Source organism: Crassostrea angulata, chromosome 2, assembly GCF_025612915.1.
Source record: "Crassostrea angulata isolate pt1a10 chromosome 2, ASM2561291v2, whole genome shotgun sequence".
NCBI lineage: Eukaryota > Metazoa > Mollusca > Bivalvia > Ostreida > Ostreidae > Magallana > Magallana angulata.
In genome coordinates, this window is record NC_069112.1 from 68,366,125 (window position 1) to 68,652,419 (window position 286,295).

The following is a 286,295-nucleotide window of genomic DNA, read 5'->3' on the forward strand; positions in this document are numbered from 1 at the left end:
TCAAACTAGTACTGCTAATAGTAACGAAAGTCTACTACACAATTAACGTTTTCCCTTGTCATCAAGATAGTTGTAATTAACACGTGATGTCAATCACTTACAACAATTAGTATATACTTACATCCACCAAGCATGATTCCTTCTATTTCTTATAATAAATTCATAGGTCTATAGAAACAACAGTACTACAATCTACACGCCCCGTTCATTGATTGGTCGAAACCTACATGTACAGCGACCTTCATAATACATTGTACAACGTACTGCAAAAAACAATCATGATGATGTCAGACTCAAATTCCAATAGCAGACGATCTGGCTGTTACTTTTAGCTGACGTACTGTTGTACATAATGTACATTGACGTCACTTTAGTGGATTTTACCTACTTTTTTGCAACGAATTTATAAATATGTTTAAAGATAGATGTAAATATGTATTTGTTCTAATATAAAATAGTTTTCTGATGATTCATGCGGGTTATAAAGAGAGCCATCACTGCAGAAAAAAATCACATAACCCGCTAAAGAAAATGAATTAGCATACTTATTCCTGCCTCATTTTACAATTTAGGTGCTTAACATATGTCAACTTTCTACAAATTTATTTGTCAAGATTAGGCACAGTCATTGTAATTTTGACCCGGTACAATATTATAATCGCCAAAGCAAGATCTCATCAAACTTTAATCATTCTTATTGATCACATTTTTCGTAAAGAAATATCACTGTAAATGTTCTTTTTTTTCTTTTTACGTTATAAACAAAATAATCATACTTTGTAAATGTGTACCCTTTTTGGATTAAAAAAAAATAAAACAAATACAGGGAAGTGTAATTTGGGGGAAACACTCCGGTTAGGCTTTTCCTGTGTTATATTTATATATAATTATATTGTGCATTTTTTTTATAACCATTAGGCCTTCAAGACAAAAGCTAACAGCATCTAGTTTACACCTGTTATTTGACTTTTATTCAGATTTGTCGTTTCGGCTGCGTGATGTTACCGTCACTGTAGGGCTGACAGAATCTGATGTCAACACTCCCTGTGGTTTCTTTGCTGGTCCCGGTACCGCGTCACAGCTGGTCGTCATCGATTGTACGACATTACCACGGGGAAGATTTGTAAACATCTCCAAGACAACTGAGCATCTCACTCTTTGTGAGGTTGATGTGTTTGGCGTCGTTGTCTAATATTCATTAAAGCCGATGACTTAGCTGAAATGTTGCCGACTTCAGATACATGTATATGTTTGCGCATCCTAAAGAATTGATTATCTGTTCCTATTTAATGTGACTTTTGACATCGCTTCAAGTTAAAGTTCTACAGCTGTTGCCCTATTCATACCTATATATCTTTTACATGTCTGACTTTTTTTTATAATGCTACTTACTTTGGATATAACTGTGAACATTGTTAATGTACCTATATATTTAATTCAACGCATTTTTAATAACTTTGATCAGTACGTATTGGTTTTATTTCTGTTTAATTACTGTGGTGTCAATAAATAACATTTATGGTACATTTTGTTTTCTTTTAATAGAACATTAATTAGGGCATGGGAATTATTTACACAACTTCTCTGTGCAGAAAATATAGCATTTAAAATTGTGTAAACTAAAATATAAACAAATTAGAATTCAGTACAACCCGTCGCTAACCCGAAGCTTTTTAAAGCTGAACACCGCTCGTAAATAGGCACTGTCCGCCATATTTCTTTTTCATCACTGCTGTCCCTACAACCCCTATATAAGGCACACACCTCTAAACAGTTCAAAGTACTTTGCTGTAGACGTCTCACCTGTGTGGACATGCATCCTCGCCGTGCTACTCGGTCGCAATGAAATTACCTAATTTTACACACAGGAGAATACTTACATCAAATTAATCGGTCAATTTATTATTTACAAACAGAATATGCACATGAATAAGAAAAAAACGCATTAAATATAAAGACTACGAAAGGAATACCACTGCTCGGCCACGAGTTTCAGGTGTGCAGTCGGGTGTAACGAAATCGAAGGATCTATATACAAGGTACCTATTTATGAGCCGCGTTCAGTTTTAAAGTAAATTCGGGTAAAGAAATGGTACACTTACTTTGCAATATATTTTCTTTTTGATTTTGCAAATAGCCATACAAGATAGAACTATCGGACGATATCATAGCATCATACTCTATCATTTCATTGGAAACATTAACTCATTATTCTTTGAAGAATAAGGAATGTATTATTTTACTTCATTCCCGTATAGAATCGTAATTACTTTGATTTATTTCTCTAAGCAAAATCATAAGCAAGTATAAGATTCGGTATCAGATGAACTATGGTCACTAAATTCAACAGGATTTTGCACGTATGCCGTTAAAATCCCCTTTTCTTATATTTCATTCCATTTTGAACTTCATAATTCAAAATTTATGAAGAATAAATAAGCAAAACCAAAAAAAAAAAAACTTAAAAAATTGACGCAATTAAAAAGGACACATTTCTTCTATGTTCGCAAAAAGTTTTACACCCGAAAATAATTAAATATTGGATATGTTCCAAATCTCAGACTTTTTAAGAGTCTTAAACCGAACTTAATTATAAAATGAAATATATTTCAAACAATGTTGCATCAACTGATTTCAGTTAGTTATAATACGAATGTTTTAAAATAACAAAGGATGAGGCTGATCTATTGTTATTTTAAATTCTGAGTTCGTTCAAACCTAGGAAAATAGTCAGTGTGCATTAAAAATTAAACAATATCAAACTGGTTCACATTATTACATGATTTAAAGCTATGAGGTATGTTTCAAAGACACTTTCTTAAAGGGTGTCGTAATCGAAAGTGGTATCTCCTTCAAATATATATAGTCCGGCTGATTGGTGCAAAATTGCTCACTTAATGAAGCTAGCATCAACTTTTGCATGGTGGTACATGCATATTTAACTGTCCTAAGCATAATTAACAATGGACCAACTCTCAAAAATCAATATGGTCGCCGTTTTCAGGATGGCCGCAACAAAGCTTATCGTTTTGTAACTTTGTTCGAAAGAACAAATTTTTTGATCCTACGAGTTCAAATTTAACACAGTTGATAGGTTGTGGATGCTTTAGACGTTTTAACATTCAAAATGAAAAAAAATATTAATATGACCGCCATATTAAAAATGGCTGCCAAGTAAATTATCTGTTACATTACGGTTTTCATACCCCCGCTCCGAAGAAGAGGGGGTATACTGTTTTACCCTTGTGTGTCTGTCTGTCCGTCCGTAACTCAAATTTCTGTCGCATTTATCTCAGCAACTATTTATCGCAGATGCTTGAAATTTTTACAAAGAGTTTGTTAAGGCATGCCATATCGTGGGATATATTTTTGTGCCAATCGGACGTCAACTTCCTGTTAAATGACGACTTTGCTTATTCTATTACCACAATTTTCAAACAAATTTTCGTCAAAGATTTCTCAGCAACTATTAATCGCAGATGCTTGAACTTTTACACAACTTTTGTATAGGTTTGCCATATTGTGGGATCAATTCAACAGGATTCACCATAAAATGTTTCTCTGTAGGGGTCAAATCACGTGCCCCACTCTCACACTTGTCGGCACAGAGATCACAGCTTAAATGTGATATTGTCTCACTCTTTTCCTTTAAAAGTTGGCCCTCTGAAAGAAAGGGCTCCAACATAGACTAACGTCTGCAGTCTTTGAGGTGAAAACGTCCTTTTCCTCAGTGTCAACTACCCTCAGGTGGTAGGAATTAAAGAGCAGAAGGGCTTTGTAAAACTACATCTAACCATCGAAATTGAGTTGTTGGGTGAAGGTTGCGTCTTTGTAATCATTACAACAGGATGTGGCATCTTCTGCAATTTCTTCACTAAACATACCAGAATCAATTTCTTCTCCAAAAAAAGTCATTAAGGTATTCCCTGATCGTAATTTTCTTCTGTTTACAGAAATTCTCCTCTGCATAGAAAGCACAAACATTGCTAATATATGTAGAATTCTGAAAAAGTACACCATTTTCTATGATGGCTTCAGTTTCACTCTTTCTTTGTGTTTTTAACCATCGTTTTCAAACACAACAAAATCCTTCCCTTTGGAGTAGGTGCCGTGCTCCTTCTAGCTGCACTGCTTTCTTCTGGGTGGCATTTATCACCTATTTTAAAGTTATATGCATAAATTATTAATTTCTATCTTACCTACTCTCTCTCTCTCTCACACACACATACACAAACACTCTCACTTTTTTAAGAGAACGTTGATAGTGTCTTTCATTTGTACAAACCCATTTTGAAATGGAACTAGAATTAAAAAGTATTAAAATTTCACTATATTTTACCAATAAACCACAAAATGAAATATAAAATTTGTATTTTTTTTAAATAAATGTTAGAATATTAGGAAAAGACGTTGAATGTGTCATGTATTTGTACAAAACGTATTTATAGAATTAACTGTTTATCTTTGTAATGCGTGTCTGCGGCAATTTTATGCAGCAAGTGAATTATCAGGATATCTTATTGAAAACAAGCACACACTGAACGACTTGCTTTATGAGACGATGCGAACTTTTATCCGAAACTGCTTTTAATTGGATGATCAAAAAGTAACATGCTTCCGGTATAAATGTCGATGAGTTAAGCGGTCCGTCAAACAGAATGTTCCGTACAGAGAAGTTTGTGACGGTAAAATAACTATTATCTCGCTAAAAGAGCATTACAATGTCATGAAACTGAACAAGGTGATTAATCTGGTAAATATAAATATGTTGAGAACAGATATTTTGTATTTAATCGATCTTATTACGGGTTAAAACATATAAATTGATCTCGTAAAAATGTAAACAAAGTATGGGGGTAGTGTCAAAACACGAACGATAATTCAGGACATGTAAACAATAATATTTTGGTGAATCATGCCTATTACAGGTTTTTGACAGGTAAACAATAATAACTGAACATGATACCAGGCATTTTAACGAAAACTGCATGTCTGATGTGATACACAATGAAATATTTATAGATAACTTAATTGATCATAGATGATCATATTACACCACCCCCACTTAAAAAAATGAAATTCTCCTGAATTGAGGGCAGTCTAAGTGGAACATTTTTAGCATTGATAATATCAATGACAGAGTCCATGGTCTGTTTCCTCTGCAGGAAAGCAGCATCGAGCATCATTGTCGTCCATGAAGTGAACTCCTTTTCTCGCAAGAGAACACAGCTTTTTGTAGTTATAAAATCTAAGCTTCCTGTCTGTCTCTTCTTATTTGATCATTATAGGCTTGGCTGACCCAGGAAGACAAAGGAGGTTGTATTTACAGAGAAGGGCAGATCTGGATGAGGTCAGGTATGAAGAATTGATGACACCACCCGTCTCAAGGGAGAGGACCGTGAACTCCCACGCCTGCAGCTTCTGATCCGGAGTCATGGTTTCTCAGCCTGAGAGTGACCAAGTGAGTTTGGGTCTATCTGGTGAAATGAGAAATGGTGCAACTTCCGACAAGTTTCTCCTTGCTGGGGGCAGCAATGGCATGCTTGCAGTAGTGTTGGGAACAGCTGGAGCAATCGCATCGGCATGGAAAAAACTGGCTGGCTCGCTTCGCTGGCTGTCTCGTCCCGTGCAAATGGCTGGTACGTTGAGGGAGGCCAGGGTTTCTGGATCTGCCAATTCTACCAGAATGGTTTTACTTGAAATGCTGGCTGGCTCGTCGGCAGGAGTGTCCTTGGAAATTTAAGGTGACGCTTGGAAATCAACAGGAATGGCAAAAATTGGCTGGTCTGAGAGTATAACCAGATGTTCATTGGCGGGGTGTGTGTGTGTGTGGGGGAGGGGGGGGGGGGGGGTCTGGCTGGCTGTCAATAGCAGGGGGCGTCTGGCTTGCTATCAATGATAGGGGGCCCTCTGGCTGGCTGTCAATGGCAGAGGGCCTTCTGGCTGGCTGTCGATGGAGAAGGAATCCTCGGGTTTGCACGGAATGGCGGAGCTCTCTGGTTGACCTTGGATGGGAGGAGGATCCTGAGGATGGCATGCACTGGACATCTTAGATGATACATAGGCTGGGGGCAATTTCCCTTCCTGATGCCCTGAAAGTGCTCTGGACCAACAGCAAAGACAATGGACAGCGCTTTCTTTACGGATGGAGAGGCCACAAGAGTCATGGAGGACGGTGTCTGGGAAATCTACAGGACTTGATATCATAGTAACGTTTCTGGCGCTCTGCACTGGTCTTGAGATTCTGCCTGGCTAATTCATGAATAGAATGGAGCTTGGTTTGGTAATACATGTAATAACATCTGGTTCCGTTTCATTTTCTGTAGATGGGGAGCAAACTACAGCTTCTAGAGGTATATCTTTAGGAGTCCATTAGGGGTCAATTTTAGGACCATTATTTTTTATTCTATATATAAATGACTATTCAAAATGTCTCAAACATTCTTCGGTTACAATGTATTCAGACGACACATCACAGGACGTAAGTGACAAATCTATAGATACGATAGAAAAAAAACTCCAAGAGAACCTCGAGCTAGGTACGGAATGGATGATTAAAAATAAACTTAGTATAGATCTTCAAAAGACGCAGTGTGTGCTTATTGGCTCATCCAAAAGGTTGCAAAAATGTAGAAATTTGAACATAAATTTTAGTGGTGTGCCAATTGAATTTGTGAAACAGGCTAAATTTTGGGGGGTTTATATAGATCATACCTTATCCTGGAATGCCCACATCGATTTTATTTCAAAGAAAATTTTAGGAAAACTTGGTGTGTTAAGCAGAGTGAGCTTTTTTATGCCACCAAATGCATTACAGAAGGTTTTAAATAGCATTGTGTTTCCACATTTTACTTATTGTTGTACTGTCTGGTGTAATGTAAACAACCAACTGTATTTAGATAGAAAAAAAGCCGCAAGAATATTGTTAAATGTACGTAATATTTTAACTTCTACTAGTTTTTTATTTTCTTGTTTATCATGGACGCTAATTAAGGATTATTTTATGTTTAGATAAGTGATCGTTTTGTACAAGGTTTTACACAACCAAATGTCCGATTATCTTAGTGTGTGTCGATATACGAGATGTTAATTGTCGCCAAACCAGATCAAATGATTTTATGTCAAACCTTTTATATTTACCACGTCCAAAAACAGAAAATTACAGACGTTCCAATAGTTACTCGTCGATATTTCTTTGGAACAAACTTTCTCAATATATCCGAAACTCTACTTCAGTAAGTAATTTTTAATATGTGTATCTTCAGGAGTATTTTCACAGAGCTAATATTTAGCTATAATAGTCCTTTTATAACTCACTTTTTAATATATGTATATTGTAACAGTAATATGTATATTACCATGTACTAAGACAGTAATGTGCTTGTATTTTTGATATATATGTGAGTTTATATTTAGATGCTTATTGTATCATTATAATGTGTATGATTGTAAATATGTTTTAATGCAGGACCACGATGAAAACTAGCTACAGCTAATCGTGTTATCCTGGATAAATAAAGGTTATTATTATTATAATATTATTATTATTATTATAGTGTTGTTTCTATCCAAGACCATCATGTTTGGAGTGAAACGAGTACTATTGTGGACTGCAGAACGGTCTGTCATCATGACCTGGGGCAGAAATTCATCCCATTTGTTCTGTTCTGTTTCACAATACATGGTAAGCATAGCAGCTAAAGTGCGGTTAAAACGTTCTATTTTTCCATTACTCTGAGGTCTCTGGGACTCACAGTTGCGCCCTTGATCAGTGTGAATCTGAAGAGGTGTACCGAATCGACAAGTGGACTCATTTACAAATATTCTGCATACTGTGTCTGCTTCATGGTTTGGTATAGCATATGCATCAGTCAACTTTTGATTATGCTTGATTTTATAAAACCACAAGCATGCTGATACAAAAATTTTCTTTAAAATAATGGCATGAGAACCAAGTGACTTATTATTCATGGCCTTAGTTTGTAATTTTACTGATTTTTCAAAAGTAAAAATTTATTAATTTTGATATAAAATGTCATGGAATATTTACCTCTATTTGAGTGGACATGGTGCTGTTAACTGATGTCCCGTTATTGTAATGTTCCAAAGTCACGGATTTTACCACAACTGATAAACCTTCTTGGGGGATTTTGTTCACCATGTCGTCACCCCATAACTTCAGTCCAACTGATCCTGTTTGATCCGCAATTGTGATAACTCTCCTCTTAGAGTTATTGCGAAACAGGATATTTGTCATCTGTGATGGAAATATATTTAACAAATAAAAGTTCTTAAATGAAAAATCGGCCAAATGATGAGAGGTGCTATACTTTCAACTTCACTTGCGCAGTATAGGCAGCTTCCATAGACATTGACAATTTTGAAGGACGTTTCATGCCCATTGTTTTCAATAAATAGGAATATTGTTAAATGTTACATATTGTTGGAATTCATTAAAAAGGTGTAAAACTGGGAGCAGTAAATCTTATCTATGCCTCTGGTGTTACACAATCAGGTGGTTTTGTTATTGCACTATTGCATGCTACACGAATCCAGCATGCTCAAACAGAAAGACAAAAAAATAAGGGGTTTGAGCTATGAGTGTTAGAGACACTTGTGAATAAACAATATAAAAAACCTTGTCGATTAAATCAAAGATGTCTTGCATTGTCTGATCAGTTGAACGTTTTGATTTAACCCTAATCAAAATCTTGGAAAAAATCTCGACTTTAAATAGCACGATTTCGCGAGGGGCGGTATGGATCAGACACCCTTGGCTACTGATGATGTATTTTCGGGAAATTACAAAAAGGAAAATTTGTGATAAGGTTCAGATCATCAGTTAATGTATTTTAAACATGAACGATCTCTGATATTTAATCCCTTCAAAAAAACTTTCATAGATGTTTAAATTTCTGTGATTTGGAGGAATCCTTCAGTATGTGTTATTGCCATTCCTGAAAGCTCTCTGTCGAAATCCATGAAAAGCTGCTCACATTTGTTTACTTGTGCTGACTGTGTCCTGTTTTTGATCTTCCAACTGTTTTCTCTGCTCTTAGGATTTTCACTTTTTTTTGGTCTAGTACTTTTGCCTCTTTTTGGCATGATTTAATGTATCCAAGTTTCATTTTGTTTCCGCATTGTAGACACTTATGCTGTCCACAAATCAAAATGGTTGCCGCAACGGAAACTTACTAAAACTTGAAGTTTCTGCATAGTTTTAACATCCATAAATATTCTGGATACATATGGTTTACAAAGGGTTTCCGCAATTAAAACCTACTGAAACTCTATTTTTTTTTAAACCACGGAACACTGCTGACTATATGAGCTAAGGTTTGGATGTAATATTTGAAAGGGCAGCTTGGTATCTAAATTCCTTTCACCCCTCTTGAAAAAATTGACATCCAAGAACATAATACAAGAACTCTAAAAGCAATGGGCAATCAACAATCTTTATGTTGTGACCAACTAAAATGACATTGGTGTACGTGTCAAGAAATTTCAGAAAAGATTCCAAATTACAATTTAAAGTGAATATCAACATTTCATTAAATACTTGATTTCTTTCTCAAAAGCTTCCTGCTGTAAGTGATTTTCTCTGTCACACCATCATTAAGTTCGGCGTCTGATAGAACGTTGAACCCATTCTGCGAACACCAACTTTGTACGTAGTCTGAAATAACAATTTCAAACAGGTCCAAATCTATTCTGTTCACATAACTTTGTTTTCAATAATAAATAAAATACAGCTAAGATAAAATAAAAGAGACATTCATATGGCAATTCCCTTATCAGGGACTTTTATGTGAAATATAATAAAACTGTACAACAAAGGTTTTAACATCGAGAATGAGGTTGAAAAGTATGATTGAGACTAAACATATCCCCGTTTGCCACCAAGGGGATACAAATAAGTAAAAGTGATGCCATGTTTACAAAGAAGATAGCAAAACATCGTGCGCATGTTGAACGGGCCATTGAGAGAATCAAACAATTCACATTACTGCATTAAATTCACAACATATTTCTTAGGGGAGTGAAGATATAATATATATCATGTTTTATCGGTAAATGATAAAAATATATTTATATGTTAATTTACACCTGTAACTGCTAGTAGTAATTGTATATGTTTACAATTTACATGCAATGCATACATCCTGATAAGTAGATTGTATTTTACCTAGTATATTATAATTTACTAGATAAGCTACTGTAGGATTTCCCAGATCCACGCTTTGCCAGGATCCATCAAACGATGCAGATTCTCTGAAATACAAAATGTATAATAAATATATAATCTTGTGTGGACAGTGGACAATTCATACCATGCTGCCAATGAATTACATATACATCTTATTTTGTGCAACATTTACCTCAGTTATGTATCAAAACACTTTTCAATATATAGAGGATTTTTTAAAGAATATTTAATTTTCTAATTACTTTTTTTTTATTATACAAAATTTATAAAGCGCCATATATAATTTATATTAAATTACTCTAAAGCGCTGTACATATAAAACCTATTGGTAAAAAAAGCTAAGAACATAAATAATATACCTAAATAAACTAAATAAAAAAAACCTACATACTTATATAACACTAAAGTTTGTTTACATGTAAAAAATCAATGCTGTGCTGTCTCTGTACACAATAAAATAAGGTTTAAATGCGTAAATACTTATTTTGACGTCTTCGAGAAAGACTTATTCTGATTGGACCATCAGGAATATTAACCAATGAAACTGAGTTTAACATTAGCTATCACAATGGCCGGTCTGGTCAGATGTTGATGTGGCTGCAGAATAAAAGTTAAGTTTGGAGATTATTTAATGAGTTTTATCGGAATTTAAGGATGCAAGAGGCATACGTTTGATGTGAGATTTTAAAAGAATAGTGCGAATGTTTCTTGACTTGTTGCAATACTGCTGTTGTCATAAGCAAAATCCCATCCTGAGCCTTGGACTGGTAAATGTCCGAGTAAAAATAAACTGCCGAATACGAGTGAATAAAGACGTATATCTCCGCAAATTTAAGACCCATCAACTTGAAATTTGCAATGAGTGTATCTCAGACATTACTTTTTAACAAAATCTATGCATATTGCGAGAGTTTTAAAATTTGATTGATTTATTAGGCTTTTGGGCCGAGCTGATAGTTTTTTTTATCTGGGTCAGAGCTCGACCCCTTTCTTTATTTATGGTTACATTGAAATTTATCTTAAAACGGGCTTGGCCCCTGTGGGTCGGGAACAACAAATGGCGAGGAATGGTTCGACATCTCGAATTTTCTCAACAACATAAGTTGACAGTTATTGATGAGGTATATACAATTTATCAATGGTAGTGTATATTTAAATTAATACCTAGTTTATCAATGGTAGTGTATATTTAAATTAATGCCTAACAGTAAAACACAGCTTATTTTATGATAGTACAATGTACAATACCCTTTTACATGTAGGAATATTCATGACTAACATTTCATAATTCATTTCTCAAAGCTTGGCGACTTAAGTTTGAATTCTACACTTCTCTCTCGAACAGCAACAGCAAGTCCATCAAATACGAAACGAATCCTGAAAAGTTTATGTTCCGTGATAATCACATTGTAAAAATTGACGGTCCTGACAGACCAAACATCAATATAATGTTTTTTGTTGATTTAATTTGATACAAAAATCAAAAGGGATATTTAAAATTTTTTAGAGAACTATGTCCTTTAAGGTGGCTCTATACACCACTTTTTGATGACGCAGTACGCAAGAAAAGGAAATCTGGAAGTATGCAATTCCGGTACTGGCTGATTTAAACTGAGGCGAATTGTATGGGAACCGCTCTTTTGAAAAATTTGTTAAATGAATAGATTTAATTTGAAAAATTGGAAAATTCATAAACTAGTAATGTGGTATGTGACACCTACACGTTGTGTGGTATTATATATCAAAATAAACAATAAAATCAAGTATGATTTTTTAAGAGTGTTTTTACCATCAGCGATATGTTGCACCGGAGCGCAGTGGGTTAGTGGGTTCACTACAAACCGGTAGGTCATGAGTTCGATTCCCGCTAAGAACAATATTTTATTTTTTATTTTCCAAAAATTTTAAAACGTATTTTTTTATTTAATACCGTGAAAGAAAATTCTAAACCGGTGAAAATATTTCAATTATAATATACTTTAATGCACAGTAATATCGACGCCTAACGGGGATGAGAGGGTTGCTTTAAGTTTCTCTCAGGTTGGGATACATAAATCCTATTAGCCTAGTCAATGTTCCCCTTTATTTATTAGTCCCCTACCGGTTTCACCGGAGGGGACTATAGCTTTCCTCTGCGTCCGTCAGTCCGTCTGTCTGTCCCACTTCAGTTTTCCACACTTTTTTTCTTTATGCATTTGAGGAATAATATGAAACTTGCTGAACAGCTTCAAAATGTCAAACTACAGATCAGGTTTACACGTTTGTAGCGTCTGATTGACATATTTTCGAGAAAATAAATTTTTTATATTCCAATTTTTTAATGTTCGGGTTCGTTATCGGGTTCGGTGTGTACCTGAATAAACGAGGTCAGTATGTAGTCAGTAATAATGTGCGTTACTTGTACCATTCCTTTTCCTGCATAGGCGTCGGAAAGTTATACCAAACCATTAGAAACATAGTATGATAGAGGGTTCAGCCCCCCACTTTTTCTCGCAGGAAAGATTATTGTTCCTAAATTTACCTTGAAAGATTGAGAAGTTGGATCCAGAAGCATACTAGCCCCCCCCCCCCCCCACGGATTAGGAATTTCGTGATGTTGGAAAAGAAAATTTGGGAAAGTATATTTTTTTTTCTTTTGGAAGTATAGGTAAACTCCTGCCCCCCCCCCCCCCCCCCCCACACACACACACACACGGATTAGGATTTTCATGAATCATTTCTAACAAACAAATAAATTCTATAAAATAGTGTCAAGCATTGTGTTGTAAATTTAATCGGCAGGGTTTTTTTGTAGTATTATTACAATCGGGTTAGTCGTCGGGTTGGGCTGTTTAACTGTTTCGTTTGATTCGGGGTACAGAAGACGGTAAGAAATGATATTGTGCATAACAGTGCATTGTTTTCACAAATTTTTACCAGCGAATACAGAATAGACTTGGCGAAATAACAGGAGATGAAATAAAGAGTATTATTTTACCTATTTCCTATTTAATTTCTATATCAACTATATAGTTTTAATTTCCTCTGTTCTTTTATCTCTGATTAAAGCATGACATCTCGTTTACAATAGCTCTGAAATAGTTGTGTGCTTGGAACCTTTCATAGAATAATACAAACCGGTAGGGGACGTGTATTGCTTATGCAATAATCTCAGAATGCTTGTTTGACTTAGTTTTGCATTAAAGCGAATATATTTACTTATACAGGGCAAAGTCTATAATGAAATATGTATGTATTTATCATTCCAACATTATATTTAGCAAATAAAATTTAAAATATTTTTTTCGTTTATTTGCAATGGTTTTCATTCAATTTTTTACGTCACATTTATTAAAATACATTTTCTTATAACATCAAGCAACTTTTTCAGATGATTTGTCAACAGAGTTAAGAAAATATGAAAAATTATGTTTTGGGGAAATACTAAAAAAAAAATTGCAATAATAACATTTTTGAATGTTAAGAAGTGAAGTAATTTTTTTTATGTGTCCAAAGGAAATATAAGGAATACAAGTTATATGCAATAAAAAAGCAGAAAATTTCCTCACGAATTATTCGACACGAAACAGTATTATAACAGCCATTTTACACCTGTATTCGTTCACGAATCAGCTGCACGTGCCGAGTTTCTAATCGAATACGTGAACCGTCCCTCAAAGTGGAAAACGTTTATTCATGTGTTCTCTTCAATGTCAACTTCAACACGCCTTGCGCATGTGCAATATTTACGCTGTAAGTGAAATTTCTCGTTGATGAGGGAGAGTACTATTTCTATGCAAATAAAACACAGACAACCTAACCAAAGCAAGGGACCTATAAACAGTTTCTGACGTGTACAATTTGTCAAGGCAAGCGTTATAATGTAAGCACGGCAATTGAGAAAGAGAGAGAAGTTTCAACCAAAAGAAAACATGTAAGCTTTGGTGTACAGGAGAAAAAGAATGAATCCACAAAAACATGTTGAAGATATTGGGGAAATGCCTTAAAAATAACATTATATGTAAAAGCAGTGATGTCTCTCAGAGAGAGAGAGGAGAGAGAGAGAGAGAGAGAGAGAGAGAGAATAAGTACCGTATATCAACAAAAGAGTCGACATGTAAGCTTTGATGTTCATGAGAGAAAAAGAAAGAGATGTAGGGTTATATACAGAAAGACTTTCTCGTTGTATTTTGAATTTAGATCTTTACTTTTGTTACTAAACAGTCATTGAATTGGAAATGAATGAAGAGGGGGATGGAGATTTTGATCATGACTGTAATACAGAGGTAAGTAATATTGTAACAACTGCTTGGATTTGAAAACATGACACAACATCAAAACTTTGTGAAAATAAGATATCATTCATGCGTATACATGTACGTATTTAAAAGTTCCACACGTATTTATGTGCTGTTACATATTTAACTGTGTTATATATATTAAAAAATTTAAAAAAGGCAACCACTGATTATTTTATTTGATTAAATATATTCCCAACAGACAGAGGAAGAGGTGGACAATTTATTTAGAGACATATTTGGAGAACATGCAGATTGCAGGTATTGTACAGGATGATGCGGAAATAGATGAATTAATAAAATCTGAGAGTGACATTGATCCCAATATTTGGAGTAATATTCATTAAGAGCATGTAGAAAGGCATATATATGTGTGTGTGTGTTGTGTTTTGCTATAAAGTAACACAATTAGTATCCATAATTGTTTACACATGTAAAATAGTAATAATGTTATTATATTTTGCATATTTAATAATATGCTCCAGATTTAAATTTAATATTCAAGCCACAATTTACACTATAAACAAAATTATTTTTTAGTTATAATTGTTTTCAATATTGAAGAAGCAGAACCCTTTTCCACTTTGTTTCTATCATTACTTCTTGTTTCAATGGATGTAATTTTTTTTTATAGAAGTGACTTCAACTATGTACCGGCAGAATATATATGTCAGTGCGACAGGGCAAGAGGCTGTCCTTTCGTTGTATGATTTTTTTGATAAAATGAAATATATTGCATAGGACAATACAATGTACCAATTAGAGATTTGAGAGTAACAGCAAACACTGTAGCAGAGATCGACGGTGAAGCTATCGCGGGAGAAGATTTTGAAGAGTAAAAGTAAGAGTAAAGGGGCAGGCTGAAGAAAAAGTTAGTAAGGAAAAGCAAAATTTGATGGATAAGTGGGCCAAGCACCTTTAAAGGGCAGGGGACACAATCACAAAATCATTAACCAACAAGTTGAATTGCGAGTGGGACACAATTTCTGCAAAATTGTCCTTACTACTCCCATCTGTTTCACAGCTATTGCTGAATTACTGAGGTGATAAGACGCGTGACCTCAATATGCATATCTGAAGCCTCTGAGATCGGAAACCTTCAGTGCGACGTCATAGCCGACACACTGCCCATTCGCTGTATCTTTCAACCATAGGGATTTCTAATCCTACTTAGCTAAAATCTGAAGTCATTAACTTTTGCTCATTGCTATTAAAGGTTTGAGAACCAAGTACATAAACAGAGTTATTCTTAGCTTAGAAACCCCATTTCTGTTTCCTCAGCAATAATGAATAGGAGTAAAAATTGTGACCTGTTCTTTCAACTTTTCATTGATCTATGTGCTTCGTGCTGGAAAAAATATGTCAGATGTTGATTTTTAAAAGATAAAAATCATCAAAAACATGGAATCATTGTTGCTAAAGAAAGGATTTTGTTTTGTCAACACATAGTAAATGATAATGTAGAGAGACGTTTCGTAACCAGGAATTTCACCGGATCTTAAACTCTAAATAAACTCTAATTAAGTTAATTGGACTAAAAAAAGGATTTTTATGTTTAAGAATTATTACCAGAAATCCTGGTACCTGTAAGCAAATATGTTTGTAAATTTATTTAGTTCCACAAAATCAGGGGTCTACCTTAATCTCAATACTAGTAACCCAAACTTCTTTTAATTTCATTTTTTAGTACGGTATTTTATTATGTTTGTTTAAATAAAAGAACTACCAATTTTCATAATCGGTTAAGACTGACACAGTACTTTTAACATAGTATTCAGGTTTTAAAAATGTACTAATCTCAGACTCCTTTAATATTATCCGAATGTAATTTGACCTTTCTTTTAATAGTTTATGAAGATCATTTTTGGTAGTACTTCTTGTTGTGTATAATTTATTCTCTGTTGATCAAACCTTTAAAAAAACGAGCTGTTATGCACACTGATTACTTCTTATATACTGACATTAGATTCAGGTGGACAATGAATTATTATTTTTACAGCAACACCAATTGTTACAAAAAGTACACAAAAAAAGATTTATTTGTGATATAATAAAAATCTAACTCATCGTGCTCCCAGTTGAGTTTTTTTAAAGAAAAAAATTATTTAGATTGATATCAACTTATTCAAGTGATTGTTTTGAATCTGCAAGATTGGATTAATACGCATATTCAAACAATATATTTCAAACTTTACTGAATACCGAGAATCTGAACAAGTTGTTGCTAAATGATTATCAATCACAGAATCTTCTGATTCATTCTAATTTAATTACTATTTTTCAATTTCTATTACCACTATCTTATGTACAAAGAAATTCTCAAAAACTCCATTAACCAATAATAAAACATGTAATCGTGTACATTCTATAATCTTACGACTTTGTTTTCAGGAGAGGGTTCATACACTAAGCTATTCAATAAAATATGCTTTTAAAGGGACTTGGACACGATTTGAGATCAGAAATTTTATTTGTTATGTAAAAAATGGTTTACTGGTGCAATTTAAATGATTGACAAACATATTGAATGTTAAAGTCGAGTTACAAGCGAGATACAGAGGTAAGAATTAATTGTTATGTACACAAAGCTCGAGTCTTATAGTTGTTTACAAAAATGTAATGTACAGATTTACCATGTCTAGGACAAAATGACATGTAAAAAACAGTTTAAACTCAAACAACATCTTCATAAATAATATTTTTAACAAAAGAAAGATACATTTGAGTGAAATTTACACCAATACAACACAAATGTAAAAAAACCACAATATTCGAGCTTTGTTTACAAAACAACGAATTATGAACTCTGTATCTTGCTTAGAAGTTGATATTTGACTTTCCAATTTTGGCATAACATTTTAAACTTCTATATTTATCAGTATAAACATTGAAAATGTAAAAATAAAATTTAAAAATGTTTAAGTCAAATCGTGTCCAAGTCCCTTTAATAAATTCAGTTTAATCTGATAGTGCTTTATTTCAAAATCATCATTGGAACACAAATACACTATCCTGTACGTGTAAATAAATCCTCGTCCATTGCTCTGTTTACTATGTAGCCGATTGCTGACTATGTCTTCTTTGACGAATAACACACAGAGGTTTCTTATCTCAATAAAAATCGGCAAAACTCGGAGATCTGTTGCAGCTGGGATTTTCGGCACACTTAATTGAGCTGTGTGTTCTTATCTGATGCTAGTCAAATGGAAAAATTGTTATAAACTGATTTTTATTCATCAAAGAAAATGTTTTTAGAAGGAAATGATTTTGTGTCACCTGTCCTTTAAGAAAAGCAGGCTGGAAGATGTGGATTCCTGTCCTTACTTCAGCATAAACCCTCCAAGGCTAGAGGAGTCCTTGAACAATGAACTTCATTTTTTATCTGATCCTGTTTTAAAGAATGGGGAATACAAGTCGTTTGAAGCAGTTTATGGTATTGAAACGGATGACTGAACGAGGATTTGCGTAACTTTTGTCAAGTAAGTTGGGGTTTTTTTTACATTGTTTACAAATCGTTTTGTTTACAAATCGTGTCCTACTTTCAATTTTCCTTGTGTATTATTTATACATATGTAATAGAGTGTAGAGCTGATACGATGCCCCTGTGCTTCATGACAGAAAACACGATCATGGGAAGAAATTGGCCAAAACTTCGACTATCGAACTGAAAGGGAGTTGAAGAAAACAATGCTGAAGTTCGAGCATGACGTAGAAAAGTTTCTCCAGAGAATTAGTTTTTAATGTTTTTTTGTAGAGAAAAAGTTGGACTCACAGTTTCCAGTTGGAACAATTTCTTTCAAGGTATTTCTCCGCCATAGATTTGGAGATTTGACGCTTCAAATTTCCCAGCCTTGTTAATTGTATTAGAACTGCAGGTTTTTTGGCGTCACTTTTTCACCTATGTAAATTTCTCCACTAGATAATCTTCCTCTCATTTTTTCTTTTCAACTTAAAGCTTGTGATATTTATTGCATTCTCTGTCCCCAATTTAATGAAAATTTGCCAATGATTCCCAAGTGGTATTTCTTTGCTTTTTCTGTCTACTTGACCATTTATCCTTCAGGGGATTCTCCTATTTCTTTCAAAAATTTCTCTGCCTGAAATTCGTAACGGAAAAAGAAGCCATGGTGTTGTTTAGATTGTACTTTTCCAGTCTTTTCTCTTAAGTTTCGCCTTTCTTGATTTTTTTTTTAATTCTTCTTTAGACAGAACATTGGTTTTAATTCCCTCATTATCGTGTTTTTGGAAGGAACTTCCAGACGACAGAAAATGTCTTAGATCATTCTCTTGAATCGAAGAAAGGAGATTTGTGTTTGCTTCTCTTGTTGCATAAATTCTAGCTTTCTTTTTGTCTGATGGAGATGGCTTGTCAATAAGACTCAATTTTTTTGGACAATCTTGTTTTTACTATGGGATCTAATGTCAGAACTATTTAGTAGCTGCCTTTTAATCTGATTGACTAAATGACAAAGCTTGCTTTGACAATACATATGCTGATTTTTCTAGATCCTGATCAGATTGTGTAGCTTTAAAGACATGGAGAGACGAGATAAAACGGAAGTAAATGTTGGGAGGTTGTACAGTTTAACAGTCTGTGAGTATGTTTTATTCCTTGTGGAAGGTAATACCATGTCAAAAGATTTTTTCATTTTTTTTTGGCCGTCTCTTTTTAAATGAAAGATATATGTTTGTTAAAAAGTATATCAATTCATGAACATACATACCCAGCATTTTTTTTCTCTCTCTCTCTCTATGACTCTCACTCTCTCTGTTTAACACACCACCCTTTTTCGCAGAGGATAATGGGAGACAGGAAGAAGGGTTGTGCATGACCCAGTATATTTCCTTGATATGGGTTTATCATGCAATGTGAAATCAGATAATTCCATCAATCTCTGTCCTATATTTCTTCTCTTTCTTTCTCTCTCTCCCTCGTTATTTCAGGTCTTGTTTGCTGCTTTTAAATAGACAAACTAAAATTTCCAGGGACAAATGACATCTTGTGTTCTTCACGTCAACCTCATACACATGTTTTGAAAAACCTCAAGTTGCTTTGAGTGGTTTTAAAACAATGTAATGGCTATTTTATAAAATTTCTATGTTAGGCCATGTTAATGCTTCAAAGTGACAAAGGTAATTATGGTAGTGAGCCTCCAGGTGTACATAATCATGACGTGTGGGAAATTATTTTATATTGTATGCATAAACACTATATGACTATTTTGGGCTCACCTTAAAGCCTCCCAAACCCTTTTGACATGAAATTTATAATTTTGGTAGACTGGGCTTCTTTTAAATATATTATACATTTTTTACACTATTTGACAAGTTAAGCCCTAAAGTCTAAAACCATACCTCGGGGGACATGGAATTTACTATTTTGGTAATTCATGGTGTACTTAGTTATAGTTTGGTCTTTTTCGTAAGAATTGTGGTAGTCAAGAAGATTTTGAAAAACGGTTAAGTTTTTAAGATACAACCATGGTTTTTTTTCAATCAGGCAACACACTCAATTATAGTAATAGTCATTGAAATAGCAATTAATATTGATTCATAATCAATATGACTTACTTTCCTCAATATCCCCTTCACGGAGATCATAGTTTTGGGTTGCATTAAGTATGTGGGCCATGTGCACCGGAGGATTCAATATGGAATCTACTTTTTCTTTGTCTACCAGGAAATTTGCACACTGGACACCTGTTAAAATGCATAGTATTGTGTTATGCTTTTAAAAGGTATTGACTACAAACGTGGAATTAAAATATGAAGTCCCTTTAAACATTATAGTAGTTTGATAATTCGATAATTTAAAGTTGTGATACTTTTACTATATGATGCTCATCAATTTAGATTACATGCCAATGAATGTATTGAAATTATTGACCTGAGAAACAAGAGATCAATTATTCATGGCCTTCGTTAGTAATTTTACTGAACCTTTTAACTTTGAAATATTATTTACTGTGATATAATAGGTCATGGCATATTCACCTTTACTTGAATGGACATAGTGCTGTTTCCACTGTTACGCATTCCACCACAACAGAAACACCTTCTTGGTTATTCTTGTTAATCATGTCATCTCCCCATAATTTAACTTCGTTTGATCTGTTATGGTGATTACTCTTCTGTACGAATTATTGCCGAACAGGATAATCATGGATTGATTTGGCACGCGGTATTGCGATTTAATGTGTGTTTTAGTGTACAGTGCACGTGTGTGAAATTCCTGCTTGTGTTCTTTCGAAGATGAGCGGTTCAGAAAGCAGTGTTTCGAATACTGTTTTACTCGTTATAAAAGAAATAGGCATGTCTTTTGTAACAATTGACGTTCGTTACAAAGTTTAGAACATTCCATTAAAAGGAAAACTTTTTACCACTCCAATGCGCTTCATTGTAAAGTAAAATTAGTAGGCAACAAGTAAAAGTTGCCAAAGAGAGTTTTTTTGAGTCCACACATACGGACTTTATGGAATGCAACCCCTTCTATGGAAGAGTCCATTTATGGTTTAAAGTCGTTGGACAATTCCAATCTGAATAAAACGAGCCACAGAAATTCTTCTCCGCGCCATATTGTCAAAATCTTAGGAGCAGTCCATAATTTTTCGCGCCACTATAGCTGAATAATCCATGATGGAAGGCTAAGTAGTATTCAAACAATGTGTCCGTAATTAAGTTTTAATCACTATATTTTTTTCTTGCTGGCAAATATAGTTTTAGGAGAACATTACATGTTCATAAAATATTTCAGGTTTAAAATAAATATTATGTAATATTCATTTACAGTAACCCCACTCTAGTAAGGATAATTTGAAACAGTCTTTCTTGAGAGACGCGCATTTGGAAGAGTGCGAGAAGAACGAACTAAAAGTCGAAAACAGATAAGAATAAGCCTTTTCGCGATAAATCTTGCACATGCGCAGAAACGCTTTCGGGCGGCAACTATTTATATCCGCATTCCATAGCTGTTTTTTACATAGTAACACAGCTTAGTATGGCAGAGCGGGAGAGTTTGAAGAAACTGAAAATCAGTTCGTTGAGAAATTTACACACAGAGCACGGAATCCACATATGTAAGAAGAAAAAAGATCTCATACAAGAATTACTTTTATGTCAAACGCCAACTTCTGTTTTGACGTCGATCATCCAACAATCTTCGGCTGAAGTATCATTGAACCTACCCTTTGAGGAGAGTTTGCCACCTTTTCATGCCGTATCCTATGACTGTTTGGACCAGAGTCATATTCCAACATTAACGTTCAGTGATATTTACAGTTTTATCATTGAAAGACCTACTTCACATGGTATTGCTGTGAAAAATTTCAAGGCTTTAAACAAATCCATTAAACACTTCGAAGCTGGTGACGTCCAAGATATTAGAGTGTCAGAGGTAGAATTTTTAATTACATTTTGTATTTTGTAAAAAACACACATTATAATTATTTTAAAAAAAATGATAAGATTAAAAGCATGATCAGATTAATGCATGTAAAAAAAATCTGATATCGGAGACATACATGTCTCTGCTGATATTATTTTGTTTTAATTGTTCATAATAAATAATATTTTTTACATTTTTATTTAGGTCAATTCGTCTATAATATATGTGAGGGCAACATGCCAGGTTTCTATAAAGAAGCAGCAATATCAAGTGTATACCTGCATGTCAAAACCAAACACTAGCACACCACATATACGGCATGCATATTGCCAGTGTCCTATTGGGTAATAGTTTATAAATATACTTATATATTTGAATTGATAAACATTTTCAACAAGTTTTTTTTATAATCTTATGAAAATCCACATCCCAGTGAAATTTTAATCATGCATTGCTATTGCTATTGTTTAAATTACAATTTCATTTTTTTCAATGGATCAACACAAGAACTTAGTTTTCAACTGCACTATTCTATCCTTTTGATTCGTAGGTTAGCACAGGCATGCATGTAGTCACATAGGTGCCTTACTCCTTGCATTAAGTCATGCAAAACCCAGCAAGTCCTCTCCAGAAAGCTGTACATTTCAGCCATGTAAATGGATAATTCCTGGGCGCCAGGTGAAGCCTACTGGACCAATTACTTCTTTGCCTAATAAGTGTAAGGGCCAATAGAAAGAGTCTGAAGATTTTACAGAAAATCTTGATCCTCTTGCCGCTTATGACCCTCGTAATTCAGACGACAGACATTTGGATCTTAATCGCACACTGCAGCATTTACAGGATCTATTTTTTTTAAAATTATAATTCATGCTTTAGTTACTATTTAGTTACTATTTGGCAGTGGAATTTGATAATTAGAATTTTTGAAATAATAATTAGGTCTGTAGAATCTGTCGGTCTGACAAATCTGTGCATTTATTATCATAAGGAATGTCGCACTTGTGGAATATACCTGACCATGCTCCAGAGGCTGTCCAAGAGATGGAGGTGCAGGATGTGGAAGATGTTATGTTCGCAAGGATGAAAAGTCTCATATTTTGTTAGGGGAATGGTATGAATATAAATTTGATAAATATGTTGATTAAAGATTAAGTAACGTTAACTTTACTATGAAAAGTTAAATTTAAACATTTTTTTTTCGAAATGAAAATTATTTTTGAATTATATTTTCTTATGTTTATCTTATTTTTATTTATAAACAAAAGTTTCAAAAAATCTTTAAATCCTTGAGTTTCATAATTGTTATGATATCCTAATTAATTTCAAAATTTTAGAGCCCCAACTGTCGATAACCCAGGGCTTAGTTGAGTTTATTGAGAGCTGCACAAGAGACAAGAGAACATCAGAGATGTGGCAGAAACTCCATATTGGTCGTCTCACCAGTTCTCTTTTTGGTGATGTCTTGAAAGCTGGATCCAATCCGAAATCTTTGATAAAGCAAATTATTGAGGGTTCCAGTCTTAATAAGTAAGCTGAACAAATTATGACTAATTCTTATCTTATTCCATAGAAACTATCATATATAGGATTTTTTATTTCTTAAATGGAAGAAAATACATCCACTGTGTGTGTGTGTGTGTGTATTTATATATATATATATATATATATATATATATATATATATATATATATATATATATATATATATATATATACACCATCGTCGACATCGGATACTTAATAATGTTGACAATGTGTCGACTTTACCCATTTTATGACAAATTAAGTTGACGACTTTGATTATTTTATCTCATTTCTGCAAAACACTTTGTACAACTAAATATGTGTGCACGAACGATGCATTGATGAAATTGAATTCAAGAAACATTTATGATCTAATGTTTGAATAAAAACAACACTAAACACTTATTTTATTATGTAAACTCGATATTTAGGAAGTAGATCGAGTTCCCAATAATGTTGTATTTTACTTGAAAGTTAATCACGTGAAAGGTCATGTACAATAAACATCAAAATGTTCACTTTACAAATCTACTTTCTGGTTTGGAAGGCTTTTGACAACTTCAAGTTTCATCTTCTCAGTTAGGGGGGGGGGGGGGGGGCATTTTTTGAGTTGCTGATGAATTATTCCTCGTTGTCTTTAATATCTTTACCCATTCTACTGAGGGAATTTGTCGTCTGAATAATGTATTCCAGAGGCATATCTTTGGTTGATTGCTTGATGAATGTAAAAATCAATCGCCCCCCCCCCCCTCCCCCCCTTGTGGTTTTTCATGTTTGGTTTCTCCTAGACCGAAAAGGCACAATGATCTCATTTCATTTTTAAATGCTCTGCAGTATTGCTTTTAGCAATTGCATTGTAAGGGAAAATAGGACCGGGGTATAAAAGGGTTTCCTTTGAAACTGCGGGATTTGAAGACTGGTATGTTGAAGAACACCTCCTGGTGTGAATCCGGATAGGTATTTCTTATACTGCGTAAGGTAGTTTGCATGTCAGATTGATTTCTCTGTACTGTGCAAGTTCACGTAGCATTTAGTTTCATCGTCTGCGGATTTAGTTAAAGCGTTTTTAACTTTACGTGGGAACTCCTGAGATAACAGAATAAGCAAACATTCTCCAATCAATTCTAAAAAAATTTCGCATTAAAGGCCGCTTGTATTATCATGGTCAGACACTAGATGTGTCCCTTTAATTTCCCTAGTATACCTGAAAGATAGTGTTTATGTAAGATAAGATTTTGATTGATTATAAAAAATGTAATGGAAATCAAATTAAGTCTCAGATTAACCAATATTGTTTATGTGCATGATCATTAAAAAGCTAGATAATGTGAAAATTTTAATTATTTTTCCAATAGTTGAATTATATAAACCAAATTATTATTTTAATATACTAAAGTGGCAACCAAGTGGAAAGAACAAAGTTATATAATTTACAACCTTTTGTGATACACAAGAACAATACAAGATCTATAATTTAATCAATCACTATGTGGGAATTTATTTCTTCATACATAGGATGTACTAAAGAGGTCTTTCTACCTCATTAGATACCTGTATCTATGTAGATAGTAGCATATCACCTATACACAAACTTGTCGAGGAGTCTCATATATGCATTTGAATTAATTAGGTTTCATTCTGGAATAGAAAAATTATAAATTTGTAATGACGACCACCTCCCTGCCTGAGATTGTTCAAAAAGAAACTATCAAACCTATAATTTTGGCGAAAAACTTTACACAATCTAGATTCCTCTTACCATAGAGATGCCTCACACCAAAAATGGTAACAATCGGCCTTGTAGTTTTAAAAAGGAGTTAAAAATGTTAATTGTTAACGCACGTCGCACAACGACGGACGAAAACGGGTTGCAATAACTCAGGTGACCTATAAATGTCAATAATTTTTTGTACACAATTCTCTAATCTTCCTCACCTAAGAATAGTTTGTACCAAATCTGACTGATAATGAAGCAGCTGTTCCTGAGATTCAATACAAATTTGAAAAGTTAAAGGTACATAAATATATGGCATATTTAACTTTTATGTAAATTATAGAATTGAAGTCACATTACAAAGATATCAAAAATATAAACCAAATACTGATTTAATATCTGACTCCACCAAAATACTCTTGGACCCGTCCAAAAGTTGATCATGTAATACGATATTGGATAATCGATAATCAATATCAACGACAATGACAGAAAAATATTTAGGATAGAGCTCACGAGATTTCATAGAGGTGAATTTTGAAGCTACGAGAGCATGTTTGAAACATGGCCCAGGCCTGGAATTGTATACTTTTCCATTTCCTTTTATTCAGATCATCTGTTTTACTTTAAGCGTTCACGACTACTTGCTTTTGGGTGGGTTTTTTTTACATGTGGAATGAGGTATTTTAAAATGGCCAATTTTTCTTTGGTGGACCTAACTGTTCTCTTTTTTGATGCCTCTTTTATTTTTCTTCTTGTGTTCAAAAATCAGAAGAAAGAAAACACCTTTGAGTATTTCAACCAATGAATCTTAGACTGATTTGATTGAAACATTATGAAAAATGCATCATGATACAAGGAATTTCTGCAAAATATACGTTTTCACTAGTAATATTTTTCATAATTCAAATTTGGTTAAATACATACCCCCCTCCCCCCTCCCCCCCCCCAAAAAAAAATAAAAACCACATAAAAAAACAGGAAGAACAAATACTGACATTTGTCTCATAAAAAAACCCATCTAAGTTTAAGCAGATCTGCTTCGGTTTTAATGCTTTCTTTTGATAGATAGTACTTTAACAGGTGGTTCAAAATATTTCTTTGGCACTGAGAATCTGGTATGTCTCATCTGATGTCCTGCCTTTTCCGCATATTTTACTGGATATGGGGTCTTTAAAGGAACAGGGGAGATCCATACTTCTAAGTATTCTAGAGAAAAAAAAAGAATAAAAAAGAAAATATGCCCAGGATAAGAAAAAGGTAAAGATAACGAACTGAATGATCAATCACCAAAAAATGCATAACATAACAATGAAATAAATTGAAACATAATTTAAAAATAGTGATACTGAAATTTATATAATTTAAAAACTGAAACATAAAGTAACATTTTTTTCGATTTCTAAAGCTTATCCAATAAGAAATCTTTTATCTAGTATTTATTTTATTTATTTATACCTTTTATGAAAAAAAATGTGTCTTAACTGCTTAATAATAAACATGAACTATAATAATTCTATTTAAAATAACAATGATATTTTTCGTTTTGAGGGTTATCACATGTAGTCCTACCCTTTTACAAAATTACAACTGTTTTGCGGAGGAACTTTCAATTTTTGAACTGTAGATTTAGGGCTTCATGATTATTTAAGCAGTTAATCGGCACAGTTATTTACAAAATACAAGTTACCAATTAATTTCAGTATCAGCGGTAAACAGCTAAAAGCAATAAACATCGGTTAAAATTTTCAATGCAGAGTATAATGATCATCCGTATAATCCTATTTATTACCCTATGTAAACTGACAGTGGGTATCCGATTATGTTTATTTTTCTCAACAGGGTTAACTCCTGCAGTCAAACCACCTTTTGAAATAGATAATTATCATTTGGGGCTAATTCAATAGATCGTTAATTCAAAACAAAGGGCGTCTTCTACTTTTCTTCCTGAGGAAATTCTGGTGAAGTTACCGTTCACAAAGCAAGTTTGCCCTGATTGGTTCATTATATATGCTCATTAATGAAAAAGAGTGAGCAAAATGAGCTGGTAACTTGCATCTTAATTATCAATACATTATGATTACAAACTATGGACACTTGATTGAGAAAAACATGAGCTAAATTGGGAAAATATCGATAATTATTTGATTTGGGAATGGGTCCATTAAACTGACCAAAATAAGCCAGTAAAATCACTGAAATAAAAACAGATTGGGAACTATAGATTATAAAAACATTTTATTAAAGATGGCGATCATCAATATAATCACAAAGTTTCTTTTACCTGTGTTGTCACTCTGATATCGATGATCGTCTAGAACTGGTGCATCATTATCTTCCTCTAATTTTAGAGAGCTCGTTCATCTTTCCCTTGTAAGTGTGTATTTTGTGTTATCTGGTATTTAGTGTGACCAGAGGTCACGTGTGAGTTTTGACTGGTTCTTGAAATTGCTAAGGAAAGCCGCGTGTGATAAACGTTAGTCGTTTGAGCCAAGTCACCCCTGCGAATGTGTTCGGAATGTTTCCTTTATCATAGCTAAGTATGTAATAAATCCAGAGATGCTCGAATGAAAGTTCACGAGACTTCACCTAGATTTGTTCAGTTCCTGTGAAATTTTGAGCGGAAGTATAAGTGTTCGTATAATATTCTCAAAATACGTAAGTTCTGGTCATTTTTCATATCATATCCTACTTTGATTTATGTTCAAACATGAAAATCTGTTAAGATATATGTTTTATTTCATCCTCTAGAGGTTATTTAAACTAAACGATAATATTTAGAACAGAGTTATCGTTCGTGTTCAACCACTCTACATGTGGTTGAAAGTATAAACATTGGTTGCCTTATAAAATCATAGCCATGTTTGATGCCTTTGGCGTGCAATTCCATGCTTTTTAAAAAAAGAATGGGTGTTTGGTTTGCATAAAAACTTAGTATATCGAGCTATGTTCAAGGAATATTCTGCATAAATATTATAGTCTGTTTTACAATTGATGCTATTACTAGGTCAGGCGCGGATCAGACATTAACCCTAAAAGGGGAACCGTTACTAAGCATGTTAATTGTTGCAATAGCAGAAAAAAAATATAATTTCTATTTACATATTTATTTCTAGAACTCGTTTTATCCTGTAATTAATGAAGATAAGGTTTAAAATCAATAAATGCCTAGATTTTACATTTGACTACAAGTACCTATAAATTCTAAGAAATAGACTATCATCATGAGGCACAATTTTTACTGCGAAACTAAAAGGGTCAAATAAAACCACGTGGTCTAAATTTAAATGACAAAAACATTCGCAGGGGTGCAAGTGTGTCCGTCTGTCGGATATATCATCTTTGTCATACTTTGTATTTTCATCATTATTTTCATTTAATACATATTTTAATACACATCTGGAGTTATTCTTGGATCTCAAGTCTTACAGAGGATATTGGTTAACTTGTTGCCCATTATTGGACCACTAGAGGACCAATTTCAAGGATTTTCAACACGACATTATTCAACAGCAGTTTTCTGCATTTAAGCATTACTTGTTCCTTTCAAGGTTTTTTGCATGCACTGTTTCAAAATTTTGAATTATGTTTCTGATTATGTTATAGTATATTAATGTTATCATTTACTTTGTTTCTGTTATCATTTATCAAATTGTGTTTTGTTTTACTCTTGAGGAAACCTTATCTTTTCTTTTTGTTCAGTTTTGTTTCTGCTAACAAATAGTTACATTTTTTTACAGTTACCTGTTGAATATCATATTATTATATGATGGACCATGTCATTTGTGTTGTTTTCATTTGACTAAGACAGGGTATGAAATAAACTTCTTATGTAAGAAAAAAACCTATTTAAGTTTGATATTTAGGCTAGCTGTGTTGAGATATTTTTATGAATAGGTTTTTAATTATCAACAATCAAAAACAGTAACACAGATTGCTTTCATAAAATCTTTATTAGTTTTGAAAGCTTTACTTGTATATCTCATTTAACAACATTTACAGGCAAAGAGCATCTCAAGAAGAACTGGCAGATCCTCTACTTCTCTTGAGGACTTCACATGCTGACCCACTTTTGCAGATGACATATCCCGCTATTGTTTACCCGGTGTCTTTGGCAGCTCTCATCGCAACCTCTACAGCTGGTGTCGAACTAATATTTTCATTTATGAACTATCTGTGCTGGTCAACTTAGGGCAGTGGAATTTTAAGTAATAAATGGCTTTCATGATCAAATGTGTTCTGTTGTTTTGTTGGAGAGAATAATAATCATTATGTGTATTAAATTTTTCCAAATTTAACAAAAATGTCGATGATTTTTCCCAATTAAGAAGGACCCTGTCCTTGTACCATATAGTGATGTGACGGCCCTGGCAACATGCAAGTGTGAGGAGAAAAAACCGTTGGTAAAATTAAAAACTTCTACATCAAAGGACTGCTCTTATTTGTATTTATCAACACTGATTGTCAATAACATGCAAAGGGGTTCTAAGCTTATTGTAACTGTGTTTCATAAAAAAAATATGTGTTGTTACTGTGATTATTGTTTTATTAAATAAAATTGTAAACAAAAAATGCTTTCTGTATTTTAAAAAAAATTGGATCTAAAAATAATATTATTTCTTTAAAAAAAACTAAAAGGAAAAAGAAACAAGAGGTCAATTGGCCTTAACGGTCACCCATACACAAACTTGTCGAGGAGTCTCATATATGCATTTAAAGGGATATTAAAGCTCAAATCAATACAATTTTTAGTGCCCAAAAGCATTACATACGTTTTTCCTTACGTATAACAATAACAAAAATTGACAATTTTAAGGTTAAAACACATAACTTATTTCGATATATTATAGTTTTAAGTGTAAATAAAACCAATCTGGTTTACGTAATTAACTACCGTCGTTAGTTCCGAAGATGCTTCGTCGCGCGCGCGCTGCTGACAACGAAGATTACCGAATGTCTGCAAGCATGGACACCGATGACGAAAATGTGAGTTTTAAAAAGTTTTTTGAATGAAACATTGTATAAAAACATCTGTAATGTAAGTAGGCAATATATGTGATACAATAAACATTCAGTGAAGCGGTAAATAAAATTTAATTGCTTAGAAAACGGGTCTTGTGTTTCTCACCCTTCAAAGGGGCCCAAAACGGGGAAACTGTAATATAAAACAATACGATAATTTGACCACAAGTACCTGAATTTTTATCAATCAGTCGCTCAATAAGCCAAACATAAAAAAATCGTACCTCCTCTATAAATATATAAATACATAAAAATAAATATATATATATGAGGTAGAGTTTTATTTATATTGGGCTTATTGTTGAGCAACTGATCGATATAAATTCAGGTGCCTGTGATTTGACATGTCATTTATGCATTACCTGACTCATTGGTTATGGCGAAATATTTGAATACATATTGTATCAGTCTGTATGAAAAAAGTGAATTGATAAATTGAAGCATATTAAAACAACTTGTATATTTTTGTAGATTTGACTTGACACAAGGCCTAATTTTTTTTTATAACTAACATTTTAGTTTTGATATCCCATAAAAAGAATATTGTAATCCCGTTGACTGATTATTAGGCCTATATCATATAAAAATTAAAATAAACAATGGCATGGATGCTGCAGACATCTGAAGAGGAACATATAAGATGTGATGTAGATAGAGTGGTACGGGGGCAGGGAGGCAGAGGTCAAAGAAGAGTAAGGAGAGCAGGACGCATGACCAGAGGTAGAGGGTTGACAACGCGTCGAAGTCGTGGACGTGGTGGACAAGATCAGACCCCCAACAGAGCTGAAATAGCAGCAACTGCCAGAGTAGAAAGATCCACAGAATTGAAGGCAAGGTATTTATAATAATGACACCAGTGTAAGTAAATCAACAAATTATTGGAATCATACATAGACATGATTGTGGGTTCATTTGCAGGAGCGCATTAATAACCTTCCAGAAGAAAACGTGCGAGAGCTGCTCTTTGATGTCACCAAAAAGTATCCAGCTTTAGTGTTTGATATTCTTGAGGCAGGAAGCAGGACTAGGGTGCAGCAAGGATGTCACCCATCGCCCGACCAGGGAAGCCCAAACTGGTGTTCCTGCAGGAATTGCAGAGAAATGCCAACCGAAGCAGAACGGCTATGCTGTGGACAATTGCCAGAGAACTGCTTTTCCAGGATCCGAGTAATTTGCTTCTCAATACTACATGTGTAATGTATTGTGCACAAGATACTTAATTTTTCAGTCAAATTTTAGCCTCAAAATTTAATCATCCTTGATATTTACCACACTCTATAACATGGTACCCTATTTAAATTTTTAAGCTGATCAGTTTTAATTGTGCTTTGTAGGATTTTGACCTTGTAGTTCTAGATGAGTTGATCCTTCATGTTGCCAGAACATATAGGCAAGATGTCCTGGCAGTTCCAAATGACAACGATTGGAACAGGGGTAACCGTCATACTGCCTACAGGCAATACATTCTCTGGCAGCATGGCCGACTTGGTGCTGGGAATCGTCGAGTGATTCCAAGCTGTTGCGTGTGGAGGATTAGAGATACTTTTCCTGATCCTTTTGGACAATATTCAGGGATTGTGCATGGCAGACTAGCATAGCAGTCCCTACCAACTCCAGACTTTTAAAATCTCATTGCACTGATGTTTGTATATGAAATATGTGTAACAGTATATCAATTAGAGATTAAAACTCATACATCTTTTAAAATTTAACAGTCTGTTATTTAATTCTTCTTTTTTCTGCTTTTGTTCAAACATACATGTACATGGATTCATTTATGTTTCAAGTGACATATAAAGTACATACTCAGCATAGAATGATAATATTGTTTTGTAAGAATTTGTATCCAGTCCTTTAGCATGCATTGTATTATACAACAAGATATCTGTGAGCTAATGCTCACTATCAATACCCCCGCTCTAATGTGAATATGCAAAATAAACAAAGTTGTCATTTAACAGGAAGTTGACGTCTGATTGGTACAAAAAAATATCCCACCATATGGCATGCCTAAACAAACAATAAGTTAAAATTTCAAGCATCTGTGATAAATGCTTGCTGAGAAAAATGCGACAGAAATTTTTGTTACGGACACAGATTGAAGGAAAGACGGACAGACTGACGGACACAGGTAAAACAGTATACCCCTTTCTCCTTCAGAGCAGGGGTATAATAAAATAACTTCAAGAGTCCCATGAATAGTCTAATGTTTTGTCTGGATCTTCAAATCGTGACTTCCTCTCCTTCACAAGTTGTGCAGTTGGGGGAGGAGGAATGCGGGCCAGAGTCTTCGATATTCTTCTTGGATCATCTGCTTCCAAAGCAACATTTCCACTCATTCCTTCTTCATCATCTAATCTTCTTCGGACAATCTTTTCAACCAGAGATTGGATGTAATTATAAGTTTTATCCTCCTTCAATTCGTGGACGGACCATATTCCACTTTTCTTGTTGAAGGATCTCTGATACCTGTAATAGTTTAACGATTCTCAACTACATTATAATATATTATGGTATTTAATCTAAATTGTCGAAAAAGCTTGTTAATATAGAGTTCTCAGTACATGTACTATGTAAATATTACAAATGTCCTAAGACCAATGATTGGATACAGACCTAACACTTCCATCCTTGTTAATCTTTGTCTCCCTTTCCAAATGCCCGTTGTGATCCAAGGCTGCAAGTCTATTTCGTGCCCTGTACGTGGGTGGACCGTACGAGTATCTTTTAGAGGCATACACCAAAATTAAATTTTGAAAGTTTTCAAGCTCAGCAGTACTCCTAAAGAAGAGAAAAATAGAACAAAGATGTATCATGTAAGTTGAACATTGCATTCATAAAAGTTTGAACACTATACATTTACATACATGTAAATCTAACATGCTTAACATTAAACATGTTTTACCTGCAGTTTAAATAGTAGTGTATCTGATTTAAGCGTCTCTTATCCATGACAACATGGCGTAAAGCAATGTGAGCAGGGGAATCCTTTTTCAGCCATCCCTTCGTTCTTTCCTCAGTCAGGGGACCATGCTGACAGGCATTTATGCCATTGTCACTGTAGGAGAGAATCCACTCATGCTCATCAGTGACATGGTGAAGCAATCCAAACCATATGCCCTGAAAAACATTGACAAAAAAAATAATATATTTATACATAAACTTGTAGCAGTGGATAGTTGACCAAGTAAAGAAGAAACTTACTATGAACGTCACATATGTATCGCTAACTTGCGCTGCATGCCAAAAATGGTTCATGATATCCTTTGTCCATGGCAGTAATTCTTTTTTATTTGACTCTTGTCCAATCTAAAAAAAAAAACCAGGAGATCAATTTTCTTCATGAATAATCAATAGAGATGAATGAAATGCTTTTATTTAGTTTTGGTGATCATACTTACTGACATTATTTTCTTTCCCAAATTTTTAGTACCATGCCAGATGTCAAATGAATGGCAAATATTTGGGTAATCTTTTTCTGAGAAATGAAAACAAAAACAATATATAAAGAGAACACTGATTAAAATTAAATCAATTCAAAATTTAAAAGTTCAATTTTTATGAAAAATGAATTTAATATAGACAAGAATTATTTGAGTGAAACTTACTCATGATAGAAGCAACTTGTACGTGAGCATCAGTTACAACTTCAACAACTTTCAAACCCCTGTTCAGAAGAAACTGCAGTCCTTTTACAAAGCAAGATTTCTCTAAGTTTGTACTTTTTAGGTCTGTCATTCTTTTATCCATAGTAATTATGCAAAGGATCTTCTTTGTGGTATATTCCATGAATGTGTAGGAACAGTATTGCACCGAGTGCCCAGGGCTGTCCATTCTACCATCACCTGCAAAAAGCAGAAATATTCTTAAACCTTTTCAGCAAACATAAACATAATACCTGGTACTTTTAAAGATTTGAAAATAAATATTCTAACTTGAAGTACAAGTATATGTACACACATAATATAATAGTAGTTTATTTACCAAGAATGACCAATTCCTGACCACGAAAAAGATTGATGGTTTCTTCCTGCTTTTCTAACCAAAAGTCATCAATTGATGGTATGAGGTATGTTCTTTGAATCTTGTGAAATGTTGTGCTGCTAATTGCGGGCAAGTTCAGAAACTTTGCAAATAAAGAAATTTTTTGAAAGTTGTTCCCTGAAAGCAGGACAGCAGATGCAAACATCAGATCCCCACTGTGCATCCTCCTATTCAATATCGGCTGCGAGCACCATTTCTTGATAACATGTCCTTTTCTACATGTCTGAAATCAAATTGAATTCTTCTAAATAATGTTATAATATTTTCATCTTCCTTTTAAAATGCAAAGAAAATAATTATGGCCATGATATATTTTAATTACAATTTTGAATTTAACCTCCAAATAAAACCAATACATGTAATTATCAAAATCCACAAAATATTTGCATTCAACTTAATCATCAAAACTTGTGATAAATGAGCTCACCCATTTCAAATGTAATGCTGACCCAATGATGTTCTTTGTCAGGTCTACATCTGATCCACATTCCTTACATTTTCCCTGGATGCATATATCTATCAATTGCATTAAACACTGGTAATAAACAAGAAATGGTTGATCTGAGGTCAACTTCTCAGGGTTGATACTTGTTATTTTAATCAAATCAGGGCCTGGATCCACACACCCCTCTTCCATAATATCATCATCATCATCATCATCATCATCATCAGAACCATCATCATTCACACCACTGCAAATCTTTAGAGAATCTAAAATCATCATTGTTTGGTCTGGAAAAAATTACATGTATAAGTTAACAAAATATCATATTTAATGTACTTATGAGGTTAACAAGAAGGACAAAGTAAAAAAGCACAAAAGGTATATGTACCTTATAGTGATATTAAAACTTGGGTCATAATCCTCATCAGACCTGTGGCTTTCATTTTGGCTTTCTGATTCAGATATACCGGTATCTATAATTGACAACCTAAAAAAAAAAAAATGCATTAAATGTATCGAGTATGCTTAATAGCCTAATAAAATGAACGAAATTGGGTATCTAACACTTACTCAAATGGATCAAGAAAACTGCTTGATAGCTTTGATTTTTCCTTTCTAGGCCTTTTTGTTGGTAATGCCTGTATTCCTGATATTGCCCCATCACTGAAAATAAGAAGAAAATTTAATCAAAGTACTGAAGTACTGATGGGAGTTGATTTTGTCGATTATCATTTATTTTAAAATCAACTTATCTTGCATGGCAATTAGTTTCTAGTCTGTATTTGAATTACCCACTTTTTTATTATATGAATTTTAGATTTTTACAACAAGAATATCGAGAAACTCCATATGAATCATTTTGTGTAATATTTAAAGATAGATTTCAAACTTGTAATATGTATAACGGTGCGACCGTTGGGGCGAGCGCAGCATGTGATAAAATAATGAATTATGATAAAACAAAAAAAATAAAAGTAGCGACGTAAAGTAAATGAATTTGAATGCAGAATAAAATAAACATGCCTATTTTTTCCAGTAAATGTTCATTATTCATAATTCATAAGATTTTGTTATCTATTTATATATAGAATTTATCTCGGATAAATTTAAATGTTGTTGAATAATAAAGATTTTAACATAATGTACAAATCTATAAAAAAAAAAATTGCTGATCATTGAAGGAAAATGGATCCCCCGGGAGCATGTAATAAATGGAAGTGAAAAAAAAGACACTATTGACCAGCTAAAGAGCTATAGGCATACTACGCACTCCCAATTCTTCACCCGGATTAGAATTTTCCTGATTTTGAGAATTTTTTTCTTTTTGCTTGCGAAGAATTTTTGAATGATGTTGCCACACCCCCTTTAAAAAAACATTCCTGGAAATTACCGTAAATATAGTGAATAAAATAAATGTGAGCATTCATTCAAATAAGAGCAAGTTACAGCTGTTTCCTATCTTTGAAGAAATGTCCCCATTCGTTAGCTCTGTAAGATTTTGAGAAGATTTTGGTATTTATATTTCTGCAGATTTACAATAACTACTTAGAGTAATTTCCCCTTATTGTGACGTCATAGTTCACATCGGTCAAGTGTCGTCTGTCTCTTTGAAAACACCCTAAAAAAAATAACTCCGCGAAATATACTGTTTTGTTTACTTAAAAGCATTATGTTCTTGAAATTACATAATTTATCTGTTTCTCAAAAGTTTTACTTTGATTCTCGCGAGATGGTATCCAGTCTAGAGAGATCGTCCAACATTGAGGAATTGCATTGTGGGTCGAAATTTACTGACGCCGAAAAATTCTGTCGGATCAATGTGTAAGAAATCCATTGTGACGTCACTCGAAAGGACGATAACTCTGTTATTCTTATGTAATGGAATTTGCGTTGTGTCGGCAGTTTATTTACAATATGCATGTACACAGTCTTTTATCTTGTTCTCGTGAGAGTGTGAAATGGGAAACCATAATTACAGGGAACTACTGGGACGATTAAAACAATGCATTACTGGTCCGATTTACTGACACCAAAAAAATCCGTTGAATGAATGTGCAACTAGTCCGAATTTTCTATTCACACACGCCTTGCCGGTAGAGCTCGCTTCGAGCCGGCGCTGCACACCAGTGAGCTGCGCTCGCTATAAGTAATCGAAGCAATTCTAAAAATTTTATGGATCCAAGCACTATTGATATCGAATTCTAGTCCCATTCAACCAGACGCTCGGCCGTCTCCATTAATCTTTGACAAGCAAAAGAGCCTTTCTGCTTCTCAGAGATTTATGGAGACAGCCGAGCGTTTGGTTGAACGAGGCCATATTAAAATCTGGCGTAGGAATACATGAGACTATAAAAATATATCTTATTTGTTCGTATTACCGGGTATATAAAATCTGACTATTTTCAAAGTGTTTATTGATAAGTTTCCTGAAAAACAATGCTTCAGCATACATCACTTTAAATTTTTCTATTAATTTCAAGAACTAAGTCTTGTCAGCGGTGATGATTTGTGCTTAGGTCCAAACACTGTTTCACTTCTGGTTTGCCAGAGTAACTGCATAGGAGAGTTGATTAAAATCAACTCCCCAAAAAGAAATATATATATATATATATATATATATATATATATATATATATATATATATATATATATATATATATATATAATTAACATGGTTTAAGAAATTGTAGAAATTTTTGTCTCTGACTTGCACATGAATTAATTTTTGCTCAATTTGATTAAAATCAGCTGTTCTGATACACTATCGCTCTCAAAAGCGGTAGCATATCACAACGACTGATTTTAATCATATTGAATTTTTGCTGCATATGTATAAAGTACATACTACTTACCTATCTGTATCTGTGTTGGAGATCTCTGAAACATCTATTGGAATTTGAACACTATGTTGATGACTAGGTCCTGGTGTTGATGTCAGACCATGTTTTGCTGTCAAATCAGGAGTTGCCACAACAGCATTGCTTTTCTGTTTAACTGGCAGTTCGGTATCTTTTTCACTCTGATCATACCTTATGAATTAAAGATAATCATTTATATTTCAATAGAACAATAATTTTGTTTCGGACAGATTTTTTTTTTCAGAAGAGAGAAGTGTGAAATTATTACAATAATAAGGAAAAGATATGCCAATGAATAGCATAACAATTATTCATAGTAAATTCTAAATTATAGTAAATAGATCGTTTGAACAGAGATAGAGGATATCTATATTGTGTGATTTTATATTTGCTTTATTCAACAAGTTGAAATGCTGTATATATTCGCGAGGCTTATTTATGGTTTGAACAATCAACATGTACTATAGTAAGTTTTGTAAACTATTAACACGAGTCTGACATTTTATTAATTATAGAGCTAAAATAAAACATGTCCTTTTTTTATTTTACATCTTTTGTAAAAAATAATGGTAAATGTACTAATTAAACTTTAGCTGCCGCTGAAAGCATTTGGACACAGGAGTTTGAATTTTTATCAATAAAGCCAAAAAACTTACTTTATTGACTGACCCATGAGCTATGCGTAAGCATTCGCTATGTTTACGCATAGCTCATGGGTCAGTCAATAAAGTAAGTTTTTTGGCTTTATTGATAAAAATTCAAACTCCTGTGATTTGGATAACGTTAGACTACCATCCGAATTTTCTCAGACCGGGAGCTACAGATCTCCAACCTCAGACAAATTAGTTATCATATTCTACAACAAAATATTACCTTCCATATCTAACTAATGATTTATCATTTTATTTTCAACGAGTTAACTTCGTAAATGCTGAATTTCCAATTTCTTATTTAGTTTTTAGGATTACCCCTTGGGAGGCCCCAACGAAGTAAACAGCATCCGTGAAAAATCTTCCCAATCTCTCTGAAGGTTATTTTTACAAATATATTGGTATAACGACGGACAAATCCATGCCAAATCAAATCGAGAATAATGAAACATTATTTAGGCTAGAACTAATATATTTTATACAATTTCTGACAAGGACTACACCATGTACATACCGATCGAGAAGAACTTTGGCAACTTCACTATGCGTTTGTAGCCGGAGGGTCGTCTTTTATTCATTCCAACGGTTGTACTGTTCACCAACATATACCCTCGACCGGTTTATCAAAGCGTTAGTTTCCTTTTTCTTTCTTTTCCGCCCAGAGTCAGTTAACGTGGGTTTTCTTCCACGACTGGACTTCGGTTTGGCGTCCGCCATCATCATCCGAAATGGCCGAAGTAGGGTCAAACAAAAGGTCATCAGAATATGCAAATGACCAATTGAATTTTTGTCCAGGAAGCATAAATTCAGCGCACATTATTCGAAGCTTATATAATGGGTTTAAACGGAGGAATAAATGAAGATTGTAATATAATATCATTAAATTTAAGAAAAATGGATATATGCGAGTCATTTGGAACGTGATTGAATTTTTAACAAAATTACCAACAAAATGACGTTTATTATCCGTTTAAATAATAATGTTTTATTCTTGAGTAGAAAAATTATAAATTTATTTTATATTTATTGATTTATCATAATTCATTGTTTGATCACATGCTGAGCTCGCCCAAAGGGTCGCACCGTAAAACATATTAAACACAAAATAGGCAATTTAAATATAATTTACTTACTTTGTTTTCTGGATGTCCTTCAGAACAGAATTGTAATCTTGTACAAAACATATAAGATCGATGTATTTATCCTCCTGAAATATTGTGTTAAAGTAGTTGTTGTTATTTCTAGACACTTTCATTGGAGAGACGTTGTGAACGTAATCCTCTACTTCTATTGATTGCTCGTCTAACTTGGTTTTTTTAGGCGCAGCCATTTTGACGATTCTGACAATTTGGCGGGAAAGAAAAATCACGTGTCAAAACATGACGCCTACCTTGTATGATCAATCGGGTTCAAGTCTCGAATTGACGGAAAAGGCCGAACGATGTTCCGATTGCTTATATGGTATATCTCATTTATATTATATTTTTATTGTGACGTTTTAAATCAGAGTGCTTGACACATGTCAGAAAATAGGATTTGTAGAAAAAATATCATTTGAAAGAGAGAATTGAAGAAAACAGTCTCGCTTACCCCAGACTCTCGTTCTCGAGAGCGAGAGTCTGGAGTAAGCGAGACTAAAGAAAACATTCCCTACTTTTACTTTCATTTTCAGGTCGGCATGTTGTCGGGAAATTAATCTGACTCTACATGACACCACCAAATTTTAACAGGGGAAAGGCGGTTTAATATGATAGATAGGACTATTATTGAGTTATTGATTTCTAGACTGGCAATATCTGTCTGATATGCGAGAATAGGAAAAGAGGGGCAGTTGATTGCGAGGACATTCTGAAAAAAAAATTATGTTTTCCTTGCTCTACCGGAGAGGCCCGGGATGTTGCGATTGTTTCGGGAAATGAAAATCAGATGCCAAAAGGTCACATACTATAGTATTTTTTATTCCGTGCTCATTTTTTTTTAAAATACCAAGGCAGATAAATGGGCTAATTTGGTTCCTTTTAAGGCATGAAAGGAGAGAAGAAGGTAATTAAGCCTGATCTCTCTCTCTCTCTCTCTCTCTCTCTCTCTCTCTTAGATTACATAATTATGTATATATTACATGTACATGAAAAAGAATAAATATGAAGTTAGAAATTATTTTGATTAAAATTATAATGAGGGAAATGGGCATACATATAGCTATTATACATAAATTTCTATATAAAATATATTTATCATGCCATATATCAATGCAGCTGCCCCCCCCCCCCCCCCCCATTTCTTACATACCCTTCTGACAGAAAGATGAAGAAAACAACAAAAGGTGTGTCTGTCTGTCCGTCAGTAACAAACATTTTTGTCGCATTTATCTCAGCAACTATTTATCGCAGATGCTTGAAATTTTTACACAATATTTGTATAGGCATGCCATATCGTGGGGTATATTTTTGTACCAATCAGACGTCAACTTCCTGTTAAATGACGACTTTGTATATTTTAAGCAAAAATGTTTAAACAAATTTTTGTCAAAGAATTCTCAGCAACTGTTTATCGCAGATGCTTGAAATTTTTACACAGTATTTGTATAGGCATGCTATATCGTGGGATATATTTTGTACCAATCGGACGTCAACTTCCTTTTTAATGAGTACTTTGTTTATTTTTAGCCAAAATTGTCAAACAAATTTTCGTCAAAGATTTCTCAGCAGTTATTTATCGCAGATGCTTGAAATTTTAACACACTATTTGTTTAGGCATGCCATATTGTGGGATATATTTCTGTACCAATCGGATGCCAGCTTTCTGTTAAATGTCTTTTTTTGCATATTCACATCAGAGCGGGGTAACACGAGTAAGCATTAGCTCACAGATATCTTGCTGTTACACTTTAACACTTGATAATGGATAGGCATGACAATATATATTTTTTTCTATATCTGTTAAGTTATATTAGAATACGTGTAGATATAGATTGATTATACAACTGGTTAGAAATAGTCATTTTAGCATTTAAATTATTGATGCATTGCAAAGTTTTATTTCCATAATTTCTGATAATCTCTTATTATGTCAGTTGTCTCTTTTTGTGGCCTATAGAAATATAACTATAACTACAAATGTATTATGTGTATGAGTTTGGTTGCTGGCATTGAACCCTGATTGTCCAATATGTATGAGGTCTGCTAGAAGGTTAACTATTTGTAATACTGTATATAGTAATATCTTTTTGGCACTCTCATCATTATTTTGAGTCTTGGGCGTCATTGTTCATGGTAATATACCAGACATTTTCATATGTAGATGCACAATGTATGTAGAAGGTGATGTAGGTTAATTTGTATGACCAAAGGTATGATCTTCTCAAGATTAATTATATGAGATTTTTCACAATTACGTCACATTCAGTGGAACTAATATTTTCTATTTTATTTTAAATTTTATAAAATTATATTATAATAAATAAACATCCAATGGCGCAATATCTCCTTGTTCGATGCCACTTTTCAATGTTGCTTGTAGGGCTATTTTGCCATAACTTAAAAGATGTTTACATTTTTAACAGACCCTTTAGGTTTTGATATAGGGAAATATAAAAAAGGCTATTGAAACACTTTACAAATAAACAAACATATGACAAAATGTTTGATTGTGAGAAAAAATAAAACAGTGAAAATAGTTATGTCAAAACATGTAAACATAGGATTTCAATTGAAATATTCATAGGATTAGATCTTTTAAAACGATTTTTGGAACAGTACAAAATGTTATTAATCTTAAAAATAGTGTATATTAGCACCTAGTGCGATTAATATTGCCTAAACTGCAAGTTAACTTGTGTTACCTGCGTTCAGTAACATTTACATATATTATTAATCGAATGCAGATTTTGACCAAAAGGTTTTTTGTCATACATTTTCTTACGACGAATTTATTTTTCAACAAAATTTTTAATGAATGTCTTTATAAAATGTATTCTTAAATAACGTTTTTCCCTATTTTCAGTCAAATTCGTTATCTCGAACTAGGTGGAACTGTTTAAAAACTTTAAGATATCAGAGTATTCGAGATATCGAGGGTAAAATGCTTTTAAAATACGTTGTTAGGACTTACAATTATTGAATTAACTTCAACATATCCATTGTATTCGAGATATCAGTGTTCGAGATATCGAAGTTCAACTGTATTCACATTTTCAACTGTGATAACATTACGAATCAATTTTGAAGCCTATTACTCATTAATTTCCTAAAAGATGAGCGACACAAATTAATATGGGTGCGTTTCATTGCAAAGCCGACAAGCAGTATTGGTTGCGCCGCGTAGCGATACATAGCATGTGCTTCAAGAAAAAATGCGGTTTTAAAATGTTGGTAAATGTTCTTAATATAAATAAAATAAATATAGAAAATAAGGAATCATTCTTTAAATGTGATGAGGTAATAATTTCCCTAAATTATAATGCTAAACAATCACATCAGAAAGTTACGCTAAAGTGCTCATGGTTCTTTTGTCAACTACAGGCCTGTTACATGTACCGTTTACAGTTAGTGTAAATTTTATTTCTAATTTTTCATAATGGACTATAAAGTGAAATCATGTTTTTTCTTCAGTAATACTATTTGCAATAAATCTGTGATTTAATTTTTGGTCATGTGTTAATATATGCTGATCAATCTCGCAGAAATACTTAGTATTTTCCGACCACGATATGACAACAGCTTTGGCAAAATCAGAAATCGTATACCCGCTATCACCTTGAATAACGTCCCTGACCTTACATTCACACTGTCTGTTATTGTCACATGTTGGACATGTTTTGCTGAATGTTTTTATGGAATCAATGCCAGTCGGAAAGTGTTTCGTTGATTATCTAAATACAATTTCTTTTAAAACCTTATCATACATCGTCACGAAATATCAGTAAAAATCTAAATTGATTAATGACCTAGTTTTGTGCTTATGTCTTAATATAGTCTCTTATTTGTACAGTATATATTTTTCAATGCCTTGAATTTGCTTGTGATATCAATTTTATACTAGAGTCCAATTAATTAAAACGACGTAAAATTTTTGGCCCAAGCGAAGTTTAATTATGTTTATTAAAATATCTAATTATACAATTACTGAAAATTCGATAGAAATAAGTAACAAAGAATCATTCTTTAAATATTTTGGGATGATAATTTCGGTCAGGGCGTTATTCAAATCTATCAGAAAGCCCTTCGGTTGTTTTTTTTTTGTTTTTTTTTTTTGGGGGGGGGGGGGGTTGATAATGCCCCGACCAAATTATTACCTCCTACATGTGATAAGAATGAATCCTTTTATTTTGAAATAACAAAATGACATCCTGCACAGGCGCGGGATTGACCACTTATCATGATACATTTTTAATTATGATGAGCCATTTTTGTGTTCATTTTTGTAGATGCAGTGTCCGAAATTTGATTAATTGCTTTTATAAAATGTTCTATAAAATTGAAATAAAAATTAAATTATTCGTATGTTTTAAAATCTTCCTTTTCTCGGACAGGTGAACACTATCTTAATTTTTACATTTTATTCCATACAAAGTAAAAACTTTAACCACATCATACGTGTAATATTGACAATCACGATCGTCAGTTGTAAACGTTTTCATTCGCGTCTCGGAAAAAGATGTATAATTTTGTTCTTAATGGTCTCTAATATCTTAGCTTATTTATCGATACAACTACGATTGTGATTTATATTATAGTTCTAATATTCAAAGAATCAAAAACAATATAGACCTAAGAAAGTTAACAATTACACCTAGTTCATCATCATATGATGAAATATAACAGTTATGAAATGCAAAACATTTACGATTCTATATCTCGATTCGAGCTAAGGAGTTTTTTTTTTTTACCAATATGTGATCTTGCAGTTTTTTAGTGATTAAATCCGCTTGACCAACTGAGTTGTCTAAACAATAATAATAATAAAATTTTGTGATTAAAACATTGATATATTTTATATACTAAAATCATACATAAACTGTCCGTGCGGACCGAACCATCCATGTAAAAATTAAATGTCTATGATGTGCGGTATCCAGTTTTAGAGACACAATTGAAATTTAGTTTCAAGAAAGAATATCTCTGTTTGAAATGCTCTGAAGAAGGAAACAGAAGATACGAAAAAGGTATCAATAGGACTTGAAGCGCGCGCGGGGGGGGGGGGGGGTGGGGGTGAGCACTAAAGTCTTGATCTCGAACACGGTCGAAGAAGTATCACCATATCATGCAGTTCTTGGTTTTTCTGTCCAAAGATTCAGTTTTGTTCTTTCACATGCATGAAAACTACCGTAAAATGTCACCAGATGGAAATTTTTTTAATGTTGATAATCTGGCTAAAAATTTGTTCTAGGATCATAGCAAAGTAATTTTTCAGTGCCCCATTCCTCCTTATTTGACATATCGCAGTTTATATTGCCGTTCATTAATTAACTCTGAATGAAAAAAAAATAAATAAAAAGTACATGCTTCCTTTGGTGCTCTGTCAATATTTTAATTCTAAGTAAAAAAAACAACACGGTCTCCTTCAAGCGATTCATATTCTCTCGATCTCCTTCATAATATACAATACCAGAGAACGATGCTGTCTGCGGTAGCTTTTTACCCGATTTATGTTTTAAATTTTAAAAAATGCAAGAATATTATTGATGTGTTTTATTTGATTTTTTAATCAGCACTAACGGCAGCATGAAAGTAAAAAGTCGCACACACTCGAATTATACTCGGCCTTTGGTTGTGGACTAAAGTATTAGCTCTCGCCATGTAAAAGTTGGACTTAAGACCTTTATTTTGACAGTTTTTAAGATTATCCTGAGATATGACAATTTTATGAGCTATGGTGAGATCTTGTGAAAAATATTTGGTCTTAAGATAGATTTTAGTCAAAAGTCAGTTATGTTAAACGAGCCCCAGGTTTATATGGCAGAGTAGGAAAAAGTAAGATCGGTTTTGCTCTTGTGGGGGAGGGACATTTCCTTTGGTCCAGGTTGTGCATTAGGACATATATTATTTTCCGGTTCTGACGGAAAATTCATGGGGATCTATTCACAAAAACCATACGCCACCTATGGTAAAACGCAGACAACGAGTTGGCGCTGTGTGACGTAGTGACGTTATTATTATGATGTCATTTTTTACGTTGTGACGTTATCAGCAGTATTTCAATAGACACATAGATCATACGATGTATATTGATACAAATTAAAAAAATCATTAATGAAAAACAGAACCTGAATATATTTAATATTTTTTTTTATTTTAATGTATATTTTTTTCAAATTGCCATAGGCCCAAATAGGCCCTGTGGCACTTAACGTAGATATTCAAATAGGCCCAAATAGGCCCTGTGGCACAGAAATGGTTAAAATCTTAAGTTTATAATTATTTACAAAGAACTACATACATGATTAATTAATCTCTCTCTCTCTCTCTCTCTCTCTCTCTCTCTCTCTCTCTCACACACACACACACATAATACAAATGTAGTTTATAGCGACCTGGTGCATTCTTCTCTATGTACTTAATGTTAATACTATAAACATCATTATAAAAATCAATATCAAGTACCTAGGATGAGTAAGAAACCCCTGTTGACCGGTTGCACCCGATGTGTATTTAAAAGTCCCAAAGGTGGAACTTTCAAATTTTCAGCGATTTACGATTTTATCTTTAAAACGATCGATTTTCTGTTTTAATTTTATGAAAATTATTAATCACAATGATAGCGCTTTTTGTCCAGTATAAATATACATGTACTGTGGTTTCATTAATATTCAAGGGTATCAATTTTTGTGGTTAAAGTGAAAATCACAGTTTCAAGGATACGTAAATTCGTGGCCAATGACACTATCAATACAAACTGTTAGTAGAAATTGCACTTCAGTGAACATTTATTTTCATGGATAAACTTAACAACGAAATCCACGAAAATTGGTATTCAACGAATATTGATGAAACCACAGTATGTCTATTTAAATTTTTTGATCGTCACTTCCGGTCCCGAGATATATGTATCAAAGATTTCATGTTTTTGTTTGATCACGATTTTTTTCAAAAAATTTCAATTAGAAAGTTAAAAATTTCACTGATGATTATTACTCTTTATCCGCAGTGCCCTTCACACTCCGAAAGTCCATCGTAACTTCCGGTCGTCATTGAAAGACACAAAATTCATTTTTTTTTTCACCTTTTCTTGTTTTAAAATATTTTTTCAGTCATGTTACCATACAGACCCTATAATGAATGGAGAATATGTATTTTTGTTCTAAAATCTATCCACGTTAGAGTGTAACACTTTTGTCCGGACGACCCAGGTTCAATCTCCGAGTGCCGACTCTTTTTTTCCCCTTAATTTTGTTTCGATTGAAAATATTATCTCTAAAATTGTGAATTTTACTAATTTCCGTTTGAATTTTATCATAAATCACAGTAATAGCGCCCTGTTGTAGAATTAAGATATGTCTGTTGAAATCTTTAGAGAGGCTTACTAGAATTTTAGAAGGTGTTGAGAAATAAAAGAAACTATCTCGACAGCCTTTTTAAGGTCCATTCAAACGGAAGACCTCTCGTTGCTCGCAACGAGATTGCATCTAGTTATGTTTTTTTTTTTTTTTTTTTTTTGTTTTTTTTTTTTGGGGGGGGGGGGTAATTCTTTTGTTATTTTTTTTAATTTAAGCAGCCTCTACCAATTAGATTGAGTGTGAGAGAGTGAGCACGCGTGAAAGAATATTTAAAAAACTGTATTGTATTTATTTATTATGTTTCTTGAGAGTAAAAAAAAAAAAAAAAAAAAATATTTCATTAGCATTGCTTCACGAGGCCAAATCAAGCATGTATTTTACTGTTTAACATGTTGTTGTTTTTTTATCTTATAAAACATACAGTCACTGTTGCTGGCAGGAAATCTTTAAAATCGAACGGGAATATAGGGATTTAATTTGTCTCTACCATGATTTGTAGTGAACCTTTGGAATTGTATTGGTTTGAGACCTTCGTTCAAAATGGAGAAAAAACAAGATATCTGTGAGCCAATGCTCACTAGTGATACCCCCGCTCTGATGTGAATATGCAAAATAAGCAAAGTCGACATTTAAAAGAAAGCTGGCATCCGATTGGTACAGAAGTATATCCCACAATATGGCATGCCTAAACAAATAGTGTGTTAAAATTTCAAGCATCTGCGATAAAAAGCTGCTGAGAAATCTTTGGGGAAAATTTGTTTAAAAATTTTGGCTAAAATAAACAAAGTACTCATTTAACAGGAAGTTGACATCCGATTGGTACAAAAATATATCCCACGATATGGCATGCCTATACAAATATTGTGTAAAAATTTCAAGCATCTGCGATTAAAAATTTCTGAGAAATCTTTGACGAAAATTTGTTTTAAAATTTTGGCTAAAAAATAAGTAAAGTCGTCATTTAACAGGAAGTTGACGTCCGATTGGTACAAAAATATATCCCACGATATGGCATGCCTTAACAAACACTGTGTAAAAATTTCAAGCATCTGCGATAAATAGTTGCTGAGATAAATGCGACAGAAATTTTTGTTACGGACGGACAGACAGACAGACACACAAGGGTAAAACAGTATACCCCCTCTCCTTCGGAGCGGGGGTATAATGATATTATGTACGGGTTAACAAATCTGCAGACCTTCGCAAAATGTTAATTTATACCTTAGAACATTATTCACGTTTATCAAAATGAATCAAACACATACGACCTAGAATCATATAAGTAATTTGACATTTTAAACACTATCCGTCTTAAATTTATGAGCTAAAAATTGAAAATTTTTCATCATAGTGGAAAAAAATACAAGCGACCTAATTAGGATAGAATTAACAATTTGTGGATGTTTAACTACTTTTCGAACTTTTCTGGCAACGTTTTTATTTCCGAATTATTTTTAGTTATTATGAATTCATTGTGTATGTTTTGTTTTCTCTATTGTTTATGATGTATATTGATCAGTAAGTTTTAAAAAAGTATCCCTGAATGCTTATATAATGTTAGAAGGTTTCATTTAAGGTGGAGTAATCCTTCTAGCGCCTCTCTCACAGGTGAATGAAACGTGACACCTGTGATTGTTATCTATAAACGTATTTGAATTCGTTATTCATTCATAAAATCATTTTTTTAAGTCTCGAAATCACTTGGTGGGCATGTTTGTTTAACAATGAATCCCAGGGTGTATATTTATAAGGGCGTTCACAATTCGTAACCGAAAAAAAATCATCTTTCTTTTTAAATTGAAAAAACGCATTTTGTACAAAAAATATCTAAGGGTTGAACTTCCGATATACTTACGTTGGGATAACTGTCTTACGGGAATGTTTGTTTTGTACATCAAAAAGCGAGTATGCTAAAATCATATTGACAAACGATTAATAGTACGATTGCCTAGTGGAGAAGTTTTGATGATGTATAACATAAATGCAATTTATTGAAAACCACTAATTTTTCATCGTCATTAGTTCTGAATTAAATTTTTCAACACATAAGCACAATTAAGGTGAAAACCCCCCAGAAAATACTATGTTTTTTTATATTTTAAAAAAAACCGTTTGGAGACAATAATGACAAAGAAGTAGTTGATTTCCGTTTTGTCCCTTATTCATTTATCTGAAGTGTTGTATCCAGCAGTACAGCGATTTGTCCCCCTTGTCTGCTTTCTACATTCATCCCGTCGCGTTTCTGCGTGTCGGGTTTGCTAGACTGGTGGAAATCCATTCTTCTGGTGGTCTACATTAAAATATCTGAAGTTTTTCTGGCTTTTTTAAAACAAGTTTGATATTTTTTGTGGAAGAAAAACGGAAGAACCAGCGCTACTGCGATAACTGTAAATTCGCCGCCTCGAACTGGAAGCGGCATTCTAGATTCATATATATATAATGTGATTAACACACACATAAAACAACAGTGTTGTTTACCTATTTCTCGCGAGATGTCTAAAATGCACCAACTTATAACAAATGTCATCAGTTCCGTAAAATGTATTCAACAGTCTGTCTGAATAAATGTTTCTGTTTGAATGGGATGAAGGAAACCATAAAATCGATATTAGTGAGCAGTAAAGTCCTCGTTTTATTAATTAGTTGTGAATGAAACATTTTATTCAACTTGTAAATATTTAAAATCGATCGGAGAATGTTGCCTCCAGTTTGAGGCGACGAATTTCCAGTTCTATAATGGCGCCTGTTCTGGCGTTTTCCTGACATCATTAATGTAAATTTATTTGCAAACCCATCAATTATGACAAGAAAAGTTTTAAGAAGTTTTTTAAAATATTGTTTAAAAACATACAATTTGAAACAATTTTTTACTAAACATAATTACATATTAATGTCAGTGAACACAAATAATCTGAGCACACTTAAGATATATTTTTTCACAATTTAATATTTAAGTCGTTTGACTTTGAAATTGAACTTGGCAAAACTCCATTTGATTCTGGTTTCTTAGGAATTCTTGCCAAACTCCATCTCTTTTATTCGTCACCAACCTTTTTGTCGACTTCAGGCACCAGTTTCCTGAGAGATTCCGAGGGTCGAACTGACATTTACAACGGTTAGTATTTTTTTTAGCGTTATACCTTTATTAGTTACGTAGTCGGTTCAATCTTTCTTTTTCTTTGTTTCATCCCGATTTTGCAATACCCTCCTAATTTTTTTTATAAAAAATATGAATAACGATTTTTCCATATGTAAAAAAAAAATGTATTATTTAAAATACCTATTTTTTCAAAGTTACAAAAAGATATTAATCAAAGGAACGACCACAAAGGCGTCAAGCTGACATTTTCTTTAATATATTTTCTTTTAAATATAGAATATCAATAATTTTAATTTCTTTACTAATAGTCGTATATCAAATAATATTAGAATAAAAAAGAAATGAATTATGTTTTGTATTGCTTTAAAAACAAAAATGAATATAGTTTCTTATAAAATAAGTAGTGATGGGTTTTTAATACAATAAATCTTCATGGTTACAAAAATCGAAGAAATTTCAAAGATCTTTAATAAATTGTCTTTCTGCTTAAACAGTCTTTTAACAATTTTCACAGGTTCATAATTTAAATACATTAACAGTGTGTTATAATAATAAATCATACTTTTATTGACATTATTGAAGAAATTACATAGAATACCGTTTATGAAAAAAATATGGGATCTAGAATATCCGAAGACGCTAATGGAAAAAATCCCCCCGTCTTTTACTAATAATATAACAATTCGATAGATGTTTGTTAAAGTAAAAAAACATTTTTTTTAAAAATAAAGTTGTAAATATTTGATATAATTATTTTTTGCGGAAACAAAAATGAAATAAATCAATCATCATATTTGATAAGAAAAAAAATCAGAAGTACCCAAGGGCGTCATCGGAAATATCGGACACAATGATAAACGGTTTTTGTACACATTGTCTTCTGTACATTTTCGTCCAAGAGATAGTTATATAAAAAAAAATGGCTCTTTTTTCCTAAACGCAAACTTTAATGTTACTTTCTGGAATATATTGAAAACTATTTTTTTTCCAATGTGATTGGAAATATGAGTCATCACCCCAAAGCTGATTTTTTTTTTAAATCAATCAATTCATTGCTCAGTCTCCAGATTTCTGGAACTATAGATACCAGGTTTTCTTTCAAGTAATTCAATTGCAATATACACAACTAACAATGCAAACACTTTTAAAAAATATTTATTAATTTTAAAACGTCCATTTTCTCCTCCTGTCTGGGGGGAAGGGGACCTCTGTTAATCTGAAATTAAATCAAACAAACTATTGCTAAATTCATAGGGAAAAAAAATACAATTTATTTATTTGTTTTTTTTTTTCATTTATGTCTTTGAAATATTTGTTTGTTTATTTAGGTTTAGAAATTTATTCAAACAAAACACTGTTAAAGTCATGACAAAAAAAAATAGATTTTTTTTTTTGAAGTTATATTTAATTTTTTTGTTTGTTAATTTTATGTAAGAAATTTAATCAAAAACATTACTGTTAAATGCATGACCAAAAAAAAAATTTGATTTAATTTTTTCTTTAATTACATTCAAAATATTCATTTGTTAATTTTATTTCAGTGCATTCATTATATTTTCAATCATCAACATAGACTTACTTTTCCAATCATTTCTCGGGCTCCTCGGGCTCCATCGCCGCGGTGGAGGTGCTGGCCGAGGCCATACTAATTTATTGTACACAAACCTCATCATTAGGTTAGAGAAATTTTTATCTAATTCATTAACATTTATATATATACATATATATATATATATATATATATATATATATATAAAAGCACTAAAAATAACCAACGACACGAACAATAAAGTAAAATTTTGTCAAATTTTCGGGACAACCCGTCCCCTCTTCAGGACAACAAAATAAAAACTACATAAGAAAAAAGAAAAACATCTACAAAACTAGCACTAAACTAAACTAAATGATATATAAAAACTAGATAATGTTTAAACACCGGATCAAAACGTGGCAGCTACATCTTTATATTTAAGAATTCGAGCCCGAGAAAGAAAAATCCCGTCCGACGCAGCGGACGGTCTGTGAAGAAGTGCTGAAAGATAACGCGAACGAATTAACTTGCTAATTGGGGGTTGCTGTTAAATAAGTTGTACTAGTAAGATAATTCGTAGTGAAAGTTTGTAGGGAAGATTGGCCCTGTAAAAGACCACATAAATAATCATGAATGTAAAAACTAATGGAAGTGAAATAAAGCAAAAGAACAAAACCGATTAAGGAAATAGCTAATAATTTGAATAAATAACATGATTAATTATTTGTACATGGACCGAAAAAGATGAAGATGGTGATATTGCTACGAAATCAATCAGTACTTAGTTGATGTTCATTTTGGTGAAGTCACTTAATTTGTTAATGCCGTCAGGGCGGAATGACTTCAGTCTATGCATCCAAAATTTTTCTTTGTTTTTTCTCTCCGCATCTGTCCAGTTAGGGTTGTGATCAATGACCAAAACCATCATATCCTCCCATTTTGGTCATTGATCACAACCCTAACTGGACAGATGCGGAGAGAAAAAACAAAGAAAAATTTTGGATGCATAGACTGAAGTCATTCCGCCCTGACGGCATTAACAAATTAAGTGACTTCACCAAAATGAACATCAACTAAGTACTGATTTGTTTTCGTAGCAATATCACCATCTTCATCTTTTTCGGTCCATGTACAAATAATTAATCATGTTATTTATTCAAATTATTAGCTATTTCCTTAATCGGTTTTGTTCTTTTGCTTTATTTCACTTCCATTAGTTTTTACATTCATGATTATTTATGTGGTCTTTTACAGGGCCAATCTTCCCTACAAACTTTCACTAAGTACAACTTATTTAACAGCAACTCCCAATTAGCAAGTTAATTCGTTCGCGTTATCTTTCAGCACTTCTTCACAGACCGTCCGCTGCGTCGGACGGGATTTTTCTTTCTCGGGCTCGAATTCTTAAATATAAAGATGTAGCTGCCACGTTTTGATCCGGTGTTTAAACATTATCTAGTTTTTATATATCATTTAGTTTAGTTTAGTGCTAGTTTTGTAGATGTTTTTCTTTTTTCTTATGTAGTTTTTATTTTGTTGTCCTGAAGAAGGGACGGGTTGTCCCGAAAATTTGACAATAGTTTACTTTATTGTTCGTGTCGTTGGTTATTTTTAGTGCTTTTTTATATCTCATCTTATAACCTTGTATCTTTTGATCCGACACTTTAGATAACGAGTGTTGTTGGTTTGCTAGTGCTTCTTATATATATATATACTAGTATATATATATATATATATATATATATATATATATATATATATATATATATTCGTGACAATAATATTCCCATTATATCTATCTTATTTTCAACCTTAAATGTAAACTTACCCAAATACAGTGTCATCCCTATGTAAAAAAAAATTAATATAAAACAAATAAATATAGAATTAATAAATAAATGAAAGAAAAAAGAATAAAAATAGACTATCTAATGAAATACTGAATAAATATTTGTTAACAAATAACTGTATTTCATAGTTCTTAATTTACATACACGTAAAAATTTATCATTAATTTTCTCTTTCTTTCTTTTCTTTTTTTTAAATGAAATCGTTATTATATAAAATAATAACTCACAGCAGTTGTCTCTCGAGACTAAAATAAAATGATTAAAAGACAGTGTAAAGAAAATGCGCAAAATTGGTTAGATAATGTTATACGTTTCTATGTACATAAAAGCATGAATAAATAACGTAAACATCCAAAACCATGACAATTAAAAATGACATAAATATCATACAGTTAGTATTTGATATAACAGATATTCTATGGTGATTAAAAAAGACATACATACCTACTGTCCAGAAGGCAGTAACTCTCCGTGGTTGAACTACGGGAAAAAGGAGGTCAAATTTGGAACTAGAAAAATCTATATATATTTAAAATTAAACCAAATGAAACATGTAAATTTGTTACGTAACTTACTCGTCGCTAATTGTGACGATTTCGATCCTTTTCCTGTTAAATAAAGAAAAATTGTGTGATTATTTGTATTCATTCGAGCAAAAAAAAAATTTTTTACATATAAAACCATTCAAAAATTTAAAAAAAACATAACTCAGTGACAAAAATATTTTAATTTAATAAAAAAGAATCATACTAACGTTGGACGAATCGGCGCATTGGGGGGTAATCTAAATGAACATGAGAATTTAGGGTCACATTATATTTACTGCATACTACAATGTATAAATTACAAATTTAATATTTAAAAGGATAAAATCAAAAGTAATTTACTAACCCAATCGGCACCGACGGAGTGGATGGACTATAGTTAAGAATATATGAAAAAAAATATATACGTATATTTCTAAGATCATTTACAAGAAATTGTGTTTCATTAAATATAAAATGTACTAACAGGTTTCCCCTCCTCTTCTTTGACATCGGCGTGCTATATATGTACGGACAGAATATGAAATGCTATTAATTTTGAGTGAAAGTAGAGTGTAGAATTTATTATTTCTGAACAATAAAACAATTGAAACTTTTAATTTTTGGGGAAAAAATACTAACCCTGACGAACATCCCGGTGAGGAGCTGTACGTCCTCTTTCTGGATGCTACTGGAGTACTTTACATATGTGGGAAAATGATGATCAATTTTATTGTTTTTAAGTGTAAATCATAAAGAAAAATTTGGTTTAAGTAAACAGAACGGAGATTAAAATCATATACACTGGAGAGTACGTTTTATTTCTAAAAACAACACAAACGACACTTACGAAGAAAGAATTGGAGTGGCACACTGCTCCATACTAAAACCAAAAAAAAAAAAAAAAGACTAATTTACAACTTCGTTCTACATTCTATTACAAAAGATATTTTCACACAAAGTTGCTTCATATTTCAAGTTATCCCTAAATTTACTTTTTTACTTTACAGTTGTCTGGCTGAAGTTCTCATTGTAATGTGTGTTTTAAAAAAATTGACTCACTTGTAGCTAACTTTTTTTTATTAAATCGTGTTATTTTTTTTTTCTATTATCAATTACTCACGGACATGGCAGGTCATCCAAGTCGCTAATCGCTTGCGCGAGATTTCTCATTACTTGACGCACTTCCCTGCAAGTACAGCGACTTAAAATTATATTTAAGAGAAATAAATAATTTTATCGCTATTTTTCTTGTGCAGAATTTACTAGTTGCATTTCTGAAATAAAAAAAAAATGAAACAAAAATCATAGGTAAAAAAAAAAACAAAAAAAAAAAAAAAACTTACATTGCCATGTTTGAATCCTAGTAAATATATTCCAAAGACAATTTTATTGAGCGTTTTCTTCGGTTTTAATACAGCTTTGAAAATTTTTGTGCTCATTATAATTTTAAAGAAATTTAGAAAAATATTATAAATCAAATTTCGAGGCAATTATGCTTTCTTATCTTTTCTGAAACTCATCCTTTCATTTTTTATGTTACTTTGATTTTTTATTCTTTTGTTCATTTTTTTTTGGGGGTAATTATATTTGGTACCCCTGCTGTCAAATTTTGTCGGAATTTGATATATATTATCACTATCTTAAAACTTCATCGTGAGAAAGGGATGAAGGAGATCGGTATGTACTTTTCTCCTTAGAAATTGTCTAAATGACTTTTTGAAAAATGACATGTTTGCAAACTTAAAACCGTCAAACACGGCCACTAAGTTAATCACGAGTTCGAACGCGTGACATTAATTCCCTTACGCACCCTCCGAACTGGTTTGGCCTACAATTATTAAAAGGGAATTTCAAATCAAATCAATTGTCGTTCAAATTAAAACAATTCATAAAACTTAAAATTATCGAAAAAGCGACTTTTTGTGTAGTCAGTATCCTCGTCAGGTACAGAATGACCAAATAAGCAAATTTTGATAGACACAAATGTATGTCATAATGGTCAGACGATATACACAATACAGTGATTGTCTGTATACAGAGTCCAAAAAAATTGGTTATCATCACTTTTTAGCCGGGCTTTGCTAAAAGCCCTGGCTGTAGGCGTCCCAATCGCCGTTCTTACTATAAATAGCAAAGTAAACAAAAAACCTAATAGCCTTCAAGAAGAAAACCTCCGATATACAAAATAGTTATCCTTATATTCTCCAAGCTATGTAATAAAAGTGCTATTTTGTTTTATTTTTGAGAAATCAAGCAAAAATCGTTTTATTTATAATTGCCAAATCTTTATCAACGCTATACACACGAGATTGAATATTTGGACACATAAACATTCTGCGCAGGGATATCGCGAACTACTTTCCGAAGCGTGGGAAGAAGAAAAACAAAACAAACAGCGGCATATTCGATTGAGAAAGAAATACTAAACATGGTAAGTATCATGTAATTAGCTATTTATGTAAATACTTGATATATTGTTTCTCCAAAGCTGATAGGAAATTTGACAGAGTGCAGAAAAATGTATGTTTTTTTACCGATTGCATGAATATATAGGCTATAGGTCAATTTAGAACCCGTCAATCCCTCATTCGTAAATTATAGTGTTTATTAGCTGAACATGATTATAACCATAATTTTCACAATTTTAATGTAACGAAGTTATGTTGTTCATATAGTGTTATTAATTTTATTCTTATTCTTTCGTTCATAACACATTGATACTCTTTCTGTGAACGAAACGACTGTGCGCTTCGACTAGTGGGCACGTACCGCCATAATGAGTTCCCGTTTATCTGTCAGTCGTGAACTGTAGTATTGATATTTGACTACCATCAGTTTCATCCAGTAAAAATTTTATGTATTAAATTTGTTTTCTGTAAGCGAAAATATTTAGAACCATTGACGCTATAAGTGAGCGCCTACCGCCATGCTGAAATGCTTGTAAATCAAAAATTGGCCATGACAATGATTGAAATTAATTATCTTAATTTGTTTCGTATTTAAAAAAAAAAATCAGAGTGAAGAAAATATCAGCATTGTGTATAGTTTATTTTGAAATGACACGGATCATAGAATGCTATAAAATTTCACAGCTATAAGAAATGGCATGTCTTCATGTGAATGTGTTCTGAGAAGTGGGGTTGGTTTGAACATTTCATAAATGAACAAGGTAATTGAATAGAGTTGGAGGTGAACAAACTTATATTGTGAGAAATATTGGAGTTTGAATTGAAATTACAACTTGAAATTGAATGTTCTTGGGAGTCAAACAATTTGAACGAGGTACAATTTCTTGGAGAATGAATATTCTTGGAGTTGAACAATTTGAAAGATGTAATATTTCTTGAAGAATGAATTTTCTTGGAGTTGAACAATTTGAAAGATGTAAAAAATCTTGGAGAATGAATATTCTTGGAGTTGAACAATTTGAAAGATGTTAGATTTCTCAGAGTGTGAATATTCTTGGAGTTGAACAATTTAAAAGATGCAAGATTTCTCAGATTGTCAGTATTCTTGGAGTTGAACATTCAAGCTTGAATATACTTGTATGTATGAGAAAACTATGTTCAAAATATTCAAAGTGTTTGAGGCTAAAGCATATCAGAAGTTCTTGTAAATTACATAAAAAACAATTTATATACTGTCCAATGTATTAGTAGAGTTAATTATTTTTTTAAAAAAATGCCATCGTAAAGAAAAATATTTTTTAATAACATCCAATGTCTGAAGATTTTCTGTAATATTGTAAGACTGGAAAAAGTGAAATGAATTTATTTAAAATTTAAAGAGAATTGTTTGAAATGTTAGTTTGAGATTGATTGAAATACAATGGAGTTTAAAATCCTGTGCAAAGGTGATTTACATCAAGGTTCCAATATTTTCCCATTGCTATCAAGAGGTAAACAATGCGTTTCCATTTGCTTGATATTTTTATTAAAAACTCGTACATTAGATGTTTATGATTGGACTAAACAGGATTTATATGATGTGTTGAAGCAAGGGGATGGACTGTATAGCAAAATACAGAAGGAAACTTTAAGTCCAAATGAATATTTGCATCCAAGTGAACTACCAGAGAAGGTCGTGTTTGAAGATCATAATTTTAATTATGAATTTCGAGTGAAAGTGTTGCAAACTTTTAGTGGTGTAATTTGCGGACAATTTGTGGGGAATATGTCAGTTTTTTCTCTTGAAAATGCCATACTCTCTTCGTATAGTGGCAGTGGCTTTGCATATTACATTTTGCTTGTTCAAGGAAGTGCAATAGGCATATTTTATAATGGGCAAAAGTTTTTTGTGTTTGATTCTCATGCCAGAGATGAAAATGGCAGAAGTTGTTCAGATGGATCATGCATTTTAGGCGAAAGTTCCTGTCTTGCAGATTTGTGTTTTCACTTACGAGATGTAGTAAAGTCTTCATGTTCTTTGCCATTTGAGGAGCTGCAGTTTGATTTGCATGTTTTTAAGTTATCACATACTTTCAAAAGAAAAAGATCTTCAGCTAATACAAACATGGATGATCACACGAAGACAAAGCAATTTAAGACAGGAATTCTGGAAAATCTTAGCACTGTCATAAATCAAAGAATGCATCTTAATGATCAAGTGTGCAATCCAAATGCTATTAGAAATAGCTTTCATGATAGTATTAAAGATGGTCCTTTATACATTTGTTCATCATGCACACAGACTTACTTCAAACACTCTGTTCAGAGAGTAGATAGGACAAAATTCAAACATAAAGATCTAATGCTAGCTTGCCTTACAGGTTACAAAAGTGTTGGTAATAAAGAATGGGTTTGTAAGACTTGTGTTGGTGCTCTTGCATCTGGGAAAATTCCAGCATGTTCAGTTGCAAATGGTTTAAAATTTCCTGAAATTCCTGATGAACTTAAGCTAACTCAATTGGAAGAGCGATTAGTTGCTCCTAGATTGGCATTTATGCAAATCAGAGAAATGCCACGTGGAGGACAGTTGAGTTTAAAAGGAAATGTTGTTAATGTTCCAGCAGATGTAAACACCACTGTTAAAATATTACCAAGGATGCAGTGTGATGAAGATACCATTCTTCTGAAATTTAAACGGAAAATGTCTTATAAACATCATATGTCATTTGAAAAGATCAGACCTAACAAGGTTTTTGAAGCAGCAAAGTGGTTGGTTAACAACAGCTTGTTGTTCAGAAATGAAGGAATACAAGTTGATGAGAATTGGATGAACAACTACCAACAATTAACTGAGGATGATAATTTGTTAAGAGTAGATGCTGGAATACAGAAAGAGGATAGTCCTGGTGAAGATGAAACAGATCAGTGGACAGAGGATGAACATTTTGATAACAGACCAACTGGAAATTTTGACACTTTGCTTCATCCAGCAGATTTTAGAGAATTTAACCAAATTCTTTCTTTAGCACCTGGAGAAGGCAAAACTCCCTTGGGACTATTTCAGGACATTTTTTCAGAATTCTTGGCTTTCCCAACAATTTACTGTGGCACATCTAGACAAGATAACACTTGTAGGACTGTACCATTGCACTACAGCACAATTTGTAAATGGGAGTTAAGAAATGTTGACAGAAGAGTTGCTATGAATCTCCCAAATATATTCTACAAGTTAAAGAAATTACAAATCAAGCAGATAAAGGACAAAGTTTCTTTGGCAATGAGAAAATGCAAAACAAATGGGAAAAGAATTACAGTTGAACAGGTCTTGTCCCCAGGTTTCATTGATGATGTTGCTATGCATGATGAAGGATTTAGAGTGTTACGAAAACTTCGAGGTTCCCCACCATACTGGGAGAGTGCAAAAAAAGATGTTTTTGCAATGATCAAACAACTTGGTGTACCAACTTGGTTCTGTTCTTTCTCAGCTGCGGAGACTAGATGGGTACCTTTACTTCAGTGTTTGGCTAAACTAGTTAAACAAAAAGAATTGACAGAACAAGAGACCATTGAAATGACATGGCAAGAGAAGTGTGAATTAATAAAGTCTGATCCTGTAACCTGTGCCAGATACTTTGACAATAGAATCCAGTGTTTCTTAAATTCTGTCTTGAAAAGCCACTCTCAACCAATTGGAGAAATTGCTGACTATTTTGGTAGAATAGAGTTTCAGCAAAGAGGATCACCTCACATCCACCTTCTCATATGGATAAAAGATGCTCCTGTATATGGTCAGTCTCATTTATCAGATGTTATCAGTTTCATTGATAAATATGTCACCTGCAAAAAAGACATAACAATTCCAAGTCTTGTTAATTATCAGACACACAGACATGCAAGAACTTGTAGGAAAAAAGGTAAAGCAATTTGCAGGTTCAATTTCCCTATCCCTCCTATGCCATCAACTGTTATTTTAGAGCCATTGAATGATGATGACAAGAAGCTTGCAGAGAAAAATTTTATGAAGGTAGCTACTTTAATGAACGAAATGAATAATGTTGATGTTATGAGTTTCTCCGACTTCTTGAAAGAATTAGAAATGGATCTTCATACTTATTTATTGGCTGTGAGGTCATCATTATGTAGTCCCAAAATTTTTCTCAAACGCTTACCTTGTGAAACAAGAGTCAACAATTATAACACTATTGCATTAAAATGTTGGGAAGCAAACATGGATATTCAATTTATTCTTGATCCATATGCATGCGTATCTTACATAGTGTCATACATCTCAAAAGGACAAAGGGGATTGTCAAATTTATTACATCAAGCATGTAAAGAGGCTAGATCAAGTGAGAGTGATATCAGGCAACAGGTTAGAAAAATAGGAAATCAGTTTCTTTCTCATGTAGAAATTGGAGCTCAAGAAGCTGTATATCTAGTCCTGCAAATGCCTTTAAGGAAATGCACAAGGTCTGTTGTATTCATAGACACAAATTCAGCAGAAAAGAGAGTTGCTTTATTAAAATCTTTCACAGACTTGCAACATTTACCAAAGAATTCAACCAACATTGAGGCAGATAGTGTTTTGAAGAAATACAAGCGAAGACCTAAAAAATTGAATGACTGTATATATGCTGATTTTGTGTCCTGGTTTGACACAATTTATTCTGCTAGACAAAATAAATATGCATCTGCAGAGAGTGAATTGCCTGAAGATGATGTTGAAAATAATGATGACACTATTAGTGAAAGTGAAAGTGAAGAAGAAAATAAAACAGAAATTATAGAATTTAAAGATGGGACATTATTAAGAAAAAGAAGTAAGCAAAAGGTTCTGCGTTACAACAAGGTATCAGAAAATGAAAACAATGAAGAACATTATAGACAGCTGTTAATGTTGTTTACATCATGGAGAAATGAGGAGTGTGACTTAATGAATAAATGCAATTCTTTTTATGAAAGTTATCATAAAATGGAAGATGTTATATTGCTAAATCAACAGAAATATGAAAAAATTGACCAACAATTGCTAGAAACAGCAATTACCGAATATTCTGAGGATTTTGAAAATTCTATAAGAGATCCTGTTTTGCCTCAAATTGATCACCAAGAACTCATTGATAATATTGAAGGCCACCATCCATCAAGGATGTATGGTTGTTTTGATCCATCTGTAAATGAGGTTTCCAATTCCTGTGAGCAACCGTGTTCATATGATCTTGGTCAAGACATTGGTATCACAAGAAAGCAATTAGATGATTCCTGTTTACCCTTGAATGAAATGAGTGATGATGCATTTAGAACACTTGCTCAAAATCTAAATCTTCAACAAAAAGAATTTTTCTACCATGTATATCATTGGTTGAAGACAGAGACTGATCCTTTGTACATTTTCCTCTCTGGAGGCGCAGGAGTAGGAAAAAGTGTAGTACTGCGAGCTTTGTATCAGGCTTTACTAAAATATTACAATCATCGCCCAGGAGAAAACCCTGACCATCTTAAAATTTTACTTTGTGCTCCAACAGGAAAAGCTGCTCATAACATTGGAGGAAACACAATACACAACACATTTAGCATTCCAGTTGGTAGGGGATTTAAATTTAAACCTTTAGATATGCAGCAATTGGACACAATGAGATGTAAATACCATTATGTCAAGGTGATTTTCATTGATGAGATTTCTATGGTTGGTAGTGGTATGTTCAATTTTATTAATTTAAGACTACAAGAAATTAGAGGATGTACAAAACCATTTGGAGGGATTAGTGTAGTAGCTGTTGGAGATCTTTTCCAACTGAAACCAGTGATGGATTCTTGGATATTTAAACAAAGGTGTGATGGACTTCAAGTTCTTGGAACAAATTTATGGAAAGACCTGTTTTCTTTCTATGAACTTGAAAAAATAATGAGACAGAGGGATGATTTAGAATTTGCACAGCTCTTGAACAGACTTAGGGAAGGAAATCATTTGATTCCAGAAGACATAGATAAACTCAAAACAAGAATTACTGTAAAAGAGAATCTCTCTGCATCTGCTCAGAAATTGCCTCATTTATATACTACCCGTGCTGCATCAACAGAACATAACATGGAAGTACTTGCAAGTGTTTCAGAAGCACAGAAAACATCAGTTGATGCCATAGACAGTATTTCTGGTGAAATTTCTACAGACCTTAGAAGAAAAATTCTAGATAAAGTGCCTGATGATCCATCAAAAACAATGGGACTAAAAAAAAATTTGCAAGTGGGTGTTGGTATACAATATGAATTATGTGTAAATATAAATGTTGAAGATGGAATGACAAACGGTTCTCCTTGTATTGTTCAATTATTAGATTTCAGAGTTGAAAACTCCACAAGATGCAGTATCATTTGGGTTAAGTTTGAAAACAAATCAACTGGAAAGCTTTGGCGTGAAAAATATGCTCATTTATTTATTGAATGCATTCCTTCACATTGGACACCTATTTTAGAAACAACAAGAAGTTTTACCTTACAGCACTATAAAACTTACTATGTTACTCGACGCCAATTTCCACTTCAAGTTGCTGCAGGGAAGACAATTCACAAATCACAAGGCTCAACTTTAAAGGGAGTTGTGATAAACTTTGAAGGCAGAAAAACAGAACATATTCATTATGTTGGTTTGAGTAGAGTGCAAAACCTGAATTCTGCATATATTCTCAACTTGAATGAAAAAAAAATCTGTGTTTCAAGCGAAGTACAAGAGGAAATGGTTCGTCTTAGACAAAAATGTGGAACAAAATTAAGCATCCCTAATGTAGAACAACTCGGAATATCAAGAAGTATTACCATCTGTTTTCAAAACTGCAGATCTCTACAGAAGCATATTGAAGACATACGAAAAGACAGATATATCACCAAGGCTGATATATTGGGATTGTGTGAAACACGAGTTTTACAAAACAAACATTTATACAATTTAGATATGTACAATTCCTTCTTTGTTTCTGAAAAATGTCCCCATGGAATGGCAGTCTACAGCAAATGCAATGTTGCAAGTCTCTCAGGTCATTGTATAGCTGGGGTTGAGTTGATTTTAATGCAAGTACAGCATATCAATATCATTTTTATTTACTTTCCCCCCAAATCTTCTACTCTCAAAGTTTGCAAAGAGCTTTTCCAAGAAATAGTAAAAAAAGTGTGTTTGAAAGACTGCACAGTTATTATGGGAGATTTCAATCAAAATGTTTTGGAAGGTAGTCAAATTGCACAATATATTTGTGAGTCCTTTGGCTTCATTCAGCTTTTCAATTCTGTTACAACAGACTATGACTCTTGTCTTGACCATATTTACATCAATTTTTCAAAGTCAGATCTTCTTGCATATGGTACATTAGAGTCTTACTTCTCTGATCACAAGCCAGTTTATGCCATAATTAATGAAAATGCAATTACATTATAAGCATAAGTTATACACTAGCAAACAAAAATATTACATCTGATGTGGTACTTACCATGTGTTGTTAATCTACCGGTATTTTAAAATAGTGAATTATAGATAGTATGTTTTATACCTTACCTTTCACATTATCAATAATATTTTTTTTATTGCAATAAGACTGAAATTATGAAACAGTATTACTAATTTATCATCTTCATTCAGTGTTAAATATTAGATATGATATTATAATATGGTAAAAAATCAACTTTCAATACTGCATGTAATATATTCAAATCATTTTTAAAAAGAAATATGTCAATACTTGTGTTTACTTAATCTTTTTATATATATTCAAAGCTAACTCATTGATATTTGTGCATATAACTTAAACTTGCATAGTACATTTTTTTTTACATCAACAGAGTTCTGACACAGACCTTGCTACAATAATGAAAGCAGTTGTGGGACACTCTCCCTATCCAAAGAAATTGACTGTGAAAGTCCTTTGTAGTGACCCAGCAACAACTTATATCAATGACAAGAAGGAAAAGAGAGAGCTGATGAACACTGTTATTGCAGACAGTTCCAAAGTGGTCAAATGTGTGGTTTATGATGCTAAAAAATTTCACAGGTTTAAAGCTGGCACCACCATTATTCTGAGAAACATCATTCGCAAGCCAGATGGGATAGCTGTAACAAGTGCGACAGTTATATTTCCTGCACCAAAAACCCTCAACCTCCCACCATATATGGAGAAGGAAGGGATGGCTATTTTGCATCCCCCCCCTGCTGATGTGAAAACTGTGGAAGAAGCTTTGGCATCTCCCACCAAAACCAAAGTGTCCGTCCGTGGGAAAATCATTCAGGTTTGTATCGAAACAGTAGTAAGAAAGACACCTGTGTTTTTTCAATAACTTTACCTTCTCGAATTATTTCCTAGTAATGGTTCAGAGTTTTATGCATAAATATTCAATGTTGCATCCATTTCTTAATAATAACCTGTATTCACACTATCATCTAACATTGCCCATGATGTACATATATAATGTGACAAATTGCTGTCATTTTAAAAAGGACTACTGTACAATACTTAAACCATATGCATGTGTAATAGCCTTAATTTTCTAACCCAACTCCGAATTTAAAGGCTTCATACTTCTGACAAACCTATGAATTATACTAATTAGGATTTCATGTACAGTATTAGCATTTTACTTTATGTGCACACATTCCACACTTCTTTGTTAATTATGCAATGACAGCTTACATGTAAATATCATATTTTGATGCATTTTCTTGAGATGTAAACTCTTATAAAAGGATATAATTATTCAATTATGTATAAAATACATTCACATAATTATTATTAAATATGCTTAAAAGCATTAAAAATTTTAAGCTTGCAATAAATTCAATTGTTCAATATCTGTTTGTAATGTATTATAGGAGGAAGCTACACGTTTGGTAACAGTCAAAAATGAAGAAAATGTAAAGGTGAAAAACATCTTCTTGGAGGATTCCACCAAAAAATGCAAGATAGCATTGTGGAGAAATCTAGCTGATCAGACCATCAGACCAGGTGACTACGTGGAGGTCTCTGACTGCATTACAAACACCTTCAGAAATGAGGTATCCTTATCTACCACGTCCAGGACAACAATCACTGTAAGTTTGCCTCTCTTTCTATACATTTATGTTACTTTTCATTATATAAATGTTGCCTGATGTCCTACAAATCTTTAAATCTGTAGTAAATAATAAAGTTCAATAAAAATTATTTCATTTTTCAAACAGAAAACAGAGTGCCCAGAAGAAAATGTTAAATGGGAGATAGAATCTGTGTGCATTGAGGACAAGAACACTGCCAACCTGTTGCTGAAAGATGACAGAGTTGTGACAGCACCGGTGAAGTCCCTCCTGGATGCCTTTCCTGAGTGTGAAGAAAAGGACCTTGAAAAGTATCTACTTTCCCTTTGTAGCCCAACTTTAGTAGTACAGTGTACATTTAAGGGCAGTGATTTGATTGCCATGAAATTTTAGGTTCATGAATATACATGGGATTTTATTTTTTTGTGTGTTCAGAATGTGCCATACATTCCCATACTATTTGCAACAATTCATGTTACTGCTTGTATCATCACAACATCCCATCTTGTTTGTTTATACAAGAGGTCTGTTTTGTATTTTGCTTTGTGTTCACTTGTTTTTCAGACACATTTTCTTTTGCATGTCTTGATGAAATGTTTTGGCACTATTTTCAAGCCTTAACTTGTTTCTCATTTTTTCAGATTATTGTCAACACCCTTTCAATGATTAACATTGTATTTTTATTCTAATGATGCTATTTTTTTTTTTACATGTTCTCTATTCAAATCATTTTTGCATAATATTAATGTGCCAAACATTGAATATTATTTTGATCTGTGTTGAAGTTTTCATTTCATTTAATTGAAATACTTAAAATTCTTGTAACAATTGCTAAAACATTAACTTTTCAATGCCCAACCTAAACTGATTGTGTAAGATTTGTACATGTGGTGTGCATTTGGAAAAAAACCAACATTTAAGTCCTTGTATTTTGAACTAAGCATTGTTTTTTCATAACAATACAATGCATGTGCCTTTTCATGATAATTATGTATTTGTTAGAATTTAGACATTCTTTGTACATTCAACAAGGATAACTTAGTAACCCTTTCTTAGATTCGAGATATTGAAACTACCATTAATGTTTCCTTGTATTGAAATGCTTTTCATCTTGCTTTTATTGGATTTTTGTTTAATGACTGTGGAATTTTGGTAAAAATTTTCAATAATTTTTTTAATTTTTTTAGATGGTAAATTTGTACAATGTGTTTTGTATGGTGCTACCGGTATTGCTAATGATGAGACCACAGTCATTATCTGTATATATTTGTTCTTGTATATGTGTTTTATTTTTTTTTTATGTCATTTTTTTGGGAGGAGGGGGTCATTGAGTAGATACATAGCTCAGATGTTGAAGAAAGACAAACATTAGTTTTGGTTTTCTAATGTCATTTTAGTGAACATTTTTAAAATTTAGTTACTTGGCTCTTTGAGTATACAGTGTCTTTTGTATGGTGCCAGATGAATTTTGCTCAGTATTGATAATGAGGAGACCAAAGATTACTATGAAGATAATTTTGTAAATAAACTGTTTAAAAAATCCTTTGTTGTAGTTTTTCTCCTTGTTGCAAGGTTAAAAGTAATAATATGGAAAACTTACCTCTCTTGGCAATTATTAAATGCAGTATGTCAAGTTGAATAATTAGTACAAGATCTACAGCTGTAGCTAAGTGTGTTCTCTACTTGAACAAAAAGTCTCTTAATATTTATTTCCCTTGTGTTGCACCAAGCACACATTATTGTTAAAAGTCTCTTTTACAACCGTTTTGATACCCTCTACAAATTAAACATTTCATTGAAGTGTAATTTGTAACCTTAAAGCCCGGCTTTCAGTACTTTCAGTACTTTGATTATTTGTTCGGGATCACCCTAACCCGCACTGTTAACGGGTGTTAATGACTGATCAAAATATCACGTGAAAGGGTAAACTTTAATTTCATGATTAAAAGTTCAGAATTAGTGCATTTCAGTTATTCAATAACACTGCTACATAAAAGATAAGATTTTATTACCTCCTTAAAATGCATTTTGTGATTCTTTTCTCTGTCTGTATACTATTTGGAGGGGCATCGGGATGTGATATGTGTAAAATTGATTTTGGCAATTTTGCAACGTGCACTGGTGAGGAGGTTTGTCCCTTTTATGCATCATACGTAGAGGTAGAATGTTTCATTCGAAATATAACCACCTTAGTTCCGATCGTACAATTAAGAATAGGGGTAAATTGCGGATCTATTGTACAGTATGTACATTTATGCAAAGAGACCCAGATCAAAGACATAGTCATGCTGGACTCGACAGAGAAAAACCACAGGTGCAGAGGTAATTATTTTTTTATTTCCTTAAACGGGTCTCTGCGCTCACACTTCTAAGGTTAGACCGTTCATAAGAAAACACCGATCGTGAGAAAACTCCGCCCCCTGTTACTTTTATCCAATGAATAAGCACAATTAATTGCCGATTGCATCACATTTCGCAATGGCTTGCCGTTTCGTTAATGGAAGGCCTTTGTGCCCTGGTAATAATTTTTTTTTACTCCAAAAAAAGGATAGCGGAAAAATCTATTTTTAATGTTATTAGCTAATGTAAATAGTTTTTTTCCCTCCCAATAGACGACGCAACCACCGCAACAATGCCGCCAATGTGTAAGTATGTGCATGATTGAAGATGTTGATTTTGTTTTATTTTTTATTTGTTGAATAATTTCTCGGGTGCAGATACACTTTAATATTGCTTTTTGCTTTTTGGATATTCAAATTTTAGCAGACACTTTCTCTGTTCAACCCTCCTTAAATCAAATATGTCGCAGACCAGTCGACCGTACAACACACAATTTCAACACGTACATACTCTCAAACTGTCACAGCGACCCCATTTTCCAACATTGATTCCACACTTACAATCCATATCAGTACCCCGCATACTTTGACATCAGACATCACTACATCACATCATACACGCACCGCAGACAGCAGTACACTGTCTACTCGACCCACCATTCTCTGGCCGCACAGTGTATAGTACACGCAAACTATCATCATTTCTACTTTAATTACTATCATTTTTAATACATCACTTTTAATACATCACATTCTATCAACATCAATACTGATAGAAACATAGAAGAAACTCCGACGACAGAGAAGGTCACGGCACAGGGACATCGGCAACGACTTACCGGGACAGTGACAGCGACACAATCCGTAAAAAAGTACACAATCTGACTAACGTTCCTTCTTGTGATTGGCATTATTATCCCCTCGCGCAACTTGCTTTAGCGTCGCTGCTGTGCATGTGTGCGCTTCATTTCTGTGAAACCAACATATTCTTATAATACTTATGTTTTTTTTTAAAAAAGGAATATATAAAAAATATTGAATATAATTTTACTTTGTTTTTTTTTCCCCTTATTTTTTTTTATTTTCTTGCTTCCTACAGTTAATTATCACAAACTTGACTAGTTAAGCATATGAAAAAACTAACCGTAGGCTGTCAAGAGAAGTCTTTCATCATCAAGTACATTAGGTGGGAAAAAACCTGTTCACCTACTGTATTTGATTAATGCTTTTCCCCCCAGTGCACACGTTTCATTGTATTAGAGACATCTTTTCGAAAAATTTGGTGGGCGTTAAAACGACCGTTGAAATATTTCAGCTTCAAAGAAGCTACTGTTCTTTTCTCTTGTCTTCTTCTTCCTTCTTCTCCTTTACTTCTTCTTTCTCTTCTTCTTTTTGGTCTTCTAGATTTTGTAAGTACTGTTCGTACTTATAATCAAACATATATACCAGTCTGCCATCAATGTCCCTTAACTCCCAGAAGGATAGGGGTCCATTGCTATTTCCCAATCCCAGTCTTCATGCTCAGGGATTGGTAAAGCAGTATCCAGCCCGTTTACCGCAGCCGAAGGAGTTGAATCGTTTGGTGTTAAAGGCATTTTGAAAAATGATAAAAAAATTGTAACTACTTTTTAAAATATACCCTAAACTTTTTTAATATACACCCTTTTTTAATGTTCAAGTGCGCATGCTACATCACCGCATTTTTTCATGTAATTTTATTTATTAAAATATCTCTCTCTGTGCACAGGTAAGTATACCTTATTTTCACTGTTTGCTCAAAATAGGTCATCTATATCGACCTATTATTTCTAAATAAAATTCACGTATTGCTTAATATTATCTATTTTACGTTATCGATACTACAGCGCATGCTCTCAAACCATAGAATCATCTTATGGTTTCGTCATATCCTAAAACCTCCTACTTTTTTTACGCATGCTCACTAAATCTGTATATTCAACCTCCCTTTCTAAAAGCAACCAATGAGAACACGACCTCTATAAATTTACTGTTCTAAAAAGTCCCCCTCTATAGGGCCTCAATAGTAACTACGTCACCACCTCTATATTCAATCCTCCAATGAAAACACGACCTCTATATTGCTACCTTTTCTAAAAATAGTGATGAAAAATCACCTCTATAATACAACCTCTCTAATACAGCCAATCAGAACCGAACTCTATAAATGCAATTACGTCATCACCTATACCTCCACCTCTATATCAGTAGTAATAGTATGCTGATACTAGCACACTTTAGATCCACCCATTCCACTCTATAAGTCTACCAAATATGTAAATATAGCAGAAGTAGTAATAGCGACCATACAGGGGGTAGAGAACAAAAGACCTTTTGTTCTGAGAACAATAGAAATGGTAATTGGATACCCTGGGGGGACTGAACCATGACCGAAATGGGGTCACCCTAGATCTATTGACCTGTGAACAATGGGGGGTATTCCCTATTGTTAGACGAGGGGGGTATTTAACAATGAGACGGGTGAAAGGATGACCTTGACTATGGTTAGACGAAGAGGGGTATTTAACAATGGGTTATGATTTTTGGTGTCAAGGTAAAAGTCTTATTGTTCATTATTGTTACGGTGATGACTTTGACGTCATGGAAATTGGTGATGCATACAGAATGTATATAAGCAAGAATCATTAAATGCATCTGAGTATATTAAATGTTGTTTTTTAAGTATATAAGATATGGTTATTCTTATACTACCAGAGGGGTATTTAACAATAGGTTATGGTAATGAGCAGGATAAAGCGCGATAATTATGGTGACCTTGACACGGTTACATTGGTGACCTTGATCTACATTTTGAGTGATATGACGTTGTGTAAAACACTGTTTATTAATCAATAAACATTAAACATTGATTGATGTTGTAATATAGGAAAACGTTCATTTATTTGGTTGTTATTTGTTGTTTGTAATTAAGTATTCAAGTATCTTTGACTTGCTCGGTATTAAAAATGTCGGTCTTAATGAGTAGAATTGATTTAATAATTTTATGTATTGACTATTGCAAAACATGGTCTTTACGGTGTAGACACAATACTTTTATAGGACTATATGAAAAAGAATATCAACTCCTGTGAATGAAATTTCAACATTTATTCAGTTTAAAAAAAAAATCATCATATTAAAATAGTTACAGGTAATTCAATTCACATTTGAGATTTTCCTTAAATATTCAAAAAGTGTTAACATTTCACTGGGGGTGTCATGTCCCAAATTCACCAGTTTTCCCATCCGTCGGGGTTACAAGCCTGACAACTCAACATTCCCAATTGATTGAAGTGGTCAGCTTGATCGTAACAGGCAACAAACTTTTCAAGTTCAGGCATGGCCTTTATTATTTCTTCCCAATGCTTTAGAAAAATGTCAAATTCCTGAGGTCGAAAACACAATCCTTTTTTTGTCGGTACGGACTCGTCGAGTTGAGGTCGTTTCCAATATTGACGAATGTCAACACAAGGGTTGTCTTTTTGAACCGAAGCGTAAACGTTCATCCCCAGATGCCACTTCAAATCCTCGTTTTTCTTTAAGCTCTCTTGAATCGACTCCATTCCGTTGTTTAAGGTTTTGACTTGATGTAGTTTTAAGCTAATTCCCTTTTTAGTAGGCTTGTTGTTCGTCTGTCCAATTTCCCATTGTCGCAAATCCAGTCTTGGCTCGTTCTGCCACATGGTGACTTTTGCAAAGCGGCCATTTTCAAGTGCAACGGATAAGCGTTCGTTCGACATGATCAGAGCAGTAGTCAGCTTGAGAATGAAGTGAAGTATCTGTAGAGTTCCTGTTTATATAGACCTGACTACGTCACGGAAATTTCATGACGTAAAAGCATGAACCGTGAAATGACAGATAATAATTTCATTGTAATTATCCTGTATCCTTAAAAAAAAACAAAACAAGTGATGACGTCAATGTTGAGATATACTTTTTGTTATTGAATTTATAGGTAAATAACACTGTAGAAATGGTTTAAACACACACAAAAAAGAATAATTCGTGACATGAAAATTTCATCATTGTCATTGTTTTCCGAGATGACTAACACTTTTAATAATTATCCTCCATTTGTAAAAAAAAACAGATGATGACGTCAAAGTATAATCAGGTCTTTTGTCATACTAACAATTGTTACAATGAGCTATAAAGAACAATTTAAGTGACGTAAAAGTCCTATCATTGTCTTTGTTGTCTTCACAATCTATTCATAAAGAAATGTAATGTAAAGATCAAACATAGGTGAGGTCACGTGTTCAGGAGTATAAAAAGGAGGCCCTGATGATTTTACTCGTTAGTTTTACGCCAATTGAAGCTAGAGACAACACGATGACTTCGAGCGTAGACAGTATGTTTAAACGCGTAGAGACGGATTCCTGCCCTGATCCTCCACGGAGTGCCAATACAAGAATTGGTACTGCTGGTTTTGCCATGGGTTATCCAACTGTTCTAACGAATAAGAACGACTCGCTATTATACCCACTGGGTGTGAGACCCATACCACCGCCACCTACAATGCCACATTTTTGGCAGTACCCAGAGTACCGAACCTTTGCCTCTCGGTATGCAACATTTCAAGACTGGCCAAAATTTTTAAGGGGACCCAACAAAAAAGACTTGGCTCGAGCAGGGTTCATCTACAATCAGACTGGAGATAAAGTAACCTGTTTTTGTTGTGGAATGACGCTGAGTGAGTGGGAACCCGTCGACGACGCCTTCCAAGAACATCAACGCTGGTCGAGATTTTGTCAGTTTGCTCAAATGGTGGGCGACGAAAAAAACTAGAGACAAGAAACTTTCAAGATGAACAAGTGACTTTTTAAACTTCTAGCATTATTGCCCATTTTAAAAGAGTCTCATCGAGAATCCGAATAAACTGATCAAGGACACTTAAGTGCTCCGAGCCGTATTGGCAACGATCGATCTTAGTAGTGAGATGAGCAACAAAATGGGATGATGTCATGTTTCGTACTTGTTTTTTTTTAAAAAAAAATATCAATAATAAAAGCTTTTAAAACTGTCATCTTTTTGTTTTGTTTTTTTTAATATTTGGTGACTAATTGGGAATATAAAAGTGAAGTAAAACATAGTAAACTCTCATTTATATATCCTCCGTCTTACCGCAAAGACATGGAAGAGTACTTGAAAAAAATATGGTATGATCCTGCTCATCCTGGGTCTTTTGCGGGACCCTCAAAGTTATATCAAGTTGTGAAACAAGAGGGTAAATTTAACGTGGGTATGAGTAAAATTAAAAAGTTTTTACAAAACCAAGATGCTTACTCCTTACAAAAGAAAGTACGCAGAAAGGGATTTAAAAGAAGAAGAGTCGTGGTACAGGGATTGGACTACCAGTGGGAAGCTGACTTAGCGGATGTTCAGAATTTGTCCGAACACAACGATGGCATCAAATTCCTTCTCGTGATTGTTGACGTGTTCTCTCGATTCCTGTGGGTTCGTCCATTGAAAGACCGAAAAGCCAAATCTGTTATTGAAGCCTTCAAAGATGTGTTGGTGGGACCGAGACGCCCCAGAACCATTCGAATGGATAAAGGATCGGAATTTTACAACCGTCTCAAAGACCAAGGAATCAAAATTTTTTATGCCTTGAATGAAACTAAGGCCAACTTTGCCGAGAGATACATTCAGACACTAAAAAAAAGATTGTATCGATATTTCACTCATCTGCAAAAATACAAATACCTCGAGATCTTGCAAGATGTAGTTCGATCGATCAACCACACACCGAATCGATCTCTAAATTGGCGCAAGCCGGCATCTGTGACCAAAGAGAACGAAGATGAGGTGAGGTTAGATGCTTACCTGGTTCGACAGAAAAAAGAAAAACGACAGCTTCCCCTGAAGAAATCCTACAAGATGAAAAAGCGTTTACCATATACCTTTAAAGTGGGAGATCAAGTTCGAATTACCCATTTACGACATCTGTTTCAGCGGGATTATGATCAAACGTACATTGAAGAAGTGTTTGTGATTCGAGAAAGATTTGTGTCTCAAGGCATTCCTATTTATAAATTAAAAGACCTAGCAGATGACCCGATTCAAGGTACATTTTATGCCAGCGAACTGCAGAAAGTCTTAAAAGACGAAAAGACAGTCTGGAGAATTGATAAGATTTTACGCAAACGCAAAGTTCGCGGGAAAGAAGAGGTATTAGTGAGGTGGCTGGGATGGCCCAAGAAATTTGACAGTTGGATTCCTCGAAAGGACATAAAAGAAACGTAATCTGTTGTCGGACAGTCAGTTGTCTTCAACATGTCGATGCGCATGGTCCTCAAGTCAACAGACAGCAGTACTGTTCATTCCGATAATAAACCGCAAGACTTTCGTGTACGCTTACCCCGACCCCTACCTTTGAAAGGGGACTGGACAGTGGAGCTGACTGAATTTAGAAATTCGAAACTGACAAAGACAACTGATCAGGAGATCTTTGTCTAGTGTTCTGTGTGTGACGACAGCATTGTGGGAGGAAGTCAAAAACCATTTTTGAGAAGAATCGTATTGAAAAACAACAACAATGTGATATTTGAGCGACCCTATAGAATTCCATTACGTATCAACGACATCGGAGACATTCACATGTATATAAAGGACAAGCAAGACGCAGACGCTTCATTCTTGGCCGGAGAGTCGACGATGACGCTCGTATTTCGCCGCCGTTAATAAATATGTCTGGACCTACGTATATATCTCATCCTTCACTGTAGGAACAGTTTCGTCATACGCAGAGAGGTGAAAATTTTGTTCCATCAATACAAAAAAAAACGCCAAAGAGGGGGTGGCATCTTGAATCGACGTAGAGCGTACATGATTCCCGTAAAACACCTGGTGACCCCTGAAACGAAACTACAACAAGTCACCCCCGTTGCCGCCGAGCGAGAAAGAGCACAATCAAATTTAAAAGAAACCATGCGCAACGACGAACCTCACATGCCTATCCAAAAACTTATAAAAAAGAAATTTCAACAGAAACGCCTCAGTCGGTCTTCGACCTCCAAAGGGAAAAGACGTGTCCAGGAAAAGAGGAAAAAAACAACTAATAAATAAAACTCTAGACAGACGCAAAAAGGAAAAGGCAGGCCTACTCATCCCGACGGAATACCTATATTTTACTCCTAAGTGTTCTTTGGATTTAACTACATGGCTTTTCTTAGTGAAATCAACACGACCACTGCAGAACCATGCGAACTCTCTCTCTCTCTCTTCAGCGATCCCCCCAATCAAGTAGCTCTTCAAAAGATTTACTTTTCGGAAACTCGACCAATTTCCTCCTTCGACGCCGACGACGCTCCGCTCGAATTTGCCATTCCAGGAAGCGGAAACGAGTACTTGGATCTGAGAAGAAGTCGTCTATATTTGAAAGCCAAGATAACAAAATCAGACGGCACAGCTCTGACCAATTTAGAAAAGACGGGAATAATCAATCTACCGCTACAGTCCTTGTTTTCTCAGATCGACGTCTACATGAACGGAAAATGCGTCACTCAGAACGCCAACAATTACCCCTGGAAAGCTTATCTAAAAGTCCTGTTGTCCAACGGCACGGAAGCGAGCGAGTCTCATCTGCAGACCCAGTTGTATTACCCCGACAGGGACGACATGGACGACGCCAATGCTGCCGCTGGAAAAAATACGGGTCTTCGGACACGTTACGTCTTTACGCAACAGTCCCGCATCTTCGATTTAGAAGGACCCCTGTACTTGGACTGTTTCGAACTGGACAAGTACCTCATTAACGGAGTGGACTTACAGATGAGATTGTTTCGTTCTCGACCCGAATTCGTCATCATGAGTACCGAGACCAGTCCCAGTTACAAGGTCACTATTTTAGACGCCGTTTTCAAGGCCTGCAAGATTAGAGTAGACAGTGCCATCTTACTAAACTACGCAGAGACCATCACCAAGACACCGGCGCGTTACAATTACGTGAAATCAGACGTAAAAATGACAACTATTTCTGATCAGACTAGCGAATTCTACTGGGACGATGTATGGAACGGAAAACGTCCATCTAAGATGTATGTTGCCTTTGTCAAGCAGTCGGGTGTCAACGGAAGTTACACGAGCAATCCTTTCAACTTACACCACTTTAATCTCTCCGAGATCGTGGTGACTGTCAACGGTGAACCCGTCCCTGTGAGACCTCTCAAGCTAGACTACGGGGAGAATAAAAACTACGTGACTGCTCTCTGTAACCTTTACCAAGCCAGTGAGAAATGGTACAAAGAGGAGGGATTAATTATCGACAGGGATTCTTTTTCCAAAGGTTACGCTATCTATGCCTTTGACCTCGTTCCCAACGATCTGGGAGAAGGGTATATAAACCTGGTTCACCAAGGAAACGTGGGAGTCTATGCTCGATTCGCTCAAGCTACGACAGAAACTGTCTGTGCCCTGGCCTACTGTGAATGTCCCGGACTCTTGATGATTGATCAAACCCGAGAAGTGAGAAACATCTGAAAATCATGGACACCATGCAACTGATGAACATTGTGAAATCTCTGAGAAGTTTAGAACCTTATTTTCGAGGAATCTATGCCTGCAACACTCTACCGGATCGCGTGCGTCGCTTTCCCTCGGCTTACATTTGTAACACGGATCCCATCGAAAAAAAGGGCACACATTGGGTCGCCTACTTGTTCGCCAGTATCGACGAGTGTGAATTTTTTGACAGTTTTGGTCAAACACCAGAAGTCTCTGACCAGCGTCTTAGAGACTTTGTGGATCGCAATTCGTTACTGTGTCTGTACAACAATGTTCAAGTGCAGCCAGATTTCACTAACACCTGTGGACTTTATGCATTGTATTTTTTAATTGCACGGGCCAGAGGAATTTCCATGTCGAACATTATAAATATGACCTCGGAGACGGAGGTACGCAATGTACTTCTAAAATAGTGAATTGTCTAATTCCGAACGAATCCGGAGAACCCAGATTTCCGGAAACCCAACGTATCCGGAGACAATACGCTTCCGGAGTCTCTGGATGTCCCGCGGCGGCGGCGGCGGTGGCGAAAATGACAGTAGAAAAGTGACTGAACTTTACAAAAAAAAAAATTGAATTGATTATAAATGTACATTGAACATATATCTATATCTTTTATATGAAACATGAAGTTTTAATTACATTGTGTACTTGGTCTATCAAATAAAAAGGTGACAATACACCAATCCTGTGTTTTTTTGGGTTTTTTTTTTTGGTTTTTTTTTTGGGGGGGGGGGTTTTGTTTTTTTTATTTATAAATTCGAGTCTCGTGTCTCAAAGGATTCATTTTATTTAAAGTCTTTGAGTGAACATGATGCAATTCAAGACCCCTACATCTTTCGCTGTGGTCGGCGGCACCATGTCGGGAAAGACCACAGGGCGAAAAACCATCTTTAAGCAAGTCCTTAAAGGTGGCTTAAAGGTGACTTAAAGGAGCTTAAAGGCTATACAACCTTTAAGCCGCCTTTAAGTCACCTTTAAGCAAGTGCTTATAGGTCCTTAATGTCCAAACTTCTTTAAGCCACCTTTAAGCCACCTTTAAGCCATCTTTAAGCATCTTTAAGTGGCATTTACGCTCTCTTTACACTGCCTTTACACTGTCTTTAAGTGGCCTTTAAGTCAATATTGATCAAGCTGAACAATAAAAACATATATTAAATGCAAAAGCTCTTTTTATAGAGATGGGAGGGGTCATCCGAGTGATAATATAATGGAGCGACGATTAAAACCGCCTGGAACACACCCCCCCCCCCTTCCTTGGAAATTAAACACAGATCGCTATCATCAGCACCGCTCCGATGGACACAGATTGCCGTTATAAAATTCTTTATAATTTTTGGGGGGTTTCAAAATTATTGTAGGGATGAGCGCAGTCTCTGTATCTTAATATGTGCATAAAACTAATTAAAGTATGTTTCCTATTATAAATTAATCGGTGAAAAAATCTCTCTCTCTCTCTCTCTCTCTCTCTCTCTCTCTCTCTCTCTCTCTCTCTCTTGTTCCTCCGGTTATTAAACAAAATAAAGATAATGAACCAAAAATGCATGATTTAATTTGATAATCGGTTTAAGGTTTGTATTTTTTTTTTCAATTTTCATTATTTCTAACTCTAGATCTGCTAGATACATGTTAAAGATGAAAAGACTCTCAACTGCCTTTGTTATATCGGGCAGGATATTACTGCTTTGTTTGTCTAGACATAGTTTTGTTCGTTTGTGTATATCTAATTAGAGTCTATTGTTTGTCCAACTTAAGAAAACCCCTGGAACTAACACAGAATATACAAGATATACACAACAGTTGTGTCGTGTGCCCAGGTGCATGTTTGTGTATATCTGATTAAAGTCTATTGTTTGTCCAACTTAAGAAAACCCCTGGAACTAACACAGAATATACAAGATATACACAACAGGTGTGTAGTGTGCCCAGGTGCACGTCAGGGTTTCTAAAGGCGTTGAATCTTAGTATGTACGAGTATACGATAAGTCTAGTGAATAAAATTTAATTTACATTTGTAATTCATTTTCAAAGTATTATTTCCTAGCTCTGGGTTTCAAAGATGTTTCGTCTACAAAATAACGATACATGTATGTAAGAGTAAAATCTTGAGGCTAATTAATTAATGTACCGGTGATCATAAATAGGGGTTGATTATTTAAATATATGTATAAGGGTAAATATGTCAAATATACCCGGCCTGGCACATCATACAATTGTATATACAAGTCATTTGCAATTGCCACACGCAGTAAATACGTCACCGGTAATTGGTAATTTTGTTTGTTATAGAATTGATAGTTTAAAAATCATGTACATACAATTACATGTAAATATTTAAACATATTGCAACGGCACCGCGATCATGAAAACCGGGAAATTGCGGGAAATTGAACAAATACCCTAATAGTATCAATGCATTTCATAAAAGAAATGATTTCATTTTCTTTCTTACATTTTTATAGCTATAAATTAGATGAACGTATATCTACTCGGTTTAAATTTATTAACTAAGAAAGCCTACTATAGTGAACCTAACGGTTTCCATTTAGGTATAATACATTTTTGTTCACTGAAGACCAAGTTCCATATTTCATTCTAAATACACGCATGCATGTAATTTATAAATTAGATATAATTGATTGTTACAAACTGAATGGTTTGTCAAAATCTTTTCAAGTAAACACATTCAATACAGTGATTCAATATCCACTGATATATAGGATATAAAAACGCTTATGTATATGTAAGTTGCCGTGGCGCAGAGGAAGTGTGGTGATGCTAGTAAACTAAGGGTCCCGGGTTCAATTCTTGCCGTGGCCGGGTTTTTTTTGTGTTTTTTTTCATTTTTCTTTCTAGAACAAAAACCGTTTTAATACCTTTTCTTTCATAAAGTTAATACATTTTGTTGGAAATTAAGCACAATATTGAAATAAAAATTTTTTAATGGCTTAAAGGTGGCTTAAAGGTAGCTTAAAGGTGGTTTAAAGAAGTTTGGACATTAAGGACCTATAAGTTGTCCTTAAAGGTGGCTTAAAGGTGGCTTAAAGATAGTCTTTAAGCTGCCTTTAAGCCATCTTTACGCTTTCTTTAAGCCATCTTTAAGCAACACATATAGCTTAAAGGTAGCTTAAAGGTGGCTTAAAGATCGTCTTTAAGCTACCTTTAAGCATCTTTAAGCTATCTTTAAGGAGAACTTAAAGATGGTCATTCATCCTGTGGACCCACTTTGTGTGGAATTTGTTGAAACACGGAAGAGAACTATTCGACGTACCTCCTAAAAAGATTGTTTATTGATATTTAGAAGATCAGGGAATGGTAGAGGACATGGAGTCAACTCTATCCAACTTTTCTACTTATCGAGGTCTACCAAGTCGAGAGGAGCTCCGAGAATGGAGCACGGATTCTCCTCACACGGTTGTCGTGTTAGACGATATGATTCACTTGGTGACCAAGAGTGCCGACGCCTTACACATGTTCCAGACCATGGTGTCTCATGCTAACGTTACGGCCTTCCTCTTGTCACAAAATCTGTATACGCCAAGAGCATCTTGCTCAATTGTCAACACGTGGTCTTGCTTAAAAACGTGAGAGACAATCGTCAGATCATTACCTTCGGAAGTCAAGTGTTTACTGGGCGATCCAAGTTTTGGATGGATGCCTACAACAAAGCCGTGCGGCGCCCCTACGGATACATTTTGGTGGATTTAACCAATCACTGTCCGGAAGACATCTTGGTGGAAGAAGGGGATACCATTATTTTCCAGCCCTTATAAATACCCTGCATTTCCTTCGAGGTTTTCATTATTTCACTATGTCGCAGAGGACTAAACAGCACGGACTTTTTCTCAAATTTCCTTACGAGGCGAATGCTCAGCAAATAAAGAACTTGTGAAAATGGCCACGGAGGAGCAATTAAAAACCTTTCGCGAAATTGCCATGAATCTATACCTGGGTCATCCAGCTGTGACGCCTTACTATCGAACAAAACTGAAAGCCCAAAAGTCTCTCCTTCAGTCTCTTGCCGACCGACGCGTTGATAACAAGGACATCAAGACTTTACTCAGGAGACATCCGGAGGCCATATCCCTAATACTCAAACCTCATTTGAAAAGAAATGGCAGAGGAATACGTTCTCGTGAAAAAAACCACCCACGATCAGATGAAACTCCGTCAGAATGATAAAAAAGAAGTGCGAGATCAAGGAACGAATACCGAAATACCAGATGAAAAAGACAGTCTCATTGAGTCTCAACCTCTCTCCACACCTGAAGAGCATCAGACCGGATCCAGGATGATTTATGACAAACCCATAAAAACAGTGTCATCTGAAGAGCATCAGACCGGATCTGGAATGATTTATGACAAACCTGTGAAAAGAAAGTCACCACCGGGCATGCGCACTCCTCCTCCAAAATAGAAAAAGACTTGGATCAAATTTTAAATGTTTTATTGAATATCATTCAGTATGATATACCATGTACTATTTTACAATCATGTAACAAACATGAGAAAAATATAATAAATTGTAATTAATATAAAAATGCCTTTGTTGTCAATAGTCACCTGATAGTTCATGATCAAAAGCCATAAGGCAAGGTGGTCAGGTCCGTCTGAACGACTCGTTTCGTATACACTGAGGAATATTTCTTGATCTCTTCTCGAATCAAAAGCCATAAGGCAAGTTGGTCAGGTCCGCCTGAACGACTCGTTTCGTATACACTGAGGAATATTTCTTGATCTCTTCTCGAGTGTACAGTTCGGAATGTACTTTCTCGCGACAGATTTTGTTCGAATTGAGGGTATGATATACTCCTGTGTGCGGATCTTCTCTATTGAACATGGCGTCACGCATACTCTCCAGGTTGATTTTTTGTGCATTGTCAAAGTTTAAGGAAAATCCCTTGACTTTACACACCCGTTTGCCCGCGTGTGTCTGATAAGCATAATCTTTTGGACCCTTGCACACAAATTCCGTGATCCAATCTCCCTTGTCTAATTCGTTTGTGAGTTCACCCAGAAAATCGCCGACGGGGGGGGGGGGGGGGGGGTCCCAATCACCTTCTTTTGAGGTAAAAATGACAGAATCTGTGTCCTAATATACAACACACGTGACTGTAATTGATCCAGTAACTCGTACAATTTCAGTCGAGCCCAGCAGGTTGTAAATGAGGCTAGAAACAGATTGGTATGTCCTGGTAAGCACAATTCCTCGGAAAGGCGTTTTGTGGACAGCATGAGGTTTTCCTCGTTAACGATTTGAAAATCTACGATCTCCACAGCGGGGTTAACCATCTGTTGATAAAGAACATGTGCCTGGCTATCGTGAACAAACTGAGTCTTTGTCAGATTCTGACGCTGTCCAAATTTTCCCCAAAAACTATTTAGAAGTTGGGCCAGACTTCGGAGACCTGCATTATGTTCAATCTTTTCTGGGTTTAGTACGATGCCTTCTCTTTGCTCGTAACTTTCCACATACCTTTTGAGGTCGTCATCGGACTCGACCCAGGAAGGTCGTCCACTGGCTTCCTGTTTAATTTTGAGAAATAAATTGATGTAAGAGGCAAAAAGTCCTCCGGTTTGCGTTTTAGGATCGTACTGCATCGTTTCGTGCCAATGATATACTTCGTAGATCTTGCTAATTTGATATCCTTTTTCGATGGCATTTTCGAGCTCGGGTGTACAGTAGGTACCAATCCAAGACCTCTGCGACTCGGTACAGGTGCATGGTTCTTGTTGTTGACACTCTACACACGTTCGACAAAGAGGAAATGTCAATTTTCCTCCTGTTCGGTAACCTAAAACTGGGTGAAAAAGTCCTCGAGGAGGTATCACTTTCACTTTAGCAAGACCGAAATAGGAAGAGAGATCAGCAAAGTCTCGAGTCACAATCTCGGAATGTCCCACTGGGTAGCGACAGGTCTTGTTGACGAAAGGATATAGGGATGTAAAATCCACATAGTGAATCTTTGTAGCTTTCACAGCTCGTTTATACAAAATGCAGCCGTTAGTACGCCCACCCATGAGACTGTCACGGGGATCCAGACGATCTTCCAAATCCAGTTGATTGAGGAAAGCTTTCAACCTGTCGTTCGATTTGATCATGGCATCAAATTCGTGCTCCCAGATTACCACTACTTTGAGACTCAATTCTCGAAGTCGACGTTCCTTCATCTGTGTCAGAGTGAACAATTCTGATGCCGTCTGGTTCGTATTTGGATTGATGAATTCTTTGCCATTTTTGTAACAAATGGGGCATCCGTGCTACCGACATCCGTGAAACTCATACACCACTCCACTAGGATTCTCTGGACAAGGAGGTGTGTACCCATCGACAAAATACCGCGTTCCAGGAACGTGATACTCGCCGTGAGCAGTAAGAGCATGTCGAATCTCCAAGTGTTTCCCCTCGATTCGTGCGCTATGACAAATCCATTCCAACCATGCAATAGATTTTTTACTGTAATTCAGGCGAGAGTGGTAGCCATTGGGAGGAGGTCGAGCGATGGGGGAGGATACAAACAACTCTTGTTTGATTACCAACCCGAGTTCTCGTTTTGGAATCCATTGTCCTTGATAGTAAACAGTTGATTTACCATCATGTCGTCGTTCAGGCGGCCATTGTTCATCTCCGTTTACCTCAACGAGCACCTTCCATTCTTCAGGTAAAAACTTGGTCTTAAAAACGTCCATGCATAACGACGCAATGGTGCAGGAACCGAAGGCGTCATCACCATGCCCGTCGTCTCCATTTGTGGCTTCCCACGTCTGAGTATGTCCACGTCACTGCGACAGTACTCTAGAATTTCTCTCTGGAAATCAAACACAGCTTTACTGTCAATTTTGGAGTCATACCAAGCATGGAATTATCTTCTACCTTCCACCGTCATGGCGTCTGGACCATATGTCTCGACGGGGGGATAAGGACCCACGTAATTCATGTTTGTCAGACTCGTAAAAAGGTGCGGAAAATATCCCTTCTTCAGAGATCCCAGTTGAAAAGCTTTTGGTAGCTTAGATAAAGCCATGGGTAGGAAGTTAAACGAATCTAAGACCCTGATGTTGAGTTCGCTAACATTAAACATCTGAATCTTACTTCCGCGATATATGATGAACGAAGGTCGAATGCTTTGTGAAAGGAGATACTGAAGGAGGAACTGACCATCATAGGAGAGGTTATGGAAGAACACGGTGAATCCCTTGTGTTGTTTGTTAAACATCCAAACTCCCAGGTCGTAGAGTGTCTTAAAAACACGTTCTCGACCCCCACATTTGTCAGGACAGGGAGGAGACACAAATTGCTTGGTCTTCTTGTCCATCTTGGAGCAGTTTGCACATCGATCACCGCATTTCGAACACGTACTATCGGGTGTTAGATTCGTTTGTTCGCAATCAGAACAGGCTGTCTGACATACGGCTAACACAAAAGTATGTCTTGCTTGACCACAATGTGACTTTTGACAGTGACGACAAAGTCGACAGTCACTACATGACTGGTCACGACATCGTCGACAGTCGACATTTGCTCGAGGTAAGTATCCATATTCGCATTGCAGACGTTCGTCTCTTTGAGATGCCTCAATATCTGCAAAAATATATTGCCGTTGGTCTTCAGACGTGGACGTGTGTGCTCTGGCAAAGCACAAGTGCTCGGGTTCTACATACTGGTGACAGGACTTGCAAGTGTAATACCCGCATCGATGATCTTCTCGCTTGCGCTCTGAACAATGAAAGGTCTGATGACAGTCTGGGCACTTGTAGGTTAGCTCACAAGGAATTCCACCACCCTCCATAGGTAGTTTATGACGTAAAAAGCAGGCGTCCGAACGACAGGTGCGGTGACAATCCGTACACGTACTGGTCTCTTTTTTAGTGCAGTTGTCGGACAGACAGAGGTTACAGTGTTTTATGCAACTGTGTTTGTAAGGCTTTTCATAAGGTTTGAGACAATGGGTGCAGAATCGCGAGCGACTGAAGAATCCCGTAATTTTCGTGATGGCATGAAAATGCTCGGCTCCCTCTTTGTCATTGTGATAGAGAAACACTTTTTTTCGTTCTTCGTCCGTATTGCGGCTAACATATGAATCTCCCATGCGAGCACTGACGACATAGATGTTGATATTCAAAAAATCTTCCAACTGTGAAAGGTAGGCATAGGTCAAGGGTTGGTCTGTGTGTATACCCAAGGTGACACAGACTCTTTCGGTTAAAGTGTCTTGTGTTTTTTTTTCTTGTTTGCGCGCAGTTCGTCATAATACCATGTGGGACATCGCGAAAAATGAACGAGAATTTCCCCAGTCGTGTAGGTCGGGTGCAGAGCTTTGAATCTTCGAAACTCGGCTGGGTGAATTTTACAGGCGCTGGCCATGGCAACAAGAGTAGCACGAACGAGACACTTGTTGTCGAGGTTTCTAATCTCGACAATCGAAAGTTTCTTTTTGATTTTCTGGGATAGGGTTGGCATCTTGACTCCTCGACCCCCCCCCCCCCCCCCCCCCGCGGATACTTGATGGCGCCAACATCTATTCGACAGGAGGAGTCAAATGGAATATCCTCGTTGCTGTTGAGAACATTTTCCAGACAATTCAGCATGGCTTCTGCATTTATGTCTTCCATGGGACGGAAGGGAACGAACACGGGTAGGTCCAACCCGTCGTTATGAATGACAGCTCTCATTACATCTCCAGGGCGAAGGTCTTTCTTTGCATGCTCTATGATGTTTTTAAAAGCATCCTTTAAAAGATCTTTTGCTTCATTCATCTTCTTAGGATGACGAAAGAGATGATCTTTAAAAGTCAACTCGAAAGTAGCTTCTTTCACTCCCATTGATTTTAATGTCTTTTCTTGTAAAAGTTGAATATCGAAATCATCTCTCCCCCCTCCAATCTGTATTGGACCATCAACGAGATCCTCCTGTATATCTCGAATGAGAGCGTCTTCCTCGTGAAAAGAGCCGTCCGCCACATCCCAAAAGTCAGAGGACACGGGGCCATTTAGATCGTCTATGTCCATATTCATCAGATCTGTATCAAAAGAGCAATCACTAATATCTTCGAAATCGTTTTCTGTCCTATCTTGAGTAAGGGTGGTGTCCTTTAGTAAATCGTCTACCGAGCTAGGAAACGAAACAGCACATTCCATATCTTGAATGTCCTGATACAAGTCCTGTTCTCTTACACTAAAACAAAAAAATAGTTCTTTCAGTTTTAATCAATTTTTGCAAAAATGGGTGGCCATAATTGTTTTTATCCTATTAATTCATTAATCATTTCAATTTCACTGTTTTAAGTATTGATACAAGTCCTGTTCTCTTACACTAAAACAAAATAAAATCTTACTTGTTATTTATTAAAAAAAAAAAAAAAAAAAAAAAAAAAAAAAAAAAACCACACACACAAAATTCTTTCAGTTTTAATCAATTTTTACAAAAATGAGTGACCATAATTGTTTTATTCTATTAATTCGTTCATCTTTTTAACTAAAATACATATATATCTACAAAGGCATCAGCATAGATCTCTAAAAAGAATAATGAAAATCTTTTTTTTAGATAAAAAAAAATCAAAACAAATTTAACAGCAAAAAAAAATAAACCCAACTCAAAACAGTCAAACAAAAAAAAATCATTTTTAATTTATCGCTTACTTTTCTGAATATCATGCCCGATAATACTGATGATGATAATTATAATAAAAAAAGCTTACAAATAGAAAAAAATCGTACCAAAGAAATAAGTGATGTATTTTTATTTAATTAAAGAAAAAATATTTTGTAACATGATGTTGTTTTTATACATGTAGCATGTAGTCTAAGTTTATGATTGAAGACTCTTTTGGCATGGGAAGATAACTACGTAGTACTTAATGCAAACAACATCATGTGTCACTCACTCGTATTTCCTCCCTTTAACCACTCTCTACCTGTTTTCTCAATAACTTATTTTCATTTTATCTTTACACTTCGATAACGTAGACGAAGTAATTCGTTTAAAAGAGAAATACAGACCAAAAAATATAATAATAATATTGATTCATAAAATAAAATATCATAAGATAAATAAAATAATAATGATTATCTGGTAAATAATTAAATAAATGAAAAATAAATAACATCTTATATCTTACTTTTCTTGGAATGATTGGCGATTATTTTCCAATTCGTGACCTTTTTCATGATTTGCCATGCTCATAAAATCCCCAAACATTAAATGACAATAACCACATTAAAACATTTTCGATTTTCACAAAAATCAACGTCCTCTCTAATCAAAACTTTCTTGTAGAATGAGATTGAGAAAACTCTGTAACTCAATTAATATAGCAACTAATGTTAAAAAAAAATTACAATCTCTTTGTATTCAATTATTGATGTGTAAAAAACATTTCGTTGTCATAGAGATTGATTATTGATGTGTAAAAAACATTTCGGTGTCATAGAGATTAATTATTGATGTGTAAAAAACATTTCGTTGTCGAAAAGATTTTTATTTCATATTTTAAAAATATCATTGGATTCATTTATTTTTTCTTTGTATTAATTCTAACACAAAAAATAATAATTATTTAAAAAAAAAAAAAAACCAAAAAAACTATGCAAATCGTTTTGCTCACACGTTTACTTTCTTCAATAGACTCTTGTCTCAAAAATATTCATAGATACAATTTGATGCCAGAGTTTTCATTGAGATCTTAAATCCGTCATTCATAAGTTCACCAAATGAAGATTAGATTTGAAAAAAAAATACATAACATTTTTTCAATGAAAAAAAATATATCAATTAAAATAGAAAAATCTTTACTCTTGTTTTAAATTGAAACTTTATCTTTAGATTTTTTTTTAAAAAGTGATCAAAATTTTTTTCGACTAATCTTCATTTCGTGTACCTAAACACACTCCTTTTGTTGTAAAATCATAACAAAAACAAATCATAAACATTTTTTCATTTAATTTCAATTAGGAGAACAAGAAACATCGGTGACTTGGTCCTGGTGTTAAGTGGCCTATGTGAAAAGGAAAAAAAAAGAAAATAATTAGTTTAATTTCTTAATCATTAAAAAATAATTAGAGAAACTGAATATTTACTGTTTTAAAACTTTTTTTTTTTTTGATTGCATCTAAATTTTTTTTTTAAAAATGTACTTACAAAGTTTTCGTCTCCTAATGGCCCCGGCTGGCTAACGCTCAGCGGCCGGGGACTTATCCTCCACGGGTGGAGAGTCCACACTGAGGAAAAAACAAGAAAACGAATAAAAAGTAGTAATATAGTCATCGTCAATTTAAAGAGTATTGTTTTACTAAATGGACAGCAGACAATGACCTCTCTACAATTGTCTTTTGTAGTTTTGGAAATAATAATACTTACACGGTGTCTGCCATGAAGGCAGAGTCCATCTCTTTTCTATGAGAAAATGGAAAAAGGACATACATTTAGTTTCTTAAATATATATATATATATATATATATATATATATATATATATATGTGTGTGTGTGTGTGTGTGTGTTTGTAAGCCCTGTGAAGTTGGCCGAATACCAAGTTTACACACCAATCAACTTATCACCTGAAAATCAAATGGACACCCGAACTCAGGTGTTCAGTTGAAATAACGTCATTTTCGTGTTCCTCTCACTAAATTCCACCAGAAAAAATAAAAAAAGTATGAGTGTTTCTTTGACACCAATTTCCTAATTTTTTTCACACAGTGTGTGTGAAATTTTATGCTCCATTTTCCCCCTTTACACAGAAAAATCTGCGCATGCGCAAATGTCATATCGAAAGTTGTTTATAATGGCGGAAGTGAAATATGTTGTGACCTATAAGTGACCTGTTCCTTGGATATTTGATGTCACAGTGATGTTTAAAGGTAAGTTTTTGAATTCTATGATTTAGTTTCGAATGATGGCTTAAAGAAATCAATTAATGATACACGTGTATCGCTTCTAAAATTGTTTTTTAACAACAAATCACGAATGCATTTCCTTTTCTAAACTACGAGCTGGATAGATTCTATCTATTAACAAAACATTTATAATAGATAATTTTTGTACTAAAATCTACATCATTTATTCCCACTTGGTTAAAACAACGACTTATATTCTAATATTGATAATGTGTTTTCATTATATCGTGTTTGTTTACTTAGACGATGTTTAAAATTGTCTACATTTAGATATATAAGCATTGAAAAAAATGTGGATTATATAAGCCCAAGGCAAAAGATAACAAAAAATATATAAATATAACACTAGATCTAGACTCATTTGTTTATATTCATATGATTAACGTCTTCCGTTTCCAATGGAAACTTTCTACGGTCTGAAAGTAAGGAGAAAAAAGTAAATTAGGAAGATAAATGCTAGGTATGTTTTAACAATGAATTACAGGATTATTCTCGTAAAACTATGCTTCAATACAATATAAAGTGTAAGTGTACGGTGGTTTTGCCTGGTCAGACGATACACCAAAACCATTCTATTGAAGTAATGTAATAATTATTCTATTTTGCATTTGTGTTTTCTTTTATGAAAACCGCTTTACTATATGTCTAGTTCTTGAAGAAAATGAGAAATGTAGCTATTTTTTTAAACAATGGATTAAAATCGACAGAGTACTTTCGATATAGGTAACGGGTGCTTTCGTCCCTTGTGAATTTGCTACTAACTTTTTTTTTTACAATGCAGTGTGCTTGTTTATTGGTCAAAAGAAGTTTTGGTGAACGTGTTCAAAGATCAGACAGTTATAGAATATGAAAAATAATCAATGATATAAACATGGACAGATACAAACAGGACAAGGTTGTTATTTAATATAATCATTTTGAAGCAATGGATTCACTCACTCTGACTCTAAGTCTCGCTGATTATAAATCATATACATGCTGTGGATACATGTAACACCAAATTTGTACATGTATTACCACGTCATTCATAACAATTCATCAGATTTATCTTTGAATAATGTAGTTCATATATTAAATGGTATTTGGAGGGGGGGTGGGGGTTGTTGTTGTTGTTGTTGTTGTTAAAACAGAAATAATGATAAGAATTTAAATTTTAGCATTTCATTAATCATATTTTTGGAGAAGGCAGAAGCTGTATTGGTTAAATATAAAAACAAAATAAATTTAAAGAAGCTTTAGAACAAAGTTATAGTAAACATGGTCAAATTGATCTGTAACCCTTTTAGATTGTGTAGGTTTATTCATAGAGATATATATACTAACACATGTACATACATTGTACATGCCAGATTTACGATGTAATTTACTACATCTGGACATGCCATACTAAGTTTTACTTTCTTGTTGTTTGACTACAAGTTTACTTTGTAAATAAAACAAAATTTAAAACGGAACAAAAAATTAAAATAGATATACACATATACATTGTACATGTATATAAATTATAAACATTAAATGCAATGTTTTGTTACAATATTCAAAGTTTTATCTCAACTTTACTTCTCAACGATACTAAAATTTCAAAATATGAGAACAGAAGCTATTTTTCCTCCTCTAGTGCTTAATTTTATGGAATAAATATCATATTCGCTCTGAACAGAGACATAAATAACATAATAGTATGCCTCTGTGTACATGTACAATTCTTCCATGCACTCTTAGAAAAGGTTAAAATTTAAAACAAAATTCTGAGCGTATATGAATAAATCACATCATGAAACTGATACCACCGCGATAATGTACAAGTAAGTATACATCAAAATAGTTAGGATAAAATGACCCGGGGCGAATCAGCCATTGGTCAAAACACCGTAAAACCTATATTTTCGAAGGAAGTCATGTGTTCGGAGATTATATATCAAATTAAGAGTCTGGGACAGTTGTTTTTTTAGTGGTGAGTACATGATTCCTATTATAAGGTGGTCGTTCGTGTTTATAAATGTACAACACGTTGAGAAAATTGCCTACAGCTGTTATTGTTATGTTAATTGTTCGAATTTTCTCTACAAGCTGTCACTTTGTTGTGGAAAGGATTTAATTCTTATGTAATCTTGACCATGATGACAAGATGCTACTTTTGTATGTTCAATATACATGTAATTCATGCTAGGCCCTATAATTCAATGTAAAGTCTTTAATTTATTCAGTTAATAGTTTGTTTATACATGTACATGCAGGTGTTCTTGAAAATCCAATCTGTGGAAAGATGCATCTTTTTTTATTATTAAAACAAGCACTGTCGCAGATACTGCTCAGTATGTTTCATCCTGATCCTATAAGTTATGATATATTTTACATGTACCTTTTAAGACATTTAGGAAATAATTTCATGCATCTTTACATATAATTGATAAATAAATAATACTTTTCACTACCTTTACAAAAATAACTTGTGAAATGTTTAAAAACTGTACTGACGTGCAACCAATTCTCGCCAGTACATTGTGATGTCATTTTTCGTATATGATTTTATATGTTGATATATGACATCACAATGTACTGGCGAGAAATGGTACTCGATGAGAACTGGTCGCACACCAGTATTCATGTATTTGCCGATATCAGAGAAATAAATCTATACATGCAGTGTCACTGACATATACCAGTATGTCGTAGCATAACAATCTCTGCCCTCTTCCAGTTAAATAAAATCAGTCAGTACTAGTAGAATAGCACTCCAAATCAGTTATGTATTGGATTAGATAATTGTATAATCATTTTAGTATTAATGTATTAATCATCAGTATATATATTAATCTCACATCTTCGCAAGTCAAGGATTTATGATAAACCATTGCCTTGTGAAGAGGAGCAGAATGGATCTTAAATCCTCGACTTGCAAAGATGTCATCTCAAGGCATTTGTTTTTTTAATAATTAATCTTTGATTGGCACGGGACAATGACATAACATGAAACAGGTCACATTTGATTTGTCTAAGGTGATATGGACAGACCTCAATTATGTGTAAGCATCAGATTAAGAAAAAGGTATAAAAAGCTATGACATTTGCTAATGAATATTTTCATAACAATAACTTTACAACTTATTTGAAATCATGCATTTGATGCAAATTATCAAAAGTTTTTAAAACTAATAATGCTTTTGAGTTTATGACATGGTGTTTCTGTATGTGACATTATTATGCCTTATGTCAGTTTGTCGCTATATATTCAATACTTATTTATTTTCGCATAATATACAAAAGATTTATGTAGCGTAAGCATATAGCCGAAATAGAGCACGGTATGGAACGCCATTGCTGCCTTATAGCATAAAACTTTAGGTGCATTCCATAGCATGGCAAATGTTTTCAATGATAAACTTCCAAGCACGACAGCGGGTTTCGAAATCACGACGCTACAATTATTCCAGTATGAAGCCCAATGCGTTACCGCTACGCTATATTAGCTGATAATGAATGGACGGTATCTATATATAAAAAACGTAGATATATATGACTGACATCAAGCAATTAAAATTATTAATCTTTTTAAAACACTTCATTATTGATGGTAATTTTAAAGTTAAAGTTTCTGATAAACTTTTGAACAAATTGATTGAACATATTTGTCAAAGAAATTCTACATGAGGATCACAAAAACGTTTTTTTAAATGACACTTGATAATGAATGTACAAGAAAAAAATTCAATGAGATTTCGTCTGCTAAACATTTCGAGTTTTCTAGGTAAGGTCAAACGTCTCTCATTTCTTGAAAAGAACATATAAACCTTTGTTGACTTTTAATTTTACAACAACTTGTTGATTAAATAAACAATCAAATCAATTAATTAATTTGAAGAAAAAAACAACAAACGCTTGCTTTTCCGGTGATTATTTTTAGGGACTAGTCAACACTCAAACGTCACAGCTACTTATAGCAAAGCATGTCAGTATATTTAACAGTCTGCATAATAATAACAATAGTATTATGTTGTGCTTTGTGCATGTATTTGCCTAAATAGTAGTCAGGGTTTGATACATAGTGCAGGAGCTGGAAGCTACTTATTATATAAGTAGCATTATTTGATTTTAAAAGAGCCCACACAGTTTCAAATAAATCAATGAGTACTTAACCATTGCTCGACTTAATGCTCCAATTAATCGACTAAGTCAACCGAGTAAAATGGACATCCCTTATACATATAAATCATCTATTACCTTGAAGTTAATGTTTCAAATATGTTTGAAATAGGAATTACACAATAAAATCTGTTTTAATTTAATTAATTTTTTAAAAATTTAATTAAATGGTAAGGGAAAAAGTTTCAATGTTGACATGCATCCATTTATTTATTTGAACAGATTTATCAGTATTTGATACTTGCTCAAAGATGGATCTTACCCACATATTTGGACAAAGAATAGAAATTTTCATGGGATTTTTCTCAAGAGGTCTAATGCAGAATAAAAATTAGGAGTCTGAACAGAAGTGAATATGTCACTTTGTGTATCAATGGACTAAACCTATCTTGAGCTGGTAAGTCATTTTCCAGAAATAGATTAAAACAAAGTTTTGATTAGAGTACGGTATTAATATACATGTATTATATATAAGTACCGGTAAAGCAATATGTAGTCTTACTCTCTCAGTTTGTCTGTCTGTCTGTCCATTGGTTCTTCTCTCTCTCTCTCTCTCTCTCTCTCTCTCTCGTTAGCTTCCAAGCAGAGAGGTTCAAATCATTTCAATTTGTATAGCAGGTTTATGTAAACACTTTGAAAGTAATTTTCAACCCGTTACCTAACTTGAATTACTTAGCATGCAACATTTAAATTAGTTTTCATATTTTTTATGCCCCCCCCCCTTCCCAAAAAAAACCCCAAACTTTAATAAAGTACTAGTTAATTTTTATCAGATCAGCTAGCCTTATTTGAGTGCATATTAATTATAGCCCATAACCCAAGTTTTGTTTGCTATGACATGTACTTTTGTAAATTTTGAAAGAACTCTAAAAGTCGAAGATTTGGTATTTATATAAAATTATAAAAAATCAAAACTAATCTTAACTGTAATTTTTTTTCAAATTCATTTAAAATGTGGTTATCTTTTGTACACGACCTGTCCCCAACATTTTTTTTCAAAATAAAACAATTTGAATTGGAAATGAGAGGAAAAAAATAGATTGATAATAAAGTAAGATAGGAAATATGCATAAATAGATAAAATAACTTTTCAGAGTAAAATAATAAACATGTCTTTTTGTTAAATTATTCTTAAAATTAATCACATTAATGCAATAAATTTAATTACAGTCAAACTTCCTATCTCAAACTAGATGGGACTGTTTAGATAGATCGAGATATCCGTGTATTTATGATATCGAGGGTGATATACTTCAAAAAGTGGTTGGGACCTAAAAATCACTTCGACACTTACTATTGTATTTGAAATCTCAGTGTTCGACATATCGAAGTATAACTGTATTAGCAAAATATACAAAGCTGGATTTTGATAAACACATGCATCTTTTTTATAATGTGATTAATTTATTGAATGGTTGATGATAAATTGATGATTTTGAGCAATCAAACTAAGCATTGCATGTATAATATAAGTATTTGACAAAAGAAAACAACCTGTTAAAATAAAAAATTGTTATCAGCTTAAATGCTCAACCAATCACAGAACAGCTCGGCTTAACATCAGTTGTATAATTATCAATGCTATGAAATACACATATTGTCCAAAATTTGAAATGCTGTTTCCTAACATAATTCCCAAGAGAGAGAAAGAGAGAGAGAGAGAGAGAGAGAGATAGAGAGAGAGAGAGAGAGTGACTGACATGTACAAAAACAGATAGGGGACTACAAATGCAGGTATGTAAAGGCTTCCCGATTTAAGGTAGCTCTCGGGTTTGCTGATGTCACAATAGAATTTAACATAAAGTGTTGACCATATAATCAATCGGTCATAGCAAACCCATACTTTTTTTTTTTAAATGACAAATGATCCCTAAAAACATAAAAGGAAATATCTCAAAAAGCTTACATGTAGTTTATATAAACATTTATAATTATCACATGCTAACCATTTAAAATCAGGTGAAATACATTGTTACATTTTGTTTAATAAGGTATGATTGTGCGTTGGAACTCTTCTATTTAAAATCATATTTAGACAAGAAAATAAATTACCGTAAATCGTATGCATAAGCTTCGCTTCTTTAATTACAGTTATAACTTCTGTATTTTCAACCACTGATCTAACTAGAGGTTCTATTAAAATTTATTTGGCTTTAGCTAATTAATGTATGCGATTACAAACTGATTATGACAAGAGTTGTATGGTAATTAATTTTGCATTTATTGACTCAGAGTATTTACATGTTCTAATGATGAGTAAATATGCTAGTCTTGTCAATCAACTCATTTTTATTTTTTGGTTCTCAGACGTAAGAAAATGATGACGTCGGGCTTACGTTATGATGATAATATAGGGTTTTGCAAAATCTTTTCAATATTTGAAGTTGTTTTGCGAAAAATTGGCCGCGAACACATATTGATTATTCTTTATGAATTGATTCAACATTATCTCTTCTGTTGTTGTGTTGAGTACAATTAAGAACGTCTAAATCATTTAAAAGTTTGAATCGTAGTTCTGAAATGTGTTTTCCGTTTAAGATATGCAATTTACTATATATATTTCATTGAAATGGCGTTGCCAATGATTTTATCATGGACACTGTGTTTGAAACATTATAACATTATAACCACACAGACAAATCTTATAAATTTTCAGGGAAGGCTTTCTCACAAGCAGTTCTCAGGGAAGGCTTTCTCACAAGCAGTAAACCTGCGAGCTATTTGAAGTCACTTGTTTGTACCTCATACAATATGATGTCATAGTTAACTTTTAAAAGTCACGATCTGCATTCCTTTCGATAGTTCTCATGGATTTAATGTATTAATAGTAATCAACTTAAAATAGAATCATACATTATTAAGTGAAATATATTGTGACAAAAATAAAACCACTGGTTTCCGTTACACAGACGCTGTTGTTAATACTGGTGATATTATCAATATTTATTATGCACGATTTTTATTGATTTCACATGTAGAAATGCACAAAAAGTGTATCATACAATTCACAGCAGTCTATTATAGCCTGTGCATTTTTATTCATTCACAACAAAATTTATGACAACCTTATGATAAATAATATTTCACAATATTTAACCAGAAAACATTTTTTTAAATTTTGGAAATGTTTAAAGTTTCAAAGCCCCAGCGGGTTTGAACTCATGACTTATCGACAGGTTCGTAGTTAATGCTCTAACTAATTGCGCTATAATGCTGTTAGGTTACAATTTCGGGGGGGGGGGGGAATCTTACTTAATTTATTGTTCATTTTGATCAGAAATATGCCAGATTAATGGAGGTGTGCCATACCACCATAAGGTGTTATTGGACATCTGTCAGTATTAAAATCATGTAATCATAATACTTTAACCGGTTTAGAATTTTCAAATTTTACCATATATTTAACCAAAATATACATGTATGTTTTAAAAAAGTTAACCATCTAACCGCCCACTACGCTACGCTGTTTGGTGGCAGTTTGGGAAAAAACTATATAAATAGTACATCACAACATGAAAGTGTCCCATACCACCTTAAGTCTTGATTTACATCGAGTGTAGAGTAAATACTACATGTACAAGTGTACAGCTTTTTTATGAAAGAGGCTGCTATACCTCTAGCTATTCTAAAACTTGGCAGTTCTGTACTGATTTGTATGCAGCTTGGTATACACATAGTCTTATATTTACTTGTATATATATTACATGTAATAAAGCAAATATAAGTGTACTGTCTTTCATGTACGTGTACCACTATAAGTACATAAAAATAACATTTTAAGAAAACTATTATATGCATGTAAATTAATGCTATGTTTGTGAAATACTGATTGTCAGTATTTATAATTATAATATTGATTTTTTGTAATTTTTTTATGTTCTAGGTACCGGTTTTCTGAGCAACAATGTGGGAAGGCAGCAGTGGTCCACCGTCTCAGTTTTGCCACAGTCCAGGGTCAGCACCAAGCTACATGTATAGGACTCCTACCTAATTACTAAAAGTATCATTATGAAGAATTTTACAAGACTTCTTGATGACTGGAAAGACATATTAATTCTGATTGAATTTACACACGTGGTTGATAATAGCTTTGTCAACACAATAGCCAAATATGAACCTAGTATACCATTTAAGCATTATTTAACAAATATAAGTCAGACAGTTTAAAATTTGATGATCCTATAAGTAAAGGAAAAATTACAGTGTTTAGATATATTCAATTCATCTCAGTTGTTTTTAATGCATATGCATGATTGTACATGTATAAATACATGTATATGACTTTTTTAATCAGGTATACATATATAGCTGATGTAGTGACATGGATATAATCAGAATTGATAATATGTGTATAGGTATTCTGTATTACTTTATCTAGGTTAGATCTTGAAAGCAGGTGTATGGTACGCTGTATCATAAAGATGATTTTTTTCACTCTTTGTTTACAGTTACTGTCATGAAGGACATATGAAGAGATTTTTTTCTTTGATTCCTTTTACTTATATATATAGTAGTCTCCTGGGGCCATAATACAATCACCTAGTAACAATATTGTTTGAATTATATACCATAGATGGGTTTCTGTGTGCACTGATTTACTTGTACTCATCCATGTTCATGTACAAATACAATTGCATTTTGTATATGTTTGTGCATTTGCTGATAATTTCAAGCACCATAAAATCTGTTGTATTAATTCATTTTGTAAACTGCAGCATATTTTGACAGATGGGGTATCGTTACATAATTATGTACTAGAAAAATGTATACGGTATATCCCATTTCATTTTCTTGAGCGGAAGGGGGGGGGGGGGGTCAGTGCCTATGCACATGAGTATTCTACGTTAATAAGTTTGCATTTTACACTTACCCTACAGACTGCCACTCCTCTGTAATTGTTTTTGTTCATGATCGAATATTAATTCATATACATGTACCAATTGATTCAATAAATGTAAATGATACTTGCTATCTTTGTTATTGCTATACATGTGTATATATAGGAGGTAGTTTGCTCTGTGGTCCTAATACAGAGCAAAGGTTGAGAGGTGTACATGGAAGCATTTGAAAAAAAGAAGGAGGCACTAATCAAATAATTTACTAATGTTTTGCAAAAAGATACTAGTGGATTAGCGATAAACTCTCTGAGTTTACATGGACTATAGTATAGGACAGATTTGATGTGAGAGATGACACGAAGCAAATTTATCTAAAATTCAAGCTTCCTTTTATCCCAACTAAAATATTTTGAAACCCTTCTCCCATAAGATTAAAAAACCAGAACGGAATAGAGGGGGTGAAAATATTTAATATCGAAGCCTCTTTTCGTTAAGAATTAAAAATCAAAGGGGATTCAACATTTTGCATTGAAAAATAGTTTGTATCTCCTCTCTTATAGGATATAAAAATCAGAAGGTTCTCGATATATCGCAAACATAATTTGTTCAAAAAACATTCTACAGCAGGAATTGATCCTACATGTAAAAGGGTCAATTTTTTTAAATCTCAAATTTCAATATTTGATTTGATGGTTCAATATTTCAAGCGATATTACTGTTGGATTCAAAATGATACACATATATGCAATGTATATGCCACTAGCATTGCGTTCCTTGTGTGTAGGTTTCAAACGTACATGTACATATCCAGTGAAGGGGGCACATGTAGTCTCTTACATATAGCGGTAAATATCACAACCTCTGAAACAAATCGGTAGTACATGTATCAAGGTTGCATATTGTTTGGAGCATTATCCTGTCTGAATATGTCCTGTTAAATATTAAGTAGGTGTATATGTTTCAGCTCTTGTATTTTGATGGAATTTCATAATGAGGACGGACTACTTTTAAAATTGAATTGAACTAGGAATTTTAATTAGCAATGAGCCCTTACATGTTTATCGGCTCCAAGAGGTATTAATGATCTTCCACATGATCTTTTTATAAAAGTTAAGATTAAATGCAATTTTTTTTTTTAGTTTTCTAGGTTTTCAAGGTATATCATACATACATGTACATGTATATACACTGTATACCTGGTGGTGTATTCTGTCAAATGACCAGACAGGACATCAAACACAACCGCATTAACACTGGTATGATTTCATCAAAAGACGGATTTAATTCCTCTGTATAACTTATCTGACCAAATTTGGAATGCGTATGCATCTTTGCGATTTTCTTTCGACGTGTTAATCTAGCCTTCAAAAGTTATTTTACGAGTGGGGATCGCATCAGCTTTTTATTTTGCTTATGCAAATTAAAGTGTGTGGTTGAGAGAATGTATAGATGTTCAGTTGAACGTGTGTAAAAGACTAGCATATGTTGAGTGTTTATGTAGCCGTTGAAGTCAAATTGAAAACAACAACAACAGGATTTAACGGGTTTTACTCTTACGATGTTTTTTAAAGGCTGAGTATCACATTTAATTGGAAAAAAATAACGATGCTTCATGATATTTCATTAGAACAAGATATCGATGATCATGATATACATGATATACATGTATCAAGTTCTTATTACACTGTGTGTTAAGTTTCCCATAACTTTCTTTTCATTTAAAAGGAGAAAATGTTTACTATAACAATAACATTTCCTTTGTAACATATCTAACTGTCTAGCTCATAGGAAGGCATAAGCGTCGGAACCGAGGGGAGCCCACCTCCACTTTTTTTGCCAAGTTTGACATAACTATCAGGCACGTAGCATCAGGGATGGGCTAAAGTATCACAAATCTGCTCGCCTCCTCCACAGTTTTGGTAGCATGTAAGGAATAGAGGTGAAAATAAGGAAATTAAGAGTGATATTGAAAATGGCTGTTATTGTTGTACAACCCCCCCCCCCCCTACCCCCCACCCCCACACACGGATTAGAAATTTAATGATTTGGGGACACATTTAAATTTAACTTTAACGTGTTAAAATATTTTTGTTTCTGATGAAAAGTCTAGCCCCCCTTTCAATTTGTTTCCGACGCCACTGGAAAATTGAAGCAAATCTAATTTATTTTGTGTTATTTCTTATAAACTTTGTTGTTCAATGCTTTACAAATTCTGCTTAATCCTTATAACACTTGTGCTTAATACATACGGAAAATATCGAAGAAATCAATTAATAAATGTATCAATGTAATTAATCAACTCCGTTTGAATTACAATCCGTAAAACGCAATTATTCTCATATGTTTGATTTAGCTCACAATTCGTTCATCGTGCGAATTATTTGCCGTGCGCTCAAGCGCGTTCAACTTCCGCATTTTGTGCTGTTTGCTTTAATCGCGCTCACATACACCTGGTGTTAAAATACATGTATATTCTAATAAGTAAAATGTCGTCAATGTACTACAAAAATAACATCGTCGTGGATTGAATACAAAAGCTGGTAGCCCGTACAAGTCATTCCCCCATGCTTTTGTAAAGGTACCGACTGTCAACCACGCCTGTGAACACAGGTACACAGAACTAGACTATCAAAAATTGGGAATTTTCTTCGTTATTACATGTTACATAAAATTGTTTCTAATATATTTACATATACTTCATTGTTTATTCTAACCTATGAAACTTGCATTGGACATAAAAAGCGATAATTGCACTGGCGGAAATTGACCCTGACCAATACATGTATTACATCTGCGGCCCTATGCTCCCCAAGGAGCGAACAGGAATAAGTCAGTAAGTCAAGTCAGTCAATACATGTATTTTGCATAATTAAGAATTACAATAAGGAAAATTATTAAGACCAGGAAAGCGTGTAATTTTATTAACTCTGTTTTAATTTTTATGCCTATAATTGCGGCTAATTTTCCCGATGCTATGGTATTTATTCTAATAATGATAGCACGTTTCTTAATCAATATAAAAAGGTTTGATATCTTAAGAAGGTATGGAAATAAGGCGAACACATTACCTACAGTGAATAAGATACTGTAAAACAAGAATATCAACGAACTGAAAATTCTTTCAAAAATTCGCATTTAAGTTTGCGCTCAGTTCGCCCTTCACCGTATTCCAACAATGTTTCAAGAGGTCTTTAACGGTATGGAAAATTATCAAATCTTTGAGTTGTTCATAAATTTCAGAGATCGTTAAAATATTTGTTATTGAAGTTTTAAGTTGTGTGTGGGTTTGAGAAATTGAATTGATGATTGTGTTAATGGTGTTTAATTGAATGTGTGTAAAAGAAGGCTCATTTGAAAGTGTAACTTTATTTTCGAAATTTGCGCAGTCAGATGGATGTTCATGTACCTGGCAATAGTATGACCGAAATTTTATTCATTAAATCTAAAGCCCATATTTTTGCTAAAATCTGTAAATGAATGAAGACAACCCCAAAAGCTTTAACATGTATTATTGTCAAAATACAAGATGGGGATAACTTCCGATTCCGAAATAGTCAGAACAAACCTGTCATCTTCAATTCAATATGCGTTCACGGTTCACTTTGCGCCTGCGATTGCGCTCCATGCACGGATCTAGAGGGGGGCCGGGGGGAGGGGTCCGGACCCCCCCCCCCCCCACCCGGGAAAAAGAAAAGTTAATAAATTTAGAATTATCGCAAATATGCCTTGGACCCCCCCCCCCCCCCCCCCCCGGAAAACACATATATGTTTTGGAAAGGCATCGGAAGCGGAAATATTAAGAGAGATATTGAGAATTGCAGTTAAAGGTGTAGTCGGCACCCCCCCCCCCTCCCCCCACGGATTAGGAATTTCATGGTTATGGGAATTTTTTTTTTTTGGAGGTATGAAATTTTATAGGTATACTACGTCCCCACCCCTCCCACGGATTAGGAGATTCATGATTTTGGGATTTAGTTTTTTTTTTTGGCTTGATGAGTAGTGTAGCTCCCAACTTTCAATTCGAACCCCCCCCCCCCCCTTGAAAAATGTTCTGGATCCGCGCATGCGCTCAGTTCAGAGTCTGCATTCAATCGCCATTCATTATCACCGCTTTTCATATTCTGTTCAGTAATCGGTCACCGTTCGCTCTGCATTCGCTCATCGATACTCACCGTTCGCTCACAGCGCAAGTTGGAACGTGGAACATTTCACGGGATGTATACAGTACATAGGCGTCAGTACACCGAGGGAGGGGCTGGGGAGAGGGCTTACCCCCCCCCCCCATCATTTTTTTGCAAAGTTATACCTAACCAGAACCAAAGACCATTTGTTTTGCTTGTCAAGATTTTTTTTATAGGTCTATCCTCCTTTCAATTTGCTTACGACGCCACTGTGGTAGATGCATTGCTCTTTGGTTCTTAACACAAAGTGGATTCAAACAATTGTTTAATCGATATTTAGCGTGAGATATTTCAAAATATGTCTTTTACTGGAATTGTGGGTTATTAGTGTTCAGTTGAACGTGTGTAAAAGAGGTGCTCATTTAGAAGTGGTAATTTGTCTCATAATTTACCCAAATCAACTTGGAATATTTAGATTTTGCATGTACCGGTAAACAATTCACAGTCTGGTATAGACAATGAAATAGATAATCCAGATTATAACTTAAATCAAAGGCTTTTAAATTAGATTGCATGCATTTAAACGATGTTTGGTTGAACGTGTGTAAACGTGGTGCTTTTTTGATAATTTACCCAAGTCAAAGTCAAAATAGAAACATTTTGTATTTGCATTATATTCATATGCCTTAGATATGCTTTTTATAACGTGAGAAAATCTGAAAACGACTCACAGTCTAAAATGAGCAATCGATTGGATAAACCTGGATATGGCCGATTTTTTTTTCATTAAAATCCCAAACCCATATTCTTGTTTAATTCCGTAAATAAAACAAAAAAAAAACAACTCAATGTTTTATCTCTTTTCTTGTTTTATTGCAGTCTTAGAATAATTCCCGAATTATTTTGAACAATTCGCTTATCTTGCATTCTGTGTGAAATAAAGGATTACTTTGCCGTGCGTTTGCGCTTAGTTCACGGTCTGCCTTCGTTACCGTTTACCAACCGCTCATTAAATTCAGTTAAGCGTTTAAACATAGTGCTCACTGTAAGTTTAAAGTTTGTTCACTACTGCTTACAGCTCAAATGGGCAAGTACAAGCTCATTAAATGTTTATTTACGGAACGGCCTTCGATATTTCGATATTTGGTTCAAAACTGAGCATCTATCGTTTCATATTTGATTGATACATTTGTTAAATAAAATATCATCGATATTTAAAATGAAATATTATAATGGTAGGGAAAAATTTTGGAACGCTAATTCGTTCAATGAAAGTAGCGAGCTTAGTTTTGCTCCCCAATATCTTCAAACTCCATGTAAATCATCTAATCAATAATTACTTCAAATTTTTTAAGGCAACAAACATCATTTGATAAAAGTAGCAAGTAGCGAAATGTTCTTATTATTTTGTTTTAAAGATATTCAATATTGGATGATACATCTATCAAATGAAAAGCAAGTGTGGCAAAAAAACAAAATTGTCAATGATTTATTGGAGAGAATATTGACGCATTCTCATATGTAATATATGTAATGAGGCAGCGATATTTATCTGTTAACATGGTTACATTTGTTTGCATATATATAAAACGAATATTTTCGGGCATCTTATGAGTTTGTGTGGAGCTTAAAGCAGTGGATTATTTAGCTATATAATTTGTGTCATGCAATTTCAATGATTTCATTGATGATGTTGAGGTGTTCATTTGTGAGCGTGTACCTGAGGACTGTGTGTGAAGTGATCGGTTGATCGTGTGTAAAAGAGGTGCTCATTTGGAAGTGTAAATTTATTTTGTCATTTTTCCAAAATTAATTGGGAACTTTGCATTATATTCACATGCATCGAGTATGCTAAGTCGACACACGATACCCAGTCTAATTTGAACAATTAAATATTTATTATTATTAAAGTCAGAAGTATTTTTATTACACTGCAAATGAATGGTGTTCAGTTGAACGTGCGTAAAAGTGATGCCCATTTGAAAGTGTAACTTTGTTCACAATTCACACAAGTCTGAGTCAAAATAGACACAGTTTGTATTAAATTTTGCAATTAAAGTAGCGAGTTTAGTATTTCTCCCCAATATCTTCAAATTCCATCTGAATCAACTAATCAAGAATTGCTTCATCTTTTTTAAGGCAACAAACATCATTTGATAAAAGTAGCGAAATGTTCTTAATGTTTTGTTTTAAAGATATTCAATATTGGATGATACATCTATCAAATGAAAAAAAAACCATACATGACAAAAACAAACATATGTCAATAATCTTTTGGAGAGGATAACTCATTCCCATATGTAATATATGTAATGATGCAGCGATATTTATCTGTTAACATGGTTACATGTGTTTGCATATAAAACGAATATTTGTGTGGAGCTTAAAGCAGTAGATTATTTAGCTATATAATTTGTGTCAATGATTTCATTGGTGATGAATAGATTTGATGTTGAGGTGTTCAGTTGTGAGCGTGTACCTGAGGACTGTGTGTGAAGTGATCAGTTGATCGTGTGTAAAAGAGGTGCTTATTTGGAAGTGTAAATTTATTTTGTCATTTTCCCAAAGTTAATTGGGAACTTTGCATTATATTCACATGCATTGAGCATGGTTAAGTCGGTACACGATTCCTAGTCTAATTTGAAAATCTGAATGGATAATCCTTATTATTATAATGGTCAGAAGCATTTTAATTACACTGCAAATGAATGATGTTCAGTTGAACGTGTGTAAAAGTGATGCCCATTTGAAAGTGTTACTTTTTTTACAATTCACTCAAGTCAAAGTCAACATAGGGATATTTTGTATTTGCATTACATCAATATATCACTTACTGTAATGAAAAAACCCTGAGACTTAAAAAAAACCATGAGGAAACCCTGAGTGACACTGAGAAAACCCTGAGAGACCCTGAGGTCGGCACTGAAAATACTGATGTAACCCTGAGAGACCCTGAGGTTTGCACTGAGGGTACTGAGAAAACCCTGAGAGACCCTGAGGTCGGCACTTAATACGAAAATTAAAAAAAAACCTTTATTATTCAACAATTGGCGTAATCATATTTAAAAATAAATATAAACATAAGTAACATTGCATTCATTTGGTATAATTTTTTTTAATGATGCAATTGTATATGATCACACTTTCTCATTTAAAAAGCATCCTTAATTAATTGTTAAGGGAAAATACAGAAACACAAAGGATGAGTATGTATTCTGTACTTATTGTATGTACAATGTATACTGGTTTAACATGCCAAAAGCAAGGGACCTCATATGTTTTAATTAAATAAATTTATCATTCAAAAATCTAAAAAAGTCGCTTACATTTAAAGTATTCTTCCGAAATGAAATAGTAGTCGGCCGTAAAATGTAATGTTTTTAAAATAAAAAAACATGTTCATTTTTATTCATTTAATTAATCATTTTAGTCGCCCTATCAGAACATAATTGACTAAAGAGCATTCAAAGGTTCAATTACCGGTATTTCTAATTTGAAACAAGACAGTGTATATATCATATCGCATATTCTTGTACAGTATGGGAAAAAAAATAGATCGGTAAACTATTCTAATGCTTACACAGTAAAATGCTGTGAGGTTTTAAAAATAACTCCATGTATTAGTACTCTCTCTCTCCCTCTCTCTCTCTCTCTCTCTCTCTCTCTCTCTCTCTCTCTCTCGTAGGTAGAGTAAACGAAATAGAACTTCATTTACAAACTCGAATAAAATATGGAATAAACTGATCATGCTGATTTTGATCGCTATTACAATACATATTTCTAATTCCCGATTTTGAGCGATCACTTTATAAATGTAGTCCTTGTTCAAAATTCATATCCTTTACTATGATTTGATTTCAATGTAGACCCGGGCGAAATCACTTTTTATAGTAACATAAAATCTCAAACTCCTTTATTTTACGGTGTAATTCCGGTGAACCGTAATTCCCCGTCGTTTGCAGCTGTTTATTCTGATACTTCAAGACATATACATAGGTGGCCAATATTCAATCCTCGCCGCGGTCACTCTGTCGCGTGTATAGTCTGAGCCTTGTCTGTTATTTCCGAGGTTTTTCTTGATCCCAGATAAACAAAAGAATGTGTTCTGTACTGATACACAAAGGAGACAATACAAGGTATATCACACACAGTACTTTTTATCATGGACTTCGAATCAGAGACGAGACAATCAATGATCAGTAAAAATTGAAATACACGATTTTAAACACTGGCAATATTACCGCATGCTACATTTAGAAGTACTAAACATATATAAAGTATTTGTACATGAGAGAGAGAGAGAGAGAGAGAGAGAGAGAGAGAGAGAGAGCTTTGGAAGGTACTTCGTATTGGGGCGGCGAATTATTTAGTCGAAAACCGGGGGGGGGGGGGGGGGGGGGGGGGTGAACCGGATTTGACTTGAAATGAAGAATTTTTACGATGTGTCTAATTTTTTAATTTAATGTTACATTGTATTATTGACACTTATTTGTATTGATGGTACTATAAGAAACAAAAGCAAAATCATTGCACTTCAGGTTTGTTTTAATGACACACACATTTCATTAGAGGATTTTTTTAAATATATATAGACATCAATTTTGATTCAACTTATCAATCTCTTTTGTGCATCGTAAACATTCAAAATTGGATATCTGTGATTCCCGTGCTATGTTAAGATTGAATTATTTAACTGGTCCCTTAATTAAAATTATTAATACAAGACAGACAGACCTCGGAATTTCCTTTCCCTGCCTCGGCATTTCCGGTAACAAGAAATATCAAAATTCAATCGGCTGGAAAATATTTCTAAATTCGGAAAGTTCAACAATTTGAAATTGAATTTTTGCTTGCATAATGTTTGAAGGGGGGAGGGGGACCTTATATAAAAAATCTTGACAATATGGAGAATAATGCAAATTTTCAAAATCGTGAAAATTATATGTATTGCTATATATGGGAGGGGCGTATTTATCAATTTATAGCACATTTTCATTGTTAATTTCTTTCAATTTACTTTAATTTCTTACGTGCTCCCAAAAAGAGGAGGGGACTCCATGTGCATGTTGATTCATATGTAATCCAAATTTAATGTTTGTTGAGAGAAAATCGATGCTACGTGCCTGGGATGTACGTGTTTAAGTCTGTATATGTATGAGTAATAGAAAAAATTATACTCAAATTTGTAAACTAAGTGGGTAGAATGAAGCAATGTTTAAAACTTACTACAATAGAGATTTTCTTTGACATTACACTTCATTAACATCTTTCTTGGACTGAAATTGACACATATACAATCCTGCAGTAGGTAGTTCACACCATCTATAAATTTCAGTTTGTTTTCTCTGCTGTGATATAGACGAGTCAGACAGTTCTTGACTTTGACTACGTGTCAAACCAACGAACGGTTATCTTTACAATCATTGAAATACCGGACACGGGTATAAGTGTGTTTTTTTTTATAATTAAAAGTTGGTTTAACTTTGTCAATTAAAAGAACTCTCATAAGAACGATCATGAGACTGTTGCTCAACGTGAATATGTAATCTCGCAACGTTTTACTATCAATGCAAGATTTTTGGTTTTAGTTTACATGCTTTGCCACTAGTACGTACAAGATACAGTGTTATTTTCGCACCGGGATATTTTCGCTTCTACTTACGGGTTTGCCTTGCCTTGCATTCGCCCCAACAATGTTGTTGTAAAATAGAGATGATATGAGACATTAGAATTTGCCAAGTTTTAATCCGCTTACTGACAAAAAGAACAAAATGAGCGAAAATAAAACTGAGGCGAATAGTTCCCCTTATATAGTTTTAGGACACAATTAACCTTGGTTTTGGCTGTTGCTTTTCTAATCTTATCGGGCGGTATCTTGTCTTGCATTCAACTATCCCTACTGACGGGTATCGGAAATTGGCGGTATACAGTATATATATCCCCTCTGACTCGTACGAGAATTCGTATGATGATACGCATGCTCGGACGAGCGTCGTTCGCCCTATGGCATTGCCGCACGTTCAATCGTCTGATCATTTGGTCTTTCATGCGATCCTTTCGCATTATCTTAAACACTCGCTTTCATTATACAACACTTGCATATAGACGCAATATATATCGCAAGATTCAATGCATTTATGTCGCACAACGGTCGCTCCGAATCGTTCGAATTTCATAGAGTACTTTTTCATATGCGATTAGTTTGGCAACAGTTTGCTAACTATATCTATTTTTTCGGTCGCTTGAATATTATGTCGCTTCAGCTCGTGCGCCAACTGTGAAAAGGGCTTTAATTAATTTTGAAGGTTTAATTTTTAGGGGCTTTACAGGTATACGGAATGGCCATCAATGTTCTATTCATTTTCTTTATTTTTCCATATTAGATTGATGCATTTGTTTAATTTTATCATTGATATTTAAATTGAGATATTAATATGCAAATGTGTTTAAAAAGTTACATAATATGGTAAATGAAAGTGAATTCTATCATGTATCAAATTCTTTGTGAAAAGAGACAAATGTTTATATACAGATGTTGCTAATGAAAAAGAAATACATTTTCTAAGACTACATGTAATTAGGGAGCATGAACGAGTACACATACATATCGTCAGCTCTTAATGTTGTTAATGCAATATTTGACTTTCCAAGAAGCGCAGTTGACAATGCACTTGCTAATCACTGCTGCGACCTGAGTTCGATCCCCATGATCGACTGTGTTTGGATGTGAAAGGGTATGGCGGTCGCCCGCTTGGACACGTGGGTTTTCTCTGGGCACTCCGGCTTCCTCCCACGTCAATTACCCGCTCGCGCTTACATCCGTGCCAACAAATAATAATATAAGTTGTAAATCAATTGTTGTAATATAAATAAAGTTCATTTTAATGCAATACTCTGGAATATAAGTGATATAGAGATTTTGGACGCGTTTTAATGGGGTGTTCAATTGATTGGGTGTATATGGATTTGTGGAGTTGTATTGAAAGTGTGTATAAAGATGTTCACTTGAACGTGTGTTTAAGAGGTGTTCAATTGGATGTGTAAATCGAGTGTTTATTTAGCTAGCGCCAAGTCAAGGTAAAGAAAAGTAAAAATAGAAGAAATTGCAACCGATCATGACAATCCTGAAACAAAAATGAGTTCAATGGTGTTTTTCGTTTTTAATTTGAGTGAGTACAAATGATAGTGTCCATTTGGAGGGTGGGGAATGCAGGTGTTGGATTGGCACCGCTTACACGTATGTGTGTGTGTGTGTGTGTGTGTGTGCGTTCGTAAACACTGGCAACTGAGAGCCGACGTCAGGTTACACAGCAACAACTGAGAACACAAAATTCAAGTGAGGACAAAAATCTGGTCCTCAGTTGAATTTCACCTTAGAAATGTTTAAAATCATGCCATAAACCATATATGTGAAAATTGGTGCATGGACCAGTTGGAAGTATTTTTCCGTTTTGTGTATGTTGTGTGTGTATAATTATCAGCCCGTCAGCATGGCGGTATACACACCACGAAGGGTAACACGCATGCGCGGGTTAAAACGGAAGTTTACATTCTATCTGGATCATATAAGCGCTTGAAAACATACAGATATCAAGGACGATCAATGTCGCGTAAAAAGATAAAGGTAAGTACTATTTGTTTTGGTTTTTTAAAAATAGTTTATCGCATAGTGTGTGTTATAAATATGTTAAGGAATTTATTCAACAAACGGAAATTTACATCCATACTTGTTTTTTCGATTAAATTGAATCATACCTTCAGTTACAAATACAGTGCAAGAAGCCGTGTATGATCGATACAAACTGGCCATGGTATAATGGTAAATTATTTCCAACAGTATAAGTCAGTATTTACTTAAAATCGTTAATATTATACATGTACATAAACCATCACATACAATTTCATACAACTAACTAAAGACGTCACAACAAAAATTGCGCAGGGGTGTTAAGGAAGCATATGGAATCTGAGTTACATGTAATTCCGTGAAATCACAAACCTTACTTATTATGTACATATTCAAATATCTAAGCAACGAAACGTAGACCAAAAACAAATAAAAAATACTGAAGACAATTTTTTTCAGAAATTAGATTGTATTACGTAGATTTACACATTGATGACGTCATGACTAAAAGCTGAATGTTGTGTGAATTTGGTCGGAAAGCATTGTAAACATATTCAAAGTATAACTAATCTAAGAACTCTAATAAAGTATTGTGGTGTGATTTATTGAGAATTGATCATAAGAATACTTGGAGAGATGTTAGTTTTATCAATCATTCGCTAAAAGGTATGTAAATTTGCTTTTATTTCTCGGCCAGGCTTTCCTCTGTCGTTGTTTACGATATAAAAACCCGACTAGAACAACACTACCCCGTATTTATTGAACTTGATATTTAATACGTATCGATAGTTTAATCAATGCTTAAATTGAAAAGTGCTGCTAGAATCTCATGTTGTGTGTTGTTTTGATCCAACATAGCGTTTTCCGTGCAAACGTTTTAAAAGTTGGGAAGGTTTTACGAGAGCTGGATGAATAGCTATTTAATTGAGAAGAACATAGGATTCTAGCAGCAGTTCATTAAACTGAGATGTTTTGCTTTCACTTGGTATGTTTATTTTAAATTGGAAACGGCGGGGTAGTGTTGTTCTATCTCATTTTATGTTAAGGAATATACGTAAGCTATTTATAGTTTTCACGTGATAATGCACCAATGTGGCAGTAACGTACTGCTCGATTTTATTGCACTGACATCTATTTTAAAGGATAACATTAAGTTTTTGATCTTATTCAAAATAGTTATTTAGTTTCACGATTTTGAATATAGCAGTCAAAATGAGACGCTAAATTGCCCATATGCTTCCTTAACACCCCCGCGTGCTCATTATCCTCTATAGGCATCCATATTAACAGCCATTGTCTTTGCAGGATGATCATTGTATTCATTTATTACATACAGACGATGTGCAATTTTCAGAGCAATATTAATGAATGTGTTATCAAACGAAAAGCTAGATATGCACAATAAATGTGCCATACAAATATTAATTGCATGGCGTTAAAGAAAATATCCAATGGCATGTAAACATGAAATCAGCAAGTACTGGGGACGTGTAGAGGAAAATAAAAGCAATAATTTCATTTTAATTAAGAAGTTGCTAACCTAGCTATTATGACATGAAAACGTGTTATAACCATTATAGTTTGTACATTGTTGATTTTGAAGTAGTTTGTACTATGTAAACACAATATATCAACATCATTTTCCCCCAACACCCCTCCCATAAGTAAATTTTAGATCCGCGCCTGTTTGTTACATTATCATTACATCATACAACTTATATATGAATTAATATGATATCCCAGAAATTTGTCCTTTTTTAAATGAAAATATATCAAAGAATCAATTTAAGCTATAAATGCACAATCAATATAACATACCAATTGCAAGGCGTAAACGATTATTAAATGAAAAGATACTAACGAATTTTAAACACATATATAACTATAAAGACTCAACAAAAAAAACCGCACATTGTAACCGCTGGCAATTGGAAAAAAATGAAGGCATTGCAATTAGCGTCAATTATCAAAATTTAATTATGTAATGACTATAAGTATCCATCATTATATTTTTTGTGAAATATACCGTTGTGTATGATTTTAATTTTTGTGATTGATTATTTCATTCATTCTTTTTTTCTTTAAGCTTTGCAGCTCATCAGATTTTACAAATTAAACATATTAAAGTACAGAAGTGGGTATTTTGCAGGAGCCCATATTACATTGTACATACATAAATATGAAAAATTGACATAAGTACAGGCGAAAAAAATAAAAAAAGAACAACATCTACACTTAATTACATATATCGTTTCTTAATTTCATACTATAATAAATGTATTTGCCGAGGTTACACATATCTTTAAAATTTTCGTTATTAAACAATTGCAACAGCTTGAACATCGATGGTTTCTCATAAAAATACTTTTTAATGTATTTTTGACGGTATTCAATATATACTGGACACACTAAGATAAAATGGAATTCATCTTCAACATAATTTTTACATGAAAAGCAGTTCCTTTGGGCTCTTTGTGTATTATTGTACCTTCCAGTTTCGATAGCTAAACGATGTGAGGACAATCTTAATTTTGATATACACTGTTGAAATTTTACAGGAATTGACTTTCTAAGGTAATATTGAAGATAAAATCCATCCACTATTTGTGGTGTATCTTCTCGTCTGAGGCTTTAACTAGGGTTTTAATGCGTACAGTTTTTTAAAACACAATTTAAATAAATCATGACTTGCCTTTAATGTTACAGTTTAATTTATATAATATTATAATAATAATTACATTTAATAATATTGCTGTTTTCATTTTTATCTGTCTAAACATTTGCATAAATATAATAACATGTGCATTAATAAATTATATTATGCCAGGCGCGGATTCCACTAAAAAAAATAAGGTCGTGAAGGATCGTAGCGGCTACGTGGGGCTACGTTCATGTACATGTAGCAGCTACGATGGTGAACAGAAATCTAGACAAGCCACTACGTGGAAATACCTAGCTTACATTTTTAATGCTAAGCATCAAACTCGAAATTGCTACCTCAGTTACCACTTTGTACCAAACTTGATATTTATCCTATTTAGTTATATTTAGTTCATATGATAAGTTATTATGAATTTTAACTTGTACTGTACGTTATATTTCCGCTTGAAATTAACAAAATATGTCGGTTTAATAAATGGTTGGCTGAATTTAAAGACCTAGCGGCTAGGCTGGTAGCTTATAGTAATGTTCAATATACCTAGATATCCATATATATCCATATCCATATGTTCATTCGCCCTAAAACGCGTTCGCCCTTTGACGCCGTTCGCTCTAATTTCCGTTCGCCCTGAAATGTGTTCGCTCAAGGCCCGTTTGCAATATTGAAATATAATTTTAAAGCGATTTTTTGTAAATAAAGTTTCAAATTATATGAGATAAAAAACCGCATTCAGTGGATTCAACACATATTATAGTGTCCAGATTAACCTACGTGTAGCTGCATGGCCAACTTAGAAGATTAATTATTAATTATAAATAAGATTCTTTTGATAAGATTAGGGCTATAAAAACTTTTATTCTGAATCAAAAAAGCCGCTGCTCGTATCCTCATTGGATTAAATTGTTTTCAAAACAAAGCGAACATATAGAAAAAAGCTTTCCATAATTTTCAGTTTAAATTATTAACCATTAATTAACACTATCCACTGTTAAAAGAATTACGTCTTAAACATTTAAAAAAAGAGTACTTTGATTTCAGTTAAAGCCAGTTATTTAAAGAAAATTTAGTTTTATTGAACAATTGTAAACATTGTTAACGGAATTAAAAACATAACATCGATGATAAATGTTGGATGAAAAAGATAGAAAAATGGAAACTTCTTTATTTTCTTTAACTGACTTTAATTGAAATCACAGTATTCTTTTTTTTTTTAAATGTTTAAGACGTAATTATTTCAACATTGACAAGCAAAAAAAAAAGACGTAATTCACTAATCGTTATATTGCCTATTTTGTTGATTTGCACCCCCCCCCCCCCCCCCCCCCCCCCCCCCGATGCTACGTTCCTTTATGGCGAACGGACTTGGGCGAACAGGTAGATGGGGCGAACGAACCAGATACCTTTTTGCGCATGCGTTAAGGATCATCAAAATGGCGAAAGTTGACTGCATGTCATCTTTCCAACTAGTAAACACTAGGTACGAAACACCTTACAATACTTTTGCAGCTAGAGCCGTTGGAAGGTATTTATCCTTATGTTTGCCTGTGTGAAGGGAGGTTTAATCTATTTTTGCCGAAACGATCGATTCGGTAGGGGTACCATCCTGTCATGGGTCCTGCATGAAGTCCACTCGTTGACGTTGAGAGGATGTACCCAATCCTTCGTCGTTTTTAACCCCCCTCTCTCTCTCTCTCTCTCTCTCTCTCTCTCTCTCTCTCTCTCTCTCTCTCTCTCTCTCTCTCTTTTTGACGAAGCTCCCACTGGACATATTGAACCATTGAATGTTGTGATGCTCTAACCGTCAGGATTTGTTATACACAATTTTGGTGTAAATTAGAAAATAATGTTTGAAAAAACTTAATTTTTAGCTAAAGAAGAAACCCATTTTCACAATAATGAGGCTTATTGTTATTTCTTGCATAAACCCTTGACAAAAGTTGAGCTCATGAGACACATTACCCCATCATTAAAAATAAAACACCGAATGAAATCGCAGCGTGTATTTGTTCTTTACATTGTTAAAGTTTAAAGGCCGAACATTTTACAAACGCCCCCTTTTTTACCTGTACAAACTTCAAAATGATGCCGCTTGTCAATCAAGTTTGAACGATAGCACCCATTTCGATGGACGTGATCGTCCGAGCGTGATCTGGCCAGGTCCGCTGATTTCTGTTTGCTAGCAATTAACAATGTTATCTTTGATATCTTCCGTCACGTATAAAAAAGGGGAATTAAAATTGAACTTTTAACATTACCAGTATTAACATTGTTTTATAGAAAATAAAAGTCAGTAATTGAAAATATGCAATTTATATTTGTATGTGACCTACTAAATTCCACGAAGATGCATAAGCAGTTCCAAAACATGTAAAAAAAAAAAAAAAAAAAAAAAAATTTAAACAATCTTATGAGCTACTAAAGCTGTATTTACTGGAAATACACTCAACTAGAACTTTTTGCACGAAAACATCACTAAATGGAAAACAAACTCCAATAATACTGTCATCGTAAAAAGGCTGAATATAGTGGTTTGAATTCTTATACAATTATATTTATTAAAATTGACTCCCTAAACAATGTCAAGTGCTAAACACAATGTACTGAGTTACATTTTTAGAGCAGAATTAATTTAATGATTTTTTTAAATTGTACTTTACACACGTGTAATTCGGACAATGCGTAACATTTCCATAAAAAATTGCTTCATATCATTAGAACAACAACATATTCAAACTAAGACCAATTCTGACTGATTAATTATTAATATTTATTAGTCCCCTACAGGTTTTCACCGGAGGGGACCATAGCTTTCCTCTGCGTCCGACAGTCCGTCCGTCTGTCTGTCTGTCCCACTTCAGTTTTCCATACTTTTTTTCTTTATGTGTTTGAGGAATAATATGAAATTTGCTGAACAGCTTCAAAATGTCAAACTACAGATCAAGATTACACTTTTGTAGTGTCTGGTTGACATATTTTCGAGAATTTTTTAATGTTCGGGTTCGATATTCTGCATAACAGTGCATTGTTTTTACAATTTCCACAAACCGGTAGGGTTCTATATATAGGGTATTGCTTATGCAATACTCTCAGAATGCTTGTTTCCTGTGTATTAATTCGCTTCTTGTGTTTAATGATTAGCAGCGTTCACGACCGCTGGTAGACTGCAAGCCCAGAGGCTTCTACACCTCTAGAAATTAAGCCCCGCCCTCACCTGAGATTTACCACCCGGTAAAAATGTGTGGCCTTTAAGGACAATCAAGTGGTATAAACATTATTATGTTCCCCCACCCATAACTACTATTTAGACTCATCTATAAAAGTTATCTAACAGTTTCTTGTTATTCGACAGAATGATAAGGGTTTTTTTCTGTTTACTTTTTTGATCATCAGTTTAAAATTTGTGATTATACACAGAGAAAACTGTTTTATAAACTACCGGGATTTACTATAATCTCTCAATCTTTGCAGTGTGGAAAACAGTAAACAAACAAAAAAATGGATGTACGTGCTTTAGCATATTGAAAACCATGTCAAGAAAAGATCGAAAAAGAGTTAATCCCATTGAAGAGTCAAGGAAATGGAGTGAAAAGAATATTGATCCACCAGGATTTAATAGAAGTTTATTTGAGAACAAAGGTAAGGAAAAATTTTTGAATTGCCCTAAATTAAACTTCTGAATTTTGTTTGGAGACCAATCTAGTTGGTATTATTCCTCTATTGTGAGTTAAATATTTCATGAATCCTATTACTTTTGCGTGCTTCATGGTTATCAACAGGTATTACTCCATATTATCAATAAATTCTGCTATATGGCCCGCTGATAGCTGCACAAATATATATACATTAAATTTAAAACCAAGGAACTTCATTTTCCAAGGAAGTACATGTAATATTGAATAAAAAATTCAGTTGACTATAGTGACTACTGTGGATTCATCATTGTTGAAGAACATTTTCGGTATTAAAATTTTCACAGAAGATGTTCCTAAATTAGTTTAAATAGTCCAAAACCATGTGGAACTTTTTGTGTGCAATAAATATACAATTTTTGCATGGGTGGAACTGTAGCTCTACGGTCTGTCAACCTGAATTTCACGTGGAGCTACTGTTCTGCAAAAATACAAAAAATTTCTTTTGTACAAATTCTTTGACATGATATCAGTGCAATTCATCTAATAGTATATACATGTACATATGACAATAACATATAAATTGAAATCAACAATTTCTTTATAATTTCCATGTAGCTTCCTGTACGCTTATATTATGTATTATAGGCAGAGGAGTCAGAACAACTGTCCGCAGAAATGCAGGCGACTTTTTGTTAGTGTATACAGGAAAGGTTATAACAACGAAGGAAGGTGAGAACTTGGAAGAAGGGTTCTCATCTGGCTACAGATTTTGTTTACAGAGATTTGTGGTAAGTGTCTAGATTCTCATGAAATACTTTTTTGTTTTCTTACGTACCTAAATATATGGATATTGGTTTAATGCCAGGCCATGGCTTAATCAAGTATAGCTAAACATATTTGGATGGTTTTATGGTGGTAGTCAAGGGTTCCAGCAGTTGGAAAATTCAACATTCAAAGATTTTAGAAAAGTGAACACCTTTATTTGTATTGACTAAATAATGTTGTCACAGAGATAGCTGTCATTTCTCTTATGGTAATTAATTTAAAACATATATTTTTCCATCACTGAGTCTCGCAAAGACAAATGAATCTATTTACAACTTTTTTTACATCATCCCAGAGGGAAGTCAAATTACATACTTTATTCCTGTGCACTGTTTGAATCCTAAATAAAAACCCCCTCTCTGTTATACTACTCTGGCTCCAATCGATGACTATGTCAGATCATTAGCTTCAATTAATCTATATATTGATAAACTAGTTCCATTTCTACATCACTCTAACTCTATAAAAATCTTAAAAGGCCTAAAGAAAAAATAGGTTTGTTTCCGCTTTCCCAACCGACCCTGAAAAATACTGCTCTCAAAACTTTTTTTTTGCCATTTTTCAGTGAGGGTGTTAAATTTTCATTATTTTTTCAGATCATCAATTTTTTAAAAATTTAGTCAGAGAAACGTTTGGACAAGTCTGTTTATTACATCAACGTTGAAAAAACGCTTGAAATTAAAAATGGCAGGACATTCTGCAAACAATAGCACCCATGCAAGGCTCCGATTATCAAAAGCTAACTCATAAAACTTGACCACTCTAGACGTTAATTTGCTTCATTCTTAATTACCCTAACACGTATAGCTTGAATTGTCTGAATAACGCATTCTAAAATCACTATAATAATTACAACTAATACACTAAAATTTACTCCTCATCACATACATGAAGAAACATCACAACTACTAGTATACAACAGTCTGCATAATATTATAATAATTAGAGTGTTGTGTTGTGCAGTACTATGCTTATATATAATAACCAGGAATTATTTGCATGCACTTGCTTCTTGTTTGTGTGACAGAGAAAGAAAAAATATAAAAACATTGTCATCTATCTGAAATGCATGTTAGGCCTTACAGTACTTAAGTACTGTAAGGCCTAACATGCATTTCTGATAGATGTATATATTTTTAAATTTTTAACATGTCTTAAAAAAAATTAATCTATAATAGTTTACACAAGCCTATATTATTTTTATTTCTTTGATTTAAACAAAGGCTCTATCCAACTTTTTACTAAAGAAAATGAGTTATTGTAGTATATTATAAACATATATTTTGGTATGAATCTTTTATTAATGGAAGCAATTAATTTAACTCGATCATTTATAGTGTTGATGCATCAGAAGAAGATGGTAGATTGGGAAGGCTTGTGAACCATGGGAGCAAGAAAGAGATCAACTGCAAAATGAAATTAATAGGGGAAGTGCTATGTCTTTTTGGAACCAGGTATTTACAAAATAATTTTGCCTGTTTACCGTGTACTAGGCTTACTTCGGGTGGTACTGAATTAATTATCATGTTTAGGCCAACATTTTTTTTATTTTTAAGTTATTGAACCCAAAAGTTTTAAGTCCCATAGGAGGAGAAAATGAAAACAAAAAAATATTTTTTCAATACATGATCAACATTATTCTGTCATGTACATTATATAAGTTTCACTGAAAAGATTTCTTATAACTGTGGTATTTCTCACATTGGTAAACATATTGAGTAAACATATATGGAAACAGGCTCTGTATATTGTTGAAGCACAAATTTTTGTGGGGTTGAAATTTCGTTGTTTGATAGCAAAATAATGTTTTATTGAGATTTAATTTCGTCATTTTAAGAATATTTTAAATGTTAACTATCTGGTTTAAAATTCTCATCTCCCCCTTGGCAGATTCAGTGTAATTCATATAATGCCATATTCTTCTGAGTTATTTATTGTTCTTGAAAAAACACAGTTGTGTTTATAATGGCAACAGCAATACAGCATCACTTTAAAGTATGTCACAACAAATACCGAAAATAAATTTCTCTTCAGCTCATCCTGTAGGTGCAGGAAGTAATAGATAACTTGAGATACATGGTAAAAATTGCCAAATGTATATATCTTCCTCAAACTAATTTTTCTGGATTTGTGCAATAAAAGCAAGTATCACTTTGCGCCGCCGTTACTGTGAATAAGCTGAATAAAATGAACAATTTGATTGGATGCCCTGAAAAGTCATTATTAATAAGCAAGTTATGTTGAAGTTGGCTAAATCTGCCCAGGGGGAGATGAGAATAATGAATCCGACATTTGGCTAGCGAAGATGCTATGTCTTCCATGTTATGGTATTTTGATATCATTTCAAACTGGTCCAATGTGGTAACAATTAAAATGTTAACAATATATCAAATCAATTTTTTTATCGGTAAATTATAGTACGTGTAGTAACATTGATGTCCATTCTAAAGGGGCATTATGTTGCATGAAATTTGATTGTATTATTTGACAAACAGTAACCCATCATAATGAATGTCTTATACAGAAATATGGTCACTAATTTTGAATTGAATTAAATCGAAATTGATTTAGAATGAACCGAATATCAAAATTAATTTTGTCGTGAATTGTAATGCATTTGTATCATGATATTTCACCCCTATTGTCCTTATACATGTTATACCCTGTTAACAAGTGTATAATGAAATGTACTTGTTTAAATAAATTAAAGTAATTGGTTACAAAACTTTAGTTGACTATCAAATTTTACTATTATTCACAACAGAGATATACATGAGGGAGAAGAGCTATTATATGACTATGGACTCAAGTCTTATCCATGGAATTCTAAGGTACAGTGAAAATTTGCTTTTAAAAGTTGGATTTTGATAACTTATAGGTAAATCCTCCATCACAAGGATTAGCTGGTGGCTGGCATATTCTTTAAAAATAAATAGTCAGATTTTGTATTATTCATTGAATGCAAATCAATTTATTTAGGAGAAAACAAAACCTAGTAAGTCTAGCTTAAATTGTAATATTACAGTGGTCTTTATTACTGACAACATTCCTTTATAGCTCACCGAGACGAAGTCAAGAGGAGCTTATGCTATACCCCTGGCATCGGCATCCGGACCTGGTTAAAGTTTTTGTTTCAGGTCCTGTATCTAAGCTATTACTTGTCCTGTCTTCACCAAACTTGCATGGATGATGCATATTGACCTACTTATGGACCTGAAAGACTTGGATGCTGAATATGGGTCCTAAATTACAGATGCTGAAGGAGGTTAAGGTTTTTGGAACAGGTTAAAGTTTTTGTTGCAGGTGCACTTTGATAGCAATATATAAGTTACTCCTGGTCCTAACTTCACCAAACTTGCATGGATGGTGTGTCTTATTATACTGATGCACCAGACAGGCTTGAGTGCTGAATCTGAGCTATAGGTTTCGGATGCTGGAGAAGTTAAGGTTTTTGGAGCAGGTTAAAGTTTTTGTTGCAGGTGCCCTTTGATAGCAATATCTAAGTTACTGCTTGTCAGTACTTCACCAAACTTGCATGGATGGTGTGTCTTATGATACTGATGCACCAGGCAGGCTTGAATGCTGAATCTGAGCTATAGGTTTCGGATGCTGGAAGTGGTTAAGGTTTTAAGAGCTGGTTAAAGTGTTTGTTGCAGGTGCCCTCTGAAGATAATTTCTTAGTTACTACTGGTCCTTACTTCACCAAACTTGTATGGTTGGTGCGTCTTATGATACTGATGCACCTGACAGGCTTGAATGCTGAATCTGAGCCATAGGTTTCGAATGCTTGAGGAGGTTAAGGTTTTTGGAGATGGTTAAAGTTTTTTGAGCAGGTGCCCTCTAATGTTATGTCTTAGCTACGCCTAGTCCTAACTTCACCAAACTTGTGTGGATGGTGCGTCTTATGATACTGATGCACCTGACAGGCTTGAATACTGAGTCTGAGCCATAGGTTTCGGATGCTGGATAAGGTTAAGTTTTTTTTAACAGGTCACATGTTAATAACATAGATAATAGTACTATTTCAAACTTATATAGTTGATTAAACTGTAATATGAAAGAATCGCAGAGGAAGCTTCAGATGCAGAGCTTGATCTCCATTATCAAGGATGCTAAAAAATATATCTTAGTTATTACAGGTCCTAACTTCACCAAACTTGAATGAATGGCGTCTTATAATACAGATGCACATGATAGGCATGGATGCTGAATCTGAGCCTTAGGTTGTGGATGGATGCTGAATCTGAGCCTTAGGTTGTGGATGCTGGAGGAGGTTAAGGTTTTAATTGCTGGTGCCCTCTGATGATGATATCTTAGTTATTACTGGTCCTAACTTCAACAAACTTGCATGGGTGATGCGTCTTATGATACTGATGCACCTGACAGGCTTGATTGCTGAATCTGAGCCATAGGTTACGGATGCTGGATGAGGTGTAGTTTTTTGGAACAGGTCACATGTGTAATAGATGATAGCTTGCATAGTTGATTTAACTATATTATAAATGAAATGCAGAGGTTGCTTCAGATGCAGAGCCTGATCTCCATTATCAACGATGTTAAAGAAATCTCCTACCTCAATTAAACCTGCTTGATAGAAAGATGAGGTTGTTGTTAAATGATATAACATGATTCCTATGATTAAGTATTGTATGATATGAAACACTATTGTTTAATATGATACAATATAATATCATATGTTATATTGTAAAAAGTTATATGATACAATATAATATTGTATAAATTTTTTTGATATTTTATGATATGATATTGTATCGATCATGATATTGTTCTGTATAGTATTGTATATTATGATACATTCTACTACAGTTATTGCCGAGATCAAAGAAATGCCTCGGACATTATTCTTCAATATACCACGAACGTCATCAGTGAATTATCAGATCAGAAATACCTATTTGTCTCGCACTGATCATGGAAGTACAACTTCAAACCGTAAAAAGTTTTAAAACCATGTCAATTTCATGTGTTAGTTCCAGTCAAAACAATGTGTATTGCCTCAAATCTTTATTTTTAAGAGATCAATGCGGCTGTTCCTAGCACCTCCCTAACACATTTTCACTGCGTGTTTTTACATAAAATATATAACGTGCAGTAGTAATAATCGTATTAAATTGCCCTTAAAATATTAGGAATGTGATTCAAAGGTATTTAATAAATAAGTGAAGAGTATTAAAATCCTAAGATAAAGTCTCTCGTCTGCATGTGATTCCTTTGATCGATACACATGTAAACATTACTAACAAAACCGTTGGGGTTACACGGAACAGCCGTCAAAATGACCTAGATCGTCTCTCTATAGGAGAAACGATCTGTAGAAATACTGGGCTGTTAGTAGAATAGAAATAAAGTTTTTGTTTTCGTGAATGTTGCAGGATAACCTCCTCGGTCTCGAAATGTTGTTTGAAATATAAAAGCCTCAGCTTTTATATTTCAAAACAACATTTCTCGACCTCGGAAGTTATTCTGCAACATTCACGAAAACTCGTACTTTATTTCTTAATCCATGAATATCCAAGATCATAAAGTATGATTTTCATATAATATGATAAAGGTGGTCTCATAAAAGTGATGTCTCATAAGGGTGATGCCTCGTCTCGGTGAGCTTTGTAATCTGTGATTACCTATGTTTTTATATTCTAGGAACATCTGCATTTTTTGCAGAATTATTGGTTTTTTCGTATTGTTTTACTTTTAAATTAATTTACTAACCAGTGAGATGCCCCTAATTCAAACGAGAGGGGGGATATACTGTTTTATCCATCTGGGTCTGTTTGTTCATCTGTCTGTATGTTAGTAACAAATTTATGTCACATTCTTCTTAAATTGGCAACTATTATTTATACAGTTGCTTGAGATTTTAACACACTCATTGTATAGGCATATGACATATGGTGGGAGTCGTTTTTGTACAAATTAGATGTCACTTTCCTATGAAATGACAAATGTATTCTTAGACTTGAATTTAAAATAAATTTTCATTACAGTTTTCTCAGAAATTGCTCATCGCAGATGCGAGAGTTTTTAACACATGTACTCTTTGTTTAGTGGTAGGCATTCCATTTAATGGGATTCATTTTTGAGCACATCTAATGTCCACTTTCTGTTACATTATGACTGTGTTTATTTTGTATATTCACATCAGGGTGGGGTATAACTAGTGAGTATTGACTCACAGATTTCTTGTTGTTTTAGACAAACCATCTGCCCCTAAGGGACCATTCAGTGTGTCCAATCTCACTGCTTCATCTGCTGACTTAGAATGGAAGCCAACAACAAAAGATAACGGTTCTCCAGTCACAGGCTATGTTATTAAGTCCGGACCTAGCACCAGAGCAAGATGGAGCAAAGTGGCCAAGATGGATGACAACACCACCAAATACTCTCCCAAAGACCTCATTGACTATATCTGTTCAGGGTGTCTGCTGTTAATGAGGAGGGACAAGTCTCACCACTAGAGACCAAAGAACCTGTGAGACTTAAGAGGAAGATAGGTAAGAGCCTACATATGTTGAAATGTATGCTTAAGTGTGTAAGATAATGTATGATTACTGGTTAAATATCTTTGTTTCTCTTTAGATGTTCTATCTTCACCAAGACAAGTCACAGTGTCTAAACTTGGTCCCGATTTTGTGACACTTGATTGGAAATCACTGTTTTCAGACGGAGGCTCCAAGGTGACAGGGTATGTGGTGAAGCAGAAGAGAGGCTCTGATGGTGACTGGGAGTAGGTTGCCACTCTAAAGGCCATTGAGACGTCTTACAAGGTCCCCAAACTTGATGAAGACCAAGAGTATTTCTTTTCTATAACTGCCCTGAACCAGAATGGACAAGGAGAAACCTGTGAACTGGACACGTCTGTTGTTTCAAAGAGACCTCCAGGTAAACTTGAGCTAAAACTCATTGTTTAAGCACTTCATACACTGTATTTACAAACTTGGTGTATGAATAAGGCTAACCAAATTTTTGTATTTACATGATCTTTGATTAGGTCTGCCTGCTCTGCCATCAAAAGCACTGGGTTTATTTAGTCTGTAACAATGCCATTTCATGAAAACGTTTTCAATACACATCATGTATTTTGAGTACTTTGATTTTTTTCTGTCGTTGAGATTTCTTTTCAAATGCATATAAAAAGTGTATTTTATGTGCATTTTCAGAAAAACCATCGCCACCAGTTGGTCCAGTCATACTCTCAGACATTCAGAAAACCTCTTTGGTGTTAGCCTGGAAACCCAGCAAGAATGATGGCAGATCTCCTCTAACAGCTTACTATATTGAAATGAGGGACCCTAATAATGGATCCTGGTCTGCAGTCACCAAAGTGACCCCAGACATCACCAGCTACTGTTTCTTATGATTTTGTTTTAAGATTGTCTAGAAATGGTGTTTGGAACTGGAGATAAAGAAGATCCTCCAAGCAAAGAACTTAAAAAGCAAAGAGGTATTTGTCTGAATTAAAACAGAAAGTAAACAAAAAACTAAAGTTTAGCTTCTGCCATACAAAATAGCCACGCAGAGAGTAATGCATGTTTATGTATTTTTGAAGCTGGATTTTATGTCAATATGTTATTTGATTAAGGCAGTTGAACTTGTAAGTTGTAATTTGTTGTGTTACTTCCAGGTTTTAAAAGAATAGGTGGAAAAAGAAAACCTAATGGACAGCAGCTGAAAAAGCAGCAGTTAAGAGGCAAATGGGCCAGTTTTTAAATCTAAGGACCCTGCCAAAAAAACATGACTGTGACCTGGCTCTTCAAAAAGAAGAGAGTTTGAAAAATCGAACCTGGAAACAAGTCAAAGACTTTGTTAGAAATACAAACTTGAAGCTACTTAAACAGTAGGATTCAAAAATGAAATGTATGAAGTGTTCAGTGTAAATTGACTTGTTTCTATAATGAAAAGAAATTTTATAATATTCAGAACTAGAGACAGATCAGAAATGTAGTATATGTGCATTGATTTACTTGTTAGTTTTCTAGAGAGAGAGACAGAGAAGCTTTTGCTTAAAATTTGCTTCAAAAGTAATTTTTAGTATCTTTAAAATGATTTTGAATATTCATTGTAATAGTGGTTGTCTTATGAAGAAATTTTTATGACAAGTAAAATAAAGCTGTAAGCTCCTGTTAGCCTTCATGATACACATACACCTGATAAAAGCCTTTTTATAGTGACAGACTTGGTGTCTCATGTATATCATGTTGGACTGCCTAGTGACATGAATGCTAAAAAATTGATGAAAATAATGCCAGATCTTAGCTGTTATATACATGTATTTAATGATCTTTCCATATGAAATATTTACTACATATATGTACAATATCCTTAAGGATTTAACCATTTCATGCTCTGTTTTGCATGTACATGAAGTTAAAATGAAGGTGAATTTGGAATGATAAAGATCTACAGCAGAAGCGTAGTTGGCTAAGCTATTGTTAATTACGGTAAATGAATTCAGTCAATGTTATCTATTTTATATTAAGAATGAATTTGCTATGCTTAGTGTTCAATTAGCTCTTGTTGATAAAAGAAATGTTATTAAAGTTGTATTTTGCCATTTAGTGTGATTTTCGTTTTGATTTCTTTTTAGGTCATTCTTTTTAAAACTAGTAAAGAAATGCATTTATTTATAATAATTTTTAGGTATAATAAAGTTTTGGGGATATAGGAATCACCTTGTCTGTCTGTCTGTCTGTGCAATCATTTAGGTCCATATCTTTCTAATGGAGGAACATTACAATTCCCCACTTCACACAAAGGTTGTTTACAACCTGAGGGTGTGTTGTGATCTTGACCCAAGGTCATTTGTGCAGGAAAGAAAATTGTATAATTTGTGTCTGGTCTTTATCTTTCTTATGGAAAAACAAGGGAAGTCCCTACTCCATAAAAAGATTGCATATGACCTGAGGGTGTGTCATGATCTTGACCCAAGGTCGTTTGTGCAAGTTGAAGGTCACTCCAAAAAATTGCATCATTCATGTCTAGGCCATATATTTTGCAATGGATAATGATTAGAAGCTGAAACTTGACACATGGATTGCCTGTGACCTGAAAATATGTCATGACCTTGAGCTTTTGTCATTTGTGGTTCAAGGTTACTGGAAGGAAACTGGTGTATCCATTAATTTTTTGATCAAGACGAGTAAATTCTTCATTAATACATTAGGCTTTTAATACCCCGCAACTTTGGTAAATCATATTTACCGAGTTCCTTCCCATATTGAAACTGCCGTTACTATTCCATAACATTATATGATTGCCTAAAATGTCCTGCTTTTGTTACTATACCCCAGGGGTATGGTGTTCCGATGGGGCCCCTTCGACCTTCGCACTTTCGCCTTTAGGTCGAAGATGCGAGAGTACGAAGTTGCGAAGGCGAAAGTGCGACGGCGAAAGAGCGAAAGTGCGAAGATGCGACGGCGAAGATGCGAAGGCGAAAGTGCGAAGGCGAAGGAGCGATACTACTTTTGCTCCCTCGCCTTCGCAATTTCGCACTCTCGCCTTCGCACTTTCGCCTTCGCCTTTTTTGATAGCATTTAGAAAGTCTCGGTCGATTACATAGAATTTGATGAAGGCACCGTACTCGCAAAGGTTTTCCGATTAATCCATGATATAATTGGTACGCATGCGCTAAGCCACTGTGCTTACTATGAATGTTTATAAATATTAAAATGTGTATATGTGACATTTATGTTTACCAGTGCTCGCTATGCCTAATCGTTATATACTCCATATAAAATGTAATGTCCGCCATAATGTATACATATGCACTTCCAGACCCCTGTCAATTACCAGCTGTCTGTTTACCGTAGATCAAACACAGTAACATTCTAATTTCATTATGCGACACTCCTTGCTTATGTATGGATCTAGAGGGGGAGAGGGGGTCCGCCCCCCCCCCCCCCCCGGAAAATTTAATACTAATAACTTCACACATGCAGTAAAGGGGGAGAGAGGGTCCGGATCTCATCCCCCCGGAAAATTTAATTTTATTAATTATGTATAATAAAATCTCCAAAATATGTCTCGGAACCTTCCCCCACCCCCGACAAATATAATAATTTATCCACCCCACCCCCTAGAAAAAGTTATGGATCTGCGCAGGCTGCTGAAAATAAATTCTAAAAAGTTCATCGTCTGCCTCAGATGTCCTTTTATACAGCTAAAATTGTCTTTAAACGATAGAGAGCTCCACAATTATAAAAAGGCGAAGGCGAAGATGCGAAGGCAAGAGTGCGAAGATGCGAAGACGAGAGTGCGATAGTAGTATCGCTTCTTCGCCTTCGCAATTTCGCCTTCGCATCTTCGCGCTTCGCCGTCGCATCTTCGCACTTTCGCCGTCGCAACTTCGCACTCTCGCACCTCGACCTAAAGGCGAAAGTGCGAAGGTCGAAGTGGCCCCATCGGAACACCATACAGGGGTGCGTTTTACTACAGAACTAGCGACTAAGTCGTAAATCTGTTAAGTCTCACAAAATGAATCTCAACAAATGGAATTGTTACGTTAACACTCCTGTCAATATTTCAATATTTTAGGTACAGTGTATTTTTTTCTGGCATTAACTTAAAATTCTAAATAAATTTTGCATTATTTGCACTTTTAATTTTGGTCATATTTTTAAAGTTCTTTTGTTAAGCGCGGCCTTTTATATTTCTGTGTAGAACAGCAAAAAAAAAATTCATAGCGGGGGAACAAACCTTATCATTTGTGAGCTTGCTTAAAGTATCGCTAATTTAACATGAAACTGTCATGCGATGAACTATATATCAATGCGTAAATTACAAGAAATTTAGAGATTACGTAATAAAATTTGTATTGTTTATAGGCAGATGACGACCTATTACAGACTCTAGTCTCGTAACTTTTGCCCAACGTTTTAATCTAAGTTAAAGGAAATCTTTTATGAAAATATATATATTTACATACATGTACATGTATTATGAAAAAAAGTACTTGGGCTTACAAGATAGTGCAGATGCCCATTGGTTTAATCACAAAATGCAATTTTTAAATTTCTTTTAAGATTTACTTTTATAAATTCAATTGCAAACCTCTAGGCTCTTCAGTGGATTAAAAATTGTAACAGTATTAATAATAATAACCACATTTTAATGTGCATGGTCACAGCTCGGCTGGGTAAAGAACAAATAACCATTTTTTAGGCAAAATTCTTTTGCCTGTGTGTGTATGTGCAATGAAGTCCTCATTTGTCCGCGTGTGTATCAAATTGGCCTTATTTGACTGTGAGTATATTAAAGTACCCATTTGACAATTTGTGTATCAATTTGAGCTCCACCCATGACTCCATGAGTGATCATAAAGTTACGCATGTTTATGTCAAACGAATTAAATCGACGCTGTCGATCAAACCGGTACTTAAAATGCATGTACATGTTGTACATGTACTTTTCCAGCACACAATAGAAAAACTATTCCGGAAAAATAAGTGAACTATAGGACCAAAAGATAAGCCATGGTTTGCGTAATGAAATCACATGTATAATAAGAAAAATCTTCTAAACGTCAACAACCCCCCCCCCCCCCCCCGTAATTTGCAAAAGAAATTAAAGATTTTCTACACATTGAGGTTTTTAAATTCTTACTTCCATGCAGTATAATAACACATTGCCTTGATTAATATAGCAGGGGTATGTTGTTTACATCGATTTCTCATTGCTCATTTTGAGAGCCTGTTTTCTACATGTATATGAGCGCATTTATTTTAATGTTTCAAGTTTTCGTAAATATGGTTAATGAAAACAGTTACATTAATCATTCACATCCATGGAATAAATTGAAACAGCCGTGCGTTCATTTGTTTTTTATTTAAAAAGTGCAAAATCTTGTGTGCGTGTCTCTATTAGGTGCCTTGTTTACGAATTTCAACCCGTCTTGCCCTCATGAATAACAATCACGTGCACGTGATTCAACTCTATTCACATTCACGCTTTTAGCATACCTATTCCACATCGTGATCGAAAATCAAATCACGTCATGTCTCGTCAAAATCCTTTTTGTGGGTGCAGTTTGATGCATTGGATAAGGAGGACCCTAACAAATATTGGTACTGCCAGTTCAAGTCTGGAGCACGCTTCGTGAGCAGCTGTGCGCATGTTGCATAAGTACTCATGCTGCATCAGTACTGTTGTACACAGAAATTCAGAGACATGCAATGTACTTCAGAGTCAAAATATGCCCGTTAGTTTTCTGGACTGTACCTACACTGATTTTTTTTAGAAGTGATAATACTGATATTCAATTACAATTTTTTAAAACGATTTATTCCCTATACAAAGAGCGTAGTTCAATTTAGCCGCATATTTGTCGGAACACTCAGATTTTTCAAAATTATATGCTTAATAAAATAAATTCTAGAAATTCACGGAAATATAATAAGATCTAATTATCTCTTAAGAAAAAAGGGTTCTGTAAATTATGGAAAATATTGTATCCATTGTCAGGCGTTCTGTTTACATATTCGATTTGCATTTTAAGCGTACATTTTAATCCAACGAATTATTTGCCGTTAAATAATTTCAAAGACATCTCGTAAGTCAAGCAGTAAAAACAAAATCTAAATTTCTATTATACTCTGTCGGTCTCAAGCTTAAAAGGGTGAGGTAGGTTTTAGATTGCTTTCTTTGGTATCACTTAAAGAAATGATACATGTATACACCTCGAACACACGCTAATATACTCATGCATACTATTCGCACGCTTGAATGACGCCCCGCCTTTTTATTCAAATAATACAATGACCTACATAGCAGTAACAGCTAAGTTTGCACTGAAGTATACAATTTTGTGATCGGCTTCGGTCGATCACAGTGCATCCGGCAAACTTAACTATCTGCGCATACATAACGTCTCGCGCTACTTTATTAACTATGCTATGTCAGCTTCGTATTAATCCTTATTCGATACTTTTATAACTAAGGAACTTTTTTTTTTGTGCATTTATCTTGACATTTAAACATTTATCAATTTACACAAAACATTTATCAAGTTATACACAATGATTCAGAATTTCACTAAATGTTTATATTTCTGTCCATGCGTAAGCCGAAGCACGACCTTGCTATTTCGGACCCCCCCCCCCCAAAAAAAAATATAAAAAATAGTGGCGTTTAAAAAAGGGAAAAGATCGCAGTGTTTAGAGGATTCATTCTTTGCAAAGAAATTCGTGTATGAAAAAACATTGTAAGAAAACTATGATTTTTGTTATGTTATGATACAGCATAACATTTAAGCCGCATTATGTTCTTTAATAATTTTTTTATAAGACACTAAGTTCAAAATAAGAATAAGATAAAAAAAAACCACATGAATCCAAAGGACGGAGGATCGCTCTTCTGCCTTCGACTTTCACTCTTTCTTGTATACTCGAGCTTTGCGGTCGCATCTTTGCAATATCGCAAATTCATACCCGCATGAATCACCAAAGTAAGCATTTTATTGTTTAAGTTAAGGTGGTATGGGGCACCTGGCGATATTAATGTGAACAAAAGTACATTATAATCAAAATGCTTTCATCGGTTTAGAATTTTTAAATTGTACAATATTTGCCAATACGTTAATTAAATTTTTTTGGAAAGGTAAAAATTGTAAAAGCCTCAAAGGATACGAACTCATGACGTACAGATTCGCAACCGACGCTTTAATTGATTGCGCTAAGCTGTTAGGTACATACTTGTGAAAGAAAACTTATATAGAATTAAATTGAATTTTTTGTTTATTTCGATAGGAAACACGTCGCAATATGGAGGTGTTCCATACCACCTTTATGTAAATATAACCACGCGGGTTATGTATTTTTTCTCCAATGTCGCTTCCTTCATTCCCGCGTAAATCATCAAAGACAGCATTATATTGTTTAAGTGAAAATAATAAATAAATGTTTTCACTATTAATGCACAGCGACACAACCTATAATAGCCGCCCCATGACCATAAACTTAATCACTGGTGAAATCCGTGCATCATTCACTGAATGGTTGCAGTTATCAAAGTTGTGCGAAAAGTACCGATGATATTGAAGTGATAATAATCAGCTGCAGGCATATAGCGGGGGGGGGGGGGGGGGGGGGGGGGGGGCAGGGGCAACAGAGATTTTTTAGGAAATATATAAATTTGAATTTGGAGGCATCTGCCCCCCCCCCCCCCCCCCCCCCCCACACACACACACATACTTTGTAAAAAATGGTATGCATTTGGAAATGAACAAAATAAGCACTATAATGCAAGTTTGAGTAACTTTCAGACCCGATTGGCGAATTAGGTTTTTTTTGCTTGTGAATTGTGAAGTCTGCTCCCCCCCCCCCTTCCACACAATTTCAAAAAAAAAAACGATACTACGTGCCTGAGCTGTGTGTATATTTTTTTACCGTAATTTAATGTGTTTTTCAGTTATGTACTCACGAAGCGATTGGTAGTGGACTTTGGTTACTAAATCAGTTGGCAGTGTGTGTACGTATATTAAAGTCCTCATTTGACGGTATATGTATCAATTTGACCTCATTTGAGAGTGCATGTATATATAAGAGTTTTCATTTTGACAGTACATTCTCTAAAAAATTTACGTTCGATCTCCGTGCGTTCAGTCGAGCGTCGTTAACCGTGCGCTCTCCGTTCACAAAGCGCTCGCGCTTACCGTTCATAAGGCGTTCACCATTCGCTCACCGTGCGTTCAACTTGTGTTCTCAAATCGTTCACTCAAAGTTCATTAGTCATTGTCATTCGGAACTCCAAAGTGAAAAGATCGTTCTCAGAAAAAAAGAAGATATGAAAACAGTTGTATGCACGCGATGAAATCAAATTGAATTAATTCAGCGAGATCATCAGAAGCTGGAGTAACTATTGTAAAAACTAAAAACTTAAACCTACTACGAATTGTGCCGATGTCATATAACATCAAAGCCTGCCTTCAAAATACGCTAAATGCACATGTATTCGGGAATTCGTTACTCGATTGACGAGGTACATTGTTTTGTTTTTATCTTCATAATGCTTTATTTACATTATCATCTGCAATACAAATGAATGTAAAATGAATCAAGTTTTCCAGTATGTCCAAGATCCCAGCGTGTTGTTAATTTTTAATAAATATGACGCAATAAAGAACACGTAAAATAAAGAGCCTTGAAAAAGATACAATATTTTTATAATTTATATTAAAGAATGATATATGTTTAAGTATATTTTCATATATACAATAATATGCAATGCAGTTTTAAGATATTTTTAATAGCTCGCAAACATATATCGGTAAATAAAATGGTGTTTTTTTTCCGCGATCTTGTCTTTTTTTACTTCTTTGATATAATTCAAGGACCGATTTAAAAAATAATCTCATAAAGAATTTAAAGTACAATACATGTATTAAATTTATATTCTCTAATATTTAATGTATAGTCTAAAAATGTGCTTCTTTTTAAAAATTGTTCCCTCCCACGACAGGAGAGAGATAAAGAAAGAGAGAAAGGTGTACATAGAATTTAACATAAACGAACATGTATATCAATTACACTATCTCATCACAATTCATAAAATTTCAGTTTACATAAAATTAATCGTTTAATGATAATGCTTAAATTCAATCAATTAGTTACAGGCGAGTCCACGATGTCCAGTCAATCAAAATCAGTTGTTCATTCCACAACAAATTACCACGTGCTGTTTGAAGTACGAGAGACACTAAAAAAATACGTAGAAAATGTCGCTGTCTGCAATTTATCCACCAACATACATATATAATCAGAAGTCGATTCTCTCATGTATGTTACTTTGGTATTAACTACTGTGCATATTTCTAAATTTTTCAAAATTTGTATTTTGAACGTAAACTTCCATATAAGAAATGTTTAAATTGACCTTCAAAGGTTTTTGCATGAAAAATTGCCTTAAAAACGCAGTTTGAAAACAAAGTGCGTTGATTTCGTCCCAAATATAACGCACTTTGAAAAAAAATTTCATTGTGCTTAATTTTTTCAAGTGCGTTGCCACAAACCAACGAACCGGAAGGAGGGGGTACACTAAGTTACATCTAAAGATGTTACTAATGCAACAACTCGTGCCGAGCAAAACTGTTGAATTTGTCTTTAAAGAACATTACTTGGAAATAATACTTGAGGAAGATGCTACATAGAAGATGCAGCTATATCTTTATAAGACAATACCATATACCCTAATCAGGGTTTTCAGCTGTGGGGCTACATTTCAGTAACGGCACTTTATTTCTTAAATTTCATTTCATAATATGTATAATTTACTCCAATGGCTCTTAATATCCAAAGAAATGAGTTGTAAGTAAACGCATTTGAAGTAATTGCATTGTTAAAAGTGAACTGAAAAATACAAGATGATTTTTTTAATGATAGGAACTAACATTGCGTCCACATATCATGTTGCTCGAACAACGACTGTAACATAGTTTATTCTATCTTTACACCTTACGTGTATTGACTACAGAACCAAAGCGATGCATGAGAAACAAATAACAAGTGGCTTGAAGTCATTGACCGGAACGGAAACTGACATGCGTTTTGTAAAGACTGAGACCAATGCCAGTCCTATATTTCAACGATATATTTACATAGAAGTGTTCTTGTACGTCTTATCAAGGAGGCTGGGTGGTCAGATCTTCCTTTAGTTTTTAGATATGATTTGTTCTGTTCTAAACTATCATTTAGTAAAAAAAATCCATATATTTTAGCTTTAAGATTTTAATATTTTTCTATATCTTTATACATAGCTCTTCTTCCTAGGAAATTAATAAAGTCTAAAAATGGCCACTACCATACAGACCTCTTAAATGCGATTTATCTATCTTTTCATAATTATAACATATGTACAATCAATTAAAACGCCCGATGTATTCCAAATCAATCGTTCATCTAGCGTTTATCGTACGTTCACTTTCCCTAGCGCTAGAGTCTGTCCTTCGTTCGCGCACTCCGTATAATCATTGTTCACTAAGCGCTCACCAAATTCCGTTTAGCGTTCAGATACCGTTCACAGACTGTTCGTTCTCCGTTCGTTAAGCATTCGTTAATTTTAGTCCCCATTCGACGGTGTGTGTATCAATTTGACCTCTGTTGACAGTGTGTATATCAAAGTCCCCATTTGGAGGTATGTGTATCAATTTGACCTTTGTTGACGGTGTGTATATCAAAGTCCTCATTTGACGGTATGTGTATCAATTTGACCTCTGTTGACAGTGTGTATCAAAGTCCTCATTTGATGTGTATTAGTTTGACTATGTAATTACAGTACTCGTTAGTAGATGATTTACGGCGTATTTGTTACTTTTCTTGCACTGTATTAATCAACTGTCTATATATTATTTTGTTTTTATTACAATGACTGATGAAAGTATTGTTTTACATTATTGTAAAACAACGTTGATAGATTGTTTATTTCCTCTTTCCAGAGATTGTAAACACATGCATATAAAAAATTTATTAGTAATATAACATCATACAATATATTAGGTTAATCTATATGCAACTATTATACCGTATATATATCTACACACAGTATGTAAATAAATAAATAAATAAATTTCTGAGATTTGTTCGAGTTGCTGACGTCAGCGGACAACTTGTGATAGGGTTCGATAGTAGAGCGAGGCACAATCTAGCACTAGATGATAATTAAGTTTTTGGAAATTGCTTGTGTTATTTTCATCTAAATGCGCACACGTTTTGCGACCGAGGAGTATGAAAAAAGGTCATCGTATGAGAGAGCACAGAGTTCGCTGCAGAGATAGACACTAAATAAGTTCGAGATCTCTGACCACCAGGCATTACGGATTGGGTAGGTTACAGAACAGGAACATGTTACATGAGTGAAGAAATCATAAAGTATGGCGCCACATAATTGACATGTATCTAGGTTTTTGTAAGGTTGATCCGAAATTAATTTGCAGATAAATTTACACTGAGAGATTTCGTAGCAATTTGTAGGAAAACGCCAATTTGAAAACTTAGCTGGATCCTTGTCTTGGAATATAGCTAAAAATCGTGAGAATCCGGGATCAGCGGAAATGCGGGATTGTCGGAGAGTTCTGTGACGTTGATTAAATGCTTGATTCACGAATATTTTCCAGGTTTGCTTATTGGGAAATGTTCCAGTATCCAACCACTGTTGTAAAAGTTCTAGGAGGTTATATTCTGTCAGCAAAATCAGAATGTCGGTATAAATCCAAGTTGATATTTAGATAGGTTTTCTGGGAAGGAGAAAAGGCGGGTTAAGAAAATCTGTTTGCTAGAATCTCGTAGTTTAGAAGACAAAGTCAAGAAGATGAGCTTTCTTTTGTCAATTTCAGAACTGATGGGGTACACACCAAAGAGGCTTTCGCAAATATCGGACCTTGTTTGCGCCGTTTTACACACTGAGTGTTGGAATACGTGTAACTGCTGAGTATCTTTCGCTGACAAGTTGTTCCAAAGCTCGCATCCGTAAAGCATAGAGGGTCTTACTACAGTTTTGTATATATGTACTATTGTCAGTGGATTAAGGTAGGGAGAACCGATATCTGAAAGTGCGTTAAAGGTATTATTACCCTTGCGGCAAGCAGAATTGATGCGGTCAGAGAAGTTACACTTGTTGTTCACTAGAATACCTAAATTGTTGTATGTGTCTTGGGGAAATCGTGTCATTGACTAAATACTACAAATGATCCGAATTTGGTTTCCGTTTGTTGGGGTGAAATTTGAGGACGCACTATTTTGACGCGTTAAAGTTAAACCGCCACTTTGTAGAGTATTCATAAGCGATATTAAGCAGGTTCTGTAGTGATCGTGGCGTTAAACCAATGCACGAGATGTCATCAGCCAATTAAGGACAGTTACTTGTAATATTAAGTATCCCTGTGTTCTTAGATGACTGCTCAAGAGCTAAAATCAAGTCGTTAATGTATACTAGATAGAAAAAGGTCGTCAAAACACCCCTTTATCTAACACCTTGTTGCACTGGAAACCATCTAGACTGTGTTTGATTTACAAGTGTCCATATTACAGTCATGTAGAATAGACCACAATTGTCCCTTTATACCCATGTTAAAGAGCTTACCTAGGAGCCCATGCTTCCACACAGTATCGAAAGCTTTGGTACTGTCCAGAAAGATGACATACACACTATTTCGTTGTTCCAGGTTATGATAAATAGTTTCATGTAAATTAAAGGAGGCTGTTAAGCAGCCGAGTTTTCCCTGGAATCCCTGTTGTTGCGTACAAGGAAACAGACTGGAGTCAATAATATGTTGTTTTGTACTGTTATTGAGAACACTTTCGAATATTTTGAGGAAACACGATAATAAAGCGACCGGTCTGTAACTATTACATGAAGTTTTTGGTTTGTCTGCTCCTTTGAATGAGGGGACTATAAAGCCCTTCTTCCAAGAAAAAGGGATTCTACTATCTCCGTGTGAAATGTTCCCGTTGGACATGACACCTTTTCCCCTGTCACTGGCGTTGAGTGACTTTGATCCGGACACCCTTAATTGACTCACAGTTTATCTTAGTAATCCGTTAATTGAAGTAACGCTCTATATTTACTTTTCTATTATTATCAATTGTTAAACATGTTTTGTTATCTATATGTAATTGGTAACCATGTTCAATTATTCGGCAGTTGGAGAGCGACGGTCAAGGCGCTCGTACCACCGACTCCCGACCTCGCGGAATAGTGTAATAAGTTTGCGGAGTTTTAATAAATCTTGTAAAACGAATACCGATCGACTTATACTTTTTCCCTGGGTCACACTACCTTGGATGACGATTTCGTTAAATAGTTTGACAACGACCTGGGTTGCTAATTCTCCACCGAAGATATGATATGTTCGTACGTGATCTTGTTTAGGCCAGGTGCTTTCATTCGTTTGAGGTTCCGGATGATTGGTAGCAGTTCGTCGGTTGTTAATGGTCCGCTTGGAAGTTCTTTCAGCTCAGAGCAGTCTTTTTCGATTTACGAGAATTTAGTTTCAACGCGACACCGAAATGCGTCATCAAACGAATCGTGGTTCGAAAGATAATATATATTTTCGTAGTATAAAGCGAATGCTTCTGCAACTCCCGAAGGGTCGTTGTAGATATTTCCATTGTCATCGCGAATTTCCGGATAGGTGCGAGAGTTTCTATTCTTCTGTCGTTTTACTAACTTCCAGAAAAGCCTAATATCACATTCGGCTGCGTGTGTCAAGGTCATGGTATACGGATTTAATATAGTTGTTAAATTCGTTGTCTAGCGCAACTATAAAGTGTCTCTTTGCGCGCTTGTAGTTCCGGTAGAATTCGAATATCATGCCCCTTGGTCTACCTTCCGCCAGCCAAATCCGGCGCATTTCTCGCTCTTTAGTGTGGAGATGCTTTACATCTTTTGTCCAACCAGGACGGGTATGGGGATTGTAGCCAGAATGCGGAATGTTATGTGTGGCTGACTTTGTAAGTGTTGAGACGAGATCGTCTACAAAGTGTTCATGTCGGCCAGTGTGTGTACTTGACGGGACAGTAATTTCTCTAACACGTGGTGCATACTTGTCCTGTAGGCTACAATAGCGTCTGCAGAAGCTTTGTGCCAAGCTGGGAATTTTGCGTTCGAGCGGTTCAAAAACTGATGTGTACATGAGAATCTAAATTCAGCAAGCACTGGCAAGTGATCTGATGTAATTGGTATCACACCCTCTTCGAAAATTCTGTACCTAATAAGATTACTTACAAAAATTTTGCTTAACAAGATATAATCTAGCATTGTACATTTGGGAATAAAAGTATGTTTTTCACCTTGGATGTTAAAATCTACACTAGGCATACAAATACAACATCTTGTGATAAAGGCCGTCAAGGCCTGCGCTTTCATAGCGTTTGTATGGTTTCTGCTAATACAACTACTATTTAAGTCACCAGCTATTAGTACATCACCATATGTACTATAGTAATTATACAATGATTCCACAGTATTCAGCTTATACATATATTAAGAATCAATATTGTTGTCAGCAGGCATATATACACCAAAAATATACATATTACCACCGGAGATTTTAACCTCGACACCAATGACACGATTTGATTCAAGACAAGGTATTTCTTTGACTGAATACATGAGATGGGTTTTTTTAAAATCAAAAATGCAGCACCTTCCTTACCAATGAAACAAACGTTGTTAGCAGTGCTATCAGTATTGTTATCCACTTTTACAAAACTAAAATAGTTTTTGTGTATTGAATCTAAATACATTTTGACATTTTGAATGTCTTTCAACTTGTGTTCTGTTACAATAGCAACATCGCATTGTGTGTCATCTAAGAGATTTGACAGACATATTGTAGACGACATAGCGCCCCTTACATTCCAAGACATAATGCGCATAGTATGAGAGGATACAATATACAGGCAAAGAAGTAATGCAGGAAACACAAGTGTTACTAAATATCTACCCATAGTTGTACTATAACAATGTCTATGGAGATTGTTTTATAACAGTTAGTCTCGATAATCGGTTTTTTTCCGTAACGACTGGCGGACCAATCACGATCGCGCATTTCACGTCGGTTTTCACTCCGAGAGTTTGACTCGTCATCATCACAATCGCGCGCGTTCCAACGGGCTTCCGAGTCTCGGTTACTGGGCCACTTGCGACACCTTACCCCCGAAGGCCAAAGGTCTCTATTCTGTCTGCCTGGCCAAGTAGAACGTTGATCTTAGCGGTCAGCTGTGATCGGGTAAATCGGGGTTTGAATAGAATCATGTGCGTAACTTTGACACATTTGCTTTAAATGTAGTTAAATATTCCATCCTTTGTTGATTCTCTATTAATAACGGAGAGGAAATACCTCGCATTTCGTTTGTAGTTGACTCCTTTAAATACGTCGTTTTTATTGATAGATTGAACACTATCATTAAGATGAACGGAATGCAAGCTAACATCAGCTGACAGAGCACTGCGAACTTGATGTTGCTGTGGCTGTGTTTGTGTTTTTCGGGTACCGTGTTTTTCAGTCTTGGGTGGATGCTTTAACTGATTTCCGTGATCAGTGCATGGTTTACTTTTACTCGTGGGGATTCTTGGATTTTTGCGCATTTCGGCAGTTTTGATACGATTTAATTTATCGTCACCAATGGGCAAGTGTGGAGGGTACTCGGTAGATTGCTTTGGTTAAACGAGGTTGGACTTGATGTAGTCTGAGGTGCACTATTTGTGTCTACTCGGAATGGTGAGGATGGAGTGAGGGTTTCCGTTTGTTGACTGGCTAATACGCTTGCATATGATTTCAGTAGAGGCTGGGTGGTCAGATCTTCCTTTAGTTTTTAGATATGATTTGTTCTATTGTAAACTATCATTTAGTAAAAAAAAATCCATATATTTTAGCTTTAAAATTTTAATATTTTTCTATATCTTTATACATAGCTCTTCTTCCTAGGAAATTAATAAAGTCTAAAAATGGCCACTACCATCCAGACCTCTTAAATGCGATTTATCTATCTTTTCATAATTATAACATATGTACAATCAATTAAAACGCCCGATGTATTCCAAATCAATCGTTCATCTAGCGTTTATCGTACGTTCACCGTCCCGAGCGCTAGAGTTTGTCCTTCGTTCGCGCGCTCCGTATAATCATTGTTCACTAAGCGCTCACCAAATTCCGTTTAGCATTCATATACCGTTCACAGTCTGTTCGTTCTTCATTTGTTCAGCATTCGTTTGTTTTAGTCCCCATTCGACGGTGTGTGTATCAATTTGACCTCTGTTGACAGTGTGTATATCAAAGTCCCCATTTGACGGTGTGTGTATCAATATGATCTCGGTTGACAGTGTGTATATCAAAGTCCTCATTTGACGGTGTGTATATCAAAGTCCTCATTTGACGGTGTGTATATCAAGGTCCCCATTTGGAGGTATGTGTATCAATTTGACCTTTGTTGACGGTGTGTATATCAAAGTCCCCATTTGACGGTATGTATATCAATATGACCTCTGTTGACAGTGTGTATCAAAGTCCTCATTTGATGTGTATTAGTTTGACTATGTAATTACAGTACTCACTAGTAGATGATTTACGGCGTATTTGTTACTTTTCTTGCACGGTATTAATCAACTGTCTATATATTATTTTGTTTTTATTACAATGACTGATGAAAGTATTATTTTACATTATTGTAAAACAACATTGATAGATTGCAGTTTGTGCGTACGAATAAAGTCCTATTTATACGACAAACATGATCCAATGCAATCTTTGTAAATGACATAGGTGTTTACCTATCATTATTTAGAAAGAAATGATTTTATCAAGAATAGGTATCAATAGTTCTGTCAAAATATACATATATATATATAATGTTTTTAAAATTTGCGTTGATAAGTAAAAAGATTGGAAGGCCAGTAAAATTCTATTGTTTTATTTTTTATTTTTCATAGAATATTTAAAACTCGGATATCATGACAGAACAAAATTTTGCATTTTGACTATGATTACTTTTGCGAAAATAGAGGTCAAACCGAGAAAACTTCAGTCATTTCATTGACATACACTAGCTGTATATAAAACCATTGGTTTTATTTAAAAGTGTTAGCATTTCACGGAAAGCAACGCATTTAATTTTTATTTGTTTGTTTATTTTGCTCAAAGACAGATACGTTGCTCGCACTTTGTCTCATTTATAAGACATGGCCAATATTAAAAGTACAGCTAATAAAAGGCCAAATAACTTCAGAGAAAGTCTCGTTCCTGTAATGTTCTCAGTTACCACTGTGTATAAGGTGTCCTCAATTGATCTTGTGTATCATGTGGTCTTTAGTAGGCAGGGTGTATCCGAACCGGAAATCCTCACTTGCAGGTGTTTTGTCTTATTATTAAATACTTGTAAAATCAAAATTTCAAATAGCACATGTCAATAGTAATAGTAAAATAAATACGTAGCAGAAAAACCATTGCAAAATACCAGCTAGAAAAGGGGGTTCCCATTCGCCTGTGTTACGTTAGAGGACCCAACTTGAAGGTTCTTACGCGTATGTGTGTGTGTGTGTGTGTGTGTGTGTGTGTGTGTGTGTGTGTGTGTATCAAGTTTTAATAATAATCAGGATCACAATTAGATAATTCTTAGAAATCACTCACATCAAACACGCAGAAGACAGGCTGTAAAAAAGGTTTAAAGCAATATATAAATGTCATGTTAATATTCAGATACAAGCATATAATTCACGATAGGTTTTCATTAACACGGTAGTGACATGTTAGTGAGTTTTACATTAAAATATGTAATATGTGTTAAAATTAAAAAAAAACAAAAAAACAAACCTTTGACTTAAATTGAATTCTTCCAAAGAGGTAGATCTTAAACAGAAAAATCGACACTAAGCATAAATATGAGTGAGGGGGTGTAAAAAACCAGATCTTAAACATCAATATCAAGGATATTTACTTACTCATCACTGATGGTGATGACCTCCTCTTCATTACTACATAATAAATAAATACGTTATATGAATTTAACTCGAAGGAAATTTAGTCAAGCAATCATAAAATTAAAAAAACATGATATTTTGTAAATTTATGATACTAACATCAATCTTCTCGGGGCATTGGGTGGTAACCTAAAAAAATATTTTTTTTTTTTTTTTTTTTTTTTTTTTTTTTTTTGTGTAAAATTGCATATGTGATTTTATTTATTTTATTGGGATGTTTCGTTACTGATTACTAACCCTAGTCCACAAGGACGTTTATTCGGCGTGCTACAAATTAAAGATATATTTATGAGTATACCATATGAAAGCAATATTTTAAGTATGTGAATGTAGTTATAAATACCATAAAGTTAGTTTTCATCACATGTATTACTCACGTGATAGGTGTACTGAAATGTAAATGTTAAAGATATTTGTAAGAACAGAAAGAGGGTTAAAAGCCATAAGAAGAGGAATAAAAACCATTTTAATACATTTTACAAAATATCATACCTTGCTGCTCGCTTGTTCATTACGACGTCCATTCTTTAAATAATAAATAAAAATGATAAATAAAATTATCTGACCTGTGTAAAGTAAATTCCAAATTTCATCATTTTTGTTCTAGCACTCACGAGCATGGTATATTTTCAATCTGTGGAAGTAGTGTTCGAAGTCTCCCTTCGATTTTTGTGATTTCTTCCACAATTTCCCGCTTTTCGGCACAAATACACCTCCTTAAACATATAAATATATATATTTATATATATATAGATCAATAAAAAAATTTAAACGGAGTGAGCCCACATGAAAGTATATTAAACTATTAATTTGAAGTAATACATACAAGTCCATTTTGGAGAAAAAAAGACGTAATTTTGGGGTGTTTCCTCCGTTTTATACAAAAAAACTCATGTGATTTTTTGGATGTATCTCATTGGTAAATTTTCGATACATACCCTCTTTTCACCACAAATAATTTTGTTTAAAACAATCCTTAAAGTGTGGAATTACGTTCAACAAAGGGGGGGGGGGGGGGGTGGGGGTTAACTGGTTTTTACGTGATATGAATTAAAAAACCATTTACTCAACTGACATTGAATTGCGCTCAAAAAAAAATCAAAAATGGAGTATTCACATTAAATTTGAAATTTTCCATCAAATTGAGTAACGACCTTTAGCGATACATCATCACTTTAAAAGGTGATCAGGGTAACCTGACATCACCTTACATAGCTATGCGGGTCACACATTGAAATGTTCCATTTTTCTCATTATTGGTGTCAACTCTAATCAGTTAAACAAATACGTTGCGTGAACTTTAAGTAAAATCATACACATACAAATCATTTACATTCAATTCATTCAAGTAACAACTTAAACCGCTCATTTCAACATGTTTTGTTTTTTTTACTTTGTGCTTTTCTAATCGGAAATATAGAAGCGTGTGATTATTGTCAACCTATTGCCTTAGGTTCACATTGCATGGGTGAAATTGTTTGTCCGACACACACTAAAGTTGTAACTGTACAGTGTTATGTGAAAGAAATTATTTCCAGTGAGCCCATCGGACAGTTATTAATTAATGGACAGTGTGCTTCCATTGAAAATTTTGTACATTTTTGTTTTAACAATAACATACGGGAAATTGTGATGCTGGAGGCAAAGTCAGAACCTCTCATTTGTTCAGGTAATTTTTTGTTAACAAATCGTTCTGTCCTAAAAACACACTCCGTCTTCCAAAGTGTAGGGGGGGGGGGTCAGATAAAATCATCCTTTCTATCTATCTTTTCTTTCTTTCTCTAAACATCTAAGGGTACCGTCTCGTGGGAAAACTCCGCCTCCTGTCCGATTACACACTTTCAGCCAATCGCTACCTTGTAAAATACTGCTGACTACAAAGGAAAGTGTGCGCGACTCGTGATCTCAGATTTCATTTCGTAACGATGCCCTGCGAGCTAGTGAACGGGAATCCTATCTGTACGCCAGGTACATATCATAATTGCATAACTTACATGTGTTCAATACGATGATATGATTACGTTTTTAATTGAAATAATTATGATTTCAGAAGTAACACCATCACCCCAGATGCCTGGGGAAACAGACGAATGTAAGTCATTATTTGTTGAGTTAGTTTTGTTCTGTCCTCGTTCCTTTTTTTCGTTATCATGTTATTTTTATTGTTATTTTGGAATTTTGTTACTGTTTAGTTTCTCCAGTTATTTAATATTTACTGTAGATACGAGTTCGCACCGTTCAACTTCGACGGGTACAACAATTGTCATTGATCGGACACAACATTTTAGATCCACACCAATGCCTACTACTCAGCTACATACTCAAACATCCATTTTTTACAATACACAGTCATCAATATTTTCCCGATTTCATGAACATACTTCCACTTCCGTTATTACTTGGTCTACTATACACGCATCCACTCTCCTCAGTACTCAGTCTAGAACACGTGTGCATGTATCCGTCCCCCTCAGAACTCAGTCTTGGGCACCCTTAACCACCCCCCTCAATACTCAGGCTAGAACACGTGCCACCACCCCCTTTACTACTCAGGCTAGAACACATACCACCACCCCCCTCACTACCCAGGCTAGAACACATACCACCACCCCCCTCACTACTCAGGCTAGAACACGTGCCACCACCCCCCTTACTACTCAGGCTAAAACACGTATCACCACCCCCCTCACTACTCGGCCTAGAACACGTACCACCACCCCCCTCGCTACTCAGGCTAGAACACGTACCACCACCCCCCTTACTACTCAGGCTATAACACGTGTGATCACCACACTCATTAATCAGCACTCGATGAAAAATCAAGTTTCAGCAAAACTGAAACTATATGGAAACCTTGCTGAAACTTGAAGTTGAAGTTTCATGTATAGTTTCCGCAATGCGGAAACCATTATATCGATTCAGCAAGTATCCGTTAGGTTTCAGTCAGCAGAAACTTTAGTCTAAGATTCCTGATGGTTTCCGCAATGCGGAAACTAAATTTGAATCGTGTGAAAAGTTGTGTAAATTATTATGGAAATATCAATTAGTTTCAGAACATTTCCGCTAGGTTTCAGTATGCTGAAACTTTAAGTTAGAATTCCAAATGGTTTACGCATTGCTGAAACTATTACTAAAATTGATTTGAGTTTAATAGTGATATCATTTATTTTTAGCAGGTTTAAGTTTAATTCTAGCCTAATGATAATGAATCCGTACATACTAAAATGTATAGTAAGGTTTCAGCGTGACTTAAACTATATGTATACATGTAACTATCTTCAAATGTGGAAAATAAGGCGATTAAGAACCTTACTAAGTAATTAATTGAATTTGAAAAGAAAAAAATGATGTCTGATCTTGTTAAATGCATATGATGAAATCATTAATCTTAGGTACTCGGGCACGTATGTGTATACATACCGTATAACGGGTATTTTCTGCGGCTTGAAATTTTTGCGGTTTAACCCCTAAAAAGTATTAAATTATATTCTGCGTTTTCAATTTCTGCGGTTACATTAGACCGCAAAAAAATACATATGTTTACCGGATTTGTCATAGGGAACGTAAACTAGAGAACTAAACTTACATATCTTAAAATCGACATTCTTACCGTGTTCACGGTGAATTAGAACTAACTCTCAAATGTTTTACAAGTCTACTAAATACTGCTTGTGAACTTTTCTCAGATCATGTTTATTTCATACTCGACTAAACACACAGTCCTTATATCTGTTCAGCTATAATTGATATCGCCCAGGTAACATGAGATAATTAGGTGTGAAATACGACGCAGAGCCCCCTAATAACGGACTGATGACGTTTGAAAATTATAGCTTGTATTTTAAATATTGTCAAAATTAGTGATTTTTTTTAAAGAATATTTTGCGTTTTGAATTTTTGCGGATTTTACTTATCCGCAAAATACCGCAGAAAATAAACAACCGCAGAAAATACCCGTTATACGGTATGTGTATACATTCTTTGTCCAGGTGACCTCCTCTGTGATTTTCCTGTATATTCTGTGTGGATTGCAGGGTTTTTTTGTCAGGGGTGAACAAAAGACTGTTACATAACATATACACAGTGCGAAGCGTGAGATTATAACTGGAGCCCGGCAGGATTTTTTTTTTCAATTTGTGTGTACCTGAGTTAGTAAATTAAAACTGATAAGTAAATTATAATTATTTAGTAAAAAAATCTAGCTAGTTGTATATCGCAAACAGTGTGTATGAAGAAGTATTTTACTTAATACACTCAATAAATTAATATACCTATTTTGTAAGACTCCTTCTTAATTCCTTTAGTTATCATTTGAATGAACCTTGAGGTTAAGCAAATTAAGCAAACAAATTAAGGTAAAGTCGTTGTAAATTTTTACAAATCATACCAAATATTCGTACAACCTGAAGTTTAGAGCTAATTCGTTTCTTTTTTAATACCACGCCAACACATGTACACAGAATTTTTTTTTTTTAATTCTACAGTTGATAATAACAAGTAAAACCCACTTGGAGTTTGAGTCTAATATAATAATTGTTTATTTACATGCATTTCAGACTTTACTACATGTATGTCTGTATCATGATTCACTGGCGTCGGAAGCAAATTGAAAGTGGGGGGGGGGGGGGCTAGACTAATCCTCAGAAATATTGAGGAAAAACCCGAATTCCCAAAATCATGAAAATCCTAATCCGTGGGGTGGGGGTGGGGGTATACCTATACTATATACTTCGGAAAATAAATTTCCCTACCCAATTTTTTTGCCCAAAATCATGAAATTCCTAATCCGTGCCGGGGGGGGGGGGGGGGGCTAGTATGCCTATTACTCCAACTTCTCAATCCTTCAAGGTACATGTAAATGGGGGGGGGGGGGGGGGCTATGTGCCTAATGGTTAAGTCTAACTTTGCACTAAGCCCTCCCCCCCCCCCGGTTCCGACGCCTATGTGATTCGTGCATTTCTATACTTTGTATTTACTTTCTGTACTGTAAACACAGATATTGATACATGTTAATGAAACATGCACATGTTTCTGTTATAAGATATAATAAGCATTATTCTTAATTTTACTGAAGTTATACGTTATATTACAAAATCAGTTTAAATTCCAGCACTAGCCATGTGGTGCACGTGATTTTAATCACATTTTTTTTTAAAATTTGATTATACATTCTTATACATTTGATGTAGAAAGTATACCAAATAATCAAAATTATATTTTGTTTATATATCAGTCCGACGTGTACGTCTTACTTCCCGGATTGTTTAACGCGTTTGTATTTTAATATCATAAGTATTCTTAACGTACTGTTCATCGTATGACCAATCAGTGCACATGTGTAACTGTAAAATAATTGCCATTAATTCATCGTAGTTGTAAATTGACCGTACGGGTGAACGCTGTTAACTGGACCCCGTTAATTGATTGGCATCTAATTATATTTGTGATATCTGTGTGTTCAGGCAGAACCTGCTCTGTGATGAACATAATATTTTCACACCTCTATATTTTGAATAAGAATATGATCGTGCTTAGAATCGCGGTGAAAATTGGACAAGTCAAGACTAACTTGTCAGTAAACTATATATGGCTCTATCATATTTAGTTTGGCAAAACCATCAGTACATGTAAATAAAATATCGTTAAAGACAAAATCTGATACATATGTCTCATTAGAATTTGTTTCATTTTATTAGACATTTGTAAACAAACGGTCGACCATTTTTTTTGTTTTAAATCAAGTGTTACAAATACAATTGTAACAAACACACGCCAATACTTTGTCGTATTTAACCAGGAATTACTGACTCCGACAGTTCTTATTAAAAATAAATATACATGTAAAAAGTATACTATTCTGTAAAAAATGATAATTTTGATTAAACATTATTTATTTTAAACTATCCCAAGATGCACTTTTCCAAGATTTAGCGAGTTCTGATTGGTCAGTATTGGCGCACTTTATGATTCCGAGCGAAGGTTAAAATGGACAAGAAGGTGCTGTTGTAAAATGGAGAATAGAGAAGCATTAATAGCCTCTACAACAAGGAGATAATGCAGGAACGAAGAACTCATGTCAAGGTAACTTAATTCACAATATAGATACTCCCAATAACATTTTCAAGGCGCTAATTTATCTCTCATTTGTAAACGAGATCTCGCGCCATCAAATCAAGATGGCGTCATTTTTTCAAACTTGGTTCGGCATTTTAATTTTTATTACCGTATCTCTTTAAAATATACGTTTTGACCAAGTTAACCATTAACCAACTTTATATGCATGATAATCATGATTATCCAGGGTATACATAATTATATAAACGTCCCTAATGTATGAATGCTTGGTTGGTAAACGAGACGAACAATGAATCTTTCGCACATTATACAATTTACAAACTCTAAATGTAACGTAAATATTAAAAAAAATATTATTAATTAAATCCGGAAAATGAAATCTTTTACGTTTTTCTTTTTCAGCATTGACAGCATACAAAGTCAATGTTTCCGGTGATTAGTTCCATCCTCTGTTCGGTGATTCGGGTGAATGTTTTGACCAGCTGGACGATGTGAACGCAAGGTATTGCTTTGAAATTGATTATTTTCACCATTAACTTATACATGTGTTGGATGTTTATAATTGACTGTAGTAATTTTTGGGAAATCCAGGTCTAAGTTCTTGAAAAGGAGGTTGATGGGGGGGGGGGGGGGGGTGGTGGTGAAACACACTTATTGTTGATAAGTTTTTCCATTCTTCAACAAACAATAATTGAATAAAAATAAAAAAAACATTGCTTCAAATATAAAATGAAACATTTTAGACCAGATACTACTGTAGTCATTATATGACATAGTTTAAACAGCGAAAGGCAACTGCATAGTAGCTTCTGTATTCATAATTTTATTCAGAATGCTTTTATTACATGTTAGGTTGAATGTTTATTGTTTAAAAATCTAGATGAAACTTTATTATTCTTGTTTAAGATAAATAGAACAGACATAAAGTACAGCCCAGTGAAAGGAACAAGTTCATCGCAAGAATAAGAATTTTAATGCTACCACCGTCCAGAACTACTAAGTGTGCTGTAACCATGATGTGATCATATGAGTGCTTCACCGGTCTGGACAATGCTCGTAAATCCCCCAAAAAGGCCTATTTCCATAAACTACGACTCAGGTTACATCAACAACAGCCAAGGACACTCCTTATTGATTCGAATGGACACATCTCTACGACCCGACTAAACCTCTGCAGAACAAGACTTTTTAACTGTAAAGTATTCTCATTTCAAAAAACCTATATACTATAAAAGTACTTTTTTTATATGATCAAATACCAGTATATTACAATGTCTGTCTGTAAGCTAGAATCTTAGAAAATCACATGGTTTTGACTTATTAAATGATTGATTAGAACTTGCAGATATTAACTTTCATTTTCTTAAATAGTTTGTTATATTTGCAAATATTGCATAAAATATTAGACTCCATGTAACATATATCCTGACACCTCCAAGTTGATAAGTGTTAACTACTTTTTTGTCTCCATTTTCTTTGTTTAAACATTTATTGATAACTTAGATTTTATTTGCAGCAATATATGAAAAATTAAGAAACCAATCTTAAATGTAAAAACACTGCATTAGGAGATGAATGCATGGGTCATAGAAATGATAAAATACACCAAACAATATTCAATTATGTCGTATATGAAAATATATAAAGACAACATATACCCCATGTATTACAATTTTTATATAACAAATTTACTTGCATGGAAAGTTGTTTCCATGTGGGTTTTATTTTAATCTGTGTTATGTAACTAATATTGGAATTAGCTTTTATATCATAAGTAAAATGCTGGTATTGATGTGAATTGTAAGGTGAATGATCTGTGTGATACTTTGTATTCTATACATTCATGCTACAAATAGCAAGTACATGTACATGTAGTAATACTTGACATATATTAACAATGTATATTTTACTTCATGTCTTGGATTTAAAAATATTAATGTAGGTAAAGTAGTGAAATGTAGGATGGTAAACCGTGTGTATAGAATAATATTCACCAGGAATGAAGTGTGTTGCAATCAGCATAATTAATTAAATGTGTACATCATATTTTTGCACATGATTTGACAGACTGCTCCACTGTTAGCTTTTGATTGGCCAACAAGCTTTTCATATCTCTCTCTGGGTCATCTATTAAATACTGACAGGCTTATAGTATTAAAATCTGATCAGTTGGTACATCATGGGTGGAAATGAGAAGTTAACTTTGGACTTAATGGATTATCAAATAAATGATATCAAATCCTGTTCTATTGTAAAACATTAGATTATATTACTAACAAAGAAAAGGTTTATCCCAACTTGTAAGTGGGTCATTTTGACCTCATTTTGGAATTTATTGACATACATATTCAAATCAAATCTGGGTCATACCTCTATAGTCAACTACTATCTTGTAGTGTTTTTTTTTTTTTTTTACTAAAGATGGATACTTTAGACTTTTCAAAAATATTTTATGGTGTACATATTCATTGTAGTTCAAAACAAATTGAGACAAGTGTATCATGTTCATGTAACAGTGAAGTTTTCTTTGTTTATTTATGTACATGCAGTTATTTATTTATGTACATGCAGTTATTTTGTAAACTGCATTCATATTTTTAAAAAAGTAAGATCTTTGTTGCATTTTTAAAGGGAGATTTGATAGGCATTTAATCGAGATGAAAAAAAAAATACAAATGTAAAGATTTCTATGGGAGTTTTTTTTCCTTGTGCAATATTATCATTTTTTGAATAAAAGTCCCTAATAAGGGAATTGCCATATGGATGTTAATCCATTATTGTATCTTGGCTGTATTTTATTTATTACTGGAAAAAATTTCAGATTTTTGAACAAAATAAATTTGGAACTGTTTGAAATTGTTTTGTTTTTACATAAAGTAAAACCTTGCTCAGCTTTTGTGAAAGCAAAAATATAAAAAGTTTCAGTAAGTTTCAGTCGCGGAAACCCTTTGTAAACAATATGTATCCCAATTGTATTTGGAGGTTGAAACTATGCAGAAACTTCAAGTTTCAGTAAGTTTCCGTCGCGGAAACCATTTGTAAACAATATGTATCCCAAACGTATATGGAGATTGAAACTATGCAGAAACTTCAAGTTTCAGTAAGTTTCCGTTGCGGAAACCATTTGGATTCATGGACAGCCTAAGTTTCAGCACTGCGGAAACTTAATGAAACTTGAAGTTTCCGTGCTGAAACCTGTCGGAAACTTAAAGTAACCTTAAGTTTCCGCAGAGTTTCCAAAGGGTTTCCGCAGCGCTGAAACCAGATATTTCATCCAGTGCAGACTAGGATACATACCACCATGCCCCTCACTACTAAGGTCAGGACATTCCTCACTACTCAGGTTATGACACATACCACCACCCCCCTCACTACTCAGGCTAGTGACCAGACTTCCACCTACAAGAACACTATCACATCGAATAATCAAAGTAAATATGTTTATTTTTTCTTTAGCTTCTTAATTCTTCCCATATTTATTTTCCTGTGTTGCTTTATCTACTGTCAAAAAAATAAAAATAAACACCAATTAAATCTTCCAGATGATTTTCCAATGAATGTGATTATTGACAATTATGATGAAATACAAAATGATAATGAAGACATTATTTTGAGTGGAAAAAATCTTTAAGAGACATGAAATCCATGAAAACAAATGAAATTTGGATTTAATTTTTTGTTTTGTTTGTATATAATATATTAAAATTTTCATGTGAAATAAAGATTGCCTTACCTTTAATTTGTATGCATTGCATGTTATTAATTTTTCATTTCATTGCATTATGTCTTAATTTTATTTCTTCCATGCTTTTTTTTTTCTTTTTGTACTAATTCCTGTTGCTGAATGGTTTGTGCATACAAGTAACTGAGTCACTCAATATTTAAGAAAAAAAAAATGTATTGATTGGATCCTGTTTTAGTTTTTTTTAGCATGCTTTTTTCTTTTTCTGCATGATATAATAACACCTGTTGCAGCAAGTCATATATATGTAAGTAACTGAGTTACTAAACTATTTTTAATATATGTATATATATGTATATATATTCATGTGTTAATATTTTAGATGTCATTCCATACATTTTTTAAAGGAGAATTAATTTCATGTTCCTTTTTTTCAGATTTTGAGATAAGTGTCACCAGTCTAGTGTTGGCCCTCCTCCTCCTCCTTGGCTGGGTCATCAAGACCCTCTTCCGGAGGTGGGCCCGGATCAGGAGGAGGAGGAGAGGGGACACTGTCCCTAAAGAGACAGCTGTAAGTAATAATTTGTTTTACATTCATATTTTAAATACCTTTATTATACAATCTGTTACATATTATTTTAAGATTGTGTATTGAGGCTTCCTCTAAATAAAATGTTCCATCAATGTATCCTATATTTTGCATTTGTTTTATATTAGATGGAAATGGAGAGAAGAAGACAACCACCCCCACCACCCCAGTTGGGTCCCTTTCCACGCCAGGCAGTAAGTACAGTACCACATCCCCGGGCGGGGGCCACACTACACCCACCCCGGGCGGCACCCTTCCCCGCTCCTCGAGTGGCCCCCACACCAGCCAGGGGTGGTGGGAGATACCACCTCCGTCCTGCTAAGAGGTAAAACTACTTCTATTTCTTTTTACTCTGTTTGAATTTTATATATGTAAATATATCTTTGTTCTTTATGATTTCTTTCTGTTTTATGATCAAGTGTGTGTATTTAAATTCTGATGTCTGACCTAACTTCATATATTTTTTTCTTATTCATTAGACCAAGAACTGAGTGATTCAGAAGATAGTGTAGTAGGAATGGAAGTCCCCATTGGCGCAAATCTAGCCTTGACTCATTTGTGAGACTGTAAATTTGATTTCAGAAGATACTGAAATCACAAAATATCCCCATTGGCGCAAATCTAGCTTTGTCTCATTTGTGAGACTGTAAATTTGATTTCAGAAGATACTGAAATCACAAAATATCCCCGTTGGCGCAAATCTAGCCTTGACTCATTTGTGAGACTGTAAATTTGATTTCAGAAGATACTGAAATCACAAAATATTCCCGTTGGCGCAAATCTAGCCTTGACTCATTTGTGAGACTGTAAATTTGATTTCAGAAGATACTGAAATCACAAAATATCCCCATTGGCGCAAATCTAGCCTTGACTCATTTGTGAGACTGTAAATTTGATTTCAGAAGATACTGAAATCACAAAATATATTCTGGTTTAATTAAAAGTGTAATAACATTGTTTTATTTTTAAGGTCTTCCGTTTTCAACGGAAGACCTTGTACTGATTCTGTTGATAATTCTTTTTATTCTTTTTTTTCTTCTAGACGTTTTTTTAAACTCAAATATCTTGTTTGTGTGTTGTCCTATAAAGTTCAAATTTTCAGAGCTTATTGGTAGTTACTATTTTTCAATATCTACGGAAAATCGTTGAAATCGACACTTCCGGTACCGAGTTATTCCCCTTTTTCCGAAAAATATAGGCATTCTTGTGCACGCATAGGCTCTGAAACCGCTCACAGCATGTGTTACAAAGTCACAAATCTTAAAAATAGAGAGTTTGAACGTTGTCCTCCGAGTTTTGTTTTTACAATTTTCCTCCTTTAAAGTTTCAAAAAATTAATTTGAATTTGTGTTTCAAAAAATGCCGATATTTGGTTGTGTTTTTGTTATGTAGCTCTTTAGTTTAAAATTTTCCCTAAACACATATAGAACAAAATATGTGCAAAATATCAAGGGCTTTTACTTGACACCATTGAAAAAGGGCTGGCCCCTTAAATTAGGGGTCTAGAGCCCTTAAAAGTTTTCGTTTTATAACTCAAAAATGGCTAATATTTCGCTATAGCTGTCGATAGAAAAGTTGTTCATTATTGTGTTATCAATGTCTTTACAATATTATTTTGTACCGGTAATGCGTAAAATAAGTGTAAAAAGCTTGTCTTGATAACATGTACCTGTATTCATTTGGCAAGTAAGCGAATCGTCTTTGTGCGCATAACGTACATAAATTAACAGCTGAAAGTGTACCAGCATATACGGGATGCTTTGATTCATTTGAAAAAGTGTCTAAAAAGTATACGTGTACATGTTTTTCTTACAGCCTTTTTTTGGAATCACCTCTGTTTAGGTCCTATAGTGGACAACCGTTAAGAAAATCAAAAACGAGAAAATATAAACGTTCTTTTTCTTATCTAGTGAGATACATAAACTAGATTAAAAAAAATAATAACTTCCATGAAATACCGGTAAATTTGAGTCATTTTACTGCAAGCATTTCAAATCGACCTAAATTCTTAGTTGTGTGCGTATTTACATAACCCATCTCGCCCGCGGCCGAGACAATCGATCGCCAAGGTCGCGGCTGGACTACCTAGCGGTCAGCGGTTATCTAATACACACGAATCGCGTGTGTCATATGTGATTTTATTTACCCGCAAACACAAGAATCGTACACAATGACATTAAAGCTTACTCTTCTTAATTTGAATTAAACGAAAGAGTGTCAATAAGAAATCGTTCTGTTTAATCATAAAAGCAATGCCATTCTCGAACTGAAGCAGTATCAGACAGATAGATCAACTGTGGGATTAAAGGGGGAAAAACTTATATTAGTTAGAGTTTAGTCATCATACTGCAAACATTGTAAATCTTCCTGGGTTCTGAGCTCTCTACGTGTGTTTTAACATTACGTAAGTTATCCGATCCCTCATCCGCGGCCGAGGAAATCGGTCGCGGCTGCACTACCTAGAGGTCAGCGGTTATCTAATAACAAGATACAGAACTGTTTCAGTTAGTTTGTTCACCTTCAATTTATTTAATTAAACATTAGAATGTGAATTGAGAAGCCCCTCTAAAAATTGATAAAAGCGATATTATTCCAGATCAGAAACATCATCAGACATAAATCAATAGTGAATTTGTAATTATTCCCCCGCAAACGAAGTTTAGGGGGGTATATTGGTTTCACCCTGTCCGTCTGTCTGTCCGTCCGTCTGTCCGTCTGTCCGTCTGTCTGTAGACGCAACTTTGTCCCCCCTATAGAATTTTTTATTACTGCATGGAACAGTTTGAAAATTTGTACATATGTTGAACACCATCTGAAGATGTGCACCTGCAATTTTTTTTAAGATCAGACAAGATTTAATGATTTTATGACAGTTTTCATTTTCCTTATTCTCTATATTGTACACTAATGTTGAAAAGTAAGGGAGGTAATCCTTACAGATTTTATTAATTAATTAATAGAAAACACTCTAAAATATATTTATATAAATACATCCAGATGGAGTTTTTTGTCTTTATGTCTTAATTAATAAAAAAGAAATTATTTTTTATAAGTGTTCAACTGACAATGCAAAGTTTTTGTTTGTCAATGATAAATTCTTAGGAGCTAATAAGAACATCAAAGACAAGTGTGGCTGAATTCATTTGTCCCAAGGGAGCCATTATCTGAGCCATGGTTCAGATGGAGCATGTGTTTAGGGGAAATTGATAATCTGTAAAGTGGGTGATGTTTTTGGGGCTATTTTAAAACTGTTTCATGTAAACCAAAAGGTCTATCATTATAAGGAAATAAATAATATAATTATTAATAAAGAAGTTAAACTATTTTTAGAGGTTGTTTAAATTTATTTTTCAAGTAAATTGATGAAGTGACCCTATTGGGCGTTAATTTTAATGAAATTCAAAATTACTGATATGATTGTAGTGTTTTGGCAATTTTAAAATTGTTTGTAATATTAAATTTTCTTTTTTACATATTTTTACATAGTATGGTAATTATGGTAATGTTTTGGGAGTTTATTAAATTTAACAAGTTCATCAAAGAAAATCATAGTCCTATGGGATCAATTTTCTGATATGGAGTTCCATTGTGCCATAGGAGAAAGTGAGGAAAATTTGAAACAACTAATTGCATCTGTCAAGACTCTTATTGGAAAGATATTGAAAGTTTTATCAACAGAAGAGCATTGCTTGGCTACTGGTATTTCTATTCACTGCAAAGGGAGGGATTATTGTCATTTTGTTATACCCCCGCAAACGAAGTTTAGGGGGTATATTGATTTCATCCTGTCCGTCTGTCCGTCCGTCTGTCCGTCTGTCTGTAGACGCAACTTTGTCCCCCCTATAGAATTTTTTATTACTGCATGGAACAGTTTGAAAATTTGTACATATGTTGAACACCATCTGAAGATGTGCACCTGCAATTTTTTTTTAAGATCAGACAAGATTTAATGATTTTATGACAGTATTCATTTTCCTTATTCTATATATTGTACACTAATGTTGAAAAGTAAGGGAGGTAATCCTTACAGATTTTATTAATTAATTATTAATAGAAAACACTCTAAAATATATTTATATAAATACATCCAGATGGAGTTTTTTGTCTTTATGTCTTAATTAATAAAAAAGAAATTATTTTTTATAAGTATTCTATCAACTGACAATGCAAAGTTTTTGTTTGTCAAGGAGCTAATGAGAACATCAAAGACAAGTGTGGCTGAATTCATTTGTCCCAAGGGAGCCATTATCTGAGCCATGGCTCAGATGGAGCATGTGTTTAGGGGAAATTGATAATCTGTAAAATGGGTGATGGTTTTGGGGCTATTTTAAAACTGTTTCATGTAAACCAAAAGGTCTATCATTATAAGGAAATAAATAATATACTAGACTAGTAATTATTAATAAAGAAGTTAAACTATTTTTAGAGGTTGTTTAAATTTATTTGTCAAGTAATTTGATGAAGTGACCCTATTGGGCATTAATTTAAATGAAATTCAAAATTACTGATATGATTGTAGTGTTTTGGCAATTTTAAAATTGTTTGGAATATTAAATTTTCTTTTTTACATATTTTTACATAGTATGGTAATTATGGTAATGTTTTGGGAGTTTATTAAATTTAACAAGCTCATCAAAGAAAATCATAGTCCTATGGGATCAATTTTCTGATATGGAGTTCAATTGTGCCATAGGAGAAAGTGAGGAAAATTTGAAACAACTAATTGCATCTGTCAAGACTCTTATTAGAAAGATATTGAAAGTTTTATCAACAGAAGAGCATTGCTTGGCTACCGGTATTTCTATTCACTGCAAAGGGAGGGGTTATTGTCATTTTGTTGGTTTTTCTTTAAATCAATTAAATTAAAAAAATATATCATCAAATACATACATTTGTAAATGTATTACTGTTATAGATATGTATTTACAGTGAAATTCTGACAATTTTGATTTTAATTTTTCTTTGTTAACTATTTTTTTTTTTTTACAATTCTAGAATTTTTTTTTTGTATGTGTTCCAAACCTTAATTATTATTCAATTCAATTATTTGTCCCATTTGAAATTAGCCTAGCGGGGGTATTAGTCCCATTAGGACAGTTCTAGTTCTAAAATGTTCTAAAAACTATACATGTACTAATAATGTTATAGATAAACAACGAAAAACCACAAAGATTAAACCTCAAAATGATGATCACCCCCAGAACATACATGTAGCCAAGGAGATCCCGCGCGAGTGGACAAGTGATCCGCGGTAGCTTCGTGTTCTTCTACATGTACTTTATCACACGTGCATGTTTATTGATATTTAGTACGATTCCAACTATTTGTTTTTTCGAGATTTTGACCGGTACATGTAAGATTGACTTGTGTTTCAATTTAAGATTTTTTTATTTACCCACGAATATTTCCGCTAAATACTGCTGAGAGGTTTTATAGATATCGTAGAAAGTAGTTGACATCTTCATAAGGTTGCACATAAAATGAGAGAGAGAGAGAGAGAGAGAGAGAGAGAGAGAGAGAGAGAGAGAGAGAGAGAACCCAAAATTGGAAGCATTATTTAGCCGAATTTAGAAAATGAAACAGTCCCCAAGCGTTCAAGGCAGGATAAAAAAAAATCAAATATCAAATTAACACATGCGGTAGAGGCAATTGCAACTTCTCTGGCCTTTCCGGCAAGTTTGGAAAAACACCTCGATGTATTAACATCACCGGATGTTAGAATTTTATACAAAATGGAGTCGCTTCCCATTAAAATAAGTATCGGTAAGAAGTCTTGTATGTCGTTTCTGTGTTATATTTTATTGTATATTGATACCTTTAATGAAGTATAGCTCACATCTCAACAGATCATAAAATGTGTTGTAATTATATCAAGTTTTATAAAAAGGGGGGTTGTCATGGACGCCTAGGTAATACATTCGAAGTGTTTTTCCGAGCTTGCCGGAAAGGCCCGAGAAGTTGCGATGGGCGGTAGAGGCTGACACGATAAAAGAATTGTCCAGAATTGAGGGATTCAGTGATTATTTTTAGAATGTTCACATGAGTTTTTAAACAAGATCTGTTTAGATTTTATCGGTTTATTGATCACAGTGCAAGGGCTTTTTTTTTTCCAAATGTGGCGAAGAGCTATTTTTGGCGACTACTTAACATGTGTACATTTTTCTCCTCAATGTATGTCACTTTCCCACCCGTGTGTTTATTCGGTCAGTCTATGCTAAGTCAATCCGCTCCACGTGCGACCGAAAATCTCGTGTCGCGTCAGCGCACATAGCTCAGAATATTGCCCCCGGGCTGCAGACCAGCAATTGATAAATAATAGAAGGATGCTTTCACTGCAGCGGTCAATTGTTAAACAATAAGTGTCTAAATATTCGATGTCAATCAACCTCACCTTAAAGGTGCGATATCGTAATCTGAGAATGTGGCTAAAAAATTAACCCGTTGAACACGCTAAACTTCTATCGTTATGAACAGAATAAAATATATATTATCAGAGACATAAATAACTTAATAAGTTATTTATGTCTCTGGTTTTATAAGTTAACAGTTTTAAGTCAAAGATTAAATAAAATTTGTTCTCAGATATACGACTACATTAAGCAATAAAGTCGGTCGATCCATCAGAGTACTGCAAGTGTCGACAGTTTCTTATTTCTTTGAAATAATTGTAGTAGTTCAATTGACTTGCAGACTATAATACAGCGACTTTTCTGCCTTCCAAAAATGTATGCATTTAATTGCGATAGATATTTGTTCTTGGGGATTTTACTTATTGTTATATGCAAATTGATAAAAAAAAAAAAAAAATCATTGAAGTTGTGTAGTATGAGGTTGTAATGCAGATTAAGTGACCTAAAACTCAGCTGAATATTTTATTTTTAATCTAGCTTGTCAAAATGGGAGATTGTTAACTTGTAGCTTGTTAACTCTGAAAAAGTCTAGAACAGAAGAAATAAAGTCTTTATAGCTTTCGCTACATCTTCTTATTTATGTGTACGCGTACATAAAGCTATTTTAGATTTTTTTTTACTGTATAAAAAGTGTTGTTTTTCCTAACCTTAAATTTAAATCTATAGAAATTCAAAATCTACATGTAACATCTTAAAAGCTTTGATAGCTTACCGCTTGGAAATCATTTAGTGATGCAAATTGACAAATGCCCATGAAAAGACATTATTGGACCCCAAGGGTTTCTTATCCTTTCCGACAATGATGAGAAGAACTCAAATATGCATACAAATCATACATTTACATGTATATTTATATGTGATATGATAGAAATAATTGAAAAATATAGGTCTTTTTTTGTGCCGCACAAAACGGGCGAAAAGGATTTTTATACCCCACGAAAAAAAATTGAGGGGTGGGGTTAAATAAAAAACACCTTGTCCGTCCGTACGTCGTGTCCGGTCTATATCTTTCTGATGGAAAAACATTGGAAGTGTTCTTACTTCGTACAAATATTACTCATTACCTAACGAAGAGTCATGAGCTAAACCCAAGGTCATTTGGACAAAGTAAAGGTTACTGGCAGGAAAAGTGCAAAATTTGTTTCCGGTCCACTTTGGAATTTCTTACTTCACACAAAGATTGCTTATGACCTGAGGGTGTGTAATGATTTGTCCTTAAGTCATTTAAGGAGAAACATTGGGAGTTTCTATTTCATGTAAAGATTCCTGATGACCGATGATGTGTCATGAACTTGGCCCAGGGTCAGTTGCGAAAGTTCAAAGTCATATTAAACATGTGTCATATCTTGTATTAATGGAAATGAGTAAAAGCTAGAGTTTGACATAAAGAATACTTGTGACCTGTAAATATACCCTGCCTTGTCGGACTCGCTAAAAAAAAGAACCATCCACTATTCTCTAATAGAGAAATACGTGAGTAATGACTTCTTTCTTAGTGGGGATATCATTTGTGAGCTTGCTAACAGTACCTTTTAGATGGTCCAGTGGGAGCAATGCCCCCCCCCCCCTTTCTCTCAACCAAAATTTCCCTTAAGTTAACGCTTAGAAAATTGATTTTTGGGTCATTTCCCCCACCGCCACATCCACACTTTTATTATAATTAAATTAATTATATACATGTACATAAATGATGTACTTTTTAAAGTTATCCTAAACTTGAAGTAAGTTAAACGAAGAACTTGCCTGGTATGAAAATAATACTTTGAAATTGAGTCTCGTTTTCGATTTCTTGAACTTACTATTATCATATTGATAATCCAGTATCATTAAAAACCATTTCCCTTCTCCTTACACTCGCAAGGTTCTGATAGACCTGTATCAATAACAGACTATCTCCACTTGACCTCCACATTTGCATACAATCTAAATAAACACCTACTTAGCAAAGATATGCCTTTATCTGTTTAATGAGTGGTGCAATACTCAATTTAGAGGTTACATAGAAAACAGGCATGAATTTATCTTTTTTGTCTCCATTTGAAGAGTTCCAATCAATTTTCTAAAGCTCTAATTGGTAAGAAGAAATGGTCGATTAAAGATTTTATCAATACAGGGTCTGTCAGGCTCTGACAAGTGTCAGGAGAAGGAGGTGTTTTAGTCAGACTGATGGACAATCCTTTCGCGACACGAAATTGCGACGGAAGACCTACTCGTTGCTTTGCAACGAGCTCGGCTCTAGTTTTTCTTTATTATTTAGTCACAGTAAAAACCTTTAGCCACATATTATACTTGTCAGACATGACCCTCGTATTAGTACCATATTTGCCTTTAAATACTTTATGAATGTAACTTTTAATTTCTTTACCGAAACATCTTTTTACAGGTGTAAATTTTAAAGTATATATTTTGGTTCAAATTCTTAAAGAGCACATCGATCTTTTTCGTGATAAAATGACATCTATTTTGAGTCAAAGTGTAATCAGATTCGTTGTAAAAATGAATCTTATTGTTAACAGGATTGGAGAGGATGCCTAAAAGTCTGCACCACGCAATCATATTTACTGAAGCCAAACAAATAGTATTTTGTGTGTGATAGATTACTCATTATTCTAAGGTCGACTCGAACTCTTGTATTATATCCAAAAAAGCAATTTGATATAAAATACGCTTTCCATGGGTGTCAACCATCATTGTAGAGGCGTACCGTAAGATTTATGAGTTTGCTATAGACATAAATACCATTATATATAAAAAAAAATGTTCCTATCATCACTTTTTTCTATTGTATGAGATCATTCTAGGTCAACTGGGGTCAGACGCACACTGTGTCATGTCGTAGAGGACTTATCTTGAAACTGTGTCGTTTTTTGTTTATCGGTGTACTGGAAAGATACTAGAGTGATTGCTCTTTGTACGTATGTGACATGATACCATGATAATTTTTACTCGTCCATTCATTGTAAATTTTGTTTTCATTTTTTTTATGCATTAGAACAGTGACCCCATTTCGGTCATTGTTCAGTCCCCCCCCCCCCCAGGGTATCCAATTACCATTTCTAGGGGTGACCCCATTTCGGTCATTGTTCAGTCCCCCCAGGGTATCCAATTACCATTTCTGGGTGACCCCATTTCGGTCATTATTCAGTCCCCCCAGGGTATCCAATTACCATTTCTATTGTTCTCAGAACAATAGGTCTTTTGTTCTCTACCCCCTGTATGGTCGCTATTACTACTTACAGAGTAAATCTTTAAAAATCTTCTTCTCATGAATTATATGACCAGGAAAGCTGAAGCTTGCGTGGAAGCATCCTCAGTTAATGTAAATTCAAAGTTGTGAAAATCATGACCCCCGGGGGTAGGGTGGGACCACAATGGGGGGGGGGGTGTCGTAGTTTTACATACGAATATATTGAGTAAATCTTTAAAAATCTTTCTTTTCAGAATCTAATCAGCCAGGAAAGCTGAAACTTGTGTGGAAGCATCCTCAGGTAGGAAAGCTGAAACTTGTGTGGAAGCATCCTCAGGTAGTGTAGATACGGAGTTGTGAAAATCATGACCCCCGGGTGTAGGTTGGGGCCCAATGGGAGATCGAAGTTTTACATAGGAATATATAGAGTAAATCTTTAAAAATCTTCTTCTCAGAAACTTATCAGCCAGGAAAGCTGACAGTTGTGTAGAAGCATCCTCAGGTAGTGTATATTCAAAGTTGTGAAAATCATGACCCCCTGGGGGTAGGGTAGGGCCACAATTGGGGATCGAAGTTTTACATAAGAGTATATAGAGTAAATCTTTAAAAATCTTCTTCTCAGAAACTAATAAGCCAGGAAAGCTGAAACTTGTGTGAAAGCATCCTCAGGTAGTGTAGATACAAAGTATGTATGATGTATTATTGTACATTGTCCAGATAGTTTGTATTATGACTCCATTAAGCTGATTTTATCATACCTATTGTTTCTCAGGTGAGCAATGTGGCCCATGGGCCTCTTGTTAAATGCCATAATGCAAAACAAGTTCTGAATATCGCTCACTGGTCCCCACAGCTTTAAGACTCGTAATGTTTCGTTCTTCACGTTTTTGCCAGATATAAATATTCCAGTCCGCAAAACACTTTTAACTGTTATCTACCACTGTAGATTCGATATTGTTCATGAATTATACTTACATTGACGGTTTTCCCCTACTTCAAACTACTGGGTATACAAGTGCATCACCCAGAATTAATGATGGAACCAAAATTATAAAAGGTTAACTCCATTGATAGGCTGATAACCATGCCGAATGTAACAGCCATTTACAGCAGCCATTAAGCCAGAAAAGGCTACGAAATAGATACATCGAGCTTTCAGCCTAGAATAATGCTATGTATTTCACTAAGCTCTGCTTAGTTAGAATAATCTGTGTCTCGGGACAGGCCTTCACACAATTAAAATGCCTGCGATATACCGGTTATGTAGCAAAAATAGCAGAATCGCTCCGAAACGATTTTGGAGAAAGTTAATGAAGCTGGATTGAAAATAGCAATTAAATTTTTCATAACAAACCATTTTGAGGCCGTTCATCTTCAACTTTAATTCATATTAATAAAGAATTAAACACTTTTTTACCAACGCTTACCTGCTTCGAATTTACTCATCATGCTGACATTTGGAACTCTTGGGATTTTTCGTATCAAATACACTGAGTTAGAGTTGTCTCCCGTTTTCCTTTGATTAACAGAATATATGACAAATTTTCAATGAAAATTTACACGTATTTGTATTATCGATTCTGTATCATTGGAAATGATATACATTTGGCTGAAGATTTGTTCAACAGGATTTGTTTTGTCATCCGCTTCAACGCGTCATTTTAGAATTTTAATCTAAAGACACGATCCAAAAGTTATATAAGAATCCCTTTTCTGGGTAAATGATAACCATGTCGTCTCCACTGTCCTATTTGAAAGAAAACGAAAAAAACCGCAGTTGTTTTTATTGACACAACATTGCTAACACATAACAAAAACAAACAGGAATTGATTCGAATGAATTTTGTAAATGTTGATACATATAAAGGTACATGATAGATTCACAGTCAATATATACAGTGTACGTGGTATAAATGAGATAATAAGAAATAGTCATCACGCAACATAACTACACTCTGTCCAAAGATATCCTGAATTCACATTTTGCTTAATTTTTTGATATTTATAAATACCTCAGGGTTCTAAGATTTCACTGTCAAAACGCACCTGTTAGCTTATCAGGTTCCAATACAATGCCAAAAATGTGATGTCTACGGGGATTTTGAATTGCAGCGAGCCCTGATGATTACGTTGAAAAATTACGCGATGTATTCCGAATGGAGAAAAAATGTTAACATTCCTCATTAAACATCTAAAGGAATCTGTTTTCGCTCCTATGTATTTTTCCAAATGAAAGATGATAATGTGTCAATAAAATTATCTTGGAAATTATCCCTTTCAATTATTTCAATTGCACTTATTTCACATGTATGTGTATTTTTATGAAAAAAAAAATCTCCCAAATGTGCTGCTGAAATATCTTGGGACAAACTCTAACAAATACATGTAAATAATCATTTCATGCATGTCTTTTATAATTATGCTATGAATATTTGGAATAAAAGGCTTAATGATACAATGGTATGCAATGAAATCTGACTAAAAACTCGCAGTGTACAGAAGAGTTCAGAACATTTGAACTAAACTGATAAGAAGCTTAAGTGTACCTTTGATCTGTAATAATAAAACTTTTAAAAAAAATAATCATTTAAAGGGACTTGGACAAGATTTGAGATCAGAAATTTTATTTTTAATTTTTATGTTTGAAATGGTTTACTGGTGCATTTTAAATGATTAACCAAAATATTGAATGTTAAAGTCAAGTTACAAGCGAGATACAGACGTAAGAATTGATTGTTATGTTAACAAGGCTCGAGTCATATAGTTGTTTACAAAGTTGTAATGTAGAGAATTACCATTTCGTAGACAAAATGACATGTAAGAAACAATTTAAGCTAATTCAATATCTTCATAAATACTATTATCAACAAAAGAAAGATACATTTGATTGAAACTTACACCAATACAACACATATGTAAAAAATGACTATATTCGAGCTTTGTTTACAAAACAAAGTTATTATCTCTGTACCTTGCTTATAGCTTGATATTTGACTTTCAAATTTTGACACAGCATTATAAACTTCTATATTTATCAGTATAAACAGTAAAAATGGAAAAATAAAATTTGAAAATTTTAAGTCAAATCGTGTCCAAGTCCCTTTAAAAGAGAGTTAAATCATGCTGTATGCTATGTTATAATATGATGAATGGCAATCAGGAGATTATATGTTACGGTGTCTGATTCCAAAGCAGTGGTATAAGATTTCAGTGTTCTGTTACATTGTATGCAATGGTATATGTTGTTAAAAGATACATGTCTGCTTGAACTGACTGAAGGCATAAGTAAGCCTTGTCAATCTGAACTATAAAAAAAAGATACATAATAAATTATCCGGGATGCTTAAACAAATGCATGTATTTTTTTACGGTAACTGTTTATCTATGACACCAAATTATTTGATGATTAGATGGGGACGCCAAACACGTCAACTTCACAAAGAGTGAGGGTCTCTGTTGTCTTGGAGATCTTTACGAATCTCCCCTGTGTTGATGTCGGACAATCGATGACGACCAGCTGTGACGCAGTACCGGGACCAGCAAAGAAACCACAAGGATTGTTGACATCAGATTCTGTCAGCCCCACAGTGACGGTAACATCATGCAGCCGGTATGAGAAATCTAAAATAAGTCAGTTTATGGTCATTCAGGATATGTACAGAACACAACAACATACTACTATACTATTCTCTTTTGAGAAGTGGACAGGCATAGCCTACATCCACTTCTCTTCGCAAGCCCTCATAGTTTGATTCTGGAAAACGTGTAAATGTCAGAACCAAAGACGGTTTACACTTCGAGCCATGTTTCGACTCCAGTTTCACTGAATTTTCGTAACAGACCTATTATTTCTATATTTTAAACATAAATGCATCCATATATCACAAACAAATCACCACTAACCCGCTTTCAAATCATTTTCTCAACCTCTACATTCCGGGTTTAAATTATGAGATCACTCGCTATAGGTGGTTTAAAAAGTAGAAATTTTAGAGTCGGAAAAAACGGAAAATAGTGTTCAGATTGTACACTTTAGATTAAAGGTATTTTTCTTAAAATTTACAGAGCCATATAGAACGGTTTTGCAATTTAAGACAAGTTAACAAAATGCATACGATAAAATACGTAACTTTGTCACATAAAACAATGAAAACTCTTTATTTTAATCTTTCTTGTATGCTATATTAATCAATGTTCGTTTTATTGTTAATAATAGATGTAGACCAAATTTTGTCACCATTGAAGATGGTTAAAAAGGGAAGATATACCACTTTGTAATTATTTGACTCAATATTTGTTTGTATGTTGTAAGATTAAGTTGATTCAGTTACGTTTTTGACATTATTGTCTTAAATAGGTTTCCAATTTTATCCGAAACATAAACATTTAATCTGCGCTGACCTAGATAAACAATGTGATACACAAAATTTAAACCCGGGATGTAGAAGTTGCGAAAATGATTTGACAGCGGGTTAGTGGTGATTTTTTTGTGATATATGGATGCATTTATGTTTAAAATGTAGAAATAATAGGTCTGTTATGTAAATTCAGTGAAACTGGAGTCAAAACATGGCTCGAAGTGTAAACCGTCTTTGGTTCCGACATTTACACGTTTTCCAGAATCAAAACATGAGGGCTTGCGAAGAGAAGTGGATGTAGGCTATGCCTGTCAACTTCTCAAAAGAGAATAACTACTATACTAGTTGCACGGATCGGTTCAGTTTGCTTTTTAAACAGAACGCTTTATTTTTTCCACGGTTCTGTTTAAAAAATACATCTTCAAGCTTTGTGAATGGTGTGCTTGCTTTTACAATGAGGTGGTCGTGGCCTGAAGCCTTTTACTTTTTGCGATAATGATTTTAAAAGTAACATACATGTACATCATTACAGGGGAATATAATAATCTTTGTGAAAACAAATGGCTTTTCACTCCTAAAGTCTAGACAGTTATCAACTGTTATAAAGTTATTCAACTCATTTTTTCTATTCAGGTAATAATTCTATGTGCTCTTGCACATGTTTCTATATGCAAGTCTAACCAAACACGCCATCGGATATTTTATCTGGAACGACATCTTGTGTACAGTCAGACATTTCGTTTTCCCTTCAGGCTACATGTATTTTGCATGTATGAACATATTTCTTTTGATATATACAATTAGTTCATAGCTTTTTGTTTTCATTTTATGGACACGTATTATATATTCACTGTATGCAATCGATTGAATATGCATTTCAAATTTCTCTAAACCCATTTTAAAAAAAACTACCTATTCTTGTACCGTATATTCTTAAATAACGTACACAGTAACGCTTTTCTGATGCCAGTGATCGGCCAGATGTGAAAATTTTTAATGGCTGTGTGCGCATGGTTTTGTGTATTTAATTTTCAGGAATTCGTAAGTGCAAAGTTATCACTTTTTGTCTTGTGTTTTTATTTGAAATTAGCATCATTCTTTAAGTATATGAGTTGAAAAGTGTGGGTTTTTTTTCTCAAAATTATCATATGTATTTTTTTTTTGAGTATACAAGTTGAAAAGGTGATTTTATGGCCATAATTGGGTAAAATGCGGTATGGTGCTCACGAAAGCATCGTTTTCCAGTATTGTAAACTTCTGCATAATGCCGAAACAAAGTTAACATTCAAAGCTGCCATAACTTGTTTGACAGGGCATCAACGGCAACATTTAAACAGTTTAAATGTTTTATTTGTTTTCAAAAGTTGTATTACAAAATTAAAACTCCCAACATGCAAAATAAAGAGAAATGCATCATTGAAAAAAATGATACATTTCCTGAACCAAACCAGGAGCTATATTTCTCCTATGCATAATAAACTCAAATTACAATTTCCTTTATTAGCCAACCCGCGTTCTTAGTTCCCCCGTTCCTATTATTTATGCATAACAGTGGTATGGACCTTTTCCGAATGGACATACAATGCAAACATACATGTACTATCGACCAAAGTTTAGTATGTATCAAACAGTGGATTGTTTTTTACTCTAAATTAATTTTTGGGAAAAATGAAATATTTTGAGGGTTTTTTTTATATTGGAATTTTAAAGTTCCATGGGATTTTAGTTTGGAAAAATACACCCCACAAAAAGCCTTCATGCAAACCCCATTTGTTTTTGCGATAAAGCATATATACAGCAGCCCAGATAAGAACTAAACATGCCTGATGCCAATTGTCAACAAGTACCTGTTCATATATTCTAACAACTACGTAATTTCATTAGTTAGCCTAAATAAATTGTAACCTTTAAATTGCAATGGGAAAATCAATGAGCATTTTTTAAGATTGGTCAGCTACGACAGTATAAGATGTACTTTGTAATGATGCAAAAAAAAAATTGTGATGGCAATGGAAGTTTTAAAACAACAGAAATATTTCAATCGCAAAACAATTTGGAAAAAATCACAAATTGCAAAATTTGCAATGTCATAATACAGCGTACAAATATGGTATGCGGTTCAAGATGACGAACTCGTGATATAATGAGAGTGAGTTTGACACGCAAAAATCTACAATCCTTCATTTCATGTATTATACATGTACTTACAACGAATGAATTCTTTAATGCTTAGGTAATGCTTAGTGAACTGGTTCACGACCAACAAATTATATTCTCGGACAACTAGCAACACGAGACACCATTTAGAAATGCATGATTTAGTCCTAAAAGTGTTACAGAGCATGCTGTCTGGAGAATCAAAATGCCCTCAAAAAGTTTTGGATAAAACAATTATGGTGGATTTGAAAAAAGTTTGGACAGTTAAAGTGCTAGCTGTGTACGTAATACATCACAATGCTACAAAACATTCTTATTTCACAGAGAATCTAGATCCGTCCATAGAGGAGGAATTTTTGATTTGAACAAACTTGAATAAAATCTACCCAAGGATGCTCTCATACACGGTATGTGTACATCTTTTCTGGCTGATTGATTTTAATCAACAAGGTTTTGAAAGTTTTTTATCTTTAAATACACAGCTGTATAAAGTTCGACCCCCATTGTGTCAAAATTATGCGAAATTCACATGAAAATTGCATATTTTTTCATATGAAAATCATTTATGACAAATCAATCCATAATACTTTTAAAACATTCTTTCATTCATATATATTCACATTGTAGTATTTTGTTCAAACAATGATTGTTATAAAAGTTGACATTAAGGCAATAAAAAAATTCTCATGTGTTGGACTTAATAGAGGTATAAATCAAACATTAGAATGAAGTTTACATTTTATCAGAATATACATGTGTTCAATATTTTTTTTATGTCTTTGTTCATGTAAACATGTAAAACTTTGCCATTACAGTAGTCATTCTTACCCATTGAGTTATGTCCCCATATTTAGATGGTCACTTAACATCAGGATTTTATTATATGTATAATACATACTGATTGGATTGGTATCATTGTAGATACATACTTGAAGACTTATGTATTCTAAGTACAATTAGAGAGTATTATAACCATAAACCTGTGTTTACTTTTAGAAAAATCATTGTTAAATTACTTATGTATTGTCATTTTAAATACAAAAGCGATTTCATACTAATCACCGCTATAAAATTAATTTTCTGTTCCTGACTGAACCCTTTTACATTTTATTTAACGTGTATGTTGGGTGTTTTCCTCATACTCAATAGTACAATATATAATAAAGGGAGTTATAGCCAAAGGAATCTCGAATTCCTTATAACATGTAATAAAAACTGTACCTTTAATGTTACGATTTTCAATATACTTACGAGCGTATTCAAAATCTCATTTAATCCTATCCGAATATTCTGACTCTATGAAATGAGCCGATATATTCTCCCATTCATGTATGTCATCCGGCAATTGTTCACGCATTTATTTCTTTATCGTGTTACATTATTGCAAAATAATACCAATTATACAACTTCTATTTGCAGAGAATACAAAAAAAAACCCAGATCAACAATGATTTCTGGGGGATGTGGGTGACCATTTTAATTTCACTTATTTATTATGTCAAAGGTATGGACATAAAAACCTAAATCAAAACTACAGTGTTCTCTTGATTTACTATATTTCGATTCAATTTACAATGTTTTTTTTGTGATCGGCTTCGGCCGATCACTGTTGTGTCCATATGAGGCATCCGGCAAATGCTTCCACGTGCGCACACATTCCGCTTGCATACTGTGGTTTCATTAATTTTCAAGGGTATCAATTTTCGTGGATAAAGTGAAAATCACAGTTTCAAGGATACGTAAATTCGTGGCCAATGACCCTATCAATAGAAAATGTTAATAGAAATTACATTTCAATGAACATTAAATTTCGTGGATCAACTTAACAACGAAATCCACGAAAATTGGTATTCAACGAATATTGATGAAACCACAGTAAGTAGTTCTTATAAAAACTTGAAGTTTGGTTTAGTATTTATATAACATTTTACTCAGTTTTATTTCAATTCATTTACCTTAAGAGATGCAAACATATATAAAATACAGTTCGACCTGTTAATTCAAGAATGCACATTTTGTGTCACGCGTAAGAATTTCGATCGAAAGATTCATTCAGTAATGCAGTTGACCTCTATGAACTGACCTCAGTCATAAGAAGATGCTCCACGAACTGACCTCGATCTATTAATGTTGCATAATAGTAGCTAGGAAGACAGCTTTATTTTTAAACAAGGTTACGTTATAATGCGATCTCAATAGCAAGTTATAATGGCATTCAATGTTTTCAGTCACAATATATTATTTTAATTCAACTCTTTCTTTGTATACGTGTTAATGCTCTTTGAAGAGCTCTACTCAGTATTCTGAAGAAGAAGAAGAAGATACATTAACATTTAATAATTACGTTAAAAATATAAAACTAGACAAGGAGTTTACGAACGGCTTTCCCCAAATTTATTTCAAAATTAAATCTGTTGACGGTTTATTATGATGAAATTATGGTGTTTAGATTCAAAATATTCTATATTTTGTAAAAATACAGTACTTTTTAAAATTATTGTACATCAAACTGATCAAGTTGATTGCTTCTAGCTATCAATATATCATTATTGCCGATCATTCCTTTAAAAGGAATACTTGTTTACACTTACCTCCGTATTGATCTATTCCTCTGTTGAGTATTCTGACAGATGTGATTGTATATACAGCCTGTAGATCCACCCTCCACCAGGGGTTGGTGTCGCCATCATCTGTGTGTGCACACTTGTCTACAGCAACATTTGTTCCTCTGTTGCCATCCACTGCATACGCGGCGTTATAGTCAGATCGTGTTGATGATTGTTCGGCAGGTTTACGTAATGCAATGATCGGCAGAACTGTCAACGATATTAAAACAAAGAAGATTTTCATGATAATGATGAGACCATACTATTTACTACATTGAGTGCTAAAATTACCTTGATAGAGCTGTATTTAAAAATGTTCAATTTCTGAGGATAGCTATATGAACAGGAGTAAGGTTTGCAATGAAAACACCAAAATTTGATGAAGATATGCATACCTGATAATACGCTTTATAAATTTTCAGGGTAGGAATCCTATCTCCTTTAAAATAAGCTAGTGTGTCATCAAACGTTGTATAGCCTAAAGGCCCCACCTACATTTTTTGCACTGTTTATTATCTGCATTTAACATCTATTTAGAATTTTGCAACAAAGTACAGATGGCAAGGGACAATTTTTATTATACAATTTACTGTAGTCAGGGGATGTGCATTTTCAAAACTCTGTAATTTCTTCTATTCGAATTCAGCACAGACACCTTTATTTCACTCCTTGTAAGGCAAATCACTATTTTCTGTGGAAATTACTAGTCAGAATGAGTACATTTTTCAGCATAGTGGTTTCTCTGAATTTTCAACCCTTTCATATTCGCCCATTGTTTTTTATTTTTCAGCTTTTTGGTTTATTTCGTGCACTCGAAATATTTAAATGATCACAATGAATTAATCAACTGCTAATGTTCTTAATGGGAACGTGGATGTTTGATACATGCGTATACATGACAGCCAATGCCTAACTTTGCCGATTAAGAATAACATAACATACTAGAGCCGGAATATCGATTACTAGTCTTGTTTAATGATATTTGGTTACCCTAATAATTTTGTGCATTTCACGTTTTAAAACTGACGGACAAGAAATGAATATCGATCTGAAATAGAAGTAAGTCCAAACATTTAAGGCTTTGAATGCATTTTTTTTCATTTGATAATCATGTTAAACATTAAATACTTCAGTATCAAAGAAAGCAAAAGCTTATATGATGCTTGATACGTTGCCTTAAATTTGATACATACAATGAAATACAAACTGTATACAGGGAAATGTTTGGCCACGTTTTATTTTCGCTCCGTTTGCGCCGTCGTTGTCAGCGGGCAAATTGACTGGACGAATTTCAATATTTGATATTATCTCGCTTTAATCACAACTGTGTCTGGGCGAATTCAAGGGCGAAACCGTTTCCAAGTAAAAGGGGTGGAACACTGGGCGGAAATAACCCTGTATACAGTAACAGTATTACTCAATGAACATAATTTACTAATACGATATAAATAAGTTTTTAGACTTATATGGCTAATAGATGTATAGGCGAAAACACAACGATAACAAATCAAAGAGAGAAGAGGGTGCATATCAAATTTATTTTAACGAGCCAGAATTATAAGCAATTGAGAGAGAGAGAGAGAAAGAGAGGGATTACCTTGATTACAAAGTGTCCCTCTCCAACCATGTGCACACATACAAGTGAAAGATCCATTGTTGTTACTGCATGTTCCTCCATTCTGACATGGATTGCTCAGACATTCATCAATATCTTTTAAAATTTAGAATCAAAATAAATTATGACCAGTTTTGCTTCTTTTAAATAACAAAATTAAAGATGCATGGGTTTATATTCGAATTTATATTCAACCATTCCGAATATGTTATCGTAAACATTGTATATGGAGGAACTCTAATTTCACATTTTGCTTAGAGATGTGCTTGCATTGTCACATATTAATGAAAATAAAAAAATCATACGAGGTTGAAAAATATTCTCCATACAAAATCGATTAACTAAGTTAAGAAAAGTTCTTTTGCTAGCATATTATTAATGAAATGTCTGCGTATGTAAACCCGTTAGTAGTAAAATTTTTATCAGTTAACAATTTTGCAACGACAAAAATTGAACATAATAACCACATTAACAGCCCTATCCCCCCTTTTTTAACAGAAAAAAAACCTTTTTTGTATATTATCGACATTATTATGATATTCGGTCATATTTGATACACAATTTAAATTTTGTTAAAAACCCCCCCCAAAAAACTTTGCCTTTTTTTCTTTTCCAAATCAATATATAGTAACATGTACACGTTTCATACTTTTTAAAGGAAAAAAAAGTATTGATACATTAATTACAGAAGATAATCGTATTTTAAAAAGACGTAAAAGCAAGGTTCAGACATAGGCTTATCATCTTCCATCTTTATTAGAAAATATTAGGTACTTTCCATAATATGAATTGATAAAAGCCTACGACATTGGAAGAATTAATGTTAAAATTTATGTGTGCTAGATTCAAGTGCATTCATAATGATTTTAATGCAGACCAAGAATATACATTGCAAAAGGTACAGAAAACAAAAATGTTAAAGCTGACATGAATTCATAAATACGCATTACTTCCCTTTTATCTCCGACTACCGCCATATTAGTTGTCGATTTCTATTGTTCTGCTCATCGCTACACACCCCCTATATAAGGCCGAGAGCCCTCGTCATGCTTCACCGCATTCAGGAATTTCATACACCTGAACACGTTACCTTGGACGAAAAGACTTGTAAAAACGCGTTTTAACAAATATAATATGAGAACCACTTCACTGGCAAGATATATCCAATAAACGACGAAACAGGACAGACCGAAATCCAGGCGCAGATACTTAAGAAATTCCTCGATAATTGTAGACCGTTTTCCTGTGTATGTTATAACATCGCACATGCGCAAACCACACACTGGCAGATCGAGCAATGTCAATTATCGCATGGATTTTATAAACGGGGAGTTTTTGTAGGAACGGATAGAAACGTTGTTACCTTCTTGGATTTATTATCATTTAGCTACTGTGTTGGATGTAATGTCGCCAGGGTTTTTCAAGAAGATGCAGACGTTATGCACTCTGTATGAACGATGCACGTGTTCGATGTGCATGCGAAGTAAGGCAGCACTGTCTGTGCAAAATAATACAGATACCTTGGACATCCTTTCAAAGAATACATATATTTTGTATTTCATTGATTGTTGTTTTCTTTATTCTTTGTTACTACATGTACAATGTGTAGTTCATGCATTTAGAAGTCCGTGCAACGTGAATGCCTCGATCGGAAAGCAACCGACCGTAACTTTCTCAACCGTTATATATACCCCAGTGGCAGTAGAGGAGCGATCGAAACTGGTATGGCGACCAAATGCTTTTATGAATTCATGTCAGCTTAAAAATATTGAATACGTGTAGATATGAATGCATTGTTTTTTCCATGGTTTACGTATACCATTATTAAAAAGATTTGTCCTTTAAAACTGTCATACATACTTTAGTGCGAATTTTTTTGCGTAGTTGTACGTGTTTTATTTCATGTTTATTGGAACATTTCAATTGTCAATCAATTTATTTACTAATACAACTGTTTGCAAACATTAGGCATAATAACACTTTCACTGCGTTGTTCTAAACTGTTGGCATTGCTGGTGCCGTGAATGGGGCTCAGGACTCGTGATATCGAAAAACAATAGTAAACCCATTTCATTTTCCATGTTGTGTTACTGGAACCAAAAAACTTAATTCCTTGGTTTCATTTACAAGATTTAAAATACCATTTTTCATTCAAAACTAAAGATTAATAATTTATTTCTTCACTTATCCGAATAGCATATTCACCTGTACAGACAATGTTGTATTTCCACTCCCCGTTTGACTGACAGTTCAGCCGCCCTGAACCAGACTGGGAGTATCCGTCAGTACACGAGGCGTGTATCCTCCTGTGTATACCAATGGCGTCCTCACGTCGTGTTGTATTCAAGTTTATTCCTTTTTGATCAGGTATTCCACAATCTTATGAATAAAGACACACAATTAACAATGTAATCTTTCACTGAAATTAATATGATTAATACCTATGATAAGAGGCTACATTTCACTTTTGCAAAAAAGACACGACAATGTTGTCAATTTTTCTAGTCTATTGTGATATTTTCTTCAACTGACAGTTTGTTTAATTAATATTTATATCTAACAATTTATACTCCTGGAAGTATTATAGTATATTGTGTTAAATTAAAACATAATACTTGTCGACAAACGGTCTTTTATATATTTCGTTTAGATTATTTATTTTGTTAAAAAATAGCTCTCTTTGACACATGAAATTTTTCCAATATGCGAAAGGAAAACCAATTATGTACATGTAACACGTGTGTATTTTTAATGGTATCTATTTGCATTAAAGAAAGGTACCGGATGATTTTACCTAACAAAACACATTCAAAAAAATTTTCCTCGGAATATCTCTTGTGTTTACATGTCTGGTTGATTTCACAGGTTGAGTTCGAACAAGCTCCAGCCAGCTCCTACCAAAGTAAAACAATAATGAACACGAGAGTTCACTGTAAATGTAACTTATTTAACCTATTCTTAAATGTTTATTGTTTATATAAATGTACAGTTTATATGTATATTTGCGTAATTATTTAAAAAATTGTATGCAACAGAGTTTTGAAGGTTTTAAAGTGGATCACTAAGATGACAAATTTTACAATATTGTTTTATTATAAACCATTTTTTATAACATTTTCTAAGAATATTTTAAAAGCCGATTCACATATTCTATTTCATTGTCAAATTGGTTGAGACTACCATTTAAAAATCTCTTTTCCTTTTTTTTTGGCTATCAAACTGTTGATTTTGGATGCCAGAGGAAATAAATATATCTGGCTTGATTTTCAGGTTCGTGTGTATTTTCGATGTCAACAAACTGTCTTGCATAAAAGCGGTTTAAGTTTCATATCACGTAGCCAATCCACGATATGTATTGACTTTTGTTAAACTGGTCGACAAAATTTATTGATTTTAGTTAAACATGCTTTACTGCGTCAATTTTTTTTAAATCATCCAATTAATTTATGCATCAATCCTCTTGGTATCAATAAAATATAGAGACTACAAAGATGTTTTTTTCTGATCGACTGCTCTCAGTACTTTGATGATTTTACTGATTTTCTGCTAGCTGCGTCGACCTGCGTGGCTGCAACAAATGGCTGCAAAATCAATTCTGTTGAATGTGATGGTAGTTTTTATATTTTTGCATGAATTGTATATAATGAAAGTGTCTGAATTATTACTTTCGAAGCAGCAATAAAATTGTGCTGATTTCTGTATCACGTCATTTGATTAGGTTATCGCGAATTTAGTGAATACCCACAGTGTACATCAGCTGATTAATGTGTATGTAAGCGGAGATAAGAGCATATAAGCTGCAATATGGGTGATAAAAGGGTCTGTATCTGGTTTGTAAATTCAACCTAACTACAAAGTCTTACGAGCCTGAGACGGTAGATAAATGTGTAGAATAATATGTGCATGTACTGATTATTTTGTTTAGTAAAGTAGTTAGTACGCTGACGTCATGGAACGATGTGTTCGTTGAACAACGCTTACAGCAAATTGTCACTCGCACTACAGTGACTATTTAATTAAATCATTAGTTAAGATAATTGCAGATAAGGCAGAGCAGCCGAATCCGATTACGATATAGCCGGCGGGTTTGCACCGTATTCAGTATTCTCGTTATTGGGTGATTAATTAAGAAACAAACTGCAAGTTAAAAAGTTTACCGGGATATGAACTTGGTTGGTCACGTAATCAAATCCTGTAACCCGAGGGGCCAATCAGAAGATCTGATTACGTTAATCACATGGTTTGAAAATGGTAAATCGTTCAAAATGATTAAATTACAAAATTTAATTATCATAATAATAATAATAATAATATAGGAAAAATATTTGCCAATGTAAATATTAGGGCCAACAATTACTCTCCACATCGTACACATTTAAATGGGAAACTAAATAATTTATAATTCTAACTTAATGTTGACCTACATATGATAGTCAGGTAAAACGTAAAAGATTACACGGACAACTTGTCTCCTGACTCTCAACCTCTAATCTAAATCTTAAACTCTGGCTTTGACTTACGCATCTAAAGAAAAAAAAAGAAAAAAAATTGATTGGCGTGACTCTAAATATTTGAAATGTATAAATTATCGAACCAGATAATATTTCTTTAATCGCCCAGTTAAACGACTATCAATTCACCTACGTAAATCGGCTGACTGTTATGTTATTACATTAACTCTATTAGTGTCAAACACACATGTAAGATGAACACTATTGCCTTTCAATCCTCACTTTCTAACAAATATATTTTCCTAAAGCTATATTTGATTACTTTGATCTTCTATTTCTTTGTTACAGTTGAGACAAGTTCGATAAACATTTGGTTACATTCTAACACATCACAATCAGGAGGAATTTCCAACAAGCTTAAACTGTAGAAAATAACCGCAACATCCAAAATATACATTTTACATGGTAATAACAAACTCAGAAACGTTACACATGTCTAGAATTGTATCGTTTATTTATGTTTATAAATGATGCAAAACATGAAAAAAGCAGTGTATTTATTCATCGACAATTCATTTTAAATGCTTACTTTGCTAAAACTTTACAATTAAATTTAAGAATATCAAAAAAGAACCCACTTAAAGTTAAATGAACTGTTTCCACCACTTCCTTTTTCACCATGAGAACGGTAGACCAAAAACGCATTTTAAAAAAAAACATTTACTTTTTAGTAACGATCTCTTTTTTCATTGCAGATATAATATTTGGTTGAATCTTAATAGTATTTTTAAGCAACTCAAAACGCTAGAATTGTTGATGCAGATTTAAAAAAGAAATTAAAACTACAATCTTGATTTTAAAATCATAATAAATATAGGGAATATAGGGAGCTATCAGGAAAGAAAACCATATCACAATACGATGGTTGTTATTATGTGTACTCTTTAGGATGACGTATGTTTTAATATATGACTACCAATTGAAAACAAGTATGCCAAAAATCATATGATTTTGAAGTTGTTTTCAAAAGATACAGCGACTTTTATTTTGCATGAACTGGATTTACGGAACACCATTTCTCATTTCCACAACGTCAGGTGACGCCGAACTACTGATAGGCAATTTAAACCTGCCTCTCTTTCTCAAAGTAAGCATCTGTTAGTCCACACACTTTTCATGCCATTAACCTATTTAAAAAATTCTCGTTCACATCATTATTTGTCAAATTTTTGTTCAATGTCTTTTGTGTCAAATCGTAGATTATGTAGGTCTGAGAATCTCTGTCCAAGCAGTTTCGACTTTATTGATAAAGAAAATGACCAAAACTTATTGTGATCTCTTACATGTATTTGGTTTATTCTTACGCGGTTAAATTGTACATTTTCTTAATAAGGAAAATGCGTACAAAATGCTAAACAATTAAAAATTGACATGCTCCGTAAAACATATCTTATCAAAATAATTAATCTGTGTATTTTTTAAGGTGCTTTCAAAAATAAACTAATCTATACATATTTCTTAGAAAATACGTCACGATTAAATATAAAAAGTTTCGTTGGTATCATGCGAACCTGTCCGCGAATTTTTCTAACAACCCTCGTAGTCGTAATATTCAAATAAATCATACTTGATTCGATAGCTGTGTCAGAGACGATATAAACAGGTTAGTTGATAGTAAATAACCATTTAAACATATTTACCTTAGGCCAGTGCCCCCTTTCACTGTATACCCATCCAGCACTGTCCATGTAGCTAGTCTCCGCTGTCGTCTTATTTTCGTAATTGATTTCACAGTAATTAGCCCCTTTGAAATAGTTGACTGATTTACACCGTGGTGTCACCATACATTCCGTCACACAGTCCAAGAAACTGACTTCTGTAAATGACTGGATCAGTTTCCTGTCCAATCTGTGTCCTCGCTGAAGTTGAGAGAAGCCCGGTTTTAGGCTGCCATAACACGGCACAAGGACGGTTATTAAAAGCCACGGACATCGGAAGATTTGGAACAACATTGTACTATATAAAGATATAGGTTTCCTCCCAATCTTGAACAGTGCGACTTACGCTTCAAAATAATAATAATTTGAACAACTTGAGTTTGTTTTTCATATAGAGTTTGTGATGTACATTTTTGATTTATTGATTAATATGTAACCAATAGGCACTTAAATGTTGAGGTAAATAATTAATCGGTAATCAATCACTAAGGAAAAGAAGCAATTTTGTAGTTTTTATTAATTTTAGTCAATCTACCTTTGCTAAGGTTACACTGAATCTTGAGGGACTATTATGTTCCTTTAATGTAGTATTCTGCACTTTATATCACATTTTATTTATTTTCTTTCTCTTTCTCCCCTTCTATGTCTTTACGCTATATTTCTCCTTCTTTATATATATGTTCTACAGTATGTTATTGTGACTGTGTGATTTTTATTCGGTACGAAATACTTTGCAATGTGATCAATTTTTGATATTTTTTAATACACCAAATATCTGCATAGTTCTTAGTTTTAGTTATATTCAGTACTTTTTCTATACATTAATATCATACGTGTTCATACTTAATGCACGTTTGATAAACAAGTCAAAGATTTTTCACGTCTTTTATCAATCTCACATGTATCCATGTTTACGTATGTCAAATATTTTAAAATCTGGATTAATCCTTAACTCGTATTTTTTTTTTTTATTGTTTTTTGATATGTTAATATTCATTAACACGAGCAGTGTTCCATTGAAGCAAACGTCCCGAAAAACTATACCTTTTTCTACCTTGAACAACTTGAATTGAGCATTCTTAAATAATAACGTGGACGGTATTAGCTTGTTTTTTTTTAACTAGATTTTGTAATTCACATTAAGGACGATGTTTACACAGGGGTTGAGTTATTATGAAGTTCAGTGTCATGAGTAAAATTTGTTCTTAACACTAAAAGTATTTATGAAATGAAATATTATTGACAAACCATTCGATATTTTACTTTATTATGGAATTAGGCTCAAACAAAGTTGGACAAAGTTAGCAAAACAAAGGAAATTCGGACTAAAATTTTTAGATTTTGTTTTTCACTGGATATTTCTGGTAGTACTGTAATATTCAAAGAAAAGATTTTATTTGTTAGTAAACTCAATATTGCATATTTTCTGTTGGTTTTATCTCACTTTTTTTTTAGATATTCGAATGGCTCACACTACAAATATATTTAAAAAAAAGATAAAAGACATTATATTTTAAAATTTTGATCCTTGACCTTACATAAAGTTTATGCCTGCAGAGTAAGGTCAATATACCTACACAGGAAAAATGTCCACATGTGTAAAATATGTGTATAATTTTACACATGTTTTGCACATATAATGCATGTGTACAACACATGTTTTAAAATTTATATGTTGAACACATATATTATACACGTGTGTAACATATACATTTTACATATGTTTAACACATATATAAAATAATATATGTTCAATACATGTTTCAAAGAACATATACACGAAAAAAAAAATGTTTAATTTATTATTTATTTTCATGACTTTCACCTATATTTATGCATTTATTAGTAAATACTTGTAAAATTAAAATTTATTTAACAAACTTTTGCCGAGTAACTTACAAAAAATTTATTAGTTAACCAATTCCGGATTTAAATCGCGATTGGCTTTAATTTTGTCGTTTGCAATCATACGTCATTTTTTACGTCACGGGAGCAGAAGATGTTGAATCATTTACAGATATTCGATTTGAGGCTAAAGGTAAGGTTTGTCAATCATCATCTTATTCATTTATTTGTATTGTAAAATTATACAAATGTTGCTGGTTACACACGGAGTTATTTTACAACACGTGAAGTAGCTCAGAGCTTGTGTTCCGGCTTCAGGAAAATTCGGGTTGAAAACAAGAAACCTGTATTGTCAACGATCGATGCTTATCCAATCTACTTAGGTGAAATTGATGAAAGTTTTTAGATGAAATGTAAAAGCAAATACGGTGATTTAATGTATATATACACATAAAGTTATATATACTACATCTGTTATATGTAAACGGTAGGTCTGTCGGTAAACGTTTTCCACAAAGCTTCAATTAAGCAGTTGTAGCTGAAAAGAAAGCAGATTTATAGACAGAACAATGCTTGAAAATTAAGCGAACATTAATTATATGTTTATCAAATGTATTTTTATTTAGATCAGACACATTTTAATCTTGAAAAGTGAAAGTAGAATAAACTAGAGTAAAGCTCGTTGCAAAGTAACGAGCAGGTATTCCATAAAACTTAAAGCAGCAAGTCGAAAGTTTTATATAATTTTGTTGTTGTTGTTGTTGATATATCAAAACTGAAAATTAAATTGATTGTTTAAAATGTTACTTATTATGCAACAAGTTGCTAAAATGTTCAGTCGGTTACTTAATATATATTAAGTGAGTATGCTAATTAACACACTTTATTTTCAGACAGGTCACAGAAGACATAAACTAACCCAGTGGATAGCAGGGATATGTCTCTCTAAACTGTTTATGCAGTTGTAAGTATTATAAGTAAAATTGTGGGTTTTTTTATCTTCAAAACTGTTGCTTGACTTTCATTTGAAAGTATTTATGATTTAAATTTTGTAAAAGAAAATCATTGAAATTTTCATATTACCGGTAATTCTAAATGTCATGTTTTAAGTGGTTTTTATTATTATTAAACATGCAATAATGTACCTGCAATGTACTATGATATGCAACTTATTGTATATAAACAACTATTTGTGTGAAATTTCTTTTTGTTGTTGTAGAAAATGGCTATAGTACAAAGGCTACCAATATTTGGTCGGTCAGGAAGTCTGAAGACATGGAGTAATGAATTTTTCAAGATCCATACATTCTTCTTGAGTTCATAGACAGTTCTACACTGCAGCTGGTATAAAAGTGACAAATTATGGTAATTAAATCTGAATACGTAGAGTTCTGACTGTATTGTTAATATTAAGAATTTCTGTATATTGTACCGTAATTTTTAAGAGTTGAAAATCTAACTTTTACAAATATTTCAGGTTTAATTAAAAAAATATTATCATAATATGTCTGTTTTCCTCCTCAAAATTAAATATTTATTTTATGTCGTTTTAAAAACCTCTGATGATTGTATTAAGTTGGTATTACTATTTTAGAAAGAACCCAGTCCACACATGAATTGCTAAGGTCAATGCACTGAAAAGAAGGAAGTTGTAGTTAGATCGACATAGAGATGGCTAGTTTTTTAGGTTAGTTTGCCAGTTCTGTTGCAAAAATATGTGCAGTATCAGAATTCTGTTAAAGCTGCTTGGTATCCACTGATGGCTGCATGTTTGTATAATTATTTATTTAATTATCTCAGACTTTTTAAAATTGCTGTTAGTTTTTAGCAATCAACAGCAATTGTAACAATTATTGTATAATATGTACATGTACTTGCAAAACAGCAATATAATTCTGAAAATCTGGATATTTCAGTTTTTATAGTTTTAAAAATGGTAATTCTAGGATGTACAACAATGGCTTTTCTTACATGTGTATACAGTGACTGATTTAAACAAATATTTGTTTTATAGTTTTAATATTGAAAGTCTGATGTTTATTTTTCTTAGCTGTTCCACTCTACAATGGACTAATTTGAGACCCTCTCCCCCTGGATGGCCTGTGCAATTAATTCAGACAATTCACTCCACCAGGAAAGAGTCCTGTGGACATGAGGAGAAAGAAGATGACATTAGCACTTGTAAGTCTGATTTTGTAATATCATGTGTATGATATACTAATATATTGATAAAAATCAACAATACTAGGCATCTTAAAAGTGTCAGATCTAATGTATAGATACTATTGGCTAACGACTCGAACGATTGAACTTAACATGCAACCAGTTGCTTCTTTTGGACATAATTATGTACAAATAAAGTGCATCATGTACATGTGTATAATATATATAATTATTTATTGAATTATACTTTATAAAAGAATTTTGCTTATTTTTTTTTTCATTTCTTTCAGAGGTTATTCCTAACAAAGAAAAAGTTTACCGAATGTTAGAAGTTCTGGCCAGAGTTTAAAGGTGAGAATTATAATTATATTATATACATGATTGTATAGTAATAACTACATGTATGTAAGTTCTGCTAGAGAAATACATGTATTAAAATTTGATTCTCACATGACAATTTAATTTATATCTTCAATCTTTGAAATATACCATGACTATATATTAACTTGAGATTTTTTTCTGTCACCAGAGTTCTATGTATTAATAAAAAAGACAACAGACGAAACATCTGGGAGCTTCTGCAGAAAAAAGAAGAAAGAGGAATTAAAGGTTACCAAGAGGTAAGTTAAAAAATTGTTGTGATATCACTCTTTTACAATATTAATATATAATCTGACCTAGATTACCAGGTATTTATCTAATATATTTCTGTATGAATTCTGGTATTGAATCTATATAATGTAATATTATAGGATAGTGTAACAAGTGCACATGTATACTGTAAAACAGAGACATGGAAAATAATAACTAATGGTGTTAAATATGAAATAGAATCAATACATAATTATATATGTGTAATTTTTCTTTTTATTTACAGGAATAATGAAGAGAGAAATGAATTGTTACATGGCAATGAAGAATAAACTCCTGAGAACAAATTAATGAAGTTTTTGTTATTATTTTTTTTATATGCCTGGTATACATCTGCAATAGTATACTGATGATCTATACATTGATATCAAGGAATAGTTTGCAATATGAAGCACACTGTACGTAATATATTTGAAATGAAAGCTTAATTACTGAAAATTGCTAATAAAAAATTATATATAAATTTCATATATAAAATGCAACACATATATTACACATATAGAATATGTGTTTTACACATATAAAATATGCTATGTTTAATTTTACACATGTTTGACACATATTAAACACATGTTAAACATGTGTGAAATTAAACACTTTATATATGTGTGCTCTTTTTATGTGTTTTACACGTGTAAAATATATATGTAAAATATATGTTAAACACATGTTGCACACATGTGGACATTTTTCCTGTGTAGTTTAATGCTATAAATGTTTAAGTATTATCATCATTCATTTTTTTTGTAAAATCGAATCAAAAAGGGTAGGAATTTGAAAACAATCATTCACTTTTTTGAAAGTGAATGATAGCACTTCCATTATAGAGACCAAACTTTACACATAAATTGACTGAAATCATAACCTTAGACATTTTACATATATTAACTGTGTCAAGATGACCTCCAGCATTCTCACTTTGACCTTGTTTTGGAATGTGAACCTTTTGTAACGGAAGCAATTTTCGCCACAGGAAATGTTTCATTTAAATCTAATAATTTGGATCTATGATGACCCCATTCTTCATCATGAGTTAGGAATACAAAGAGTCCTGATAGCAACATTCTTTCTAACTATTCTGCACCATGTGTCAGTTTTAAGTTGTTCCTTTGAAACTGTTGCAACCACTTAGCTTGACAAGGACTTGCTTTGTATTCCCTTAGACATGAAAGAACGTCTTTTAACTCTTCTTCGTGTTCCTTTTGACGAATGACATTTTTTAAGACAACAGAAGTATAAAATTCTTGCCAAACTAAAACACCGTGCATTGAAGCGGGAGACAAAGACTTTTTATTGTACACAGGAGCATCTAAAACTGGTGGAAGCTGAACATAATCTCCAAAAAATACCACCACAGGAATACCACCCCAAGATTGGTCTGCCAAGCCAGTGCCACAGTGGAAGTCCATCCAACCAAGAGTAGTTAACCCTATTAAAGAGCTTTCATCAACAAGGAAGGCATGAACCCCAGTGCAGTTGGCCTGGTTGACCTCTCCTGGTGGACCCATCTGGAGTTACTTGATAAGGAAGGATTTGCCAGAGCCAGCAGAACCAGAGATAATCATTCGAAGGGGCTTATCAATTTCAGATTCATTAGAAAAATCTACAAGGGTTTTCATACCAATGTTAAAAGCTAATGACTGATCTTTGTTCATTTTGTTTAGGTCAACGGGGGTATTTTCAGACTTTCATTTTTATTTTCATCACTTGCGATGCTGTCCACCAGTCTTTCCCCAGATCATCAGGATGTATGTGTGATGTGTCACTCCGATCATGATCAGGGCTTCCATCATCAAAAGTAAAGTTTAAAGAACTGTTGTCATAATTTGGATTGGGTCGAAGAGCTTCCATCCACTCTGGTTGAGGAACATCGCTATTTAGGACTTCATGTTCCTGTGAAAGATCATCAGGTTCTTTTTCTTTAGCCCGCTCAATGTCTGCTTTTACAAAATTAGGACAATTATCTGATTCTAAAAATGATAAAAAAAATTCTGTCCAAGACGTCGCATCATTTTTTACATCCAAAAGACATCTCCAATTTGGAAAATGTAATAAAAGAGTTGTCTTGCAATACTTTTCTTGTAATGGCCAGGAAGCTTGAGTTGGGCCATTTATTACAGGAACTCTTCCATTTTTGGAAATAAATTGATAGAGAGAAGAATGGTAATTTTTATGTCTAGAAAAATATTTGTCAATGATAGTACTGTTTGTTATTGTGTTGATACCAGATTGCTGGAGTACTCTACAACCTGTTAAACTTACTGATTGAAACAAGTGACTTGAGCGGAACAGAGGAATGGAAGACAGCTCAAAAGAGGCATCCACAGAAGAAATATCTATCTTTACAGTGTTCATGAGAAGCTTCGAACACTGTGATTTTAATGTTTTACCAGAAGACTCATCAGAAATATTCACAATGTCGGAGAACAGATCAAAGAGAGTCCCAGTGCGTTGATTACCTTTGCAGGCATACCCTGGCCAAGGGTTACACTGAAAACCAAGGCTTTTCAGTGTAAAACTTACCAAATCATAAATAAAAAATTGTTAGCTTTATTAACCTAAGTACATAGATCGTAAAGGTTTTATGAATGACCCTCATGATAGCCCTGGCAAAATGCAGTAATTCAAATCAAGCGGTTTTAAAAAAAGTTTTTTAAATGTTACGGTGGTCTGTTATTTTCCACTTTAATTTTCACGGATTATCACGAGATGCTAGTTCATACTCAATTAAGAACAGCATCAACAACATCATTCTAATGAACTCCTTAACAGAGTCAGAAAATACAAAAATCGCAAAAATGGGTTAAATCAAAGAGTCACGATTAAAAATGAACCCCCTTTTTGTGTAATTAATAAACATGTTATCTTACTCTCGGTTAAGAAGAAAACAATATCACCTAGAAGTTTTTTTTAGCTAATCTGAGCTGAAAGATTCAGTGAATTTTGCTGATCACTTTTTTCCGCCGTCCATCGGTCTGTCCGGTTTTTTTTTTGTTTTTGTTTTTGTTTTTTTTTTCTTTTACATTTTTTACTTTTTCTACAGTCACTGCACCGATTTCAACCAAATTTAGCACAAAGCATTCTTAGGTAAATTGAATCCAAGTTGTTAAAACTAAGTCAACTTTTCCTTTAAATGCTTTCCAGCTTTTAACATATCTTTTAAGAAGGTAAGAATCAACAACCTTTTGAGAATTTTATTCATTTATTTTTGTATGCAGAAAACTACCTTTTAAATTTAATTCAGATTTTTTTCATGAAAGTCATCTGTATCCAGAAAAAGGACCAAATGTTTATATTATTTGAAGCAGACTACGACCAAAGCAAATCCGAGATCAGCTTTTCGGTTCTGCGTTGGTGATACACGCAAGTCTTGTCTATTCGGTGCTGTAAAAGTCCGTGTAAATCAATCAAAAATGAATAAAAATAAGTGCATGGGGTTGCATTGAGTGAAGTTTTCTGAATTTTACGTAAACAAATATTATTTGTGTAAAATATTCATTTCATAATGCATCATTCCCGGAAAAAAAAAAAAAATTGGTGCAGAGGATTGCAATGAAATATTATCACTGGATTATTAAGTTAATATTGTTGCATAAATTATTTATTTCATGACGTATTATTCCAAGTATGAAATAAACACACAGTAAACCAATCTAAATAAATTATAAATTCTTCTGGGGACTGCATTTAGAGAATTCTCTGAATGATACTTGAACAAATATCATTTTTATTGCACCATTTCCAGTATAAAATAAATATACAGTAAATCAATCTAATCAGATATTCAGGGAAGTGCAATTAGAGAATTCGCTGGATTAAAGTAAAATACTGTGTTCTCTGTATAAAAATCGTAAATCAATCGACAAAAAAAAACGCATATCGTGCCAATGACTGTAAATAAAGATATATCGAAAGTTTAAAACCAATTGATATGCTCCCTTTTTGTAAAATATTACCACCTATAATTAAAAGAATTCTTTAGGTTAATATTTTGGATTTCTTTTCTTTTTTTTTTAATTTGATGGTTCCTTATATAATGAATAAAGGTAGAAAAATTATTAATAGCTTCGCGGTTTATAATGCGTAAACTGCCCAACCCAGTTTACTGATTCATACTAGTATAAAAGAATTTTACAAATGTACCTGTAGTTATACGTAATTGAAATTTTTCAATTATGGAAGGTATATCGTTATTAGAACCATTTCATGGTGTTGAATTGTACTTTTTTTTTTTAGTTTTTTTAGCTCTAAACTTTATCATTATTTGTTAATGCAATTATTTACGAAAACGGTTATGAAAATGTTTACATATAATAATAGTAAAGGTTAACATCATTGAAACTTTACTTACTTGATTCTGGTTGTAATGCGCTTTCCAACTAGCTAACAAAGTTATGTTATATCGTATAAATATAACCTGAAACAAAATGATGCCTTCTTCGTAGTCACAGTTTTCTACTAAATTATTCAATGCATTTGTGATCCCCTTTAAGGAATTGTTATAGGGGGTAAAATTGAAGAAGAAAAAAAGGTCAATAATTACCTTTAGTCTGTTTATTGTGTTGTATTTTCAAATTTGTACAAATAATTTAAGTTCAATTTAGAGAACAATGTTGTATATCTCATGAAATAATTCACCTATACTAGTATATTTTGTGTTTCACTAGGTTTTACATATTACTAGTACATGCATGCAATAATTTGTGATTTGAAGTTTTAGGGGTTTTTTTTGCTTTAAATATCTATAATATAAAATCTTCTCCAGAGAAAAGGAAGTCAATGAAATTAATACAAGAGGCCCATGGGGCCACATCGCTCACCTGAGCAACAATGGGCGTTCAAAAGATAGTGTGCCGTATGGTCCCTCGGTAGAATAACAAAAAATAAATATTGTAAAGTATTCGAATTTTACACTTATTTTTGCATACACGTAATCTTTGACATTGTACCTTCATGAAATATTATTTTTTACCAGAAAAAGAAAATCCTACGCAAGATATAGAACTAAACATTTGGTAGGAGTACACTGTTAAGTTGTTAACTTCCAATGCCCTATATTTTCGTTCTGCCCCCCCCCCCCCCCCCACTTTGTAAAGCGATCAAAATATATAAGAGCAAATATGAACATTTTCTTCCTCAACTACTTACTAGTTATTGCATTTTTAAAAAAATAATGTATTAGTTATTGTTTTTTTATTTTAAAAATCCCACATGTATAGATGTGAAAAAGAAATTTGTACCTATATGTGCTCAATTCCTCAAATTAAAAACATTCAAAATTTTTATTTGTCTTCTCCATTATAATTAAATGACTGTTATTTACTTCGCGTACAAACCAGGATAATTTTCCGCTGTGATATTTTCTTAGGAATAGTGATAATTACTTAATCCCTGCAACAGAAATGTGTGAGAACTATGGAAACTGTTTTAAAGATGTCGTTTTTATTTACCCGTGTCTGAAAAACTATCAAAATTGATGTAGATTTCACATTATTTATTGTATAAAGAGGGGGCCCCAGAGAGTAGGTATATACAGAGTATCATTCTTTATTTTGTCTGTACAAGTATTTAACATACTCTAATTCATATAGAATTTCTAATGTTCAACCAAAATTTCAACATCAATCGTAGAATTATAAGCAAGATACAGAGCTCACAGTTCGCCTTGATTTGAGTCATATTATGTTCACATGAGTTTATTACATTCAGCTTAAGATTTCTAACTTGGTATTTCCTATTCAGCATTTAAAATGGGAAAAAAGAATGGCCTAAGATATTCAATTCTTTTATTCACTTAAGACCAGTTCACTGGTATTTGAGGTTCAAAATCAGTTTATACAAATGTACACAAACACAGTCAAGGATCACATGTACAGAAGGAGAAATAATGACGAAAAAAGGTTAAGTTTACAATATAATAAGTTGTTAAAGTTGGTTTCTGGAAGAACAGACTTTGAAACTTTTCTTAATAAATATTGACAATTTTTTTACTTTTTTAATCTTTAGTTTTTAAGATCTGTGGACAAACATAGAATTGTTAGCAAATCTCTGTATCTTGCTTATAATTCGAAGCTTAACACTCAAATATGGTTAGTAAATAGAAATTGTAAACAATAAAACACAAAAAACATGCACTATAACAAATAAAGAACACAATTTATTTTTTCGAAATGAATCATATATATACATGTATATACCTACATATTTCCGACAGCGATATCAAACTCTATTTAAACTGCATAAACTCGAGAAAATGCCGAGCATCTCAACAGAACCTATTGCATTAATCTACCATTACGCAAAAGATAATGCCGAATTACCGATATAATGAATTGTATTTTAGTACTTTTTTGATACATCAGATTTTGCTTAATTTGCGCAGGTAAACAGTTAATTGTTTGATTTACCGAAGTCTCTTTTTGATTTGATACGTAAAGATCACGAAATACAGACGATAGTTCCCAGGTTATAGACATAAATAATGAAAACGACACGAAAATCAGAACAAGCTAACACCAACGTCATGTGTGAAAACTGTCAACGCATTGAAATATTTAGCCTCAATTTACTTCAAAAAATCGGCACCAATATATTTTGCATGTTTCAAAAATTTTCCTTCATTCGCGAACTGTTGCACAACAAGCAAATTCATCATAGTCAGATCGACCCTTTTTCGTATAATGTCATGCCTGCTTTAAACAAAGAACCTCGTTTTAGAAGTATGGACTACGAGTCTTGGTAAAATGGGTATGCAAACCCGGGCCGTGGCAAAATAAAAGCCGGGGCAGATCGGCAATCGTCAATTCCAAATACGCATTATTTTGCAGCAATATTTACAGCAAATACAAATATACTGGTCCATCAAAAATCCTGATATTTTAATGAGATTGGCAGATTAATAACTGTCAATCTTTTGTTTTGCCCAGGCCAGGTCTTGTCTACCCATTTTACCGGATGCCGAGCCCGAAGCTATTAAACTTTTCCTTTATTATTATTTTCGTAATATCTCAGATTTGAAACAGAATTAGACCTTAATTTTTGCAATTTATATTTTCCTTCCCATATGCTAAACTACGTTGAATTGGAATCGGTAGTTCTTGAGAAGATTTTTTAAAATGCACCCCCTTTTTCTACAGTTTCAAGGTTTTCTCCGCTTTGAATACAGATCGGACTTTTATTTCTGCAATTTATATTCGCCCTCCAATAAGGATGTTTTGTGCCAAATTTGGTTGGAATGGGATAGGCGGTTTTAGAGAAGAAGTTCAAAATGTAAAAAGTTTACAGACGGACGACGGACAAAAGATCACTTGATCTTTCAGCTCAGGTGAGCTAATAAAAAATGACATAAGGTAATAACTATAGTGGATGCTTGATTAAATAAATACATATACAAAGATGTATTGATTGCCTGACGTCATTACGTCAGGCATATCTAAGGTTTTAAAGTTAAATTCTCCGAAACAGTGCAGACAATGGGATCAAGCAATATCATATTTAAGGTGTCAGCATTTACATTCACAATTGATGAAAACGTTATATTAGATGTAATATAACAACATCAAGCAAGAGTTTTCAAGGAAAAGGGATGCTCACCATGCAGTGCACGTGTGTAATCCTGATTTAAAAATAGATCAGCATTCCACGATAAAGGGGGAGGGGGTCATCGCAACAAGTTGTAACATATTGACTATTACGATTCAATGTAAGTAATACTTGGTGTTGGATTATCATTATTACAAGTGTGTCATCAGTCTGGATTAAAACAAATAAATATTTATACAGCAAGAATGTTTACTGTAGGAACTAAATCACCAAAAGCGGGTTGTGACCTGATTTTCGTTCAGTTGGGCGATTTCATTAATCTTGAAAAGGGGTTATAACTCGCGGGTCTTACTAAATGTACATTACTACATTTAACAACTACAAATCAAGTGTGTTTAATCATTCGACATTTGTCTTCCAAAACATCCGATCCAAAGTATAATATACATGTATGTAGCTGTTACAAAACAAATGTCAAAAATTCATCTGACCCCCTCCCCATTGATCTCTGCCAATGGATGAGTTCATTAAGATATCAGCCGTTGCGTGAATGGTAAAGCAGGACTTCGCGCCATAATGTCTCATTCATAGTTTTTGCGCGCCGACTAATGACCAGTCCGTTGGGATCATGCGAATACCACAGAGCACACCGTGCTCTGTAAATATCACAGGCACGTAGCATCTGGGGTTGAGTTCGGAGTGGGGGACTGCTTTCCCCCTCCCCTCTTTTTTTGCAGCAGACACTTTTCTTAACTTTTATATAATAAATTGAAATACCATGGATATGCCACCCCATTCACTTTATTTTCACTGTATTAAATGAAACTGCAAATAAGGAATTGAAGTCACAGTTAGGTTTTTTTCATGAATTTGAGAATTCACCCTTTTTTAATTGCTTGTCAAGATGATTATGATGAAGCTGCCCTACACACATTCAAAAAACGAAACGTGTTTGTATACCCTTTCATATTTTATATGGTTGGAAATTTTTTGAAACGCCTTTCAGTTGATTTTGCATCTTAATATATCAAATACAATTTAAAAAAAAAATGACTATTTAATCTCCAGCTTTCAAGCTGCACTTATATGTGTACATTCCTTAAAAAATAATTAATAAAACAATTGAATTTCAAGCGATACTAGTATATATGTACATAATTGTACATGTTCTAGATCGAAAAAAGACTGACATTTCATCTTAAATTTACACGTTCCGTTTATAAATTTATGATCAGCAGCAAAAATTTAAATTCATTACTGATAAGATAGCCTAATTGATACATGCATGCTTCCATTGAATAATTTTGTTTAATCAGGCAAGCTTTTTGGAAAGAGGTTGACATTTTTACGTTATTGATTTTTCCTATAATTATTATATCCGCTTGCGTCCAGTATACGTTATAAAGGACTAAATCCATGGTTAGCCAAAATCGGCCTAACGTCAAAAGCAATTAATATTGTATTAAAAATATTCTAAAACATTTTTTCATTCGTTATGTAACTTTTTTTTGTGTTTAAGGATTCAGAAATTATATTTCTGCTGTTTATTTTAAGACACTATAATAGCGAAAAACGTGTGCTTTTTATAGCGTCAAGCATGACGTTACGTCTTTAAAAGAGCCTTCAAGTAAATTACATATTGACTACATTGTTATCTATGAAATTGAATGTTTTTGTCATTAAGTTGAAGTTAAAGATAAGTTCATTATCAGAATTTAATCGAGAAAGAAACGGACTTTAACTTTTTTAACCCGAATGGCACACCTTAGTTTCCGTAAAGTCGGCCATTGTGACACGATTTCGCACGGTGACAAACAGGATTTTACAGCGACAAATGCAAAGGAATTCATCGACGCATTTGTAAAGTAAGTGTTTTAAAACATCTCGATATTCTCTCTGTAACGTAAGGAAATATAAAATAAGAAATATTTGATTTGTTTTATATAAAAAGAGTTAGATCAACGATCGAGTCACATGTACTGTACAACACGCTGCATAGCCGCATGGTATGGTGTGTTGGCAGCGTTTCCATTTCATTGCGGGAAAAAGTTCACTTCACTATAGATTGGTTTATTATTGTTTAATTGCTATTTAAAGTATTATTTATTAACACATATCATGCATTTTTTCATCAGCTGATCTGAGACACTCACACATTTACCCAATTCCAAGAATGTACAAGGATATACATTAAATCCAACTTAAGGTAGCTCCATACTCGTAAAATTCTCTGAGGAAAGTTGAAAAACCGAACTGATTTCAACTTAATAGACTTAAATGTCATCAATTGTTAAAAAAAATATACATGTCATCACACTTTTTGAGATGCCAGATAAACATAAACTAAAGCATATTTTAGCATTAGAAAAATGTTTTTTTTTGTGTTCAAAGTAAAATCTTGTAGGCAGAAATTTGTTTTCTTGTTTAATTTTAATGTCAACTTTATCAGAAAACAAAAATTACAAAAATATTTTTAAATTAATCGTTGGAATAAGAAAAACTATAGCATTTAGACATACAACTGAGAGAAAAGTCAGAAAAATAGTTATTTCCCCTTTGTATAGATAAAATATTTAAAAATTTGGAAATTTAGTATAAAATTAAGTGCGAAAATATCTTGAACCTACCAATAATTCTAATTACATCCATGTGATTATATTCACATAAAATAAATAAAACTATCTTGCACAATTTTTAAAGAATTCAAAGTTTTACAAAAAAGTGTGACATCACAGAACACTGGATCTACTTTAAATGCAAAACAAAGAAGAGCTACATGTATTAAAAAAAAACGACAGCAATAACTATACTCTATTTGTAACATATTTTAAGCTCTAGTGACTACATAGCATATATGTAACTACCATTTTCAACCCAAACAATGACTCATATATTTCAAAAATATATAAAAGAATAATTACATGTAACATGTTTAACACAGAAATTAAAATAGCAAATAATGGGTAACAAATATGGTAATCATAAAGTAAAAGATTCTTTGTTATGGCACATTGTCATTTAGTTTAAAAATGAGATCACAAAATGATTCAATATTAAACGAACATGATAACAGAACACATCATGCAAAATGCACTGACATTAGTCTATACAGAGGAGATACCCCTATCTAGTGCAAACAATGTTTTCAAGTTATACAAACATATATATACCAGTAATAAGGGTACAATTGAAGATTTTGTAATTGACAAGAAAGTTGCATAATAAAAACTAGGTGTGTGCTTCCATCATGATTTAGATAGATTGTATATACTTATCGACAACAATAAACATTTTATTTAAATTAATACACAAAAATATCTTTTGACACTGTATTAGAATTTTCTACTAGTATATATGTAAAAAAAAATTATGATATAATTCTCGCTTAAGTCATAATATGTTACAATTGACAAATTGTTGATTACAAAACATTTGTGTGATAATAATGCAACCAGATCTGTATTGTGTTTAAATGAATCAGATAAATGAATATTTCATATTATAAATCAAAAATGTTCATATTTTCAGGATACCAACAGAGTCTGATTGATCACTAGAAGAAGAAAAATGAACTCAGTTACTCCTCTACCTCACTGTCATCACTGTCCTAAGATTCGTCAATGACAGCTGCATCAGTGACAAACTCGGACCAGTCTTGAATAGACGAAATAGCCTCCCTGTTGTGTCTCCCAATAGCGAGAAACCAGATAACGGCGGCGACATGGGAACATACTCCCACAACACGGGCACCCGCTCGACATCTGCAATACCATGCAGTGATCTCAGACTCGGAAAACTCGATCCAGAGCAGATACTGTCGGGAAGAAACATGACGACTCTGTAGCTTGACCCTGATAAGCCAATGGAACTCACTGTGAACCAAGATATCCACATCCCCCTCCAAATACTCCTGAATTTAACTTGGACACAACTTCAGTTGATAAACTCCACAGGTCAGATTACGAATGTCATCTTCGCTGATGTTGGGGAATTCCAAAGAATCAGTAGCCACTTCCCACTTTACAGACTTCTTATCCAGACAGTTTTCTTCAACAAATGTCTTTAAAGAGTTAACTTTTGTTGACAAATACCTCATTTTGCATGCAAGGGCCATGTCTTCATTTTCACTTCCTGTCGACAGAGGCTTGCAGTAACGGTTGGAGAGGGCACACACGATGCGCACATAGTCACCGATAAATGGCACTTGATTGGTCGGAAGAACATGAGCAAGGTACTTCCATCGCTTTATCCTTGCATTGGCTGCCTCAACGACCCAACGAATCTGAAAAGTTAAGAACAAGCACCACTCATAAAAAAGGTAAAAGTGCCTTATTTAAAATTAACAGTGGGTATATTTCTTTACTAAAAGAAAAAAAATTAAAATGATGAAAATCATAAAATCAATGATTTGGAACAGCATTTGTTTATATTTCAGATGAAGACAGATGTAGAATTATTGTATAATGTAATTGTATTGAAGTTTTTCTGACATGATGATTGAATTTATGTTGTAGGTCTGGTAATCAAAATATGAAAACAACTTACCTTGGTGACCAGACGAGAGGCATTGGCATCTAAGGTTGTCATCTGCTTCTGCCCTCTGCTCATCAGGCGAGGCATTTCGGCCCTTATTCCCAGCTCCTCGAGCATATCGACTGAATCTCGGAAGCCTCTGTCTACAACAAAAACATCATCTTCATGGAACCAGCCCTTCAGATCTTCTACATTGGTATGAAGCATATGGTTGAGGATAGTGGCATCATTATTCCTAGCTAGGTAGGGTCCAAGAACTGTTAGAAAGTATTCGTCTGTGGATGTGACAACCATGGGTTTAACAAGGGGCCTGCCTTTATGTAAACTATATTATGATTTCCGTTGAAACTGGAAGTTGTTACTTTTCTGAATATATATATAAGTTCCATCCAAAACAGCAATAGCTTTCTTATTTGTAAAATCACCAAAAAGTTCCTGTGCCAGAGGTTTTGTATGATTTTCTATAATTTCTTCTCTTGTTGTATGTTGTAGTCCAAGATGATGTGGTACAAATGACTTCATGAGTGCTGTACGGACTGATTTTACTGCTCTACAGAGGGAAGACTTTGAAATTCCAAAAATCGTGGCCAGAAGTTGATTTGACATTCCTGATCTCAGTTTCAGAGGAAAGATTCCAAGTGACATCCTTGTGCCTCGGTTTTGTGTGTTTCGAATATCACTGGAAATAAAGGAATGGAGGTCTTCAAAGTTTTCTTTAGAGATACTAGTCAGTGCCATATAATCACTGTTGCTCATGGTAGACAGTTCAAAAGAAAATCTGCTTTTTGAGGTCTGGAGGGCATAATTTCGTATTTTTTGGATCAGTTCCAGCACTGTCGACTTGTTTACAAATGAAGACTCGAATGTCTGTATTTTGGTCAAAACACCAGGTCTGAACTCTCCATCATCAATGTGGGATGGACAACATCTGCTTCCAGGTGGGATGATGATTTCATTGTGAAGAAAGGCTGAAAATCTAGCTGCTGAAGACACGACAACAAGTTTAGGACCCGGTCGCTTGCAGATTAAGCAGTAAGCATGTGAAGAAGGTGTTCTCTGGAGAGGCAAAGATATGGATGGTGGACAGCACACTCCTGGTTGTGGGGGCCGAGACACAGGAAGAGAACTGGAAGTCTGGTGGCAAGTTTTCTGGTGTCCATGGTAGCGATGTCTGCACTTGTTGCACAAGATGTCATTTGAGTTTGCCTCAACAAGAAAGTTCTTTCTGAGGAAGCGACGAATTGCTGTTGACTCGCATTTTTTTCTGTCATTTGGTCTTGTTCTTTTTTTGCAAAGGATGCATGGGAAAATATTTTTACTCTCTGTTTTCACTTGATCTTCATTCATTTTTATTTTCTGAAATTACAAAACAAAAATGTAGTGATACACAACTTTAATGTTCACTAAAAAATAAAGATATCATTTTATATGTATTGTGAATATTTATGTTTACTACTACTAAGCAAATACTTGCAATGTATCAAGTATAAATTAACTTTATAGAAAAACTCAAATTGACGAACTGTAGAATTACAGTGCCCCCCCCCCCCCCCCCCACCAATGTATTTAATGGAACTGTCATTCTAATATTTTGTGGAGCTGCAGACCTTCAGTTGTGTTACAAGTGTTGTTTTCGACATGTGATCAATAGATTATCATTTACACATATTTTTCTAGATTAACTTAATTGCTATAATATGATGATAAACTATAATTGCCAAATTATGATAAAAATGTTTTTTTTTAGGGGGGGGGGGGGGTTATAGAAAAAAGGTGTATATTGAACTCAATATTTTTTCTAGCCAATGTCTAAAGAAAAAAAAATTCCGCGCCGGATCGTCGTATTTGCAGTCGAGAACGCTATCTTTACACCATTTAGTCTACGGTATTTGCGGGAATTATATGTCGTACAGTACACTAAAAAAACTTTAAAACAAAACACTTGGCCGTTTTTCCTTCTATTAAGAAAATAATTATGGTTTATACAGGTTTATTTATTTACTAAATATATAGAAATATATATTTTCCATTAGCCTATATTGCGTCCTTCATTTTTATTTCTAAATATAGACGACTAACTCTTTGCCTACATAACATCTGCTAAACTGGCTCGCCAGTATGCATTTTAGTATCGGCAATCGAATATTGATTGTTTTTAGACCAATTCTTCAGATTAATAACCATTCTTGTATGTTTTTAATTACAGGCTGAATAACGTATACACGGATGGAACGACTTTACTTTACCGGTCCCTCCAAAAACGCGCTAAAGTATTGAAACGTAATAGGGGTAGTGACAAGCAGAGAAACACACCCATGAAGTTTAAGTAATAAAGCATACCCGTACACGTAATAGAGTACACCCATTGAAATGGAATGACCTGGTGTCCCCTTGGAAGTAAACTCTCCCAAGGGTATATAAGCAGACACATCTAGCAGATTAGGCAGAGTAGGTCTGAAACGCACAGCTCTCAGAAAGAACCCGCAAGACCTGAACGGTATTAGAAACCTGATAGAAGTAATTTGTGAGGTTGTAAGTAGACAGACAAGGGGAAGGAATACTCCTCAGCGGTAATTGGAATTGGAATCTTAATTGGTTGTTGGGAGGTAGTAAGTCTATATGACTGAGGCGCCTGACTTCCTGTAATATTAAGAACCCTTTACCAAGGCACGCGGGGATAAGTATCCCAGTTACACAATACTAAGTGATTTAAATACGCCTCCAATCAATTGTAAATCAAGTTTAATCATTGTACTCAGGAAGAGTAGAAGTAAAATTAATATATTTATATCCCTTAAAAAGAACCCGATATTTTGTTTAGGTAAAACACGTTACAGTATAGTATCGCCGTAGGCGATTTCTATATATATGAGATCGCGTGAGCGATCGATAAAAATGAAAATTGTGAGGTTTTGAGCTATTTTGACCCCAAAATCGAAATCTACGGTAGTTTTTATGGTTTAAAACTTCGTTTTTTAAAACGAGAGTTTTAAACCTAATTTTAAAATAAATTTCAATATATATTGATGTTTATAAAGTGAATATCGATGATGTATGATCGTTAACGACGCGCGAGCTGCGCATGCCTATTGGTGTAATTTTCATAGTTTGACAGCTGCAATGTAAATAAATACACGTGATGCCGTTGAAGCTTAAGGATCTAGCAAAAATATGTGAGTCTACAGAATCTATTATTGCATGGCTAATTAACCTTAATTTACTCCTTAATCTTAGACAGTATATGCAAATTTTGTGAAATTGGGCGGTTTGGATTTCGAAAAGATTCCTCCTTTAGCCGGGATAATTACGTTTGGATATGTTCAAACAAGAAATGTCATAAAAAAGTTTCCGTTCGAAAAGGATCGTGGTTCGAGAATCACAATTTGACATGAGAACAAATTCTTCACATAACCTATTTTTGGGTTTATCGATGTAACCAGGAGTTTGTGTGCCATGAACTGGGAGTTTGTGAAAGGACTATAGTGGACTGGTATAACTACGCCAGAGAAGTTTGTGATAACATTCTGCAAACCAATGAAAACAATGTCATCGGTGGCCCGGGAATTGTAGTGGAAATAGACCAAAGCAAGTTTGGGAAAAGAAAATATCACAAGGGCAGACGGGTGGATGGAGTCTGGGTGTTTTGGGGCGTAGAGCGGGACTCAAAAAAGTGTTTTTTCACAACCGTTGAAAACAGAACTGCCGATACCCTTGTCAATATAATAAAACAACACATTAAACCCGGATCAACTATAATTAGTGATTGTTGGAAAGCCTACAATTCTTTGGACAAGGAGTGTTTTACTCATTTGACAGTAAACCACTCGGTAAATTTTGTAGATCCAAACTCAGGTGCTCATACAAACACCATTGAATCTACCTAGAGAGCATTGAAAAAATCTTTACCCTCCAACGGTACACAGAAAACCCTGTATGACAGTTATTTTTCCCAGTACTGTATTCGTAAACTATACCTCAACGATTCCACAGACCCATTCACGCGTTTTTTAGAAATTATTACAAAAGTCTACAACCCTGAATTCATCAAATCCGACTTCATTACCATCACCCCCGCTATTACCACGAAAGAACCAACCAAAAAACCCCGAGTGGCACTTGTAGACCTCCCTCAAAATCCGAACAACAGTCTTGACGACTTTCAAATCTAAGGTAATATTTTATTCCATTCATATCGTTGTATTTTGTGTCAACTAGAATCTCGGAAGTTTTCTGATCGAGAGCTCAAAATGGCCGCCGTAAATAGATGCATAGCAACGATTTAAATCATACGTCATAGTGCAATATGCGCGCGGATCTTGATTTCTGGGGACCGGTAAAGTCTACCCATTATTTATCCAAGAAAAAATCAACAGAAATCTACGTATTCAATCAAATTCTTATACATACCATCAGAGTCCTTCTTTCTTCATTTTCTATAGGTTTTGTTGATCTTCCGTTCGTGTATTTTCAAGATAAATCACGCAAAGTAAAAGTCTGTTTGTTTACGTATGCAAATAAGCATGTATGGAATGTCGTGCATGCGCAAAATTTGGTGTTAAAATTGAACACATATACGTTTCATTAACAACACACTGTACCTTTTTATTTGTCAGATTAGATGACAATTACACAATGTGTTTGAATCTTGAGGTTTTTATATTTTTAAAACAAAAAGGTGTGAAATACGTGCAATACTGTCAAAAATAAGTAAATCCGAATTGCTCCTAATCTTGTTTACATTTAAATTTTCATCAACAGCACACCCTCTGACACAAAAACTTTCACTTTTAATATCTTTTTTTATTGATACAATTTCATAATTTAAAAACAGTTTTTAGATCAGAGGGTGTGCTGTTGTTGAAAAACACCACCAAAGAACGAAAATGCTGTGATTTTACCCCAAAACCGACCCGGAACCGGTTTTGTCATTTACATATTTTTGCAAGCAGACGTTTTGGCGGGGAAATTCTGGCATGTCAAAATAGTATCAGGTCTAGACTAACACATGACACAATTTTTTTATTTCATTTTGACCTAGTTTAATTTTTGACATATCACAGGGCCATATATAGCTAAACATGGATTTTGTCCTTTAATTAAGTAAACATGAATGAAAGCTTCCGGCGGATTCGAACTCATGATCTGCGGTTCAAAAGCCAAATACTTTAACCACTGAGCTACGACGATAAATAAGCCTATTGAACGATATACACAGTTTAACAAAACATTAAAATCGCCATCTTGTGACGTAGTGTCTTTAAAAGTATAACTCTAGATGTAGTGAGGTAACTTCTAGTTAGTATAGCTATTTATAAAAAGAATATTGATTGGTCACATATGATTCCACGGTGAGCGTGACACTATTGGTTTTCATATGTCTTAAAGGTCATATGAAACGATATCCTGACCATATTAAGTTATATACGGGAATGAGTTCATAAGTGCCTATTTGATAAGACTGACATTGTTTTTTGGATAATTTATGCAAAATGTGAGTGTCACAGCCGATCAAAATTACTTAATCGGGAAAAGGAACATTGACTTACGCGGCTTACCTCCCTTGCTTATGACGTCAGTAAGACCCATTCGCCTTAAAAAGCTATGTTGTGAATACAAATATCCATGTCATTTTGCAGCATTTTAAAAGAAAAAAAATACTATTTTATATAAAAACTTGTATAATTATACAATAATCAACCACGTCAGTATTTTTTCTCTTAAGAAATGAAATCGTGTGCGTTTTTATTTACATGTAATAGCGTGTACATAATGATATTCAGTTTCGAGACTGCAGGGAGAATGAATGATTTTCTTCATAGATCCACATGCAAGTATAATATAATTTTAATATAAGCATATTTATATGTTTTATTTTGATCTTTTTAATGAAATTGACAAATTCAATAATAAGTCTGATCGTTTTTCCCCATTTGCACGTTCATGCAATTCATTAAGATTTTATTTCTAAACAACTTGTAGGCCTCACTGTGCCTCATTCGCTTCACGATTATATTGTTTGTTTCACTTTCAAATTCACAAATATGTTACCATTTAATTATTTTTAGTCTAAGAGAAATTTCTTCAAATGTTTTGTTTTTGAAACGTGTACTTGAATGTGCCGCGGTGTTTTGATTTTAAAACGTGTATGTGCGGTGTTTACTCACAGATCCCTTTTATCTCACTTTCTTCCGCAATGTTTTCTTTAGTTTTTTTTTTTTATCATTATTGATGCTTGTTCTTAATAAAATCTGTTGATTATCTTCACATTCGTTCACAACTATTTTTATCAAACAACCGATTTATTTTACCGATACATTTCTAAATCCTTAAATGCCATATTTCCGCGATCTAATTTAATAAAACGTTAATACACGTGTACACAGTATTTTCTAAAGATATTGCTACATGTATATATCAATAAGTCATAAATTTATATTATTTCGAAATAAAATTTAAGAATAATTTTGCGGCATTTTATAGCAGCTCTTAAATACAAACTATGTACACAATGCCTCAAACATTTTCATTGGCCTGCCTTATATACTTTTTTATGTGACAAAATAAATCAAATCAATTTAAATGCTTTAATTCCCTTTAAATGTAGCTCAATCATTATACGTACCGAAGAAGAAAATGATGTTTCTATTTCAAAAGGATAAGGATAATTCATTAATCAGCTGTAAATGTTGGAGCATTTCTTTCGTTAAATTTCCACTCCAGTACGGGATCTTCATCATGATTTTACTTTTGTGAGAAGCTGATATTAGATTTATTCATTAACGACCAATTAAAACTAAGTCATCTGTAGGCTACTACGAAATCAAATGATCTCATTTGAAAAGAAAGACACGTTCATATATGCAAAAATTACTAAAATTTAATCGATAAACTACTGTAAAATTACACTAGTTTTAATGCATTGTTTACATCGGTGGGTCTTTGTGACGTCATAAATCCACAAAATCAAGAACGATAAGCGGGCAAGAATTTTTTCAGGTGCTCAGTTTTCACGGTTATTTCTCAGCAATGCAAAGGCAAAAAATCTTACATCTTGTATTTTAACATTTGTTCATACCAAGCTTTATATTCATGAAAGAAAATCATAGTGATAAAAATCGTTTCATATGACCTTTAATTAGTTTTTTTTTCACAAAAGGAGAACGATTTATCTATATTTTGAAAATCTTAAGGGACTACCGTGACTCCTCCTTAGCCTGCTTTTAAAAAATGATTGCTTTCATTGACATAAATTATGAAAATGTCTTTCTTGCAAAAAAGAGAGGAGTGAATAAGTTCTCCTAGTCCCTTCTCTTCTCCGGTTCTGACACCATTGCATTTTCTTTACGACTGAATATTTTAATAATCATTTTTAATTTTATCTTTGCAGATTGGAGAGATGTCTTACACAACAACGTCTACAGAGATGCGGGGCCTCCAGCTGGGGTATGAGGGGAGAACAGCCCGTCTTACCGTCTGGAGTGAGATCGCCAAATCCCCAAACGCCCCAGTTGGAGAGGTGTTCAATATTCTTTGCATCTGACCAGCAAATGCTGGTCAACGATGTTATAATTTAACCCCATCCACTTTGTTTAAGGCAATACACCTTATTCATCTTTTGATATTCAGATACATGTATTACTCCAAATCTTAAGCACAATAATGCAGTTGAAAAAAAAAAAATTAGGTTATTCGTTATACATAACTTATTTTATCTGCAGCCGGTGACCTTTGAAGACGAGAAGGTGGAGGTGTTCGAGGGACTGGTCGAGTCAGTCTCCTTTGAGAAATAAAAGCTTTTAAATCATTTTTTATCGATATTAATGGAGAAAAACAACAATTGTGATTAATACTTTTGGATCGTTACGAATATTGGAAAAAACCCTTCAGCAACCAAAAAAAAAAAAACAAACCAACAACAACAAAACACCAGTAAATACACCACATAGTTCTGATTACTAATTGTTATATATTTACATAATTTGCTAAACTAGGGTGGAAGCTTCCCATCAAAATTCGCTTGCATTTATTAAACACACTATTTAAATATTTTGTTCAAAATAAGTTGTTGAATTGGTGATATCTTTCAGCAGATCTCATTGTAATAGAAGACATCCTCTTGTCAATCACCCAAGAGATCCTTACGTCCGTGTTTGCAGAGAAGAAGTTCGATGTAAGAGGAACAATGAGGAGCGGTTCTGTCGTGGAGGTGTAAGTTAACAATTTAAATTCGGTACACAATTTTGAAAATATTTTGAGTGTAATTTCATTTAAATAGTTACCGGATTTTTTTTTTCAACTCCAGAGTAAAGAGACAGAAAGTAGAATGAATAAAATAAAGTTTAAACTAGTGAACATTTTTGTTTTTTATAACGTTGAGACGTACAACATTTCAAAACAATACCACTGTTTTCAAAGCAAAAACATCATTGCTCTAAATATGTTGATAAAGATCGGCGCACTTTGTTTACATTTACAAAAATGAACAGCAATCTAGTCTGGCTAGTATATCTGTGACTTCAATTTCACCCCTAATTTCATTATTTCATACCAATTTGTTTACTCAAAGGTACCAAATTGCTATTCAGTGGAAATCACAATGTGCAGGAAACTTCTGTACGAAATATATATGTCTAGGGCGGACTTTTTGCGTTATGTCACTTTCTGCTTCATTGAACGGTTTACATTTGAGTAAAAAACTAAGCCTGTCAACGTAAACACAGTATGATTACCAGTACTCGATATTAAAGGAAAAATCTTGCAATAAGCTTATGTAAAGTCAATTGTATATGTAGTAACACAAAACATAAACGTTTAAAATTCCAGAAATCTAAAGTTAATCACCTTCATAGATGAAATACTTGAACGGTGTTGATTTTTTTGCTTTATTAATTGATTACAACATACTAATTGAGAACTTAACATTTAGTTTTTATCTAGAAAGCTCAGTTTATAATATATAAATATATTTGAATTTAATGATATTTTTCTAACTTTTTCTATATATACATGAACTTTATTTTACAACAATTGATAAACAAGTTAAATAACTTATAGCTATATATTTTGTTGACACAAATGTTAGCGCGATGTGATCGGTTCACAAGAACGAGCCCTTTAAAATCAATGATATCTTTGAGCTATTTGTAATGAACTTTCTTCTTTTATAGACAACAGAGGTACAACCGCTGATTCAATATGTATTGCAGATTAACGGAGTTAACAATTAAATAATTTCGCCAATCGATAAATATTTGATTGACCTTTTCTTAATTGATCACAACATTATCATGTATTTATTCGTCACATTTTTATTAGGAAATATGACTACTTTATTCTATTTTACAAGACCATTCACGTGTAGGTACACTTCACCTATGTATCATTACCTTGGTAATATTTAAGTAGCAATTTCCGTTCCAAATAGTGTTGCCTTATGGTTTGTAGCTTTCACAAATTGTACCCTAACGTCTACGAATGATTGTATGATTGGTGTGTTACAAGAATGTACATGTACATAGTCATACATGTAGCAGATCATTCAATATGTATTGCAGATTAACGGAGTTTACAATCAAATAATTTCGCCAATCGATAAATATTTGATTGACCTTTTCTTAATTGATCACAACATTATTATGTATTTATTAATTCGTCACATTTTAATTAGGAAATTTGACTACTTTATTCTAGTTTACAAGACATTTCACGTGTAGGTACACTTCACCTATGTATCATTATCTTGGTAATATTTAAGTAGCAATTTCCGTTCCGAATAGTGTTGCCTTATGGTTTGTAGCTTTCACAAATTGTACCCTAACGTCTACGAATGATTGTATGATTGGTGTGTTACAAGAATGTACATGTACATAGTCATACATGTAGCAGATCGTTCAATATGTATTGCAGATTAACGGAGTTAACAATTAAATAATTTCGCCAATCGATAAATATTTGATTGACCTTTTCTTAATTGATCACAACATTATTATGTATTTATTAATTCGTCACATTTTAATCAGGAAATTTAACTACGTTATTCTATTTTACAAGACAATTCACGTGTAGGTACACTTCACCTATGTATCATTACCTTGGTTATATTTAAGTAGCAATTTCCGTTCCGAATAGTGTTGCCTTATGGTTTGTAGCTTTCACAAATTGTACCCTAACATCTACGAATGATTGTATGATTGGTGTGTTACAAGAATGTACATGTACATAGTCATACATGTTGCAGATCGTTCGGCACATCAATCTCTAGAGGAATGTGCAGAGCGCACAAGATAATAAACTGTATACTCTTGACTATATAACATAAAACATAACAAGTTTGTTTGGTTTTTTTCATGGTTTATTTTTTTATGCTCAACTCATATTGATTGCCGTTTATATATTGAGCTATGGTTTGCCATATACATGTATCATGATTGTAATGCGTATTTAAGAACGCTAAATGGATAGTTATCATGGTTTAATTAAAGAAATATTTGTTGATAGTTATATTCATTAATTACTTCTACCGTTTAATTTTACGATTCTAATTAAAGAAGCATACGAGATCTGCAAAATACAACAGACACTTATAAACCAGAATAGAAAGTTTTAGATAACCTTTTTATTATGCATCTATGGTATCTAAACTATTTAACGTATGAAACGCTACGATGATTTGTGACATACTGTTGTAATAATAAAAACTATATTTTAGCATATCATTTTCTTTTATATAAAAAAAAATGTCGAAAAGACATGCCAAAAATAAATGGCAGCATCCATATTTCTCAGCCAGTTTTAGTTTCAGATAGATTGAGGTAATAATTGGAACCGACCGACCAACACTTTTGCTGATCCTAGGCAATATAAGTGTAATCAGTTGTTTTAGAGTTATCTTCCTTAAAACGAACTCCCTTATTTATATTTTTGGAACAACAGCATGAACAAGGATACGTATGTTATTTTTTTTTTTATTCGGAACAACGTGATTTATTTGTTTTCTTAAATACCTCTTTATCCACACGGTACACGTATGAGGAAAAAAAATCGTCAGTATTTTGATATCTGTTCGATGGATTTAGTCTTCCCTGGATTTGTAATTTTAAATTTGCACTGGGTGTTCATCGGGTTGCTTCTTTCAAGCAGTCTCTTTGTAAAATAGCATGGTCTGTTCGGGAATACCTGCACGACATAGACTGAATGGGTTTAAATAAACTTAACAAATACATGTACACACATATTTTAGGGTGCATTACCAGGTTATTTTTGGAACAAGAATATTTTTTTTTTATTCTAATGACATAAAAAATGCAATTGAATGCTTACTAATAAAGTTACCGTATAAATTTTCAATTGAAAATATACAGCCAACAAGAAACATATCATATAACATAGAAATATGATTTTTGAATTTACGTAGTGGAAATGTTTACATTGCGGAGTAGGACAAAAATAGACAATATGAATTTAATTTTTAACAAATATATATGAGAGTAGAGAAGGAAAATTTCTAAGATTTAAAACATGTTTACTATATGGCCATATTGGCCCCAACCTAGAGCCAGCACCCTGACCCAGGGGCCATGGATTCACAATTTTGGTAGAGTGTATCATGGAGATCATAACCATGCAACCAGTTTTTTCTTCACATGTGTGGGAGAAGAGAAGAAGATTTTTGAAAATTTTGCATTTTTTTGCATATTTGGCCCTTCTTGTGGTGCCCCGGGGATGGAAGAGTCAAGAATGTTACAATTTAGATTTCTCTGACCATAGAGATGCCTCACACCAAAACTGGAAACAATTTGCCTTGTAGTTTTTTAAGAAGAAGTTAAAAATGGAAAATTGTAAACGCACGATAAACGACGCATGCCGATGGACGAAAACGGATAGCAATAGGTCACCTCAGTTTACTTAGGTGACCTTAAAATATGGAAAATAAGTCGCGTATGACCAAACAAACGTCTCTATTACACAATACTAGATGCCATGTGTTGTGTTTTATTTTTCTCTCTCAAAAATTAAGAAAGACAGCTGATGAAAAAATGGCATTGTGAAATAACTTTTAGGATTTATCAACTGAAAAAAAATAGCTTAGTTCAATGAAATATGTTGTGAAATTTTGCAAGAATGCTTTTTTGAATTCAAAACAGACATTATGAAAGATCTTGGAGAATTTTTAGCAGACATGGATCATCCTGAAATCTATTATCTTTTAAATCTTGATATACTTCCCATCTTAGTTAAAACAAACAATTCATTCATCTTATTTCTTTAAAAGAAGGAATACTGGATGATAAGGAAAAGGAGAGGCTTATTGCAAACAGGTGCGTAAACCTACAAGGAGGGAAGAATAATATCATGGCGTTAGACGAATCTCTAGAGTTATTGAAATGTGGTAGATAAATGTAAATATGATGAAATGACATTGATGTGAATTATTTACGCAAAAATATAAGACTTAAAAAACGATGGATCAGGCATCTTTTTTTCATTCTTAATTATAAAAAAAGAGTTCAAAATAAAGCTTTCATCATTCTGGTATACGACAAAAAAGACGCATCTTGGTTGCCTGAACATCTGAATATCTCTAAACATATTAAAACATCGGACAATGACTATTGTTGAGAGAAATAACTACTTTTGTGTTATAAAGCCATGTATGAGAGAATAATCAAATACATTTTAGTGCATTTGAGAAGAAAACTTTGATTTATGGCTCAGGCAATTTTTCTTAATTTTGATTTAGAAAAAGTAAAATAAAAACACGCACCTTTTGTTTGGGAACATTTAAAGACATTGAAACAATGGACGATAATTATGTTGTTGGTTTTTTTTTTTTGATTTTATTTTGATTATTACGATTGACGACAGATTAACACCTTTAAAGAAATTGAAATTTTGAAATGTATATTTAAATATTTACAACATTGCTTTCCTTTCACAACTCTTGCCAGAACCGGTGTCTAGCGTGCTTTAACGCTCATTCGGGAAAAAAGGGAATTTTTTGCAGAAGTATGCGCGCAACGACGACTCATCCGATTTCTTATTCTCAGATAATCATGTTGATTGGGCAGGAACTTCTCAATGGGAATTTCTACTGCATGTCGGTGTCTAAATATGTTGATGGAATTCTGCTTTCAACAGAATACATTGTAGCAAAGTGCTAATAACAGCATCTAATTTTGGCGTTTACTGCCTTGTAGGGACTGTCTCACCATCCAAGGGCAGACAGAAACTCTCCCTGTGGGCACTTAAACAAAAACAGAGAAGAGAACAGCTGTTAATACTAATTCTTACAATCTCTCGTCACCTGTGTTCCAATTTCTGAATTATCATCCTATATGCCCTGTGTACACTCCATCTGGTATTTATACCAAAATCATTTTACATGTACTGTTTATCAGTGATTTTGGTTAGCCAATCAATAGTTTACTATTAATGAGTCTATTTATTTATATAAAGATTTGTTTCAATAAAAAAACAATTGTTGCATGTTTTTTTTATCACACAACTTCCTAACTAAAATTATTTATTAAAAACGCCTTTATGAAGAAGCAAGGAAAGATACCTCAATTAACATTCACAATATCTTAACTTTGATACACAGCTTCATTGTTTCTCTTTTCTAAATACACATGTATGTGAATCACCAGGGTATATCATATCTTTCATTGAAATTTTCTAAGTAGAATAAAATAAATCCAACTACTCCCCCCCCCCCCCTTCCCAGCCATGTTGGCATGAAATATTATAAAAGATGACAGTTTAATGTTTTTTTTTCTCAAAATATGCAGTCAGTTTTTATTTCGTGTCAGTAGACCTTTTTATTGAACTATCACTATACATTTACACTAAATGACAAGCTTTTAGTCATTAAGAATCCCAACCCTATACACTATAAGAGTGTTTTGGCCCCGCCATAGATTCAGAATCCTTACCTCGGGGGACATGGAATTAAAATAAAATTAATAGAGGACTTCCTGGTCTAAAAAAAATTATGAATTCAGTTTTTCCTACAGGTTTATGGGAGTAGAGAAGATAATTATTAAACATTATATGTATTAACACTATACATCCATTTTTGCCCCGCCTTAGAGTCAACAACCATTGTGTGGGGTTTAGATATTGAATTAGACTATTCTTCCTTCAATGATAGATGCGAAGATACATTTTGTAACTCTTTGCTCAATGACCCAGTTACCGCGGCCAAAATTCTTGAGGTTGTTAAAACTATTAAAAATAACAAATCGCCGGGACCAGATACGGTTGTTAATGAATATATTAAGTCATCTATTAATATCATGATACCATTATATGTTAAACTTTTTAATTAAGTGTTTGATACTGGTATTATTCCGGAAGCCTGGTTGGTCGGAAACATAAAACCAATATATAAGAAAAAGGGTAGTTATGCTGACCCACAAAATTACCGTCCGATTACTCTTTTGAGCTGTCTAGGAAAGGTTTTTACTTCTGTATTGTGTAGAAGGTTAACTATTTTTGCTGATAATTTTAATCTTATCAGGGAAAATCAGAGTGGTTTTAGAGAAAATTATTCTACAATTGACAATATGTTTGTTCTTTACTCCCTGATTGAACTTTTTTCACTTAAGAAAAAGAAACTCTTCTGTGCTTTTATTGATTTTAAAGCTGCATTCGATAAAGTGTGGAGAATAGGATTATGGAAAAAAACTCATTGAATATCAAATTAAAGGGAAATGTTTAAGGGTTGTTGTCAATATGTATAATGGCTGTAGATCAAGAATATTTTATAATAATGATTTTTCCGAATATTTCCCTTGTCAAAATGGTGTCCGTCAGGGAGAAAACTTATCTCCGTTTCTTTTTGCATTATATCTTAATGATCTTGAAGATTTTTTATCACATGAAAATGTTATAGGACTAAAAAGCCTGTCTGAAGAAATTGAACAAAATTTAAATTGTTATCTAAGAATTATGATTATGTTGTATGCAGACGACACTGTGCTGATGTCCGAAACCGAAGATGATCTACAATATCAGCTTCATTGTTTTCAAATGTACTGTGAAAAATGGAAATTACAAGTGAATGTTGAGAAAACTAAAATTATTATTTTTGGCAAAGGTAGACAAATCTCAAATGTATCATTTTTATACAATGGTAACGAAATAGAAATCGTCAAGGAATTTAAATGTTTAGGAGTTATCTTTTCAAGAACAGGCTCTTTCTACAGTACTAGGAAATATGTAGTGACTAGAGCTACCAGAGCTATGTACGCAATAATTAAAAAGTCAAGAGAATTAAATCTATCGATTGATTGTCAACTTGATATGTTCGACAAAATGGTTGTTCCAATTTTACTGTATGGTTCTGAATTGTGGGGTTTTGAAAATTTATGTATCATTGAAAAATTGCATCTTAAATTTTGTAAACTTATACTTAGTCTTAAGACGTCCACACCAAATTTTATGATCTACGGTGAACTTGCCAGATATCCATTGTGTGTGAAAGCAAAAATTAGAATGTTGAATTTTTGGATAAGATTGTTGAAAGGTAAAGAATCAAAATTGTCATATATATTGTATAGTTTTTTACATAGCCTAACACAAATCAACAATTATAATTTTAAATGGGTTGAATGTTTACAGAATATTTTACATGAATGTGGTCTAAGCTATGTCTGGTTGACGCATAATGTAGAAAATGAAAAATGGATTTTAAATGTTGCTAAGCAAACTTTGATTGACCAATTTCAACAAAAATGGGTCTCTGATTGTAACGCATCTAGTAAAGGATTGATCTATAACTTGTTTACCAATAACACTTTTGTACCTAGAAATTACATAAACTCTGGTGCTTATATGAATAACATTACTACATTAGTTAGATTTAGAACAAGCAACCATAAACTGCCAATTGAGACAGGCAGATGGAACAATGTACCTAGAAATCAACGATTTTGTAATTTATGTAAAAATAACATTGGCGACGAATATCACTATATCATGATATGCCCAGAATTGAAAGAATATAGAAAAGTTTATTTACCATCAATGTATTTTAGACGACCAAATGCTTTCAAATTTTTTGAATTATTTTCATGTAAAAAATTAGCTGTTATTAATAACTTATGTAAATTTATCAATATTATTAATAAGAGAGTCTGCAACTCTCCAGGTTGATGTGTACAGTATACACTCTTGCTTTTTGTTTAATATTGTATGTATTGTATATTTTCTCTATGTTGTTTTATACAATATGAGAATAAATAAAATGAATGAAATGAATGGGACTTTGCGCCTGGTCTGCATTCGCAATTTTTGTTTTCCTAAAAATTAATATAAAAAAAAGGAAATAGAAATTTTGCCGAAGGCTGGTCTCTACTCCTTACTACATTTATATTCATGAACAGGTGTCCGAAAGTAGTAATCTTTAAAAAAAACTGTTTACATAACCAGGTAATTACCCCCTAGCTATAATCAACGTGTGGAGAAGGACTTTACTCAAAACGGTATCTTTGATGGACTGATAGCCTCATGTCTATTTTAGTATACACGTTATTCATACATAATTATGATAATAGATATGTACCAGCGTAACGCAAAATGTAGCATCATTTTTTTTATCACATTCACAGTGTACCGGCAGAACACCAAAATTCACGAAATATGAAAAGTTGTACAGTATTTTGAATTGCTCGCTGAATGCCGCCGTTTTTCTCTCATTCTTGCTTGCTTGAGACAGAAAAACATCACCTGTGTTTCACATCTGACCCTCCAATACTTGTGTACACAAACCGTCGCACATGAATGTGTGAACAGGTAATTGGGATAATTATATCGCTATAAATCCGTATACCCTTTTAGGTAGTTTATATCATTTGCTGCCCTAATTGTATAGATCATCAACTCTCACATGATACTATATGGAATTGGTAAACATATACTACTCGTGTGAAAATTAATTCACCGCTTGTTCATAAGGTACAATCGCATACTTCATGAAAATACCGCCACTTTTGGATAAGTAAACTTGAACTTTTTCGATGTTTTTCTTGTTTCCTCCATAGTTTGATTTGTTTTTATAGTTTGTTTTTTTTTTATCTCAGTCGAAACAATTTATCAATGACGCATTGTTCCGTGCGGTCAGCTGACGTCGCTTTTTCGAGCATTTTTAAAGACAAGATCTTGCCGTATATCATTTTAAAAGTCCTTTAAAAGATCATTTATCTTATTTCTAACTGTATATTAAATTGGAAAATACTGATTCAATGTTGCCATATACATATGGACATTGACTAAACTTTCTTTTAACAATTATCTTTAAAAGAAAAAAAAATAATAAATAATGAACCCCCGCCCTCATACCCCCCCCCCCAAAAAAAAAAAAATTAAACAAAACAAGCAAATTACATGGATAGCGACATATAACATAACAAATAGGTTAAAGATAAAAAAAGCAAACAAATGAAGTAAAATTGCTTGAAGTTTAAAATTTATTTTAGTTAAAACTGAGCGTTAATCACTGATGCTTTAAACAAAAAATATATATTTCGATGATTGAAATTTACGTTAAATAGTGCTCAGTTTTGATTTAAAAAATAATTATACATTTTTAAAAACACATGTAAGATGGAAGATGTATGATTCATAGCAAATATAAAAAAAACTTAAACACAGTCACATCAGCCTAGAAAAGTGATTGATCCCACGATCGAAAACACTTCTATGAAACATTACCATTAAGCAAGCTTTTAATCCCTGTTAACACAATAACATATATTTGGACTTAATACATTGTTTAAAAATTTTTAATTAGATTAAAAAAAAATCTTTAAAAGCATGCAAACATAGAAGTCTGTTTAAAATAATGTATGAATGAGATGAAGAAAAAAAAACATAATTAAGGATGTGTACTCTCGCACCGAACATTATGCTGCAATTGTGTATTTGTTGTCATTTATTTTCACAGTTATTGTAGCCTCTATACTTACACTTGCACGATCTAAGTACCATGTGTTCACACGGGTTTCACCAATAGATAAACATCAAGAACGAAGAGCTAAAATAGTAACTATACTTGTATTATAAGAAGCGAGAAATATTAAAAAATAAAACATGATTCACAAAATTCTTTAAACAGAAATATGAGCTAATGTCTGACGGAAAAGGACTATATCTAGTGTTATGAATTTCTCCGCCACAAAACTGCAGTTTTATATAAATCTTCTAAAAGTACGTTGTATACAGTAAAAACCTTATTGAAAAAAAAGTGTGTAAACGGTAATCTCCAGATTCACGCCATATTGTAGAAATGAAGCCTTTAAAATTGCCTGCTTTTAAAAGTAAAAGTTTTGGAGCATGATATTGATGTATGTCGACGGTTTGTGAAACGTCAAACGCATGATTGCACAAGTAATTTATTTCACTCCAAATGTTATGTTCAAAATATAAAAAAAATTACCTTAGCAGACCTGCGATATATACTTTCAAATGCTAAAAATTGAGAAAATGACTTGCCATGTATATCTATCTGTTTGCAAAAATGCGGGAATTGTCTCATTTGAGTGATATCATTGTTAAACAGCTTCTGAGAAATGATGGTTAATATCAAGATTCAAGATTAATGTATTTAACATTATATCATATCACATTGTATAATGTTTTACGATTATTTGATTTGATAAGATGCTATTTAAGATAAGGAATTTGTATTTTTGATGTATTTAAAAAAAAAAATCAAGTTATATACTGTACTATCAAGACGTTTTGTGGTGCAGAACATTAATTTTAGTGGTTATTTACCAAAATATAGAGATTGTATACAAACTAGTAATCATTTAACCTTTGATACACAACATATGCGTAAAAATGTATGTTTTTGAAAGTTTTAGCAATATTAAAGTAATTCTTTTAAAATTCACAATTCATATTCTGATCATTCTTGTCTACTTTTGGATCCAAAACGATTCTGAAATCGGATCTTCATTCATCCAAAATAATTAAAAAGAACAAAAATTAAATAACAAAACAAGTCAAACAATCAAACAGAAAAAAACAAATTAACAAGGAAAGAAAACAAAAAAAAGCAAAACAAAACATTTGAAAAAATAACATACAGAAAACTGTTATTCCACAGATATGTATGTTACATTTTGTCTTGGATTTCATCATACAGGCGACATGAAATGTGTTCTACAGAATCCATGTAACTACCAAAGGCAGCGCCTCCTTGGTTAGCAACAGCGGCGGTATGTCGAAATGGTGTATCGTCTGTCGACTGGTTCTTGTGGTTTCTTCTTGAAATGGTCAATTAGATTACATATTAAACCTTTTATCAAGTACACGCATTTAAATGTATAAAGCAGCAGGGACAGATTAGGAAAAAAAACAAACAAACTTTTATGTCCGTATTTACCTTTGCATTCTTTGGCAAATTATAAGTACTATTATTATGATAGTAGATAGGCCGAGGGCACCAATCAGACTGTAAAACTCAATATTCCTCTCATTTAATCTCCCATCTGTAATGTATAATGAACATCATCTGTAATGTATAATGAACATCATCTGTAATGTATAATGAACATCAAAAATAATATGCATAGGTCATGTTTAATATATGTATTATATTGAATATTCAGAATAAAACTTATATAAGCTTCAAAACCACATATTCGATTTGTAATTGATGATACAGCTACTAAACCCAGTGACACTGTTTTGTTATTTAAAAAAAAAACAGTATACAATGTGTAGGGTTTCAATTACTACGCAATTATAATAACTTATTTCAGTTTTTATCAGTTTTTTTGTTTGGTTTTTTTTTGGGGTTTTTAATATAATAGGCGTATTCGAATTAGCTGTCCAGCGTTTGAAAATTGTAGGATCAAGGACATATAAAGTAAGCAGCCAATAATTAAATACATAGCTACTATTGTATGGAAAAAATACACCCACATTTAATACATGTAATGAATGTATTTACGCAATGCAGTTGTTGTTTTTATGTAAAAAAAAATATTTAGTAATACCTGTTAGTGATAAAATGATAAAAAGCGTATATACGTAATAATTTATATGTTTTAAAATTTCTTTCATACCAAGTTCACAGCGATGAAATGGTACTCAGGTTTGTAATCTTGACAGATGCCCGTCTCTATGTGACAGTATTGACAGTTACAGTCTGGACAGGGAATGGAGCAGTTAGATCCGTAAAACCTTTCTTCTGGGCATCCTTTGGATCAAAGTTTAATATTACACAAAATCCTACAACATCCTCATATATTGTTAATTAATTTTTACTGAGTACTTTTTCATTGATTTGCATGGAAAGTGCAGTGAGTTTCTTGGGGCACCTATGCTTCCCATTTTGTCACTGTTGATGTTGATAATTTTATTTTTTTTACTAGGTTTTCTGGATGGGGGGGGGGGGGGGGGTAGGTGTAGGTGTCCAAAGGGTTTAACTGTCATCGATAAAAAAGTATTTTGATAGCAATGCTACTCTCTTATTTGTACGTTCGATTGCATTCTAGTTACTGAATGGTAGAAATATAATTCAAGAAACTGGATTTAAAGGAATACGAGTTCATTTTGACAATCGACAATATAGTACAGAGCTAACAAATATAAACGTGTAAAATCCGTGATCCTCTCAGGAAAAAAAACCTAGATATGTTATTAGTCCCCTACCGGTTTTCATCGGAGGGGACTTTAGCTTTTCCTCTGCGTCCGCCAGTCAGTCCGTCTGTCTGTCTGTCCCACTTCAGTTTTCCATACTTTTTTCTGTAAAATAGTGTCAAGCATTGTGTTGTAAATTTTATCGACATAATTTTTTGTATAAATACAATCGGGTACGTTATCGGGTTGGTGTGTTGATCCGGGGTACAGGAGACGGTAAGAAATGATATTCTGCATAACAGTGCATTGTTTTCTCAAATTTCTACAAACCGGTAGGGGACCTGTATTGCTTATGCAGTAGTCTCAGAATGCTTGTTTATTTGAACTTAGGTTTTACAAAACTTTTTTTAGAATGGAAACTGACGGACACATTTCTGATCGTGATCTCTAAATATATTTCTATTGACGGATATGCAGAAAGTTTTTTTTCTCTGCCTGGGTTAAAAATTGCATTAACAATGTAGTTTCTAATCATAACTAAATACTTTTCTGCAAAAAGGAAGTTAGAAAAACAATGAATATAAAAAAGAACAAAAATAAACAGAACCAAAAACAAAGCATGAATATATATTTGATTATGTCAAGTAAAATGAAATTATTGGGTATTGAAATGTGACTAAATGATATGCAATATTTGAGTTATATTCAGTCAATATGAGTTATTATGACTGTGAATATGTTAGCTATTAAAAACAAAAATGGCACAAGATGAATTGTCAAAGGATTTAATTATATTGAAGGTTAATATAATTATAAAGAACGCTCACCAAAGACCTCCACTTCACATAGGTCACTCCTTACATTACGATCATAACCGGTAGGGTAGACAACTCCCGGTAGTCTTTCGTTGAAGTAGATGACATATTGTCCATGAACAAAACACTTTGTTGTGAAAACAGAGGGTAGTGTATTTCTAAAGAAGTTATTGTCCTTAAAACATAACGTTCCTTGGATATATCTGTTTATTGGAGACATAAACAGAGAATCCAAGAAAACGACCAGCAAGGACTTTTTCCCAATACTTAGAACCTGTATAAAATGTTAAAAAAAACTATTGAAAACATAGACTATGGGATTTAAAAAAAAATGCATTGAGAATAACTGTCAAGATTAAATACATCCTATGCAATACCCATCGAATAAAATTTGTAAAAAAGGATAGACTTTCGCGTATTTTTTTTCATTTCTAATTATAAGAATTGATTACGATTTATTCAAACTAAAATAATATCAAATGCCAAGCAACTATACATATCGTGGGATTAGAAACAGTTTTAGGACTAAAATCAAAAGAAAATTAAAACGATGTTGTTTAACATATATTTATCATTGCATGTCGTCATAAACATTTTGTCGGGATTAAATCAAGTTTTTTTTTTTGCATATACGGGTCTAGAGAGTGTTTTGGTTATAGATGTTACCCGTCAAGCCCCCCCCCCCCCCCCATACAATTCTCCAAAACAAACTTAGTTTATTAATATAGTAAAGTTTCCAAACAACAAATAATTTTTCAAAAACTTAACATGGTCTGACAGTATATCCATTTCTAATGATAAAACGCAACTTGATGATAAATATATTTCATTGAAGTTGCAACGCCTAATGCTATATTTTCCTGTATTAATAGATGACATCATCAACCGCTAATGAAAAATCGCTGCATAGTGGTATAACTTATTATCATTAAGCGTTGTTGCAAATACACAGCAAACCTTGTGCTTAATAAAACAAGCAAAAATTACATGACTTTCATATGTTTAAACTATATTTGTTTTAAGCATTATTCACAATTATTTCATGTATGGATTTGACTTGATATTACTAATACAAATGACTTTGAAAATACCATTGTTGTTCGTCATGAAATAGACTGTGATGTGATGGATTCTTTGGATCCTTGTCAGGTTAACCCACCATGTGGCGGTTGGCTCGTCGTTTGATACTGAACATTGACCACCGTCCCACCTTAGGTCAGATTTACGTCCGTCCACACCATTACTAGCATCATATTTGTCATTTCCTGGTATTAATGGGTACTGTTGGTATGATGGCTTGTTGAGAGCAACGTTAACTGTCAATACACACAACGATTAAATTATCAATAGTAAAATATATGAAATGATACGAGTAACATGTATTATTTCTTGATAAGTTAATGGGTTCTTTTTTTTAAATATATCCCATGCATTGAACCAAACAATCTTAATAGAATCAGTTATTGCATACAAAGGTATAAATTTTCTCGATCACACACTGGTTTTTTTTCTTCAAATTACGTTAATATTTCAGATATCAACGAATTTTGATTTTTTTTTTCAAAGTGCGTTGAACTTAGTTTCAACATTAGCGCCTATTGAACATTTTTTTTTCAAAGTGCGCCATTTTTTAAAGTTCGTTGTAACACATCTTCGTGACATTAAGGTATCCGATCCATATTAGGACCAATTTTTTTCCAACCTTGAATATTCATCATGTATTTAATAAATGATATTTAAATAAAGCATTTAAGAGTAGAAAAAGATTTACCGAGAGAAATTTATAATAATATTATTAACTAAGCAGTAATTAATAAATGAAGATTGCATTAAGGTCTATGGAGACAAGCACATTTTTTAAAATAAAAAAGTAATAACTACGAATATCAAAAAATGCTTTGGTGGAAAGATGTATATTATCATTAGGAATACAAACACTGATAAAAATAAATTTTATACCGTGTATATTTTTTTAGAATTAATTTTTATAGAATAAAAGCAAAGGGGGACAACTCTTCAAATAAAGGAAAAGGTCATTAATTAGCACACATTCGACTCTTACATATTGTTACATAAATAGGAAAATTATATCCAAGTATACTGAGTATTAAGCCCATACATATCTGTTATGCACCCAGATTCATTGAATCTGAGGCTATTATGGATCGGATGCCTTAAGTAACATAAAACAGTGGTCTCCGTCTATGTCTATAGAAGAAGCTATCGGCAAAAGGTAACAATTCTGAGTTTCTAGTAAAAATTGAAAAAAAGTACTTGTTATTGTGAATATTGTATGATATTTTCTTTTGTTTTGTTGTGCTGTTTAAAACACAACATCACCTATGCTATGGGCTTTAGAATTTCATAACAATTTTCTTTTTACACTGGATTTTTTTCTGCATAATTCAAGAAAACTCGTAATCTGTTCTTAAAATAAACATTGAATGTTATTTGATATAAAATATAAAAACATAGCAGTCGTTGCTTTGATATTGTGCCTTTGTTAGATCAAAAATCATTGTCACAACATTTCAGTATTTTTGTTCAATTTGATTGTTTGCATATTGGTTATCAAAATAAAAGAACAATTAAATACATTAAACCGTACGTATAAATATCAAAAGAAGAGAAACCCTAAAAAGTTTAACAACATGAACATTATTATTTCAGAACTCACCATATGCACTTGAGATTGCAAAAAATCCCGTAAAAAAACACTGCCAAATCATTATTGAAAACATCGGCACAAAGTTAAGCAAAACAGAATATTGAAAAACAAACTTTTGAACATAGTTTATATTTAGTGTTATACCGGAAATTTATAATAAGCATACATTGTACAATATTTGACGAGTGGAATTAGAGTTGATATCAAGAGTATATTAATAAATTGATATTTACTTCATATTTTTTTCCCAGATATACATTTGAAATTTAAAACGTTTCTTCTAAAATACTTAGAGCTTCTCTTTAACATGATATTGAATGAATTATTTAGAAAGCATAACATAATTTCGGTTTTCTGAGTAATATGGAATGTGTTTGTTTATGCTGTTACACGTTTATCCCATACATTTTAAAAAACTGATCATTATTTATTTCAAAACGATTGATAAACAAGCTCTACAAGTAATATTTATATCCCTCGTTGTCACGGATGTAAGCGCGAGGGGGTCATTGGTGTTGGAAGAGAGTACCAGGAGAGAACCCACGTGTCCGCTAAACCCTATCACATACAACCACTGTCGATCACGGGGATCGTACTCGAGTCGCAGCGGTAAAGAGCGATTGCATTAAGTTCATATTTAATGATGTATGTCTATCATTTAAACTCGGTTATGTAAAGAATTAATCGATGCTACAAATATTATGTTTATCAAACAATGTCCTCGTAGGAAACAAACAAGATCAGATTAAATTAATTTTTACCAACCGTATATCATATGAAACTCGAGAAAAAACTTCACAGAGAGAGATAGAGAGAGAAAGAGGGAGGGAGGGAGAGAGAGAGAGAGAGCTGATATACAAACTGAAATGATTGGGGTGATTTTTTCTCGCATTATCACCCATGTGAGATCGGTTTGTCCAGTGTGAGACAATAGTGCGAAATTTATCTGTATTTTTTTCTGTTGTTAACACTGTGTATTACTACCTCGCTTTAAAACTTAAACAATTGTTTTCTGCTCTAGGGAATTAAATTACTGATTGAGATTATCCTTCAAGTAATTGTTTTGCTTAATAAATTACACTTCATCATATTTTTAATTCATTGAAAAAAAAAATCCAAAATTGTCGTATGGTCTCATTTTGACTTGAACTGTTTGAAGCACACGGAGGGATGAACCGAACGTAGTCTTTTGAACATCATAACAGAAAGTTGTCAGACATAAATTTTAATGTAAAATAATGGGAGAAAATAACCATTCATCATAAACTCGTGTGGGATATAATGACATTTCACATTGGGGCCAAGATTCACCGTGTAAAACTCGGCAAAGCCTCGTCCTAGACGATGAATCTTTCCCCTCGGTGTAAGTTTACTAATGAATGATTCTATTAATTTTATACGCATACATAGAGATTATTTTCATTTATCACTAAAATAAAAAAAAACCTAGGTTTGAGAAAAATCTTACATTGGGATTATCCACCTTTTTTTAATGTGTGTAAATATGCTGGTACAGCTTAATGCTAATAAACTTATTATAATTTTGCCATATAAATTCTGCATTTTAATAGTTTTGCAGACTTAACACTTTTAACGACATCAACATTCTTTCAACAAAAAATTCATTGCATGTCAACCATTAACGATAAGAATATTATATAATTATTCTTATATTCCTTGGATATATGTTGAAGATGCTGGCCTGGTTTTCAAATTACAGAGTTAGAAATAATACAAGTACATATAATCAAAAATTCTTATCAGAAGTGATTACCAGGTTTTTGTTGAATACCTACTGTCACGATTTTGGTATTCAAACAGTATATGCATTAAACAGAACAGTACCTTACTATGAAATTACAAACTGCAAAACGAATTTGAGATTTCGTACTTTAATCGAAAATTGTTGTTACCTAGGTGTGAACCTTTTAGGAAGTTGCCAAACTCTAGTAGCCGTGTTCCTTGTCTAGTTTCAAAAACTGACAACGTACAGGAACAAATCAGAAGCAATGGCAACATATTCCTTTGACCACTCTTGTCATGGATAGAATCCAGTACGGCTTCAATAACTGCTGTTTTTCATGAGTATACGTATTTAAATTGAGTGCTTATAACAATATTTTGGAGGAAAACATATCATCATCCAATTGATGGAACATAAGCATCAAACCCTTATTTTAAAAATAAAATGTATGGGCGGAATAGGATCTTTTTGTATTTTATTTTGGTTATACTTTTAAAGTACATCTTAGTGAAGAAACATGTTTTTTGTCAGTGTAAATTATAAAAGTCCAAACCTGTTTATTTGGTTTTGACTTATTTGCATATTTGTTAATATACAACGTTTTGAATATGCTGGAATCTTTGATCATTTTATTTGTTATTGGTTAAATAACCTTGTTCATATACTGTGGAATCATAAAATTTCGCGGATTGCTTAAATGTTACAGGTTCATGGGAACGTAATTTCGTGTATTCTCTTAAACCTACAAAGGATATGTGACTTTATTACCCTAATTTATTAATTCGTGGAGGATGTTAATTCGTGGATGAGAGGTACCCATGAATTCCATGAAAATTGAGCCATCACGAAATCTAATGATTCCACAGTACATTCGTAATGTAATTTGAGGGTTAAGATTTTATGCTTTTCGAAATAATTTACTACATTATCGTAGGTGATATATAGTTTATTATATTGAATTGATTTATGATATAACCATCATAGTTTACGGCAAGTATCTTCAACGATGATAGCATAAAGATGAATTTTGTAAACCGTTTGCTATTCAGTCCTATATGTATGCGCTGATCACTGAAGGCAATTTGTTGGATTGTTTCCCTTATCATGTTTACCTACGTGTTTATGTTGCTGCTCAGTATCCTGAAAAATATCTTATTGTGTCCTGGGGGATTAAAGGCTAAAGGGTCTTCTTAAAACAATTACGTCATCACACATCATAATCGTTTTGATTATTTAAGTGTAAAAATGAAACAGTCTTTTTTTTATGAAAGTAAATTTCTTTAATGAATAGTTGTGTGTTAAAGCTTGTCCTTGTCATCTACATTGATTTTCAATAAAACATTTGAATGAAATACCTGAAATGTACTAAAACTTTGAAAAAAGTAGGTTTTCGTATTTTTTTCTATTAAAAAAATCATTGAGATATATATAAGAAACTAGTTTTTGTACTTCTTTTAAAAAAATTAGTAAAACTTTCCATTAAACAAAAAAAAAAAAAAAAATAGAAAAAATTAAATCAAAACAAAACAAAACAAATAAAAAACCCAGAAAAATTCCAATTCGTATTACATTAAATTTCTCTGCGCGTGATGCCCCATATAAAAAAGAGTTTACTAATTTAAAAGATAAAGCTGTTTAAGTGCAAGCAAAAACTCATATATTTCAGTGCAAGGAACCCCCTCATACAGTGAGATTTTAAAACATCATAAAGGGAAAAACAATTGAAAGAAATTTTGTACCACATTGTTACAGGACTGTTTTCACGTGACATTTTTTTTTATTTAATAACCACCATTGAATACATATTTCATTTATTCGTGTAAGATATATGATATACAGTGAACAATTATTGTTTGTAGACAAACACGGAACACATACATAGTGCATAGTATTCACAAGGCTTGATTCAAAGAACTCCCGTAGAACATTCTGATGTACATGTACATGTAAAAATACAGCTAGTACAAAAGGTGAAAAATGATTTAATTCATAAAACAGCTAGACGAAAAATAATGAGTTTTTATGTACACTCTTAAGATTATTTCTTTTCTTTTATCCAAGTAAATCTAATTATGATAATTGAAACAATAAAATGATTTCTTTGGTGATTGTTGACTAATGCAGGTTATGAAGGTGGCGACATTGCAAATAAAATGCATAACCTGCTATAGCAGGTTATGTAATTTAGTTCTGCAATAATCACTGCGTTTATTACATGAATCACCAAAGAAAGCATTTTGTTGTTAATTGTTGATATGTATATAAAGATATGCTAAGTAAAGTTTTAGGGCTTAAAAGATCGATAAAGGCACCACAGACATAGAACTTGATGACAAAAATTGCTTACTGTTATATATGAATTAAATCCTTCTTAAGGTTTTTTTTAATTTAAGCATTTGATGCTTATTCTTGGACACTGTCAGTCCTACTCATGTAATTCACCAGTCTTTGCTAATAATTTGAATACCGAGGATTTGACTAAACGGCCTGGTGCGTTATTGGACCAACGAACATTCAAAGATGACATTTGCGTTTCGCATGTCGCTTCAAAACATTGATGTAGACTATTTGTTAGATATATAAATAAAAGATGAAACAGCCATAAATCGTATTTTTAGTTGACTTAATTTGCTGGGAATAAAGAGCCAGAACATTTATCGAAAACTCTTTGTTATCTGTTTTTGTACCAAAAAGATTTAGTTTGAAAAAAATATCATGAATTTATTTTTACATACATGAATTGCAAACAGGAAACTGAAAACCACCCTAATTAAAACTCTTCCTTATCAAAAACAAAGTAAAATAAGGAGTCAAAATACATCATGACTGGTCCTGTATATTAAACAAATAAAGATTGCTTCCTCAAATAACTAAATATAAATATTTATGCATTAAAAATGTATTAGCATATAAACCGTAGACCTTTTGGCGATTTCAAGTGCGTACATTTGCTACAAACAGGAAATTAAAAATGCCAGGTTATCAACATATCCTTATTTATACTAAACTGAACTAGAGAGTCAAAATGAATCACTAATGGTACTGTATATTTATTGGTTATCAATTTGAAATGGTATTTGTATTAAAACTGTGATTTTATTGTATAATTGAAGTCATCCGTTACCGAACGGAATACCTTACTATAATTCCGAATTTTTATTAGATTTCCTAATATTATTTTTTCGACAAGACGACAACTTTGATCCTTGATATCTCATTTGTTTGTTTATGGATGTTTCTGAAATTTTTATGTCTGATAACATACCGCGCGATGATGTCGTTTCATAATTTATTGATGAAAGTCCGGTTTTGAATTAGCCGTCTTTTAGTAAAATTTAACGACTCTTTTCTGTCAGCTTTTACGATGACTGACATATTCTCAAAGATTGGCTGGTTTGGAAGTAGATACATTGAAAAGGTGCACTATACTATCCATCTGTTATTTAAATGCTAATAAAAGGAGTGGTATTTGTGTTGAAATATAGTTTTGAAAAAAGTATCGAAAAATTTACATATTTTCCTGTCTTGTTTTCTACCTATTAATACTTTGTTATAGGATGTATTTCAAAAGTCATTGGTCCTACCAAGACCTGTCATTCGCTTGCTGGTCCCTAATGTCTTCAAAAGTTTCTTTTTTGGGGTCAATACCTTGTAAAGAAAAAACACAATATTTAATGCATTATTGAAGCAAATCTGTGAAGAAATAATTAAAATCCATATGTAGCATTGGAATTGATGTCTTTGTAACATATTGTCAGTTTTTGCAGAAACAATTTCAGCAGGTTCAGCCCATTGTTGTGGAGGTGTGCCCTTCTAGGAAGTAATGAAATGGTTTCTTGTAATGTACTTAGATACATGCAGTGCGTAAAGATGATTCCACATAGAATACCCGAATGTTTTAATTCATATGTACATTTTTATTTCATAACAATGAGCCGGTTTGGCTTTATTTTAAAGGTTTGTTTCTAAGCTATGTCCCTCCCTACATTTAGATGCATTCCGAAACTCGGGTAACCGATCGATAGCAGAGCCGCTAGCTGTATGTATGCCGTCGCATGTGCTTGTAGAGCTAGACATACACATGTTTAAACGCCCCACTTTTTCACTTTAACGAATATATCTTGAATTGATTCATTCCTGGAATATGTATTAATAAAATGATTCAAATATTTATGCATCCATGCCGTATGTATATAGGAATACGATGCTGTAATCGAAAGCAACTTTACTGATTTCCCTTTTCCTGACTAAATATTCATTATCCCCTCTTCTGCTACCAATTACTTTCCCTTCTTGTATATTAATTATGCGCGCACAATTCAACTGCAATTTTAACATAGATTATATGCTATGCAGTCTATTCTAGATTACCTTTACGACATACACCATATCATAGGACAGTATACCACTTAAATATCACGCCTAAACATTGAAAACTCATACCATCGCATTGGAATTTTATATCATATCATAAGATTCTTATTCTTCATAGCATACCACAACAGAGTTTGCAGCTCTTTTTTAACTCGTTTTTATTTGATTTTATTTACACAAAATGTTAACACTACATGTAAGTAGTCCATTTGGTTTTTCATTGTGTTACTTTGAAATGCTGCACATGAAGACGGTGTTGTTTAAAATTCAGATCATACCATAGCATACCATATTATTAGGCCTTCACTTCAATTTCTCTTAGCATAGCATAAAATTGTAAACGATTTGCATGATATGACTGTACTTGGCTATATAATGGCATTTCATGATAAATGATAATCAAAAGACTTCTTATGGGTTTAAGATGCAATGCGATGATATGGCAATGGTATGATATGAAATTTGAATGCGATAATATGAAATATTATATATAGAATATATAGCAATATTTTTTTTTAATTGATAACATATATATCTTAGATATCAGCATTTACTTTCAAAATATATCCTGAAGCTTTAAACATGTAACTTTCAAACAGCCATCATGAAACGAAAATAGTTTTTTTATTACATTAATATATAGCGGAAACTATCAATTACCGCACTTAACATATCCTTTAATTCTTCCGACAAACAACTATAAGGAAACGTATTTATTTCACAATAAAACGAACATGTATTTTTGTTGCTTTTAGTTTTATAAATCATGTTGAGGTCAATAATCTACGATATAGTGCATAAAAAGTTGAAAATGTTTTAGAAAAATATTGATATTTTAAATGCTGAAATCACTTTAAAGTATTATTTTATTCAGATAGTATTTCTTAAGTCACATCGGGGCACAATTTGAAGGTCACTTTAATTAATTACATATATAACATTGCCGCCATACAAATTAGGTGCTTAAAATAACTTGGTATACGAGGAAATTAGGAATCTCTAATTGTATAGTTTTGCCCTTGATTAGATAATTTTTTCATACAACTCTTCCTCAAAGCCTCAATTAGTATGTGTAATTGGCGCCACTCTCTACTTGCTTTACTTGTTCCGTTATCTCCTTTCATGATATTTTTTTGGGGGGAAAGTGTACCTTAATTAAGCGGTTCATGTATAAAGGAATATCATAATTTAACACTCTTGTTTTGTTCCTAAATATATTTACTGCCACTTAAAATATATTAACAGAGCAATGTGCATTATCAGTTGTAGGCAAAATACTTTAAACTTATGAATTTTTGAAAATGTATCCGTTATATTGATATAATATGTATTTTGTACTTTAGCTATGTAAAATATAATGTGAATCATTATTGATAAGATAACTCATTGAATTTAATTTAAATACCTACATACGTCATGCAAATATAAAAGTGAACAAGTATATTAATAACAGTGATGTCATATATTAAGTTATGACAATTGATAGTATACGACTTTGTTGATTTTCAGTGTAAAAAAATAGTTTCTGTTTATGTCAGTTATGCATGAACACAAATCATGTTTGGCCATCTACCAAATAGTTGGATGCATAAAATGTAGGCGGCTTTACTTTGATATAAAAGCGTGTTATTTAAAATGCAATAAATTCGATTTAAGAAAGTATATTCTTCCCCTTTACCAAAATATGTTTAACGGTGCAACCGTTGAGGCAAGCGCATCCTAATATTAAATATATACAAGGGTTGATCCAAAAGTACTGTCACAGATGCGAAGAAATCGTGAAAAATCCTTGTAAAGTGACAAACATTTGTGCTTTCAAATATCTACCAATTTCAATACAGACCTGAAAGTTTTAATGCTTTTTGAAAATTATTTCTGATTATATTTTGTAGAGCATTAGATAACGATAGTCGCCACACTCTGGCGACGTCATTTCTAGATCTTTGGCGTTCTTTAAGTCTGAAAATATTTATTAGATTTTTTTCTCTTTACAAATACACAAAATTATATCACAGATTAATAATAATTGACAGTTTTAAAGTTTTGATGAATGCGCAATACTCTATAAATCTTATTCCTGTAAAGCGTTAGCAAGCTCAGGAAATAACACAGTTAAAAAAGAAAAAAAATGTGGTAAACTTCTGGCATATTTTGAGGTGTTTGCCAAAAGTAAGCCACTACTGGCGAAAAAGCTGCAAACATAATGGAGTGTCTAAACAGAAAGGAGATTTAACAGATGTTTGCTACTACTGGCAAAGATCGACAAACAATATTAAAAGTTTTCTAGTAAACTCATCAGTTTGCTGAAATATTTCAGCAAATTTGCCACAAACAGTTCAATTTGGTAAGGGTCGTTATTATACAAAATGAAACAAACAATGTACTTAAAGTAAAATGACCGCATTGGGTATATGTTCAAAGATGCGGCTCATTACCACCAAATACATACAACAACTCCACGTTCTGTATTTACGTCTACTGAAACTCCATTCAACCCAAATGAGGGTCTCAAACGTAACACTGGAAATGCATAAACAAGTGACAAAGATTGAGTTGATTAATTTTATTTTGTGACTCTTTCTTTAAATAAACATGAGCAATGAGGGCTCACCCCCCCCCCCCAAAAAAAAAAGTGTCTTTATTTTTAAGAATTATAAAATTAATTTAAACAAAAGGAAAAATGGAGAAAAAAAATCAGACTTCGGACCACATTAAAAATATCTTGATATATATATTTCTGCCATATGAATATTAACACGTCAAATGTTAGTTGGATAATGATTGCATATCGTCCGTATCTTTAACAGTGCTTTATTTCATTCATTGTATGTGAATAAAGTACTGTGCTGTATACTGTTGTATTATGAAATTCAAACATTTGATTCATTGTGTAGTTGAATAACCATAAATCGATATTCTAGTGTAAATTTGAACAACAACAACAATTATGTTAATAATTGTATTTATGTGTTGAATGCTATAATTTTATTTGCTGATTTATTGTATTTTTCATGTTTATGTTTGATTAGGTAAGTTGCATTTATTTCCCAGGCCTTGTAGAGGTCGTTGGCCATATTATGTAATTTCCCTGCAGTGGTCACTGTCCATGTCTATTTTTAGCCCAAATTCCTAGTCTAAAAACCTCCCAGTGACCTATTATGTAATTGCTAAAAATTCCATGGTGTAATTCTCCCCAAATTTAATTTAATAGCCAATCAAATTAAGCGATACGGTCACGTGGTTTGATGCGGTCAGTATCTGACCAGTAAGAGTAGGGTCATTCTGTCTTCATCTATGAGAGTGTTAGCACGAGTAATGTTTTGATACACCCACCACCATCCCCGTTTCTCCACTCCAATATTAGAAAGTTGCATACATGTACAAAATATTGTTATTTTGCATATGGCATATTTTATTTTTGAGGTGCCATCTTTTTGCTGGTTTTGTATATATTGTATATAATTTTGAACAAAATATTGTTTTTCTGTATTTTAAGGGGATCAGCATATTGATAAGTTATTTAACATTTTGTGTAAACAGTTTTGGGTCTGATCCCCTACTATGTTGTTTATTTTTTTCTTTACTTTCGTCATTTTTAATAAATGACATATTTCATCATGCACAAGTGTTGAGTTCATTTATCAGACAGCAAAAACGGAGCTGCGGTGAGGTTGTGCAGCATGAGAAAACATAAATGTAATTTTAGTCATTTAAGTTCGCTCTTTGTTCTGTTCTTTTTCTGTGTGTTTCAAAAAACCTTCATTGGTGCAGTGCTGCCTAGTTGTTCTACATACTCATCTATAACTTGTCTTACAACCAATGTGTGTCTGAATTTTCCCCCCAAGTTCTGCATACATATAGCACGATTTATAACAATTTTAGACAAAATATGGATAGGGATTGATCTTTTTACAATTATGCATTGTCCATTGAATGAAAGCATTTAGTGAATAGTAGAACAAAATGATTTTTATGATGTTAAAATACTTTTCTTTAAAGGTGATAAATGTACTGGGTGAATTTTGATTTTGATTAAGATTATGTGCAATTAAATAGTTATTTACACAAACAATATATATTTGATGAATAATGTATCAGTTGAATAGTGCTCTGTTTTCATTTTAAAAATATTTATTTGTATATAAATTTTGAAAGCACATGCACGATGGTGGATGTATATTTTATACCCAGTAAGATTATGAAGCATCAACATCAACCTAAATAACTGCAAATCTCTACAAAACAATGCCGCGTTCAATACTCATAAGCTATATGAATACAAAAACACACAACATTAGTTATTGATGAATTTACTCATTTTTTAAGATAACAAATTTTACACCAAAAATGCAAACTTAGTAATTTGTTTAAATTCTGTTCCTTATAAGTTGAAAAAAATCATTAAAGATATGTAGTACATGTATAACACCGTACATAATGCAATGATTGATGCACAGATAAATAAACATTAAACAAGAACATTCAAATTATCAATCTTTTAAATAAAAAAATGAACCAAGACCAGACCACTCACCTGAAGAATCGAATCGTTTATATATGAAACTATTTTACTGTATAGGTACCTTACATACATATACTGTATGTATATTCAGAGATCTGAGAATTCATTAAACGTTAAATGAAGGCTGTTTTGGACATCATATCGGAAAGATCACAGATTCATGAAGTGACTAAGCTCATTATCCTACGCTGCTCTGTATATTAAAAAATGAGATACATGTAAAATAAACTGGTAGAATAACTAATAATAAAAAAGGAAAATAAGGTCACGTTGATCTCGATGTGAGGATATTAATACATTATGATGCTTACATAGTAAAATGACTGAACGCACTTTGTATATTTTTTTAATGCATTTGTGTTACTATTTTTATATTAAAGCTATACACGCTATAATTGGCGTCGATTTTGAATGACAGTGAAAACTCATGTGTTTGTCTATTTATAAAACTTACCTTTATTCTGTAAATTACAATGGTAAATTCCACCTCGTTACAAAGATATAGATTTTTAATTGTTTATTTTCCTGCCAGGAAATTATTACCTTTTCATGAATATTGATGAAGGAACAGCAAAACCGACCTCATTGCGCATGTCCGCCGGAAATCAGGTGGCCGTTATTGTTTGCCTAATTAGATATCCGACTTGTTTTTTGATATGCTTAACAGTTGTTTATTTGAAATACATACATGTTTAATCAATAAAATACGTTTGTCACTCACGATACCCTTATTTTTGCATTAACACTTACAGGATCTAAAAATAGCACAAAGGGGAAACACATAGGTCTACTTCATTTTTTTAAAGGAAGTATTCATATATACTCACATACTTGTATTTTGTTGGTACTTGTATATTGGACAAATTTATGCTTTACTGAAAATATCCTTTAACAAGGTGGCTCTATACACCACTTTTTGATGACGCAGTACGCAAAAAAGTAAATCTGGTAGCATGCAATTCCGGTACTGGCTGATTTAAACATAGGCGAATTGTATGGGGACCGCTGTTTTGAAAAATTTGTGAAATGAGTAGATTTAATTTGATAATTGGAAAACTCATTACTTACAAGTAATGTGGTATGTGACACCTGCACGTTGTGTGGTATTATTTATCGAAATAAACAATAAAATCAAGTATAATTATTTAAATAGTTTCTTTCCCATTATCGATATGTTACACTGTAGCGCAGTGGGTTAGTGGGTTCATTACAAACGTCTATGTCATGAGTTCGATTATCGTAGAGAACAGCAAATTTTTTAACTTTTCAAAATTTTCTAAAACGTATTTTTTGGTTGAATATTGTGAAAGAAAATTCTGAACCGGTGAAAATATTTCAATCATAATATACTTTAATGCACATTAATATCGACACCATATTGGGATGAGAGGGTTGCTTTGAATTTCTATCAGGTTGGGATATATAAATCCTATTAGCCTAGTCAATTTTCCCCTTTATTTATTTGACTCAGTTTTGCATTAAAGCGATTATATTCACTTATACAGGCCTATAATGACATATGTATGTTTTTATCATTCCAACATTATATTTAGGAAATTTTCTTCAACTCAGAAATGAAAAGTCCCCAAGGTGTTTGGGCCTTGGGACTTAGGAACGATAACCCTTACCTGAGGAACTTTCATACCAAATAAAATTTAAAATATTTTTTGTGTTTATTTGCAATGAATTTCATTCAATTTTTTATGTCACATTTATTAAAATACATTTTCTTATAACATCAAGCAACTTTTTCAGATGATTTGTCAACAGAGTAAGAAAATATAAAAAATTATGTTTTGGGAAAATACTAAAAACAATTGCAAAAATTACATTTTTGAATGTTAAGAAGTGTTATATTTTTTTTAAGTGTCCGAGGGAAATATCCATCATATGACAAAAAAATTTCTCTCAATTTGTTAATTGCTGTCATTTTAAAAAATATTTAACAAAAACACGAAAAAACATAAAAAAAATCTTTAAAAATACCTAGAGTATCCTTATCATCATTTTAATATTCGATAAGTGTATGTTCTGTGGTCTTCTATTGAAAATTGGAATAAACTGTGGGTGTATAGAGCCACCTTAAACTATTACAATTATGAAGATGTTTGCCCTAAACCAAGTTTTGTATGATTGACTAAATTTAGCTCTCGATATCACGTGATGTATTGATAATCATCAGGAGGCATTACTTTCCTGGCAGGAAAATAAATATTTTTTATTGTTTAATATTTGATGTTTTTTTTACGTGATCGAAATGAGCATTATAATTAACAGCATAAAGGTATCTTTTTAAGTAATCAAACACATACATTTTCCCCGTTATTAAAAATTGACGCAAATTATAGCGTGTATAGCTTTAAACTTTGATCTCATCGTCTGGCCTCAGTAGGGTTCAGAGGTCACGATTTTAACAATTTAAAATCTTAACTATCTGAAAATGAAAAAAAAATAAAACATTTAACATATATAATGTACTCTTGTGGTTATTGAATAAAATATATTTAAACGTTTTCCGAATATGTTTGAATTTTGATGTTTGAACCCCTCCTGCGGTATCAGTATTTACCTGAAGGTCGCAGTCTTAACAGTTAGGAATCTACACTTTTTCTTTAGAGAAAACTCGGTTTTTGGTCCAAAATAATTGAAAATTGAAAAAAAGCCAAAACAGTTGTCGAACCCACAAACCGTAGATACCATAATTTCATATTACCTAAATACAGTATTTCAAACGAGTCAGTTTGTATTACATTCATTTGGTGTACATTTGTTAGTATATTCACAAGCAAATAAAAAAGGTCATGTATTAAAAAAAAAAGACTGTCATTTGGTATGCTTATTAGATTATATCAGATGGATTATTTGCATTTCCGTCTCCGAACTCTACACACTTGTATTCATTAAAGGCAGCTCCTCTTTGGCAATCGACGTCAGCAGGATATCTTGATTGACCATGGTCTGTTCATTGGTTATTGTGGTTTCTTCTAAAAATAGTTAGAATAAAACAGAATTAAAATGTCATCTACATGTATACTCTTTAAAAATATAGAGCCGCATGAACAGATGTTGAATTTGTTTTAGTTTTAATGTTTGGATTTACCTTTTCATAATAATGTAAATAACGTATAAATATTATAATGGCGGAGAGACCAAGGGCACCAATAAGACTGTAGAACTCAATCTTCCTCCCATTTGAATTGGCATTTGTAATGTATAATGCCTCAGTTTATGAAAATAAATATTTATATATATACTTTTTCTTGAAATACAAACAATTCATTTTGAATATTCAACATACATGTATATAAAACTGGCAAATCATATTTCCCTTTAGACAATAACTCCCCCCCCCCCTTCTCCACTGCCACAATTAAAAAAACAATTTGCAAATACGCTGTAATCCTGAATTGCATCATTTCCATAATATCGAATACAAAGACGTAATACATGTATAACATGTGCATGAACAATTGCATCAAGAACAAATAAGAACACAATGATGTAAAGGTTAGAAAATTCCATGAAAATGTTATTTTGGGAAAACTATGAACAAAAACATTTCTGATTGACCAAATAGCTAAATAATTAAATAATAATCATAATAAGTAATTATATTGAATAATGATAATAATAATAAGCAAAAAATGTATAATTATTGATAACTACAAAATATGCTAAACAAATTTTGTATTATTATTGTATTAATGCAAAAAAAAAATGCAAATATCAATGCGCAGGACAGTAAAGTAGATTTTCTAAAATAGACAATTTCTTTGTCAATATTGCCAAGTGACAATTTACTTTGTACACAGGGGATTTCGCCACATATCATTCTCGTATCAAAATGATATGATTCTTATATAATTGCGCTGATATGAGATGATAAAAAAAAGGGCATCATATGAGAATCATATCATCGGTATCATATGAGAATCATATAATTCTGATATGAGAATTATATGATAAGGGCATTATATCAAAATTATATGATCGCTTATATAATGATTATATAATTCTTATATGACAATCATGTAATTTTAACATGATATGAGAATCATATGAATATAATATGTGTGCAAACTATGGCTTTGCAATGCAAAATATGCCCCATAGTTGACACATGTTAAAGCTCAGTAGTATATAAAATACATAAAATGTATGCTATCCACTTATTTCACATGCAAATACATGTAAAATAAATGCTTCTAAATGTTTTCAGTCTTTAAAATCATGTGTTGATACTCCTGAACTTGCTGTTCCAACCTCCTATCAATTGATCTTGAGAAATTTCATTGGTTTTCCTTTCCAAGCCACTTGAGTTTATCTAAAATTATAGCTAGAGAAAAATAACCACAACAATTCTCAGAATTAAATTCATAATAACATTTAGAAATTTCTATTCTTCTTGTTCTTTGGCGCTTCATTAGTTTTCTAAAAAGAAACATATTTTGACACTTAGAAATTACGATATCAGTTTTTATGATTTGTAAATAGGCACAATGTTATAGTACACATATAGCTCCTGTATGCTACGATATGTCAATGTTATTCACCAAAATTGATGACAAATTGTTGCACATAAAACATGAAATTCCTATCCTCTTACACATTTATTTCCCATTTAATAATGATTGCCAAATCATTACATTTGCAAGCTTGGAAAGAGAGAGAGAGAGAGAGAGAGAGAGAGAGAGATTAAATGTCCAACATCAGTATCAATTAGACAAAGTAAAGTATTACCCTAAATTCATTTAGCCCTTCAGGTCTTTCCATCCACTTCTCCCTTTCTGACGTGTTAACGAAAGCATAGGACAAGTTCTGATTTTATCCTGAAATGTTAATGCAACTTCACTATAGCCATGCTTAAGACAAAGAACATAACAACTTTTAGATTCATAATTTTAAAAAGCAAAATCAATCATGTGATGTTAACTATTAAATGAACTTTCATAGAGTTTAATATCATTCTTAGGAATCTGGAAATTATAAATATTTCAACAATTCAATGAAATTTTAAATTAATTTTAATGATGTCATATATGTATCATACCAGATTCAGTATAGGATACAATCTTTCTATCCACTTCTCGAGAATGCCAGGATCTTGAAATTATAGTCATAGTCTTTAGACTAGTCACTACATCCAGACAAATCTTAGTACTAAGCTTGTGTACTATAATAGCCATTTGCTGAAAAATATAAAACACAAAATAAAATGATGAATATAAACATAGTTTAAATACATACATATTTTAAAAAAAATATTGACTTTCATACTACAATATTACTGAAGGTTTAGTAGAAATATATGCCATGCTACTATTTTGAAGATGTGAGCAAATTGTGAATTAAACTGTAATAAAATAACACTTATCTATGTGACTGACTGGTCATTTTCAACAAATACTAGTACTTGTCTTGAGCTAACTTGTTAAAGAAGAAAAAAAACCCAATAAATATATTTACATTATACAAAATTGTAAAGTTTATTTATATTATCTGTTTGTAGAGTAAATATTTTTTTTAAAATAAAATAAATATCATAAATAATGTTAATGAATAATTATACATAATTTTATGCTTGACATGCAACATGAGATAATCAGTGAGTCATTCCCTGTTGATGTTCGACAGCTGAGAGGAAGGCCTACTTGTTGCTTCATATCAAGCTATGCTCTAGATTTCGGCTACTTTCACTTTGAAAGTTTTTAGTGTTCAGAATGTGCTTGTTCTTCATTGGTTATTGTTTTACAAAAGTGTTGTACTATCTAAATCAAATTTAATTAGCTATAGCTGCACAGAGCTGCCTCTGCACTGTGGGAAATAGGCCTATAATTTAACACGCAGGTCTGAATTTTAAATCATAAAATTGTTTATTGTTGCATTAAATTTTGTAACTGTATTTCCTCACACGTTTATATAAACACTCCGACTCTCTCCAGAGAAGGAATATAGTAGTTTTTATAAATATAAATGATGAATGATTCCGATCGACGATCTACTAGAATTTTCTTGGAAAAACACAGCAACAGTTCTATAGCATGTGCAGATTTATTTGCAATCTACCGTCAGTTGATTAATTTAATTGCTTGTAAATGAAAAAGAAATAAGACTGGTAAATCCTTTACTTTTATCTGAAATCATCCTACATTTCTGATCTCTTCTGCGTTCGTGACGTAAAAATATGACGTATACATGTGAACGAAAAATCGAAGCCGATTCAGGTTTCATTTCGGAATAGGGCAGGAAAGTCTCGCTCTGACGTCATTTCCGATTTACGCGCTGGAGATAAACAAAACGTCAACGTGGTTCAGCTGAGGTTAAAGCCTACGGTATGCTTTGTTTTGTTGCTGGTTGTAATCACCAGGGACTGAGGGAAGCTTGCAGTTTCCCCAGACTCATCTTAAACATTGGGAAAAGCTGTGCAGGTTGGTAAAATGTTGATAGTAAACAGGTATTTCGCATTTCGCTATATGTTGTAACTATTAAATACACCGTACTGTACACCGAGCCATGGGGTTGATGCTACTTTAATTTTACGGGGGTAAGTGGGGTTTAACGTAAATTTATGTAAAATAGCATTACACAGTAAACTAGTCTTAAAGGAAAAAAATACAGCTGATTTGGTAAAATTCCTTTGACATGTTTAAGGTACACGTAAAACGCTTACAGCTCGAATTTTCTCTCATACAATCCATACACATATACATAGCACTTGCATAAAAACTTGACTTGTCATATTTTATCATTATATACAAATATTATGAAAATAATATTCTATCCTCGTTGGTATTTATATGCCAATTTTGTGAAATTTTTGTAATGTATTAATTTTGTAATGTTATAACTACTATGTTGTATCCAGTTGATCAGGAGTTCACAATACACACAGTTTTATCAATAGATCATAGTAAAAAAAGGCCATACATAAAATACATAAAGCTTATCATGTTTGTAAATCCCAAAGGCTGTTATTTACTTAGTTGTATGACAGTATCTATAACATTTGTGCAAGTAAACCTGATTAACAGATTTGATAAATAATGTTATCATTGATTTGAAGTATATGCAATTGCATGTTAGTAAAATTGTACTGTTTGTTCAATTCTAATAACCATTTTATGCATAGGAAGAAAGACAGAAGAGTCAACTCTTCAGACAGAATTTGTGGCTGTCACTTTATAGACGGCAGGAAGGAAAATGGTCCTACATTGTTTCCTTGGAACCAGGGCACTTATTTTGACTTTCCAAATCCAAATAAAATTTCCCGGTAACTAATGTATTTATGTGAAATATAGAACATTTCCACAGTGCTCAATGTTCAGTATACTGCTAAATGTTTGAAGAGTTTAACAAAAACAGTTACTCTTTTGATATTCACCAATTAATGGCCCTCGGGGGTCATATGCATTAAAACAATAAAACATTATGATTATAACAAATAATGGATGAAATATATAAATATTTTACTGTTAAGTAAGCATTGTAAGTAACAATGGGAGCTGGTACATTTGATATTACATATACCAAGCTGCCATACATATATGCAAGGGTATACATTTATTTGCAAGTACAAAAGTAAATGCTGTTTCTCAAAATGTGAAAATGTATTCTTCAATATATTTTTTTATGTAATGTGAATTCAAAACTGATAGAAAAAATACTAAATGACAAAACTATTGTGTAGATTAGAAGATATTGTCTTTAAGAAATTGTTAACTGTTAAAGTTTAATCCTATTTTTATGTATTCTAGACAGTGCAGGCAAGCTGAGATCGGTGAATCTACAGAACCCGAGACAAATGAAAGTATACTTACAGACACAGAGCCTGTGGTTGAAAATGAGGTTGCTGATGAGGAGCATAATTAAATGCAGTCTTATTCATCCCTAGTATTAGAAATCAAGGTGATAAAAATCAAATGTATCAGAAGGATTTTTTTTCTTCATGTATCTAACAATATACATTTATAGTAATTAATATTGATTGATGTTGGATTGGCACATATACATTCATTCCAAATTCTTTAGAAGCAGATTGGATTTTCAATTCAGTGCTAGCAAAATCATGAATGGTACATTGTATAACAATTTTTTTTTTTTTAAAATGAAGCATGTAGTCATCATTTTATTCATCAATTATGGTTTGTATTGTAGGAACTGGAGAAGCAGATATCATGTTTGCAGACAGAAATAGCAAATCTTCAGTCACAGAAGCACCCTTTAACAGTTGCAAATGTCACCGACAATGAGCAGAAGGTATTAGACATCAAATAAATTACATATTTTTAAAGACAATATTTAGATTACTTGATTTACTTCGGATGACCTATTGCAATTGGAATATGTCAATCATTGATCAAGCCAAATTCAACCCTTTTTTTTTTTTTTACTAAATTAAAACTGAATGTCTAATCCGAAGGAAATGACTGATTTGATAATAAAATTCTTGCAAGTTTAAAATTTCTCTGATCATGTTTGTACCAAAATACATTATAGATTTTAAATCTACAGTTAAATTTACTATCTACAAGAACATTTAACAGCTTCAATTATCAAGTTGACCTATTATAAATTTTTAGATGTTGATGTACACCTCATTGAAACCGCAGATGTTTAGGATCATTGACTCAACCTTACAGCGATTTCCTTTGGTATACGTGGATGGTTGGACTCCAAGTGCATTTTCAAGGACTGACCAACTTTTCATGACATTAATGAAACTTAAGCCGAACTGTCCCTTCCTTGACCTTGCAGAGCGCTTTTGTACCAGCAGAGCAACTATTTATAATATCATCATTACCCATGTCTTTGCTCTGCATGAAGTTTTTTTTGAAGGTATGATGGAAAATAACATTCCTTCGCTTCTTAAGTGCAAGGCTTCAATGCCAGCAAGCTTTGGAGATTTTAACTGTTGTCGTCTGGTGATTGACGCCACTGAGGTTACTCAGGATGTTCCCGGTCAGGACATGACAGCCCAGTCACAGGCCTACAGCTCATACAAAAATAGACATACTGTGAAGTCTGTTACTGGTGTTGCTCCTAATGGAGCCGTTGTGTACGTAAGCAAACTATATCCTGGCGGCACCTCAGATGTTGCTATAGTAAAGCATAGCAACATGCTTGCCAAGTTATCCCCAGGAGACATGATTTTGGCCGACAAAGGGTTAACGATCCATTCTCTTCTCCCTCCGGGCATTCATCTGAACATCCTTCCCTTCCTTAAAGATAAAGGCCAGTACACCCCAGCAGAAGTCCAAGTCTGCAGGAAGATAGCGCGGTCAAGAATCCATGTTGAGCGGATAAAAAACTTTGAAGTTCTGTCACACATTCCTCAGCAGTTCCGCCACATTAGTACTAAGATTTTTCAAGTTTGTGCTATGCTTGCAAACTTTCAAAATCCCATGATTGCAGAAATTGCAAATGATTAGTTTTGATCAGTGAATTTATATGTTATTAAATGTTTATAAATACCCTCATCAATCTTAATGAATTTTCTTTATTAAACAAGTTTGATTCAAACCATAATAGATTGTTTTTTACATTTTTTGTCATAAAATTTATTAAATTAAGAAATGTAACAGCAACATTTTTTTTCTTTTATCATTTGTTGATTTAACTTTACAATACAAACCTTTGCTTTTTTATCTTGTAAGATAAATAACACTATCATTGAAAAAAACCACACTGATTGGGTCAAGTCAGGAGTACCAGGTCTGTTTATTTTAAGAAAAAAGTTGGCTGAACTGATACAAGCTTATTTATCTGTTTTAAGGTAGGAACTCAGATATTGTGACAGTCATCTTTGAATAACAGAGATCAAATGAGCAAAATAGAAGTTGGTAAGTTTCTCAATGTTCTGGCCCCACAAGCCGTCCTGGAGAACCCTAACAATGGCAATGTCTCGAGTTGTCCACACAACGAAATCACAGGCTGATTTGTTTAGGATGTATAGCTGCCCCTGTACTTGGTCGTAGTAGATATTGTCTCCTTTAAGCTTGTACACCTGTCTGCCGTCATGAACCTGGTACTCTAGCAATTCAAAAAATATATATCTTATTATCAAAATTTCAACATTTTTACATTTTTTTTTTTAAAAATGAAATCAAATGCAGGTAATATAAAAATACAAATACCTAAACAAAACTCTTTGATTAAGTTATTGGCTTCAGGGATTGTCATATTTCTAGCAGTGAAGGTGCACTTCACTTCCAAAATTTCAGGCCTCACTTGCATTGCCTCTAGCACATCAGTCATCTCTGCTGCTAGGTGGTTATAGTTGTGGGTTGCTGCCCGCCGAATGAGGCCATCAGGACTTGCGCCTAAAACACCATTCTCATGCAACCATACTCCTAAGTGTAAAAAAGTTAAACACAGTGCTTTATTTAATTTAAAGTACATGTATACCAACAGCTAGTGTATTTAGTGATTTATGCAGTACTTGTATAAAAATTACCGCAAGATAATCATAAAATAAAAATGATGCTGGTGTAGCATATTACCTGTGTCTTCAACAACTGCATCTCCATAAGAGCAATACTTTGCTTTGGCAACTGACTCATTGCTAACTCCCCATACAATAGCATCTTTTGTAGATAGGTCATACGAGGCAAGAATTTGTTTAAACAATGAGGGTGGGAACCTGAAAGAATGATTCATTACATGTACAAAATTTACTAAAGTAAAAAGTCATATGTATTACATACACATCAATATACGGGATGATCAACATTAAACATTTGAGTGTGCTGAGAGAAAAAAATATTTAATACATAATTTGTAACCTGTTTCGTCTGATGGCAGCTAGCACTTTTCCAAAGTTGGATGCAGTCAAACGGTTTATTCTAACCAATGCCCAGAGGTGGTTATTCCTCTGTCCTGCGGTCATCTGTGCAACCTAAAATTGATCATAATTTTATTAACTTTTCCACTTAATAAGATATTAATATACACATTATATATGTATTAATAATTTGATCAAATCAACTTCGAAACCTCACGTTATGTCATAAACAAAGTAAAATCAACCTGCTCTATTTTCTCTTTGGAGATTGCAAGATTCGTCTTCAGCCACTTTATCTTGTCCGTAGCTCCTGTGTAGCCTTCCCCAAGCAGCAAATCTTCTACAGTTGGAACATCCAGTGTTAGAGATGGAGGCTCTTTAGATACAATCCATAGCATAGCTAAAATGTGTAAAATCAAATGAATTATAATAATTAGATACAACATTACTTCACTTTACTATGCAAGGAAAGATATTTCCAAAACATGCCAGATGTACATGTATGTTTACTTACTACAAGTAGTATGTTTTCATATATCTAATTTTGTTTCTATATATGTATTAGTGCATGGAAATCTGAAAAAGAAAAAGGAAACTAACTTCAGAACAAAGAAACTTTTAAGTAAAACTTTTTTTTTTTTTCTTAAAATAACAACAATAAGAAAATGCTAATATTTGAATATGTACCCAAAGCTGCACTAAAAGCCAATATTTTCATGAGTTTTAAGCAGCACATAAAAATTCCTCGTAACACTAATGTCACAGTCTTGGAGCTGAAAATCCTGCACTGCGTGCGTCAGGCACATATATGCAAATATTTTACCAACACAAACATTAATAAAATTTGAAGAAAATCACTCAAAATTAAAAAAAAAAAACCCTCAATTTTAAGCATAACTTTTAACCTGAAAATTGACCAAGAGCATTAAGCTTATTGCACAGGAAGGCTACATCTGTCTCATCTACAGGTCTTGTTGTTGCCCTAAAAGAATATGATTAGTTAGAATAATATATCTCCTGAACCCAAAGTTTAATCTAGGATAAGATAAGAAAATATAATTTTTATGACTAGTTATTATCTGTAATAAAGATATTATTTACGGCTGGACATTTAAGGATTTGAGGATACAATAACCAGATTTATCAATGGCTACATGTACTGTACACAGTATACATGTACATTGTACAAGTATTATGATATACAACTGCATGTAATGCCATGTGAAACAAATTTTGTGAAAACTAATAATTCCTGCTAATTCATTTATTTTAAATTTAACATGACTTGATACATACCTGTAATTGGCTATATTTGGTGGGGGTGGAAATAGTTCTTCCATTGTAGTGGTCTGTTTTGGTGGAGCCCGCTTTGGATGCTGAATCCAAGAAGCTCTCACGTCTGTTTTGCTAACATTCTTATATCTAAGTAAAATACAATCAAGATTATTACATATATTATTCAACTGAAAAGATGAACTAGACAAGGTGTGCATATATATTTTCTTTAATTAAAAACACTATGCCCATATAAAAGAATAGACGCCTTGTGATGGCACTTGTCTTGGCCGTTCACACAGTCTCATATACCGTCAACAACTGTGTTATTTTTCCCAGCGTGATCTACATTGATTAATTAAATATTTTCAGACAAAATCTCACTACGATATTACTACTGATTTTATTAGAGTGGGAATGATTCAGGAATTAAGTCGTGAACTTACATTGACATGGTAACTCCGATCTCTCATACTCGCCTGGACTCTTCCCTGGACGTGATTTAGTTCGGGGTCAAAACAAAACTTCAAAACATGATCTGCTTTGACCGCCAGCTCTGATTTTTGTTGAAGTTTTTTTGTGCCGGACACATAGTTCAGCCAATATAGAATCGAAAAAGCCATTTACAAAACCACGTGTATTTGTTTATCTCCAACGGCTGAATTCTCGTTAAATCTCGCGTTATGACGCGTTTCCGCTTTCCTGCCCTATTGTTTACATCTGGCTTAAGTTGATTATATAATTCGCAAAAAATATATTTTATTCTATATGCCTTTTATCAATAGTGATTTTATTCATTAAACAAAAATATAGGAAGTAATTAAGATGTCTACACTGTTTACCTACTTTACTTGAAAGCAATAGAAATCCACTCATTTAATATTTATTTCGCTTATAATTTCAAACAAATTTTCATATCAAACCAATAATCATCATGCCGCAATTAATTCGAAGGTATCTAGAATGATTTTCATACATTTTCCTTGGAAATATTTTGATGTAAATCACAATCATATAATTATGATATAAATCTTATATAATTTGATATGATTTTATTATGATATAATTCTCATATGAAGTAGTTATCATATAATTCAAATCATATCAGAATCATATGATAGGGATTATATAATTTTCATATGAATCAATTTTTATATCATTCATATGTGATTTTGATATGATTCTTATATGAAAAGAACTTCATATCAAAATCATATGTGGCGAAATTTCCTATGTAGACGGAGTCGAAACAAGATTGCTAATTATTCTGTTTATAGAATTTTATATCGCCTTAAGACTGTTTAATAATCAAAGTTGCTGAACAAAACTTCTATTCATAACTAAAAGAGAAAAAAAAGTTACATCATTTTAGTGGGAATGACTTTACTAAGAGCACAAGCACACTTTTCTTAGTATAATAAATATACACCATCTTAATCATTTTATCAAACATTCTTAGCATAAAGGCTTTGATGTGAAATTGTGAAATATCCCTTTTAAGTGTATCGGTGCTGTTTAAAATCAATTGAATGGATTGTACTAAAAATAATGAAAGGCGCCGAAAGAACATAAGATTTTTTAGGAAGCCCTTGATGACAGTAAATACCTGTTTAAAGTAGGCATCATTTTGACCTAGTGAACGTCTTATCCCACAGTTGTTTCCGTCTATTTGACGGAGATAAACATGTAATAACAAGTATGTTGTGTTCTGCTTTATGAAGTTTGATATTTTCAAGCTAGAAACGACTCCTTATGCATGTATGTTTATATGATTGTGTGCATGGTTTCCTAACCTGCCCGCATCTAAGCTTTACATACATATGTAAACATGTAACATTTAATAACAGTGTGTTGCGTGGATGTCGTTAATGAAATTTCAATCAGTAATTTACAGTAGTCTTTATGAGTTTATTTTAAATGAAGAAGACCAATGCCTTATCGTCATTTAAACTTGACGTTTTAAGTGATAGTTGCACTATAGTGACATAATCGAATAATGCATGTATATATGTATGATTTAGATACTTTTGTTAAGAAAGGTAGAACATATTCGTTTAAATTTTATATTTGAATATTCTAGTTAGTGCACAACACAGGATGCCAAGCATTATCTTCTATAAACCATGGTTTATGATTAAGTTATCCTAATCATAAGTTTAAACATAATATAATGTCCCAAGATATTAATGCAGTACATTAACTTAATTCTTCAATTATTAGATGTTTAATAAATACAACAAAGATTTAAAGCTGTTCATTCAATAGTATAAAAATATCCAAAACTTTCTTCCTTGAGATATCCCTTCCACCTTGTTTTGTTCCAATCCATGTTTATTAATAAAATGTCTACGGGAATTTTGCATTGCAAGCGGGATGAAAGTATCTGGATATAAAAGTTGAAAAATTGTGCGAAGTATTTAGAGTTATGACCGAATGAGAAAAAAAACGTCGATATTTCCCATTAAAAATATCCGTAAGAAATCTATCCGGTTCCTGTGATTTTTTAGAATAGAAAAATGACAATTTTTCTACAACATATTTTCAAATATTTTCCTTTCTTCTATTGCATGTTTCTTAAAAGGTACACCTATTTCTTAATTTGTAAAAAAGTCTAAATATACTGCATACATATACTGACACAAAGGAAAATATATGCGTAATACTTTTTGTTCCTCCTAATGTTCTTGCTATTGTATATTAATGCATGAACATGTATGCGTTTAAATATTATATGAAACGATCTTTAATTTAATTTAATTTCTTTCATGAATAGAAATACTTTTATAAAAGAATGTTAAACTACGTGTAGTTAAGATATTTGCCTTTGCGTGAGAATAACTGCGAACACTCGGAACCTCTGTTCCCAGCTTATCGTTCTTGATATTTGTGGATTAATAATATGAAACTCAGATTGACTGATGCAAGCAATGCAGTAGAAACGACGGTAATTCTATAGCTGTTTATCAGGTTATTCTTGGCTATTTCTGAATGTAATTATGAATGTGTATTTATTCTCAGGTGAATGATCTAACTTCGTAGTTTGTATGACTAGGTTTGACCAGGTCGTTAACCATTAAAATTTTCAGCTTTTCTACAGAATGATATCAAGATGAGTATCCGATGTAAACGAGAACGATCAGTTATCTTTAAAGGAATGTACGACCATCTTGTACATGTGAAGATCAGAACGTACACATTTCTTGAATGGCCTGTTTGTGTCCAACTTGACCGAATGTGATGCTAATGATTAAAAAACAATAAATATAATGTTTTACATGTTGTTTTGTGTGCAACTAATATGTTCATCTGTGTCATCGCTACAAATATTTAAGAAGGGTTAATTGTTGCATATTAGTTTTGTAACTTCAGGAACATTTGTCGCCATGGAATATATATATATATATATATATATATATATATATATATATATATATATATATATATATATATATATATATATATATATATAGAATCTGTTCTATATATTCTGTAATTCTGTATCTATGGAGGCACATTGACTTTATATTTTCAAAGAAAATTAAAATTTCAATTAAAAAAATTACGTGCTGTATGTGACAGACAGCACCATACCATTCTAAATAAGTATAAACCAAAGTAATTTTTTTCTAAAGTGGAGAAGGGGTCCACTCAATTCATTGTCTCTCATCAAATTTATACATATAATTTATATGAAAATAAAACTCCAATTTGCCTCCACGAACACAGACAAAATAGTTTGTGTCAATTGATATTAAGACCCATCAAGACCAATTTTAAGAATACAGTCCCCTTTTTTGTGACAAAGTTACATCCTAAATAAACAAGCTTAGATCTTCTCAAGAAATGTTTGTAGAATAGACATTCATGACTTTCTTTCATATTTCTAAAGATTTTAAAAATTTAAAATTAAGTCTGTACATTGCGGTCCTGAGTTGTTATTTTTTCCAGCATTGCCTTTTTGTCTACTGTAGATTCCTAATTAAACGCGAGGAATTAATATCCGCGTAAAATCGCGAAAAGCACATCTCGCGAATTTTAAAATCTCGCTTTTATTTTTCGGATATATGTTTATTCAAGAAAGTATGATAAAAATTCGGCATTCGCGATTTTTTGTTCTCGCCATTTGATGGAAAACGGTTGAATCGCGGAATTACGTACTCGCGTAAAATAAGGAATTTACAGTATGCAAACTCCTCTCTTAATCTATGTAGTTATGAATTAATTCCCATATATAACTCAATATGCTCGATATATCGTTCATTATGACCTTTAACAGACAAGGCAGAATTGAACATTTTGATAGTACCAATTCAGCCACAGACCGAATAACTTACGTTTGCAGTACCTTGACTAAATTTGCAACAATGCAAACACATACATGTGGACATCATTTAATAACATTATATTAATCTATATCGTTTTATAATTAAAAAAAAAATTACATGAAGTTCTACGTTTTGTTATAATGGAAATTATGGAAAATTGTACTAATATCTTTATACTTCTTGGTTTACTTCCTCGTCAAGTGATCATTGATTCTACGCCTTCGCTACGCAACACGAACTTTATATATCCTTTATTTTAACTTCAAAGCAACTACATATATAGCCGGTGAACATCTGTCTTTGAAGACGGAAGAATCCATTATATTAGGTTCTTCCTGTTGGGCAAACAATTCAATATTCATAGAGTTATATAGTTTGACTAGACCAACAATACCCTACATGTACAATGGTGTCCCTCCCTGGACACGCCGTGTATTATCTCCATACATCCACAGTGTGGTTATGCCTGTTTGCAGTCTCCCAGGGTTACGGTAAGATAGCTTTATGTACATTTTTTAGATAATCGTTATGTGAATGTTATACACGAGGGTGCATAGTGTTACTTTACAAGGAAGGACCCAAGTCATAGTTTGGTGATTTCATAGAATAAACACAACAAATTAAGGTATATGTTTGAATTTCCAAGGAAATATCATAAAAATCAAAGTCATATCACATTATATAACAAATCTCCAGTCGTGTTTGAGCACCCCTCCCCCTTATCATCTTTAATAGTTTTTATTTCTTAATTTAATAATTGCTATAGAAAATTGAAAATTAGTTTGATCCGCTGTCCTTTAAGAAAATCAACGGTCATGTTTAGGTTAAGTTGGTGAGGAGGGTTGGACACCTCCGGACAAAGCGCATAAACATTCCCTTATATATATAGCAATATACCATCATCACAAGCTTTTGAGGTTTATATCCCGAGCTTATATGATATGTAAGAGTATGTTTTACATAGTGAAACGAACGATTTCGTATACGAAGCAAACTACTAACATACAAGTTGTTGGATAAATATCCTAAACCTCGATTAAAATCATCTTTACCCAAGTTCAGTGGTCGATAGAATGACAGTGTCAGCAAGTAGTGTTTCATTAAAGCTGACATGAATTCAAAAAAGCATTTGGTTGCCATATTAGTTTCGATCGCTTCTCTACTTCCACTGAGGTATAAACACCTGTCGAGAAAATTACGGTCGGTTGATTTTCGACCAAGGCTTTGTAGTTAAATATTTGTAAAAAAGAATTAAGGAAATTACAACCGATAAAACAGAAAATGTATTTATTCTTATAAAGAATGTCCAAGGTATCCGATTCATTTTGCACAGGTTATGCTGCCTTACCTCGCATGCACATCGAACACGTGTGTCGTTCATACAGAGTGAATAACGTCTGCTTCTTTTATGAAGACCCCAGCGGCACTACATCCAACACAGTAGATAAATAATTGTAAATCCAAGTAACAAAGTAACATCGTTTCCATTGGTTTCTACAAAAACACTCCTTTTCTAAAAGCCATGCGATCATTGAAATTGTGTGATCGGCTACAGTGTATACTTTGCGCATGTGCGATGTTAAAACTTTACACAGAAAAACGTTCTACAATTATCGAGTATTTTGGAATGTCTCTGTCTTTGGAATTCCGTCTGACTGACTTGTTTCGTCCTTCCTTTGATATTCCTTTCCAGTGCAGGGGTTGTCATAATATTTTTGTTCAAAACGCTTTTCTATATAAGTCTTTTCGTCAACTGTAACGTGTCCGGATGAATAAAATACCTGAATGCGGCGAAGCATGAATAGTGCTATCGGTCTTATATAGGGAGTGTGATGCGATGAGCAGAACACCCGAAATCGACAACTAATGTGGCGGTAGTTCGAGAAATAAAAGGAAAATTATGCGTATTTATGAATTCATGTCAGCTTTAAGTCATTGGGGTATGTGCTGACTGACCTTTTTCATAAATGCGTATTCATAAATTCATATCCGCATCTAGGTTAAGGCAACTCCGAGTTTAATGACCGTCGATTTTATTATCAATTATTTTTTTTTTGTATAAAAAACAGTGCTGAATTTTAATATTAAGTGAATATGTTCCCCAGGATATTATTTTTCTACTTCGGAATTGGGTCGGTCTTTTAAAGCTGATGTGTCGGGTATCACGTGACAGTAAAAAATGATAACTTTTAATCCTTAACACAAAATGAAAAAGTGTAACACTAAACCGAAGTTCATTTGTATGTCTGTTACAATAATTTGATAAGCAATTAGTTCATGTTTATGAGTATTACTACTGGAACCATGTTTTAAATCGCATTTAGATATATCATTTAGAGAAAAGTAGAAATCGAGTTATTTCCCTTTGTCATTATTGAATTATGTCGAATATAAGAATGACAAACGCTTATTAAATATCATTAAGTAAACAATGATTTGAGTTTTTGATGTGCACCTATGATAACATAGAAATTACAAATCTACTTGCAAGAATTTTAATGAATTCATGGTTTATGTAAAATGAATGACGTCACAGGAGGGTGGATTACTTTAAGACCGTCAGAATAAAATTAAATTTTGTAAATTATTGGGCCCAACTCTGCAGGCAGTCTGCAGTGATCAGTCTGTCCGTCCTTTTGTCTGTGCGTCCGTCTGTCTGTTCGTCTGGAGCATATTTTTCCTTCCATTGAACCAATCTGACACATTCCAAACCAACAGAATGTTTTTGGATAAACGGTGTGCAGTGACCTTGAACCATATTTCTAGGTCTAAGGTCATAGCAGAATTAAAAATAAAATTCTTGTCTGGGCATATCTTATCTCCCCTTGGTCCAATCTAGCTCATACTTTACTTACAGAGTATCTGTGGCAAAGGAATGTTCACTGACCTTGAATAAAGTATCAAGGTCAAAAGTCAAGATCATATCAGAACATTCAAAAATATATGTTTTCCATTTAGCCCTTTTTGGATCATACGTATACTCCACTTAAACATTGCTTATAAATAAAGGGTGTTTCGTAACCTTGAACCAATTGTCAAGGTCAAATAATATACTTCATTGCAGAATTATATGAAAAATCTTTGTCCGGAGCATATTTCCTTTCTCTTTGCTCAAATCTGGCTCATACAATATCCATATCGTCCCTTTAAACTTTCTCTCTCTCTCTCCTCTCTCTCTCTCTCTTTCTCTCTTTCTCTCTCCATTATCTAAACAAATTTAACACGTGAATTATTATATTTGAAGTATCATACGTAAGCATTTTATATCTGCAGAATGTGGGAATAAAAAAAATCTAGTTTAAATGAAAAAAAATTACATTCTTTAAATATTATAAACAACAGTGAGAGATAACAGAACAAAAATTTTAAAATCATATTCTAAACATACCAACAACTTATAAATGTGCACATATACATTTCTAAAGCCTAAAAGCGTTAAAATCCCCCCAACTTAGGTATTTCTAATTAGGGAAGTATTCAAGATATAACAAAACATAATAAGTCAGACTATTATAAGAAATAATAGCTAGACATTGGATTTTTAAAGACACAAATAAAAATGGAAATATTTTCTTTGTTCTATTGATAATTTAGATACACGATTAAAACAACTTAACTTCCCCAATTTTTATTCATTTTACTATATATTCTATAATAACTGTCATGTGATTAACAAAAGTCACGTGATCAACGTCTTGTATCCCGTTAAATATACACTTTACATGCTTCAGAAAACATACCACAAGAACCACGAGTTTACATCATTATGAGTGTAACATTGTTAGAATATATGTTAACAGTTAATGTCGCCCTCAATAAACCAACATACCTACTGAAGCCCTTTAATGACGCCAGTAACGCTGTAAATGGATATAAACCAACCCTGAGTTCTAGTGAAGCTGAATGTGTCTTTTCATATCCTGGACAAATTGGCATATGGTGGGTGAACCTTACCAACATCTACAGCATCCATCACATCACCATCTACTTCCTGGCAGGAAATGACCCATGGGGTATAGTAACATTTACTACATTTCGACAGTGATTTGAAATTGTTTGCATTAAGACTCTAGGTTTCAGATCAAACCTCAAATAAATTTGGCTCTACAAGATGACGTATAGGTAGTTTAATTATAATCACTTCATTATCATTATCCATGTAAATCTACATGAAATAAGTTTCATTTGGGAAAAGTGTCAAAACACATATTTTGACCCTTTTAACTATAAAACAACACTTTTCATTACCTATCTACACTGATATACCCATCATTATATAGTAACTACGTACTGGTATTACTTCTCATTTGTTGCCATACATTATGTTTATATACCCTCTACATTTTTGCGTGAATATATTGCGTGTCAACCAAATTTCGAGAATCATTTATCGAGTTATTTATTTAGCTACATATGTTCTTTAATCGAAAACATATATCATATTCTTCTGCAGGACCTTCTAACCGCTTTACAAGGAAAGTTCTTGGATCCTCTGTGTACGTCTCCAACACAACAGACAGACTACAGGGTACACTGTGTTACAGTGCACTAGACAATATACCTGCTGTCTTCACCATCACCTGTCCTGTACATGGACAATACGTCATCTACTACAACGAGAGACTACCAGGAGTTACCTATCCTGACAAGTACTCTAAGAGTGTTACCATTATTCTCTGTGAAGTGGAGGTGTATGGTGAGTATTAAATAATCTTCAATTAAGTATGTAAAGGAAAAAGACAGTTACGGTGATCATGCCAATATCTTTAGTATTCAATTATTTCAGTATGAGAGCGGATTCGAGTCTTTATTTCCAAGAAACAAAAACCATCATGTAAACATAATAACTGTACATAAAATTATACAAAGAAGATATTATTTTATTATTTTTTATTCCGAAAGAGTGGCTTTACACATTGCTACAAAAATGTTGAAAAAAACCATATCAAAAGTAATAGCAAGTACATGATGCATATGCAGTATTATTTGAATTATTTAATTACCGTGATGTAATATATGGATACTTACGCATAGGTAACAATAGGTCATTTTACATTTGATAATTTTAAAAACTAAAAAAAATTAAAAGTATAACTAAACCATTACCATTGTATAAATTGAAGGATGTCCTGCTACCGGATATTTTGGGTCCAACTGTTCCGTTCCCTGTCCAGACATCAACTGTCAGTACTGTCACATAGAGACTGGCACCTGTCAGGGCTGTAAACCTGGATACAATGGGCACCGGTGTGAATTAAGTAAGGTTGAAGAGCTGTCATTCTACTAAAAATGGGCCGAAATACCGTTTAGATAGAGTTACTTACATACTATTGAAAATACCGATACAATATATTATTAAAGATCTTTGAATTTTTTTTATTTTGGTCTATCTTTTTGTCTACAACCTTGGTTAAAAAATAAAGCAAATAAGAAAAAATGTAATACTTCATGGTTGATTTTTTACCATAGTAATTTGGTTTGTGCATGTTATTACAGCTTTTAAAAGAGAATTGTACGCTGCTCCCCGCAGTCAAACCTGTGGTCACTGCCGTGACGTAAAGCAGTGCTCCAGTGTCAATGGAACATGCTTAACTGGATGTGATGCTGGTTTTAAAGGAGACTTGTGTAAAACTGGTAAGTGTGAGGAGAGATAAACACATTATGTAAACAAATGTGTTTTAAGGAGTAGTAGACTGTAAGTGAGGGCATTGCAGCAACTAGACCTAACGCGAACTATTGCGAACTTCATAGGCAATTTCGCCACACATAATACTGAAATAGAGTGTTTTTCATATCATAATAATATTGGAATCACAGGTATGATATGAAAATTGGTTTTAAAAGGAATCATATAATCCCTATCATTTGATTCTGATATGATTTTAATTATATGACAGTTGCTTTAAATGAGAATCATATCATAATGTACACACACTGTGGACTCCTTATTTTACGCGGGTCCTTTTTTCCGCGATTCAAACACTACCATTTAATCGACAGAACATAAAATCGCGAATTCCAAATTTTATAGTTTCATGTAATTTACATATGTCCGAATAATAATAGCGATATCTTAAAATTCACAAGATATGCTTCTTACCATTTAACGCGGATATTAATTCCACAATCAGTGTATATTTCATTTATGTCGGCAATGGAAATCTGCAACGTTCAATTTCTTGTAAACACACTTAGCCTTTTTACTGCGTATGAGTAAAAATATTAACCGTCACCACGCATTTTGAATTTATTTTTATTGTTTATTTATTAAAATGAACGTTCAATCTTACATAAGCAATTTGATATGTACTTTTGATAAACAATCGTGAAATCATATATATTCGGTAATAAAGAAAATCGACACACTTACGGCACTATATTTTTAGGTCCAAAAGTGAACTGAATAACATGTTGATATGACTGTTGCATGCATTACTTCGAAAAAGTATTTATCAAATTGTGCACGCTATTGAATCGTAAGAGCTGAAGTTTGAGATGCGGGAACGGCGGACAAATTAGGGGGAGAGGTATGTCGGCTATCAAAAAGGGGGTAGGGGCAATTTTCTCATTTTAATTATATTAATGGTAGTGTTTCAATGGTACTGTGTGGTCAGTGATTGTCGGGGTTGAGAATGCAGCTACTAAGGTGTTGAACTGAACTACACGTAATTGTTTTAAAATTGAACAATATTTAATAAAGATAATGTTTTCGTACAAAGTATTATAAAGAGAAATGTTATAAATTACATAAGGAGATAAACTATAGTTAAGATAACAAGGTTTTATTTAAACGACCGCCTAAGATTTTTTTTTTGCACGGTGATTGGTGGTTTGGGGTCGCTCTGCAGAGTTTTGTAATTAAACGATTTTGATTTTAAACAAATGGTACAATTTACATTCAAAACAAGAATTTCATTTAAAATGGTTTAGAAAACAATATTTTTGTTAAGCTTTCATAGGTTATAAAATTTCAGGCAGCTTTGTTATCTTTATACATGTATGCATACTTTTCGTTTTAAACGTGTTTTTGAACGATTTAATGAATTAAATTAGCAATTTGTATAAGAATCAAAATTCTAAACATTGTCAAGTGGGTGATGGGATGATTTCATTATAGAGTCTTCCTTAAAGTTCCTGTAAAAAACCGTAGGGTAGTTATATATTTTTTGGAATATGGTTCTTGATAGCTTCTTGTACTTGAACATGGTTTAAAAAATGTTGATAATTGAAAGTAATACTGCGTGTAATGAATATAACGAAGCGCAGGTGTTCGTGTTCAAGTATGTCAATATACGGATTATGGAAACAAAAATTGTATTTTTCTGTCATTTATGGTCGAATTTGAAAAAAAAGAAACTAAAAATTGAATCATTACAACGTACATGTTGTATCAGACTTTTTTCTTATTTTAGGAACGCTTCTTGAAAGTTACAAAATGAGTTTTAAAACATTTAACTTCACTCCTCATTGTTGTAACGAAAATAATTGAAATTTATTTAACTTATTTTTTATCAATATATGTTTAGCTTGTGACAGAGGGTCGTATGGTTACGACTGCAATGAGACATGTGGACATTGTCGTGACGTAAACCAGTGTTCCAATATCAATGGGACATGTTTGACTGGATGTGGTGTTGGTTATCAAGGTGGCCTGTGTAAAACTCGTGAGTAGAATTTCTTTTCATATTCCGGGTTTTTTATTATTAAATCTCATCAAAGGAAAATAATCAATGCATTGTTGTGTTTATTGATCGATTTGTCAACGTTTTATCTTTAACCTAATTATGAAATTGCTTGTAAGAAATCTATCATTACTTACAAGCCATTTTGCGCTATTCGAATTTTGGGATGAAGTTTATGTTATAACAAAACTCCGTAGAGACATATTTTCTTACACACATGATAAATATTTGCACAAAATGCGTAAGATAATGAAGTTTCTTTTGAAAAGGCAAGACAATATTTGCGCACCTTTATCAAGGTTTTTTTTTTTTTGTAGAAATGATAATCAGTACCTTTCTTATATATTGTATTACAAAAACAACTAAAATAGGTGTCTGATCAGTTTGCTTAAAACGTGATACATGTGTGTATCGATAGCTTGTGAAGGGGGAACATATGGTGCTGGTTGTAAAGAAACATGTGGATACTGCCGTGACGTAAACCAGTGCTCCATCAACAATGGGACTTGCTTAACTGGATGTGATGCTGGTTTTAAAGGAGACTTGTGTAAAACTGGTAAGTGAATAGAAAATTAAGTCATATTCATTCGTTTTTAAACAATACATGGAAATTGTTGTGTTAAGCAGGAACTACACAAAACTCGCACCACTGTTAACCACACCCAAACCCCCCCCCCCCTTCCTTTCGACCAGGATTTAGCATTTATTCACATCATTGATTCCATATTTGTTGAAGTCAAATCGTCACAACATACAGATGAAACCCAGAGGAGGTGTGTTTCTGATGAACACAAGTCCGAATGCTTTGAATAAAATATATGTTTAACAATGTGATCGTGTGTAGGGCGTAATCAAACGCAATGAACACAATCAAAACTACAATGTCCACATGCGATAAAATACTTATTTTCAAAGTAGTATCTGTCGTTTTACTTATTCATTTCATCAACAGTGTATATAAAATCGATGGACAAATATCCGGATACATATACGTACACTCAATTTGACATCATTAACAAGGAGGAAGAACGTGTATAAATCGTTATTGGAGAATAAAATCATTGATCATATCATTTTGTTAATCATCAAAATAGACACATTTTTATATTTGCAAAGTAGTTTTCTTCATAATTGATTAAAACAACCTTGCGATATGATTGCATTTGTTATGAATCAGACGTGATGTTGACCGTCCAGTCGATTTACTTACCCAAAAGCTATCAACTGCGTGTCCTACGCCCATTTAAACATTCAGGTACAAAAAGGCACATGGTGTGCTACATGTAACTGTGGTTTGAGCTGTAATGATAGTTTTTGGTTTTGTCTGTTTCCATTTCATGCAACTAATTTATGTGACCAGAAGGAAAGCGACTGGGTGCGCATTTTTTTCTTTCTCAGATGAACGTTTTTATAAAAAAAAAACCACGCATTTCTTTACCCCATGATACGTTTTAAAAAAAGTGATTCATTGATACACTTATTTTTTTTAATATTGAAATTACATCTGTAGCATGTGACAGAGGGTCGTATGGTTATGACTGCAAAGGAACATGTGGACATTGTCGTGACGTAAACCAGTGTTCCAATATTAATGGGACGTGTTTGACTGGATGTGTTGCTGGTTATCAAGGTGACCTGTGTAAAACAAGTACGTGTTTTGTTTTATGATATACATTTAAATACACAAATATATGTATGCTGTGATCATAACTTTATTATAACACTTATGACAGTTTAATTTAATACTGATGGCAAATTAATTTGATTTTCTATATCAACATTAAAAGGTTTTTTTAAAACATATTACTGATGACTTATTAAGCTAATGAAACGTTTGTATATTTTTATTGAATTGTGTTTGGTTTGGGAAGGTAAAAAAAATATTTGAGATATCTTTGTTTTTGCTAAAACAACATTGTATATTCGCTTTTCCCAAAAAACATGATTTTTTTTAAAAATAAGTATAGCATTATATTTACATTTGTTTTCCCTTGGACTGAAATGTCACATTTTCATTGGTTTAAACATAGCACGTGATTGCCTCATATATCTCTATATTTGTTCTGTGAGAAATAATATAAGGCAATATGGCCGTCATTGGTCGACGCTTCGCTTACTCATTTCGACATTTCATAGTATTTTATACATTAACTGCATGCCGTAAGTTCTTAAAGTATTTGGAGTAGTTGCCCTTTGAAATTCTTTAAAATTAGAGTAGTTGCCCTTAGAATATTGACGTCAAATTGTTTTGTCTGGAGCAGAACAAAATAGCAGCGTCGAAATTTGTTCAAATCTCTGCAGAGGAAAGGGAGAAAACATTTAAAATTGAATAGCAACAAACCATTGTTAGTAAACATGGGTGAAGCAAAGATTTTGAAAGAGTATTTGAAAGGTGAGATTGAAAATTTTGAAGAGTTTAAATAAAATGAGTTAAGTTGGACGAGATGTAAGGCATCTTGTACATGGCTTTGCGTAGATCATCGCTATTTGTGAATAAATATGTCGCTTGATAGTCCTCGAGAAAACAAAACACTTATTAGGTTAGTTACTGACTCACTACGGAAATATATTGGGTTGATCAATCTCATAGAAGGCTCGGCTTCGCCTCGCCATCTATGAGATTGATCAACCCAATATATTTCCGTAGTGAGTCAGTAACTAACCTAATAAGTAATAGTATATACTCAACTTAATCTACAATTACGGACCACTTTAGCACTTTGTTGATCCAACATTTTCTCACATCCTACTGATAAATATTGCAGACTATTCATATCACCTTACATGTACTGTTAAAATAAAATATACATTTCAAATGTGATTAACTATGGAATTGAGTTCAAAAGAATGTCATTGAATAACATTTAACACATTGACTTAATGAGCGTGAACTTTTTATACGTAGCATGTGACAGAGGGACGCATGGTTTTGTATGCAATGAAACATGTGGACATTGTCGTGACGTAAACCAGTGTTCCAATATCAATGGAACATGTTTGACTGGATGTGATGCTGATTATCAAGGAAACCTGTGTAAAACTCGTGAGTAGATATGTATTCAATATTTATCATAGAACAAAAAGATATATAATACATGTATAAACATGTAAGTAGATTGATTTAGTGATTAATTCTACTGATGTCAGCTTGCCCCGTTGGATATTTTGGAGAAGACTGTTCTGAGACCTGTATCAACAGTTACACCTGTGACGGTTGTACCGATGTCAGTGGTTCGTGTGATTATGGCTGCCGTCCTGGATGGATTGGATACTTCTGTCAAAAATGTATTTATTTACACACATAATTTAATTCAGCATTGAGTTTTTAAAAAATCGGAACAAATGTATATTATTATACGTATATCAATTTTACCAAATGTGAAAACATTAACTGCATGCAAGACGAAAATAAAAAGAATTCTTATTTCATTTTGAAGTTTATGGACAAATTTAAATCGTGTAAAAACATTGTTTAAATGTGAACGGGTTGATTGAAACTACTGTGGAATCATTAGAATTCGTGGTGGCTCAATTTTCGTGGCATTCGTGGGAAGCCCTTCCACACGAATTTACCTCCTCAACGAAAAAAAAATTAGAAAGAGTATTCCTTCTTACTGAATCTGAAAACTGACGCACCAACGAAATTACATCCCCACAAATAAACAAAAAACCAACAATCCACGAAAATTGACCCCCACGAATTTAAATGATTCCACAGTATACTTAGGCGTAACTGAATTTGGTGTATTAGAATCCAATATGTTGATAGGTAAGTGTTTATATATTTTTTTTCTATTACTTCAAACAGAGAAACCAAAAAAACACATAAACAGACGAACAAATTATCACAAAACATACATTTTATATAAAAAAAAAACATACTAAACTTATATACAAGGGCTAGAATTTAATGATAACAAATCAACACCAGTGCGGTGAAGCTAAATTTTGGCGAATTATGCATTACATTGCCAGTTTATATACCAGTTTTTACAAAAAAAGAAGAACAAATTTCTGATAAAAAAAATAATCAAGAATGACTTTCTATTTGATTTGTATGCGCATTACAACGCGTTGTCGGGTTATTGTTTGGAGAAACCTGGTATGTGTGAAATAACGGGGGAAATACACCCGTTGCGTCATGTGTGAGTATTAAAACTTTGCCTGTGAAATTTATGAAGACGTTTTTACTCTTGATAATACGTATTTAGTTTAAACGTTAATGTATGATTTTCCAATTTCATACCACTGCCGATTTAATGTTTGTCACCAGCCAGCTGTATTTATTTATCTGAGTTTTATTTTACTTACATTAATAATTAATTACATTGATCTTCTATATTACTTCTTTTGGACGTCTGTCACTCATACGTATAATTTATTTTCATTTTGTCTTCCTTTTAAAGATATTAAACAATATTTATTAAAACATATTTTCAGTTATCTTCTAATCTTGCGTTGTGTGGGGTACCAAAGAGTATTGATACACACTTTACCTGTTCAAATGTAGAACCAGTTCATCATCTTTAAAGTGTGCATGCAATATATGTAAGATTATGTGTAAGATTAATATGTTTTGAATTATGCAATTTGCTTTCTAAACATTGTGTGCTTATAATTGTTTTGTATTTTCTACTAATTGAAAAAAAATGACAATAACAAACCGTCAATGAACCGCCTTCAACACCAAACTGTTATCCATAATTTTTTTAAAAATTGGAATGCATATCATTGATATTCGCAAAGTTTTAATATCGCACATTTGTATTAATATTGAATATTTTTTGTATAATAAAAAGGAATACAAAATGAATATGATAAGCGACATTAATGGAGAAGTTACCTATCCAGATACGACGCTGTTAATTCCATTGAAAGTATGTTATGTCATACCTTTTTTTGTATGTGGAGGCATAGTACAATTTCGCGACATAAGCCCATGTATACTATGCAAAAATAGATGAGTGCTGAATATACAGAGACACACTCACAGGAGGACTAATAATTGATAATTTTCTTTACAAATTTCGAACAAAACCTGACTTTTGGAGTTTGAAACCTCATTAAAGTGTAGATAGTTGTTTATTTAAACTATTTTTTCTTGTATTTTAACGCAACTGTTCATTCTTTTTTAGCAATAGACTTCCCTCTTTTATTTATTTGAATTTGTTTGTAATAAACCATTTTAACACGTAAGATTGACGGTGTTGAGTCTGACACGTGAGAATTTTTTTACTACTAAATGTATAACCTTCAATATCAAACTGTTATCCATATCTTTTAAAATTGGAATGCATATCATACATATTCACAAAGTGTTTTTTTATCGCACATCTGTATTAATACCTTGTAATTTTATTACAGAAAAAAAGAAATAAAAATTAACATGATAAGCGTTATTAGTGTTGATTCCTTTAAAAGTATGTTATGTCATACTATTCTTTTAGTATTTATGTAGGCATGTTATGACTTCAGTACATAACCGCATGTTGATATGCAAAAATAGATGAGTGATGAACAAATAGGGACAAACTCACATGAATCATAATAATAGATAATTTTCTTTACAGATTTCTAACAAGGCCTGATTATGGGAACTTCGTATCTTATTAAGGTGTAGGTAATTTCTTTTTTACTGAATAAATGTGCATGAATTTAAAAAGAGATGATCATTTTTCACGGTCATATTTTTAATTCGTAATATGTTTCAGAAATATCACACGTGTATGTATGTGTACTTCATTAGAATAATTCGGAAAAATTATATAGGTTATATTATTAATGAAAGGCATACATATCAATTATACGTTTATGATGTATAAAATATACATGTATATGCAGAGTATTTACATGTGCATACCTAAATGATCATTATAATTCAAACTTCATATGTAAATAAAAGAGTATAAATAGTAAATACTCATTGATTTTCTAAAATGCAAATTCGATAATATGGATATCTTATTTATTATCCCTAATGAAAACTCGATTTATTTCAGAGATTAGACGGATCTAAACGTTCTGATAGCTGAAGCAGACCAGGATTACTGGATCGTCGTTTGCCATTCCCACATCTTCAGCATAAGACAATTCGTAGCGCATCTGACTTCTATCGTTTATGTTTCTGACATGACATGTGATAAAGAAACACGTTCGTGCTTGTCTAAACATGTACTCGTGCTCATGATATTTGTATTTTTTTTGACATTACCTTTTGTACAAGAAAATAGCAGGTGCCTTATTTTACTCGTCTTTAGGAAACTTCTACGTGTCCGCAACACCTGTGTTCAAGAGACATGAACATTTCTGCAATTTCCTGTGTTCAGTGAACTTGTACGTGTACGTCATTGCCTGTGGGCAAAAAATTGTCCGTGTATGCCAAATACTTTGCTAAATAAACATGTACAAAAATCTGAAAAGAACCACATCATATTAAAATTATAACAGTAATAAGCATTTCTCATTAAATCAGTTACAAAAAAGTCATAAAGAAGTAAAATGCAGGTTAGACTGTACCCCTTATGTTTTAACTGCAAGAGCAAAGCATAAACAGATTACTTACAAAGCATGGCAATACAGAGAACTAATGTTAATTAGTGATTATGCCATAAAAAATCTGGTTTCCGTCTCTTTCTGGGTGGCAGAATTCTACGAGTAGGATTGAGTGGTTGTTTCTGTCGCTTCGGTTTCAGTACGTCTTGTCTTGTTCTTTGTAGTATTGGCATCGTTTTAAAAATGTTGGTAGTAACATTTCTGAAAAAAGGTATGAATTTTCAAAATAACATTATAAATAACCATTAAACAATAATGTATTCGTTTAAGTTGATGTAAAGTTATTAAGAAGAGGCCGACTTAACCTGTAAAAACAAAATGAAAAAAAAAATTAGAATTTCAAAGCTCTACCGGAAGAAAGGGGGGGGGGTAGAGGGATACTTAAATTTCTTTTTATAGTTCTATAGACTTGAAACCGAGTAAATCTTGTTCTTTTGATCTCCGCAATGCTTCTATTTTTGTTTGATATCAAACGCATGATCCCTCTGTGATTTCTTTTCTTTTAACAATGTTTCATATTCATACTACAGATATTGTGCTGGATATACATTATGTAATTGAAAAAAAAAACAAAATATGACTTGATAAGATCTGTTGTATTCTTGCTACAAATAATAAGCATATAGCATAATAAAAGCAAGATAAGTAATGTGCTGATAAGAGTCATAGCATACTAAGCAGGTGTGTTGTAATATTAAGCATATTACATAATTACAATCATGCAAGCCAAGTATAAATGTCCAAAGCAACTGATAAAACATTTACAACATTCATTTTTATCACCCATTTGATAATAATTCATTCTTTGTGTAAATATTTATTTAAAATAATAATACATATGAAAATTAGCGAATACTTGGCCAACTACCACCTGAGACTGATTGTATTTTAGAATCCTTCACCTCACAAGTGAAAAAAAAAATGTGTTTTATAAAAAAAAGTTATTCATTTATATTTCTGACCACTGTTGCTTATAATTATTAATTTGAATCAATTTATTGTTTGTAATTCATAATTCTCACAAGAATATGGATAAAATAATGTTTAATATTGTTTTTTCTTTTACATAAAATAACTAGATGCTGTCAGTAGACAGTAATACCCGCAGCATGTGTTTGCCCCTAAATAACACTTGTTTTGTACCTTTGTAATTAAAAAAGAAGGCCACATGCAAGCTCCGGTAATACATTTAAAAATTATAATATGCATAACTGAAGGATGAGATCCCTATACACATGAGCAGCACTTTATGTGCAATTTAGGGTTGAACTGTTTGCAGCGAATTTTCAGTTAATCAATAATCTTAATATTTCATGTGATAGAAAGTATAATGATCTATATGATTATTACAAAAAAAAACATAAAAATTAAATTATGCCCCAACCTCGTGGCGGTTGCCGGCTTTAGATTTGCTTCTGTATGCCTACATGTACATCATCGTGTGCACAGATTTAGAGAAGGGTGGGAGTGAGGGGTCCAGACCAATCCCTCCTACCCGTGAAAATTCATTTATATCAATAGTAAAATTACCTAAAATACACCTTGGACCCCAATGCTCTTACAGACATGTAAACGCTGTAACCCATTGCGCTTCAGTGTGAGGTAATATTATTTTGGAGGTAAATATTTAATTAATTATTATATTTATACTTTATTGTTTATTTCAATAGGAAGTATACATTACAATATGCAGGTGTCCTGCACCACTTTAAAGCTGTTATTTACCTTATAAAATAGTGCAAGGGGTTTTGAAGAATAGGTCATAAAAATACATACATGTTACAAATAACTGATCTTTGTCTGAATTTACGTACACAACAGAGGTCTGCAGGTCTCATTAGCGGGAACTAATTTTACCCAGCTCTTCGATTAGATGGGTTTTTTGTGGTGTATACATACATATATGTGTTTTCCATATGCAGAAAAGGATTAGTTAAGATCAGGTAAAAGAATTCATTATTGTGCTTTAATTGGATTATAATTATGATCTGACCAATATAGGTAAGCATAATAGTCATGAAGTAGCAGTAGCACAATATAATGAGATGCCAGCATACATACGTTTTACTTTCACTTTCTAAATATGATCTTCCTTTGACAGCATACCGTATCATCATCTTTTAATATTTAAATAAGCTTATCATCGTTACCTATCCTATCGCATTTGTAAAGTTTCTGTCATTTTAATTGCAAAAGTTATTTTTTCATTTGTCAGATTTACACTATTGAGTTGACCCCATATTGACCCTGTATAAACAATTTCGTATACCATGTAAGTAAGTATAGAGACTTTTTATAGGAGTTATAATAGGAAGGAAGGAGTATTTCTTTCTTAATGTATTATAATGCATAAAATACAATACAGGCCATGACCTTATTGTACTGTTCTGACCCCATGAAACAGGAAAATACAAAATACCTTCTAATGTCATTATGATGCATCAAATGGAGTAAAGTACATTAATGAATGACCACAAGGTATTGTCTTTAACCCCCCCCCCCCCCTTCATGAAATAGGAAATGATGATACTCTGTATATTTTGTTATCTTCTGAGATCCTTATCCCTAAACCATATAATTTATTCTTGCTCTTTGTGTAATTGCGCATCAAATTGTTTATAGGTTATGTCCACTTGGAGACACTCTGACATTCTAGAACTAGAAATAATAAGGTATTTTATCTTATTCATATGTAGTGTTTGATCCATGTGGGTAATTCCTAGCCTAATAATGACACTGCTTTGTTTAGGAGACTTTACAATTGCCCCAAATAGGCGAATACACATGCATATAACATTTTGTTTATAAATCTTAAAAATTGAATTAAGCAATTTCCAAAATGTTAAATGTGCATTAGGAGAGAAAAGCAATCAATAATTGATTTAAAATACTATTGTACACATGTAAGAATATATCAAGAAGACTGAATCTTTTGAACCAGGTTAGATTGGGGGAGGGGGTGGATGGGGAGTATAAACAATTGTAATTTTAATCACTCATTGTTATTAATTTTAACTTGTCATTGAAGATCCCAACGTAGAAATATGACCTTAGGATCATATCTCAATAGATCATTTGTCAGTTATGCAAGGTGTCATTTTTTTTTAAGAATAACATTGTTTACCTGTTTATTAAAGTTTTTAGACACCTTAATTATATTTTGATTTTAATAGATATAATTTAATAGATATAGATATACTTTAAATAGATATATAATATTTATTGTAGTCATAAACCTATTCCATTTGAAACTCTAGATACAGAGTAGGTTTACAGTCATTTGCATTCTGAATTCTGAATCTGTTATACAATATCTAACATTACATGTATATAATTGAATAAAGGTGTCTCTTTCCTGATCAAATTGCATTCACAGTGTCTTTGATTTCCTGAATTTCAATTTCCCTGATAACGTGTTTCAGGTATTTATCATCCTCTTCTTCTGCTTATTTTCTGCTCCCCTGTTTCGAGGAATCCATGGATTGAGATGTGAGCCTCGAGAAATAGGAAATGATTTGACTTGGCTTTAACAGTCCTGGGCTGGAAAATTCCGCTCTCCCCTATCGTTTGTCAGTGTTCTTATATTTAAAGCAACCTCTGCTGGATTAGCCTTCTTCCCAAGCTCCGCTCCAGTCTTTAATACATCGTTCAGATAATTGCGCCTGTGCTGTTTTAACCGAACTTGTTTTTTTTCCCCTTAAGAACCCATCCTCTTATGCTAGCACCCTTTTTAAACACTGTCAGATAGGGCTGTTGGCAGGGAAGCACTGAATAGGCTCTTTTACAGTACTTTGTTTGTATTCGTCGTTCCTGCTTTTCTGCTGTCATGAAGTTGGAGAGTATTTGTAGCCCCGTTGTGGCCAAATAACAGTTGATGGGTGTAATCAACATCAACAACTGCTACCTGGCATCCAGCAACTCCTCAACTTGAATCTATAGCCATCTTTATGCCATCTGATACATGTACATGTACATACAATCTCATTTTCTTCCTAAGATCAGCAATTTTGGCATCGCAATATGATTTTCCTGCTTGCGTCTTACTAAAGTTGTATCTTTTAGCAACGATTCCTGCAAATGTTACAAGAAAGTTACACACCTTATAGCAGTTTACAAAATAAAAACATCAAAGATTCAATGTAAATGCTGTGATTCTCATAATATGTAACACATTAACAACATTTCCCATTCACCTGTTTTCTCAGATATGCTAGGAATTGATTCCCAGATAAATCCATTGTGATAACATCCAGCATTGTCAGATCAGATGTATCTCATTATTACAAGCGACAACGCATTAAAATTATTTCGAGGTACAAGGCACTATAAACAAAACACTGTTTATTGGCGATGAAAGTGTAGACTCGATATTGTTCACGAATTATACTTACATTGACGGTTTTCCCCTGCTACAAACTACTGGGTAAACAAGTGCATCACCAAGAATTAATGATGAAACAAAAATTATGAAAAGTTCACTCCATTTAGGCTGATAACCATGCTGAAATTAGCAGCCATTAAGCCAGTAGATGTTAACGGCCAATAAGGAAATTCATAAAAATACTGAGAGTACTCAAACAGATAATATATTTTACTCTACTGGACTTTGACCCGTGCGTGCACGGGTTGACATTGCTTATGATACCGGACATTTACGGAAAAGATACATCGAGCTTTCAGCCTAAAATAAAGCTATTTATTTCACTAAACTCTGCTTAGTTTGAACAATCTAACTGTGTATCGGGACAGGCCTCCTTAACAGTTAAAATGCCTCCGATATGCCGGTTATGTAGCAAAACATTGTAGAATCGGTCAGAAACGATTCTGGAGAAAATTAATGAAGGTACATTAAAAAGAGTAGTTTTTCTTTTTTTTTTTTTTTTTTTTTTTTTCACATTTATTCAATCATATATATGTAACAAAACAGAAGGTAGTGTGCCTGCGCAGAGGCTTAGTACAACATACATTTTGAAATTTTTTTTTGTATTACAATTTTGCACGAAAAATAGGAGGAAAATATTCATTTACAAGTAAATTTTCGCACATGAAATGTTTCATGCTAAGTATGTCATTAATACAGCAAAGATAGAAGGGAAAAAAAATAACCAGGTTGTTACATTAAAAATATATAGATATCAAATATATATTTAGATTTGTACATAAGTAATTAGCAGGTTTATGTAACAGTATATTTCTCTGTTAGATGCGTAGGGGGGATAACAGTATTAGTGTCCAGAAAATCCCCCTACCAGTTTTATAATCTAAAGGTCTGGTCACCTTTAGAGTTATATTTTTCACAATGGCATTCATTTACAAGTAAATTTTCAACTATAAGCATAATATTTCGATTTGTACATAGGTATAGCTAATACATGAAACAGCAAAGTATTTTTCTGGTAGATATGTGTAGGGGGAATCAGTATAAGTGTCCAGAGACTCCCCCTACCAGTTTAATAATCTAAAGGCCAGGTCACCTTTAGACAAACATAATTTGAAATATAATTACAATTTTTCATTCAATCTATTAAGAATATCAAAATTAAACATAATGCTTTTTGCTGATTTAACTGTCATATAAAACTGTGTCAGTGCACTTTTCAAAAAACATAATAAACCATTATATGTTACAATGTCGTTCAAAACTCTACATTTCATTTTATATTTGTACATTTTATAAGCTACAAAAGATACAACATTATTAAAGATAAACGTGTTTTTGTTGCAACATGCTGGAAAACCAATAACAATAACTTTCCATGTAACATTTATATTTAAGATATCAGATACTTTCTTCCAAATGGGGTTAGATATAGAACAATCAAAAATTAGATGTTTAATGTCTTCTTCTACATTACAGTTCAGACAGTTTTTGTCAAAATTTTCTTTCCATTTACTTACACATTTATTACAAGATAAAATATTGTGTATTAATTTGTAATTAAATTCTGATACATTTTTATCAAATATCTTTTTCACTTTTTCTTGGTAGATATTACCCCACATTTGACGGTCATCAATACAAAAAAGTTTGGACCAAAAATTTTCCATTCTAGGCTCTTTTGAGTTTTTTTGTAATAAGATGTGGTAAAAAAATTTAGATTTTTTTCCTTCGACATGTTCGAAATATCCATGAAAATTGAAATACAACTTTGTACTTCTATTATGCGTTATATTCTGTAAATTAATTTTAGCGGCATATTTCTTTAGGGCACTTTTTAGAGTTATATATTCGCATAGGTAATTGTTTGTAGATATCAGACTCTCTTTGATTTCGTTTATTGGTTTGAATCCATTTGAATTGAATAAATCATTCACGTACTTAAAACCGCTTTTAATCCAATTTGGAAAAAAGAGTGTTTTTCCTTTATACGTTATATTTCTATTGAACCATATATTCTGAAACTGGATATTCTCTCGATCAGTGTTTTTACATTCATTAAAAGCGCATATTACTTCCTTATAAAAATGTGGGAGGTATTTGATATTTAGGTCTTGTGCGTTTGTAATATTAGTGTTAAATAGATAAGAAATATCTAAATTATATCTTTCTATACAAGCGTTCAAGAGTTGATTTAAATCATTGTTAGAATGAATAAGTTTTGAAACCCATGATGCTTTTAAAGCTTTGACCTTAGTTTCAAAATCGGTGATACCAATCCCTCCATCTGATATATGTCTTATTAGAGTTTTACGCTTTATTCTTTCTCTTTTCCCCCATAGAAACGAGAAAATAATTTTGTTTACTTGTTTAAATATAGTTTGATCAGGGTTTTCAAGTATTGTTGCGACATAAAGAAGCTTAGAAATAATTAAAGAATTAATTATCTGACATTTTCCGAAGAGAGTTAGCTTTCTTGTTCGCCATGAGTCCAATATTTTTTCGAACTCTCTCAGCTTACATAGCCAGTTTTTTTCATTACACTCTATTTTATTATGTCCTATGTAAATACCTAGACATTTTACTGTATTTATGTTTATTTTGATATTTTTTATGGTTGTATCCTCCTTAAGAATGTTTCTAAGTTCTCCCAATATTATACATTCAGTTTTTGATAGATTTAATTTTGTTCCTGAAACATTTCCAAAATTTTCTATGATTTGGATTGCTTTTTCTAGAGAGGTTATGTCTCTTAAAGGAAAGGTGCTATCATCGGCATGTTGAATACATTTTATTTCTTTTTCCATATTTTCTAACCTAAAGCCTCGAATTGAATTTGAGCTATTAATTTTTTCATTTAGAATTTCCATTACAAATAAAAATAGTATTGCTGATACGGGACATCCTTGTCGTATTCCTCTGTGCATTTTACATTTTTTAGAAATCCAACCATTATTTTTGATATAGAAATTTGGATTGGTATACAAAATTTTTATCCATTTAATAAAGTTATTCCCAAAATTGAATTTTTCTAGTGATTTTATTAAAAAGTTCCATTCAACTGAATCGAACGCTTTTTGGAAGTCAGCAAATAAGAAAATTCCTTCTTTATTTGTATTTTCGCAATACTCGAAAATATCCAGAATAAGCCTAGCATTATTGCCAATATATCTTCCTTTTATATAACCCGATTGATTTTTACTTATTAACCTATCGATTAATTTTTGTAATCTTCTGGCAAATATAAAAGCAATTATTTTATAGTCACAATTAGTGAGACTTATTGGTCTGTAATTTTCTAACTTATCTAATTCCCCTTTTTTATGTATAAGTGAAAGAACTGAACATTTTTGTGTAGAAGTTAATTCTTCTTCGATATAAATTTGGGATATAGCTTCATATAGAAAATTCCGGATATTTTTCCAAAACATCTTATAAAATTCAACAGGTAAACCGTCTATTCCAGGTGACTTATTATTTTTCATTCCATTTACAGCTTCTGCGCATTCTTGTAATGTTGGGAAATTTTCACAGTATTTTTTATCATTTTCTGACAACACAGCGGATGTATTAATTTGGGCAAGATATGATTCAATTTCATTTAGCGGTATATCTTTTGAGGAGTAAAGATTTTCATAGAACTTACATAGTTCATTTAAAATATCGTTAGTCTTTACAAAGGTCGATCCTGCATTGCTAACTTTATTTATAACATTTTTTGATTGATGCTTATTTTCAAGTCTTAAGAAGTAGGATGAATTTTTTTCTCCCTCGTCAATCCATTTGGCCCTTGACCTTATTTGTGCTCCTTTTGATTTAATTTCATATAATGCGTCTAATTCATTCTCTAATTCTTTTTTCCGTATCATATTAATATTTAAATGATGTTGATGTTCTATTTGCTCTAATTCACTCTCGATAAATTGTATTTTCCGTTTCATATTTTTGCTTTTTTCTTTACAATAACTAATACTTAAATTTTTAACTTTAAGTTTGATCAATTCCCATTTAGTTTTTGGATTCATCTCTAGCTTAATATCATCTGGTAAATTCAATAAAAAATCGTTGATAATTTTACAATACTGTATATCAAAAAGGACAGACGTATTTAGCTTCCAATATCCCTTCCCCCTGCTATTGGAGGAAATTTCGCATTTAAAAATTAAAGCAATGTGGTCGCTCATTCTTACATTTGAGACGGACGGCGGCCTACGTAAGTATATATTTTCCGGTTTATAGCAAAAAAGGTGCGTTAAAAAAACATAGTCTATTCTGTTTTTTGCGGTGTCGCTACCATCACACCAAGTGAAACCATTTTTTTCTGGTTTAATTTTTGCCCAGAGATCGACAAAATCGAAATGTTTTTGTAAATTTTTAAAACTATTTAAACTCTTATCTTTATCTTTTAACAGAGAACAGTTGAAATCTCCTACAAGAATTACATTTTCATTATTAATAGAATACTTTGAAATCCATTTTGAAACCTTTTTAAAAAAATCAACCCGATCGTTCTCAGAATTAGGTGCATAAATATTGACAAGTGTAATAATTTTACTATCATGTTCTATATTCAACAGTATAATTCTGCCATCTGCAGATTTATGCTGGTTTAGTATTGTAAAGTGAAATTTGCTACTTATCAGAATTGAGACACCTTTACTGTGTGAAGAAGTAGAAAAACTATGAAAAGATTTACCTTTCCAGCCTGAATTAAAAATATATTCTTTTTCAGATATAAAATGTGTCTCTTGTAAAAATACAACATCACAATTAATATCATTAACCCAATTGTATAAAATTACTCTTTTTTTATAATCATTAAGTCCACGACAGTTCAAAGAAATAAATTTAACAGAAGTCATTGTTGTGTCCGGTTAATAGAGTTAGTAGAGACAGATTAACACGTGTACTTATCGATGCCTTGCTGCCTGGTTTTTACCGCTCTGGACATGGAGACGGAACGCGGCTTCGTTCGTCGTTTGTCCGCAAGACGCTGTGACAGCTTGCCAAACTTGTTCTGACCTGGCCATGCATCTGGAGCAGTATGTGCGGTTTTTTCGGAGTCCAAAAAACGTTATAATTCGCTACAGATACGACATATGTGTAGTAGCTTCATATTCAACACACATCAAATGATATCAATATCTTTTTATATTTTAAGGGTAAAGTAAAATTTTCATATTTTGCCGTTGATCGTATGGTATACGTACACCGCGTAGCGTGTGCTTGTCAAGGACTAGGTTAATTGTCTTGAGTATCGACAGCCTCTCTCTCTCTCTCTCTCTCTCTCTTGTTATTACTGTTAGTAAAATTGTTTGAAAAACAAATGAAATTCCTGATGGTCACTCGTTACACGGATTATCCACCTGTCTCATATGTACATGTACCAGTGTATTCTGTGCATATAAGCGTAGAGTGATTTCCCGTCAATGCGATGGTTTCACACCTTTATGTTAAACAATTGGGACTAAAGTCAAGTACAATTTACATGTACTTTCACAGTCATTAAAACGTTGAAGAGGTGGAGGGGCGGTTACGAAAAACGGTATTCGCAGCTGATACTACATGTACATTTGTGTTGTAGCTTCATATTGAACTCACATAAAATTATGTCAATATAATTTAGTATTTTAAGGGTTGAGTAAAATTTTCATATCATGCCGTTGACCGTAGGTAAACGTTCTCCGTGTAGCATGTGCCTGTCACGGACTAGATTAATTGTCTTGAGCATGAAGAGAGTGCCGTAAAACGAGCTACAAACTGATATGGATTAAAACATTTTTGTAGTCGGAAATGTTTAAAATCATTAAAAAATCGAAAAATAATGTTTTATAGTTCTAACCCTCTCTGTCATGTAGATTACATTATAAAAATGACTAAATATTTTTGAAATAATAGGTATATCAACAGTTACATGAAAATTATTACGGGTGCAGATGATTCTTTAATTAAATATCTCTAAAATAATCGATAAGGAGTTTTGAAAACGTGCATTTAAAATACGTAATCATTTTAATGTGTGAAATGAAAACAATACATCAGACATGGCTAGTATAGAATGACTCTCAGTGTTAGGTGGCCGTCTAATTGTCTAATAGCATACAGGTAAAAATCTCCGATCACCTTGTACAACGGAAGGCCACACCGCCGCGGTTTAAACATGGCTGCAGCGAGGACCGCGATGAATTAACCGCGATGGTGTAACGCGGAAAGGATTAAATAACCGCGGGGGGAGTGCGGTCAAATACGGGATCCGCGTTGACGGTACTGTACTTGGGAAATGTAGGATTTTTAGAAACAAACCTTAAATGTGTAACCACTATACAATAGAAACTGTAGACTGAATCAGCAACTATGGTTTTCGTTGAGTTCATTTTTTTAAAAACCAATCCACAGAATCAAATTATATTTAAGAAAAAATATTCATATAGATGTATTTTAATGTGTTTGTACCAATTTTTACAAACAATTTAACTATTATGAATCAGTCATCTATGTTTCTGCCTGGTTCTTACAAAGAGCTGTACTTAATATTGGAAAATGTTAATGAAAATAAAAAGAAATCAAGTTAACTAGTAAGATATTTTAATTTTTGGTTGTGATACATGTATAAATATGATGTGTTCAAGGAATAACCCCCCCCCCCCCCCCCCCCCCCCCCAGAAATTACAGGGTCTGGAACACTGAGCATATTTCAGGAATAAAGTATTTGAGACAGACTATGAATCTACCCCTACCCACCGTTTTTACAAAAATCACAGGTCAAGAAGTGTTAAAGGTGGAGTCCGCCTTATCATGGTAAGGCGGATAAAAAGGCGGCTTCCATCTTATTTTAAAGCGGATTCCACCTTATTTTAAGGAAGATTCCACCTTAAATTAAGGCGGATTCCCCCTTATTATGATTATGGATTCCCTGAATATCCAAGGCGGAATCCTTTTACGTCAAAAGCGGAATTCATCCAACTTTGATTAGGAGGAATCTTTCCCAGGTTATTAGACGTGTTTAGGTGGATTTTATTTACACGGAATACGTTTTATCTCATTTAAATATTTCGAGCCATATACCGCCCTGATTCCACCCTGAATCTGTAACATTTACAATGCATTCACAGGAATAAAAGACGGAGTCCGACTATTAAATTCCTCCTTCTGTCCGCCTTAAGTCAGGGTGGATTTTTTTTCCGTACGGGTATTTATAACAGGACTAGGTAAAGGCTAGCTTTTTTCATTGTTTTCTATATTATAAAATAAATATAGGATTTCATCGATTTTCATTATTCGAATTTTCGCCAGGAAAAAAACAAAGTAAACATAAAATATTTAATGTTATCCAAGAATCCACTCCTGTTTTGATATTCGTTACCGTGTAATTTAGCCACAGAACAGAAGCATTTAAAATACTTTTAAAATGGCATTTCCTCTTTTCAGACGCAACGCTATTGATCTATAACTTTATGATGAATTGTTCTTTAAAAGGTAGTTGTGCAAACAAGGAAATACAATTTTAAACAAAAGCGTTGCCATCTCGCTTTAATGCTTATGAAAACTAACGACAAGTGGCATCCGCTACTCATTCGCTAGTAGAGACCGGTATACGTCAACCATTGTTTATTCGTCATGGGCCTTTGTTTCTCTTTATAATGGCAACCATTGTCTGATCCAGTACTCATACACTCATAATATGCAACCAATGTTATTAATTTATTGGTATTTGGTTTGCATTTTCGAATGACATGTTATATATGACAGCAAACATATTTCGTAATGAAAAACTGAATGTTGAGGTTCAATTAAAATACATGTACTGAGGTTGTTATATTTACTAAGAATTGCGGGAAAATCATGGCATCGTATATTGGCGATCTTCTCTTGCTTTTTACATTCCTGTCAATTTTGGTTGCCTCAGTTTCTTATTATTACGATCTACGCTTATACCCATGTTTCGACTCCAGTTTCCCTGAATGTTCGTAAGATACCTATTATTTCTACAAATTAAACATTATTGCATCCATGCCAGGATATCCTGCCGGTAAAGTCTGGCTACAGCCAGGACAGCCTCATCGAGCATAAGAACTCTGAAATCCTATTGATGACATAAAACATTATACTGATACATGTGAATGATTTATGATTGTAACAACTTGTAAAAAGTTTCATTACTTTTTAATTTTGGTGACAAAATAATCCACTTACAGGTAGTCTAGAAATGCAACTCTCCGGATCATTTTGACAACACAGTCGTTCCCTCTGAGTTGGCATTTCCTTACAAAAATTGCAGACACACCAAGACGGTTGTGACTGCGAAGGCCCAGGACCTTCAGGTTGCTGTGGTTCCTTGTTGCTGGAGCCCAGAATAGCAAACAAGTACCCTTGATTCTCCTCGACAACTCCTATTGGAGTTTCCTTCATCTCAGTAGGGGAGAGTGCATCAACTCTTCTCTAAAAAATATAAAATGAAAGAATATAAATGCAAATTTATAAATTTAGTATGTTATTGTATATTATTACATATTAGCCGATAATAAGGGTTTAGTGCATAATTAATACATTTCTTCAAAATTTACATATGCAAAAGGAATCATGCATTATATATGCAAAAGGAACCATGCAGTATGCAATTTCATTATATTCAAACTTATAAATACCAGTATTGTCATTGTTTCTGTGTATTATTCTGTACTGTACATGCTCCTATAGCTAGAGGGACTTTATTCAGTCTGTTGAAATTACATGTCCGACTTAATACAAAATGGAAATAAAAAACTATAATTTTATTTAGTATATACCTCAATGTCTCGCCTATGCTATTCCAGTGCTGCAAGGGCATTAGTTGTTTTTTTCCTTGTTTTAGTGCATTTTTCTCTTGTTTTAATTATTTACAATTTTCTATTTATTTACCTGGGAGTTAAGCTGCGGGTTATAAGCAAGATACAGAGCTTTGCGCACAATGCTACTGTATGTTTGTACACAAAGCAGATGTCATGCTTTAGTTTCTTATGCCCCTTCTTCAACAATGAATTGCATAAAATCAACACAAATTTTTGATATTTTTTTCAAACATAAGTAAATGAAAACGACGTCTTTTAAACAGTTTCCGTAGTCCTGACACATTATTATTTTGAGGATACAGGTAAAAGCATTATCGGTGTTCTTAAAAAAATATTGCAACGAAAAATCATCTTTGTTTGTGGACATTTGTTGTTTATCAATAAAGCTGAAAATAATTTGTACAAAAGAGCGACATGCCTGCCAATACATAATTTCAAGTATAACTCTTTAACATGTGACAACATTTTTCAGTTATGTTTATTCATCAGTCAAGTGAGTTTGGATATGAAACGTCATATGAAATGAATTCATGCCTGGTAAACGAAAATCGTTTATAATGGAGAAGGCCAATTAAATTTTTAATGTTTTTAATTTGAGGAATTGAGCGCAATCTTTCTGGTGCATTGAGGTACATTTTTCTTCTTTAACATATAGAATTTTTTTTATATTGCATATGATATCGAACATTCAAGAAATAGATACACACCTTATTGTTGACATTTACATAATCAAGCTTTAAGCTGCTGTTAAGCCTATAATAATGCTATTAATTTCACTACACTCTACATACATGTAGTTAGAATAATCTGTGTCTCGGGACAGGCCTTCACCGCAGTTAAAATGCCTCTCATATACCCGTAATGTAGCAAAAAATTGCAGAATCGCTCCGAAACGGTTTTGGAGAAAATTAATGAAACTGCATTGAAAATGACAGTCAAATTATTCATAACAAACCATTTTGAGGCTGTAAATACTTTTCATCTAAAAAATAAATTCATGTTAATGAAGAATTCAACACTTTTTCACCAACGTTTTTACTCGCTTCAAATTTACACACCATGTTGAAATTCGGAACTTTCGGGATTTTTCATATTAAACGCACTGAGAGTTATCTCTTGTATTTTCCTTGATAAACATAATAGATAGCAAATGTTCAATGAAAATTTACACGTATTTGTATTATCGTTTCTGAGTTTATCCATGCAAATGTGATATTGACGAAACGTAAACTTAGCCTCCCGTGATTTAGCGTGAATGTAATGCGTATGCGAAATATTGTAAAATACAAAAATCCAGATAAGTTCCGGTATTTTTAAAGGAATGTTGGTTGATTATTAATAATCAAAGCTTGATTTAGAAAAAATTAAAATAAATTGGTAATCTTCAAGTACCCATGATGTTTTAAATAGGAAAAACAAAAGACAGTACTCTTCCGATTTCTCGGTATTAAAGCCCAAAAGTTCGAGTCTATTATTTTAATATAGTAGTATAGATATTGCATATGATCTTATTTTCGGTAAAAATGGTACATGTATTCCATAAATGTAAATATGTCAAAGATTAGGTATAAGCAAAAATAAGTGTAAAATTCGGATATTCATTTATGGTTAAGCTACCGAGGGGCCACATGGCACAGTATTGTTTGAACGCCCATATTAAGCCAGTGTTGCTCAGGTGAGCGATGTGGACCATTGGGCCTCTTGTTATTTAACTAGTTAGTGTTTTAAAAAGACATGCATTAATATTCATATTAAAAATTCACAAGAACTATCAGTCATTTCAGGAAGTTTTACAGCTGAGAGCAGTTGTTCAACTCGTATTAGAACCTTTGAAGAAGTTGCAATTGAAAGCTTAATGATATATTTACATCTACCAAGTATTTCTCCCGTATTTCTTACGGAAACTTATAGTTAATTCATAGCTTTATAGAAACAGCCAGACTGAAATCTACACGTCCCCGGCTAAAACTGACAAGAAACTGATGGAAAAGATATCGACACGCCCTGTTTATCGATTAGTCCAAACCTTCAACGACCTAAAAAAAATCACGGACTGCACGAAAAATCATGACGATGTTAGGCTTAAATTCTAACAGAAGACGATTTGGCTGTTAGCTATTAGCTAACGTACTAACCTACAATAACAGTGTTTTAGTGAATTTTACTTACTTTCCATAATCAAATTATCAATTAGCAAAAAGAAAAATGTTAATATAAACAATAAAATACTTTCTTTGATAATTTATTCGGGTTATGAAGGTAGCGATCATTGCAAAAAAAAATTACATAACCGGCGTTAGGTATTTTTTCTGCAATGTCGCTACATCCACCTCCTTATCTTGTTACAAAACACAAAAATCTTCACATTTTTAAAACCCAGATTAATGTATTAAGGTACTTCACTACACCCAGACTTGTACCTTTTAAGACACTAAGTCATACGATGGCGATATAAATGTTTAGTTAAACTATTTACATGTATACCGTTCGATTGGGTAGTATAGCGTCGTAGCTCAGTGGTAAAAGTATTGTGCTTCTGAACCGCAAATCATGAATACGAATCCGCCTGGAGCTTTTGCGTTTACTAAATTAAATTATCAAAAATGCAATTTTTCATCAAATATTGCACATTTTTTGCCTATTTGACTGAAATATCTTCTTATCCATTATGATATTTATCATGATTAAGCACTTTTCGGTTGATTTGAGAAAATATTTCAATGTGTAGTGAGCCACCTTAATATAAACCCACTTTTTTTCATAATGCTTTTATTTCAACCTTAGTAACTGGTTTAACCAATTGTAGTAAAAGATTTCTCTGAATGTTTAGTAAAACCGGTTGTTTTCTGTATAAAATGTTTATTTCATATACCACCATTCACTGTATATCACTAATATTAAATAACCAATGAAGCATGGAAAGGGTTTGAAGTCATAATGTCCCTGAATGGTAAAAGAAGCTATCACGTTTCTTTATTGACTATTAACCATTACATATACAAAAATTAAATACATCTCACATTTTGCAAAATATATATTTTTTCTTTATAATTATTTGTTAATTAAAAAAGGCTTGTGTCATGCGCCAGTTAATGTATATCCAACTCAGCAACAAACACACAGGTATTAACGCAGTATTTATCAAACCGGAAAACAGGCGGAGAATGACAGACAAAAATATAAACACAAAACCCTACGGGTCACACTCTGCAAACCCGGAGTACATGTTTTTTAACATAAGGGTGTCACCATTTTTTTATCTGTTTCTTTCTTTTATACAAATGTAAAAATACTAAATGCAATAAAGGTACTGTTAATCATACAAAATTCTTTATGCAATGACAACGTAAACTGAATTTTGACATATGTCAAGAATTAACACTTAAAAGGGGATTATTACGCCCCACACACAAATCACACGGTTTAATCAAACGGTTTAATCACAAACATAGTCAGATTACCACTTCGATGGGTGACGTTCACGGGTTGGTCTAGATTGCAGGTCATCATCATTGCGAGTATATGGTAAAGCGGCGGCACTGTCAGGGTGTGTTATCTCAGAAACTAGTGGTTCTTAGCTGCAGGTCTGTAGCTCCCGGTCTGAAAAAATTCGGATGGACGACCTGGGAGCTACAGTGCCTCCCATAGTAAATCAAAGTCCTGAAGTACTGAAAGCCGGGCTCTTTTGGTGTGTCTTTATGCATATTGTGTAGAAAAGACTGAAAATCTCTCTCTCTCTCTCTCTCTCTCTCTCTCATGCTTTTAAAGTCGGCAAAGCATCAGAGAGCGACCAAATTTTGTAAGCGGCTATAAACAAAAAATATGTCTGTCTATTAGAAGTTAAAAAGTACAACAGTTGCTGCCTTGAATTTTGCAACAAGCATTATATATTCAATCCCCATTTCTTCATCGCGCAGCAAAGTAGTTCATGGAAATTCATGCGCATTGTATGTGTCAAAAATGCATAGTAATGTATTAATAAGAAAACTAAAAAAGATAGACAATTCATTCGAAATTTTAAAAAAAGAAACAAAATGCCAACACTTTTGACAAAACGTGGCTCTTTGTGTAACTTTTTGGTATAGCGAAAGCTTTACCTTGACGCTGTTTGGTTTTTTGTTTACTTGTGCTATTTATAGTAACATTGGCGATTTGCCTGCCTATAGCCAGGACTCAGCAGAGCCCGGCTAAAAACTGCAATTTACGGCGCACAAAAAATGCGCTAGTTTTAGACTGATTAATCTCATTTCCGAACATATTTTGTACAAATGCTTAATTCCAAAAAATTCCTCGGACATTTTACTACAAATATCGTCACTTTACTTGCCTCTGATATTCTTTTAAACACGATCACCAGCCCTGTAAAGTGAAGTGGTGAAGTTTGTTTACATGTAAAAATGGCGACTTTCGATCTCGACGTGAATTAATATACTTTATTTCCGAGGTCGGTTAGCATGTTTCAAAGAAAGTCGGAGGCAAGTTAAGTAACAATATCAGTAGTAAATTGTCTGAAGAATTTAATGTTACTTTTTGTTTTCAAAGAATTTGTGTGAAAATAAGGTAAATCAGTCCAAAACTAGCGCAATTTCTTGCGGCGTAAATTGCAGTTTTTTACTATGGTAGGCACTGTAGCTCCCAGGTCGTCCATCCGAATTTTTTCAGACCGGGAGCTAAAGACCTGCAGCTAAGTGGTTCTGTGAGTTTATCTGCAGGTGATGAGGGATGAAATGGAGAGAATAGTAGGTATTGTTGGTGGTGAGTGGTATGTTGGATTGGTTTAGTTGTTTTCCAAGTCCATCGATTCACGAGGCGACTCATCACACTCATCGTAAGAGGGTAGGTTGATCGGAACACTGTCTTGACGTATTTCCTGCGATGGTACTAAGTAGCAATCACTGTCTTTAACACGATAAGCTGTTCGTCGGAGCTGGAAGCCACTAAACTTACCAATATGTCGCCAGTCGCCATCGCAAGATATTACGATATACATGTACCTGTCTCTGGTTTTTGATTTATTACGGTCACAATATACGTTCACCAAGTCACCAATTTTGCTCCGACATCCAGGGGCACTGCTCTTTCCGGGTTGTTTAGAGGCCTGACTGTGCGGGTGATTATCGAGCTTAATGAGCTCATCGTCCACAGGGATCTGATCATGCGAGAACTGGTCACGATGGGTCTACATCTTCTTGGCAGAGAGTCCTCTACTTCTAATTCGTGTATTCAGTCGAGAGGTAATTAAACACAAAGACAATGGAGTAATTGTGCGACACATTGGATCATAACGCAAGATTTCCGATTCTAGTTCCTGTATTGCTCGCTCTGCTACGGGGTTTTCATTGATGATCTTTATACGCCCCACTTCAATGGATATGCGATGCTTGGCTTAGAGTTTTTCGTTGACTTATGCATAAATCCAGGTGCAGGGTCTGTCCGGATTACAGCAAATGGGCCATCTACCGGTAGTAGCTCTAAACACAAAATGAGAAGTCCTTCCCGAAGTGTTTCATGGCGTTCATTTTCAATGAGTAACGTCCGTGTATAGAAAGTTATGTACTCACGCAGAACCAGTACGAGTTGGCGTTCTCGCTTAAGGGCATCAACTGCAAACAAATAGCCAACTTTGTCAGGTGGTTGACTTAAAGAGTGTTCTGGTTGAAATTTAGGTGTACTTTTCAATGCAGTGCACTGATGACACTTGTCTGAGGTGTTGTTAATAGTTTTGCCCATGTCAAGTGCAAAGAAGAAACTATTTACCACTTTTATTAGTTGATTAAGAGATGGATTGTTAAATGAAATGTGTATAGAAGTAAGGAGGCCGTCGAGAACGCTGCGAGGAACGATAATGCACTCCTGTGTTGGGTGGAATGGTATATTATGTTTGACTACCAATAACCCATCCTTGGCAATGGCTGCATGCTGTAAATAACGCTTGACATCCCGAACATTTGTTAACTTTTTGGATGGTCCTGTGCCGTGCAAAAGGTGTGCATGTGTACGTCTCAGGTCAGGACAGTTTTGTTGGATGGCAAGCCACGAGGTTCTTGTGGTAAATGACATGTTGGCTCTCCCCTCCTCTATATCCTCAGTGGTTACTCGTTGAACAACTGACTGGGCGGTAGTGTTAACAAAGGAACAGATTTGGCATCAGGGATCATCACAAGCGGGAGCATTTCGACTGCTGAAATCTGTTGGTTATATAGCCGCACCAGACACATGGCGCAAAAGATACTTACAACCTGGTCACAGTTGACAGGATTGTTGATACACGTGGGCTCGTAGAACATTCGCCACGGCACATTTTCTCGAAGGCCTGCACACATGGCTTACTATCGGTGAGAACACAGGCGTTTAGTGACGACTGTACAATGTATGGACTAAAATGCTTTACAGCTGCTGATATTGAAAGTGCTTCGACCTCACAGGGCAGCCATGTATGCTGATTAGCTCGGAGCTTAGCACTGAAAAATCCAGAGAGGTAAATTTTGTCATTGCGTTTTATGTAGAGTGTAGCCCCAAGTCCTCCACTACGCAGAGCACCGTCAGTGACTATCCACATCTGGCGACCGTTTCACTAACGTATCGTAGATCGTAAACGTAGACGTAAACGTAGCACGTGAGTGCGTTTCACTAAAAGTTGCGAGTTGCGAGTTACGATGGAAGTTGCTCTTAAGTCTACGAGCAGCCAGAGGCACTCGTAAATTGATTTACGTGCACGTAAACAAATAAAAATGGCCGCCGTGTTTTTATTAGCAGACGACGAGCAGAGAAAATTAATAAGAAGAGAACGTGTTTCGTGTTTTTCGAGGACAAACCCCTTAGACTTTCTGAATGACACGGAGGTGATCGAACGGTATCGTCTACCAAGGGAATTTCTTTTCCGTCTCATAGATCTTGTTAGAGAGGACGCTGAGCCGGACACCCACAGGAGCCATGCACTATCAGCTTGCACACAGGTGAATAAATTTACTGAAGACCGAGTCCGACTTAAACTATGTATATTTAGAGTTATCTGCCATTATATCTCCCATTAAATGTACACACGGAGGAAAAATACAACATGCAGTCACAGAAATGTGTTAGTGTCAACTACTATGATTCATTGTACAAAGACATTACTCACCAAAAAATCTATTTACTTTTATTTTTTTCACCTTTTTTATTTTTTTTTTATTAAATTACACATTGACAATGTTCGCTCGATGATTAGGTATGCAGTAAAGAGAGAGAGAAAAAGAGAGAGAGAGTGTGTATAATGCATACATTCAAAACATTACAATATTAAAATTAATACACAGTGTCCATGATTTAATTGATATCCTCATTCACTATTTTGTCACTAAACAATTATAATAACGTTTATTAAATTTTATCTAAATTTTAACTGAGCTGTATATCAATGGAAAAAAAAGTTATTGTCAGATATTTACATTTACAGAGAAAAAAATCATACGATGAAAAATTTGAGAGGTATACTAGCATACATTATTTTACATACATGCAGACATATATTTTCACAATTATCATATCGGTACTACGTCCGATATGACTGTATTGTATTTTTTTTTAAAGTACCACTCAACAATTTCCTCCTAGACCCGCTGTTTCTTTTGGACAGTGAGCGATGGGCTGAATTTCCCGAGAATTACAGCTCATCGCTCGGGATCTGTAACAAGATCCACCAGTATACTGATGGACTCCTCTGTCCAGTTCGCTTTGCAAAAATTGTCGTCCATTTCGCGGATCGTGTCATCTGTCAAAGATTGTTTACGTCTGCTTGGTGTAGAAAATACCTCCGTTGACAGAGGAGTTCCGCAAAGTTGGACGTGTCTCGCAAATCGTAAGTGCTACGTTTACGATAGGTTTAGTGAAGCGCTCGGATACGTGCACGTCCGGAAATCGTAAGTGTACTCCTACGTTTACAATCTAAGAATTGTTAGTGAAACGGTCGCCTGGTCTGAAGCTTGCGGTAGAGTAATTGTCTGATTGGATGAGGGACTTTTCTGGGCCTTTTCAAAGTGGTTATGGAGATCTTCAGTCCACTGAATTTTGTCATTAGAGTCCTTGCCAGAAGTGGCGGTATCTTAAGGAGAATGACCTGTGAGCATCCTTTTAAGACACGTCCAAGGACTTTGAAAGCACCAATAAATGACCTCAAGCCACTGACAGTAGATGGGGCTTGACAGTTGGCTAACGCAGCAATTCGGTGAGAGCTTGCACGAAGAGTGCCTTCACGTCATATCCACCAAAAGATTTTGGTTTCCTTTGGAGTGATCACGGTTTTTGATGCAGATAAGTTAAGGCCATTTCTCTGTAGAGCTTGAAGAGTCCTTGTGGAATTTTTAAGGAGGTCTATAGGGGTAGATCCACCACAGTACAGATCATCGGCTAACTTAGCAACTACACCTTCCTGGACTAAGTCACCCAGAACTCTACAGGTCAGCTCCTCTAAAATGGTCTCTGAGCCAGGCATACCCATTGCGGAACGAGCGTAAACTCTGACGCCACGAAAGGGGGTTACCATACCGCAGTACTTCATGGACTCTTTTGCCAGAGGGATTTGATAAAATGCCTGTGTAATGTTTGTTATTGCAATATATCTCCACTGAGCAATTTGTCGGATAGTCGAATCTACGTCAGGCATAAGCGATGGCTGGGGCTTGCTGTATCTCCCAACATTTGACTAGGACTAATGGGTGTACATACTCGAGATTGACTTTCACAACCTCTGGCCTAGTGAAGACACCACATGCCTCCAACTCGTCAAATTTGTCATGAAGTGTTGAAAGAAGTTGATTATTGTATTGAGGTAAGCGTCCCTTTCTTTGAGGAGGTTGGACTGGCACCATATTAACAGCCTTGAGTGGACCACTGGCACAATTGTAACCTTTAAAATCCGGATTAAACACCTCATCGTATGTGTCGAGAGTCTGTTTGACCTGTGCTTTCATTTCGCGAGAAAGGGTATTATCAGGGTCAAGGTTGACTGCAGCAAAATGTGTGGTTGATTTTTTGCTGTCTTTTGTGCTGAGCTTTGGGTCAGGCGTAGTGCTTTCATATGGAGAAACATCCGGGGAGAAAGTGGATCTCACTAGGCACAAGTGCTGGTTTCTTTTAATGGTACAAGGATCATTTGACAAATTTGCAATCCGTACTTTTCCTGCTACACTCTCTATAAATGAAGGACGGGGCCAATTTGTTGTAGAACTCTGACATGATGTGGGCTCCAGCGAAAATGTGTTGTACTCAACCGGACTAGTCATATTGTCGGGAAGGTTGACCTCAATGTATTCTCCCGGCCACAGAGTTGTGGTGTGTGCCACTGGAGCTCGGAGTACTTGTGTGAGCCGAATGGAGGGACGTCCTTTCCGAGTTTTAGTGCCATACCGGAATACACACTTGTCACTAATTCTGACTTCCTGTCGGGCGGGTCTAATTGTAATGTCATTGGAATTCCAGCCAAAATCGGGGTGTCCAGATTGTCAACAACTAGTCTTTCAAATGTTAACTCTTGCCTTTCATGATTAAAGGTAAGTCGAGTCTCACCAGATACATGGAGCGGTGATAATCCATCGGCCCGGTGGGCATATTGTGAAGAAGGGGTGAATATGCTTGTAGGTTGTCGGCAACATCCGATCGAATCATGTCACCAGTTGCGCCACTGTCAATGGTAATACGAACAGAATGATGTGCCAGAAATGCATCAATGTGTGGAGATTGGCGGATTTGTACCCTGGAAACAGAGGCATCCTGAGGGAATGATATTTCCTCTTCATCACTGCACTGGTTATTGTCTGTACCCATTATCTGTTTTGCCTTGGCAAAGTACATTTTGTCACTTTGGGGTAGGTATGAACAATTACTAAGGTAGTGATTGTAAGGACGACCAGAAGCTTTACACAAAGGGGATGATTTCTGGACTTGCAGCGATGAGGTTTTTGTCACTGACGAAAACTGAACATCCTCTGTGGTTCGTAGTTCTTCTAGTAGCGAATCAAGGGCTTAGGAAATTAGGCTTCAATGTAGCTAGTGGACGTGATCTTCATTCGGCCCCATACCTTTGTTTCACTAATCTTGGAACATCGGGATGGATGAGGGTAAGCCAAGTGAGTACATTAAAGTTCTCCAGTGTAGGGGTAAGTTCTTCATCCTCTTGGATTTCTTGGCCAGTGTGTGTGATACCCAGTTAAGTTTTCAAGAGGTTATCTTCAGTGAACGCCATGAGTCTCTGAAATAAGTCCTCAGGTCTTTCGTTTGGCTGTAGTCGGATGTTTGTAAAGTCCCAGCAAATGGGCACCAGTGGACTGAAATCCATAGTGTAGGCGAATAATCTGCCATATGTTCCTAAGTGTCGTAGAATTATTTATTATGGTGCTCCTCGAAATAATAGGTGTATAATTTGCTATCTGACCGAGCATGAGTTCGAGTGTCCTGACTTTATGTGCGCGGGTCTTGCAATTGGCCTCGGGGACATTTTCATCGTCGTCCACGAATTTTCTATGGGGGTTAGCGTGGGTTTTCTTCCGCCAGGTTGCACCGTTCTCTAAATATGGTAAGAAATTAGTGTCCAGGGATAGAGTGTATAATAAATTTTGTCTCCAGTTTTCGTAGGAGTTAACAGTTTCTACTTTTGTCAAGCACCACTGTTTTGGCGCCCTATTCGCCATGTTGTTCACGGTGTTGTACAAAATACGGCAATACCTGAGTGTCCGGGGTGAATCTTTTATCACGCTGTTGCTGTCCGCTTCTAGGAGAGTTGAACATGCAAGAACATGCTTGGGTTCGTAAATGACCGCTGCCAGTTAATGTATATCAAACACAGCAACAAACACACAGGTATTAACGCAGCATTTATTAAACCGGAAAACAGGCGGAGAATGACGGACAAAAATATAAACACAGAACCCTACGGGTCACACTCTGCAAACCCGGATTACATGTTATTTAACATAATGATGGTGTTTGGTTCTCCAATTCAAACTGCAAAGTTAACAAAAACATGGGCCGAGCTTTGTTAACATAACAAAGATATGTGAGCTGGGTATCTCGCTTATAACTCGACGACGGACAGTAAAAACAAAAAATCAAGACCAAAAGCGTAAAAATGACCCATTCAACTTTTGTACAGAATTTTCTGAAATTGTTAGTCTTTCAAATATTCATTTTTAATTAAATATAAAATTCATTTAAGAGCAATCGGAATAAATGATAATTCGGGGAATTGCAAAGAAATTATTTTCAGGATTTCAATGTCAACAACACGTTTTCAAGATAAAATATTTATTTCATGATGTTACATTTACTGTTAATCATGATCAATAAAATAACTCAATTAAGATGCAGATAACTGCAATGAAAGAATTATCTGGATGTTACAAAAAAAGTACTACACGAATTGAGTCTTAAATCTTACACTTGCCGTAGCATCTTGATAATCAAAATCACTCTTTTATTTGAAGATAGTTATGAGTTATTTAATAAGTTTAATCAACCATGCAAGTTTGAATATGGACCATTATTTGATGCATTTTTAGCCCACTGAGCTGAAAGCTCAAGTGAGCTATTCTGATCACATTTTGTCTGTCGTCCGTCTGTCTGTCTGTCCGTCCGTCTGTCCGTCTGTCTGTAAACTTTTCACATTTTCAACATCTTCTCAAGAACCACTGGGCCAATTTCAACCAAACTTGGCACAAAGCAACCTTAGCCTAAGGGGATTTAAATTTGTGAAAATCATGACCCCCGGGGGTAGGGTGGGGCCACAATGGGGGGTCAAAGTTTTACATAGGAATATACAAAGTAAATCTTTGAAAATCTTCTTCTCATGAACCATAAGACCAGGAAAGCTGAAACTTGTGTGAAAGCATCCTCAGGAAGGGTAGATTTTAATTTGTGAAAATCATGACCCCCGAGGGTAGGGTGGGGCCACAATGGGGGGTCGAAATTTAACATAGGAATATATAGAGTAAATCTTTAGAAATCTTCTTCTCATGAACCATAAGACCAGGAAAGCTGAAACTTGTGTGGAAGCATTCTCAGGTAGTGTAGATTCAAAGTTGTGAAAATCATGACCCCCGGGGGTAGGATGGGGCCACAATGTGGGGTCAAAGTTTTACATAGGAATATACAGAGTAAATCTTTAAAAATCTTCTTCTCATGAACCATAAGACCAGGAAAGCTGAAACTTGTGTGGAAGCATCCTCAGGTAGTGTAAATTCTAATTTGTAAAAATCATGACCCCCGAGGGATTGGGTGGGGCCACAATTGGGGGTCGAAATTTAACATAGGAATATATAGAGTAAATCTTTAAAAATTTTCTTCTCATGAACCATAAGACCAGGAAAGCTGAAACTTGTGTGGAAGCATCCTCAGGTAGTGTAAATTCACGGTTGTGAAAATCATGACCCCCGAGGGTAGGGTGGGGCCACAATGGGGGGTCAAAGTTTTACATAGGAATATACAAAGTAAATCTTTGAAAATCTTCTTCTCATGAACCATAAGACCAGGAAAGCTGAAACTTGTGTGGAAGCATCCTCAGGAAGTGTAGATTTTAATTTGTGAAAATCATGACCCCCGAGGGTAGGGTGGGGCCACAATGGGGGGTCGAAATTTAACATAGGAATATATAGAGTAAATCTTTAGAAATCTTCTTCTCATGAACCATAAGACCAGGAAAGCTGAAACTTGTGTGGAAGCATTCTCAGGTAGTGTAGATTCAAAGTTGTGAAAATCATGACCCCCGGGGGTAGGATGGGGCCACAATGTGGGGTCAAAGTTTTACATAGGAATATACAGAGTAAATCTTTAAAAATCTTCTTCTCATGAACCATAAGACCAGGAAAGCTGAAACTTGTGTGGAAGCATCCTCAGGTAGTGTAAATTCTAATTTGTGAAAATCATGACCCCCGAGGGATTGGGTGGGGCCACAATTGGGGGTCGAAATTTAACATAGGAATATATAGAGTAAATCTTTAAAAATTTTCTTCTCATGAACCATAAGACCAGGAAAGCTGAAACTTGTGTGGAAGCATCCTCAGGTAGTGTAAATTCACGGTTGTGAAAATCATGACCCCCGAGGGTAGGGTGGGGCCTTAATGGGTGGTCGAAGTTTTACATAGGAATATATAGAGTAAATCTTTAAAAATCTTCTTCTCAGAAACGAATCAGCCAGAAAAGCTGAAACTTGAGTCGAAGCATCCTCAGGTAGTGTAAATTCAAAGTTGTAAAAATCATGATCCCCGGGGGTAGGGTGGGGCCACAATGGGGGATCGAAGTTTTACATAGGAATATATAGAGTAAATCTTTAAAAATCTTCTTCTCGGAAACTAATCAGCCAGTAAAGCTGAAACTTGTGATGAAGCATTCTCAGGTATTGTAGATTCAAAGTTGTTAAAATCATGACCCCCGGGGGTAGGGTGGGGCCACAATGGTGTGTCAAAGTTTAACATAGGAATATATAAAGTAAATCTTTAAAAATCTTCCTTTCAGAAACTAATCAGCCAGGAAAGCTGACACTTGTGTGGAAGCGTCCTTAGTTAGTGTTAATTCATAGTTGTGAAAATCATGATCCCAAGGGGTAGGGTGGGGCCACAATGGGGTGTCGAAGTTTTACATAGGAATATATAGAGTAAATCTTTAAAAATCTTCTTCTCAGTAACTAATCAGCCAGGAAAGCTGACACTTGTGTGAAAGCATCCTCAGGTAGTGTAGATTCAAAGTTGTGAAAATCATGACCCCGGGGGGTAGGGTGTGGCCAAAATGGGGGATTGAATTTTTACATAGGAATATATAGAGTAAATTTTTAAAAATCTTCTTCTCAGAAACTAATCAGCCAGTAAAGCTGACACTTGTGTAGAAGCATTATCAAGTAGTGTAAATTCATAGTTGTGAAAATCATGACCCCCGAGGGTAGGGTGGGGCCACAATGGAAGGTCAAAGTTTTACATAGGAATATATATGGTAAATCTTTAAAAATCTTCTTCTCAGAAACTAATCAGCCAGGAAAGCTTAAACTTGTGTGGAAGCG

The 286,295-nt window shown here is 33.5% G+C and overlaps 8 protein-coding genes, 4 long non-coding RNA genes and 3 pseudogenes across 13 annotated transcripts; 9 read left to right on the plus strand and 6 right to left on the minus strand.

Annotated features, from left to right (window-relative positions):
• Nucleotides 1-1,320, plus strand: part of LOC128174777 (uncharacterized) — a 149,962-nt pseudogene extending 148,642 nt beyond the window's left edge.
• Nucleotides 1,321-22,458: 21,138 nt separating this feature from the next.
• Nucleotides 22,459-23,476, plus strand: LOC128173614 (uncharacterized). The gene is made up of 3 exons (XR_008242535.1): nt 22,459-22,586; nt 22,857-22,979; nt 23,203-23,476. It is a non-coding gene; the product is annotated as an uncharacterized LOC128173614 (long non-coding RNA).
• A 6,350-nt stretch (nt 23,477-29,826) lies between these two features.
• On the plus strand, nt 29,827-31,740 carry LOC128173590 (uncharacterized). The gene is made up of 4 exons (XM_052839286.1): nt 29,827-30,092; nt 30,746-30,958; nt 31,047-31,295; nt 31,463-31,740. Exons 1-4 carry the CDS (start codon nt 30,018-30,020, stop codon nt 31,724-31,726), a joined length of 801 nt encoding a protein of 266 aa, XP_052695246.1. The 5' UTR covers nt 29,827-30,017; the 3' UTR covers nt 31,727-31,740.
• Nucleotides 31,741-31,827: 87 nt separating this feature from the next.
• Nucleotides 31,828-177,297, minus strand: LOC128173527 (uncharacterized). Its single transcript, XM_052839232.1, has 13 exons — nt 176,986-177,297; nt 173,629-173,728; nt 173,040-173,213; nt 170,817-170,930; nt 169,205-169,429; nt 163,574-163,719; nt 34,113-34,395; nt 33,737-33,973; nt 33,530-33,606; nt 33,333-33,437; nt 33,034-33,248; nt 32,745-32,909; nt 31,828-32,597 (listed from the first exon to the last, which is right to left on the minus strand). Exons 1-13 carry the CDS (start codon nt 177,295-177,297, stop codon nt 32,312-32,314), a joined length of 2,439 nt encoding a protein of 812 aa, XP_052695192.1. The 3' UTR covers nt 31,828-32,311.
• Nucleotides 53,242-54,917, minus strand: LOC128173606 (uncharacterized). 2 transcript variants are annotated; one of them, XR_008242528.1, is made up of 7 exons: nt 54,267-54,917; nt 54,112-54,144; nt 53,992-54,018; nt 53,855-53,884; nt 53,676-53,708; nt 53,545-53,580; nt 53,242-53,345 (listed from the first exon to the last, which is right to left on the minus strand). It is a non-coding gene; the product is annotated as an uncharacterized LOC128173606 (long non-coding RNA). The 2 variants fall into 2 exon arrangements; XR_008242527.1 differs by having other exon boundaries at nt 54,112-54,917.
• On the plus strand, nt 58,215-72,211 carry LOC128173525 (uncharacterized). Its single transcript, XM_052839228.1, has 2 exons — nt 58,215-62,706; nt 71,949-72,211. Exons 1-2 carry the CDS (start codon nt 58,215-58,217, stop codon nt 72,209-72,211), a joined length of 4,755 nt encoding a protein of 1,584 aa, XP_052695188.1.
• LOC128173597 (uncharacterized) lies at nt 89,510-96,929 on the plus strand. Its single transcript, XR_008242518.1, has 3 exons — nt 89,510-89,778; nt 92,190-92,364; nt 95,851-96,929. It is a non-coding gene; the product is annotated as an uncharacterized LOC128173597 (long non-coding RNA).
• LOC128173559 (twitchin-like) lies at nt 108,306-124,246 on the plus strand (annotated as a pseudogene).
• On the plus strand, nt 141,616-151,109 carry LOC128173572 (T-cell surface antigen CD2-like). The gene is made up of 4 exons (XM_052839272.1): nt 141,616-142,247; nt 150,350-150,483; nt 150,630-150,826; nt 150,981-151,109. The coding sequence occupies exons 1-4, from the start codon at nt 142,169-142,171 to the stop codon at nt 150,994-150,996; spliced, it is 426 nt and encodes a 141-aa protein (XP_052695232.1). The 5' UTR covers nt 141,616-142,168; the 3' UTR covers nt 150,997-151,109.
• Nucleotides 177,298-178,582: 1,285 nt separating the features above from the next.
• On the plus strand, nt 178,583-181,668 carry LOC128173596 (uncharacterized). The gene is made up of 6 exons (XR_008242517.1): nt 178,583-179,812; nt 180,068-180,213; nt 180,443-180,535; nt 180,899-181,029; nt 181,302-181,362; nt 181,541-181,668. It is a non-coding gene; the product is annotated as an uncharacterized LOC128173596 (long non-coding RNA).
• Nucleotides 181,669-192,519: 10,851 nt separating this feature from the next.
• LOC128173568 (uncharacterized) lies at nt 192,520-193,980 on the minus strand. The gene is made up of 2 exons (XM_052839269.1): nt 193,750-193,980; nt 192,520-193,486 (listed from the first exon to the last, which is right to left on the minus strand). The coding sequence occupies exons 1-2, from the start codon at nt 193,942-193,944 to the stop codon at nt 193,121-193,123; spliced, it is 561 nt and encodes a 186-aa protein (XP_052695229.1). The 5' UTR covers nt 193,945-193,980; the 3' UTR covers nt 192,520-193,120.
• A 17,654-nt stretch (nt 193,981-211,634) lies between these two features.
• On the minus strand, nt 211,635-216,251 carry LOC128173558 (uncharacterized; annotated as a pseudogene).
• A 21,980-nt stretch (nt 216,252-238,231) lies between these two features.
• LOC128173548 (uncharacterized) lies at nt 238,232-240,885 on the minus strand. Its single transcript, XM_052839255.1, has 6 exons — nt 240,529-240,885; nt 239,478-239,632; nt 239,234-239,346; nt 238,952-239,091; nt 238,586-238,801; nt 238,232-238,481 (listed from the first exon to the last, which is right to left on the minus strand). The coding sequence occupies exons 2-6, from the start codon at nt 239,628-239,630 to the stop codon at nt 238,249-238,251; spliced, it is 855 nt and encodes a 284-aa protein (XP_052695215.1). The 5' UTR covers nt 239,631-239,632; nt 240,529-240,885; the 3' UTR covers nt 238,232-238,248.
• A 7,713-nt stretch (nt 240,886-248,598) lies between these two features.
• LOC128173536 (cell death abnormality protein 1-like) lies at nt 248,599-256,382 on the plus strand. The gene is made up of 9 exons (XM_052839239.1): nt 248,599-248,845; nt 249,286-249,528; nt 249,956-250,090; nt 250,329-250,466; nt 252,359-252,496; nt 252,933-253,070; nt 254,025-254,162; nt 255,420-255,557; nt 255,662-256,382. Exons 1-9 carry the CDS (start codon nt 248,599-248,601, stop codon nt 255,817-255,819), a joined length of 1,473 nt encoding a protein of 490 aa, XP_052695199.1. The 3' UTR covers nt 255,820-256,382.
• A 14,624-nt stretch (nt 256,383-271,006) lies between these two features.
• LOC128174778 (uncharacterized) lies at nt 271,007-278,595 on the minus strand. The gene is made up of 3 exons (XM_052840238.1): nt 278,509-278,595; nt 271,638-271,883; nt 271,007-271,527 (listed from the first exon to the last, which is right to left on the minus strand). Exons 1-3 carry the CDS (start codon nt 278,593-278,595, stop codon nt 271,444-271,446), a joined length of 417 nt encoding a protein of 138 aa, XP_052696198.1. The 3' UTR covers nt 271,007-271,443.
• Nucleotides 278,596-286,295: the final 7,700 nt, after the last annotated feature.

Coding starts and splice junctions, on each gene's coding strand:
- LOC128173536 (XM_052839239.1), top strand. CDS start 248,599: ATGAGTGTAACATTGTTAGAATATATGTTAACAGTTAATGTCGCCCTC. Junction 249,529..249,955: donor CTGTGAAGTGGAGGTGTATG/GTGAGTATTAAA, acceptor TATAAATTGAAG/GATGTCCTGCTACCGGATAT. Junction 253,071..254,024: donor AGGAGACTTGTGTAAAACTG/GTAAGTGAATAG, acceptor TTACATCTGTAG/CATGTGACAGAGGGTCGTAT.
- LOC128173527 (XM_052839232.1), bottom strand. CDS start 177,297: ATGTTGTTCCAAATCTTCCGATGTCCGTGGCTTTTAATAACCGTCCTT. Junction 33,607..33,736: donor ACAAGTTGCTTCTATCATGA/GTAAGTTTCACT, acceptor TTCATTTCTCAG/AAAAAGATTACCCAAATATT. Junction 32,598..32,744: donor AACAAGGATGGAAGTGTTAG/GTCTGTATCCAA, acceptor AAACTATTACAG/GTATCAGAGATCCTTCAACA.
- LOC128174778 (XM_052840238.1), bottom strand. CDS start 278,595: ATGTGTGCAGGCCTTCGAGAAAATGTGCCGTGGCGAATGTTCTACGAG. Junction 271,884..278,508: donor CTGTCAACTGTGACCAGGTT/GTAAGTATCTTT, acceptor TATATTTTTTAG/AGAAGAGTTGATGCACTCTC. Junction 271,528..271,637: donor GTTGCATTTCTAGACTACCT/GTAAGTGGATTA, acceptor TGTCATCAATAG/GATTTCAGAGTTCTTATGCT.
- LOC128173590 (XM_052839286.1), top strand. CDS start 30,018: ATGCTTCGTCGCGCGCGCGCTGCTGACAACGAAGATTACCGAATGTCT. Junction 30,093..30,745: donor TGGACACCGATGACGAAAAT/GTGAGTTTTAAA, acceptor TGGATGCTGCAG/ACATCTGAAGAGGAACATAT. Junction 31,296..31,462: donor ACTGCTTTTCCAGGATCCGA/GTAATTTGCTTC, acceptor TGTGCTTTGTAG/GATTTTGACCTTGTAGTTCT.
- LOC128173548 (XM_052839255.1), bottom strand. CDS start 239,630: ATGCTATGGATTGTATCTAAAGAGCCTCCATCTCTAACACTGGATGTT. Junction 239,347..239,477: donor CCAAAGAGAAAATAGAGCAG/GTTGATTTTACT, acceptor GATCAATTTTAG/GTTGCACAGATGACCGCAGG. Junction 238,802..238,951: donor TGCAGTTGTTGAAGACACAG/GTAATATGCTAC, acceptor TTTTACACTTAG/GAGTATGGTTGCATGAGAAT.
- LOC128173568 (XM_052839269.1), bottom strand. CDS start 193,944: ATGCTTCATACCAATGTAGAAGATCTGAAGGGCTGGTTCCATGAAGAT. Junction 193,487..193,749: donor CCTCTCGTCTGGTCACCAAG/GTAAGTTGTTTT, acceptor TTAACTTTTCAG/ATTCGTTGGGTCGTTGAGGC.
- LOC128173572 (XM_052839272.1), top strand. CDS start 142,169: ATGATTACGTTTTTAATTGAAATAATTATGATTTCAGAAGTAACACCA. Junction 142,248..150,349: donor GCCTGGGGAAACAGACGAAT/GTAAGTCATTAT, acceptor CCTTTTTTTCAG/ATTTTGAGATAAGTGTCACC. Junction 150,484..150,629: donor CTGTCCCTAAAGAGACAGCT/GTAAGTAATAAT, acceptor GTTTTATATTAG/ATGGAAATGGAGAGAAGAAG.
- LOC128173525 (XM_052839228.1), top strand. CDS start 58,215: ATGCATCTTAATGATCAAGTGTGCAATCCAAATGCTATTAGAAATAGC. Junction 62,707..71,948: donor TGCATATATTCTCAACTTGA/ATGAAAAAAAAA, acceptor CTACAATGCCAC/ATTTTTGGCAGTACCCAGAG.